This window comes from Oreochromis niloticus, linkage group LG10 (assembly GCF_001858045.2).
Source record: "Oreochromis niloticus isolate F11D_XX linkage group LG10, O_niloticus_UMD_NMBU, whole genome shotgun sequence".
In the NCBI taxonomy this organism is placed as follows: domain Eukaryota; kingdom Metazoa; phylum Chordata; class Actinopteri; order Cichliformes; family Cichlidae; genus Oreochromis; species Oreochromis niloticus.
The window spans coordinates 21,337,101-21,625,458 of NC_031975.2; the positions used below are offsets into that span (position 1 = coordinate 21,337,101).

The 288,358-nt window shown below is 38.5% G+C and overlaps 8 protein-coding genes and 6 long non-coding RNA genes across 20 annotated transcripts; 2 read left to right on the forward strand and 12 right to left on the reverse strand.

Moving 5' to 3' along the window:
- Positions 1 to 3,374: 3,374 nt before the first annotated feature.
- On the reverse strand, positions 3,375 to 36,561 carry dpysl3 (dihydropyrimidinase like 3). 2 transcript variants are annotated; one of them, XM_025910714.1, is made up of 14 exons: positions 36,346 to 36,561; positions 23,515 to 23,603; positions 22,143 to 22,327; positions 20,623 to 20,787; positions 20,409 to 20,470; positions 19,382 to 19,462; positions 17,190 to 17,258; positions 15,969 to 16,089; positions 15,042 to 15,198; positions 14,497 to 14,638; positions 13,506 to 13,676; positions 10,340 to 10,519; positions 8,556 to 8,709; positions 3,375 to 5,172 (listed from the first exon to the last, which is right to left on the reverse strand). In XM_025910714.1, exons 1-14 carry the CDS (start codon positions 36,382 to 36,384, stop codon positions 5,078 to 5,080), a joined length of 1,710 nt encoding a protein of 569 aa, XP_025766499.1. In that variant the 5' UTR covers positions 36,385 to 36,561; the 3' UTR covers positions 3,375 to 5,077. The 2 variants fall into 2 exon arrangements, with proteins under 2 accessions (XP_025766499.1, XP_005452602.1); XM_005452545.4 differs by having other exon boundaries at positions 8,538 to 8,709; positions 36,346 to 36,560.
- Positions 36,562 to 50,129: 13,568 nt separating this feature from the next.
- On the reverse strand, positions 50,130 to 76,247 carry jakmip2 (janus kinase and microtubule interacting protein 2). 2 transcript variants are annotated; one of them, XM_003446929.5, is made up of 24 exons: positions 76,074 to 76,246; positions 64,910 to 65,157; positions 64,458 to 64,712; positions 64,068 to 64,310; positions 62,284 to 62,493; positions 61,779 to 61,877; positions 61,514 to 61,660; positions 61,266 to 61,406; positions 59,626 to 59,682; positions 59,175 to 59,297; positions 58,826 to 58,954; positions 58,134 to 58,217; positions 57,950 to 58,012; positions 57,759 to 57,857; positions 56,625 to 56,726; positions 56,440 to 56,493; positions 56,291 to 56,356; positions 56,134 to 56,202; positions 55,539 to 55,616; positions 55,278 to 55,328; positions 54,710 to 54,862; positions 54,525 to 54,590; positions 54,125 to 54,201; positions 52,427 to 52,562 (listed from the first exon to the last, which is right to left on the reverse strand). In XM_003446929.5, exons 2-23 carry the CDS (start codon positions 65,036 to 65,038, stop codon positions 54,151 to 54,153), a joined length of 2,469 nt encoding a protein of 822 aa, XP_003446977.1. In that variant the 5' UTR covers positions 65,039 to 65,157; positions 76,074 to 76,246; the 3' UTR covers positions 52,427 to 52,562; positions 54,125 to 54,150. The 2 variants fall into 2 exon arrangements, with proteins under 2 accessions (XP_005452597.1, XP_003446977.1); XM_005452540.4 differs by lacking the exon at positions 54,125 to 54,201 and having other exon boundaries at positions 50,130 to 52,562; positions 76,074 to 76,247.
- A 1,940-nt stretch (positions 76,248 to 78,187) lies between these two features.
- On the forward strand, positions 78,188 to 91,230 carry LOC100702900 (sodium- and chloride-dependent GABA transporter 2). Its single transcript, XM_003446985.5, has 14 exons — positions 78,188 to 78,938; positions 79,044 to 79,178; positions 79,741 to 79,881; positions 80,051 to 80,132; positions 80,428 to 80,560; positions 82,978 to 83,112; positions 83,221 to 83,324; positions 83,432 to 83,556; positions 84,389 to 84,501; positions 84,593 to 84,727; positions 87,849 to 87,951; positions 88,126 to 88,226; positions 88,433 to 88,603; positions 90,488 to 91,230. Exons 1-14 carry the CDS (start codon positions 78,737 to 78,739, stop codon positions 90,620 to 90,622), a joined length of 1,815 nt encoding a protein of 604 aa, XP_003447033.2. The 5' UTR covers positions 78,188 to 78,736; the 3' UTR covers positions 90,623 to 91,230.
- A 2,075-nt stretch (positions 91,231 to 93,305) lies between these two features.
- p4ha2 (procollagen-proline, 2-oxoglutarate 4-dioxygenase (proline 4-hydroxylase), alpha polypeptide 2) lies at positions 93,306 to 111,767 on the reverse strand. 4 transcript variants are annotated; one of them, XM_003446928.5, is made up of 15 exons: positions 111,619 to 111,767; positions 105,889 to 105,988; positions 104,033 to 104,129; positions 103,725 to 103,876; positions 102,456 to 102,593; positions 101,747 to 101,986; positions 100,071 to 100,267; positions 99,073 to 99,249; positions 98,622 to 98,692; positions 97,923 to 98,022; positions 96,190 to 96,243; positions 95,553 to 95,618; positions 94,752 to 94,820; positions 94,275 to 94,371; positions 93,306 to 93,833 (listed from the first exon to the last, which is right to left on the reverse strand). In XM_003446928.5, the coding sequence occupies exons 2-15, from the start codon at positions 105,968 to 105,970 to the stop codon at positions 93,763 to 93,765; spliced, it is 1,611 nt and encodes a 536-aa protein (XP_003446976.1). In that variant the 5' UTR covers positions 105,971 to 105,988; positions 111,619 to 111,767; the 3' UTR covers positions 93,306 to 93,762. The 4 variants fall into 4 exon arrangements, 3 of the variants coding, with proteins under 3 accessions (XP_003446976.1, XP_019219645.1, XP_019219644.1); XM_019364100.2 differs by lacking the exons at positions 95,553 to 95,618; positions 111,619 to 111,767 and adding exons at positions 95,680 to 95,739; positions 111,036 to 111,478; XM_019364099.2 differs by lacking the exon at positions 111,619 to 111,767 and adding an exon at positions 111,036 to 111,471.
- A 19,527-nt stretch (positions 111,768 to 131,294) lies between these two features.
- Positions 131,295 to 141,465, reverse strand: LOC112848024 (uncharacterized). Its single transcript, XR_003221895.1, has 3 exons — positions 141,262 to 141,465; positions 140,548 to 141,134; positions 131,295 to 131,691 (listed from the first exon to the last, which is right to left on the reverse strand). It is a non-coding gene; the product is annotated as an uncharacterized LOC112848024 (long non-coding RNA).
- On the forward strand, positions 140,945 to 184,528 carry pdlim4 (PDZ and LIM domain 4). Its single transcript, XM_005452538.4, has 7 exons — positions 140,945 to 141,081; positions 150,500 to 150,651; positions 160,568 to 160,649; positions 171,827 to 172,092; positions 173,985 to 174,142; positions 180,452 to 180,590; positions 182,107 to 184,528. The coding sequence occupies exons 1-7, from the start codon at positions 140,989 to 140,991 to the stop codon at positions 182,309 to 182,311; spliced, it is 1,095 nt and encodes a 364-aa protein (XP_005452595.1). The 5' UTR covers positions 140,945 to 140,988; the 3' UTR covers positions 182,312 to 184,528.
- A 6,107-nt stretch (positions 184,529 to 190,635) lies between these two features.
- Positions 190,636 to 191,989, reverse strand: LOC102075846 (uncharacterized). The gene is made up of 3 exons (XR_266271.4): positions 191,854 to 191,989; positions 191,311 to 191,511; positions 190,636 to 191,043 (listed from the first exon to the last, which is right to left on the reverse strand). It is a non-coding gene; the product is annotated as an uncharacterized LOC102075846 (long non-coding RNA).
- Positions 191,990 to 196,294: 4,305 nt separating this feature from the next.
- Positions 196,295 to 197,185, reverse strand: LOC102075689 (uncharacterized). Its single transcript, XR_001224574.2, has 4 exons — positions 196,928 to 197,185; positions 196,658 to 196,717; positions 196,516 to 196,562; positions 196,295 to 196,410 (listed from the first exon to the last, which is right to left on the reverse strand). It is a non-coding gene; the product is annotated as an uncharacterized LOC102075689 (long non-coding RNA).
- Positions 197,186 to 199,004: 1,819 nt separating this feature from the next.
- LOC102075605 (uncharacterized) lies at positions 199,005 to 202,008 on the reverse strand. Its single transcript, XR_001224569.3, has 5 exons — positions 201,857 to 202,008; positions 200,781 to 201,047; positions 200,182 to 200,448; positions 199,889 to 199,984; positions 199,005 to 199,638 (listed from the first exon to the last, which is right to left on the reverse strand). It is a non-coding gene; the product is annotated as an uncharacterized LOC102075605 (long non-coding RNA).
- Positions 202,009 to 202,028: 20 nt separating this feature from the next.
- On the reverse strand, positions 202,029 to 203,163 carry LOC109203892 (uncharacterized). Its single transcript, XR_002063555.2, has 3 exons — positions 202,731 to 203,163; positions 202,420 to 202,477; positions 202,029 to 202,177 (listed from the first exon to the last, which is right to left on the reverse strand). It is a non-coding gene; the product is annotated as an uncharacterized LOC109203892 (long non-coding RNA).
- Positions 203,164 to 204,822: 1,659 nt separating this feature from the next.
- On the reverse strand, positions 204,823 to 215,861 carry LOC100702361 (uncharacterized). Of its 2 annotated transcripts, XM_005452533.4 has the most exons (10): positions 215,753 to 215,861; positions 214,494 to 214,533; positions 214,053 to 214,113; positions 212,303 to 212,387; positions 212,075 to 212,132; positions 211,435 to 211,755; positions 210,518 to 210,784; positions 209,919 to 210,185; positions 208,354 to 208,482; positions 204,823 to 206,811 (listed from the first exon to the last, which is right to left on the reverse strand). In XM_005452533.4, exons 1-10 carry the CDS (start codon positions 215,786 to 215,788, stop codon positions 206,711 to 206,713), a joined length of 1,365 nt encoding a protein of 454 aa, XP_005452590.1. In that variant the 5' UTR covers positions 215,789 to 215,861; the 3' UTR covers positions 204,823 to 206,710. The 2 variants fall into 2 exon arrangements, with proteins under 2 accessions (XP_005452590.1, XP_019219404.1); XM_019363859.2 differs by lacking the exons at positions 204,823 to 206,811; positions 208,354 to 208,482 and adding an exon at positions 208,570 to 209,628.
- Positions 215,862 to 240,721: 24,860 nt separating this feature from the next.
- LOC106098359 (uncharacterized) lies at positions 240,722 to 248,202 on the reverse strand. The gene is made up of 6 exons (XM_025910782.1): positions 248,178 to 248,202; positions 245,890 to 247,537; positions 243,525 to 243,848; positions 242,607 to 242,888; positions 242,302 to 242,424; positions 240,722 to 242,182 (listed from the first exon to the last, which is right to left on the reverse strand). Exons 2-6 carry the CDS (start codon positions 245,987 to 245,989, stop codon positions 242,124 to 242,126), a joined length of 888 nt encoding a protein of 295 aa, XP_025766567.1. The 5' UTR covers positions 245,990 to 247,537; positions 248,178 to 248,202; the 3' UTR covers positions 240,722 to 242,123.
- A 19,895-nt stretch (positions 248,203 to 268,097) lies between these two features.
- Positions 268,098 to 269,582, reverse strand: LOC112848020 (uncharacterized). Its single transcript, XR_003221892.1, has 3 exons — positions 269,485 to 269,582; positions 268,323 to 268,439; positions 268,098 to 268,220 (listed from the first exon to the last, which is right to left on the reverse strand). It is a non-coding gene; the product is annotated as an uncharacterized LOC112848020 (long non-coding RNA).
- A 12,522-nt stretch (positions 269,583 to 282,104) lies between these two features.
- On the reverse strand, positions 282,105 to 283,823 carry LOC109203891 (uncharacterized). Its single transcript, XM_025910783.1, has 4 exons — positions 283,518 to 283,823; positions 282,597 to 282,878; positions 282,297 to 282,419; positions 282,105 to 282,174 (listed from the first exon to the last, which is right to left on the reverse strand). The coding sequence occupies exons 1-4, from the start codon at positions 283,726 to 283,728 to the stop codon at positions 282,116 to 282,118; spliced, it is 675 nt and encodes a 224-aa protein (XP_025766568.1). The 5' UTR covers positions 283,729 to 283,823; the 3' UTR covers positions 282,105 to 282,115.
- Between the last annotated feature and the right edge of the window lie 4,535 nt (positions 283,824 to 288,358).

The window sequence follows — 288,358 nt, forward strand, 5'->3', positions numbered from 1 at the left end:
ACATAGCTGCATAGACAAGAAACGTAGACGCAGAAACCAGGGAGACTAAGTGCAGGGGGAGATGACATAAGGGAACAAGGCTAAATTGCAATCTAGAAATAAGCAAGGTGAACTAAGCTAAGGCACAAAAGAATATAAAAGATACATAAACCCAAACACTGGGTCGCTCGACCCAGGACCATGACACTCAATGTGGCACGTTTGCCACCTTCAGAAACCAAAAAAACAAAAACAAAACTCAATTACAAATGGTACTTGACCCAGGTAATATAATTTCTCAACAAAACATATGTGTTAGAAGAAAAAGAAGAAGAATTTAGTCTGAGAATACACTTGTTCCACACCTGTGAATCTCACCCCTCTTACGGTTTTGTTGTCCTTCAGTTGTCACTGTGTGTTTATTGTAATTAAATGTGTTGGAGTTGCAAACTGTTAAGGTGTGCCTTAAATAATAACTTTCTTTTTCTGAACCAACCTGACTGTCCTTGTGCTTTATTTCATTAAAAAAAGAAAAGAAGTTTGATTTGGAGATTACTCTGCTCCAGTCTAAAGATAATGCTGCCCCCTAGTGGTAACTGACTACAGGTACAGTGAGTCTTGGATTGGAAACCTATGGTTAACGTGCAAAAAGATATATGAGTTGAAAAGAGAAAGTTGAAAACATTTTTGATATCACATGTGGAGAAATCAAAACCAAGCTAATGCATATTGAAAAACCTACTTCAGTGGCCACTGTTAGTGCGATACTAGGCTAAACTGGCAGTGGATAAGTATCTCAGGGAATTCCTTTATAATGCAGTCAGTATCAAACAAACTCAAAGCATTTCCTGTCCCTCCTCTCACCCACATGCATCTAAAAACTACAGACCTGAGACCAGCCCTTCCCTAGGTCATCTAGAAGGCACAGTCCAATCTCTCCTCCATAGAAACCAGAGCTGAGGCAGCACTTTCCACATAAATGGCTGATCTGAGTTGGTGGGGATGGGACTCTCAGCTGATAAATACTTCCCCAATCTGCTGGGCATCAAACAGATATAATCAGCAAACCTCAGCTTAATGATCTCTCTGCTTATCAAGAAGTGTAAGGGAATCGCTGCCAGTTTGTTAGGGCGTGTGCAAAAATGAGAAAATGTCCACTGTATTTGATAATAAAGGTGATTTATTACTTATAATCTGTAGTTTTCCAAGGCAAATAAAAGTGCATTAACGTTCTCAATTATTAGTATATTGCCAATAACACTTAAAGTACAGGAAATAATAATACTACACAGTCAAACCCCTTATTTTTATTACTACTGCATGAACGGCATCAGCACAATTCTCCAAGTGGGAAAGGAAAGGACTGGATGAGTCCCACAGGCTCATCTGACCACAATCTGAACTCCGTAAGTTAAATGTAAATGTCAAGGGAAGGAGAGATATTCATAACTCGTCCTGTTACAGCGTTGATTGTTTACATCGAGTGTTTTCGCAGTTTTTGTGCATGTCTGAAGATGCTTGACAAATTTCTGGAGAATATTCTGATAATGATGTGAAATCAAACCACAGTGTGCACTTACAGCCACCACGCACACTTCTGTTTAGATTGCGGTTGCAGACTCATTGCGCCGTCTGCTTTTCCCCATCATTACAGTGATGTCATGAGACATTTACTCACTACCTAACAATCAAAGAGGGACCTCGCAGAAGTTTTACTGCTGGACCATAAAACTGAGGGCATGTGTATTCAGCCCCCGCTATGAAAGAACTATGAGAAACTATGGACACTTTGTCCAGCCAAAGTAGTCAGATTTTAGTTGTAAGACATCCTTTTTTCTCTGTGGTGGAAGCACATGTAATTTTATTATGTTATTTTCTTAACCTTTGTTTAAAACAAAATGCCAACATTACCTGGAGTTCTGAGAAATAACTATGATTAAATTTCACTTGAGGTGGACTTGGACATTAACCTCAGCTGTCCTATGCACACTGTCATTGTTACAGTCTCTTCCTCGCTGCAGCGCTGACAGTATGTTTGCTGAAGTTTTACTGCAATGATTATGCTAATTCTATTGTTGACAGTAATAAGATGTATAATGCATAATAAGCTGCTTCACATTTCCAAGGCAGTGGGAAGCCTTTTAGGATTTCAGCATAGCGAAACACTGAAATCCTGCACAAACTGTGCCACAGCTATGTTTCCATACCAGTAGCTGCAGGAGGCGGAGTTTTCCAAAATGAGTTAATAGCATGACACATGCAAGTAGTTAGTTAAGACAAAAGCAGACACGGTTCTGACACTTTGACTGAGAAACCTGCATAACAGGCACCTGGCACTAATAAACTTTCCTCTTAGAATAAATGTTTTAAACCATGAACCTTCCTGGAAGTTCGTCTGTACTATTAGAGTGCGGACCATCATACTGCCACCACCATGTTTCACTATGTTTTTTTTCTCCAGTGGAATGCTGTGTTAGTTTTATGGCAGATGTTACAGGAACAGCCCACAGAATATTTTCCCCAAATTCTTGATTATATGTAAAATTAGTCTTTCTGTGTTCTTTTTGGCTTGTGGTTTTTGCCTTGGACACCATTTTTGCCCAGTCTCTTTCTTCTTGCTAAATCATGAACACTGAGCCTAACAGAGGCCAGTGAGGCTCTTTTTCTCTTAATAAACAAAATCAGACTTTAAAATAGATTTTGTATTTACTCAGGTTATCTTAATCTAGTACTAAAATTGGTTTAATGATCTGAAACATGGAAGTATGACAAAGTGGCAATAGTAAGGAGGCAAATACTTTAGCACAGCACTGTAGATCTTGCACATGTGCATAGATGTCAGAAGTTCTTCAATCATCCCCGGAGATATGCAGGCCAATAAAGCAGAAACTGTGGCCACATAAAGATGTTTATGCAGAGGTATAGTGCTGCAGGGCTCTAATCACTATTTATTGGAAAGTGAGTCATGGCAATTTCTCACACAATACATAGGAATGACCTAACACACAAAGTGCATATACCATGATGGTGCCAGAACATTTGTTCAAACAACGTCCAGAATTAAAAAGTAATTATGGATGCAAAACAGATGTGAAGTGAAAGAAGCAAAGTTAATCAAAGTAGATCATTTTTATAGTGTATCGTACAACTTTCATTTGCTGCTAGTGCATTTGTTGTAATATTTTCAATTATATATCTGCTTCAAACGATTGGGAAATTACTGCATCGTTTTTCTTTTTAATTTACATTTTATGCAAAATGCCAGCTTTTTTGGAAACAGGGTTGTAAAAAACTGTCTTGACGCCTTGCTTTACACACTCAAACTATTCTATTAAATATTCACATACATCTTGATGTTAAATAATGAATATTATAAAATAAAACATGTCAGCCAATAAGTTGCAACTCATGTTTATTCCGGAAACAAATCATACGTCCAAAGCACACTGTATTTTTGACCTGCCATCTCTGGGTTTCGATACAACAGTAAAAAAGAAACAACATAAAAACAGTAACAAAGGTTGTCAAACTAACATAAATACAACAAACCACCTGCCAGATTAAAAAAAAAAACACAATCGTCTTCCCCTCTCCCCCACAATGGGCCAACAACAGAATATAAAGCTTACCTTACTGCACTGCAATCCTCTGCCTTATCAAGAAACAGCAAAGACATGAAAAAAAACCCAAACGCCCCCCAACACAATCACATCCAGAGTATTTAGGTAAACTGAACTGGGCTCAGTTATATTCGGGCTGATGTTAAATGTGCTGCATTAGAGGGCTATGCTGTGATGACAAGGGAATGACGGGGTCCCCCTTGTCCTAGTCTTGAATGAAAAAATAAAGCCAGAGCTAAAGTGTTATCATAAAGCAGGTTTGTTATACTTCATCAATTCATTGCATCAATCTTTTTTGTTGCCCTCAGTTGCAAAGCTCTTCAGTTAAAGTGGTAGTTACAAGGGACAGTTACATTTATTTTTAATTCGTGTGATCATCCTTTCATAATCTTTTTTCCCCTCCCTTTATCCTTTTCGAGATGATTCAGGATTGCAGAAACAGCCAGTAAGTTAGAAGCAAATGCAAAGGACGGTTTTCTCGCAAAGCTCTTTTTTTCTAGTGATGATGGAATGCAGGAAACAAAAACTCATATAAACCTTTTTTGGGATTTAGAAAAAAATCTGAAGAAAAAAATGTTTCTAATAATTCTTCTTTCTATTCTTTTGTTTTCACATAATCTTTCCCAAGCAGATTTGTCCATATTCGTTTTTTTTTTTTTTTTTAAAACATCAATAATCAGTACAGTACATCATGGGGATGGTAGTCACCAAAAAGCAAAGAGGAGGAGTGCAGCAGTATCATGGATCACGTCACCCATATTAATGCGGCCCATGCAGCTCCATGCCCGACAGCACTCCTGCCCTCAGATTCGATAACTACCTTTTACTTGGTCCAGGAAACCCAAACAAGCTGCAACAACATCGTCCACAAAGCTACATCACATCTACCATATGTACAATGCCACCTAGAGCTAACCAAAGATACTGCAAGATAATACATGGCTACTGTGGAATCTAGTGTTATGTTTTGCTGACTATGGAGCAAGCAGGCTACTGAAAAGGGGTGACATTGAAAGCCGAACAGGATGAAAGAACGATAGCGTCATTCTGAGACATGTGGTATCCATTTTCCTTTGCGAGCATGGTTTGTTTTGTTTTTGTGTGATTATACTGAGTTTTGAGTCATTTTTTCACATTGCCAAACTACCAGATAACTATTCCATACAGATGAGTAATGAGACTTAGATCAGTCATGTGAATTTGGTGGAAATTTCACACTTTCAGTAAAAAAAAACCCTCAAAAACCCAACCATCTATATACTTGACGCTGGTTCACATTCCAGAGGAAAAGGGATACTTTTCTCATATGAGCATAGTAGCATTGTGACAGGTAAGGCATGAGGATTCAGTGTTTTGCTTTTTTCTTTTGTTTGTTTTTGTAACTTTGAAATAATCGTGGTCCTCTGCATCTCCTCCCCCCTCCCCTCTTCAATCCTGCACTCTGGCTGTTGTCATTTTCTTTCTGCGTGTCCTGCTGTTTAACTGAGAGATGTGATGTTGGAACGACCACCAGGGGGCACTACGATGCGCCTTCCAGCAGGCCTGATGGGGATGTCATCAGGGGTGGGAGGACCTGCAAAGAGAGAAAGGGACAAGATAAAGAGACCAAAGATATCGGTGGGGGGGGGGGGAGCAGAAAAGCAGAGTCAAAGAGTACAAAAGGAAGACATCTGCAGGGTTTCTCTGAGAAATGAACACATAGATTTCTAATTAAACCCGATCAAATTCCTATAAATTACTTGTGCTTGCATGGAAAACACTGGCAAGCAATTTAGATATGGGAGGAAGATACATTTATAGTTATGCACTGATATTCCCAAGTGCATGGTCATGAAATTAATGTTAAAGTGCGAATTACATATGTCTTTGTGTAGGCTACTGTTTACTTTAAAACCCCAATTTTTCTTAAAGCTGTGAAAATAGGTCATAGGGTAAATATTTATCATACAGTAATGGGTAAAATGTTCTTTTACCCTGTAAGATCTAGAGCATTTGGCCTATCATATGTTTTTTTAATCTCAACATCATAAGCCTATGAAATACTATGCTATTGGTGATGTCTCAGGAATGTATAAAAGTTATATTATTACTGTATTAAAATAAAAAATAAAATATCCCACAACAGGATTAAGATCTCACCAGACCCCTCATTTGAACCCCAAATCAGTTCTCTGCTGTAAAAAAAGTAAGCCCCTAGCATAAAGTGTTACAAAGATATATAATCATCTAATATTTTGCCCCTTCATATCTGATTGGTTAGGCTTTACGGAACTAAATTAATTTCTTGGGGTGACTGGGTTGAATTTAAGCTCTAACAATGTTAAACCATATCAAATGAGTGTAACTCGATCACATATACAAAGAAGTCGGAGCGCCTCTGCCCTTGTGCAAATTAGGTTATGCTGTGTCGTTTTGTTGAGATGAAAGTAACATAACAAAACCACTGAGATAGTCTTATATGTTGGGACTACAGTAATGTGAAAACATGTGACAGATTAAATAAATCAGAGAACTGAAGGACTATTCAGACAAGGATGATGGGATTTACTCCCTTTTGCCCTCCACTGGAAACCAGTAGCAGCATTTGTCAATCCTGTCAGACAGGACAGCTTTCATGTCATCACGGCACACAAATAATTGCCATGATGCATTCACGTTATTACTTTCCCAACACTAGAGGGCTTCTTGAAACACATCATTATCTATGACATATGGTATGTATCACTGAGGTGACAGGGGAATGCAAATGTGAGCAGACCTACTGCTGTACGAGGACTGTGAAACATTAACAAAAGATGCTTAAGTCTGGCATAAAGAATGGTGTTTCCAAATGATAAGTCAGGTTGTCTAGTCTAACAAATGATCAGTGCGTATATAAATGGAAAGTGGAATGATGTCAGACTGTGATACACTGTGTCTAAGCAAACAATCCTTCCCAACTTCTTCCAGACAAGCAAATGCACTCTGCAGGCGGTATCCCAGGAAAACTATAACAGATCAGACTCAGTAAGAGAGCATGCACACGAAGGCACATAGACTTGTACAACAAACTTACTTAAACACGTTAATATTTCAAAGCCTGGGAAAGTAGGAGCAGTCTTACTCCCCTCTTAATTCATGTACTCAAATTTAGAAATTCTTTCCAGTGGAGGTCATTGTCTTTTTTCATCACTGAGTTCAAACACTTGCAAAGACAGGTTGCTTAATACAGTAAATGCCAAACTTCATTATGTACAGTTGTTTATCCAAATGAGTTATCAGCTTTTAAAAATTATCCATATATTTGTAACGACTTCCAAAGGCTACAGTGAACCCAGCTGTGGTCTCTCCAGGTTAACCAGAGTTGCTCTCACTGATGTAATGCTACACATGGACACATTTAGTCAGTCAGGGAGGACAGAATCAGCTACGGTCGCTCTGTTTGATTGTAAAACAGCGGAAACACTGAGTGGCTCGGGATTTTAACACGAGTATGAAGCGTCACTGCTTGGTAGCTTGACAAAATGCATTTCTCACATTTGTTTACTTGATGCTAATCTAGTGCTGCCCTGACACATGGGCACAATCAAACTGTCGCTCAGCAGCCCAGCAAAATTGTCAAATGTGAATGTTATTGTGATCTCTCACATTAGATAGGGTATCTTAACAAACCATGTCCAGATGACTGCAAAGGCTGTACTCTTTTAAGCTCGAAATGTAGGTTCAAATGTGGTGAAAACTTCATTTCCTGCAGCTTTCTAAAAAGCCTTTCAAAGTATTTTCTTTTACGGTACCTTGTTAAATGCAATTGTTGGCTTTTTGCCTTTATTTAATGGACACATTTTAAGAGAGACAGAAAAGAGGATGAGAGAGAGAACGATAGAGAGGAATTACAGGAGGTAAAGGACCCGGGGCAAAACTTTACTAAATTAAGAATATGAAAAACAGACACAAAGCTTAACACATATCCTGGCTTTACAAAGCCTACAACAGTTCATGTTGCTAAAATATTAAGAGGGCTTGAATTCTATTAGAGAGGCTGTATTACTTGTAGTTGATTCTAATGTCAACATGTGTTATCTTTGCCAATATCCATAGATTCGTATAAAGAAATGGGAAACTTATGTGTTTTTGTGACAGGCTGCTAGTAACAAAGTGCTGAAAGATACAATTTAAAAATGTCTGTTTGTTAAGTTGTCTGCTATGTGCAAACACAACACAGGTTCATCCCTTGAGTTAGGTGACTTTTTTTTATGCTTGAATGAGTCATAGGTCAGTGTTAAGTGGTTTAATAAAAACATTCCTCTGAAAATAGTCAGGTACGAGGACTAGACTGGAAATGAGTGAAAACTATGAAAGACCTTTGAAATAAAAATGGCAAAACTGTCTTGCGTCTTGGGAGCAAAATATAAAGTTATATAAAGTGGATCAAGACGTTTGCACATATTTAAAACGCTTTTAACATTAAAGGCGTGTTTAATCCAGGGTCATGTTTACTTTACATCGAACAACACTCAAGTGAAAACTTTTACTGACTGTGTCATAGATTTAATTTAATAGAGTCTTCAATCAGACTCAAAAGAACTCAAGCAACTGCCTTAATGAAATGCACAAACAGACAGCTCTTTTTGGAGCATTATGTACTGCAAGCAAATGCATGCCATACTGTGCAAATTGTAATGCATGAAACGAGATAATAAGAAATTATTGGGTTCCTCTCCAGTCAGCCGAGGACTTTTAATAAATCATTGACAAAACGCAAAGACATGATGAGAATCACATGGCTGTTATCTGACTTCATATAATGAAGTAGTAACTGAGTTAAAATAGAAGAGTATGAGGGTGGTTTATCTGATGACCATGGATGCTCCTCTAATGTTTGTACGTACAGTATGTGGACAGATACGTGGAAGAAATGACAACACAGGGATTGTTGTTCTATTAAGAAAGTGGGCTCACCGCATGGTGCAGGGTTACCTGCTAGACTAAATCCAGACTGGTGCAGGTTTCTGACAGGCTGTTTGGTTGGAGAAGTACGGGCCGAGGCCGAGGGGGTACCGCCACGGGACATGGAGAATTCAGAAACTGGGCCATCGTACATTCCCCTTGGCACTGCCCTCAGAACAGCCAACTACAGGACAAACAGAAAGAGCAGAGATGGTGAAAAGAAACATAAAGCATGGCAGATGTAGAAACAGAACCAACATGCAGGCACTAGGAGAAACATTATGGCATTTTACTGTGCAACAAAAGGTTAAACGCAACTAGCTTCACACATGTTTAGCATTACATGGCTGTCTGTATAACTGTTTGTGTGTCTAAATTATATATGCATCTTTTCCTGCCAAGAGTCAGTTCCAGATTTACAAATCCACACAAACATACACAGAAACACGCAAACTAAAACACGAACACACACAATCAAGACCTTCTCGAGGTTATAGAACAGAGGAGTCACCAAAATACAGTTATGTATTTATAAGCTTTCAAATCAAGTTGAAACTATTAGCTGCCTGTGAAAAGCCATTGTCTGTATGTCTGTCAGTGGCGTGACTCAGTGGAATCTTGGAAGCTCGGTCAAGACTTAAAAAGAGACATCTGTGAATGAAGAAAAGCATAACAGTGACTGCTACCAAGACAAACAGCACACTGTTACTACAGCTCCATTTTTTCATCAGCAGCCAGCTGTGAATTAAGAAACTGTTGGGCTATGAGATTTCTCGGGCCGTAAGAAGATGGCAAGAGAGCAGAAAGCAGGGGCTGCTTTAAGTATAAGCTGCTATAAATCACATGGTTAAATGGGCTCATTTCTCACACTTTGAACAGATGAGTAATACTTTAGGGTGGGTGTCTAATGAAACAGTGCTACTTAACTACAGTAGCTTTCTGGGTTTGGCCCTGACTGCACATTAACATTTAATTTACCTTTAGTTTGGGTTCTCTAAGTTTCTACATGTATATCTTTTTCTATTCGGATACTTTCACAAGTTCTCCTTGATTTCCCACCTATTCAGGAAATAAATAATCAATATGGACAATATGTTTTTCACCTTACTGCCAACTGATACCACTCCCATGTCTGTATGCTGAGTATGAAGCATCAAGCATGTATAGCTTAGCATAAAGACAAACTCCCTATGTATCAAGAAAGCATCAAGCTCTCTCCAACCTCAGCTACTCAGTGGCTCTTGCTGTAATCAAAGCCACCTTCCTAAATATCTTTTAAAATCGAGAGTCTAAAGTTAAAATGGAAGTTTAATAGTATGAGTAATCCTCTTAGCGTGTGCGGTAGGTCTCTCTAAAAAGTGTTATCCAAATCCAAAGTCAATGTATCTTTATTAATCCGAGATGACAAAGCCATGACCACCCTCAGTGTATGGACCTTACAGCGTCTAAGCACAGTTGGTGCCCTGTGGCTGAACCTTGGAGGGTGATGTCAGAGTTATTATATCTCCCCCACGTCCCACTTCATTGCCTCCTCCGTGGCTGCCCTCTTTTCTCCCCGTCATCCTTACTTCCATTTCACCCTAGACTCTCCTTTCCTTTAGGTACATCCTAGAAGGCCTTAAAGTCCTTCACTGAGTTTTTTTTTCAATTTCCTTTGTATTCTATGGTTTTCTAGTTATGTTATTGTTATTCTGGCAATCTAACAGTGCAGTGAGTACTGCGACGCAGTTCATGTTGTTCAGTTCAAGTTTTATACACTAACTATATTACCACATGTAAAATGTAGGCTGTAAAAGAAGAATGACTGCACTTACCTGCTTCCTGGCTTTAATACGCTTATAGGCAAAGTCAGGGAAGGGAGAGCAGGGAATGAAGCGGCCCACTCCGGAGGTGGCGTGAAGGTTTCCATCTTCCAAAACGATCTTACCCTGGCAAATCACCACTAGTGGGGCGCCACGCAGCTCCACGCCCTCAAAGATATTGTATTCAGCAGCCTAAAGCACACATATGATATCATCAAAGATTGTTGCAGCGGCAAAGAAACTAAAGTTTATTAGATAAAGTTTCCTATTAGTTATATGCTGAATGTACTCTTCAATGACTGAGGAGAAGAGGTTAAAAGTTATCTCTCTTTCTCAGATTCTTTATCATTCATCACCTAGTTCTTTACACTTGTCTGTTTGGCATGTACAAACAGCTGCCCTCATCCAGCTGGGCTCAGATGCCTTCGTAGTACTTTGTAGTATCACTGCCCTTCCCTTCTTCTGGCTCTGTATGCTCTTTCACTTTTCTTTCTAATGCTCTTTCCAGTTGTCCACTTCTTAATGTTTTCACTCCCTTGCCTTCTCTTGCTTGATTTCTGTAATCCTTTGCATTTTTTAACCATGTTGTGCTGTTCATCCTCCTCCATTTTTCCTTGTGCCAACTTTCTTTTTTTGTATGTACGTGTAATCTCTGATGGTCCCCTCCCCTCATTCCATTGTTGCTTATTTCCTCTGCACACGGCCCTGTTTTCTACTGCCATCCAAATTCAGGCCAGAACAGGACATAACTAAGACTCGCTGCATGCCAAACATGATGTCATGACTAATCTGAGCGGGCTCTCAGTGTCCAACAGTATTGCTGCCTGTTCTTCTCTATGTATCCAAATACCCTTATGCGCATCTATGTATTTTATGTTGACAATAACAAGCAATCAAAACCAGATGTGGGTTTACTGATAACACACTGAGATATAACACCATTCGGGGAAAGCATTCCCCAACACAGTGTGCTGGTAAGCAGGGCAGCTCCCGTTTGATTTTGCTGCCCATTAAGGCAAGACACTTGAAGACAATAGGATACAATGTAGACTACTTAGCTTACATTTAGACAATTATTTTTGGAAACCAAGTTTTAAACACATCATATAATCTAATGAAATGTGTGCTTATTTATATTAATGTCCAATAGACAAGTTGTCTTTGAATAAGCACTTGAATGTGTGTTTTGGAAGCTTTTTTTCCCCCTGTAGTCTGAAAGAAAGCATGTCGCTGATGAAAAACAGGCCACGCATTTAAAAATTGATCAGGGCACGAAAAAACAATCGTTTTGCTGCAATGGTTCTCCTTAAGAGAGATTTATTTGAAGTGGGAGCTGCTGTGCTCTTGTCATCTGTTTACCTCAGTGATTTTACAGCTGGAAGGGCGACCAGGAGGAAATGAAAGGGGTGACATCATTATGTAAGAACCCATGGATCCTCGGTGGATGTACTCCACATTTAGAGAAGGCATATTATTAGTCCACTTCTCTCTGTTTCACGTCTTGTTCCTCCATCTGGAGACAGCGCCATACTCTCGTCTTCCAACAAAAACAAATGTCATCGAGCCTTTAAGCAAGACAAACTGAAATCTACACGTTTCAATTCATCACTCCTACGATCAATTTAGCAACTACTAGCTTTTCGGCAAATGCATACTCTCCCTGCTCGTGGACAGTGTTTATGCGAAAGCAGGATTTGTCCTAGGCTGCTGAAGCCGTAATTTCCTGTGTGGACACTTCCTCTGCTGCTGAGCGGCCCGAGAGGAATCTTTTAACATCTGCGTAATGGCAGAAACCTCATTACTCATATATACCGTGCGTACTGTACACAGTGTGTATGTGCGGAGGACAATGTGTGTGAGGCCCTTGGCTTAAACTGGAAGACTGTGTACAACAGGATGCAGTTTCACATTTCTAATGTAATTTCACTTTCAGTATTGAACTCTGAACTCATAACTACACACATAGACGCTCAAATTTCGAACGGCCTTAGGTGCAATTTAAAAGGGTTATTCATTTACATTCTGCTGGCCTTTTTACACTCATTTCCACCCGCTCTCTTAGGAAAATGTAACAAAACATTTCTTTAATGTGAAAAAAACCCCAAAGTGCTAACCTATAATATTATACATAACTCAGTGCATTGGAAAGCAGGAGGAAATGGACTGCACTATCACCTCTGGTCCAGGCTGCATATTGCGTGAGATGTTTCCCATGAAATCAAAAATACAATTCAACCAAAGTTGCTTTTTACTTATGAGACGTGTAGCTTGCCAACAAGCAGTGTATACAGATGTCCAAAATCTCCAAGGTTTTATGAAACCATCTGAAATATTAGTGTTTACCGTAACAGGATCTCATACAATGAGAGCCATTCTTTAAACCCACTTTTCCAATCATTCATGTATTTTGGAGGATCTGCGCAACTGAAAGTGATATAGAGGAAGGAAATACCTCTTGATTATACAGCACATAGATTCTCTGTGGATTAACTGCAGTTCTGCTGAACTAGACATTTTGGCAGCATTTGCATCATTGACAGATGTTTGTTTGCTGTTTGTCTGATTTTGTTGAATAAGCAAGGCATAAATCTTTTTTTTTAATAAATAACTACTTCATCATTATTAAGGAGTTTTGAATGTATTGAGTCTCAGCATTGAGACCTGGTCTTGTGGTGAGCCCAGTGTGGAGTGGAATTAGTGAAGATCCACTGAGAATTCATTTCCGTTCCGAGGTACTCAGACCTCTCTGGAAGCTGCTCAAAAATGTGCTTTTTTTCCCCTCCCTAACTTACTCCTAGTCTCCCTTTCTCCCTCTCTCTCTTCCTCAGTCTCTCTTTTTTCTTTGCCTCTTGCACGCAGATGCAGACACTTACCTCCGATCGTATATTCTACTTGTCTGTCCGCCCGCCCAAAAATACATCTCACCCTTTAAAGCACAATTTTTATCTTTTTTTTCTTAATTTAAAAAATGCCAGATGTTTTGAGGTTTTTTTGTAACACAGCTGTTATATTTAACCAACTAAATCAAATAAGGTTTTTGTGAGAACTTGTGAAGCGTTACAGTGCCTATAGTTTTCCAGCATAAATGTAAAACAAGTAGAAAGGGAAGCAAAAAAAGTAAAAAAAGAGCCAGGACCTGGTAATTGAATTTAACTGATACTTTGGTCTGAGTACATACCGAGTTGTGTGTCTTGGCAGTGATGGTGCGAATGGCGTCTGTGTCCCAGATGACCAGATCGGCATCGGAGCCCACAGCAATCCGACCCTTACGAGGGTACAGGTTCAGGATCTTGGCTGCGTTAGTGCTGGTGACGGCCACAAACATGTTCTCATCCATCTTACCTGTAGTCTGAGAGCAAAACAAGCACAACGCACGAGCAAATATTACTGGAAATGTCGAGACTGGATCCATTATCCATATATTAGCATTATGGAGCACACCCTACAGCATGTAGTCCTACTACTGAAGACACATTGTTCAATTGACTGAATGGTGTATTTGTGGTATTAATGTAAATGCATGGAGGACATTTTAAAACTTTAGAATAAACTTTGTTGTGAAAACATCCATAAAAACAGTTTCAGATGATGCATTTTTCTTACATTTAAATCTCTCGACATAACACACTACAAGTAAGTGACGGTTCAATATTTTAGCATTAAAATATGAAGCTGTCATTAATGGGGGATTTCTTAGAAGATGAGTGGAAGCAGGGAAAACAGCTAGCCTTTGTCAACCTTTTAAAAATAGACCTACCGACAGTCGGTCCAAGTTTGGTGTGAGCCAGGATTCTAAGTACTTGTGCTAAGGAAATGTATTGAGTTTTATGTTTAAAAGCCTACCCAAATTTCAGAGCCAGCAATGCACTTTACAGCAAAGCTCAACAAGGCTGCATGTTAATTATACGGACACAGTGATATAGAGAAAAAAATAAGGCTAGAGTGCTGTTTAAAGGGGAAAAACAGAGGTGGACATGTAAAAAGAGACATAGTGGAGCTGCCGAGTGAGGCAGAAGCAAAAGAAACACCACAGGTGACTGCTAAAACAAAGCTAAGGGACATAAAGTTGCTGACGTTCCTCTGGGAAAATGGTAAAAATCAAATGAATCAAGATAAAAATAAAAATCAGACGTCACCATGCGCCTCTATCAGTATGTGATTGTCCTCACCACAGCTTTGTCCCAAATGAGAGCCATCCTCTCCTCCACTCCATTGACACCTTCTGGGATCTGGGTGAAGTCATCCTTGCCAATGGCCTTCTGGGCCACGCTGAAGGTGCAGTGAGCGCTGCCAGTCACGCTCAGGTCTCCACTGGGAGGAGAAGAGGCATATTGAAGGTATTACACCAGGACAGTAAAGTCTGTGTACAGCATTACAGTTCTGTAAACATAAGTAAATATGCTTCTACTTCAGCAGGAGAAGCAAAACAAAACAGAAGAGGGACTGAAAGTAAAGAAGTATGCAGCGTGCCAGAGTTTGTCCTTCCAGTGTAAACCATTACTAATGTTTCCTGTTTCCACATGAAGCAGTAACTCACTTACCAGATGAAGTCCATTTCTTGCACAACAATTGCTGATTTTTCATAAGAAACACAAACTTTAGATGTATCTAAATCTAAAATCTAAACTTTAATAGCTACACAGTGGTGTTCACGGCACTTACAACAAACAACATTTCTGCACAGGCAAAGTAAAGTTTCAAAGGGGATGTGTACCTGGACAGGAGTGTGTTCAGATAGTCTGGAGTGGTAGGATCAGGGCTAAGAGGAGGTGATGTTACAAAAGAAGCTGCTTTGGCCCAATTCTTGCTCCAGTAATGTGTCCCATCAGTGCCCAGACTGGCTGTGATTGGCTCCCCAAACACAACATTTCCTGGGAAAGGAAAATCAGTCAAAACTTTGTTAGAAGTCAAAGTGCCAAGTGTGAGGGTCTCCATTTGCATAATCATCAGTTGCATTAGTGCACCTTTATTTTTATTTTGTCAGCAGTTTAGTCTCGCTAAAAGCTTTGGCAATTCATGTGAAAGTTTCCAGCAGGGGGACCATGCCAGCATTGGCAATGCACAAATTCCACTTGCTCAGTTGCAGCTGAGGTTGTTCTCTTTCATGAACGGTTTGAGTCCTGTCACTAACACATGTGTGCTCTTATGCTTCTTCACAGTCCCTCGCACTAACATACATTTATTATTTCCTGGTTTTCATATAACAGCTCGGGAATGGAGCCAAACAAACGTGTCAAGCTCATAAACGCTCCTAATGGATTCACCTGAGTGCACAGAGAAGGCTATCTGAGGTCAGCAATCTGGTGTGTTAAAACCTCATTTGCCTTTCCACCAAAGACATTCAAACACATATTGTTCTTCTCTGCTTGTTTTCATCACATTCTCAAAAATTGTTAATTTCACAATCCATCTACGCCAGGCAGGCTCTTGGTTCACATCTGTTCTATCCTCTAAGGAAAAGTGTGTGTGACAGCTCAACCACAGAAAAGACCTGAACAACAAAGCTGAATGTTACTCTAAGAGTGGGATATTTTTTTCATTATACCAAACAGAGACAACTCAGCGTATACATTTCTAGTCTTGGAAAACACAGAAAAAGAAAAACAAACATATAAAGGCCAGGACAAATTCTGCTTTTTACCTTTTTTCCGGGCCTGTGAGATGATGTCAGCAGCACTCTTGCTCATGACCCGTGTCACATAGAGCGGACAGTTGGTTTGGCTGGCGATGGTGATGGCACGAAATACCGCCTCTGCCTCCAGCTACAGACGAAAGAGCACAATGCGGTTGACTCGGGAATGTTTTTCCCATTAAGATTTTGTCAAACAAACTTCAAATATCACGACCGCAGCAAATTATACATTTTTGGAGCCGTATCATTTGAATAATTTATTTTGAACCCGGACGACAAGGAGAAGCTTATAATTTTAAAACTGGGCAAGTCAAGGATTGTTTCAGTTATATTGTGTTTGGGTAGTTAAATTTAATGCGATCAGCAAACAAATGCTTAAAAGAAACTTAAGTGAGGTCAGACTAACACCCAGTACTTGCAGATTTTCCAAGCTGGAAAGCTTTAAAAGCAAACATATTGGACACATTTTAGACACATGTCCACAATGAAAAGCACCTGGTGTTTTATTGTGATTATTGCATTTCTGAAATCTTCATCCCCATATTTGTAAATGCTGGCTAACGAGAACTAGAAATGACTTTAAATAAAAAATTCTACAACGGTTTCAAGTAGAAACGTCACTGCCTCCATATGATGCAAACACTGTTTTCTTTGAGTCCAGAGGGTCAGTCTGGCTTCAATGACCACTGAATTAGTACTGAATAAGATGGTGTACACTAATAGAGAAACACTTGTCTGACTTTGCCTGCTTAAGAAAATCATGTTACCAATTTTTTAGATTCTTGAGACTCCACTCAGCTACTTGACATTATGATACTGGTGGGACAGGAACCCTCTGCAGCAGCACAGAATGGAAAATCCCAGACAAGTTGTTGAGCTGAAAGTGTGGCTTTGATTTTTGTTGTTTGCTGAAGAAACATTCACAGCAAAAACTGGATGAAACAAGAGACTTTTTTTTTTCACCCAGAGTCTCAAATGTATCTGAAACCACATGTGTGTAACAGGAACAACGTGTGTGTCTGAGGACCAGTCCAAAAATGTCACTGTGCACAATGTGATTCTTTACATGTACAACCATATTTGTATTGTTTGCACAAAAAAATGATACATTATAACATGGCTAATTTATTTGAATACTTTTATATGACAGTCCATTTCAAAATGCTTGCACATGCAAATGATGCATAGTAGCGAATATTTAATATAGTGTATGGTGTGTGAATGTTAGACCTCTTCTGGCCTGCTCAGCACATGCCCCTCTGGTCCAGTGATACCCATCTGCAGCATCCGGGCCTGCTCCTGTTCAACACACATGCAAAAAGTCAACTGTTAGCTGCCCAGTTTATAGACATAATGTACCGTATGTAGAACTTTCTGGGAGGTCTTCATCAGTCTACAAACTTCAGAATGATAAACCGTTTCTGATTAGTTGTGCTTGTGTTAAGTACACGAACAGCAGTTTTAACATGTGGGTCTGTGCACGGCTCAAAGCAAGGAAAATTTCACTTTCAGAACATCACCTAAAAGCAAAAACTCTGCTTTAAGGCATTAGTTTGCACCTTTCCTTGCATAGTGTCATTTAGAGTGACTGTCTGTGAGGTCAAAATGTATTACAGTGACATGCTTCTGCAAAAAAGGCTTTAAGCGAGCATCTTATACCAGTGGAAAATCAGTAATACTCTGTCTTAGAAGCCTACGACTGGTCAGGCAGCTAAAATTAAAGATGGAGACTATATCAGCCAAAGGCAAGACAACTTGTACTGTAACTGAAGAAACTAGTGGCATTCCTGTGGTCAGTGCTCCCCTCAGCTATCTGAGGAGAAAAACTTTGTTGCAAGGAGCAGGACCTGTTGATGACAGACACGGAAAATCTAGACATGTCTACAAATGAGAGGAATCCCAGCTGTGTTACTACACGAAACAAATTTGTGGCTCTGATCAACATTGCTGCGCTGAGACTGTTCCCCTTCCCCAAACTCACACAGAAGAGGCTGCCTGGATGAAACAGCTCTACATTGGGCAAGCAAAAGCAGTTACAACCTATTGTTAGCAAGTAACAAAGTTTTTCAAGGTGCATTTCTAATACTTATGCTGCCTTCAGGAGATGCCCATGAAGTTGTCACAATAGATGGCCCTATTGCTAAATCTGTTTGGAAAAGTTTAGAAATCTAGCATTGCTGATCTCGCTCCAAGGAAACATAGAGTCAGTCAAAAGTTATAGGATATGGGAATTATGGAAGTTGCAAACCCTTTCAGGGAAAAAGTAACTGAACTTTGCAGTACAAGAGTTTTGAGAGGGGAGTTTATCTCAAACCGGCATTTATTGGCCATTTGAAGACGAGAAGCTGCGCTTTGGCATTCGTTTCTATGCTTTTCCATGGCTATTGTTATAACAGAGCTTCCCAAGCTAGCTGAGAAGTGGGGTCCAGCCAAAAGACCAAAACACTCACCTAATCCACCTTAACAGAGATTTTTTTAATGCAGAGTAAGATGGAAGAAAGACTGAACTCTTCTAAGGATGTGTCCAGACACCCATGTGAGAAAGCTAATTTCTGCCACTTGTAACAGCAATATTATATTAATATTCTTTTGGCCATTGTTCACAACTCATTGCCAAATATGAAGAAGACCCTGCCCCAACCTGGACTAGGGAATCAGGTTGTAAAGCATATCCTCGGGTTCAGAGTTGCTACTTCTCTCCCGGCAGCTTTGCACTTGGCCACAAACATCTCCAGTGTATGCTTAAGGTTGAAGCCAGCAGAACCACATCATCTGCAAAAGCAAAGATGTGACCCACCCCTTGGGTGCATCTAGAACTTTGAGTTATAAAAGCTTGAACATAATCAGGGGCAGCTCTGGCAGCAAGTCTAAACAAGACACCTCTATCTTAGGTGGTCTAAAGTACAGTACATGACATAATCAAGTGTTCAGACATGTTGGTCTTACAGATGGAAATCAGACTTCCAAGTTAAAGTTGCAAACTGGATAGGAGAGCTGGGAATTGCAATGAATCAGATCCAACACGCACCCACATACACACACAGTGACAGAATCCAGGCATGGTCTGGAGCTCTGACTAATACCAGCCCTCTCGATCCATCACCTATTACGGTTGATTCACTTTCATTTGTCCACAAAACGGCATAGCCCTGTATAAACTACACCCACACATTACAGTCCTACAGGAAACACAGTCTCCCTCTCATCAGTGACAGTGTGTTTAGTCTCTAAGTAGTGGAGATGCACTGTGATAAGACTAGAAAAGTGAACTGAAGTGAACTAAACTGAAATAAATCATACTAAACAAAAACATATCACAGAGTTGGACCTGGCACAAAAGTTCAGAAAAAAGAAAAACGAGGCAGTGAGGAAGCAATGGAGAAAAAAAAGGCGTCTGTAAGTGCACTCGTTTCCATTGTTACCTCAGCGATGATCTCGCCATTTTCAGCGTGGACCTGAGCGATGCCTCCCCGCTCTGCCAAGAAGGTAAAGACCTCATAGAGCTGGATGAGAAAGACACAGAAACATTGAAATTACAGTGGCACTTCTTTTATATTTCAAATCCTGCCTCGCTGTTTACTCAAAGAAAGGGCACTCCTTTTTAACTCAGAGGTCACCCATAAGCCACAATTTAAAAGAAGCCCACAATTTACATGATGTCTACTCCGACACGCTGCAATTATTGTGTGTGGTCTCCAGAAATGGTGAGAGTCATGTGGATGAACTGCAGTTGTTGTTATGTTGCTGTGCCGCAGTTCCTTAGTGAGCTGCATGACATCAGTTTTTCAGGCTGGACTATTTCAGTTGAAACATGTGCTCCTTTGACCAACCAAATTAGGTACGGCTGTATGAGAAACAGAGTCCTGCCTCACACCCTCTGGCTTTCCACTGTTTTTTAAGTCTTTATAAAATCACAGTACGCATAAATCAAAGGCTGTGAACAATAATTATGTAGTCCTTTTTTTAGACACTTTGTCACCATTGGAGCCAAGTCACAGCCATTTTTGTGAAGTTACAGGAAGTTGGCAATGACTCATTTTATATTGACTGCAACTGGGAGTTTGTGACACGGTGAAACAATAATAAAGGCCATGAAGTGAGCCCTTTCCTAATGTATGATGAATTGAGGACAAAAGCAACAGGCCTCAACAATTCAGTGCAAAACTAATATTAGGCCTTCGGTAACTTAAAATAGCTTTCAGAGTTAAAAAGTTGCAGCTGTGTCTCTTCAAAGGCACCATCTCCTCGCTGAGCCGAGTTGGAAAGATAGCAACACCAAAGCAAATTTTGCACTGAGCCTGGCATTTTTCAAAACTGTTGATTTTCCTGCCATCTCTGCACATCAAGCATGCGGGGAAAGCAGACTGCTGAGAACACAGAGTTTTAACACAGATATTAAAACAGCAAAACCTGGTCTTTAAAGTGTGTGCTACATTTAAGGTGCTCTACCTCACTGTTGCTCATCTGGTAGTAGTCCTTGTACGCCATGTACACCTGGAATGAGTTCACTCCTGTAAAAACAGTAAGTCGACATGAGAGAAAGATAAAATGTGATAAGTTTTATGTAAAGTTTAATTACTTTAACTACTTTTAAACAAAATCTCCCAAAGCACTCCACCCCCCCTTCCCCATAAAGCCCTTATAGCACGCCATCAAGACCCACCCTTTTCCTTGATGAGATTATCCACCTCCTGCTTTACGCTGTCATTCCAGTGGGTGATGTCCACATGGAGAGAGTAGTCGCAGCAGGCTTTCTCATCAGCCCACTGCCTCCACTGGTCATGGGCCTCTATCAGACTGGCACCAGGCTCTGGCATCACATGGTCCACTGAAGAATAAAGGAAGACAAGTATTATCAGACAGAAAGAAGGGAATGAATGCAAAAAGCGATACGACAGGTGAAGTGGCAAAGAGTTGACACAAGTGGGCATAGTCACACGTAAGGAGACAAAGACAGGGCAGCGTCAGGATCTGTCTGCTGGTGCTTTTACTTTCTCCCTGTATTGTTTATCTTGCATAATCAGCTGTCTGTCTGAATTCCTGCAGTGCTCAGCCAGTGGGAAATAACCTTGTCAGATGTCACATTGCATTTTGTACATCTCTATCTGGGTACAGGTGTCCTTGCACAAAAATTGAGCGACTTTACCTACTTTTATATTTGGCTGTGTAGCCACAATCAGATTTTTTATTAATAAGAATGGTGCACATTTCGATGCAAGTTCTTAAATGCATCATGAATGCTTTGCATGGATGCTGCTTGCATTAGCGCAAGCACATATAATTACATACATAATGTGTATATTTGCATGATTTTCTGTGCAGATTGAAAAGCACACAGCACGAGTTTGTGTCTCTGTTTGTGGACACAACAGGATCACGGTGCACAAAATATCCTGCTACATCTAACTCAGGCCTCCTGCTGCCTTGCCACCTGACTGCCTTCTTTATCTTATTAAAGACAACCCAATCTGCTTATGCTAATAGGATATAGCTGAAAACAGCAGTCGCATACATACACGCAGACACACACACACAAAACAATGGCAAACGCTCAGTGTCAACACTTTTTTTTTGTTCACCATCTCTCAACACAACCTCATTTGCTAGTTAAGACAGACATGTACAATATAAAAAAACAAAAAACACACAAGCAGACAGCAGAGTACACATTTCCACTTTCTAACCCCCCTGGAATATAATCCCTCTATGAATGGAGCTCATGAATAGAGCTTACTACAGTAGTATGCCTGTTAGTGGCTTTGTCTGTTTGAAAACAGGGCCAACAGGCAGCAGAGGAGCAGTCAGCCCAAAAGAAGTTTTAATGAAACTGCAGCATCTACCAACTGTGACAGTGTCTCATCCCTAACCTATATGAAGTTCACAAACACACAAAAGAAAAAGCTGTACTCAAACCAGACATGGGAGAATGACACTGATGCCCTATTTCTTTGGGAGTAGTGTTTCACTCTATAACCCCCACCAGTCATCGCCCTCCACGCTCAGTCTTTTGTATGGTCCTCTTTCGTAGTGGGACCAAAACCTTTTCCCATGCCTCCCTTTCTCTTTTCCTCTGTCTGGCGTTCAGCCATCCCTCCCCTCGCTGCATTTTCTTTTTAGCTTTTTTCTGAAAAGCTTTACTATTATCAGCTTCACTGTGTGGATGACCTTTCCTGCAGCTCTTACCGATCATGGTTGTCCCACCAGCAAGAGCGGCCTTTGATCCCTGGGCAAAGTCATCCACAGTTGTGGTTCCACGATATGGCATCTGGAAGTGGGTGTGGATGTCGATACCACCGGGGATCACCATCTTCCCATTGGCCTCAATGGTTTTCACACCACCAGGCACAATCAGATTGTCACCAATCTGCCTGTCAAGTGAAGATGATGTTATCATAACTATATTAAAACCTGTCCATAAATTTACACAAACAAAATATATGTATTACTTCCCCTTTTTGATTATTTATCAAAGCTGAGATGCCAATTATTCAAATTCAGAGAACCAAATTATTCCAGAAAGGAAGACCACATAGCAAAAGGCAAAAAAATGTTTAATGGGTATGAATCGAAAGCAGAAAAAAAAACTAAGTGAAACAAAGTCAGCCAAGCCTGAAGCGGGACAATGTCACCATCCAACACATTAACATTTCACTTCTGTTAAAAAGTACTTTTATAGAGGACACAAGTTAGACAGGCAGGCAGGCAGAAGCCAGTGTCTCTGTGAGTTTGCCAACAGTCCAATAGTGCCGCCGGCATGTGGGTGTTTATCATGCAACACCAGTCTTTCTGTGGGCTCCTCTCTCTGAGCTGCCTCACTTAGGGGCAACGGGGACAACTGGGAATTCAAGTGGCGACAAAACAACGGGGAAAGCGAGCGAGACAGTTCCACTGTCCTACCCCAGCTCGGTCTGACGGGGTCAAGAACAGCTGTTATCAGTTTAACTGTTACTGCTAAGTTCAGAATGTTAGTTTCATTTCAACGCTACTAGCAGTCTGCATTCATGTCGTAATCCTTAAATTGCTTCGGATTTCCTCATCTGTGTTTTGGACCAAGGGTTTATAAGACTGCTATTCATTATGTAGCTGGTGTTCACTTAGACTGTAATGTTTGCTCTTCACTTAAGCTTTAAAACTACCATTGCAAGTGGAGCAACCAGTTTTCAACCACTACTGCCTTAGGATCAAATAGCATTCAAAAACTAATAATCTAATCATGATTAGACTCATTAACCTTCAAGGCCCAAGGTGCTCCTTTCACATCTTTTTTTAATACTGTTTTACCCTGGTATAGGTAATTATTTCCAAAGAAGCCCTTTTGATTTTGATTTTCTTCAAGAACTTTAAGATTATCTGTGTTTCAGGGTTAAAATATTTGAATTTCTACAGCAGCACTATGCACCTTCAGGGGCGAGAAGCATTTAAATATAAAGGGGACAAGTAAGATACCACATAGCTCAGACAGAAAATAGTTGATGAGGTGAACTATAAGTGGAGGGATGAAACCAAATGGGAAGAGGTGTGAGCAGAGCAGAAAGGAGGACAGTGGAATACTTACTTAATGAGGCCATCCTCCATGTAGATATCGGCATGGAAGGACTGGTCATCATTAACGATCCTTCCGCCTTTGATCAGAAGCCTGTCGCTCTGTAGAGAAAGAGATGGGCAGAGTGGAGAGAAAAGGAGGGAGGGTGGGGTTGGAGGGGATGAAATACGATAACAATTATGATTCTATGCAACGTTGTGTCAAGAAAGCTGGAAACATAGGCAAGTAAATTGCAGTGGAGGATGATTTACTAAGCCACAATATTACTGTACAAGAATTAGAACTGTACTCTGTTTGTCTGTAGTGAGATTATCTCCTTATTTCTTTCCACCCACAGGATATGAACAATGATTCATTCATGGCTGCTAGAGAGGGGTACATGTGGTGGTCGTGTCCCATGCAAACACATCTCACATAGCATAACTATATGGACCACCCAGTAAGTCTGCGTGCCCAGAAAAACAACCAAGATTTGAGAGGAAATGTCTTTATTTATTTGATGAACATCAACTCGTGTCAATTATTGCACAACTCATTACCCACTTTTCAGATGGCAAATGATTACATGACATTCAATATCTGGATCGAATTAAGTCAGATCTGTAACAAAAATACTGGTTGCACTGATACATAAACTGACTATGGACCCATATATATGTGAAGAGCTCTGTGTACAGAGTATTATAACCTCCTGCATCCACACATGGGGACATTATATTCTGGCTTTGTCTGCATCATAGACTTCATTCTACTTGTGTTACGCTGTAAAATAAACTCAATGTCCCCTTGTGAGAACATGCTCACAAGGGGACATGTATGTAACAAAGTATGCAAAAAAATTCACAACAAATAGCTAGAAAAAAGTAAAAATGCTCCCCAAACAACAGCTCTGGTGTCAGCAGGTTAAACAGCATCCTTCAGTCTTTTGCTCAATGAAACCTTTACTTGAAAGGAGGTCCAGTAAATCACCATAATTTTCAGACCTTTCCCTTCTTTTAAAATTAAAATGACTCCAGACATAGGGATGTCATCTGGGAGGCTGATGTTGTTGAAGCTCAAGCTGCTTTTAAGGTCATGGATTAACAACGTAACCACATTTATCCAGATTCTGTTATGCAATAATTTTAACCGTCAATGTTTTTTTCTCAGCGTAATCGTTTTATCCAATAGACCAAATGCAATCACCAATTGATCACTCAGTCATTTCATGAAGCAGACAATTTCTGATCTGTGTTACAAAATAATGTAAATATCATATAATCCCTACAGAGGTAACGAACATGTTCCAAAGTAAAACTAAAAAGCAACACTAAGTCTGAGGAGCCTTGTGCCAACATCTTTTGATGTTTTGTGGCCTGATTTGGGTGTTGTCATGACGCCACACAGTCAGACAAGAACAATTTGCTGCTGCACCATGGGCCGACTCTAGCAGATCACTGCCATGGCAACGGGTTGACTAGAGGGAGAGAAGCAAGAGAGGAAAGCCAGCGTGCGCCTGGTTTTGCTGATATGCTGGCTTTGCTGACTGGTTGAGTGTACAACTGACTGTACAACAGGGTTAAGGGTTTATAGATGTAGACGGAGCAAAACGAGCAAGCTCAAAATATCTTCTTCATACAGGACTTGCTCAATAAAACAAATATGATGCAAGTAATTGAACATATTAATGCCTTAGGAGATTTAGCCTTGGATAACCTTATCACAATGACTTCATGACAAAGCTTTTTTTCCCTTCACTTCATTCCACCACCTCAACCTTCTCCTTATATGTGGAGCTCTCCACTTATGATTTAACAATAGGGTTCAAAGGTATATTTATTTGGGAGAATCCGTTCTCCTGTCCACTTCCTCGTTGCTGCTATAAATGGTCAGTTTCTTAAAGTATGTCTGAGTTAAATTACCCAGTGAATTTCAGGCACAATCAACAAATATTTGCACTTATCTGCTTCACAAATTTAAAAAAAAAACTGCTTTACTTTTAGGACAAAACAAGGCTTCTGCACATGTCATCCTCAGGTGTTGGAGCTTGTGATGGGCGACTTGTGACATTTTTTCGAATAGATAACAAATAAAATAATCAATACTGAAAAATTTGTTGCGACCTGCAGTATTTAACTTCTGTGTAACCTTCATAGATAATTAGTTCTTTTATTTTTTTTATTTTTTAATTTTTTTCTAAAAGGAATTAGTAATCGAATTAGTTCGTTTAAAAAAGCATCGACACTACACTGAAAACCAAACAAATACAGCCTTATTTATATACCCAGTCTCTAAAAAGGCAATTCCTTGGTCTGCTAAGAGGAACACACCATATTTTCCCATCAGCAGATGTGTGCAACAATTTACAGCCGCTGGCCGTGGACCCAGAGTTTCATCATTATAATAAACTGCAGCAATTCCTTTGAACATAACAACAGGAAAAATAAAAGTATTATCGTGTACATAGCTCGAATATCTGCTGAGCTCAAAGACACACACAATGTGGCTATTCATGAGTTGTGTGGTAGTAATTGCACATATTAGGTGGTGGTGGTAGTGATGGACTAGTGCGAACCAGAACCCAGAGTCTTCCCAAGCAACCACACCCTGAAGCAACACATTACAACACACAGTCATCAACTCCTGGAACACCACACTAGCATAGATCATACTGCAAAGCTCATTGCCTTCATTAGCTTAGAGAGAACGCCTTCCAAAGAGTGCTCTGTCATAATAATTTAACATGACAACATTATTGAATGTGAATAGGGAGTGCACACAGATAACTTTCATAGCATTCCAGTAAAGGAAACAGACAATAAATTTGTCATTTAATCAAAAAAGGTACAAAAGATGCCCAATGCTGTAAAACTATTGTAACAAAATCAGTCTTTGCATGTGACTAAATGGTATTTTCCTTATCATTTTTTAACATTCTTTGACAGATCACAACCTAAGATGACCATAACTCAGAAAAGATTTTTCAGTTATTGTTATAATGACAGCTCCTGATGGATTTGATGTTAACCAAGTGATTAATCAATTGTTGCAGCTTTACAGCTTTCAGTTTAAATGGTGGTTAAAAGCAGCTTGTAATGAGTCAAAGGAAAAACGCAATAATTGCATCTGCCCACAAAAAATGAATGCAACCAAATCTGATTCTGCAAAATCTGAAATATGATCTTGTCTCCTAGTCATGACTTATGGTGTTAAATATGAGACATTAGTGTTTGCAAAATGTTGTGATGTATCAATGAAGTTGACCTCTGATTTTTGTAGATTAAAAAATGTATTTTGTGGTCTCAGTAGCTTTGAGGTTTGCCCACTCAGTTCTAATCAGTTCATCCTTGAGTCCCATCCCAGACTCAAAGAAAATCTTTCAAGGATTCAAAAGCTACTGAATTCAGACTACCTCGGATCTCTAAAATTGGAAGTTTTTTTGTTTTTCTTTTTTAATCACTTGGAAACTATGGTTACGAGTCACTGCTGTTTCATTAACATGAATAAGAATCTCTATTATAAATATGATTGAATTAATAGTCAGATAGAGACCTGCTTACATCAGCAGCATCAGACATGAAGAGGTTTTACCTGATTTATAATACTGCAGCGATGGGTGTGCCATCATGCATGGGTGACTTACTGAAGTGCTTACACCCCTTCCCCCCTCCTCTCTCTCTCTGTCTGGCACACACACAAACACACACTCATTTTACCCTTTTCAATTTCTGGCCACAATCACTTAACAATCAATAGCTTTCCATTTCCGTTACAACCCAGTAACTGACCATTGCTGAATTGCTCTGGACTGCATTTCACATTAGACTCTTTTTACACTCAGTGGAAACCAAGATGCTGAAACGCTTCATGCCAGCAGCTCATGTCATCGGTGCAATATCTAACAAGACAGATTTTTTTAAAAAGCAAAAAGCATGCCCAAAAAATTGTTTCAATAATAATACAAACCATAAACTAGGCGCAGAATGCGTGGCCAACCTGTCGAGCCTTTTTAAAGACACATAATAAAAACAACGAGTTTTCCGCTGACATTTCTTCATCACACTTCATTAACAAAACTCAACGTTTACTGTGGCTTTTTCATCAATTCTGTGACAAACAGCCACAAACTGTGACAGTAACCATTTCATCTGACCACAAACAGCAATGTTGCTCATGTTATTAGTACAAATATATGTCATGTGACATCATGGCGGGTGAGATTGTTAAAGAATGCATATGGAATATTTCAAAATGTGTTTTCTACATCACATTCATGATTATCAAAACAACATACAAGAAAAAAATTGTAAGTAGTGAGTGAAGGGAGATAGCTCATCACCTCATTTATGAAATTCTTAGTCCAACTTTTGTCTGTTTGTCTGTCTATACCACAAGACAAATGTGGTTTTGTAATAGTGACACTGGTGGATTCCAACCCTCTGTGCTATCCTGTGGTTACGGGAATAAACCAAAACATTTGTTACATCTTTAACGAGACAGTACTGTCCACATAATGAACTCATGCCACAGCTGTTACTTTTTGCTGCAGCTTCGGCTTCGACAAGAACTATTAAATATCATTCAGTGGCTAATGTGGTATTCACGAGTCCTGAGTCTAAGATTGGACTGCATGACCACAGCGGTCTTAAGATGGTGGATTCAGTGCACGGCTAATAACATGCTTTGACAGTCTTGATGCAAAAAGGAGAGTAAAGACAGCTTAATGAGGTCCTAAGACGAAGAAGACCTCATAATTTTACTTTTTTTCTTTAACTTTGTTGAACAAAGTTAACTGTGCTCACACATAGCTGAAGAAAGATACTGTAGACTAGTCATTGTGGATTTTCTATAATAGCCATTAATTTAAGTTTCGAAAATACAATGTCTGGCTACTGTTTTGAATTAACTTCTCTTATACAGGATCATTCGACTGGCGAGGGACCAGAATTTCCAGATTGACAACATTCTTGACCCGGACCGGTGACTGGTGGGTTAGCCTCCCATGTGTCCAATTATGAGCTGGTCCATTTCATGCATGCGCAACGCACGCACAGGGGTGGAGGCAAACAGTCATCTACACATCATTTACAGCCACATGCTAACGTGGCTATCATTAGGAAGCTATTTGGTACAAGTACATGTTTCTGACAACAAGCATAATAAGACACTTAAAATGCCTTCACTAAACTAGACATGGATATTTTAAAGAAGCTAACAAAGGCAAAATGGCTAACGCTGAAGCTAGCTAAAGCTCAGAGCCAGGTAGAAGCAAACAGCTTCGGAAAGAACCTCAGTATGAGCAGAGAAAGGTTGAGAGCAATTACGAGGAAAACTAAGGTCTGTGTGAAAAAGAGATAAGGGTCCTGTCATCTGCTGAAGTTATAAAGATAATGGAAAATGTAAGTAATTGGTATTTGTTTTGTTGTATAAATCTGTTAAACCTTCTTTTATCTGGTAAGGCAAAATATGTCAGTTATAGAAACTATTTTTAGTTAATTATTATTTTTTTACCTCATTCCTCTTTTGTAAAGTTTCATTGTCATTTCTTTTATTATGAAAATAAAAATGTCATAATAAAAAAATATTTTTTGTTTGCATAAACTCAATTTCTTAATATGTGCCATACTGGAGTTTACAGAAAACTGGGAAACAGAGCATTTTATCCATGTCAGTGCTAAAATAATTTAGTCACTAAGCTGTTTCCTGACAGAGTCAATGGTCATACTGAGACAAAACCACGTCTTCAAGCCACTTAAAGAAGTCCAGATGCTTTTCTTTTCAAGCTCCTTAGACTTCTAAAAATCTAATGACATAAGAAGAAAATGTTCATTTTACCTTAGAAGGGTGATAAATGCTATTCTGTTTTTTTTTTGTTTTTTGTTTTTTTGTGGGATTTGGATCTTCGGGCAGAATATGCACAACAGACATGAACGATGTTGATGTTGATCTTGATTTGCTCTTCCCAGGGTCACTAACTATGTCCTCATTTGTCAATCGCATAACTATTGCAGCACCGACTCTTCGAAATGGAAAAGTCTCCCTGGGTTGGCAGTAAATAGTAGCCACTGTTAGAAATTACACATTTGCAAGGACTACTGCATGCAACCGATTCAGTACTCAAAGTGTACCAGTTGTTTTCCTTCCAGTTTTTTTTTCCAGTTACTATTTATTTATGAAAGTCAGTACACCACTGTGCAGTATAATTATAATATGCAAGTAAAGTACAGTATCGTATTTGGGACTTATTTCTTTTCAATTGCTCAAAAGGGGAAACAACTTTTTAGCTCAGAAATAATGGAAATGTCCAAATCACACATGTTGAAGCTTAAATATTTTCAACACACTGCCACTTCCATCACAGTACTAATGGTGATTTGTGTATAATTGTGCTCAAGTACCTCTCTTTTAGAGTTCTACTGGGTTTTTTGTGTGTTATTTTTTAAGACATATCACTGTTACAGAGGAGCATGCTTGGAGACCAACTGATATTAGTGTATTGCCAATATATATGGCATCAGAATATATAATGTCTGATAAATGACAACCAAAAAAGTAAGAAAAAGACAAGAAAAATACACTTCAATAATATTATGAGTACTGATATTGCATAGCTTGTCTACCAGATAGCAATCAACAGCACAAACAAAACAACCATGTGATCTGAGCAGTTTAAACAAGTAAAGCTCGTCTCCTGGATTTTCAAATCCCGCTATGAGAATTGGTCTTACAAATCCTGTATCGGTTGGGTTCTAAACATACCAAATCATTCATGTATTAGAGTAACTAAGCTTTGCAGGTGCCAAAAAACATACCCTTCACAATTTCAAAGTCAAATATATCATAAAAAAACATTCAGCATCAAATCACCAGAGCTTAAATTACATTTGTCTTAAAAATAATACATCACAAAAGTTTTCAGATGATTCAGTTTATTTCCTGAATGTGGCATTGAAACAGCTTGAAATGAAGAAATAATATTGTATACATATAGTTTTATTGGAAGATTTTCTGGATATGATTAAATTTATAATTAATACACTGTGTTTCCCTGCGGGTGACAATCTAAGCACAATTTTTACCAGAAACTTATGCCCACTCTCTGAAGTGTGCATGACCTATTCTCAAAGCTTTGGCACTGATTAAACTGCTGTGTTAATCACTAATTTAGGACAGCTGGTGGATTAGCTTTAACACAAGCATCATGCAAACATCACAACTATCTTAAGTCGCTCTCACAAGTAGTATTCTCAGCTCAAACAAATGTAGAGGCTGTTAATGCCTTTCTTTAAACTAAGCTGATGAAATTATGCTAGAAATCTGAATTATAAGGAAACGTGTTCCTTCCACCTGCTTTTTTTCTTTTGATACACTTTACAGTCAGTAGTGAGACCTTTTGTCTGCTACAGATACAACTTCTTACAAGTGCTGATCTGTTATATTTCTGGAAGCAAAACACTGTGAAGTTCAGATGGAAAGAAATCCAAACAAACTTGTCATTCAGCTCTTAACAAAGAACAAAGTGCCAAAAATAAAATGCCTATTACTGCACGGGAAGCTGTCATTTTCTGTTACACAAGCCGGCAGTAATCAAAAATAGACGGCAGGATGTTGTTCTTACTACTATGCTGACATCGACACACACGTTTTTTCCACTTTCACCGGACTGGGGGGAGAAGCGCTCATAAAGTGGGATGCAAAGTACTAATATCTCCTTCATGGTGCTTAATGAAAGGGAACGGTCCTGGAAAACTCGAGTGCGACAAAATAGGTCAAAGGGGCTGAGGAGGAGGAGGACATTAGAGGAGACCTCCATTAGCTGTGGCAGAGATCCTCGCGTCTGTAAGGAGGGGGGCATGGGGAGGCAGGCGGGGACCAGTGGAAGAGGGACGTCATCTTGAATCTGCACCAGTGCCTCTGCTGCAGCCCTGTTGCCTAGCAGTCAAAAATATTTACTGTTCAGCAAAAAGTGTGCAGGATTTTTTTTCACATTCTGGAAAAGTGAAAACAATGAGACTTATCCATCTAAATTAATCGCAGGGGCCCCTGCCAGTTAAGGTCTGGAATGTTGATCTTGTGATAGGCTGGAGTAGTGTAACCGTGCAACAATCTGGATCTGATTGGGGCAGACAGGTTGAATTTTTAACTCTCTCAGTCAAGAAGTTTGAGAAATGCCTGTTTGTGCGCATGTGTGTCAAAACACATCCCCGCAATGACAGAAGGGCTGTATTTTCCTGCCATCACAACTGTATGTTTGTTTCCATGGTGAGTTGCGCGGCAATGTCTGGGTGGCCGTGGGGTATTTTGTTTGCTCTCAAGCCCACTTTGCTGCAGTCTGCATGGTGACGGTACAGTCTGGTGTGGCAGGGATCTGATTTGTGGAGCATCGACAGGGGGAACGGGTTTCACTCACAGATGCTCACTCCAGCTGGAGGGGATTACGGATGACATGTAACCGCCTGGAACAACACTGTGGCTGCAGTGAGTGGGTATAAGGAATAAAAGGGACCACACCTAGAAATATGAAAGGGCAGTTCTAAAACCCAAACGAAAGAAAACGCTTTAATAGAACGGACAGGCTTGGAAATCAGGAGTCGGTGTCGGGAAGGAGGCTTAGAAATAGGTAGAGCGTTTAAGGTCCTCCTGTGTAAGAATTAATAGCTGCTTTCACCCATGAACTTCAGACAGTTTCTAGGGAATCAGGTTGAGAGGCAGCACACACTACATCCACTCACCACTAAAGAATGTACCAGACAATACAATATTCACACACCAGCATACTCCAGCATCGACAACATCAAATGCACCTCTGTTGAAGTACAGATGTGAAAACAGCTTACAAACTCAATGATTCCATGGCATCAACAGTCTATGAAGAGTTGTTTGTCCAGTTACAGAGTTAAAAGACAAATGATTCATTTTGCTTACAGCAGGGGTGTCCAACTCCAGGCCTCAAGGACCAGTTTCCTGCAGGTTTTAGATGTGTCCTTGATCCAACACAGCTGATTTAAATGGCTAAATAACCTCCTCAACATGTCTTGAAGTTCTCCAGAGGCCTGGTAATGAACTAATTTGATTCAGGTGTGTTGACCCAGGGTGAGATCTAAAACCTGCAGGACACCGGCCCTCGAGGCTTGGAGTTGGACACTCCTGGCTTACAGTGAAAAAAAAAGGTTATTTAAATGAAACAAATGCCAACCTCTGGGGCAGCAATGGGGCAGAATCACCTTTAAATCTACACATAGTGATATGATATGCACACAAGTGGTTCTCTGGTGTCTGTGTAGCCCCCATTACTAATTAACCAACCAACTAACCAAAACCTAACTATGTCAAGCATAATAAATTGCTATTCATTATATTTCCATTTTTCATTGCTTGTGTATATAGTAGATCTTCCATGTAATTAGCAAAGCCTGTTGTTTCCTATTGTTTAGGGTCACAACTTCATTTCGATCGTACACTCTCTATAAAACGTGGATGTACTCCACGGTCACGTCTCCTTTTGTTGGGGAAGTCCTGCGTTGAAGCTGCAGCCTGAACATTTTGGCTGTGGCCATCTTGTTTTTTTGAAACCAGATGGAAACCGACTGGTCATACAGTAGCAATTTGTCAATTACAAGGTAGCCATGCCTTGATGCATAACCTGCTTTATCATCAAAGAAATTTAGTTTCAGCTGCTCTCTTGCTCACCACGAGTCACAAAGCAGATAGGTCTGCATGGTTGATTTGGTAGAATTTTAAACCAGATGCAACCCCAAAAGGATTTGTGTTCCCTTCTAGAATTGAAGTGGACTCTTTCACTTGTTGGGAAAATATGTAAACCACTACACTACGGAGCCACTTAATGTTTATTAACATGATGCAATTTTAATAAGACTTGAAACTAGTGCTGAAGAACATAAACTCATTAGGAGAGGCCAGTGGCTCATGTGAGCAATGGGATCATTTCCTCATAAACTTCTATACAGTATGACCTCATTTTGTAACCCAAGAGTTCGGCCCTTGTTGGCTATAACAAAGAATCCAAGTTCCTCCGTACTGGCTTTAGTTCTCAGACAAGAAGGTTATGGCCATCTTTTATATACATGTTTATGGTTTAGATACAGAAAAGACAAAGACAACAGTCTGTGCTTGTAACAAGAGGTTCTTGCTTTAGTCTGCTTTTACTGAAACAACGTGACACTTTCAATTCTCCTGGCTTGTCTGCATGTGCATAAACCAATAATGCAAGTATTGTGTGTTTGCATTTCTAAGAAGCTGATCAAATGGTTGGAGGGGAATCACTACTGCCATAAACTCCAAATCAAACAACAACATGTGTTGTTAGTCCATACATTGTTGGACATAAAATACATTTCTCATAAAGTTATTGGAGGTGGGACTCACCAGACCCCCGACGATATGAGATTATCACAATATTTCACTCACGATACAATATTATTGCAATTTTTAACATTTGGTGATAAGCTCAGTATTGCAATAACATCTACTGCAATTTATCACCTTTTTTCAACTGCAAATGATGTCCTCAAAGTAAGAATTTGTCAATATCGGTTTTATCCAATAACATAAAGTTATCGACATCGTTTTTTGGGGAGGGGTTTTTTGCTCCAAAATGAAACTGTCAAGCAACACTGTCACTAAAACCTTCCATAAATGTTGCCATAAGATGGAGTCAGTCTGCCATGAGTCTGCAATTGAATAAGATCAAGTGGAAATTTTATACTCTGTCAAGCTAAGTGTGTCCAATTTATGGTAAGTTTGCTCGACTAACCTTGTCTCAGGATGATGGTGCAGGAGACGAGCCCTCTTGGGGCCCAGGGTCATCGCTTGTTGTTAGACTAATATATTTTCAAGTATTTGTTATTTATTCATTTATTAATATCAATATTATCAATATTTTTTATACAATATCGCCACACAAAATAATCCAATATGCCAAACTGATTTTTTCCCTACACCCTTAGAGGCTATGGTTATAACTTGGATGTAGGAAAGAACGTAGTACACCCTACCTTGTCAACTGGACGCAAACAGATTTGGGAGGAACCCACTCAGTGGTTGACCCAGACATTGTTTCAAATCACTTTTCAAAAGCACTTAAATACTGTTGGAATAGTCACCCATATGTTGAGATCAGACCATAATTAAATTCATAAAACAGTGAAAAGTGTGGCTGCTTACATCATAAATTACTCCCCTTCAACTGAAACAGCATGAAGCAGCTTTAGGACGTCCATGAAAAACTTGTATTGTGGTACTTTCTGTCAGCCTGTGTTAATATGCTGCTTACAACTGGAGCTTTTCTAAATCCACAAAAAAGCAAGCTCAGTAACCAAATATGATATATCTTGAGGCGATGAACCAGTGTAGCTTACTCATGTTACTTTTGCTGTTACTTTATTGCTGCATGTGTGTGTATTTTTGACACAATTAGCATTTCCTCTGCATGTTTAAAACCCTCAAACCTACAAAACATCATTTTCTTTAGACACTATTGCCATTCAAATTACCAGCTCTTCTAAAAATGCCTTCACTATTTTCACGTATTTTCATCTCCTAATTTTACAGTAATAACATTTACAAAAAAAAAAAATCCCTCAGTTTACTCCCATTGTGTACAATCAGCTGAGGAGATAAGAATAAGGCAAAGTCTCCCACATCTGAGCAACACACCCCGAACTGCAGCCTGAGCTTCAACAATGAGAGCTGGAAAACAGGCGTTTCAGATGCTCACACACAGAAAGAAAAAAAGCAGAGGGAGAGGTTCCTCTGCAGTTGTAACACACACCAACACCCAGCTGGCTGGCTGTGTAACACCAGTCTGCCCTGAATTCAACCCCCCACCCCGCTCCACCCTGAATGCTCTGAGCCAACCCTGAATCTTTCTCCTTGTGGTGATGCAGAAACACAAGCGCCCCTTCACAAGGCCAGCTTATCACAGATGGGCGTGTATTTCCCCCACCTCTCTTTTCCTCCTGTCCCTCTCACTCTCTGCTGCTGCACCAGCCTGAAAGACAAACCCTGTCTATGATTTCTGAGGCCCCCCCTATGAAATCACAGAGAGGGCTTTTTTCTGCAATAAAACAATAAAGGGCTTCAAGAGAAACAATGAGTTAATGTATAATAAGTGACCATTATTTTTAGGACCCCCCCCTCCTCCTTTTTTTTCACTAATTTGCAAGCATCCAGGGCATTGTGACCAGAATGTGCCATGATACTTTTATGTATGTCATTAAATCACTGTGCACCAAAATGGCAAGAAGGGTATTCGAAAAATGAGATCAACATTACTGTTCAATATCCTCCCATGAACAAGACCATCTGGGCCTTAAAAAGCCCCACAAGGGTTGGACACGTTCTTCTAATATCTTTACGCTGTAAATCTAGGTGGAGTGTAGGGGAATAAATCTAATTAACTGCATTATTCTAAATATATAAGAATGAGTTACATATTTTAAATCACCATAAAGTCTCCGTTATGCACTGAAGAGCAGAATTCCCTGCATAAACCTTACAGTGATTTTTTTTAATGGGCGAGCCGGTATCCGTTCTGCACAACGGCATGGATCGCTTCAACAAAGAGGATGCAGGACACCTTTAAGAAAACGCCTTATCTCCCTGCCTGACTGTCACTATGGTAGCCAGACATGCCATATCATTGTGCGCATTGTTCCAGCGGCTTCCTGCAGTCGGCTCTGACAATAGAAAGAGCATTTTCATGTTGCTCTGGGCTTGCACCGGTGTATGTGATAAAGATCCATCGCAGCGGCGCAAAAAAACGCTAAAACCTTCTGCAGTGATTTGAAGCAGCAGCCATCAAAGTTCCTGCAGCCAGTGAAGCAGAAATAACTCTTTACTCACTGTGATCTTTGGGATGTTCTTTTTTCCTTGATAAGACATCTTCTGTCCGATTCCACCTTTTCTTTTTTTTAAAAAAATACCGAGCTTTTAAAAGCGATATTCCCCCTTTTATGGATGCTGCAGCGGCCCTCGCCTGGATGGGAGCTTCAAGGAATAGTCGCCCCTCTTGTCTGTGCGATGTGGAGTGGCTCGCAGAGTGCTATGGGAGCGTCTGTGGTCCAGGCACACGGCCCCTCCCTCAGTATGCTCAGTTTGGAAAGCGTGATGTCACAATCTTTCCACCGGAGGGCGCAGTGGAGAAGCTGGTGAACAGCCTCCAGCCGGCATCCTCTTCTTTGCGTTACACTGCTGTCACACGTTGTTTTTTTGTTTTTTTTTTTACATAAAGTGTGCTGCGTATCCAATATCTGTCATCACTGACCTATCCGAGATGCCTCTTGCCTCAGAAATAGCAAAGTCCTTGAAGCAGCTGGTTTTGAGGCGCACTAGTTTGTGGTGTAGTCTGAGCCTGTGTGTTTACGGCTGAAGTCACTAAGGTCTGATTGATTAGGGGAAAATTGGCAGAACTAAGAGGAAACAAAGGAACACGGGATAGAAATCACCATCGTTATTATAAACAATATGTAATGGAAAGATTTACTTATTTTAAACATGTCCACTGGCCTCACTGCCGTGTGTTAATCATACATATTGGATGTTTAAATTTTTGCCAGTCTCCTAAATAGGTTTATTGGCAAGAAAAAAAATATTCCCTTTGAAATTGTAGACCTTATATCAGTCACAACCAGGAGATTGTGTGTTTTGTTTTGGTGGACACAGAAGAGCAAAATGGTGTGGCAGCTGTCACAGAGCTTGCCCGTAACATTGCACACACACACACACACACACACACACTCTCTCTCTCTGCATGTTCCCACCCAGCCATGTGTCTCCATTGTTTGAACCTAAAGTGGGTCCCTCTTCGCTCTGCCACTCCCCTCCTCAGCTCTAATGCAGCCATAATGAGATCCTGAGAGTGACATGGATGTAGGAGCAGGTGTGTGACAAAGGGTGTGCCAATTTGTGTGTCTATATTACACTAGCATTATAATATATATATATATATATATATATATATATATATATATCATACTTTCATTTGCTTCATTTTGTCTTTTTTTTAAAAACATTGCTTTACAGAGTAATGTAGGAAGGCTTTACAGCACAGTTATATCCAATTGTTGTAGAAAACTAAGGGTTTAAATCATTTTTTTTGCTACAAGCAGACACAGGGCCTTCATCCTGGCATGTCCTTTCATGGCAGTGAGGCAGAAAGGCATTACCTCAGCATTTCCAGGACTTGGAGAATGCATCAGCGCTACACACTCAAGTTTGCAGGCTTGCTACCTCTGCAGACCACATTAACCGGCTGACACTGACAGACAGACAGGGTGCAGACAGATCAGGGATGCAGAAAAGTCTCTGTCAGGTCATCAAGCCTGTTGGAGCACATTTCACACCACAGTGAATGGACTGAGAAGCTTCCAGTTCACTACCCAACAATCATATAAAATTATATTATCAGTTTACCCACGAGCACAATCATGCTGACCACCTCAGCCACTATGTGATCTCTTTATATAGACGACATTGGCGAATTGAAGAAGACTAAATCATCTAGAGTTGTTTTGTGGCAGTGGGACAATTCTGAAAATGCAGGGGGAGGATAAAGCAACGAGGTTACGCAGAACATAGAATTAAACCTCCTAAAATTTTGCTTAACTCTAAACATTTAAGGCTCTATCAGGTGCTTAGTCTTGACCGATATGAAGACATATGAAGCAGCATTCTTCTTAGTGTTTATTTTTGGTCCCTTTTATGATTCATTCTCCCAAAACACTGAATATATTTATGGTACAACAGCATCTCTTTGCTGCACCCAATATAATTAGAGTTATTTTTCAGACTTAACCAGAGGGAGGCACAGACATCATCTGTTTCTATCTGCTGATTATAAAGACTAAACTGAATGTTATATGCAACATTAGTAGAGTGCTTATTTCATTTGTTCCTAGAGTATCTCTGTGACAGCTTAAAGAGGCACGCGTGTGCATGTTTTAATTTAGACAAGCCTACATGTCAGTGTATATGTATAGTTTTATGCTTTGTGAATGCATGTGTCAATGTGACTTCCACCCTGCAGGACATCACAAAAAAAAAAAAAAAAGATGGGGTTGGGGGCATTTCCTCTCTCTCTGGACATCTGGTTAGCCAGTCTCCATTATTCACTCCACTGCAGCAGCTCACTGCACTAATTAGCCCACCAGACAGGAGGAAAACCAATAAAATCTATAATTATGATTGTTATTGTTCAGTATTACTACAGCAAACAGGGAACAACACAGGAACACATAGTGAGCAGTTCAGTTCACCATAGCCACAAAACAACGAATGATATTAAGAGTTTGCATGACAGTGCCAATAATATCATGACTTACTGTAGTTCAAATCAAAGTGAACCCGGTGTACTCAGATAGGAAGGAGGGGTAACAACATTTGTCATAAAAATACAAACGGGCAGCTTTTCCACTCGTCATTTGTTTGCCAGACGAGGATGCTGTTAAGTTTTACTGGCACGCTAAATGTACCAGTTAATAACAAAGGGATAAACACATCCTGCCTTCATTGTGTCCTCTAACAATTTCCAAACCAGAGGGGGAAAAAACAAAAAAACAAAAACACAACCTTACTCTCTTGTCTGCTGGTTTCTGCTGAATCATCTGGTCCCCTGAGAGCAGCAATATTGCAGTTCAGTATCAGGCCACATGAGGGAAAAAGGCCACCTGCCACGCTGAAGAAATCTATGTTTATTTTTTACAGTACTTTAGGGCAATTAAAGGCAGGAATGATTCAGAAGGCGGGAATCTAATATATCACAAGGATAATGTGAAGACTTAAATGTAGAGTGCAGCAGCTTAGTCTCAAACTGTCTGAGACTGAATGAATAACAGCACTAGAACCACAGAGGTGTAAACAAAAAAGGAAACACATTTAACTGCAACAGTGGGGGAAAAAAGCATGTAGAATACCTGTTCTCAAAGAGATAGAGCTCTACAGCGTCAGTCAGTTTACTTGCATTACTCACACACAGGTCTGTGAGTCTACTGCTTTGTTGCCGAGCCTCTGTTAAATGAAAGTTGAATAAGAGTGCAGATCCGCCTGTGCAGCAGAAACAACAGCAGGCAGTCATATTTTAATTAGTGACCAATCTGAAGATGAAGAACTTGCATCATCAGGAAAGGCAATCTGTGTCAGATAGTTTTGTGGTTTTAAAGTTTTTAAACTGTAAAGAGACAATCCCATTATTTTCCAATCTTTGTAGGAAATATTAGCAGCCAAAATCAGAAAATCTCTTAAAAACTTCCCCACATTCTCTTAAATGCTGTGTAGCACATAACAGCAAACCTTAAAGCTGAAATTCAGCTCAAGCATACTATGCGGGGATCATTTCAAAATGTTTACCAAGGTCTGCTACTAATTTCATTCTAGAGTTGACATCACCATAATGACTTTTATTAGATTCCATTTGTCTGTAATCTATGACATCTTGCTCTATATTAGCTTATTGTGTAATCTGCTTAACTCTTTCCTGGTCTTTTTTTTTAAAATCTGTTTTCTCCGTCCATGCTTTAGAGAAGTACTCTTGTGTGCCAGTAAATGACCACATTCTGGTGATTAAATGGCAAAATGGTAATCACACCACTTTGTCTAGTCCAGTGATTCTACTGCTCTCAGCCAAAATTGTGTGTGTGTGTGTGTGTGTGTGTGTGTGTGTGTGTGTGTGTGTGTGTGTGTGTGTGTGTTGAACAAGAGCCAGAGAGCGAGACATGAATCATCATCTTTTGGTGCCTAGAGTGTACTGCTCAAAGCCAGTGTCAATTAAGAGTGGATGAAGTGAATTTTTAGCATAGTTGCTAGGTCACACGTACAAATATTATCAGCATGTTCTTGTCCCACACTTATTTTATGGCAAAAAGCAGTACTCATACATTTAGAGTCCTGATGGATTGACTTTATCCAATGTATTTTTTACAAAAAAAAAGTTTCCTTTTCTTTCCTTGAATATAGAATATGGAAACACTTCAGAAACAACTTCTTTTTTTTTTTTTTCTTTCTTTTTTTTTTTTACTGAAATAGCACAGTTAGAGAGTAAGTCTAATTAAATTCCAATTAGGGGTACAAGGAGTTCATGAAGTATGTGAAAAGCTTATCTCAACTAATCTGCCAAAGACAAAATTCAAATTTATTAATTGAGTGCAACCAAAGCAGAAATGTTAAACAAAAAAGGAATAATTACAAATCTTTAAAAAAGCAATAAAATAGCCAGCTTAAATTACAACAGCTGATTTTTTTTTTAATTTAATAGCACAGATAAAGAGTTCAAATAGACAATAAATAGCTTACGTGAAGAAAACTAATAAGTAGGAAGTAATGGCTAAGAGTCAATGGTAAGCTGAAAGTAGTACAGAAATTAGTAAAATAACTTGAATTAATTTGTTAAGAGGTTAAGTAATAAAAAAAATAAACTAATTGCTGAGAAATTAATTTCCACTTTTGGGTAATTAAGTGTTATGTATAAGTATATAAAATGAGTTCAGAAAATTCCATCTGAGAATCCATATGCTGTTGTGTTGTCTGGTCTACTGGGTTGATTCAGATAAATGGGTTGTGAACCACTAATATAAAGTAATTATTACCTTTACTTAGCACTGGATTCTTTCCGTGGTGCTTTTGTTTGTGTCTCTCTCTCCATGGTGCTGAAAGACTTGTGTCATTTTTAATCACACATAACAGACACAAACGTACCTTTTCTCAATATCAAAAATTAAAATGCAAATGTTTAAACAGTAGAGTTTCCCAAATATTTTGTAAGGACTTTAAGCATAATGGAAAAGGTATCAAAGATTTTCAAGTGTAACATAACTATAAGTAGTATAAATATAAGAAGCGTTAAGTATTAAAGGAGTATTTCACCAGACTAAGACACAGTAAACATTATTCATTTAGATATTGGTTCTTTTGTGGCCATCCAATAGAATACGGATGCTTATTACTAGCACATAGGCTACTACCATTACAAAAAAAATAATAATAATTTTGGGGATATAAAGCATATTTAATCTAAACAAGGCTCTTAATTGCTTTCTCTGCAGTTACACTTGTTAGTGAACCATACAGTTGTTCCCAGTAACACTCCTACATTTGGTAAAATATCAATATCATCATCATTATCATCATCATGGTGAGCAGTTCTGTGGGGTTTTTTTTTAAACAGGACTTATGTCTTTAGTGGCACAAGCCTGTAGTGATGATAAAAATTGTAATTTCTCCAGATTTGAGGCTTTCCAGTCATGCTCCTTTTTTTCTCTCTCTCTGTCATCTACTTAATCATACAAACTTAGTTCTGAATATGTTGTGTAAAATGTAAGTAAAAACAGAATGCAATGATCTGCTAATCTCGTAAACTCACAATTTATTCAGAATAGTACACAAAAAACAGATCTTACGGTTACTTTGTAACCTTGGTGAGTGGAGTGAGAGACTATCTCTTCCAGCATGGGGTCCTGGTGACCTCAGGCCTCAGCTGAAGCCTTTCGCAGACATAGCGCACACATGCAGGGGAAACGGGAAGGACGTGGAGCCAAGGCAAGTGGTGCAAGATGCTGATGGTCCCCAAGGTGAGGTAGGCCATCAATGCCAGGGACTGGTTTGCAACCACCGACCTGAAGGACACCTACTTCCAGATTCCTATCTGGCAGAGGCATGGTTGGTTCCTGAAGTTCGGATTCGAGGGCAAGGTGTTCGAATTCCGAATCCTCCCCTTCGGCATCTCTCTTGCATCCCGGACCTTCATGCGGTTCATGGACGCTGTCCTAGCTCCTATTAGGCTCGGGGGCCGCAGGGTCCTGAACTATTTAGACAACTGGCTGGTCTGTGCCACATCAGTAGCATGTAGCATGTTCTGGCTATGGGGTTGTGCCTGAATCTGAAAAGGAGCAGGCGGCAGCCTTTAATAGTCACAACATTTCTGGGCATATCCCTGGACTCCATCAGGGACTCCATGTCCCTCACCGTGGAGCGAGAGCAGGCCTTCAGGGCGTTCCTAAACCAATTCAGGCTACACTCACGGGTTAGCTGGGGGCTGTCTCCACCTGATGGCCCTCATGGCTCCCATGGTGCAGGTGGTTCTGTTAGTGCTCCTAAACATGAGACCTCTCCACCAAGCTCTCTGTTGGTGGAGAGACTTGTCCAACATAGAGTAGGGCCAAGTGGTGGGTCTGGTGACTCACCGCTAGTTAGTCTTCACAGATACCTTGTGCAGTCCACGAGGACTGTGGGGTCAACAGCCACTGGCCTGGCTTTTGGGTGTCCCAGCACATAAATGTACTGGAGCTGCAAGCTGTTGTCCTGGCATTACAGTAGTTTCTGCCTCAACTGGGTATCACGGTATCCTCTGCAGAGTAACCTCTGCAGCTACCAGGCTATAGCAATAGGCTCACCCCACTCGCTGACTCCCTGATCGCTGGCATGGTGGCAGCAATCAGGTCGTTTGCGTTGGACATTCAGCACTTAGCGAGGCCAACTCCTCTTTACTTTCCCGGTTCCTGAGGGGAGCCCAGCGGCTTACAGTTTGCAGGCCTGGGCACCCAGTTCCTTGGCGCCTTTCAGGGTCCTCATTTCGAACCGCCATGTAGGTCTAGAAGGGTCAGTGAGCTCCATGCTCTGTTGGGCCACAGGGATTGCTGTGGGTGGTTGCCGGACTGGAAAGGGGTGGTCCTCTGGCCCATCCCTGCATTTTTGCCAAAGGCACTGACCCAATCCTACCTGTCGCAGTCGGTTGAGCAATTGACGGCTCAGTGCCAGGCTCCCCTTACTTTGTTGGTGTATGCTAGGTGTACCAAGCTGATTAGGAGAACAGACCAACTGTTTGTTAGTTTCCACTAGGTTTCAAAGTAAACATGGGCAGAAGTAAACAGGGGAGGTTCCCAGAGGTTCACAAATCTTCTAAAAAAATTGCCTCTACAAGTTGTGAAATGATTTCAGAATAATGCTCCTCAACACACAAACAGACTTTGATTATCACATCATCTACAATACATAACATCATAAACACAGTAAAAGAATCCAGAGAAATCTCTGTATGCAAGAGACAAGGTAAAAAAAAAAAATGTATTGGATCACTGTGATCTTCGGCCTTGGCAGGTGTGATTCTGACATGGAAATCATTGCATGGGCTAAGGAATATCCCTATCTGTGAAAAAAGTTCACTCTGCCATCCACAAATGCAGGTTAAAGCTCTGTCATGCAAAGAAGAAGCCATACATGAAGATGCTCTAGAAACACCATCATCATCTCTGGGCTGAAGCTCACTTACAATGGGCTGATGCAAAGTGGAAAACTGTTCTGTGGCCAGCCAAATGGAAATTATTTTTGTGAAACATGGATGCTGCATCCTCTGGACTACAGAGGAGGCTTGTTATCAGCACTGAATTAAAAATCCTGCTTTTCTGGTGGTATGATGGATGTATCAGTGTACGTGGAACTGGTAGTTGGTACATCTGAAAAGGCACCATCAGTGCTGAAAGGTATATACAGATGGTTTCTTTTCCAGGCAAGGTCTTGTATATTTTAGCAAAACAATGCTAAACAGCATCCTACAGCTATGGAAATGGCATAACTTTAATACTCGAGGAGTCTAGGTAATGAACTGGCCTGCATGCAGTCCAGACCAATTTAAACATTTGCAGTAAATAAAAGACAGAGATAACCCAAGACTGTTGAGCAGCTAAAATGGGATAACACTCCTCTCATGAAAGTCCAGCAGATGGTCTCCTCAGTACCCACACATTTAGTGGGCTGTTTCCCAGACACAGCTGATTGTTTCTTGGTAAAATCTTACTATTTAAGATTATTATCTTACTATTTATTTCATGATTGTTTTATGTTCTGTGGCTTGTTCTATGCACTTCAACACCAAGGTTATTTCTCCAAACAAAATAGTGTCTTTAATTACATAGTGATGTGGCATAATGACGGATTCAGTCAACAGAATTGTGGATAACTCAGCTTCTTAAGCTGAGTGTAGATTGTTAGGAGTGGACAGTTTTTGGCTTCCTATTTCAGTTTTTACTCTCATGGCATGTCAGCGCCATTGTGATTATTCAGTGGCAAACTTGAAAACTCAACTAAAGGACAGTTCTATAATATGGACTCGTATAATGGAAACAATTTTATCATTTTCATTTAAGCATAATTAAACATTAAAAAAAATCAGGGTAGCTGCAGAGAACTTGTAGGAAAAACAGTGACACACAGTGGAAGCCAGCTCTGTCATTTATGCTGAAACAGTCTGTTGCAAAAAAAAAAAAAAAAAAAAAAGTTAGTCTCTTTACCTTTTCATCTTCCAGGTTCTGCAATATTTCTTTTCCGCCGCTGGTTCCGATCTTCAATTGAGGGGAGCCTTTCCGTTCTTGCTTGTCTGCTGTGGGACTTTCCACAGCAGGGGAGCTCTTACTGTCACTCGCCGGGCTCTTCGCTTCCAGACCGGTTAGCCGTTTGGTGCTCCGCGGGGTGCGGGATCCCCTTTGCCCGACGCTAAGGGCATCAAAGTCTATCGTTTTACTCTCGAACGCGTCCTCGATGCTGCAAAACAAGCCTCCGTGTTTCTGCCTGGGCACCTGGTCGGCCGTGCCGGGCCGGGAGAGATAAACCGGCAGGTCGTCCCCTGATTTCTCCCAGTTTCTCCTGCGCTCTGCCATAGTGGAGCCCTGCACAAGTGGCCGAGAAAGACGGGGAAACTAGTACTGAAGTGCTGTGTATCTCTTTGTGTGTGTGTGTGTGTGTGTGTGTGTGTGTGTGTGTGTGTGTGTGTGTGTGAGTGAGTGTGTTGAGCAGACAGTCAGGCAGGAAGGAGTTGAATTAAAGCCAAAGGTGGTACTGCAGTGGCTCCTGATGCATAGGTAATATATGAGTATTTGATTCATCTTATATTTTACAATGAAATCAAACACACTCATGGTTGTGGCTTAAGACTAATGGGAGGCTTTGTTTCTCTGAGTTTATAGTATAACACTGAAAAGAGAACGAAAGAGATCGGTACACATTTGGTTAAAGAGACCACTCGCTGTATTTATGCACACATACATAATATGTCTGTGAAGGTAAGAATTAGCCTAATAATCAAAATATAATTCCTTCTAGCTGGTGCACTGATACTGAGATTAACTTGAGCGGACACAGGTGTGCGCCTAGCAGGTATTACAGGTGTCCTGAAGGACGTCCACTTTGGCGCTGTCCGTTCAGCACCTGCGCGCTTAAACAACTCCCAGCGAGGTCATGCTGATGTTTCTTCAAGTGCTTGTCTGGCCCCCTCACCGGCGACACCTCAGGGTGCTTAGAATACTTAGGCCAGCACAAACGAGACAAGATCGTGTCAGCAGCGCGGCAGACGCGCAGCTTTCAGGCGGCAGGTCTGCTGAGTCGAGAGGGCGAACGAGGGAAGCAGGAGTCAACGAAGTCAGTAAACAGGAACGCAATTATGTAACGGCCAAATATCTGCATGTTCCACAAATCTGCATGGGGTCAAATTTAGGACACTGGTTCCGTTAGGACATTGTAGTATATTGATAACTGTGCCTCGTGTAAGTCTCATGAACTACATATGCCAGAGTAAAACAGCCTTCTAATAAAAAGTGGACAGAATAATGACAGTTTGGTATTTTATTTTATTTTATTCTGATACAGCATGAGGGTGACTTTGGCTTCACAGAGAGGTGAAAGGACTGGTGAAAACTTTCATCAAGTGGATTAGAAATAACACCCACCTGCCTAACCTGTGTGTGTGTGTGTATGTGTGTGCGCATGTGTGTGTTTGTGTGTGTGTTTGTGTGTGTGTGTGTGTGTGTGTGTGTGTGTGTAGAAAAGAGAGAGGTGAAGAAAAGAGCTCTTAGACTCCACAAATCTGAAAAAGACTTTCAAGGTCAGTCACACTGTGGGCTACAGTGAAGTCCAACAAGCCACGTCCTCAGGTCTCATCTAACAGGTTGTCATCAGTGAATTAAAGCTGTGGCTGTTTTCAGCCAAAGGGCCACTTCACTGGGGCAGCATCTGGTATTTCCAGAAGCTCCTGATAAGGAAACCGACTAAGGGCACGACCGACAAAATCAAACTCAAATGACTCAAGTGACCAAGCCTGAAAAATGAAAATGAGAAAACGTAATTGTGTGTTTATTTGTTTGAGTTGTTACCAAGGCAGCCACTATTTTTGTGTGTGGTTTAAAACCACAGGAGAAGATTTTATCTGTATAAACAGATAATAGACTATAGTCAAAAGGTTTCACATTGGATAATTTACAACGGGGAAAAGTCTGCCCGCAGGGATGTGCAGACGTGACCATCTTTTCCTTTTTTGCATGGAAACATGAAGAAACATAATCCTACAAATACAAAAGCATATCTAACACACTGCATTTTACCATGATCTTAGAATGCACTGGAGAAAGAGAGAAAAATAATGATCAAGCACTATGCTTTTAAAAGATAGCAGAGTGTATATTTTTTTTCCAGTGTACTGAAGCAAAATTAAACACAAGTAGCACTATTCTCTGCTGAGTACCACTGTGGCAGTTTCCGTGGCTCTTCTGGCATCTAATGCAGTAACTTGACAAGGCAGCAGAAATTTCCCCTCACATGAATGTGATTAAAGCGTCAAGGTTTGCAGAGATGCCAAGAGCCTGCTAAAATTCCCTGCCTCTGTAACTCTATGACAGTGTGTCTCGTGTTTCCTCCAGTATCTTACTTGATTTAGACGGTGAATAATGCTGATGGAAGAGAGACAAATGACTAACAGCGTTCCTTAGAGTTTCAACCTTGTAACAAATTTGTGTTTTGGCAGGCCACACATTCATAAGCTGACACTGACCGCTTTGAGAATTAAACATAATGTGAGAGAACAAGGACAGCGCTCTGAGGCCGGCGCAGAGTGTGTTTGTCTTTAAGTGTTCCCTGTGGTGTGGGGCATCAGCAGACTGACTGGGAGGCAACGGAGCCGTCAGCACGCAGTGTCTGGCTTTCAGTGTGTCACTGATGTTGTCATAGCTGCAAACCATAATAACAAAACATTCAGTCGGTTGTTTACTTTACTGTCACTGTCAAAGAAAATTCCCTGTGATCACGATCCCAAGGAAAGACATTGTGTTACTTCCACACATTCTGAATTTCCTGCACAAACCCGTGTTTGGCACTAAGTCAAGAAGTTTACTAAGTAACATCATTCTGAATTATTGTGGCTTTTAAAGTAATGACTGCATCACTGTAGCAGAGCAGGAGACTTACTCAGTCGTGATAGTAAACGTGGATGTAAGGTAAGCCAGCACCATATAACAATGGCCTTTATTCCGCTAGTGGGTTAAGTGCATGCTCATTCGAGCATGATTGAAGCATGGCAGGTAGGACAGAGTTTGGCAAATTCACGCCCAGTGGTCTTCATGGATTTGGCACAAGAGGCCTTACGGCAACTTAGACCTTTGAAGAAGTAGGTAAGTGGGCCACAGTTCCACAGATAAGTCGACAGGGCTCAATTCAAATGGTACACAAAAACACATAAAATCTTACAAGCCCACCACAGGTAGGTTTCCGGTTTGATTCACCAAATGATTTTGATTAAAAAAAGATCAAATATTCACTGTCAAGTTGTCTTGGTTATGTAGCAGCCATGCTTTAATCTAGGTTATGCGTTTAGTACTGAGTCCTGCATGTCTGTTAAATCACAGGATTTTTTTTTCCTGCCACAAAATGTCATTCCTATGGCATGATTAGAACAGCAGCCCACAATCACAAGCAGCAGTAAACAATCAGCATTATACATCAACTTATATAAATGCATATTGGCCTGATGTAGCCAAATAAAAAGGAATGGCAGCCTGAGGTACTGCAGAAGCTCACATCTCGGCTGTTTTTCTTGTTTTCACTTTGCTTGTGAATTTACCAAAAAATTGCTGAATTGTGCAAATCTATATCTATAGTTTCAAAAAATGAAAGCAAAAGCTTGAGGTGGCAATCTCATATAAGTATGAACTATGAAGTCAGGACTGCTAAGCAGCTGGGGACACCAGGCCAGGCAGCTGCATCCGCCTGGGATGGTTTGGCTGCTAACCAGCTGCTGCTGAAATAAGGTTAAAGAGCCTCCGAGGATGGATGTGTCAGACATTTCAATCTTGTATCCCTAACAGTCAGCACAGCTTCTTAGCACATAAACAGCACTGAAGTGTTCGTGCTATCTGTAGTTTGACTTTTAAACAACCCACTCTTCTGAGTTGTGTCAAATGTGCTAAAAAGGTTTGTGCTGGTAAAGCATTTATTGTGCAGAAGAAGCAGTTTTCATTTGCACCCAACAAACATGTCATCAAGGATTACGCTAGAAGGATAATTATCTGTCCGTCCATCCAAACTTCCTCAACACAGTATCTCTTTGATGGCAAAAGTGACATTGTGACAAAACATGCTTTTGGCAATAACTACTAATGGCAATATTTCACTTTTTAAGTTTGGTCACATGAACTGATGCAGTGATGATAGTTTATACTTTGTCACTATTTGACTATGATATCATTTTTTTTTTTAAGTAGCCACAGATTGTGACCATACAACTGGTAGGATTCATAGTTAGTAACACTAACATCTGGGGACACCTATTACAGGTTCATATGATTAACCACATAAATCACATGAACCTGAACAGATACTGATTTCAACTGCAATTTGAGTGATTAGCAGAGGCATACAAGCACAAAGGGGAGTTTCATTTAACTTATTTAGAAGTGTTTTCCCCTCTTTTATTCAGTTATAGGAGACAGTTGTTCAGTCAGATGATACACTAAATATAAAAGTGACCTCTGTGTAAGTGGTGAAAGGAGGACAGATAAAAGTGCTTTCATGACAGATGTACTTTGGCAGAACAAAGCCTGGCTCAACCTCTGTTCTCATCAGGATTGTCAAGAACAGCCATGACTCCAATTTTTAAAAAAAAGGCAGACTCCTAACCCGGACTGAGTCTTCTCTTTGTACCATACAGCTTAGAATAAGCTTAGAGTATGAAAAGCCTACTATTTAGTAAACTAATGAGGAAACTGGAAAGCTGAAGCCTTCAGTGTCATCTTCTTTAAAGTAAGAAAATGACTCAGCAATGCTCAACCAGACTTTTTACCCTTTAATATTAAACAACTTAGAGAAGCTCCACTAAACATGATATTCTGTCAAGGATTTCTGTCCGTTTTTGAGCTGTACGTGCTCGGAGAACAAAGATGTGAGAAAGCCACCCACCAATTACAGCTCAAAGCCTGCGCTCTCTTTTTATGAAGGGGAAGGAAATCTTGTTACAAACAAAACCAGTGTGAGAAAAAGATGTTTGACACGATGATACGGGGAGATATAGAAATTCCTGACTTTGGAAATAGTATGGAAAAAAGAAACAGCTTTTGCTAAACACTTAAAAATATTTGAAATACATAATAAAGCAACAACTAATTGAGCGTGAAAATGGCAGATTACATGTCATTAAAAAAGGAGTGTAAAAAAAGCAACTGTTTTGCATTTTATATTTTTTTTTAACAAATTTAAAGCAGGAATACAGTGCATAAATAAAGAATATTTTAGCAGTCATTCCTCTTGTAATGTACACTTTCAAGACAACATCCCAATCAGTGTTTGTAATTAAGGTGCAGAAAGAAGACAAATTAGTCTTCAAGGTCATAGGCCATATTTTTTTATTAGATTTTTTTTTTTACAGCATTACTTTTTTTTTGTTTATCAAATAATCTAAATGAAATTAGGAGGGATTATATATTCTCCTTGGAAGACAGACAGAAGAAGGAGAAAAGAAAATCTCTGTAAAATAAAAATAAAAATGAATACACATTACATGTAATGTCACGCATTACATTCTCGTAATGTATATTTGTGAGATACATAAATGACCTGGAAAAGAAAAAAATAGATTAAACATGGAAATACGGGCAGAAAAAGGGGGGAAAGTGCATTTAAGGCAACTGCTGTTGAGTTTGCACAATATTTTCAGTCACCCCCCTCGATAAGTTAAAGTGAATGTGCTGGGCTGTAGTTACTGTGTAATGAGATCCAATGAGAAGATACCCTCGGCCTTACAATAGGTGATTCGATGGCAGATACAGTAGCTCGGGTAAAAAGGGGAGCAGGCAGAGTATTAGTAGTAAATATTTTAGGGACTGGGCAGAGTCAGCTTGGCAGGAGAGAAGTGAAGCAGGTGTCGTGTTGCATTCACTTTCTCCTGTTTCCTTTTGGGGGAAGTGGACACCTAAGTGGCCAGCAGAGTTTAGCAAAACAGGGGCATTAGTATCAAAGATGTTTTGGTTAGTAGAAAAAGAGGAGACCTGCAGTTTTCTTGGGATACAGGAAGGACTGATTTATCATTTTTTCCTTTCATCCTTACAAAATTCAGAGTATGGAATGAAATTTTGCCCAAAAAATAGAGACAACATAACTGTTACATGTTGTTTTGTGACCAGAGCTCATCGGAAACCAGTTTGAAATATTTACAAGTTTGGTAAAAGGTCATGTTTCTTTAAAGGGCGAATTGGGAAAGTCGCACAGGTGACAGCAGCACCCCCTGCTGGCCAACCGGAGCAACACAATATAGACAGTAGGACAACAAATCCAATACACGGTATGTGATAAAGGATGGGGGGGAAAGGAAAGGGGTGGCAAATATTTATATTATTCCACATTCATATTAAAATTATTTTTTTCATTTATAATTTTCAAGGAAACAATGTTCATCTTTGCAGCCATCACCACAATAAAACAGAGCAATTTACACCCTTGTCAAGTCATTTCTAAACTGCCAAGTACATCAACTGTTCAAGCTGCATCAGAGAATAAACAAAAGTTTCCACTATTCACAGAAAAAAGGGGAGACTACATGAAATTATTCAGACACATGTACATATTAACAATGTATATATTACAATACAGAATGGGGATGTTTCCTCTTGGGCTGTCAGTGGTAGGAGCTGTAAAAAAAAACCCAGAAAGGAGGAAAAACAGACAACCAGGGGGTAAAGCTTTTACAGTCTGCTGGCTTTTGAGAAAAAATGAAGATGCAGTTTGACAATCCTTATGTTCTCCTGTACAGATCCAGGCTGAGTGGAGCTGGATCCAAGTGTGGCATTTCTCCCAAAATCTATTTTCACCTTCCTTCACTCAAGTCTGTTATGTGTGTCCAGTGAAGACATGTCAACCTGAGTGTCCCGTATCTCCCATTAGTGTCTGTACACACCAGCTTCTGCAGTGTAGCTGTGTCCTTTTGCAGACGTGACCTCTGGAGAGTGCAAGCAGTGTGTAAGCACCATTCTCTGAACAGCAATGTCAGGGCAGTTGGTTGATGAAACCAGGTCCCGAAAGTTCCTTGTTATAATCTGACCTGAGACCAGCACTGTTTAAATGGCCTCTGCGTGCGTAAGGCCCTGAGTTGGCTCGCTTCAGTTCACCGGGTGGTTGCATTCAAGAAGAACTTCTTTTCAGGTTTGAACGCCAAAAAAACAGAGGGGGAAAAAGAAGAGCGGCCTGTGGTCTGGTGGTTTGTTTTCCTCGTTGTTTATGAGCTCTCTGTCTGTTTATATTCCCACTGGGGCTAAATGTTGGTCAGTGATGTATTATTACCCTGCATGGCAGAGAGAACATATCCCAGGCTTTGGTTTTTAAATTGTCAAAGCATGTGTTTGCATCTGCATATATCTGTAAATGCATGTGTGTCTGAAAACTATTTATATGTGTGTGTGTGTGTGTACGTGTCTGAATGCACTATATCTGTTTTCCCAATTGCCTGCCATTCCTTGCAGTCTGTTACAGTATTCTCAGCTGCTTGGAGAGATATTTAATGTCCAACACGGCTCTAAAAATATCATCCTGGGCAGCAGGATGAGAACCAACCTCACCCGGTTAAAAAACAATATTAATAATAATAATAACAATAATAATAATAAATCTGAAGTGTGATCCGACCAGCACACAATACATCCAGCTATACCGACAGCAGTCACTGATGTTATGACACGAGCAGCCACTGCTACACACACCGTTTCACACTTGTCCAGAAAATAAATAACACTGCAGTCACAAACAAGATCCCCAAGCTGACATACCACCTGAGAGAAAGAGAGAGACAGAAGTCATGAAAGATTAGATTAGAACACACAAAACGTGCAGCATGTGGCACATTTTTATCATATTTAGATATCGGTATGCTCAGTCAGTAGCAGTAGAGTAGCCCCTATGTCCTAAAGATTATAATCTCTGTACTCAGCTGTCTCTCATGAGAATATTAGAATTTTACTACTAATTGTTTTTGCTTTACACTCTACGACTAAACTCACTGGCCACTTTATTAGGTATGCGTTTCTAGTGCTGCACTGTGGTCATAAAACGATGGATATGGTAAGCAGCAATATTTAGGGAGACACTTGCGTTGAAGCAATCCTCAGTTCGTACTATAAGGCAGAAAGAGTGTCAAGAAAATATCCCCCACATCATTACACCATCAGCAGCAGCCTGTACTGTTGATATAAGGTAGCATGGTATGGTTTCAAGTTGTTTACACCAAATTTTGACCCGAACCTCCAAATGTTGCAGCAGAAATCGAGTCTCATCAGATCAGGTATTCTTCTACTGTCTAAGTTTGCTGAGAACGTGCAAGATGTAGCCTCAGTTTCCTGTTCTTAGCTGACAATAGTGGCACCTGGTGTGGTCTTCTGCTGCTGTAGTCCATCCGCTTCACGTTTGGCATGTTATACACTCAGTTCAAAGTCATTCGAAGTCACTTAAATCACCTTTTTTCAGCAACCTGATGCTTGATTTGATCGTCAGTGGGTCGTCTTGAACATGTCTACAAACCTAAATGCAATAAGTTACTGCCATGTGATTGGAAGATAAGTCACTTGTGTTAATGAGTGATTGAAGAGGTGTGCCTAATAAAGCGGCCGTTGAGTGTTCTTCCCAGTATTCTTTCCAGTCAAAGTGCTTTTCTTTTCTTTTACACCTCTTGTAAACCAACTGTAAAATTTCTAACCTTCCATGCACAAACAGCTGAGCAGCAGAGAACAAACCAGAGCGAAAAGGTTAGTGAACACTGGACTTGTTATCTTCAGCTAGATGGGAACATGAATTTTTTCTCCATATATTGTTTTTATATCAGCCATAATAAATTAATTTAGTGGTAACTTTAGTTTTAGTCTATAAAAAACATGAATTGCTGGGTGAAAAACAATCATCTAGAACAATTCACAAACCCCAAAGGGTTTCTGCAATGCAGGTATAAACAATGGTTATAACCAAAGAGTTGACAATGAAGAAATATATGATGGATGGAAAGGTGCTCATGGTATCTGCTACCAAGACGGTAAAAATGGAATGTAAACATGGAGCGAAACACAGAAAACATGGAAAAAATATCACAAAACTGTAACAAAACTACATAGGTGGAAAGATGACGAGAGTATAAAGAAAAAGAAATGACAGATGAAGGAACGGTGGGAGAGTGTGCAGACCCGGGTCAAATCTTTTCTTGATTCTGAAAGACACAGAGCCACCCAGTGGTCAATTTGTAAAACTGTTTGAGGTTTATGGCTTTCCTCAGTAAAATTTTTAACCAAGGTCAAAAAGAGGGATGGCAGTGATTTGAATTTTCTACCGAAAGCCCAACAGGACTCACCTCTGCTACAGGACACGCCAAAGACTTCAAGGCCAAAGGATAAAGGCAAGAGAAAAGAACAAGAACAGAAACAGAAACTATAGGAAGGAAGAAAGATGAAGGAGGGACAAAGGAAGAGAAGAAGAGAATTAGAGGAACACTTGAGACATGTTAGTCACAGCAGGGACAGGAACAGAGGTTCACTGTGCAGCGGGCGTGGCTCATTGTGAATTATGAAATCATATTTATGAATATCACATGCTTTCAGATTTGAGGCAGATTCCCTCTTTATCTTTTCTACTAAACTATCAAAATTCAATTAGTGTTCCTTTATGAGTGTATAGCCAAGCTGCTGATCATGAGAAACTAGATCATTTCTGCATCCAATTGTTTTCACATTAGGCCATCAAACACATCCTACCTTTTCCTCCAGGTCTTTAATCTGCCTCCTCTGGATTTCTGTCTTATCTTCAAGGTCACGAATTCTCTGCAATCATTTAGAGAGGGGAAAAAAATAATAACAATACCAGTATAAAGCATGTGACCTACTTCCACACAAAGCTCTACTGTATCATCAAGCAGCCACATTTACAGACAGCAACAGACCTGATGGGCCTGGTGCAGAAGTTCCATCCTCTCCTGGAGGATCTGGCAGTCGTATTCTCGACTCTTCCTCAGCATCTGCCTCCTCAGCTTCTCCACCGCCGTCCGCAGCTCGTCCCTCTGAAGCTCATCCAGAGGCTCGCCGTACTTTATCACCTGGTGAAAAGAAGACAGGTGTGAAGCACAAATACTGGATTGTGATTTGAAAGACTCCTTACACCTCCAATGTTACTGCTCTTTATCAGCTTTAGTGAATCATAAGACTCCTTGAGGGCTTGTAGAAGCCTTTTTTGTTTCTTTATCTCTGTTAATAATCTCACACCAGTCATTTGTTTACCAAGAACTAGCTGTGCCAACAGCTTTGATGATCCAAATTAGTTGGGAGGAATTTGGCATTTCTTATCTTAATTAGATAAACCTCACCCACTGTATCAGATGACTGTGGTGACATTTCAAAAGATGGGTGAGACTCAACAAAGCTACAACTGTTTTTGTTTTCTTTTGCCTTTTTTGGGGGTAAAAATTTATGGCTGTACGGCAATGCATAAATACATGATGGCAAATAAAAGACCTTGTCTTGCTGCAGGGCGTTGTATAAGGTTGCTTCCAACTCCTGGATTTGCTGTGAAGAGAAGCAATGTAGAAAAGTGTTGTTAGTTAAGTTTGTAAGAACTTATTCACTTATCTTCAAACGGCTACACACCTAACAATACTGTCGCGATTCTAATCATAAGAATTATGTGTCACCTTGGGAACTGAAATTTAGACCCCAAATAAAACGAGGCACTGTTTTCTCAGCCCCAGATGTACATGAGACAAAAAACACACCCACCATGTATGCCTGATCCAGGGCCTGTTTTCTGTAGTCCAGCTCCTCTTCCAGATATCCTTTCTGTTTGCAAAACATCTCCTGTACACATGGAGCATATTAGGACCAGTGTTTAGCAGAGAAAGAAGTGATAACATGAATTTAAACCACATCCTAACATGTGGTTTAACTGTTTGAAACTATAGGATATGGATCTGTGAAGAAAACCAAACATCAATGGCATATTTTTTGTTTGTTTGGTTTACTAGTCATAACTTACAGGAAGGATCTGGGTACAATGTGGAATATTCAATAAACCATCGTCATTATTTCTCTTTTTTCCTTTCCTATTTATTCTTTTTTTTTTTTTGAGCCCAATGCCACTAAGTAACATTTAACGCCTCCCTGTTAAAGTGTGGTGCAATGGTGCAAGTCTAGAACTTGATGTGCAGCAGGCACACTGTGCTTCAAATACTGGTTATGGAGCCTCTTCGGGTGTGGTGTGACTTTATCTAAAGAATGTTAATTAAATGGCTTAAAGGCAGAAGGTTAAGGAGAAGAATCAGTCATATCACTAATCATAATCATGAAACAAAGTCTGCCCCTTGTTGTGTCCCACCATCTCTATCTCCAGGTCCATCATCTTCTGGTGCAGTGCTGCCTCTGTCCCTTCAATCTGTTGAATCCACTGGAAAATAACAAGCAACAAAACATGATTTATTAAACCACAGAACAATCTGATGTTAATTTAAACACAATGTAGCTTCCAGCCTTACCTTTTCCGCAAGTGACAAAACAGTGCTAGCCTGAATAATAGCCACTTGCTCCTCGTTCCTTAAGTTCTGCACAAAAAAGACAATCAAACCTTAATAATGTAAATGTTTTAGCGACGGAAAATGAAATGTTAAGTTCTGTATGAATTTACCCCGTTGTCTCCGAGGATATCCAGCAGTTTGATGAGATCTGGTATGCATACATCCTGTGGAAAGAACATAATAAAACTGATTAGGGGGTAAATACATATAATTTCCTTTAATATTTAATCTTTACTGTTTTTAGCTACTTAACAATAAATTATGATAAAGCATCAGAGTCCTTCTCACTGCGCACCTTAACTCCTTCCTTCATACAGTAGATCTGCAGTGCACTGACTCCCTCAGAGAAAGGATGCATCCTCAAATGGTTGAATGGAGGAGACCTCCTCTCACGCTCCTAAAACAGCAAAAAAAACTTTTTTATTATGCAAAAAGTCTTCTGCAAGCCTCCTATGAATTATAACAGCATTATAACATAATATCTATCATAGGAGCCTAAAATTAATATTTAAATCAGGAGAAAAAAAAAACAGGACAAGTGACAGTCTTAAGTTCTAATGATGGATTATATCAGTCCCTATCAGTGATTCTCTTTGCATGCTTGAGGTTTAGTAAGCGGCACTGTCTTTGTTCAACTACAAAGTTTCTAACTTGGTTCACAAGTTCATTGCAAACGCTGTCATCTGACTAATGACATGCCAAACCTGACAGCAGCGCTGGAGGTTTTTAGTTGAAACCGAGGCTGAATCACTTTGATGTTGCCAGAGGTGAAATCAGGTGAATGTGCACAGCACGTCCGAGCAAGAACTTTTCCTCTGTGTTCACTAGGTGGCAGTTAAAGCCTTCGTAAGGTGCTGTCAGTCACTGCACCGAAGCGAAGCCAGAACACAGAAACCGCTGTCAGCTGGTTATCGAGCTTGGAAATCAGAGACTCTTGGAGCCATTCCAAGACATGAGGCATGCACCCTGTTAAACAACGATTCTGCTCTTCTCCACAGTCCTCGAGTTAAAGCAGGGATTAGGTTGTGTTGTTCTTTTAAAACCTCACTGTGTCCAACTCAAAGTTTACCTTGTACTTTTACAAAACTATATAATCCCCAGCCTTCAGAAAAAATTAGATAATTTCAGACAACATTTCTTTTCCCCTGTAAAGTGGCTACAGTCTCTCCTGATTTGCCGTGAAATATTTCACTGTGGTTTAACTCACTTTAATATAATCTATCAAATGTAAAACCAATGTGGCTGCTTTAATCATCAAAGTGTTGTTTGTGTTAATTACACTAAAATCACTTTTTCTCAGCTCTTGGGAAAGCAAAACGTTTCTAACTCAGTAAAAAACACACAAGTTATTTAGGCTCACCTGATTATTAGGCACAAACATTCACAGACAACCCTTATATTACTTGGTAGAAAACTCTTTGTGACGTACCTCTAGCTCCAGTATCCTAAACTCTAACAGTTCATTTTGGTCTTTGGAGTCTTGAAGCTCCTGCTGCAGCCGATTACAGTCTGAGTCCAACTTCTCCACCTGGGCGCCACAAAGTATCAAAATGAATGTGTCTGTTTTTATTTCCACTTTTTTATTGTAAACTGATTATCCCAAAAAAATGTGAGTCCAACCTTTTCTAACAACTCCTGATTCCTTCTTAGGAACAGCTGCTTTTCTTCAACCCATTTGGAGTCCTGATTGGTGGAAAGGTACACATCATTTCATATATTTATTAAACAAATATGGTTATTTTTTTCAATCCCCTCATACACACATGCAAACACCTTCATTCGCACGTGTGTTTATGCATCCTACCTGTCCCTTCAGGGTTAGTTCCTTCTCCAAGTCCTCTATCTTGGCTTTATACCTGAGAACCTCTGCTTGGAGCTGTTCGTGAGCCTGAACCAGGAGCAAAACAGATGTTTTTCAAATCTTGTAAGATTTTAATTTTTGTCTGGCATTCACTCCTGACTGGAGTTAGCCTCTATAATGGGATCTGTTTAAAGCCACACCTAAAATTTCAACCCAACATACAACGTACATAATGTCGCTATATGCAGACATCAAAAGAGAATGACTTAAAGGTCTAAAAGAATGTTTTGTGTCCTGGTCAAGCATGGGACATTACCCAATCAATGACGGCAGCTGAACTAATTAAAAAGTACATCTCACATCCACATGATGTGGCCACGAACAAAATGACTCTTTCACAGCCTCATACAATAGAATAAATGTCAAAAAATGATTTTTTAAATTGTGTGTTTAGATGAATACTTCAGACTAGTGGTAATCAAATTCTCGATAACTGAATTTCTCACTACTAAGGCAGCCAATGGGCAGACGTAACCTTGAATGAACCGTGTTCTCAATTGTTGCATCTCCAACTTAAATAATCCTTGGGGGGACATAAGAATTTTTGGGGCATTGTAACTTTACAGTTTCAGACTAGATCAGAGGTTTCCAGACTAACTGAGCAGTAACTAATTAATTAATCTTTATACATGTACCTTAGCTTCGATTTCAGCATCCAGTAGGCCTCCTTTCTGTTCCTGCAGCAGGGCGTAAGCTCGCTGTAAGGCCTGGTATTCCCTGGTGAGCTGACGGAAACGTAGCTCTGATTCCTCGTTGGCTAGACTCTTGATTGATACACACAGGAAAAAGATCAAAGGTTATGATTCTAAGAGACAGCATCATTATACTGATACATCTGACGAGCTAACATTACCCAGCTGGTATGACTGAACTAATTCGATGTTGATAGCAGAAGTTTAAAAAACACAATTGAAGCCCCTGATGTGAATATAAATAAGATCAATGCTAGACTATCTTTTGGATATGATAAATATAAACTCATACATCATCCAGGTCTTCATCAGGAGTAGCAGGAGTTCTGTCCATTCGAAATGAAGCCACTGAGGATGTCTCTGAGTCCATAGACTCTTCATCATACCCAAAGAAAGTATCAACCACGATATGCCTCTGCAGAAAATAAATACTAAAATATTTCCAGACCCCAAAATCTTTCACGATCAATACAGCAATCAATACACTTTTTTTTTCCTTTTGGTGCTTCACATTTAACAAAAAGCCCCATGTTTTGTGTAAATACTGTCAATTTTTAGTCTTGTTTCCTGCATTATTAACAGGTCCAGTGTTTCCTTCCACTCACTCATTTGTTTAACTACAGTTTACACTCTTATTGAAACAATCTGCTCAAACAGAGCTGACTTCCATACTTTTTTTTTAACACACACTTTCTACACAGGCTTTAATTTAAGCAGCCATTAACAAATTTAATTTATCCTACCTTTATCGGCCTTGAACTTCTTTTATGCCTTTTCTTTCTTAGGAGTTTTTCTCGGTCCTGGAAAATCAGACAGATGAACAACACACTTTAACACTACGACTAAAGACACAGTTACTTTTTTTGATTTTCTTTCTTTCGGCTACATCATCAAATTTATAGAAGCAGCAAAATTACAAGAGCTACCCTATACCAAAAGTGCTATAGGTGTGCAAAAGTCATGAGCCACCCCTCATTTCTTTATATTTGTATCCAAGGAAACAAAAAGTGGTCTTGAGCAACAGTTCTCCAGGCTTTCTGAATATCTGTGAATGTTTCTGAATGTTTACACATTGGTTTTTAACTTATTTTCAGTCCAGTACTAATTATTTTCAGATAAACTTTTCGTTTGTTTGTTTAAACACTTAACACTGACCTAAGAATCATCCAAGCATAGAAAAGGCACCTAACTCAATGGACAAACCAGTGATGCATTTCTTTAGTTGAATATAATAAAAAATGATGACAATAACACAGTTTGATAATATTTTTACACCAACGAGGTGATTCTCAAAGAGCTATGAGCAAAAACCTAACATATCTGGGCATGGTGTACCGACCGTGTATCCTTGAAAGAAATTAGGCAGCTGAACAAGTGAAGGACAAAAGAAGAAGTGGCAGGCCTAAAAAGGTTTCTGCAACAATATGTGAAACAGAAACAGATCCATCAAAGACCTGACACAGGATCTGAGATCCAGCTAGTCCTTCAGTTGATCCATCAAGCCTCATCAGAGACGGTCTCAGTGGAATAGCAGCTGTTTCCTTCTTAAGGAAGGGAAAGAGAAATTCCATCAATTTTGATTATGAATTGATGGAATTATATAACTTGAAAAGTATCATCGATATTTTTATTTACCACGCAATACCACCTGGAAAGGCTCAGACTGGCAAGAGCTTAATTTTATTTTCAGCATGATGATGATCCCAAACACACTACCAGTGCAGTAAAAGCATATTTAGATAGAAATGTTGGCCTCCCCAGAGTCCGGACCTCAACATTACTCCAGCAGTGTGGCATCATCTTGACAGGTAAAGCAACAAAAGGCAGCCAAATCCATAAGAGATTTGGGATGTCCTTCAAAAAGCTTGGAGAACTATTCCTGAAGACAAAATGATGGGTGGCTCAAGACTTTTGCAAAGTAGTGTACTACAGATGTGAACAACAAATATGTGGTTTTAGAATATGTGTGATTAAAACACCATCAAAATCAATGATTGTAGACAAAAAACTCATCTGAAATTCCTGCTATGGGTCATATTTATCAAACCCAAACATATAAACTGGGATAAGCTCTATACTGTGCTTGATTTTCTAGTTTTCTAGTAAGGATATGGTAATACATTTTCACAAGATTAACAAGCATTACACCAATTTTCAGCAAACTATGTCCTGTTTGGAACAGGTCCTTAGTGTGGGTCATCTTGACCATAATGTCGTAATAGTTCATTAACCTCTGAGAATACTTTCTTTTCATATGAATCTATCTGACCTAAGCAGAAAGATTCAGTGTTGTATCAGGCCTGCGTCAAAATGTTAGAGCATCACAGCAAGAAGCCTAACATGGCTTACTTGATAAATTACTGAAACACTATAAGAAACATACTCTTGTCAGTTCATCAATCATGCTTTGCTGCTCCAAGACTTGAAGCTTGAGAAAGGCTATTTCCTGGTCATCATGGGCTTGGTCCAGGTCATTGAGAGACTTTAGCTTCTTCAGTGGAGGATGAGAGTTTATCCTCTCCTTCTGCAGATTCACAAAAAACACAGAGAAATGTCCACTGAGATCACACTATCCAACTGTAAGTCAGCGTGTGTATATACAGAATGAGGCTACTGATACTTTGTACAGACCATCTCAAGGTTTTCTTTCATCAGGCTCTTGAGCTTCTCCTCCAGCTTCTGGATCGTCTGGGTCAAATCGTCATTCCTCTTACTCAGCAGCTTGTTCTTGTCCAGCAGGGGCTTACACTGCTTCTCTGACTCTCGAACACGTTTCAGCTGGTGGGGGAAAAAAAAAATCATAAATTTAATTTAAATGGTTATTAAGGAAGCTGGGAACTTTCAAGGAAAAGCAGAAACATTAAAAATGAATTTAGTTTCCTGAATTTCATCGTACCAGTTCATTCCTCTCATCCCCCAGCAGCGAGTTGCGGTCCTCCAGCTTGCGTATAGTCGAGTTGAGTTCAGCCATACGCCTCTGGTTTCTCCTCATGTCCTGAAACAAACAAAATGCAATCCTTTATCATTTGATCAATCAAGTCACAAGTGTGAGGAATACGTGATGTAATGGACTGCAAAACAGCACAGTCCATCCTGTCTTGTAGTGGTTTTGTTTTGCACTGATTAAAATTAAATTATAACTTGGAGTTGATTCATGTGTGGACCGCCCCTCTCTTATAGTCTTTTATAGTCTGGCACTTACAGAAATGCATAAGTGTGTACATGACATGGTTTCCATTTTGACTACTAGACTTTTAAAACAATCTAAACCAAGTGCACTCAAGTGCTTCAGCAAAAGTAATGAAGTGAATTCAAGAAGTAAGACAGTTTCTTTTAAATTAGCAGTTTAATATTATTTGTTTTAATTCCCTGAGCTGCTTCTCGATGGTTTCTCTACTTACTGGGCTGCCACAGTGCTCTGCACCATCTCCAGCTCTGCCTGGAATTTCTCTTTTCGGGCTTCCCAGGCCACACTCAGCCTCCTTAACAAGGAATAACTGTTCATCCAGGGCATCCTTCTGAAGCTGCAGCTTCTGTAAGTAACCCGATGTCGATTCCAGCTCTTTTTCCAGAGCGAAAATGGTGCGGTCCTTACCTTTGATTTCGTCCACCTGTGGTGTATGAGAAGGAAATGGAAACATCATTAAGTAATGGCTGAAAGGAAGGCGTTTTATTTCCGATGCTATCCTAATTGTTCCCATTACCGTTTATGACATTATGATCAGAATTAGGGTTTTAAATGTTAGAACAGAAAGATTACTATGATTTTTGCTTGTATTTTCTTTTAATGTATTTCTAAAAAACTAACAAACAACTGTAGAGAAACCAGACCCACTTATACAAGTAGAGAGGAACAACAGACCCATAAATGTTTTTATGCTTGTACCGTGAAGTAATTACGAGAAAATTGACATTTTTTGAAAGTGCAGTGTTTATTGAGCCTTCTGATGAAATTTTAAAATTAAATAAATATAATATAAATTTGAATATATGACTTTTAATTTGTATTATTTTTGCTACATTTGGCATTGTCATGCAATCTATCACTAAAAGAATTTATTGCACAAATTATTTTGCAATTATTTTGTTATTTTGTTATTTTCAGGGCTTAATCAGTATTTTTAAAGCTTGTTTTAAAGGTGTGAGAGGATTTTATGCAGATATTTTAATACCATGTTGTTGTTGTTTTTTTATTGGCTAAATAAAAACTAGTTTTAGGCATTTCGACTGACAGATAAATTACAAAGACTGCCTTGATAGCGATTTGGAGGGAAATTTACAGCATTAGATTTGTCCATAACTAAACTCTCTCAGCACCAGGTTTCTACGTTATGCAGGTTACAAATGAAAATGTTTTCCCTGCTGCTCTTTTGTTCTTACATAGGTTGCATTAAACACAAATGTAGCTCATTTAAATAGATAAAAATCTACCCCGCTCTTCTCTATTTCACTCGCACTAAAGTGCAGACTACTGTATACTCTGTTGTAGACACAGACTAGCTGGAAAAACTAGTCAAGTAACGATTCCTGTTAAAATTCTTTGAAGACTTCTCGAAGCCTCCTGAGGGGTTGAATGCATTATAGAGTTGTGTCTACTAAAGCTCAAACAATAAAAGATTTTAAAGAGTATACCAACACTGATTTTTGGTGATTTAAAAATCAGTTTTTTTTCTTTCAAACACCCAAAACATAAATAGATTTCCCTAACATTTTTTATGTGTAGTTATTTATGAGTCCTAAGATAACATGACAATGCAATTTTAAAATCTTCTTGTACAGTAATAACACAATAAGTCATGGGTTACTCGTTTATGGTTTTTATGACTCTGCTCAGATCAGCTGGTTTTGTGTTGCCAACACATTTATTGATTTTACTTTAATTTTCATGTATCGAAGAGTATAAATGCAGATACCAACATAATGGCAAATAGCAAATATCGGCTGATATGTCGTCTGACATATTGGTGAGGCCAATATATCAGCAGGACAAATATATCAGTCAGGACTCTAAGGTCAATGTACATGACTCTGCATAGTGACAAAAAATTAGCAGGCTTTTATTGACACCTGTAAGTCACAGACTCACGGACGCAGAAATTGTGACATGCTCATTATTCATATGTTGAAGATATATCTGAAACCTGTTACTAGTTTTACAGTGGTTATTTGCAGTGACTGTTCATACCAGTCTGCGGATGTCTCTCTCACAGTCCCATTTGATCTTAGAGATCTGCTCCTGGTGCTGCTGGTGCTCCACCCGCAGGTCCCCAGCCTTCATCTTGTCAGCCTGGATCATGTTGCTGAGAGCCTCGTCAGTCTGCTTTTTAGCAGCCTTCAGCTCTCCTATCTCCTGCAGGAGTTTAACTCTCTCCTGGTCAAAGAAACGACGTGCGTCCTCCTTGGCTTCAAGAGTCAGTGCTGTGCGTACCTGAAAAAGTGAAGGCAGAAAGAAAAAGGTTGACTAGGTTGATAAGGGTTTTATTTATTTATTCTTTTTACATTTTTCTGAAACACAAGTAAGTGTAGGGTGGAATGAAAATCTTAAAATCTGTTTAACGGACATCTTTAAACTCACCTTCTCTCCGCTGCCATCACGCATGGCATTCAGTGCTGCTTTCAGCCTCTGGTTTTCCTGCTCTTTGATTTTAGCATGGCGGGCCAGTTCTTGCTCATGCTGCCGTGTCAGGTTTTCCCTGAGAGCCTGGAGCTCCTTTTGCTTTTCCTCATGCCACTTTGCCCGCTGCTCTGTTAGCATGGCAGTATGGCGGTGCTGCTCCTGCTCTCGCACCCGCTTCACCTCTTGCACCTTGTCTCGCTCCAGTTTGCTCACCTTGAGAGGAGCACAAAAGGAAGGGTTTGGTTATTTTTCATAAATGGCTACTATAAAAATTTCTCAAGCTGTCCTTGATGGTTCTGAACATTTTATCATTTAAACTTTAAGGTTTTAAAAATACTGTATTTACACAGAAAGTGGTCCAAGAGATAATAGTCCAGATAAATATACGTATATGAGATGTAGTACAGTACCTTGCATTTTTCTTGGTGCAGCTCTATCTGAATGTCAGTCAACTTGGACCTGAGATCTTCATTAGCTGCCTGTAAGGCAGAAATAAGGGCTTCGGGCTTCTCGCCCTTTGTACGCCCTTTCTTAGCCATTGATTCAAGAACTAGAGAGGCTGTTCTAATGCTTTCATTGAGACTTCATATAAGCTTTCCGAGGTGCTCCCAAGGTTTCCAGTTCCTCCTCTTCCTCATTCTCCTATTAGACACAAGGGCTTGGGGTAGGAGCAGAGACAAAAGAGTGACAGAGTTAGACAAAGCAAGTCCAGATTTACTTTAAACAGAGTATGAATAAGATTCTTGTACTTTGAAATCATAAAATCCTGGAAACATAGCAACAAAACTGATGTTTTGCCCCGTCAGACTTCAGACAAGCAAACCAAAAGGTATGAAATCACTGTGGGAATCACTGATTAGGTGAAATACAGTGCTTTAGCAAGCTTGCTACACTGTATAAGCCCAGATAAAAAACACTGGTCTCACCAGGATTAGGACAACCATGCATTGTTAACACCGCAAGAGCACATGGAGGAGAGAAAGGGAGGTGTTAATGCTAGGCTATAACCTAGCTAAAACCTAGCCCTAACGCTAAGCTCCTCAAACCCATTTCCACCACCAACTTGCTGGCTAACGAAGGCTATTTCATTTTTAGGTAATTATATAAAAATGATGAATGAAGTCTAATCTTATCTAATTTAATCTGAAATATTCAACTGAAAAATACAGTAACAAACTTGGGAACAGTGCATATTTGGGTTAAATCCTAACGCCAGTTAACAGGCTCAAAATGAAAACATGCACCACCTTAGTTTATTATCTTAACAGTGATAAACACTTATTGTTTGGTAGAAAAAACAACAATTATTAAACGTCAGTATAAATGGTAAAAATATAAATACACTACAATTTTGTTGGGCTTTTCAAGTCTGATTGACCACTTGGGACTTTTTACCGTATCTATCTATCTGTATCTATATGTCATCTGTTCAACATGCAGACACCACTGATACAGTTTTAAAACTACCAGCGTAGTAATTAGTGGTCAACCTCTACTTTCTGAGTAACAGTTACCCAAACAGTCATGGACCTACTAAACTCATTAGGACTCCCCTTGGGGAGACCCAGCTTTCTTGCAGTTTGGCCACATGCAGTTGAGAAGTTGTGGAATTAACATGGTAATCCTTCAAAGCCACACTGCTAGCATGGCATAAAAAATGGAGATGAGGCGTTTTTTGAAGAATTTAGTTCTAATTTGTTAATATTCAGATCTGCCAGCAACCCATTTAAGGTTAGGGATTAGGCTAATATTAGCCCCATGTTTATGGAATTTTGCACTTGGCTTACCTAAATGGAAAAGCTCATAATTATGACAATATTAACTTGAACGGCAACATCGGTTACTTTCTGATTTATATGTTTGAAACCTCCTGTGAGCAGTTTCCTCTGCACTTATGCAGATTTATCTCAGGAGCTCCTGCCTTTCTGCCTTCAAAACCATGTGAGAAACCTTGTCCTTTAACTGGGACCTGTGAAAGGAAAGCCAGAGTTGGTCCCTGTTTTTTTTCCTCACTTTGTGGCATAAAGCAGTTTGATGCCACTTCCTAGAAGTGTTTTGCTCTCAGCCTTATTGAATCTGTTATATTCAATATTTTTTTATGCCTGTAAATTCCGCATGTCCATAAAAAGCTACATAAAACCTTTTAGAACTGTAGTTCGTTGTGACTGTTGCTGGGTCAGCTTCTTTCATGTGCATTCGATTTCTTGTTTGACTACAACTGTTACTTACCTAGTTATAGTCACGGAAGAAGTTATACTCACTCATTAACATAACAAAACAGCAGTATACACAATACACACAATAGAAACATCATCATAATTTTTTCCTTTCAGTATGATGACCTACACATGCATTATGTTATGGTAAATCTCTAAGGTCATACAGATCCAGACAAAAAGAAGCCAATAATGACAATTTCTGTGGCAACAGATTTCCATTTGAGAAATTTCACGGTGTAAATAAAACCTGAACAAGCAAGTAGGAAGTGAAATTGTCCTGATCATATTGGCTGATTATCAAACCGAAGTGGTTTTGGAACAGATGGTTGTCTGGATATGCCGAGTCAGTGGTAATCCTTCCTGCCCCACAATCTGACTTTTGTGCTGTTTGTGCACAGCCTGAGCCTATTTTGTGACACTGCTGAAATTTTTAACTATTTAGCTGGATATTTGTTTTATTTTATTAGATATTTTTAATATCTAAAAATACCTTATGAAGAACACAGAAATAGATAGTCCCTTGATGATTTGGATGATGAAGGTTAGCAGTTATTAGGCTCATGTAATGGCTTTGCTGCTGTAATTCTTCTTAAATGGCATATATATATACATATACGTATGACTTCCAACTATTCATGACTTTGCCTGTTCTATGCAGATTCAACGACAGATTTATAGATTAAACTGGTTCTAAACTCTTTGGAAACACTGTTAGAAGGTCACGGTTTTATCACATTTGTAGAGACATGCAGACTGTTTTCCTCTAATACACTACACACAAAATGTTCATATGAAAGTGAAAAAGACTGTGCATCATCACAATGACTCACAAGGAACTGGACTACATCCCTCATAATCTGAAGTGGAATGACATAACATTGCTTAACAGATTTGACGATGCAGATTAGAGATGAAGTAATCGTCACGTTTAGTCCACATGGGCTCCTTATTTTGCAGTTAGTTTACAGTGCGGCTTTTCAGAAGTACTGCTGACGTTATTAAGAATCACTTCAGGAGGCTGTCCAAAGTAACACTAATGAAGTAGCAACAAGTAGCAACTTCAAAAATGATTTGCAATAAGAGTTCAGGACAGTTATGTAATGTACATTAGCATTTTAACACCACTGTCTGTAATCTGTGAATGAATTTGAAAATGTTTGCAGAGGAAACTTTGAGTTTGCATCTGCAGTAGATTTCTAAGTATGATGTGAAAGAGTAACCAGATTTACACCCTTAAACATGAAATATTTCAACAGACATTTTTCCTGCCAATTCAATTGTATATATATATATATATATATATATATATATTTTAATATTTAATTAATTAGATCGACTATTATGAAATAATTAAATATTTGGCCATATTAACAAGTCTCTATAACAATTTTTCCAGAGCCACAAGTGATGTGAAAAACACTTTATGGAGGATTTATGTAGTTTTCATGTTGTTTCGAAGGGAAACCAGGTTGCTTCTTCACCCATTGCGTGTGTTTTTGAACACAGAAAAAGCAAATGTTGACCGGAAAATATACATTTGATATAAATTTAAATTGGTGTATTGTACACAAGTTTTTATAATATGGAAAATACTAAGGCAGTTGAGGTACTCTACATTTACAGAAACACTTCCTGTTTCTTTGATATTCACCATGTTGTTATACAATGTACAACACTCTCCATGGTGGCATGAGTGCAATACCCATATATCAAAACTCTAACAGGCTGTTATCATTTCATCAGAGTCCACAGGTCTTCATCTGACAGGATGTGTATTTAGAGTGGGTTTAACATTTTAACACACAGCACTGAGCGAGCACAATCCTCTTCCATTAAAGGAAGTTTTACCCCAAGCCTGCCCCTTTTGGGGCGATCTGGCAATAACCATTCCCATACTTATTTCTGCTATTTCAAACATTTGTACACCTGGTGCTCATTTAATTTCTAAAAATAAAATTCAAATTTTTTTAAATCTGTAAAACATTAGCCATTCTTTAGACAATTAATATACAAATAAGTTAAAATGTACCACAGGTATGCTGGGGGGGGCAATAATAGTAATGCTGATAATTCATTGATAAGTCATCTCTTGTCATTTTGGTTAAGCTGACTAGACCATCATCACGCAAAGCCAACCGCCTCACCATGACTACTAATACTGTATTAACCTACAAACCATCCACAGAAGCCAGATACTGTTCTGGAGGAGTAGGCTAGATATGTATTTGCGATGAGCCTAACTCAATCTGATTGCAGTCACATTCCCCAGCAGGGAAATGATCTGTTGGCTAGCCAAATGAGCATTATTCACCCACACAGAGGAATTATAGGTCCCACTGCTCAGTGCAACACAAGTACCCACTTTCTAACCTTACAGACTTCTACTTCTAGTTTTCAATATATCACTTTCAGTATCAGGCGTCTTTGGTGACTCTTAACAAGATTTTTAGGGAAGGATTGTGATTCATGTTTCCTTGCTTGTTAACAAATAGCAGAAAAATCCTTCAGAGCTGTCATTTGTGATCTATATTTCCCTCAGGAACACCCAAGTAATATTCTTACTCAGCACTGTCCTCTTTTCCAATAAGAGCCAGTTTAATATTTAAACATGGGGTTTTATAGCGGGAAGCCTTGCATATAAAGTAAGAAATTTTTTTGGAAGCTGCTAAATGGCAGGTAATGGACAATTTAAGCTAGTATGAGCAAGCTTAGAGGCATCTCTAAGACTTATTTTAGTATTATATTATGATCAAATTATAATGCTGTGATTGAGGATCATCATCATAAAAACTGTAGCTCACTAGAACACTAAACTCTAAACCTCTATCTTATATTTGGACAAAGCTGACTGGTTACAAGCCATTTAGCAAATAATTCACGTTTTATTTGCATAAAAAGTTTAAATAGATTCAAATGAGGAAATAAATAAAACAATAAAGGATGCTAAGACAACACAAGACTCTTTTGTAAAGAGACAGATTTCAACCCTAATACTGCAAAAAAATTACAACTTGCTATGATTTTAAAAAGTGCAATGTTTATACTCAACATACTTCACACAACACAATCACTCAAAATCTTTACAACAATATTAGCAATCAACATCACACAAGACTAAGAAACTATATAAAAGAAAATCTTAGAGTATCAGTACCTTATACAAGCTTCCTGGTAGCTGTCAAAACTAACTGTAAGAAACCCGACAGCTACAGCAGCCTCTTGGATAAGAAATGACATAACTGAGTAACACTTTATGGACTCACAGACTAACACAAGTTAATGAAAATGCATCTTTCATGCCAAGAAGGGTTTAGGGAACCAAATCTTTCAAACTCTGTTGACAGTATTCCTCTAAGAACTATTGAACACTCAGCAGATCAAGAAGATCAAGCATCCATCACAGTAGCATCACTTCAATAATACATTTTTAACTATAGAGATTTAACCATTATCTCTAAAATGTATAACTCATGTGAGCAAACCAGGATGCTAATGCTATGAGATCAAATATATGTGGTGAACATACCTCTTTAATCCACAAAGACCACTATTTTATGCATTTGTGACCAATCACGTTCACCTTCAATGCAGTGATGATATTTAAAACATGTTTCTTGGACTGCTGTCTATGTTCCCAGTGTTTGTAACGTATACAAGGATATCTTTATAGGTCAATACTGCATGGTAAGCAATCGACTTGAGTTATGTGGAAATGACAGACATGGAGATGCCTACCAAGTATAAAAAACCCCTTTAAAATACTCAACAGCAATTTCTCCAACAATTAAATGGTCCACAATTCTAATTCAACAATTGTTTAATTGCACTTGAACAAAGATGGACATTTATTTATTTTTGTGTCAGTTGATTATTTGAAGTTTTTAACAGGGTCCTAAATATTGTTGATATAATAAAAAATATATGTTTAATATCGATTAGAAATCAAACTTACCAAAATATTTTGTCTCACAGACAGATAGCAAAAGCAATTATTTTGTGTCACAGTACTACTGTACACCTGACAAGCAGAGGGTAAAGTGAGATTTGGCAGATGTGAAAAGATTGCGTGTAGCAGTGTATGGGGAAAAGAACCACCTAGAAATAAGTCACACTAATTTTCATTGTGAGATTTGTTATGTACAGGCTGTCATCGACTGACCAGTCCTGCTGCTGCTTTCAGATTCTCTGCTCTTTGTGGATTTAGTCAACTGAATTCAACCAAATAAGCAAGGTTACATGAGCTATCGTGGCTGCTTTCCAACACCTAGACAGCATAAAGCTAGTGCAAAAAAAAGGATTTGGCAAGTGAATCTAATCAGTGTCATCACCTTAAATTTAAAGTGATGTCTGCAATCCTAGATGTAACCTAACACTGGACATGAACACCACAGCCACTCTGCATCCAACATATAGTGGTGCATTACTGGAAACTTCACCGCAGTCTTTCAAGCTAGCGACTTCAGCCTGCTCTAAACGACAACCTCTGAAAAACACAAAGTTCTTATACTTCACTTTGTTTGGAATGACTTTCACAATATGAAAAAAAAAAGAAATTTGCAACATTATGTATAGATCCAAACACTACAAAATGAATTAGGACATTACAAGAAGCTTTAAAATTCCAGTTTTTCAAATGTCCTTGCAGTCTCTACCTTTGAAAACAATCTCTCATCTTTCACGCCTTTCCTCACTTTCTTACATCTTTCTCCATCCCTGAAAATGTCACAGATGTTGTAATGTAATAGATTTTTTTTCCACTCCCTGAAAAATAAACCGACTGTACGTCTACCTATAGCAGACACGCTGTGGCAAGCTACATTAAAACATGTTTTTGTGTTTGGTGATATTTGCTTTTTTAAAAGTTCCATATGCATTTACCTCACCTAAGAAAAACTCCTTTTACTGTATTATGCATAAATCCCCCTATCAGGTTTAGTTGCTCTTTAACTGAAGGTGCCAGAATGCCATTAATAACTATTAGCCCAATATCCACTTTCCTTTTTTTGGTATAATTTTCATCAATTCCTGGAAGAGAAAAAATCTACATCTCTAGTGTCTAAATGCTCAACTATGGTTTCAAGCTAGTTGCTATTTTTGTCGGCTATTCGGTCCTAAACAAGTTCCAGGTGAGATTGAAGCTTCACTAAGAAATGCATATAAAACAGAAAAAGTCACAGCTGTACTGAGTGACTGCTACTGCCTTTTGAAGCTGTATGGTAAATGTGACATCTTAAAGACTTCTGGTATTCATTCTGAGGCAAATTTTAGACCACCTAAAAAAAATAATATTGTAACTGTCCAATTTCTAATGCAATACTGAGAAACAATATGGGGATCTAAATGTTCATGCAATTTGTTGCTGAGCAAGCAGAACAACAACCTTATGTGAGCTTTTCAATGATAGTAGGGGTCAGAAGCTTCAAACAGAGTTCATTAGAGTGTCACGACTAAGCCATGCAGTCAATACACTACAAAATACATTAGAATACACAGAGAGCTAAAACGTGAAAAAGCTCTAAGGAACTGCACAGCTGGACAATGACCTGGGAGTTTTAAAGTGTGATGGCAGCATTCAGACTGGTCAAACACACACTAAAAACAAAACCATGTAAGTGGAACACGTTTTGTAGTAATAGTACTGTGATGACTGGGAGATACGATTGGTAAGTCTTAACTAAAACCATCCACGCTCACAGGAACTGATTAGCATGGACAGATTTTTTTAATATGAAAAAAATAACTAAGAGTGAAATAGAACTGATGGCCCATTTCCTCTTTGCACTCTGAATGAGAGTGTATGTGCATGTATCATGGTGTTGGTGTATCAATGTGAGCTTGTGTGCATTAAATACTATAACACGAAGCACACTGGCACCATGACCCACTTTTGACTCCTCAGACATTAAATTTGGTTGTTAGCACTGGATTTTCCAGCAGACTATCAGAGGGAGCATTAGAAATACAAGCCGCAGCTTCAGTGTGACTGAAAATAGAGTTAAAACACAGAAATGATTGATGGTCACAAGGACGCATTTTTGCTTTGTTTGAACAATTGCTAGTGATTTAATGTTAACCTGGACTACATGCTGATTCTGCATATAGCAGTGTGTGTTACAGTTTTGCCAAATTCATTTAAATCAATGGCAGCTAATTCACTGCCATTGATTTTATGTATCATAAAGAGATTACATACATTTTTTTGCTCCAAAACGGGACCCTACTGATTTCTGCAAACATTTATTTATACAGTATGTGGTAAACAGTGCTCAACCTTGAAGATGACTGAAATAATCCCTGTATATGTAAACTTACTCTTGTGGTAAGGGCATGTAAAACACCTTGTCTTTTTCAGAAAACAGGTGTCACCACTACTTGTAGTGCATATCCTCACAGTAGTAAACAAATAAAGGACTATAAGCTTTTTACAGATGCGAGAATTCTGTGGATAACATCCTGAAAAGGTTAATTTTCCCCATATCGTGATTTTCTCAAAGCCTAGCCAAGCATTTTTTCCCTAACCCTGTCCAAACAGTCACATGGTTGGAAGTCTTTTGTTTAATATGTGCCACCACCAAGTCTTCCACCTATTAATGTGTATTTTTACACTGCTTTACTATGAACACTCGTAGTGCAAAGCTGAAAACATACATGCCAGCCACTTTTTAGGTACACATTAGTAGTACCAGATTGGACCACTATTTCATGCAGAAAATATCACATTAGCATCACACCACCACCAGCAACCTGAACTGTTGAGGATGAATGGATCCATGCTTTCATTTTGTTTACATCAAATTCAAACATTCGACAGTTGCAGCAGGAATCGAGACTGATCTGACCAGGCAACGTTATTTCCAATCTTCTATTGTCCAATTTAGATGAGCACATATGGGTTGTAGCCTCAGTTTGCTGTTCTTAGCTGACAGAAGCAGCACCTGGTGTGGTCTTCTGCACCCACAACCCATCTGCTTCAAGGTTCAAGGTATTATATGTTCAGAAATGCTCTTCTGCATACCTTGGCTGCAACAAGTGTTTGTTTGAGGTATTGTTGCCTTCGTTATTAGCTCTGTCTGTCCATTCTCCTCTCTAACTTCTGGTCCAGAGAACTGTGAATCTGATAATTCAACTGTCTTGACCATGTCTACATGCAGGTATGATGATGTGTTTCTCATATACATAATTCTCTGCCAAGTCAAAGCACACAGGAATAAATACTCTACTGCATGTTCAGTCATTCAATATGATTCATTAATGTCACAATCCACCTAACAGTTATCACTTAAGACTCAGATATATGATATGATATATGTAATATGATTTTGTAAATACAGACGGAACACTGTTGGGAGCTCGTGTTCCAGATGTGAAGCAGAAATCCAACCTCCTCCCTAATACCAGACCTAGACACACAGACTGATCTCTTTAGCAATGTTATGTCCACGTGTTTGTGACAGCTCAACCAACTGGCACTTTCAGCTTTATCTTTCTGTCATGTTCATTTTTCATCAAACACAATCTTGCATTTCAGGACTATTTTTGATTTAGTTAATCCCTGTTATGCAACCCTCTCAGTAAAACTTAGCTGGACCAATGCCAGTATTGCCCCAACATCGAGGGGCAAACTAAGTTTAATCAGTCTGGTTTAGAGCTGTGACATAATCTGGTTCAAAGTGCCATCACTTTGGCTAAAGTGAAGAAGAACTGTTCTTCTTGTTATTGGATTACATTTCAGTCCTGACCAAAAGATGCTTTCTAATCCATTTGCCTGAGGTCAAAATACCAACCCTGTGTATAAGCAGAGCTCTGCTAATGCTGGAAATAGTGCAGGAAATGGATCTAAATGACTATGGTGTACATCTGCTCCATGTTTAAAATACTTGGTTTTCTTTCCATTTTTTTATTTAATAATTCATATTTAAACAAATTAAAGTTCGAAAAAGTAAATATAATTCTAAAACAATAGTTGTATTAATAAGAGTGGGAAATAAGGTGTATCTTGCAAGATTAACAAATTGGAAAATACATTTGTTGAAACAGAAAACAGAAATGGTGGTTTGCATCATTGTTATTGCAAATTTTAATTTGTAATATTTCCTGTATGCCTGGCTAAATGTCCACAAACATTATAACATCTACAATACAGCTGTAATATGTAGTGATGGCTTGCAATTATAGTATGGTGTTAGCATTGACTGTTATGTTGAAGCTGCAAGCTTCTGTAGTTGTTCGGGATAATAAATTCCTCTTTATACCCAAAGTAATCCTTGATGATGCATGGATAAGATCTGAAAATAGGATTCTAGACTTAATGATACAGGGATATATATAACTATCTCACCTCTGCTCAGCTGGTTCTGACAACAGCAACATATTTAACAAATTTATAGAGCATTATTATTAGTAATAAGCCCACAGGTCAACCAAAGCAAAAAAAGGTCTCATCTCATTTTTTCCTGTTTTTGTCATCTCCTTTTGCCACATTTTGCTATCAGTGTTTTCTATTGGATGACTCTTGCATTTATAAAGCAATCTATAAACAATTAGCTTGTGGTCAGTCATTAGCCTGCATCTGCCCTGGCCATAAAACAATACTGTGACAAACACCTTCCCAGCTGGGGTGATGTCTGTTAAATCAGGCCAGTGTAACACCCTGAGGCAGTTGTAGGCTACAGACTCTGAGCCTCGATCTGGAGGCCCTGCCAACCCACTGTGGACTAGCATCCTCTTGCAGCATCACTGCAGCATCCTTTCCTTTTACGACACGGCCAGCAACGTGTAACGATCTGTCAAGCAGAAGAAGAAGGATGAAAAAAGGAAACCCACATCCAGAATTACTACACGTGCCTGATAATTATAGAAAAGGATGCTTATCTGGCTTTACCCAAAGGCACAAGCAACACCACCTGGGATCCTCACTGCACAACAATCACGGCTACCAAAAGCTCGAAATATGCTCGATGCAGCGTGAGCATCCGGCTCTGCATGGCGAGGAAAACCCCGAAGCGGACACAGGCTCCATCCCCGTCATCTTTAAAGGGTTTGCTGGTGTAGGCCGAGCTCTGCCACTTCCGACAGGCAGGCTAAATCTCTGCTGCCGGGCTAAATAAGACATGCTTTAGGGGTTTATACCACAGTACGCGATGGTGGCCTCTTCTCGCTCCAGTGTTACATTTATTTTTAAAGCGGAGGTGAGATTAAACAAAAAACAAAAACAGTCTTAACATCTCTCGCTTCGCTTCTGGGATGATCAGTGTGAGTCAAGCCAACAGGCCCGCTAGTCTCAGTAACTCCCAGTTCAGACGGTGATAAACCTCAACTACAGCAGCCACACTGCCGACAGATTTCATCGCCTTACCTCACAACAGATTCCCATCCAATGTGAAGACCTAACGGGTGAGAAACCACATCCATGGCATGCTTCCGTTACTAAATAAGAGAAACACAATCGCCTGCTATGGTCTCTGCATCAGCAGCAGCCCCGTACAATGAAGTGATGGCCGGTGGTGATGATGCTGGGAGCCCCGCCCTCCTGTCAGCGTAGCCAGAATGAGCTCACTGATTTTCAGCCCAGCCGGCTCCAGTAGCGCTGCAGTCCACCAGTGCAACAGCACTGCTGTACAAAACCTGCAGCTTTTCTTTGCCTTTAATTTTTTTTCCCAGTAGTTTGTTTCCCCGTATTTGCCAGATGACATACAATGCTTAGTTAAATTACATGCACGTCTTAAATACACAAATGTCTGGATGACTTCTAATTTTCTGCTTCTAAACTCAGACAAAACTGAGGTTATTGCACTCAGCCCTGAAAATCTTAGAAACACGGTGTCTAACCAGAGTCTAGATGGCATTACCTTGACCTCCAGGAACACTCTAATTAAACTTTGAGCCATTTTTGACCAGGCGATTTTCAATTTGCATATTAAACAAATGTGCAGAACCAAAGTTTAATTTAATATCCTTCTCTTCAGTTACCAGGTCTTGAATAATCACACCCCATTATATTTTAAAAACCTCATAGTACCTTACTGTACTAAGTTCTTTGCTCTCAGACTGCTGACTTACGTGTGGTTCCTATAGTTTCTCAGTGTTGAGTTTGCAGCAGAGCCTTCAGCTTTCAGGCCCATCTTCGGTGAAATCAGCTTGCAGTTTGGATTCAGGACACAGACACCTTTACTTTTATGATAAGGCTTAAAACTTTGCTTTTGGATAAAGCTTATAGTTAGGGCTGGATCCAGTGACACTGAATCGTCCCTAAGTTATGCTGTCGTAGACTGGGGGCTTAGAGTTTCTTCTTTGTTCATCAGTTTTTTACTTAGTGAATAATTTTTAACTCTCTTTTATAGTTTGTCTTTTCTCCAGTCTACCTCTGCTCTGTTCTTTTTCCCCTCATCCCCATTCCAGCGTGGCAGATGGCTACCCCTCCCTGAATCTGCTTCTGCTTCTTGATTTCTTCCTGTTAAAAGGGAGTTTTTCCTTCCCACTGTCACCAAGTGCTTCATCCCTGCTCTAACACACTGGGATCTTTAACCTATAATATAAAAAGGTAACTTTTGAGGTGACAGCTGGTTTTACTTGTCACTATATAAATACAACTGAATTGAATGATGTGGCATTTTGCAAAAGTACACAGTTGGGGTGCTTCAGTGTCATCTTTCTGCCACTGCATCATTTTCAGATCCTTGGTATTGAGTATTAGTGCAGTTTAAGAGTAAGACAACTTATCTGGATCAGAAACTGCCAACACATGATAATTCATGATAAATAACTATAATGCATAACAAATAATTCTGCCCTGCCTTAAATATTGAATTAATTTTAAGGATTCAAAGTTCTGAGGCTTATCGAGTTAGAGTGTTGCCCAAACTTTTTTTCTGAGTTTGCAGGAGTAGTTGCTTATTTTCTCTACAATAAATAAATACATAAATAATGTCAAGATGCCTGTTAAAGTTCCAGGGCATGTCTAAATCTTTACATTACTTTATTTATTAGCCAAACCAATAAAATAATCAGAAAATTAAATGCATATTATTCTCAGTGTAACATTTGGACTTTTTTTGTGTTATAGAGAGCTGTGTGGTACGAAAAATAATGTTATAAATAGTGCCACCTAAAGGTCGATCTAAGAATTGTGCGTAATTGGCAGAAGTTATGCACAATTCTTAGGTCCATTAGGAACCATTGGCTGGACTCCGATTTTCTTATACAGAAAAACAAGACATTTAATGCTAAATCAAATTACTATGATAAATGTTGCTAGAGTCTTCAGATGTCTGCATCTATTTTTGACATTTTTTTTTTGAGTCAAAACAGTTTTAAATGTCTTCTCTGAGTTCGAGATCCAAGTAAAGCGTAAAAACCTGTTGTTTTTTCTGCATTTATTTGTTTACCGTACTATGAGTTAAGATATATGAGGCCATATAAAATAATAATAATAATAATAATAATAAATAAATAAATAACCTCCTGAGAACCAGTCTATTCATTTATATCATCTGGAATGGACATTTGTTTTTTGTCTTTATCTTTCGAGTTATTTGAGCTACCCTATAAGTCCATACATACTAAATAGAGGAAAACCCGGGATTTCCATTGGTATCTGATTTTGTGTGTCTTTTAGCTCCAAAGAGGAAGGAAATAACAAAAGAAAATGTTTGATTGAAAAGATTCTTTTTTCCTTTGTTCTCAGGAGGATGAATAGTGTGTAGAAATGTTCCCCAGGGTTTGTTTTGCTGTCGGTGTCGGATGAATTAAGGCGGAGCAGTAGACCCCATCACCAGCTTCTTTCATCACTCTTTCCCCCCTGCATCCCACAAAACACACATTTCTCTGCAGCTTAAGTAGGCGAGTACCCCTCTCAGCCAACACAAGTCACAGTAACAGGGCCAGCGTATCAGAGCCGCTGCCACATTAGGGCATCTTCAGCTTCATATTCGTGTGACCAACCCCGTGTGAGGTTTAGTCCAGTGCGCGGGGAACTTTACACAGAAACAAAGGAAATCTGGCACCAAGTAAACCATTTAAATGGGGGAACAGATGACCACAAACGGCAAGAATTGCACCTCCACAGCTCGTGTGCCAAACAGTCACCCAGAGAAGGCTGAAGAGGTGGAAGGAAGGGGGCACTGGGGAACCAAAGCCGAGTTTATATTGACTGTGATGGGTGCGATCATTGGACCCGGGAATGTGTGGAGGTTCCCCTACCTGTGCTACAGAAACGGAGGAGGTGAGTGATAGCGTAAAGAAACGCTCTTAGTTGTCAAGCACATTTTGTCCAACGGTATTTTTTTCCTCCTTGTGTAAACAACGAAAAATTCCACCTTTCTTACAGGTGTGTTTTTCATCCCATACATCTTGTTCATATTCACGTGCGGGATCCCCCTCTTTTTCCTTGAGACTGCCTTGGGACAGTACACTAGCCAGGGGGGAATTACTTGCTGGAGAAGGATTTGTCCGCTCTTTCAAGGTAATTAAAATGAACGTCCCCAAACTTTTCTCCGAAATGTCAGTCATAATTTATACATATTCAGTGAGTCCTTATATCTACCAACGGGCTTGTATCCTAGTCTATTTTTTTATGCGTGCTCGATTATTCCCCTAGAAACACCGCTGAGACCGCCTCCGTGTCCAAAAATGGTCTCGGTCCAACTACAAACAGTGTTGAGGCAAGGTGCCAGAGGGGAAGTTGTTTACACCTCCAGTAGGAGAGTAATCACTGCTACTGAAAGATTACTACACGCATGATTGTTAAGTGTATGAACCACATGAATGCATTTCATAAATATGTTGGTTATATTCCAGTTATACTCCTGCTTTATCGCACAACGACCTTATTTATAGACAGTAGACCTCTGCAAAGAGAAAGTGTTTACACAGTGTTTCGACTGACATTACACTTTTATATAGCTTACGTCTGCGGTGTTTCCTTTGCGCACCTTTTAGCTCTCAGACTTTAGGTGCTGTGCAAGAACAGAACTGTTTCAATACTTGGCCCTTACCAATTGTATTTATTTATTCGTTTATTTTAGGCATGGGCTATGCCAGTCACTTAATCATCGCATTCAGTGCAACATCTTATATTATAATCCTGGCATGGGCGTTCTTTTACCTGTTCCAGTCTTTCAGTGGGGATTTACCTTGGGCCACATGTGGACACTACTGGAACACAGGTACTACAGTACTGGTATATTCTAAAAAGCAGTGGCTATTGTATGCCTGGCATGTTGTGTGCTGTAAGAGTTTTGAATATAGAATATATGAACTATAATTTGAAGGCTACACCTTTGACACTGTAAATGGGCATTTTTACCTTGCTGATGTTTTATTTCCCTATACCAGACTCATGCTTGGACTTGAGCCATCTGAATCTGAGTATGACGTCCAGACTGAACACTACTCTTCCTGTTGTGGAGTTCTGGCAGTAAGCATATAGTCAACTCACACAAGTTAAACAGAATGCCTTTTTCCCCTTTTTCACTCCCTTCCCTTACTTGTCTCGTTCCCTCTCTCCTCCTTTCTTTATGATCATTTTCAGATGTTTTCTTTTAACTCTCCACTTCCTCCCACACTTTTTTTTTGTCATCCGTCAGTCATCCAATCTGGCACTCAGTTTTCCTCCCTCCCAATTTCCACATGTCCTTCCCTTTCACCTGCCGTTCATTTGTGGTCTCCTGGTCTCCCTCTCACCCACATCATTGCTCCCTTCATTTGACCAGGCGTCGGGTTTTAAAGGTCTCTGGTGGTATTGAGGAAGTTGGGGGCTTGCGATGGGAACTGGTCCTTTGTCTCATCCTCAGCTGGATTATCTGCTACTTTTGTGTTTGGAAGGGTATCAAGTCGACAGGAAAGGTTAGTAATTTAAAAACTGAACATTTTATTTTGTAAATTTTTTTCCTTTAAAAAAACAAACAAGAAAATTCATAATGTCATATCATAAAATCATCCTAAAAAGATTTTAAAAGTCCTGATAATGTGGCCTTGTGAAAGAATGTACACTAAAAAAATAACAGAGGATTTAATCTAGAGCCTTGTGGAACACCGTGCTTGTGGACAGCAAACAAAAAACGAAAAACAGTGACTCAATACAAAAATCCAAGATGTCTGAATTAGCAATAAAAGAGCCTTTATTAAAAATCAAATCAATTTTTATTAGAGGGTTGCAGAAGGTATGTATTTCCACATAAAATTTGTATAAATCATTGGGTTGTTTTATATTTGAAGGCTAAACCAAGGTTATTAGAGCTAACTAAAACTAAACTAAAAACTAACATGAGGCAGCTTAGTTAACTAAAATAAAAATAAAAACTAGGCTTTTGAAAAAAAAAAGAAAACAAAGTAAAATGTTTTGTGAAATTGGAAATAAAAATAAAATAAAATACTGAGGGACTCACCTTACTTTTAGTATTTGTTTATTTTAAAATTTCAAACTAGCATAATAAGGATTTGATGTGCGTGTTTATTGAGACTTTGGATGTCTAAGACTGACTTTCTGAAATCTTGCTTCGGACCTATGCCTTCTATATAATCTTAAAAAGACTAAAACTAACACTAAAACAAATAAAAATAAACTGAAACAAACAGAACATTTTCAAACAATAAAGACTAAACTGAAATCATCAAACCCATTCTAAAAACCAAATAAAATGCTATAAAAAATAGAAAATGCAAAACTATAATAACTCTGTGCTAAATGTGTATTGTGTTAGCTTGGGTAAAACTCCAACATCAGAACAGCATAGTTTTATTCTCTGTTTTACTCATTCTTTAGCATCTGGTCAAATTACACAGTATCAGCTCTATAATTGGCAATTAGAACCATCCATTCATGTATTTGTGAAGACATTTTCACATAGTTACAAAGCAAATAACTGCACTGTTGCACTGTTAATACACTAACACAGGAGGTACAAGCAACCATTTAAAAAAAAAAAGTATTTTCTTCTGATTGTTGAATCTTGCTGCTGTAGCTTGCATGGTGCACGGGGTGAGTATTGCCCCTTGACACAAACTGACATCTGCAAACTCACATCCTGCAATTCTCTATGCTAATGCATGCATTAGAAACACTAGAATAAAGGCACACAAGCACAGTAGCTACTGGAGGGCACAGCACATTAAGTCAGTGTGTCATTACCCAGTCTTAAATAGCCATGCTTGATCAGGGCTTGTTTTCAAATCTTGATTTACTGCTACCCTTTTATCCACATTTTTTTCAATGTACAGTACAGTTTGATAAAAGTTGCTCAATAGGAGTTGCTCAGAAGAAAAAGCAGACAACATGATACAGCAGGGAAAAGCACTTTGCACATTCATCCAAAATTGAATGTGACGGATGTGACACCTGCAGCTTTTTCCTAACCCACTTATATGTCCAAGCACTGGTCTGTCTCCTGCTCCCAGTTTTCCTGTATACCCGTATTATAAGTGTCATTGCTGCCTGATGTAATTGTCTGTCATAGCTACCCATCTCATGCCATTTATCTTGAATTTTGTTGCTAGCAGTGCTTGTTGTGACACGTGCTGTTGTCCTTTTTATGAAGAAGATGAAGGAACTCCTTTTCTGGCTACATAAATGAATATACACAGCCAGATTGTCTCCAAATAGTCAAATGAAATAGTCTCTTCCTTTAGATTCAAGATGCTCGCATGAAAACCATCTATGAACTCATTTGAATTAATCTGATACTGAAGTGTATGGTTTTCGAACTTGTCATTCAAGTAATTTATGAGTAATGGAGACAAGATTCACTGTTATGTGTGCAGTGTGTGACAGATTTCTTATTGTAAGATCTAAATGGTGCAAAACCGATACAAAGCATAACTTGGCTAGGGTTAGTTGAAGTTTCTTTCAACTTTCCAAAGAACAGTTTTGGTAAAGTATTTAGTAAGCTTTAGACCATATTTTAAAGCACTGATTAGTAATATTTGAGGCTGGCCAGACACTCGTGTTCAGAAGAGCAGCTATAAAGAAAAGCTGTTGGTGTGATCTTTATCCTTTCAAAAGGTAAGTAATATTCACGTTTAAGCCAAACATTACACTGGAAGTTATAGTGATCTGATTAACGTTGTGGGAACTGTTTATTTCAAGAGTAATACACCCAAGATGCTACTAATGTGCCACACCAAAGCTGCATTTAGGAAAGCAAGCATGCGATACAGTAAAACTAAAGGAAGAAATATGAATAAACGACTGAAATGAGAGGTCAAAACAAACTATAACTTTCTTTAAACCTTCTCTTTTCTCTTTTTTATTTTATTTTTTTCAGGCAGCCTACTTTACAGCAACCTTCCCCTACGTCATGTTATTTGTTTTGCTTATACGTGGTGTTACCCTCCCAGGGGCAAAGGATGGGATCATTTATTACCTCTACCCTGACATCTATCGCCTGTTAGATGCCCAGGTAAAGAAAGCACATAGTATTCTGAGACCAGAAAAGCTAGATGTTTTACAGTGACATTCATGCACTGTAGACAGACACACACACAATGATTTTGTTTGACCTTTCCAGGTGTGGATGGATGCTGGCACTCAAGTCTTCTTCTCTTATGCCATAGGCCTTGGTTTCCTCACTTCTCTTGGGAGTTATAACACTTACAACAACAACTGTTATAAGTAAGTCCAGTACTAACTGTCATAAAGATCATTATGATCCTCTTTTAAGTTGAGCATCAGCGTCTACAACACCTGTATTTCTACTTACTGTATTCATTTTATTGCAGGGACTGTTTCTACTTGTGTCTGCTGAACAGTGCCACGAGCATTGTGGCAGGCTTTGCCATTTTCTCTGTGTTGGGTTTCATGACATATGAACAAGGAGTGGATATTTCTGAAGTAGCAGAATCAGGCATGTACTGTTTCACTTCAGTTCAACTATATACTGGACATGAGAGTGGCAGTTTCATACATTTTCTTTGAGGCTTTCTGGTGTTGTAAAAATAATCAGGAAACCTGCATGGCGGCAAACTTTTCACCCTTTGGGAAGATCTTGTGATGCTTCTTTTCTTTCTTTCCATCATAAGAAGCTTTCTGGCAGAGGTCATATTTCTCTTTTGATATTTTGGCTTAAACTTGAATCATCTTAGTTAAGGTGAGTCTGATTAATGCTAACCAGTGGAGAGTAGGAATGCAGAGCTAAATAGGCTAAAAAAAAGAGGCTAAAGTTGGCAACCCTGTATTATTATCAGCAGATAATAATACAGGGTTGCCAACTTTCAGGCTTTTTGGGAAGGTGGCTAATGGTTGAGGCATGTAACTATATTTATTATTGGCAATTAATTGGCATTAATTCATTTTTGGTATATATATATAAAGAAATAATCTGGCTCATCAAACCTTTAAATGTTTCTTTTTGAGGGAGTCAGTAAGACAATAATGCCAAATTTGTTTCCACACCTAGTACACTGGTACGGCTACACCTGTTTACACTCATATGTGTAGACTATGTGCAGGCTTGTGTGGATTGTACTGCAGACCACAAGGCAAACTGCTGTGGCTGACAAAACAACAACAAAAAAGGATGTTTTTGTAAAGAAATTCATGGATCCCTTGGCCTCTCCTTTAGCACCACAATAGAGATAAAAATCAATAAGACAATATACTGTAGTATCCACACATAACGATTCCTTTCTGTGCCCTATAATTTACATCTTCGCTCTATTTACATTATTTGTTTGTAGGTCCAGGGTTGGCATTCATCGTTTACCCACGTGCTGTAGCCATGATGCCAGTGCCCCAAGTGTGGTCGGTGTGTTTCTTCCTCATGATCATTCTGCTTGGGTTGGATAGTCAGGTACTAATCAACCTTAAAGTATGTATGAATGAAGAAATGAAATACTATGTGACTAACGAACAAACCGTATGTTGCAATTGGTTCCTTACAGTTTGTTGGTCTGGAGTGTCTGATGACATCACTGGTTGATCTTTTTCCTTGCCTGCATCAAGGCTATAGACGTGAGCTGCTTCTGCTGGCTGTATGCTGTACCTGCTGTTTGCTGGGACTCTCCTTGGTCACTGAGGTACGTATTCAGTACAGACGGAGCTACACGATAAGAAAACATTAAGGAAGTTTTTGATACTGTTTGACCGATATAGCTCTTAATGTGATTTGTAGTGAGACTGAAAGAACTATATAAGGTATGTAGTCAGCTACTAACTAAACCTTAGTTATTGACACTACATGTTTTAGTGTACAGGTAGAATCAAGGGAAGTGGCCTCTACTGGAGCACATTTAAAACATAGGGATGAAACAGTGGGGTTAAATCCATGTATTCTGGGGGGCTAAGACAGATCTGATGAAAAATAAATGAACAGAATTAACTTATGCTATAAATCTTATATCTAAACATTTAGTTTTACCTAAAAATGAGACCGCTATGGTGTGCTAACTAGAATACAGTTCGTATTTAGGAGTTTTTTCCCCAAGGATCCAATTTCCAAGTATGGAAAAATTCTTTTACATAGCAAGAACACGTATGTGCTCCAGATGTGAGTTTGATCAATTTTGGTTTTGGTGTAACACTATAACCCGCAAGTGAAATCCTTTACTCTTGTCACTGTGCAAAACAAGTATTGCATGTTGCATTCTTGCTCTTTTATCTCCAGGATTACTGCTACAGTGGTGTATACTTCATGAATGACGCCTTTGAGTTGGGGGAGTTGTATCTGGGGATTGCGTGGGTTTCGTTTGGCCACAGTTTCCATGCTAAGCAGACCAGATGCAGCTGTCATGACTGGTGGTTGGGTATCACTTACCTTTGTAACACTGCCTTTTTATACTGGGACCAGCTTGGTATCTTAGCAGGGTTCCCACTGCACTGGAGCCTCTACAGCTCCAGCTGTGACTGACGCTTACTTCTTTTGACGTTCCAGCCCTAGGAAACAGCTGCATTTTAATTATGTATTTGAGTCTTCTGCTCATCTAAGGTTCCTGAATATGTTGCTGTAGCTTCTCAGTACTTGCCCATATGTGTCTTGTTGTAGTGATGCACTTTCACCAGCATGTCCTGCTTGCCTGACATTCAATGCAAAGATTGTGGTTTGACGCTTTAGCAATATTTCTCTTGCTCATGTTTCAGTGTAAGCTTGTGCATTAATCAATGCTTTGTTGTGTTCTTTAAATGAATTAATGGCTTTGCTGTATTATTTAACCTATTTAACACAAGCTAAAGTTACATTTAAGGTGACAGTTAAATATATATGGCTGACATATATATGGTTCTTAATTATTGTTGTTATTATTCTTTAGCTATAATGCACAGAGTCACAGCTGTCAAGCAAGTCATGAAGTTTACATTACTTGCTGGAGGAGGGGTGATGGATCAGACTTGCTATGCAGCTACACACACCTTGCAGTCATTGAGCAGAGCATGCCGTAGTATTTTAGAGTCAATGTGAGACCACCTTGAAACTAAAGCTTGGCTGAAACTGGGCCATGCAACAGGATAATGATTCCAAGCACAACAACAAATCCAAAACAGAATGGCTGACAAAGAAAAAAAAATCAAGACGCTGCAATGGCCCAGACCTCAAACAGACTGAAATGCTACAGCGGAGCGTTAACAGAGCTATGCATAAATAAATGCCTGCAAACCTTAATGAACTAAAGCAATGTTGTAGGGAAGACTGGGCTAAAATTTCTCAGAATCAGAATACTTTATTAGTCATTGAGGAAGACTGGGCTAAAATTCCTCGACAATGACATTAGAGACCAATAAAGAAGTTATTGTTACTAAAGGTGGTTTTATAAGCTGTTAAATCATGGGGGTGCAGGCTTTTGGATTGAGCACTCATAACAAGCCGGATGATCCATTTCTTCTTTAGCCTGGAGCATGTGGTGTCTATGTTTTCCAAAAATTTCAATTCATCTGACCACAGAGCAGTTTTTTACTCCATGTCCATGTTGAATGAGCTCTGGCCCAGAGATAACAGCAGTGTTTCTGGATTGTGTCCACATAAGGCTTTTTCTTTGCCTTCATGTGGGTGACGTGGCAGACAGTGATGTCTGGAAGTGATCTTGAGACTATGCAGTGATTTCCATGACAGAATCATGCCTGTTTTTAATGAAGTGCTGTTTGAGAGCTTAGTGATCTCAGGCATCTAATATTAAGAATCAGCCTTGTCCATATTCAGTCTTGTTGACAGACAACATGTTATGTACACATAGATGATAAGTTGTTTACAGTCTTCACAATTTTACAATTTTCAATTTGAAATTGTGAGATGGAACAGTTGGAAAAGTGATGATGAAATTTTCTTGTTGAATCACTGAATATTGGAGAAGTGAAAATCCGGTCTTTTAGGGCAACTAAACTGGCCAAACGGAGCTCCAACACAAGCGTAATGTAATTAGAGTACCATACCTGGAACGAATGTAGAAAAACATTAAAAGAGATGTCTGTTATCTCAAAAATCTCTTTAAAAAAAGACCACAGGAGAGAAGTTTCTATGATGAAGCACAATGCAGAATCTGGTAGCTAGAAAATGAAAACCACCAGCTTTACTAGATAGCTGTTACAAGTGCTAAATTATAAGAGATGAAAGCTGGAAAATGGCCTAATCTACATGATTTTCCCCTTACCATTTTATTGGTAGGGAAACTAACTTTAATGATGCTCTGATTTCCTAAATTTTAACAGAAAGAAAAAGACACTGATCATCGGAGATTTCATTTGATAAGGTGGATTTCAAGATTCTGGCAAAAGGTCTATAATATTTACCCCTTTCTTGGAAAACACTTTGACACTTGGAAAACGCCATAATTAGGCAACATACACGGGAGCTACAACAACTTATTGTTTTCTGGTGTAATATACAATTTTACAGTATTACCATGGCAACCACAATTAGAATAAACATCAGGATTTTTTATAAGTTTGCATCTAATAGGTATAAAACCATCAAACTGCTTTAGTAAAATTTTAATTACTCTAGTAAAATGTAAATTGTTCCAGTAAACCCTTAAGGGAAAAAAAAATGCATTAGAAAGTCATGCCAAGGGACATGACCAAGCATGCTTGTGTCAACTGTTGTGAGTGAGACGGAGTATGTTTGTGCTTAGCTTTATTTCCTAACTTTCTTTTTATCATTTGATTTGTACGACTGTATATTATTCCTTCTGTCCTTTTTTGTTTTTTTAGGGAGGAATGTATCTGCTCCAGCTGTTAGATCATCATGTCTGTAGTGGCACCACTCTGCTGCTTCTCTCTTTTTGCCAGTCTGTGAGCATTGGCTGGGTATACGGTAAGTCACAGACAAATAGCCAACCAATTACAGACTGTGTTGTGACAGAAAAAAAAAGACACTGCTCAGATTCAGAACAATTTTCATTGAGACACAGACCAGAGTGTGCTTGTTTGGTATAATTTAGTTTGAAATAAATGGCTGGTCTTTCTAATAGCTCTCTTTTACCTAAAGGTGCTGACCGTTTTTATGGTAACATCTCAGACATGATTGGCTATCGTCCACACCCATTCATGAAGTACTGTTGGCGCTACATCACTCCTTTCACCTGTTTTGTAAGTCATGTCAAATAATAATGTATAATTTGTGTTTCCCTTTTTCTTTTACACTGCATTGCAGTATTCGCATGTCACAGTATGTTTGAGTTCAATTCATAGAGAATTTTAGATAATGTTCAATTTCATAGTTTTGTCACTGCAGAGTATTCACACTTTTCAGTTTCACACTGAACAATAATCCACTTTGTCTAATCTCATCACAGGGCACCTTTATCTTCTCCATTGTCAGATATTCCCCGCTGAAGTTCAGTAGCACTTATGTTTATCCGCTCTGGGCCAACATCTTGGGCTGGTTCATTGCCACAGTCTCCCTCTCTCTCATTCCACTGTTTCTACTATATAAAATAATCCAGGGAAAGGGCACTCTTCGACAGGTGAGCCTTTTTTTTTCTCAAAAATGATGAAATCACTGTGAGGTAGCTTATATTTGATGGGGGAAGGGATTGATTTCTTTCTGACAAAAGAAAAACTTTAACTTAAGACAGTGGTTCCCAAAGTGGGGGGTGCGGTATGAATAATAATTTTTTTAAAAAGAATGCTTGGACACTGCTAGCATAATGGACAGGTTTTTTGACGGGGCTCCCACACAAATGCAAAGCAGAGGTTGAAGCATCGCCAAATATGCTTCCAAACCAACTTCCTTCCAAGCCAAAGACTAGAACATATGATGTTGATGAAGCATATCTTGCCTTTGGCTTCACCTGCACAACAGCTGTCATGCCAAGGTAAGTATCCCCGACAGAATTTGTTTCCCCTGCGTCAGGAGCACACGTTGGGCTGTCCAAATCACAGACAAACAGTATCCCAAATTCTTGATTTTTAGTTCACAAACACTTCTTATAACGACTAAGTACTCCAGAAACTTTGGAGGTTTTAGCTCTTTATACAGTAAAGTTACAGGAGGATAAAAAATAATTATCAGGCAATTTATTAATTATCAGTCCTTCGTTTGTTAAAATAATCCTGTCCAATACCACGTAAGAACAATAAATATATAATTTTCTGTTGTAACCCTCAAACTGAATGGTAATGTAACAACACTCATTTTTCACCTTTTCACAACACTAAAACATCACTACTTCCCAGGGGCGTAATTTCCAGGGGGGTTAGGGGGGTTATGACCCCACCAATAATCAGACCCAACCAATATAACCCCCCCAATAAAATTATGAATTATCTTGCATAAATAGGCTGTTGATTTTCTTTACTCATTTCAGGTATTCCCAGCAAAATAGTTGCATGTTTAATCATCTAGGAATTTACCCACAGTTATTTATTTATTTAGACAGAAATCTTGAGCCCCCCAATGTTCAGCACAAAGTTACACTGATGCTACTTCCACGTCTAATTCTCTGTAATGGAGGCAGAGTAAGCAAAAAAATGTTTGGGAACCACTGACTTATGACATACATTGAGCGTTCACTGTTTTTATTGTTTATCTGTGCTTAGTTATTTTGGTGAAGTAATAGCCATAGAGGAGTTTTTTTTTATCAGCTGTTAAATGTATGAAAATGCAGTTAAAAGTCCAAAACCTGTGACCCTGTTCACATTTTCCAAAGCAGTCCAGTCTGAGTTGGAGACTTTGGTTGGCTGATTCTGGCCCCTGGGCCATTTGTCTGAGAAAAGTGTTTGGATTTTCCCACATTATTCAATTCATTGTTTGACTATTTTGAAAGAGTTTTGATGAATGACGTAACTGAATGTATTTGTGCTTTTTTTGTTTAAATCTGGGCAGTTATACAGAAACAGAGGTCTTAAACTGGGTATGTTCAAGAGTTGTTAAGTACAACTTGGACTGTATAAACTGAATCCCTGGCCTTTCACCAGGAGTATCAGCAGGAGATCTCAAATCATCTTCCATAAAAATGGGTTTATAGAAAACACTTGTAGAATTAATGCAGGGAAAACAATGGACTCTTTTTTTATTTCTGTTAAATTAGCGAGCCTTACTCCACCATAATGTGACCGTGGCCTCCGAGTTTCATGTTAAGTCATACTTATCAGCACACTAAATGTATTTTACCTGTTTTGTGTTTTTATTACGTCTTTATGGTATGTCAAATTATAATATCGTAATACTGAATTGTTCTTTTACAGGAAAACTGAATGCAATTCTTTCAATGGTTGTAAAGTTTCAAGATTGCATTTAATTGCGCCTCATATCTTGCAAAAATGTTAATCAAAAATATATTTAAAAATGGCTTTTTTTTAAATACTTAAAACAATTACAATCTACAATTTATCCTTTCTTTCCTCAGCGTTTCTTAGAGCTCTGCCAGCCTGTAGACGAACTGCTGTTTGATCAAAAACTTCTTCCTGCTTTGGGACGAGATGGTACAGCAGACCACACAGAGCTCGCTCCTTTATCATGCAACGGGGAAAACGCTCAATGAACACAATAACATAACGGACACTGTAAATTACTTTGTGCTCTTCTGAGCTTTTATCCATCTAATGAAACTTAAAGAGTGCTTTGAAAAGAACAAGCATGCCCTGAAATTTTTACCTACAGCTTTCACATTTGTACCTTACCTTAGTTTACCTTTATCTAATTATATTTCATCTTTAAGCTTTAATATCTTCAATAGCAATAAACATATACTATCAAAATATATTAGAACAAGCTTATATACTGTTTATATAGTTTGCCTTAAGCGAGCTGAATTTAAACTGCACACACACACACACACACACACACACACACACACACATATAATTTTAAGCTGTGTTACCATTTCATATGAATAAATAAATCCCATCCAGTGATGGGATCAAAATGCTGGCATTCTGATCCATGAGAAGGCAACTCAGTAGTCAGTACTACATTATTCCATGACTAAAGTACTCATGTAGTACCTATCTGCAAACTCAGGCATAGTTTTGAACTCATCTGTTAATTCTTGTAACTGTATCTTGACGGTTGACCAAATCTGCCCAGACAATTGTTACTATTAATTTAATTATTATTTTTTATTATTTTGTATCGGTATTTTGTTTGTTTTGCTTAATAATAATAATAATGGACTGGATTTCATATAGCGCTTTTCAAGGCACCCAAAGCGCTTTACAATGCCACTATTCATTCACTCTCACATTCACACACTGGTGGAGGCAAGCTACTGTTATAGCCACAGGTGCCCTGGGGCAGACTGACAGAGGCGAGGCTGCCATATCGCGCCATCGGCCCCTCTGGCCAACACCAGTAGGCGGTAGGGTGAAGTGTCTTGCCCAAGGACACAACGACCAGGACAGAGAGCCCGGGGATCGAACCGGCGACCTTCCGGTTGCAGATACGCTTCCCAACCCCCTGAGCCACGGTGGCTTAGTCACTTTGTTCATTTCAGTTTAGATTCAATAAGATACGAAAAGTGGAAAAAGCAGCCAAAATCTACAGAAAGGCTGAAGACCACTTAAAAATTCTACAAGAATATTTGGCTCCTTGTAGGGTAGGTAACTGTATTAATCCCACAATGGAAATTGTTGTGTTACCGCAGCAGTATAAAGAATAGGAAGCAAAATATGAAGAAATGAGGAGTGGCTTCCAACGTACTGTAAGTTGTTCTGTTTCGCAATTTCTTGAATAAAAAATTATCCCTATACATTTTTTTGCGCAGTAAAGCAGATTATTAAATTATTTTATTAAAATGTATTTGAAGAGAAAATAAATATTTTCCACTTAGTGAACCAAACTATAACTTTTTTTTCATATATAATTACAAAGTGTGTGTCTGTTGGTAAAATAAGTGTTGGGCGTGTCACCAGTTTTCAAAGTAAATATATTTCTAAAGGTGCTATTGACATGAAATTATCACCAGATGCCAGTAACAACTCATCCAATCTACACATGCAAAGAAATAAAAACATAGATGTCTATAAAGTAATAAAAAAGTACTGAACACACTTCCTGAAATTTATTTACAAAAGCCTTTGTTGGTGATAATGTCTTCAAGATCCTGTATGGAGAAACTTGTCTCATGCATTCCCCCGAATGGATTTTGGTCCATTCTTCCACACAAACCATTTATACTTTTTTCCACTCCTGCACAGTGGGCCTGGACCACCCATAATTTTGTTGCACATATAAAATGACAATGAAGGGCTACTCTATTCTAAATCCTGACTGTTCTGTGGATTCAGGTGACTGGCTGGGCCATTCCACCAGCTTTAATTCCTTCTCTGAAACCAACTGAGAGTTTCCTTGGCTGTGTTTGTATGGTGAACTGGTGTTCTTTTCACTTCCAGGATTATGGCCCCAACAGTGCTCACTGGAACCTTCAGTAGCTGAGAAATTAACCAACAACCAACACCATCAGTATGTTTTGCTACCATAAGGGTGCCAAGGTCTTGAGAGAACTCGCTGGCTTAACCCATCATTAGATGCTTCTTGTGTGTGAAACCTTGGTATTTTTTATAGCCCATCAGTTGGACTGAACCAGCTGATAATGATTTACACTGAGTGGCAGGATTGCTTTCTAATGTGTGGATTAGATGGATTATTACTGACATCTGGTGAGAATCTAGTGAGAATTCCATGTCAAAAGCACCTTTTGAAATATATATTTACTTAGAAAACTGGTGATGTGTTCCCTACTTTATCTATTTCTATATATAAATTCCCCACTCATCCCTGTAGGCAGTCCTTACCCTTTAAGATCAGGTTCTCTACCCGAGGCCTGGGAAATTGAGGGTCCTGCACTGTATCTTTGCTGTTCTTAGGACTGTGCTCTTCTGGACAGAGATCTCGAGTAGTCCAGTTATCCCTGAAACCACTTCTCTGGTGAGCCTGGTGAATGAAAGGAATGGGCTGGGGCTAGAGGTGCCAAATTCCACCATTCCCACCTCCCTCCATTGTGATGACCATTGCAACAGCATTTTGCAGATGTGTTCTCCCCCCTGCTCGGCCATATAAATCTCATAGAGCATCATTTTGAAATGCGCCATGGCCTCCACACGCTGCATATGCTGCCTTCTTGGATGACCTCATCATCCACAGTGACACCTGGGGCGGAGCATGTGCACTGGGTGGCCACGGTCAATACATATGCTGGAAAAAAAAACACAACCCCCCCCATAAAATACAGCTTTGTGTTTTTCAGTGTTTATTTGTTAATTCCATTTCAGGACACAGTTTGCTTCAGTCTTAATTTAAATCGCCCATTTAATGATGTGTGGGTGGCATGACCATGCGCAACAAAGATCTGAGTTATTTTTCAGTTAAAAAAAAAAAACAACAACAACAAAACAAACAAACGAAAAAATCTCAAACCTCCCACTCAGACTTGTAAAAATCATTTTCTGGGACAGGATGATAAACAGAGCAATGGACACACAGTTAGACAGCTGGACTGACCAGCAAGTGAGCGGGTGAGTCAGTTCACAAAATGCAATCCATGTATAGAACAAACAAACAAACAAAGCACAAACAAACAAAACCCAAAGAAAGAAACAAAAAAAGCAACATTTTACAACTTCAACCTAAAGCGCTCTATCTATGCAAGATAGCACGGGGTGCTGTGTAGGAGTAAAGTCAGTTTCAGTCCACTTCTGTCAGGCCACAGGGTCTTCTGAACTCTTGACCTCGCTCATGAATCCACTTATTTGAGACTGACAAAAAGACAAGACAAAAAAAAATTAACCAAGTAAAGCAGCTTTAACATGCTGTCTAATAGCTTTTGACATTTTAAATCATATGAACACTTTTACTTTTTTGTAAATAAGCTTGCACATCTCAAGTACCTAAAGTAAACCACATTTAAGCCTGCTGGATTCTTTTCTTATTTATAATTAATTAAATATTTATACTTGTACAAATGGAAAAGCTAGCAATTATTAGATTTTATTTTTTACAATGTATTAGGGAATTAGTTTTGCTTATTATAGTGCTGTTTTATCATTATTAGTTTCATTTCCTAATTGTGCAGCTGTAATTGTCATTGACCTCCTGTTTTCTGTTTTCTTGTCTTTATGTATAATGAGAACGTGGCCGTTTCCAAACCTATTTGATGAATCACAAATGTGGCTTTATACATCTCAACTACAGCTTACCCCATTTGCTTCCTACTAGGACAGGACAGGCTGCATGTCTGGTCCTATAGTCTCCCTCTCCGCTCCTGAACAAATTATACCAGAACACCGATGTTCCCTGTGGAAAAATAAATAGAAGGCAAATATGATGATAAAGTTGAGTGTCCAGTAAATAAGAGGTTTAAAAGGACTTGGAGTAAAAATGGCTTACTGCTCATGGTATGGTAAAAAGTCAATGGCACCAGAATAATTCTGGACTTGAATTAGCTTTAAAAAAAAATTAAAAATCTTTTTTTTTTTAAATGCCTAGGAAGTGTGTTTGTTCAGCTGTCTTTATTAGATCGTAACTATTTCTGATTTTGTTAAAAAACAGTTTAACTATAAAGTAAACACTAATAGCCCGAGGATAGCAGTAGTATAAAATAAAAAGACGAAGGGAATAATGCAGGTCTTCACACAAGCTCGCTCACAATCAAAGAAACATAAAAATGTCATCACCTTTCTAGGCCAGATTGCTGCTCCAAAGTCAGGGAAGACTGTGGCACCTCCTGCCTCAACATCACTCATCTGAAAAAAGACAAGATAATTTATAATCACTTGTTATCATTGGCTTCTCGTAAGATGCTATTCCATACTACACCATGTCTCAATAAGTTACATAAAAAATAAGAAAGTGTGATTGTTCATGTTGTGAAGTTCTTCCCTCAATGCGGTTAGTTTTCTTTCATCCTTAAACTTGTTTACCAATTGTTACCAGTTTACAGTATAGATAAATATGCACATTGTATGATGTATGAATTTAAACCGTGAACGGGGGTGGGGAGGTGGGGTGCAGCAATCCATACACTACATGCTCTACATCATTCAAAATTAAAATCTTGTCTCATAGGCAGCTCAATGTTAGCAAAGGCAAAAGAAAAAACAAAAAAAACCCCAAGGTTCTTTGTCGGCCTGTTAATGGCGCGCGGACAACAAAACTCTCTACAATATGTACCAGAACTGATTGACAGGTAAACATCATTTTTGCTATGTATTGATATTATTCAGTATTATTGCCAAAGAAATGTTACAACCTTTTGCACTAATTATTGATTGTGAACTTAAAAATTATGACAACACACTGCAGGTCAATTAATGCCACACTATCAGCAGTGTCTATGAAAGTCAATCAATCCAAGTCCAACATTGAGCCAGAGCTTTTGCTTATGCCCATGAAGCCGGAGTGAAACGATGGAGAGTGGATGCCAGGAGACGGCCACCACTGCCTTCAATCAGCAGTGAACAGATACGTGTACTTACGTAGTTTAAAAAAGTCGCCACACGATTTCCAGTGCCTAATCTTTTGAAAGCATCTGGCTCATCTTTCTATAAAGATAAAATTTAAGAGTGAAGATACATAATAACAAACTGCACACACATTACTTACGTAGTTTAGGAAGGTAGCAAGTCTATTTCCATCGACGTGGAGGTTGCTGTCAAAAGGACGCTGCAACAGATGTTTATTTAACCGATCACCAAATAGACTCAAAATTAGAGCCTGCCATTAAGGGCACAAACTACATTCAAATTAAATGTATTATTTATCTGTTATTTGTCAGACGTTTATGTTTTTTGCTTTAATTTGAGTTAAAGACAACTTTTTATATATTTAATAAATTATGTCTTCAAGGGAATAGAAGAGAATCACTCTTATTATTTATCGCATTCTTACCCTCAACTACATAATTGAAAAAAAAAAGGTATATATGTATATGGATATATATACACATATATACACACACACACATGTATTAGTCATTCTGTAACACAAGTAATTCTGTTCATAAGTAAGACATATTTAAGTTAAGTTTCGGAAAGTGGGAAGCATGCCAAGACAAACCACGGAAGTTTTCACATCCACAGTGCACACAAACTTTCACCTAAAAAGTGAACTCACCCTGGAGAAGTCAAAATGTGGCTCATACTGTCCTCCCACGCCATAGTTTGCAACCTGGTCAGCCAATGACAAAAATGACCCTTAGATAGAGGTGATAAATTAACTCTCCTGTCCACTGAGAACTGAATCAGTAACTCATTTTGTTGCTCTGTGTATTATTTAACTTGTGCAAAACAACTAAACTACACTACATAAGACTACAAATCCAGAAGCCACAAATCTCAGTAATGGCAAAAATAATTAATCGATAAAGGGAAATTTTCCCAGCTAATTCTGCATCACTGTTTCTAACGCACTTTTGAAACTTTTTTATTAATTATTTATATCTCATCTTTTAACATTGCAAACTCCTTTACAATACTTTTAGTGAGTAAGAAACTTTGATTCATGCAACCTTGTTAAAGGTTGACTTTATTTTTTTACTTGATTCATTTGTTTGGTTTTATTCACATTATGTGCCAGAGGGTTTTTTTTTATTGTTTGTTTGTATTTAAAGCCATGTAAAGGTTATTATTAATTCATATAGAACATATTTATAACTTGTATAAATATGAATTTTACTTTGAACAGTACATGTCCTGTGTGTGAAGCTGTTGCATGTTTTCAGTATCGGTTTGATGGTTTCATGAGTAAGCTCCGACCACTGTCCTCTAGTGAATTTGGCACTTCAATCACAATTGCTATACCTCGCTTAGAAACTATGAAAACAGAAAATAACCAACTTATGGAACGGTGATGGTTTGGATTCGTCTAAAGACACTCTTAAATAAACCAGATCAAATCAAGTAAAAGTAACAGCATCATTATTTTTTCTTCCATTATTTAAGAGTTAGCATTTAATTTACAAGTTTAAAATAAAGTACAGTAAGCATATGTAAAAGGTATGAGCAACTCAAAAGGAACCCCATAGAGTGAGCCCACAGGCTGCTGTGAGATAAAGCAGATGTACGATGTAAACATGGTCAAAGCTGTAAGTGATTATCTGGGGTTAACGCCTCTATTTGGCAAAGTCACCGGTCTCAGTGGAGCCTTTAGGAGTACAGTTACCTCTGATTTCATATGGGACTGCACATTAACATGAAAAACTATATGATGAGATAAGAACATCTGAACTGGATAGCATTGTTTACCTGTTCCTCTTGAAAGAAAGTGATATTTCATTATAAGACTATTTCATATTATTCATCTGTGATTCATTTTCTGCACATGGGGAAAACTAGTCGCGCCCATCCCCATATTACATGCAGTCACTTTAAGGCTTGCAGAAACTAAATGCTTCTGTGTGTGTAAAATTGGAGTAAAAGACAAAAACTAGCTCTCAAAGAGATAGGTTAGAAATAAAAGACAAGACCAGAAGTCTCCTGTTGGACTATTTGTTTGTAGTTTAGATAATCTCGGTTTCAGCTGGAAAAATGGATCCAAAGAAGTGATGGTGCACAGGCAAATCTGAAGTGAAGACTTAATTATTTAGAGTCTATTCATATATCAATAACTCTACTTTGGGTTACGGAAATCTAATTAAAGAGAAATGCTGTAATAAAAAATAAATAAATAAACAAACGAACAAAAACATATTCTGCCAGGTGAAAGTACCAACTATTTATTTCTATTGAAGTTAAAGAGTAAAAACAGTATTTTTAAGTGTCTGAGTAGGATTTTTGACTTACTGAGTCAACACTCACTAACTACACAGGTTAGGCTAAATATCAAATGTGTGAAATAGACTCGATTACCTGCAATAACTCTGCAGTTTCTACTGTGAGACCGGTGATGGCTTCTATTCTCTGATTGACTCTGTCAATGACGGGGTCCTCCTCTCCTTCTAACCACGCACTGAATAAACAAACATGTATTAAACGTGGCCCACACACACACTTAAAAACAATTGGGAATTTAGAGAAACAAGACTTGATATACAACAAATGAGGGAGATGACAAAGTTTTACTCTGACCTTGTTGTATAAAGTACTCTGAGTACACGAGTAGAGTAGAAAAGCATTATATAAGAACCAGTCCATTTACCAAAGCTATTAAGATTTAGTCCTATTAAAATATGTTTGAACCATCAGCACCATTCACTTGACACATGCAGTATCGCTGGTTCAAGACCAGCAAGAGACCCAAGCCCAGCCTGAGGAGGATACAAGCTAGTGTACTCCTGGAGTCCATCATAAGGTATGCCCCATTTCTAATAAATGACTCATCTTGCACTTGAACTCCCACTGAAGACACAGGTGATGTTAACTGAAGTGTTCACTAACTTGGCTGCCAAGAGATTTTTTTTCTCAACTTCCCTGCTCATTACAAGATACTGCAATTAAACAAAAGTTGTGTATTGTGAATTAATTTATGTACTTAAACTATGTAGTGATTACGAGAAACTAAAAACAACCAAACCAAACCAAAGGATCCTTTTTTCCTGGATGCGTTACCTTTTCGAGACTCTGTAGTTGGCTGTGGTCAGGACACCTGTTTTGGGATCACGGACAGTGGCTCGTGCAAGCTTGAAAAAAATAAATAAAATACAAGAACAGAAAGAAATAAAACATTAAACATAAGAGTTGATCCAATCATTCCAGTTTTACATTCCACTCTTCTCATCCACTCTTAACTGTTAATCCTACATACTTTACAACTATTTCTTATTTATATGCCAACCAATAATTTTCTTTTAATTTAGTCCATGTTTTGCTCTGTACAGCTTAGCCTGAATGAGTTTTTAACACAAAGAACGTGCACTCTATCAGCATCTGTAAGAAGGTAATGTTCAAAAGCTTTCCTCCTGTGCATTAGTCTCATTAACCTTTAAAATAATTAAATATTTTAATGGTGGTCAGCAAGAAAATATTCCGTTTCCATTTCATTAAATGCTTCTTGTCTTACCCTGGGTTTTGCCAGCTCTTTGATCTTCTCAATCTCCTCATCTGACAACAAATCCAGGTAGCGCACAATGTGGGGGCTGTCCCACTCGTCCTCTTCTTTAACAGGCTTCAGCAGAAGATGAGGGTTTCTTTTACCGTCATGGTAGCGACAGAACAAACGGCTCCTCCTCGCTTCAGTCTAGTAAAAATAACAAAGACAATTTTTAATGTTGTCATTCTTTTCAATTTATAACTAACTTTAATGAATACAATGTGTAGTGCCATGCATTTATAATGCAGCCTCATAGTAGCACAGGTATCTGAGCTTGGTAGCAGGGTTGACCGACCTCGTCATCATTTTAAGCGTCTAAACTTTAATAGACTACAGAATTATCTCTGTTGTAAATGACTCTGTACTCCGTGCGTGTGGTTTTCCCTGTGTTCCTGTTTGTTTATACAGAGAGCAGCCTAATTTTGTTGTTTAAAGCAAGAGTTGTAGCTTAGGTTCCAAAAGGGTTACTAAATCCCCATACACTAGTAAAAACACTAATGGAATCCAGTTTCTTTTGATTCAGCCTGCTGACAATAAACACATCTAATTATGCAATAGGTTTCCAGTTGTTGTCTATAAAAGTTTCTGTGCTCTTATTGTGCACAAATAATCACCATGTTTAGACAATTATACTTTAATCCCCCTTTATAGTTTGGTTATAGTTTGCACATAGAAAAATCTGCAACAAAGTCATGGTAAAACTAGTTTCTTATGTACTGCTTTTCAGGATTAAATACATCTTAATTCAGGGCTGACGTTTTTGGCTTGGCTAGTGCTGATTTTACATCAGAAAACAGCCTAACAAGTACGTGTTGTTTACAATTAGCTTTTGACTTGCTTTGCCATACTCCATTTGAGATTACATGCATGAATGTCCATAAAAATCAATGAAAACACATAAATACTCAATTTAGGATTTGGTTTCACAAAATAGCAACTCAAGATAGAAAGTCTGCAGGATGGCTCACCATTTGGATCCCCTCTCCTCTGCACAGAGCCTCGTAGGACTCTCTCTCTGGGAGATGGTCTTTGGGTCTACTGTAGGTTCCCAGCTGAATGGGCTCCTCAGATGGAGGCTGGTAGTCTTGGTTCATCTCACGGAGCTGCTTCATCAGTAGCTGCTCAAAATAACGGAGGTTTCCTCCTGCCCTCTGGTGGCTGGGATCTGTCAATACAACAAAAGTGATTAACAGAGGTAGAAGAACGTGATGATATGAAACACTTTGGAGCCGTGTCCCTGTTGTGTGCTAACAACACATTTCAAACAGTAGTCATAGTAGGTAGACACTGAAAACAAACAAACAAACTAATAAATAACCCTGCAAATCTGCCTGTTTTCTACTTTATTTTGTTAAGACTTTGTGATATAGCTGCATTTACTCATTTGCCAGCAACAGAACAATTCTGAAGTTTTTTACTTCAAATTCATCAGCTATAATGTATCCAATGGTTATTATTCAGATAAAGACAAAACATTTTTTTTTAATCTTGAAGGTTTTCTTAGTGAATACAACACTAAGAAAACCTACTATTATCAAAAACTTTCCCTTTGTGTCTTCCTCTTGTTATTTGTTGTTCAGTTACTAAAGTAACTGAGTTAAATAATGGAAAAAGTGCACCCTCTTGTGGAATTTACAGGTAGTGCCTCTTCATTGAAGCCTAATTAATTTAGTAGCAACGTCAGCTCATTTACAGAAACAAAGAAACTTTAAGTGTATTTTCGTTATTGTGTATCTTACCTGTTGATTCAGTCGTGGTTCTTCTAGGGGGTTAATGTGTTTGCAGTTTGCTGGGTGTAGTTTTACACAGGACTGTAAGCATGTGCGCTTACAGCAATACACATTTACTTAGGAAATTTCCTTAGTGACTACAACCTCAGGATCTCCTGATGGAATTAATATTACTGCGGGTTATGAGACAGTGAGAACATCATGTTTCTCTCCTCCATTTCAGATGTGCTCTGTCTTGTATATATATAGCCAGGTATGTGCTGGAAAATGTCCCAGAAATGTGTTTTCATGCTGTACATTTGTGTCCCACTTTTACGGGCGAGTCACATACTGGAGTATTTCTGTATGAGGTGTGTTATTTGCAGGATATTTTTGCAGCACTTGATGGCATACCGTTTCACCTCTACAACAGCTCAATTCATTTCACTTGACAAGTAAACAAGTATACCACAACTTGAAAATGTAGCTGTAGCCTGTGACCTATAGCTGTCAGAGCCTGTGATACAGAGGCTAAAATAACAGTTTAAACCCACAGGCCGCTTTTTTCTCTCGAATGGACAACACCCAGCTACTGTGGTGAGCACAGAGCACCACAACAGTCAGAGAGGAGAATGAACAGTGGTAACTAGTGAAACCAGAAGAAAGCAAACTATTAATTACAGCACAGTAGAGAAATTGAGTTGTAGAAGAAGGTGTAATTAGAAACAAATGAAAAAGACTCAGCTTAAATCTTTAAACATATTTACATCAAACATTTGATATAAAATATGTGTCCCATGAACCCCATTCATCCAGTTTGTATATTTGCAAGGAAGACTACATCTGTGTCCGACTCAGGCTGCAAATAGAGTGTGTGTGTGTAATGAGCGTTGGTGTGCAGGCAGAATGCTTCATTTGCCTATGTTGTATCTTACCAATAGCTACAAGCCGTCGCGTCAGTTCAATGGCTCGAGGGAGGTCACCCATTTGGTAAACAGAATAGCTGAGGTAGTCCAAAATGTCTGCCTTGGAAACCACAGCTTCCTCGCCATCGTCCAGCTGTTTCAGGGCCTGCTGCAGCCACAGCACGGCATGATAATAGTCTGCATCGTTGTAAGCCGTCTTTCCCATGTCGAAGCAGTCATCCACAGTCAGCACAGCATTGGAGTGCACACCTGATGGGAACCACTCAGTAAGACTAAATGACTGAACAAAATGTACTTAACACATACCATTTTTTTAAATGTGCACCATTTATTAAGTTATTAACTAAGTGATAGCATTGATGTGTACCAGGTAGACAACATTTTACTTAAGAAACTGAGACCTGAAATATCTGGTAACTTAACAGCTAAGAGATACTGGCTTGGTTTACTTTTCAGGAAATGCACCTATTTTTATGAGAAATTAATATGAACTAAACTTCTTTTAACCTGCTATAAAGTAGTAATAAACAGTGTGGTGAAGCTGTGGTTCAGGAGGTAGGACAGGTCATTTGAGCCGTTTCTATCAGCACTGATGTGCATGATAGGTCAAAACACTTAAGTGTGAACCAAAAAGTAACAGACATGACACGCTTAAGTTACTCTTCCCTTTGTGATATTTTAATGCTTTTTTTATATTCAACGCACACTTCTTGCTTACCTGGCAGCTTTCCTTTGGAGAAGGCTTCAGAATCCAGTTGGTACGTGTCCTGCAGGCGCATCAACGCCTTGGCTGCACCCGTCTCATCTTCCTCGTCTGGGAAATATTGTCTGTGTACGGACATGTTGGAGACGAACCCTGGACAGAAATTAAGAATGTCTTTCTGTACATCTCATTTGCATGTATCACATGAAACACCGGCATATAATTCAAATTTGGGTCACTGTAAACTTGTTGGTACTTAATTGTTTACTTACACATGCAGAACAGCAACATTATATTGCTCTAGATGTACCAGCTCTAAAGGTGTAGCTGGAATGTGTTTTCGCCTTTTTAGTCAGTCTCTGTGTGCGTGTCTTCACAGACTGTACTACGCAATAGCATCACAACTGTGCAATACAGTTACTGAATTCTGTACACTTATGCTAGGTTTATCTGCCTTACACAGATATGGTCCTGTGTCTAAACACGTAGACACTTTCAGCTCCAAGTGCACAGAGACAAAGACACACACACACACACACACACTCTTCATTGCCAAAATATGCAGATATGAGGAACAGCTGCAGCTAAAACATGACAAGCTCTGTTCTTGATCACAGCATGTGGACTAAGCAGCACAGCAAACATTTCCACTCCCCAGCAAAAGCTGCATTCATTCTCCTCACATCCATTCTGGAGCTTATATTTGCTCTGTGCTGCTTGCCTTTTGGTTATGCTGAGAGAGATATATTACTGTATATATTGTGTCATGGTGAAAATACATAGAATAGGTGAATACAGGTTGCCAGGTACAGTGGTTTGATCAGTCAGTAAAATTACAAAAAACTTTTCTAAAAGTTTTTCCCGTTGGGTTTTGCTTTAAAAGCCAATAAAAAGAACGCTATTGATTTGGGATTAATAAAGGGTAACATACAGATTTGGCTAAGAAAACATATACTGAAGTATTTTTCCTATATTTTGCAATATGCAATAAGTAAAGTGGCAAATGAATTGCTCTAGACGCAGAGGTAGGCACTGTTTAAACACAGAGAGTATGCAAATATCTGTATATCTGTATCTGCATGGACACAAAAACTCTAGAATTCACATTTAATCTACAAAAACATAAAAAAACAAAAAACATTTCCCCTTTGTCTGATTCTAGCATGCACGTGATGATCTGCAAGATCTCACAGAAAACATCCCAATTTTTCCAAGCAGAGTTAAAATCATGGCACTTCATGAGTGCTCCTTTAGGAAAATACTGTTTTGGAGATATATCCTTACCATCAGCGGGATTCTGAAGCACCAGGCTCTCCAGTTCAGACCACTCAGTGTTGAGTCTCTTCATCAGTTTATAGGCATTCACTGGGTGAGCCAGGTAGCCTTCTGGGTCAGCGGTGGACACTCTGGTCAGGGCATCAAGTTTATTGGCCCAGCTAAGAAATGGATACAGGGTGATTCTACTAGACATTTTATATAGAGACAACACACTTCATATCAACTTACCCTATAAATGTGAGAAAGGATTAAAGGCAAAGTAACACACAGTCGACAGACTAATAGGGGGTGATGTCTGAGAGTTCAGAGTGTACCTTTTTACAGTGGCCAGCTTGGACTCCTCTGCTTTGATGTACTCCCTCAGAGACTGAACCAGCTCCTTTTCTGTGTAGATCAGGTCTGTCATTTGGCCTGTAGGCACACACACAGATATGAAGATAAATTAGAGGTTTCACGGAGGACAAAGTCAACATCAGCTTGTTCATTACTACAATTTCAGGCAATTTGCAGGTTTAGTGTTTCTGAGGCAAAATGACTCATTTCACATTAAAACTCCATCAAGCGATACTTGATGACATGTTGGTGCAGCGCTTAGCCTGCTGATCAGACGGTCGAGAGACCTTTCTGTTTGTTCAGCATGTTCTCCATGTGGGATTTTCCTCTGGGCACTCTTGTTTCCTCCCACAATGATCACAGGCCTATTAGGTTAATGGGTAAATAAATATTAGCTGTAAGACAGGCACATTGGTTAGACTGTATTATAAAGAGCTGTATTAGTGTGTGTGGGAATATGTGAATACGTGTTGTCAGGTACTTTGGTTTGAGGAGTCAGTAAAAAAAAGAAAAAGCTATAGAAATGTTTTTCTCTTGTATTTTGCTTTAAAAGCCAATGAAAAAAAAAATGAATCTATTTCTGGTAACACTTTCTCCCCACCACTCCCCTCAGACTTAGGCTGAAAATAACTCTTGGGCCAAAAACTGCGGGGCTTTAATAGTATAGAATTACTCAGCAAAATTACAGTTAAGCACCCACCCATGAGCCTTGGAAGAGATAGATGGGGTGTAGTGTGCTTAGTAAACATCCTCATGGGATTGCTCAGCTTAACACAAGTTTTAAGAGACAGAGGATGACAAGCCTGCATTGTTTTTGCATGCAAACAGCATATCTGACCATCTAAGTGCATTAAATCATCAGAACAGCATATCAGTACACCTTTCCAAGCAATAAGAACTAACCTGTTGAGCGATGTGACACATATTGTATACAAAAAGCATTCTCTGTTTGCCAGTAATGTCTCTGTGATTGCACAAAGCAAGGACATTGTGTAAGAAAAGCTTTTTTTCCCTTTTAAAATGGTTCAAGAGAATTTCTACGGAAATCATGTTGAATATCTGAGCACTGATTTGACAGAAAGAAAGAAAAAGGAATCAATGTACCACAACTATTTCTCCATATAGTTATTATTAGTCCTCTTCTGGCCACATCCTCCATTTAATACAAAATGCAAAGCACAGATGTGCATTCTTGAGCAATTCAGCATCCTATTATTGTGGTCAAACGAGGCCGATCTGATTAAAAATAACACACAGTTAATTGGTAAGGCATCAATCAAGATTGTTTTTTCTTAATCCAGAGTAGCACTGAGCTCTTGACCCGTGGGCTTGGTTTGATTAATCAATTGAATGAATGAATGACTATTCATGCAAGTCTTGTAAATGAGTCCCAAGTAATTCCAAACACTTGATGACAGATTAAAGGCTCACTCACTAATGCTTTCTAGTTTCTGAGGTTCTAACACTAAATGTTTAAAGAACTGACAAAGTTTCTTTAAATTATCTTGAGGATAATTGTTGGAACAGATACTAATGTTTTATTTTCTATTTGTTCTCTTGACCTTTTAAAGAAAATATTTATTTTATTTTGACGCCTTCCAAAAGATGGGATTTTTTCCCCACAATTTTATTACCCATTGACTTATAATACAACAAAAAGGAGGCAATACAGGTAAGCAGCAATATCTTTCACATTCTACCAGTCTCTCTCTCACACACAGGACACCGATCGGCCTGACTCATTTTTAAGAGTCAGGCCCAAGGACACTTCAGTATGTGAAGGAGGCAGCGACACTGTGATAAGTGGACTAGCTGCCCTGCGAACCAGTAAACCTACCAATGGATGTAAAGATCTCTGCCCGTGTGGTCCGGCAGCAACACAGCAGGACCGAGGAGACAAAAAGCAGGAGTTTGCTCATTCTGCCTTGTTCAGTAACCTGCAATTACATAAAAAACATAATCACATCATGTCACAGTGGCACGCAAAATAAACTAGTTATGCCGAACATTATAAAGCATCTAAAGAGATTTTTTATCCACTGCTCTCTATAAAACTCTATGAATAAAGTGTCTTTTTTGAAGTATTCCTCCTTAAAGCCGTTTAACACAATTTGTAAGCGTATCATATATAAATAGTTTCAAATTTTCAGTTTGTGTTACACCAAGTCTGTAGTTTATTCAGTGACTCTGTGTTTCCAGACTAAATTTGCAGATTGCCAAACAATTCTCAAAGTTTCCAGCACGTTTCCTACAAATGAGTCATGGTCTATTGTTCCCAGTTCTCACTGAGAAGGGAAAAATAGGGGACACAGCCGTAATTGAACAGTATATTTTTAATATGTTTATGTGTGTAATTTTCTCATTTCTCTTTCCATCAGGGTCGCGCCAGGTCGGCATAAGTTCATTTTCAGTCTCCTGCTCTACAATTTAACATGACAACCAGAAAATTTATTTTGGAAACGAGCTCGTGCACTGAAGATAATCTTATGTACCTATTTACTTACTTACGTGCCTTGCTGTTAAAAATATAACCTAAATTTTCATACAATTAGATGCATTTGACACACTAAATAAAACACAATAAGGCACAAAACCTCAGTGTTTATTCATGGCAGACTTTGCCACAATGCATTAGTTGTGTTATGAGGATTAAGTATCGGAGCCAGCTACAGGGCTGAAGCAGAAAAAGTAGAAGAAAAGTAACATCAGTCCAAGACTGTAAAAAGCAACTGCGTGCTACTTTCTCCTTTCCTTCTGTTTTTAAAACACCACTTCTCACTGATGACTGTTTACTACACTATGTTTAAAACATACACATCTATAATTCTAACTGCAAGCACAGACACATTGATGTTTGAATAAATTTGAGTAAAGAAATAGCTTAATAACCTCCTGGAAAGAAAAGAACTATTTGACTGACATCTTCTGGGCAAATACAGTGATTTTCTACAGTGACAATAAGAAAGCAACATGGTGTCCAAAAGGAACAAGCATAACAAATTTACAGGAAATAAATGTCAGTGTGTAAGCACCACATCTGTCTGCCAGTGATGGTGTGAGGCCTTTGTGAAAATAGACACAAACACAGGTGGTATGTGGCTCATATGTGACATCCTGACTCTTCTGATGGGGTAAACATCTGACACAGACATGCCGATGCTAATCCACAGAAGAAAGGCTGAAATCTGAAATCTCCTTCACGTGTATAGGAAAGAACTATTTTTCCTCATCGTCTCTTTTAACATTTACAATTACAGCTATTACACTGGAATGTACCACAGAGGGTGTAACTTTGTAGCCGTATGATCAAAAAAATGATATGACTGGACCAAGATTCAGAAGAGATGAAGCAGCACACATTTAGCCACACTGTTCATTTTGGGATTGAAAGAAAAAGTTACACATTTTCAAAACACAGAAAAAAAACCTCCCACTGTCTCTTCCTGAATGTATGAGAGCTGTAAATCAGTTCACAAAGAATATGATTAAATTTGCATTGTACGCAGAATAATTACATTTGCATTTGAGTGACATGACTGACAAAAAGCACAACCCTTATGCTGAGATGACAGATGTATATTGGCTGAAAACCTTTATGCTGATCTCAGAAAGAAGGCTAAGACATTCTTTAATGCAACTTTGTGTGCATTACTAAGATAATATATTACTAAATATACCTCTCAGTATAAATTCAGCTTCTTGTGTGTTACCTTTAAGCATTTGGAGTTGGCTTAAACACTGGCTAGATAATCATCACCAAAGTCTCAAACTAAAAAGTAAACGATTGCTTCTCTCGCCTTGTAATTTACAGCCAGTATCATTGCTCAGCTCAAACAGAGTCTGGCCTGTTTCTGCAGGCGGCAACATTCCTGAAAAAGAGGTCTGTTACACTTACTACCCGAGTGGTGTCGGGTTTTTCTAGAAAGTAAAATGAGGCTAGGATGTCCAGAGAGGTCCTGAGAGGGCAGGTATGCACAGCTGCACTTTGTACACAGGCCAAAGTTGTGTGCATGCATCTCAGACCTGGGTAGGTAGGAAAGCAGGCAGATCTTCAACATTTTGCCATTCCATTAAGGAGCATCAGTTTTAATGTTGAGCATTTGCAAAACTGTCCTGAACTCAATGATAATAGCCTAAAAGTATATCCGCCAGCTCATACTGGGGTTGAGTTTGTTCAGACTTTCCTGCTTTACATGGAGGAGTGGCTCTGTAAGTGAGATAAGGAACCAAAGCAACACAGTCTCTGGCAAAGACATCAGGATGCAAGGTCTGCAGTGGGGCAGGGGTTCCTATTAGGAGCAAATGTTTGCACTGAGAGTAAAACGTTCAACTTCTGTGGTCCTCTTGTTCTACTCTTCTATGGAACTTCACGTACTTGACAAAAACTAAACACATAAAAGCTTGGCTGGTCTGTGCAACATCTGTCCGACTGGTGAAAACACTAAAATAAATGTGAGTTTTAAGAGGAAGAAGATTAAACATATCATTGTGCAAAGATAAAATGTCTGTCATTTAATACATGTTTATATAAATATTTCATTTCTAAGAAATGCAAACAAGGGAAAAAATGAAAGCATGTATGACCTCGGGCTTGTGGAAAGAGGATGGAGCTGTCTGAATGATGTAATATTTCAACACTGCTGCAAAATACTTCTACCAAATTCTGAACAACTTTAGTTTTTTTCCCTGAAGCTTAACCTTGAATCTGAATGGCTCATGTTTGCAGGACATATGGTCCATGACAGCACGGGTGGACATTCTAGCCAAAAGACCATATGTTTGAGTCACTTTAAAGGCAAAAAGTGCCACTTATTAATCTCTGCACCCTGTTTTTCCACTCTGACTGTTGTGTGAATGTTGTGAATGTTTGTCCACTCACAGCTACTTCAAGTCTGGTACACTAAATCCGTTACAACTCCAAGATGGAAAGTGTGTCCAATGAGCACCCCAACAATTTTGTAATCAGTCACACATTTAATTGGGTCACGCATGGTAGATCACGTGTTGTTTTTTATTTAATGATGACATCTGTACAATTCCTCTGGAAAATTGATTATATTCCACAATGTTAAAAACAGTGACATCACCCACCCATACATAACAGAATAGTTTAAATAGAATTTTGGATGAGGAGGAAAGAAGTCGAAGAGCCGAAAAGAAATTCATTTCTGAGTAGATTTTTGGCCCCAAACACCAAATTCCAGTGTTTTGATAAACCTAGATGGGAGTAAATGCAGCTATCTTTGCATGTAAGCAAAAAAATGGAAGTTGCATGCCAGAAAACTAAAATCTGGAAAGAGAGAAGAAGAAAAAAAAATGCCTGGTACTTGCCAATTTTTTCCACTCTGGTGCACTAAGAAGAAAAGCAAGCAGTTGATGCTTAACAGATATTTTAACGACTGATGGTAATCAGTAAACAGGACTCAAACTCAACGCCCACACGCAGACATAGACACATAACCACACCACATGCATGTCACACGGTGCGCCGCATACAGCATCTGCCTGTACCATACCCAGAACAGGTGAACATGCCCAGGCAATCAATGGCCATCAGTCTAAGACACAGAACTATCCTCCAGCAATGAAAAAAATTCCAGAGTCAACCTGGTGATCGTTGCTACTCTGTGCAGTTCAAATTACACTGTGGGCAGGAAAAAAAGAGATTTCCCTCTTTAACACCCAGCATAGGTTGGTTACGGTTTGTGCTTTTTAAGATCCTTACTGACAAAGTACTAACAATTTGCTCAATTCTTCAGGGCTTTTAGTATAAGCGGGCAACCCCTTCATTCAGTTTCATCTAAAGCCACTTGCACTTTGACTTTCACTTCCACTAAACGTCACAGGATGAGGTCAGCAAAGTGGAGCAATTTTGTGGTTTTATGTGGTCAGCAAATCAATGGAAATACTACTTATGACACATCCCCTACTTTGATATGGAAAGAGAGCATTCCTCATCCAAGATCCCAATCATGTTCTGCTGACCATGGAAACAGATTATCCAGAGGAAAAGCATGGAAAACTACTGACTTCTACTGTGGTTTATATTAAGGCAAAGTTGCTGGAGATCAATAATAACCCAAATCACCCTAATTTAATAAGTTATTAAATAAAACAAAAGATATTTTATCTTTGCATTTATTTGGGGATTTTACCTACTTGACAGCGAGACAGTTGTAGCATTCAGTTTAGTTGAAAACAGTTGGATCAGGACAGTGGCCACAGCTTATTTAGTCAAAGAGTCACCTGTCTTCTGGGTTTATGCAGCTGGCAGATGTACGAAAGCCTTTTATTTGTTACCTTCCATTTATACACACTCCCATAACAGCCAGAGACAATTATTTGCATTCTACCATGGATAAATCACTGCAGGGCATCACTTAGCTACCAGGCCAGTGTATTTAGTGACGCTGTGCCATTTGTTAAGGGAGAACAAAGCCCTTCTTTTGGAGCTATGCAAGACCTAATCTTTTGAACCCAGTGAACAGAAGGCAGCCACAGCGAATTCACTCCCTTTAAAGGGAGTTAATTTATATTGCAAATACATATAACAGCCCTATATGACCTATTTCTACGACTCTAATGTGAGTATAATAAGCATTCAGATGTTTTACATGGTTAATTCGGTAGTTTGATAACTAACAATTTTTCGGTCATTTTCAAAGACATATACATATCTGATAGCTGCAAAATTGATCTTTTTTATTACTCTAACATTAGATGAAACTAATATTTTTGAATTTTGTATAAGTACATGTAACTGCCACTGCTATCCGTTTCGTTTTACATGGTTATTTGGCATAATAACAGCCAATAGCGATCAAAATACTCGTTAGTTGCAGAGCTAGAGGTGTTTTGTTTGAGATACATGAAATAGAAACAATGTCACCGCAAGGCTGGAATATGTGTCGATATAACTACTAACATCAGACCAATCTTACTCTGCGTGAGAGCAGAAATTGGGTAAAGATGAGCAAAACTCACTCTTCCTCCGCGACCGAGTGTGCAGACCATCTCCAGAGGCAGAGGAGCCGTTCCAGTGACGTCAGCCCGGGACGGCTATTTCTAGAAATTCCCAACACTTCCCTTTTTTTTGGTCCCGTAAATGTCCTGTAGTCCGTGCTGTGTAGAGATTTTAATTCACTGTACCGAAAAAAGCTACACTTTCCGCTTTAAAGTATGTGTGTGTGTGTAAAACACAGAATGTTATCCAGGATGCTCGGTCACAAAGTTTCGCGCAAACTTTCAAAACTTTCTCCCTGTCCGCTGTGGAACATTTGCTACTCAGCTGTGTCTCGCATTATAATGTAACCTGCAGAAACAGCACGGGAATTAACACAAACCTCGCTGAATAACATGTTTTGTTTTGTTTCCTTTAACCTTGGGAACCTGATAGTCTGTACAGTCTGGTGCACTAAAAAAAACCAAAACAACAGAAGCCTGTTGGACCCACGATTGACAACCATCCCAGCATGTTCGGGAGGCATGCAAAGACTCAGCCGTGATGTAATCCTACACAGCATTTAGTGCGATAGCTAATCCGAGACAGCATGTAATGTCAGCTTACCTTGATTCTCGTGGCTTTCAAACAGGATAGTCACGTTTGAGAATGTGGACGCAAATCCACTTGGCACCTAGGGGTTATGAAAAGTACGGAGAGGGGAGGAAAGCGCTGCCACGTACAGAACCTCCCGAAGGGCTCACCTTAATGCTTCGAATAGATGCGCAGAGACATTCCTGCGGCTTCTAAGCTGCAGGGTGGAGAATCAGCTCTTCTTATTTAGAAAGAAAGACTACATTCCTTTTTTTTAAAAAAATAAAAAAATAGTGTGCGTGTAGATACATATATGCACATTTTTAACTTTACATGAATACGATTTTTTTTTTTTTTTTTTTTTTAATGTCAGATTATATACCACCCCGTTTCATTTTACATTTTGCACTGGCAACTGTATTTATGTAGCCCATTTCATTACATGCAAACTCAGTGTGCTCAATACAGAAGAACATAAAAACCTGTGTAGGTTTAGAATAAAGGCTAAAGGCAACAAAAATAACTATATATATGTATATATATATATATATATATATATATATATATATATATATATATGTATATGTGTGTGTGTGTGTGTGTGTATATGAAAAGCAAAACAAAATCGATAAAACCAGAACCAAAAAATACTTATTGAGCCTGTGTAAGTAAAAAGGTTTTTAGTTTGTTTTTAAATGCACAGATGCAATTGTTCTCAGGTCAGCAGGCAGCTTGATCCAAAGACGAGGACCCCAGTAAGTGAAAGCACCCTCAGTACACTTAGATCTAATTCTAGGAACAGCTAAAGGATCTGCACCTGGTGACCTTAGAGGGCTGACTGGACTGTAAACAGTGAGCAAGTCAGAGATTCCCTGGGGGGGCTTATTAACTACTAAACGGATTTTAAAGGTTCTGTATTGCACTGGGAGCCAATGAAGTACCTTCAATACTTGGTTTGTGCTCAAATTTCCACATATCTGTAATGAGTTTGGCTGCTGCATTTTGAATGAGCTAAAGTCATCCTGTTAATGGTTTGGATAATTTTGCCTTAAAATAATCTAACCTTCTTGATGTGAATGCATGGACCAGTTTCTCAGAGTCAGTTTGAGATAGAAATGTTCTAACCTTGGATATGTCTTTTTAAGTGAGTGAAAGCAATTCTCGTAATTCTTGTATTGATGTAATTATCAAAAATGATCAAAACTGTGATGACTGTGCAGAATGATACCGAGTAATATGGCGTCCAGTAGTTAATGTCATCAGTGCAAATCATTAGTTTGTGAGCAGAGGATAGATCATCAGAGGAAAATAATAAATACAACTGTGTGTCATCTGCATAAGATTGGTAGGATATATTGTTATTCTTTATGACAGTACTAAATAGGAGCATGTAAAGGTTAAACAGCAATGGAATAAGGACAGACCCTTGAGGAGCCCCTAATTAAATTTTGAGTTGTTCAAGTTGTAAATTGCTAGTTGAAACATAAAATTTTTCACCCTTTAGATAAAATGAGAACCAATCAAGAACCTGTTCTATTAAACCAACTGTGTCATGCAGCCTTTGAATTAAAATGTCAGGATCAACAGTGTTGAAAGCAGCAGTGAGATCGAGAAAAACTAAAATTCTTTGTGAGTCCCTACTGATCTTTAGGTTATTGATGACATTGATGAGAAATTCAGAGAGTATGGTTTTGGAGGGGTTAAGTAGTTTGTTAGTGGATGAAAATACAAAAGCAAAATTAGACTGGTTATTGTTAATGAACTGGAAGATGTAAGATTGTCTTGTTAATTTTATTTTACTGCAGTAAAGTGCATTTTTATGGCTAGATTATCCAGGTCATTTGTCACAATAATTCAGGGTTAAAAATATACATACAGGCTCAGATATATACAGACACCCCCACTAATATTTGGTAAAATGACCTTTTGTAAATTACACCTCAGTGCTTTTAGTAGCCATCAACAAGCTTCTGACATAATTCCAGCTGGATATTTGACTGCTTTCCTTAGCAGAATTGCTAGAGTTCATCTGAATTTGCACTGATCCAGTATGGTCCATATGTTTTCAATAGGGTTGACATCAAGACATTGGGAAGGCTATTCTGGAAGCTTAATGTTTGCCTGCTCTATCCATTCAAAAACTACCTTTGATGTGTGTTTTGGATCATTATCTTGTTGGAGCATCCAACTGTGCTAAATCTTTATCTCATCTTATAATAAAACTTTATTTGGCTTGTCCACGTGGGTAGATGCAAATGTCAGTCGAGCTTGGAGCAGGAGTTTCTTTCTTGGTTGATGTAAAGGTTCCTTCACTGGTGTTCCAGCAACAGAACTGAGAAATCATTAAAAGCCCCAAATTGCCATGACATTCATATCCATGTTAAGTGTACAGTATGTAAACTTTTGACTAGCTGTAAATACAAAGGTCACCTCATCAAAAGTAACAGGGTAATGTTACACTAAAGAACTAAACACACATACTGAACATACTAAATAGTTGTGTTATACAACTGTCTTAAAATAAGAGCACCGAGATACGTCATCGACAACTGTACTTCACTTGAAAGGAGAGCAACAGTAACACCTGCATTCACAATTCACTGGAAGCTCCCCATGAAGGAAACTTTTTTCAATGCTATATATATATATATATATATATATATATATGTATGAAGGAAAAGGAAATGAAGACCATTTTTTCCAAGGAATCCAATTACAATAAAGTCTTTTAGAATATTTACGGTAATGTGATCCCTGCAATTCGGCACGTTTACAGTTGGGTCTGGGTTTCCACAGCTTGTTCGCTGGGTGGACTAAAAACCATCTGGAGTATTTTAGCACATTGCTTTTCAATTACCTGCTATTCTTGTAGTCTTTGCCTGTATTTTTCATTTTTCCTCGCCCATTATGTTTGTGTATTATGTGCACTTTCTCTTCCAATGGAAGAGAAATTCTCCTCAATAACATTTAATAAGCCTACCTTGTAATAAAAACTTGTATAATTACAAGGCTAGAAATGGGATTGCAGAGGAATATACTGTAACACATGGAAGGCGTATGTGATGAAAGACTTGCTGAAATTGCAGCAGGCACTAGTATTGTTTCTGCAGTGAATAAGATGCTTTAATGTGCTTTGGCTGCTTGTATGAGAAAAATATAGCTTAGCTCAACTGTATCAGTGTAGTGTTTTGTATACAATATACTACACTACAATGTGTAGATAGAAAGCAAACCTACCTCTTTCTGCTATGTGACCTATTTTCTCCAGGGCTTCAATAAATCTTGTTCCTCCAAATCATGACTCATCATTACTCATACGAAGAGGGGGTTTTTTAACCGAAGGAGGACAAAACCAACTGTTCCACATCCATCTCTTTGTACTTTATGTAAAAAAACTAACAAACATTAAAAAGATTATTTTTAATTTCTACACAATTTCCTCGGTAAAAACTACAAAGAACTGAAAAAACAAATCCAAACTGTTAACAGTGTTTTTTAACATTTAAATGTGAAGAAAGAATTACAGAGATGTGGTCTGAAATTAATGATTGTACAGCTTACATGTTTAATGAATTTAAGAAGCAAGAATTGAATACATATGTTTGAACTCACCAAAATCTTTTAATAAATGATGCTGAAGACTCTATGACGTCTTTTAACTTCACAAGGCCAAAGCCTATTAATTACTCATTAGCTGATTAGTTGATCATGATTGCATACATCTGGTTATTTTTCTTTGGCAGCATAAAAAGGACTTGTTTGACAGCATTCATTGGATTGACCAATACTCAGAACAATGGGAAAGTCCAGTGGATTGGGATTGAAGACTGACGATCTAAGAAGGAGAATTATAGCTTTACACAAGTTGGAAAGCCTTCTTGGAAGTATTTTAAACAACTGCAAATACCAAGATCATCAGTTCAATCAGTTGTATGGAAGTACAAATTATTGTGTCAACATTTTGCCAAGATCTGGAAGGAGACCCAAACTGCCACTCTCATATGAGAGGAAATTGGTTAAGATGTTCAGGAACAACTACCAAGTCTCAAGCCTAGTATGAAGTGGAAACTGCTCAAACATCAGTGTAACTGTTCACAGCGAGGTGAGTTTTACATCACCAAAGTCAAAGTCAGCTTTATTGTCAAAGACTATATGTACAGTCGTACACAGGAATTTGAAATTGCAATGCTCCCATGGCCCTCAGTGTACACTAAAACAATATAAAGATTAAACAAAGTAAAATAAATAAGTAATACAAAATAAAAGTCTTATGTACAGCACAATACAATACTATAAAATGATTTAAACAGCAGTGCCCAACACAATCATAATGAGTGTGGGCAAGTTTGTGTGCAAGTGGGAGTGGGCAGTCAGTGAAAGGGCAATGGTGGTGGGTCAGAATTTGTATGTTTGGGGGAGCTGGGGGTTCAGAGGGAAGAGGTAAACGCAGGTCTGGAGTTCGTGTGTGTGAGAGCATGGAGTGAAATCAGCATCCTGACAGCCTGATGGACGAAGCTGTCTCTCAGTCTGCTGGTTCTAGCCTGGAGGCTCTTCAGTCTCCTTCCTGATGGCAGCAAACTGAAGAAGCTGTTGGATGGATGAGTGGAGTCACCTGTAATGCAGAGGCAGGTGCAGTAGATGTCCTGGAGGGAGGGAAGAGAAGTACCCACGATCCTCTCCGCTGCTCTCACTACTCATTGTAACTTCTTTAGTTTTAGAGTCAGATGAGACAAAGATTAAACTATTGGGCCACAGTGACAAGAGTTTGAAGGTGTAAAGGTGAGACTTTTAAATCTAAGAACACTGTAGCAGCTTTTAAGCATGGTGATAGTAGCTTCATGATCTTAGGCTGCCAGTGGTCCTGGTATATTACAAAGTGAGAAGAAGTAGAACTACATCCAAATTGAAGAGCTAGATGGTTGAAACTTGGACACAGTTCAAACAGGACAATGATCCCCAGCACCAGCCTCAACCCAGTTCTGTACTAGGAAACCAACTCATTTAAAGAACTTTGCCAATTCTGCCAAAAAAGTTAGTCAAATACCCAATTATGGCAGAAGCTTCTTAATAGCTACCAAAAGCATCTGGGTGAGGTACCACTTGCTTGACAAGTTGGATTTTTTTAAGTCATTAAAGGTGTATGCTGCAAATCACTCCCTGGGAAGGAAAAATGAGTGTATGTAAACTTTCAACTTCAGCTTTTTAACAACATTGATGCACTGTTCACTAAGGTCCACTTGGTGACAGCAGTGTTCAATGGATGGAAAAACAAACCTGCTTTCACAGCCTCAGGTCCCTTCACCAAGTTATTTTCTGCATTCATAGCAGGAATTAGTGCACACTCACTCTGTCTCCCAGAAACCCCTTATGCAACATTCAAGAGTCAAAACTTTAATTGTTATTTTATTGTTTTCTTGTGCAAGCATAATAATATTACAGTCATGCCAGCCTCACATGCTGTGCTAACAATGAAAAACAAACAGTGGCACATTTTGAAAAAAAAAGAAGTATTAAATAAGAAATATAAACTATATTAGACTATCATTGTTATGAAATGACACATGAGTTTGACTGTTTATGTTGTCATGCTAATATACAGCCTTACCGGTTGCAACATATTTTGAATTCTTTGAGAAGGAGTAATGGTTCATTAGTTGAGCCAGTCATACTTAGTAGAAATATCTAACCTGTGCCCAGGACTGACATGCTTTGTTTTAGAAACTAACAAGATTTGTGCCACCTATAAAACTGTTTTCTTGTTTTTTGGTCAACAGGTGTTGGTCTTCACCTGCTTCACAATGTGCTGGATTTAGCACACAGAAGATGCTCTCGATTACATTTCCAATTAAAACACACATGAAACAGCTTATCTGACTGTTTACAGGATAACAATACAGATTGAAACTTGCCGATGACATAACAGGACTCTTTTATTGCTAGGAAATAATGACAGCAATTTCCCCATGCTGTCATGCTTCAGCAATGAAAAACAAACCATAATTTTCATACCTCAACATACAGTTTGTTCCTTAAAAAAACAGACTGTAAAACTGATTCAGCAATTACATGAGAGGAAGTGAATGCTTGGCATGTCATACTGTCCAACAGAAATCCATCTGAGAGTATGAAGATTATGTCATTCCTTTTTGATTTACGTTCTTGAAGACACTGTGCGGAAACATTTCCTCAAAATATGTTTTCTGGTTCCGTGTGGAATCGATGCCAATATATCACATGATGACAAAATGACCACAACAAGCCACTCATCTACTCTGATCTATTCATTTATTTGAGATCAAGCTTTTCCACATGTTTCTTAACATCAAAGTTCATCCTCTACTAGGCTCAAGCCTGTAAGTTGTGCATCAGAAAGGCCATAAGGTGACAGAAGCTTTCTTATTGTGTATGGATGCTTTTAGAGAGAAAGCATAGCACTTGAGTGTGTGGGCTCTTTTTGTGTGCTGTATGCCTTATCTCTGGTACGTACGTGTGTGGCAGAGTGATTGAAAGTGAACACACACAGAGCAAGTTTTGGGTTTCAGCAGCTGTAATCACTCGTCATCAGCCGAGCTCAAGAGCTCGACAGTGAATCGAGGCTTTGTGCCAGTGATTTCACCCTGGTGGGAGATTAAACAATCCTGTAAGAAACAGAGAAAACAAATGTGTCTGTGAGTTTTTTTAGTTTTTTCTACAACGTATGATGTCCGGCAAATCACTACAAATTTACATTAAAAAGCAGCATTGTGTGTACTTCAGCGCAAAGTAATGACTCTGGACAGGCTGCAGTACCTGAGGATTGGATTACACAAGCTGTCTATCAACACAAACCAAATGAGCCCCCTCAGGACAGGAGGGGTAATGCGTAGATGTCAAATAGTATTTGGAAGTAATCCCTAACATTTGTTTTTAGGAGCTAGGATTCCCAAATGGATGGCGTTTGACACCAGATACCCTTAAAAAAAATTCACAGGAATGCGTTGCAAAGTTAGCTTGACTGCTGTGTTATTGACAGCTTTGCTGACACAATGTGGACCTTTTTATCTTTGATACCCACTTATCTTGTCCAGGTCAGCAAAAGTCCCATGAGAGTTACACCCTGGACAGGTCTGGCTATCTGGTAGACAAACACCATTTTTATAACTACGGGTCATTTAAGGTCAACAACAAGTCCAACCCATTAAGGCTGGGTGTCTTTCAACTGTGCAGACCATTCTGTCCAAGTCTGCGAATGATACCAATGAAAACAAAAAGTGGCCTCAAGGTGTTTTACTGAAAAGAACAGCAATAAATCAATAAAGGTTAAAGGAAGTGCCAGACTAAATACTGTTCAGCATGAGAATCAGTGATTAGTCAATAAAGTACATCAGAAGAAGCAGTTAGAAGAACTCATATTAATTTAGACAACCCAAAATTAACCAATACACTTGAGGATAACAGGAAAAACTGGAAATAACCCTAGAAATTTGGGAATGGGCAGTATTAAAGCTGCAAATAAATGAATAACTCTGGTAAATCATATAAATAAAAAGAAATAAAGGAACACTTTTTATTCAGTGAATAGCATGAAATCAGTTAAACTTCTGGGATTTTTATAAGGTCAGTTAAGTAGCAGAGGAGGTTTTTAATCAGTTGTTAATTAGCTGCTGTTGTGTTAATGAAATCAACCCTAGAAAGTTTGCTGTGTCTCCCAGCACAGTCTCAAGAGTGTGGAGGAGATTACAGGAGACAGGCAGTTACTCCAGGAGAGCTGGACGGGGCTGTAGAAGGTCCTTAACACATCAGCAGGACGGATATCTGCTCCTTTGTGCAAGGAGGAACAGGATGAACACTGTCAAAGCACAACAAAATGATATCCTGCAGGGCACTGGTGTAAACCTCTCTATCAAATAATCAGAAACAGATGGACCTCTACAGGCTAGGCAGCAGCACCCTGACTGTCATTAAGTATCGGGATGACATCCTTGAACCTACTGTCTGACCTTATGCTGGTGCAGTGGGTCCTGGTTTCCTCCTAGTGCATGTCCTCATGGACTAGAATATGCAGGCAGTGAAGTGATACCATTTACTGGCCCCAATATCCAATAGAATAAACAAATCCAATAGAACACCTCTGGGACATCATGTTTCGGTCAGTTTGATGCTGCACTCATTGCCCAGTCAACATCAATATAAATAACCAGTGTTTTTTTTTCTTCTTCCATTGAGATCTGATGTGTTTTCAAAGAGTTTCTTTAACTTTTTTGAGTAATTGATATTGTCGTATGCACTATTCTTTTGAACAATTTCGCTCTTGTTTTTATTTTCTTTAACTTATTTTTTTTTTTTTTACACTAACTCTTATTAAAAAGTCTCCACTACAAACCTGTGGTACTTTTACTTTTAACAATGATGTTTTAATTTCTGATTATTCTATCTATCTTTCAACAATACAAATTTAGGAATAATCCCGAGAAACCACAGAGGTCACACGTTAAATACACACAGTGTTTCGTTGCTATATAACTTTCTGTACATTTCTGTCTTTCTCTGTCCTTCCCCCTCCTTTATTGTGGGTACTGTACAAGCATGTAAGTGCGTTTGCAAGTGAATGCACTGAAGCATATGCGTTAGCACACACCTCATTTGACTCCTCAAATCCTCCTGTCATGGAAGCATTATCTAACCATTCAACATATCAGTGAATTACAACTTCACTAATATTGACACAGCTCTTTCCAATGAAAGAACAGGCAGCTTAGGCAGATGCACCAACAGGTCGTAACCTATTATGGTTGTGAAATACAAGAGGAAGGGCACGTGGGTGAGGCCTTCCTTGACCTACCAGGCTCTAGTGGATAATATTTTAAAGAGACTCCCTTCAAGATGCATGTTATATGACTCAATATATATTGCACTGACATTAATGGGAAATTTGACTCAAACTTGTATTTTGTTGGGAAAAATAAAAAGAGATCTTTTTTAATAGCATGGATGTGCAATAAAACACATTAGCTCTTATTTTAATTTATCTTTTTATGACTTTAGAAACCACAGAGAAAATATGGTTATACTTTTAATATTAAAAAAAATTAAACAATTTCAAATTTTAGCAGTTGGCCAAATGAAGAGCAAACTTTTCCAAAGGCCAGAGGATATTTGCAGAGCAAGGCAGCTACTTTTTAGAAGTATTTTAGGCTATTTAGCTAATCATTTATACTCAAAAGTAAGAAGAATAATCAACATTAAAATTATTTTTAAAAGTATTTAACGCTCTGCTGCATCTATTTTTAGTATAAATCTTTCATGTAAACTGTATTTTTGTGTGCCTAGGATCATGATCTGGGCCCACACTGTGAAGAAAACATGACAAAAAGAAATAAACAAGAAAAAAGCCCAACAAAACCGATCATGTTTCTGCCAGTAAATAATCTGCTTCCTTTTTTCATTAAAATAAAGTTTCTGTTAATGAAAAAAACAATGATAAAAGTGAATTTGTGGTCAAAAAGCTTATGCAAAAATATCCACAAAAAAGTAAGTTAGTTTATTACATGAACAAAGCAGTCATCGTCTGGGGGAAGACCAAGTAAACCTTTACAAACATGACCCAAGAGGTTGTTTCTCTAGAGAGAACAACTCTTAGTCCACAGACGGCCGTTGGTTGCACACTTAATACCGCACAAGGACTGGAAACCTCCCTTCTGTCTGCTGTTTCATAAGTTCCCACAGCAATAAAAGACACAAATGAGAAAGGCAGATTAACAGACGCTGGCTGGCTCTTCTTGTACTGTTCCATGACCCAGTTGGCTGTGTTGCCTCTCCTGTGTTTGAGTATTTGTTTCATTCGTTATTAACATGATTATTGTCTTCATCTCATTTTTTAAGTTCCATTAACTTAAAAAATGGATACATTACACTCAGAACGTGAGTAATACACAGTCTTACGAGATCGTCTTTGTGGCTCAGGACTACACAATTAAACTTGACTCACAGCTTGGCATTCAAAATGTTCCGAGTGAGCAAGGTGGTCAGATCATCTCCAATGTGTAAATTATGAGTCCATTAAATCCACAAAAGCATAGTTTTGAATGACCCTGGATTTGTAGCACTGCTGCTGGCTGTCAGGTTATACTGACATCCAGAGCACTTTGTTCTCATTTAGAAGGGTGCTTGACTGGTAACAGCACAGAGAATCATAGAAAAACATGCTCCCTCAAAAATGTGCTCAAGCAATCAAGGAGCAGAGGGAGGATGGCAAACTTTCAAAGAGTAGCTTGTGCAGAGAGTAAGACAGCAGGCCCCTATAGGTGTTCTTCGGATTTCATGCAAAACCAAACTGCTCACTTGAGTCCAAAAAACTGCGTGTGCCTTAAAACTATAGCCAGTTGAAGAAAGTACGGCAGATTTCTGGGAGAATGACAGCAATAGAGTCAGGCAGAAGTGAAAGAGAAAGAAAAATGTTTGAATTGTCCCAATCAGATATCTCATTCAGCCAGTTATATTTAGGTACTTTCTAGTGTTTCTCTATGAATAAACGCTTAGAAGCAGAACTGAAATTATTGTGTCTGTCTGCAGTCTCAGAGTTTTAAACCGGAGCAGACATGATGTCACCAAAATCAGCAGAACCATCTGAAAGAGCTAACCAAAACAACCCAGAGGGCAAACATTAGCACACCTGTAAATGAGTTAGCTTTTCAATGTAGAGAGAGTGGAGATTCAGTTATATCATTACATCTCACTAGAAGCCTGCAATGGACCTAAAGTGGCCTGAGTGTTGGGGTCTAGCTACTGAGTGGTTTCCAAAAATTTCCAGTGAGTGTGAGCATTTTCCATTTTTGCATATACGTATGAAGCACATTTTTGGGGGGGAAAAATCGTTTGGGAAATATATTTGACTTTACTGGAACTTACTTAAATTTGAAAAGTTTCATCCCTCCTGGGGAATGGTGCAATAAGAATGGGTTGTTACTCTTGGCAGGGGCTGATCCGCCACAATACCCAAAACTCAGCTGGCCCTTTTTACTCTAAGTGCTGACTTTGACTGACAAAATGCTGACTTACTCATCGGAAAGGAAGCAGGTTCTGTACACTCTGCATGTAAGCCGGAGAAACATCATTATAATCAGATTATAGGAAAAAAAAAAGAATATGTATTTGGAAAATGTGAGCACTGGAGAGTGTTTTTCTCTACACAATAAGTTTTTTGAACTATGGGAGGGAGATGGGGTAAGGTTCACAAAATAACAATTTTTGTAATTGCACAACCTCATCTTATCTCATCTATCGATCCATTTTCTTGAGGTTTTATCTGATTCAGCGTTGCAGGCTGGCTGGAGCCTATCCCAGCTGCCATAGGGCAAAAAGCGGGATTTGTTCCCATCTCCTGGAAAAATAAAGTTATGATCTTCAAGCATGTAGTAGAAATTAGATTGAATATATATATATATATATATATATATATACACACACACATTCCGTTTCTCTGTTTTCTTGATCCACCATGAAAAACTTTAACAATAAAATTTTCTGAATGTATCTGATGTATCTGTACGGTCTTGCTCTTTATTTTCTAGTAAGCCAAGCAGTTTTGTCTGAGACATAAATCAGTCAAACCCCAAATCTGTGCCATAAAACGTTTGTCTCGCAGAGGGATAAACTCAATGATGGACCCTGACAGGGGTATGCAGCATAAAAGAGAAGCAACACGCGATAGTCTGGAAGTCATTATGCAAAGGAGTTTAACTCTCCCTCTTTTAGTCTTCCTAAAGCCACCGAAGTCCCTGAAGCCCCCAGAAGGCTATATACAGGTTCTGAGAGCATTCTTCAGGGATGTCTCAGAAATGTTCAGCTCCCCCCTCATCTAAACAATTCACACATCCCACAAACATGTACGGAAGCTTTTAAACATACACTTTTACCTGCATAGTGAATGAAACGTTTGCTATGGTACCTTGTAAATATATTGGAAGAGCTCCCTTTCCATTATATAGCCTGGTTCAGCACAGGTAATGGACTAAGTGCAAAGAGATGAATGCAGATAAACAAGCTTTTAGGACATAAACTGAAACAAAAGCAAGACTGGGTAATTTCCTGAGAGTTTGTGGGTATATGTCTTTAGATGTCTGTGCACTGTTTGGTCATCTCTTTCATGTTTCTTTCTCACTACTGCTATTTGGCATTCCTGCAAAGAGTTAGGCTAAAGTAGTCAAAAAACACATATAGTAGGAAGGCTAGGAGGTAGATTGTTTATGCAGTCACATTTATATAAACAATTTTAGTTTCCAGGTTTTTTATCATAGACCACACAAATCCTTTCTTTTTGTTTTAGCATGTTTTGGCCTGGATGTTTTTGGGAAGCCAGGCGGCTCATCTAAACAAGAACTCCCTCAGTGTACCACTATGGTCTGCTTGTTAGTGGGTCTTGTTATTGTGTGTTTGTGTGTAGTGTGTGGGTGATGAAGGTGGGTTTTAAAAAGCAGCTGCTGACCAGTAGCTGTAATTCATCCCACAGACAAGCATTCCTCAGAAACTGCAGCACTGACTGGGCTATTCCCCTCACTTACATGTTGAATGTATACATTTGTTAAAATATGAGTCATTAAGCGGTCTTTTGGGGCATGCTCATTTTCCACAACATGACCAGAAAAGGTTTATCTAGAGTTCAGTCACAAAAGTGGAAAAAAGGAATACTTTTATTCTGCACAAGAAATTAAATACATTATATTATGTATGTTTTATTCAAATATGTATGTATGCCCAGTTGTTTAAATCAAAACACATTTTTTCTCTTTTTTTGCCTTTGTAACAATTTAATTTTTACTCATCATACACTTTCTGTAGATTGTTAAGAGTCTGTAGAGGATTCCATTTGAATTTAGACTACTGTGGAAAAGCGTTGAGTCACTTCCACTTCTTTATATTTTTCTAGGAAACTGGGAAATAGGTACAAACATTAACAAACAGTAAATAAGGCAAAAACAGAGCATGGCCACCTTTATTCTTTAACACTGTCTGAACTCTCTTAAGCACATTTTCTTGTAATTTCTTTGAATAGTCTTTGGGAATACTTCTCCGGGCTCCCTGACGGACTTTCAAAGCTCTTCTTTGGATATTGCCTACCTTTTGTTTTGCTTTCTGTCAAGATGATCCCACACTGCTTTAATAATACTGACTGGGGAGACCAGTCCATGACTGATGGTGTTCCTATGTGTGCTTTTCTTTCCAGGTATGCTTTTACTGTACTGGCATGTGTTTGGAATCACTTTCATTGTTAATCAGATGCTTTCAAGAAGAAAAATTTAACGGTACTTTTCTGCATTTACAGTTCTATCTACTCTGACAACAGATGATAAGATGTTTGGCTGAAAGGCAAACTCAAGCCACGTCCGAGCCTCCATAGTGTTTTGCTCAATCTTGACCCTCTCTCCTGACATCCAAAATCATCACCGCATAAGACCCGTTGCTACTGAATTCTAGTCCAATTTCTGTGAATTTGGCAGACCTCAATGTTTTTTCCACATTTCCCTTTACAGCCTCTTGACAGCCACCCTTCCACTGACCCCATTTATGATAATGTTTCAGCGAAAAGTAGATGGATCACCTGAAGACCGACTAGGTCCAGCATCTTTCATGTTTTTGTGTCACATCTCTGGTGGATTTTTGCCACTTATTTCTTGTGGACATGACTTTTAGATGATGTTGATCTGCTGCAGTTTTCTTTTTAGGTCTGTCATATCTTCTGCTATCCTCCATTTGCCCAGTTTCCTCAAAGTTTTTAAGGACACACTGCACACTATCCTTAAATATAATAGCTAATAGCTCTTACAGAATCACCTTTCTGGTGCAAAATATATATATAGTTTTATCCCTGGCAGGACCAAATCATCATAACACAGTCTTGAAAGAGGTAGAACAGGAACTGCTATAAATAACTGACTGTTGGTGTCAGTGCCTCGTGGGAAAGACAAATTGTGTGTGTGTGTGTGTGTGTGTGTGTGTGTGTGTGTGTGTGTGTGTGTGTGTGTGTGTGTGTGTGTGTGTGTGTGTGTGCAGATCTATCCATGCGAAAGTTGCTCCGGCATCCAGGTCTTGTTGTAAAGTCTACCATATAATTGCTTATCTGATATTCATGACCATACTTGCAGAGAAAAGTGGAGGCGTGTGTGTGTGTGCAGATTTGTTTGTGTGGGTGGTCACGCACTGTTGAGTTGCACTAGTGTTGTGATGAAATCAGACTCTTGTGTTTAGAAGCGCTCTGCTTCTAAACACAAGAGGAGCAGAGCGGGCTGCTAGATCATTAACATCAAAAATATCAACTCCTACATAAAACTCATCAAATGAGAATTACAGAGGACGTTTGGTTTAACCTTTAAAAGAAGCATGAACGTTTTAGGTGTTGCGGTTCCAGACTCATATTACAGTGCTGATCATTCATATACCACATTTCCAAGACAATTAACTGTCTAAATGGAACTATAGCAGCCCTCGTGAGAAATCTTTGACAAGTGACTTCATAAAACTAAGCTGTATTTAGCTGCAAAACAGGTGACACAGACTAAGCTCTCTCTCTCTGTAGGAGTGTCTTCAGAGAGCTTATCTTTGGTTTACGTTTTTCCTTTTCGTCCTACTTTATAATGCTTACTCACTCAAATGTGCAATCCTATTTATCCCTATTATATATTCTGTATTTATCTATGTGTATACGAGTATATATGGTATCTTTATGCTTATATCCTTACTCTCATTCCCCTTATTGTATCTGTAACATGCAACTTCTGTCGGTGCTGTGCTACTGGAAACTGAATTTCCCGGAGCAACCCACCTGAGGGATTGATAAAGTTTCATCTAATCTAAAGAACATTTTCAGAATTTTTACAAAACACTGTCTTAGGAATACAAGCAGCCAAACCAATATCTCTTGTGCACAGTTAAAGAGTGAGTTTGGTATCATTCCCACCCCCCACCCCCACACCAGAATTTCCAATTCACTTCCACAGCTAGCCAAGTGATTAAAGAGTGATTGGAGCTTTGAGGTTGTAAAATCTTTGTTTGTAAAATCTTTGGTTGTAAAATTTATTACCAGGGAACAAACAGCTGTAGAATGAAGCATATTTAAGATGAATCAGTAACTTTCTGTATTATTTAATCTTTACTATCGCACTGTTTAATGCTTAATAATACAGGTAATAATAAGGTGTATCTTTATTTTGAAATATAAAGTTATCATAAAGTAATTAAAAAAAGATCCACAGATGTACACACACTTTGCATCAGACAACTGTATCATTATTTGATTGCACTCATTTACGTTGATTATTTAATGAGTCAAAATGTTGTATGTAGTGTTATGTTATGTGTTATATGCGTGTCATATATTCATCTTAGTATACAGTTTGTATACATGCTCATATACAACATTAGAAGTCACGCTAAATATGCACATAAACAGACTGACAGTCAAAGAGGCAGGTTTGCCAGCTGGGATCAATAGCTCACTCTGCAGTATTGTCCTACTGGAAGTACAAACAAAGCCGTGAATGTGCTGAACTCAGCTGTCAACAGCTGGCACGTGCACACATGGAAAACATGTGTTTGTCTTTCCCAGATCAGAAACGTCCAGCACAGGACAAAGAATGCATTGTTAGTGTGTTGATCGGGTCTAATATCTGCATGTGGGGCATTTGCTAATGATTCATTTAGAGCGGAACCAGGATCAGATGATTTAAAAGGCTAACTAGAGGCCTGGAGCAGAGTTTCCCTTCATTTAATTTATCTTTATCTCAACCAGCAGGGGTCCAGTTCCTGGTTTTAAGTGAATTTTACTTTGTTCCGGAGTCGGGCATCTTCCACATGGAACCACAACTGCATTCAATTATTTGTGTAGTAGATAAAATCTGACACTGAGATGCAAACTGTTTATCTCTGTAGGTAGTTTGTTTTCCTCAATGTCTTTTCAAGACTACTCGGATAAACTTTACTCATAAACTGGGGCTGGTTGTATAAACAGAACTCTGGTTTAAGTCTAATAAACAGCCAAACTACACACAAATATATGTAGATTGACATTTACAGACAGCATGCATACTCCTGAAAATTTAAGTAGTGCTAGCTGAAATGTAAAAAAAAATTTCCAAGTGCTTTTTTAACAACACAAGGGAGAAACTGGCTTTTTTTTTTAATTGAGCCAGAGCACAAACCACTTCTATGCAATGATGTGATGTAACATTATGATGGCCCAATCTTTTAAAATCAAGTCAAAATGGAGGGTTATCTTCCAATTTACACAAAATATAAAAACTTTAGCAAGGGTTCGAGATGTCACTTGAGAAAACATCATGCCAAAAACAAAAGAAATCCATTTAGACTTGAAAAAAGAAATGCTGATGCTCACAAAGCAGAAGATGGATATACATAGTTATTATTGTTTCCAAGTGTCAAGAACTTGAATGAGAAGTATCATCAAGAAATTCAGAGACAGCCACATATTACAGGACAAGCTTGTCAGAGGTAGGAAGAGCAAGATTTCAAAGATGCTGATAGAAAACTGGTGAGAAATGTGCAGATGTAAAGGCCCAAGAACAAGTGGCAAGAAACCAGTAAATGACTTAGTCAAGTCATGAACTACCTGACAAATAATCCTAAACCTGCACAGGAATGTGACGTTGCAGATGAAGAAGAACTCCACCAATGAAGATACACGTATAAGCCAGGCTGAAGTTTGCAAAGGACACTTGGAGAAAAAATGCATACTGAAAAAAGCAGTGCTTTTTGGCCACAGAGACACTATTTATGTTTTGAAAAAGAAGGGAGAGGCATACAACCCAAAGCGCAATGTCCCCACTGTGAAACGCGGAGGAAGGAATATTATGCTGTGAGGATTCTTTTTAGTGCATCTGGATTCAGGAATCTTCTCAAGGTGGAAGGAACCTTGAAGGATATGTGAAGATTTTGAAAGAAAACCTCAAGAACCTTCTCTTGACATGACAGAACACGCTTACTTCACTTCTGGTGAAAACCTACCTCCAGAAGACTTAAATGACCATTACTGAATGGCCTGCACAAAGCCCTGACTCGAATCCCACTGAAAATGTGTGGGGTGAATTTAAGACCAAGGCCCAGCCTGGAAGACCAATACAGCTGGAGGAGCTCAAAAGATCTGCCAAAGAAGAATGGGCTGGGATTATTCAGAGGAGACACTTGTTGAAAACTACAAAAACCAACAGCTAAAAGGATACGAAATTGACTATTAGCATCAGGAGCGCTAATAATTTTGACTAATTTTGATTTCTGTGAAATAATTTGCTGTAGGGCTCAACTATACCTGCTGTGCTAACTGTACACAGGAAATTATAGCACTGTCTGATGAGTGGTTTAGATTGGCTCATTTAGGTACAAAAAGTGTCATCTTGGTGTCAATTTGTAGTTTTTTCTTTGTGACTTTGTAATAATAATAATAATAATAATAATACATTTTATTTGAAAGCGCCTTTCAAAACACTCAAGGTCACTGTACACAGCAGAGTAAAAATCAACATAAAAGCAAGGAGTTTACACAATCATAAAAGCATAAGACATAAACAAATTTAAAATAGTCGAATGGAGAGGTTATGTGGGATAAGCTATTTTGAACAAGTGGGTTTTGAGTTGGGACTTAAAGAGAGAGAAGGTAGAGATATTTCTTAAGTCAGGAGGTAGGGAATTCCAGAGTCGTGGAGCAGAGCAGCTGAAAGCCCTGCTCCCCATGGTGACAAGACGGGGGGAGGGGACGGAGAGTGAAAGGGAAGAAGAAGATCTGAGACAACGAGATGGGGCGGTGATGTTAACCAGATCAGAGAGATGTGGAGGAGAGAGATGATGAATAGCTTTAAATGTGTACAAGAGTATTTTGAAATTGATACGATATTTGACCGGGAGCCAATGAAGCTGCTGCAGGACAGGAGTGATGTGGTGGACAGAAGGGGTCCTGGTGATGATACGGGCAGCAGAATTCTGGACGCGTTGAAGCTTGTGGATGGATTTTTGAGTAAGACCAAAAAGAAGTGAATTACAATAATCAATCCGGGAAGTAACAAGGCTATGGACAAGAATGGCAGTGGCATGTGGGGTGAGAAAAGGACGGAGACGATTAATGTTGCGCAATTGAAAATATGCAGACCGAGTGACATTATTAATGTGTGAATTGAAAGATAGAGTACTGTCGAGGATGACACCCAAACTTTTCACAGAGGAAGAAACGAAGACCGGCAAGTTATTAATAGTAATAGAGAAACTGTTGGTTTTGGATAATGTTGATTTAGTGCCTACCAAGAGGAGCTCGGATTTATTATTATTGAGCTTGAGAAAATTAGAAGAGAACCATGAATTTAGTTCAGCTAAGCAGAGGGTGAGGGAGGATGGGGGAAGAGCAGAATCAGATTTAGTGGACAGATAAAGCTGGGTGTCATCGGCATAACAGTGAAAATGGATATTGTATTTACGAAGAATGTGTCCAAGCAGTAGAAGGTAGATAATGAAAAGAAGGGGCCCCAGGACAGATCCCTGGGGCACACCAGTGGTCAAAGGAAAGGGCTGAGAAGTAAAGAATTTGAGTTGAATGAACTGAGTGCGATCAGACAGGTATGATTTAAACCAGGCTAATGGAGTATGGGAGAGACCGATGGAGGCTAGCCTACTGAGAAGAATGGAGTGAGAAATAGTGTCGAAGGCAGCGCTCAGATCGAGGAGGATAAGAATGGAAAGTAAACCGGAGTCAGCTGCCATAAGAAGATCACTGGTTATTTTTATAAGTGCTATTTCAGTGCTACGGGAGGGGCGAAAACCAGACTGGAAATGTTCATACAGATTATTATTAGTTAAATGTGAGTGGAGTTGTGTGGCAACTATTTTCTCAAGAATTTTAGAAAGGAATGGTAGATTGGAAATAGGCCGAAAATTCTCAAAATTATTGGGATCTAGACCAGTTTTTTTTAATATTGGGGTGATGGCGGCAATTTTGAGGGAAGCAGGAACAGTTCCAGTGGTAAGTGAAGAGCAGATGATAGCAGATATGAGGGGAAGCAGAGAAGGTAGGCATGCCTTAACCAAAACTGTAGGAATGGGGTCTAGCTGACAAGTAGAAGGTTTTGACTTACAGATGAAATCTGAAATATCAGTAACTGAGGGGAGCTGGAAAGCAGAAAAACAGTGTGATGGAAGAGGAATTACACAGGAAGAGCTAAATGGAACATCGGAAACCAGGTCTTGGTGTATTTTGTGAATTTTCTCAATGAAAAATAACATTAAAGAATCACAGAAGGAAGACGAGTAAAGGTGAGCAGGTAAAAAATCTGGTGACCTGAAAGAAGAGTTGAACAGTGAAAACAGTATCTTGGTTGAGTCATCTTTTGAACAGATAATGGTGGAGTAGTAAGCAGATTTTGTTTGATTAATACACTCCTTACAATACATAATATGATTATTAAACATTTCCTTGTGGATATTCAGACCAGTTTTCTTATAAAGGCGCTTGTAGGTAAGTTATCTGAAACTCATTTCAGTGGATAGTTGACTGTAAGCATATACATGTGTATATTCATCAGATACTCCGTATGTGAGAAAAAGGAAGTCTGTGCCATCCACATTTGCAAATCATCACTGAAAAAACAAAACAGTTCAATGAGTTGCCATATGATTCATGGACAGCTCCAACACAAATCAAACAATGATTTGGATTAAAGTTATTTATTTACTGTCGAGCTAAGTAATAACAATATGATTAAAGAAGGGGAACAAAACTGTATAGAAAAATGCAAAATGGTCTGGTGTTTGCAGTTGAAATGCTTAAAGAAAGGTAACAATTTTTCCTCCTGTCTAGATAAGGTAAACGTCCCAACCACCCCGTCTCATCAAACTTTTCTAATAGCCAGCTTTATTATCATCTAAAATCATGGTTAATGTATTTCATCCAACTAAAACTAAATAATAACATAAACTAATCTACATGTGAACACCCCATTAACACACTGCCGTACTGTTAATATTTATGCTTGCTTTTGTAATAAGCTTGAAGTATCTGACTACCCACAATTAGTGGCTCAGGTCCTGATCTTCCATATTCCTTTGATTGCTTTACACCCAGCTGTTGAGCCCCGCCTGTAAAGGACAAAACATGGAATCAGTTATCAAGAACTTTTCATTTGATTGTCAAATGCTGAGCAAGACAAATAAATGCTACAGGATTAGATATAAAGGAATCAAACTATTATACCGCAATACAAATATCATAATACATGTTACAATAAACTATTACAGAATTATAATTTATTGTTTAACTGAAAGGTCGTTTGTCAAACTTTGCCTCTCTTGCTTTCGTGCCAGCACATTGGCGGATGTACGATCCTTGTTCACTTGTAACTCATAATTTTGGACAATCCTTTCAAAGATCCATTCGCATCTGTTTGTTATTTCCAACAACAGCAATGCACCAGATCAATTATTCATTGCCAGCATCTGGTCAGTGTGCATGTGTGTGTCCAGTAAATGTAGCCAGTTTGATGATGAATTACTTTGTAACATATCCTTTAACAACTTTCTCACGAGCTTGGCAAATTAAAACCTCAATACTGAAATGCTTTTCCAAAGTGAAGTTGCATGAATTTGAGCTCAATCTGATGTCCATCATATCACATTTTAGCAGCATTTTATATAAACGCAAACACCTGCTCACAATTAGCCTCTCAATCAGAGGGTTTAAAATTTTGATGTAAGAGTACACGTGGAATAGGCATGTACATCTTCAGATATAGGTAAAAATACATGCATTTTCTGTGTGTTCATATCAACTTGCTAATGTTACGTGTATAGGTCTGCAGCATTCTTTTGAGGCAGCCATGGGGCCGCGGTGGTCTTTTGTTATAGCGTCATCTGTTTTTCATTTCTGACTCAGCAATATTGTTACCACATGAATTAAGCTTCATGATTTCCTTGCAGCTTTTTGCTTTCCCATGAGGCGCTCCAGCACTGTACGTGTCACCATTGTTTCTAGCATTTGCCATTACAAAGCTCTAACCATTTTCAATGCAGGGACATACAGCTACCAAATGTGGTGTGATCTGAAAAGCAGGGTCAAACTTTTTCCCGTGAATGCGGTAAATCTGTTACCAATCAGGAGCTACATCTGCTGCAAGATTTGCTTGCAGGAATTTTTAAAATTGTGGTTTTTCTTTTAAAGCTTGCCTCATGAGATTCTGGTATTAAAATAATACATGCAGGTTTTTTTTAATGAGTGCTAAGTAACTCCTAAAAAAATAGAGAACGAATAAAAGTAATGAATGCTGAAGAATATGGGGTGAAAGTAGAGGGCAGATAGTTAAGGGTTCCAATGCAAAGACAAAGACAAGAAAAACCACCAAAAGAAAGAAAGAATACACCTCTTCCTGTAGAAAGGAAAGGATAATATGGGTAACACGAACCGTCGTTCACTGACAGTGATTGCTTCTATTTTTCTAGCTCTCATTCACCTCCTCCATGGTGGGAAGGGCTGGGTGTAGGTGACGGTTTCTGGCAATCTTGGGGAAAAAAAGAACCCTCCAGCCTTTCAGTGTATGTAATTCAAGTGGTCTAACAGGAAACTGGACTCCTGCACCTCCTCCCCTAGGCACTTTATTCAGGGTATAGAAAATCGAGGCCATGACGTAAGATTTTGGCCACTCATAGAGCATAAGATTTTGTGGCACAATGGTTTAAACCAAGGAGTTTCCCCTCGGGAGAGCTGAGCTTGAACTCAAAGTCAGCCTCGACTTATTAGGATGTGCCCTTGCTCATCTGGGGGGGAAGGGCCTGTTATTAGCTTTGATTTTCACTTTGATCCACGTCTCGAACAAAATCTAACATTTGTTTTCATGTTAGCCCTGTTTGTTGTCCATCAGCTCCTGGGGAAAACATCTGGCTGTTTAGCCGCTAATTGCTCCACTATGTCCACCAGCTACATATTAACTGTCTTTTTACTGTGTGGTGTTGGGCAGGTTATGTTCTTTTGGTTTCTCAAGCTTTTCATTGCCAAAATCAGCTGTGCTGTGGATGCTGCATTTAGGAAAATGGTGAGATTGAGCCAAAGAGGAATAAAATAGTCCCTAGACTTAAAGAAAACAACTAATTTGGTTGATGATTTGTCTTATGCATGACTTGTCTCACATTACGAGTTATTATAATAGCTACTAGTTGAGGACATAATATCAGATATCATTAATCCAACCTCTGGTTTTGTTGTGTTTTAAAGTTTAAATGCAATTCACAGAGTTATTTTCTTTGGACATTCAAACCAGTGAAAGATGTGTTCTGTTAAAAAAACAACAATAAGAATAACAACACAAAGGGCAAAAAAACTCCTCTTTTACTAGATGTATTTATCACTTCAGAGGAACATATTTACTGGACATCTGTAGATATTTTCTGATAATAATCCTAATTATTATGCTCTAACTATTAATAATGAAGGAGCTGTGTGATTGTGTAATAGCACAGATGACAAACCTCTCCCAGACTGCAGAGAAAAAACCAGGTGGAGGAAAACAGCTCATGATTGCATCACTGCTCGTCTTACCTGCTTCCCCTCAGGTACTTCTTAGCTTTGTAAAAGAAAATAAGAGAGTAAATAGATTTGCAGTGATTTTAAAGGGCTTCTTTGACTCTGCAGTGGATATGTCAAAACGATGACCATCCAGGGAGCAAAGAACAGAGAGATGGAAGCTCTTTGTAGTTTGACTCAGATTTACTGCAGACAGGCTTTGAAGAAGATGTCAGCCTGCTGATTTGCTCAATAAATCTACAGTCGTCTCGGCCTTTCTTGGTTTTTGGTTAGTCATCCTTTGATGTGCCCTGGATAGCAAGTAAAGAGCAGTCCATGAATGCTGTTTGGTGAAACATTTCAGAACATCAGTACTTTGTTTACAAATGTATGGACATGTATTGGTGATAACCATGAATGGCTATCACCAATACATGGTTTGATTTTTTTTTGTGAACCCAATGAGTACAATATCTTAGGAATACCTTGATTCAGATTTGCCACAAATGATGGATGAATTGATTCAAACTTAGTGGTTTAAGGGTCGAAATTCAAGGTTGTTATCACTTCACAAAACACACTGTGGCCTTAACTCAAAAATTCATGTGCTAGTATGACAAAATTCTCTCCGATCATTATAATAAAGAAGCAGAAGGTTATTATGATCTCATATCTGCTCTTGTCTTTTGAATCTGTCATATAAGGTGAACCTACAGGAAATACTGTCTGGCTCTAATATCCACCTGGATTCAGGAATGAACTGGTCAGAATTTTGTTAAAAGCAGAAGTATTTTGTAATTAGGTTTTGTTTTGACTCATTCTGACTGTTTGTTTCTACTTTTACTTTTTACTTTTGGTTTCCTTTTTAATTTGTTTCAATCTGAGTTTAAGACTTTTTAAGTTTTAATGTATGTGGTGCATATGCCAGATGCAAGATTTGGAAAAATCAGCATAAATACTCCATTAAAAACACAGAAGTTCTTGAGGGCAGCTGACTCGCAGACTTGTAGACACCCAAACTCTCAGTAAACATGTGAACAAAGCCTCATCAGGCAATTTAAGATGATACATTTTTACCAAATTACCAAATACTAAAACTATTTCCTGTATTTAAATTTTTTTTTTTTAAAGTTTTTTCCACGTTGACAAAATCCAGACAGTTTTCACATGTTTAAATTATTTATTTATTTATTAGTTAACTGTAACTAAAAGTAAAGGTTCACAAAACGTGTTTATAGCTTTAACTCAAAAATCCATATGTTACACAGTTATTAAGTCACTGTGACCTTAGATCTTTGCCTCTCCTGAGAATGTCAGACATTATTGTAGGAAATTGTGTGTGGGACAAATGTCTGACGGGACTGAGTAATGAAGTAATTATTTTGAATTTTGACTAAGATGTTTGGCCTTAAATAATTTGCATGTTAGTTATGCTCAAAAGTTTGTTAAATAAATCTTTAGATCTCAACAGAATAATATATTCAAATGTTCTGTGAAACATAATAGCAATCAATCATAGATGCCTTCTTTTTTCTCAAGGAAGTCCAATGAATGCAAGTTTCTTTAACGTTCCTGCGGGAAGTCCCCTGGCTCTCACGCTTTCTCCTTTTCTCTCTCTTGTTAAAACAATCACACACCTTGCTTCATTACGATCTGCATACATTCTGCTTTTCACGACTCTGTTACATCACAGCAGCTCATTGTGCAAAGTTTACACAGGCTTTCAGAAACAGTCACAAAATACCTGATGCTGAGCTGCAGTTGTGCTGACATCAGTGCCACTTTGTTACACAGTAACCAGGATAGCCTGGTGTCTGATTCAAGGTGACTCAGATTTTCAGACAGAGCTCCACATGTCTACAGTTGTCTAAAACACACATTCCCAGGAATGTCTATGAGATCATCCCCTCTGCAGCAGAAAAATCATAGTCTAGCTCAGTGACTCACTTTGTAATTGGCTGGGGACATGAACGAATCAGAAAGTGGGGCAGAGAAGATACTAGTATATCCATTGACAGATGGGAGAGATCTTTTCCGCTAGTGAGGCATTCAAGTTACAGCACAACATCTCTATTGCTACTCTATGACGCATCAGGCTATACAGAATTTTTTGGAGGACCCAGATAAGCAAATTATTGGCTGGCCTTAGTTTTAGGTGCACACACAGATTATCCTTCAATGACCTAAAGGCAAGGATATTTTGTAAATGGACTGATTCTTATATAGCGCTTTTCTACTCTCCCGGAGTACTCAAAGCGCTCTATACAACATGCCTCATTCACCCAATCACACCCACTCATACAAGCACTTCTAAACTCAAGTGCAACTAATAAGCATTCACACACATTCACATGAACGCATCGGAAGGCAATTTGGGGTTAGTATCTTGCCCAAGGATATTTGGCATGCAGACTGGAGGAGCCAGGAATCGAACCACCAACCTTCCAATCAGTAGCTGATCTGTTCTACCACCTGAGCCACAGCCACCCCTGTAAACTTCCCCAAAAGCTATGTTTTGTTTTGCAAGCAAATATCAACAGATGCCTACCTCAACCATATCAAATCAAACAGCTCTTGGATGGATTATCTTAAAAATCTTTTCCTTGGGATCAGATCCAAACATCAGTCTATCCAATATTTTGGTTAACATGTTACCTGGTAAAAATTAGGTTTTTAATAACTGTGAAAATTATAGTAACACTCTGATATGTTAAGCTCAAGTGTATCCTAATAGATAGTTTCTCACAGGTTTAGACATATTAGACAGAGCTTCTAAACTGACTTGGTTATTGTGTGTTTTTAAGCACCTTTTTATGCATGAAAAAGCAGATCATTTACAGTAGCAATTACTTATAGAGCAACGCTAACGTTAAAGCTTGGTACAGTTATAACTATAATTTGTTGGACAAAGATACATTTTTTGTTTGTTTGTGTCTCTGTGAACCAACACAGACGATTTTAAATCGAAGATGTCTATATGTGATCAAAGAGTAGACTTTCAGCTTGAATTCGCGGGGTTTTATTTAAAAAAAAAAATCCTTTAATTGTTAAGGAATTACAATTTTTTTTTTTTTTTTTTTTTTTTTTTTTACAAACACAATGACCTTTTCAGGGGTTCAACATGAATTGGACAATTGACTGACTGCATGACAGCATGGCCAGGTGAGGCTCAATCCCTTGTTATTTCAATGGCAAATGAAGAAGACATGATATCTGAAGTTTATTCAAACTGCTGAATTTGTATTTTATAGCTTTTAATTTCAAGTGATGTCAATGCAAATTAGGGAGGCCATTAAAATATTACAAAGTAAACCTATCAGAGAAACAGCAAAATAATTAGGAGTGGTCAAATGAAATATGGTATATTCGTAAAAAGAATGATTGCAGTGACCAGCTCAGTAACACCAAAAGCCCTGAAAGGCCACAGAAGACAACCAAAGTGCATAATCCCATTTAAGTGGTTAAGTAAAACAACCGCATAACATCTAACCAAGTCAAGTCGAGGAGGTAGGCAAATTGTGGTCAAGGTGAACAATCAGAGACGCCTTCGTGAATGTAAATACAGAGAGTTTACAACGAGGTAGAAACCACTGTTTACACTCAAGAATAACAACGCCAGATTAGACCAAGCCAGAAAACATCTGAAAGAGTCTGCACAGTCTCTTTGTGTAAATGAAGCCCAGACCTTGTACCAGAGTGATATAAAAGTTTGGAGGAGAGAAACAGTCTGCCAAACATGGTGTAGACAATGTTACGGGCATGTGCATGTAAGGCTGCCAGTGGAACAGGGCCACTAGTGTTTACTTATGATTCCACTATTGATAGCAGTGAAATTAGTAGTGTAACACGTAACAAACGCAGACATTAAAGCAGTCGTGCCAGAATGTCGTGCTAAAAAGAAAGATTCTTTAAAATACAAGGGGGAGCAGGCGAGTCAGATACCACGGGCACAGAGATGAAGCAGGTCTGATCAGAAACAGTTTATTACTAGGCCAGGGATTACTAAAAACACCCTTAAAAAACATACACGGGAAAAATGTTATTGACAGCTAAAACTAGTAAAAATACAATTTTCTACATTTTACTAAAATTCCCTGATGTCATGTCCCACAACCATGGATGCATTATGGGTCCACCAGTGGGCCAGAAGTTCCTTTGCATGAGTTGGGTCCATGCCAGCCCTGTCTTAGGCCGACGGGAGGAGCTTCCCATTCCCCCTTTTTTTTTTTTTTTTCCTCTTTTTTTAACCTGTCCCGTTTGGTTCTTTTGCCATCAGAATTATTGTCTAAAGGCGAAGAAAGATGCCCAACGGATTTACTTTACCAAATTGACCATCCCAGCCTTGCAGTAATGGTCCATTTGATTCACCTTTTATTGTTTATTTTATTTTCACTTGCTGAATACGGGACAGACTTAACTGGGGGAAAGAAAGGGAAGAAAGAAAGAGGGAAAGAAACACAGCGGGGAAGAGGGACGGGGAAAAAGGGCAAAAAACCAAAAACCAACAGAATAAGCAGACCAAAAAAAATACATATATCGATCATCTGGATCACCTGTTGAGAAAGAAAGAGAAAGCAAGCAGAAGAAAACGAGAGTAATAAACAACATCACAATGATCTATGGGAATATGACAGTAAATACTAAATGTTAGACATTATTGTGCAGCACGTAAGATCGACAGCGCACAGTGTGCTTTGAGGTAAGAGCCAAAAAGGGTGTAGTTTGTGTGTGATCACCTGTGTGTACACCTGTGAGCATGGACGCGCTTGTTTGTTTGTTTGTTTGTTTGTTTGTTTGTTTGTTTGTTTGTTTGTTTGTTTGTTTGTTTGTTTGTTTTTTTAAAGGTTCCTTCATCTAATGATCTGCTAGAGGGTGTGGGGGGCCACTGCCCCGTCCTCCAGGGCATGACGCAGGTATGGAGGAGATCAAAACTCTAGACATCCAGAGGCCCCCAGAACACAAGAGACCAAGGAAGACCAACAGAGGGGCAGCTGCGTCACTATCCCAGAAAGAGCTGAGGAGCGTCCCAGATGAGGGGTCACTCAGCAGCCGCGGAGCAGAAGCCAGGGGGGGTTGCAGTGACGTGCCCGTGAGCTCCGCTGGCAGCCAGCCTTCCCATTCCCCCCCTTGTCCTCTCACTGGGCCGCCCACATCCCAGCCCGGCTTCCACTTCACACCGGAATCCTCCCTGCAATGCCACCATGGATCCCCTCGTGTCAGCATCCTGCAAATACACAAATAGGGGCCAGAAAACGCGTCCCGGAAGAGACCCTGGCTCATAGCCATGGCAACCCTTTCCCAGCTCAGCTGCACCCAGCATACGACAGTGGGAAAAGCGTTACTCACATATGCCGGCAGAGGTACACCTCTGCCCGGCGGTCGATAACAGGCAGCGTCTCCCACTGTCGCCCTTCACACTGTCCAACTGGGCCGCCGTGTCACGCTGGCCATCTAGCATTCCTCTTCCACTCTGGGCCTTCCTCCTTCAGTGCTCAGCTAGCCCTGCTTTTAAAAGGTCTTTACACAGCTGATAGGCCACCTCTGGACACACCCATGCCTCAGCAGGTGGTACCTATCAGCTAATTTGTCCCAGGTGTAGCCAGTCCACAGTGGATAAAAACCATGTCACATAAAACACTAAAAACCATGCAATAGAAACAGAATAAAACCATGCAAATAAGATGACACTCATAAATAAACACTAAAAATCAGAATAAAACAATATACAAAATAAATAGAAATTTCCACTGTGTGACAGTAGGATGAACTCTGAAGTGCACATGGCTTTCCTCTCCACTCAGATTCAGCCACATGCTGCACGACTGATCAAACGATGCTTCACGGTGTTAAAGGATAATGACGGAAAGTGTAAACGCAACCCAAAAGTTTCTCAAGGCAAAGAAATGGGATATTCTTCAATGGTCAAGTCAGTCACCTGATCTCAACTCAGCAGAGCATGCTTTTAGTTATTAAATCCAAAACTGAATGCTGAGAGACCCACAAACAAGTAAAAGAAACAGTAAAGCCTTGGTAGGTTGTAGGATTCAGGTAGTCACAACGCAAAGACTGCAAATGAAGAAACTGCAACTAAGAATGAAAAACAATCCTCAAATAGTTAAAAATGATATTAGTTTGTTCAGTTAATCTGACAATTGGAGCCTGTGTATAAAAATGGGTGTAATTCCTAAACAGTTACTGGAAAATGTTTGTTAAACCCCCTAAATTGAAGCTGAAAGTCTGCACACATATCGACTGATTTAAAATCCTCTGTGGTGGGTTACAGAGGCAAATCAAAAAATAAAAAATCTGTCTTTGTCCAACAAATTATGCCTTAAACTAGTGTACTAAGAATGGCATGTATAACTGTAACTCATACAAATGGAAAAGAGTCCCTACTAAAGAAGCAGTTGAGAACAGAAAGTGGCAGATGAATAAAGACTTACCTTTTGTTATTTTCATTGAGGTAGAGGGAGCAGAAGTGAATGAATGACAAGTCAAACACATTTAGCTGATAATGGCATGCACACTATATTCACTCCGTTTGCACAAACACTGCCTCTTATGTGACATATCACCACTGGAAGTCTCCACACGCAGCAGCCACGACACCCAGCATCGTCCCCTCCCACTCTCTGCTATGGACCGGGCGAAGGCGGGCACGGCAGCCCATCGTCCTACGTCAGAAGCGGCTTTGTTATTTAAACCTGAATCAAGCGAGGAGGAAAGTTTTCAGAGCCGGGGCAGCGTTGCCTAGCAGCTAGGCATAGGACTGTGGCTAGTTCACGTTCCCTGTTTTCATCCGTATATCGAGGAACCACGGACACTTCCCCTTCTCAGCCTGCCTGTCATTTATCTGATATTCTCTCACATTCTTTTTGGCAATCATGACCCAGACCGTGACACTCAAGGGACCCTCACCGTGGGGTTTTCGGCTGGTTGGAGGACGGGATTTCAGCACCCCGTTAACTGTCTCCAGGGTAGGTAATAACTTTGTCGTCTCTTGCGTCTGCGTGTTTATCCATTCATTGAGCTGTGGGAACAGACAGGGGATATTTGGCTGCTTTAAGTGAAGTAGGAATAAATAAATAAATAAATGAATAAATATAAACTGAGTCAGGTTGGAAGTTGCTCAATGAATTAATCTTAACAGGTCTCACAGGTCTGCTATCCCTAACGCCAGTGTATAAACGGGAGCTTTACTCTCAAAGCAGACAGATGGGGGCGTCTAATTTCTGGCAGCTGAAATTGCCAGTACGGTTTAGTGAGTCATTGCAGTTGGCCGAACAACACTTATCGACGTTCAAAATCATCAGTCTCAACATAAACAGAACGACACAACACAGGGATATATTTATATAGTTTAGAAAAAGTATTTTATAATTTGAATGAAACTAAGGATAACTAATGCTAGTGAATCTATCCTTCATAGTAATATAAACTCAGTGACTTAAATACTTAATACTTATAAATACTTATAAACTATTCTACATTTGAATAACCTGGCAACAACTCAACTCAACTGGTTTTAGTTTTTTTTTCTTTTATTAACCTATTTTTTTTTTAAGAAATACCATTTGTATTAGTTTTAAAATATATATTATTACACTATATTAAAAAATTTTAATTAATCACTATTAATATTATTTATGGTAGTACCAGAACCAGTAGATGTATTGTTGATAGTAATCACAAAACCTCCTGAACTTTCCTGACCCTCACAATATGGGTCAGGAGTCAGTGTGCTGGCAGTGGATCTGGCAGTAGCCAAAGGTTCATCCCGGCCAGGATAAACACAGCCCGGTCCTGCTGCAGGCCTTACAGAAGGGACGGAGGGGAGGCGCTGACATTTGTTTTTCATCAGAGCTCATTGGTGCTGCTGAGGGATTCCAGGTGTTGTGCTCAGCTGTACCACCAGGCCTAAAACGACCCTTTAACTACAGACCTGCAGCACCTCAGACAAGAGGTTCAGCTTTTAGATTTATGACGGCTGATAAACAACTTTGAGAGAAGAAGATGAACTCCAGAAGGTGACCCAAAGCACCCTTTTTAAACCTAATAAAATATTCTTTTTTTAAAAAAAGTTGTAATACAATGATGTGGCATGCTTTGACTCAGAGGGTGTCATAAAACCTCGAGAGATTTACTTGCTAACTTGACACTTTCGACTCTGCAAACAACCTTAAAAGGTAGTTGAACTCTGCAGCTTTAAAAAAATAGACATCAATCATGATATCAGCATATATATCAAATATATAATATCTTCAGGAATCATCAAGTTTACTGTAGACAGAGCACTATGTTGATCTTTATGTTTCCATTTGTCTCTTTTCAAACTAGTGTAGTGGCCAAGGCAATAATTCATTTGGGAAGGATGAGAGTTAACAAACCTGTTGCAACCTCCTTGAGTTGTTTAGAATATTTCAATGGCATCTCAGGCTTTCCGATGCATGCCTAACTTCTTAAATAATTTGTTCAGCAAGCAAGTTGTGGTTTCAGGGTAATTAATCACACAATTTCTCACCAGATTAATCTGTGCGTGTATATGTGGGTGCCAGTGTAAAAAGCATGGCATGCATTGTGAAAGAGTTTCATAACTCTGTGGTGATGACATCAGTAAAATTAATTGCAGGTTATATTTTACAGACAGAGATGGCCATAAAAAACTGTGCTCACATGGCAGAGCTGCAGCAACAGCAATAGGGGATTTTTGAATAACTCCAAAAACTTGGCTTGATATTTAGACAAGGAAGCAGCTGCTGAGATGTAAGCATATTTAGCCAAATATGTAATATCAGAGGCCTAAATACAAAGTGATTTGGCTGAAAGTCTCATCATTACACTGCCACTTAAAGACCTTTATTTGTTTCTTGCCGCTCATTACAAACCCCTTCAACGTCCAATTGACACTGGCTTTAAACATAAGCAAAAAAATATGTTTTAATAACAGAACTTGATCCTTCAAATTCAGAGTGATGTAAAAACCAGAAAATATGTGACACTGATTCTCTGGTGCGGAAGTGTGTGAAGTGATTCATTGTTGCTGAAGTGCAGGAGTATCTCGTAAACCTGCAGTTCGTCACATACTTGTTGCATTCTTGCTGGACGGTGCATGCCCAAGACAGCAGTTTGAATGCACTGAATGGTGACACAGAAAGAGTTATAGAGGAAGAGCATGTTTGTGTGTGTCAGAGAAAGATACTTCATGTAGTACAGTAACTAGAATGCCTCCTTAGAGGGTATTTAAGCACCATGTAAGCATTACACAGGCTGGACTATTCAGATAGTTCTTAGTATGTCGGCTTTCCAAGAAAAAAAGAGAAGGCCGAAGATGAGAACTAAATATTAGCAGTTTTTGAGTGTTAGATTATTTTACACAGCCCTCCCCTCATCTGATGTCTTTCAGCAAGTATAAAAGTGAATGTCATGCAACACCTGCACACTGAAAGTTGTAAATACCAGAAAGCAAGTTATGATGGCAGCAGCTGGGTCTTTGCGTAAGGTGATAATCTTCCTGGATAAGCTGATTAGTCCCCTGCCAGCCCTTTAGGACTTCAGCTTGTTAATGGGATATGTTTATTTGACTCTAGAAACATTTGCCCAGATGGCATGTGTAGGCATGGTGGATCTGGTTGTCAAATGGCTTGGTGTGGATGAGAGACATTAAATAGCTGAAAAAACATTCCTTGATATCTCTGTAGAAGCATTTAATGACAACATGTTGAATGTGAAAGCTGTGGTATTAGCCCTTTTGTTAAAGTTACTTCCAGACAGAAGGTGACGCAGGACACTTGTCAGATTTGCCAGCTGGAAAACAGTCACCTTCCTGGACAGGAATTCACAACCGAGCGTTGGGTGAATAATGATCCAAGCAGTGCACAGTGTCCCTGCGTTCCTTCTTTTTGCTCAACCTGCTGCATATCCTCTGCAAGATGAAGTTTTCAGACAAGTCATAGTAGGGATTTAGTTTTTGTTTATGAATGTAAAGGCCAGTTATTCACACATCAAATTCTTCTTTTAGTTGTCACAAAAATACAGATCTCCAAGTTAAGACTCTTTAATCTTCTAATGTCTAAGGCTTTATAATTTAAAGTTAGGCAACCATAACCCTAATCCAGCCTTGAACTCTTTTTTTAGACAAAAGCAAAGTTTGTGATCCTTATTTCATTTGTTCCTGACTGGGATAAGATTATAATACCAATAAAAATGACATATTCTGACTGTCAAAGATGGGTTAGAGTTGGTGTTAAATCATAGTTCACTCGCAGGAAAACTAATATGAACTGCAGCTAGTCACTTTCTGTATTTGTGGCTGGTGTCTGAAGGACTTTACAAGATAAGGGGCACAAAGAGAAAATCAATCATACCATGCGTCATTGCTCACATTCTGCAACACTATCACAATCCTTTAATCAGCTGTTTTTTCTGGAATATGATTGAGTACATATTTACTCTCAGTGGACTAAATGACTCAACCAAGTCATGTCATCCCACAATTGTTATTCTGCTTGTATTAGGACACTGGAATTACTGAAAATGAATTAAGAGTGAATGCAATTTCGGTGCATTGCAGGTATATATCACAGAACCTCAACACCATTTGCACCCTCTGAACTTTCACTGTACATCTGTCACATAGCAGAGGCAGGACATGCGACCTACAGCCACATGGGCTATTTCTCAGACACTGCTGTGTATAATAATCAGCTTCAAGCTGCTGTCTGGGAGCCTTTTTTTTTCTCTCTAGGCTAGAATTACAGATGCTGCATTTCCACAACAAACTGAGCGAAATATAACAGATGGGTACCCTTGAAGAACTTCCTGTTGTCAGTGAAGCTGCTGAGCTCTTAAAACAGTATAGGGCAGAGGGAACAATGAAAGTCCTTGGGTGGTTTCTAAGTTTTTCCTGTTCATCTGGTTATCTGATGTATGAAAGTGGCTTTCAGTGATTGTTGGTATTATGATATCCATGCTGCAGTTAGACTTCAAGTGTTCTCTAGGGGGAAAGAACTGGGCGACTGCTCATATACTCAGAAAACATGTTTGTTTCAGTGTATTTGCTGCGAAAATTGCAAAAGAATCTTCTGGTGGTCTCATGATCTTGTACAACATGTTCAAGCATCACATGATGAAAGGAAATTTCAGGGAAAGCACAGCACATGTGCAAAAAAACAGAAGACAAAACAGTCAGTTATTCTGCTAATCTGATTACAAATCAGATTGACTGGAACATCTCTGCCATTCTAGATGCACTTGAAAGCATTATAAAGTGTAATTACTTTAACAGGGCTCTCCCATTTACTTGGCTTCTCATTTAAGTCTGACCCTGCATCTTTAATCATCAACTTCAGTGTTGCTTATTGGTCTTGGCAGATTGAGCCTCTTTGTTTGAGTGTGAATAACACAAACCAGTTGGAGCCTCACACTCCAGGCGATGTATTGGCTTTTCAAGGTCATAACCATGGTTCTTATCTCAGGTCCAACAAGAAAACAAAGGCCTGAGACATTGCCAGAAAATTATTCTCTCTGTTGCTAAGATGTGCAACTCGGCAGTCCCACCCAGCTCAAAGTCTCTCTGTGGAGTTTATACACGAGTACAACATTTGAAAATGACAGGCTCTTCTCATTTAAGTGTCGATCTGGTGATTTGCAGGTGAGGAGACATTTAGATAGAAAGCTCTGGTTGAAACTTCCCAGAATAAACAACTGTTGCTTTAGCAGTATTGAAATAGCTGTAATTCATCGTGAGTCACATCTTAATTACACAGCTTTTTAAAAGTTGGTGGAACAATACAACAGTCTTATGTAAACTATTGTCTGTGCACTAGCTCTCTGATCAGTAATCCTGTAGGTTCCTGTAGGCCACCACACCTTATCATCTGTGAATCTTTATTCTACTTCTTTATTCTACTACCTGGTCTGAAAAGACTTGTGATTGGCCCAAGTAAGTTTTCCAAAGACTGAACTTGAATGAGAATATGATAAAAGGGTATTATTTGTGACACCCACTCACTCCAAACAGTTTTGCGTACTGCAGCTTTAAGTATCACTACAGAGCAAATAGGAACTTTTCAGGAACTAAGACAAACACCAAAGGACATTTTAAAGTCCCTGTGTTACCTTGAGAAAACAAAATACAAAAATAACGTCATAACCTGTCAGATTACTTCATCATGAAGATGATGTCACACTTGAATGAGTTTTGATGCAGCACATGCAGCGCGTAATGTGCAAACACACATAATCAAACATTTACACATTTACTCTTTTCTTTCCTGTGTTCTCAGCCTCATTGCTTCTCTCGAGTACACGTCCACAGCGAAACCACACTCCAGCATACTCACCAAACCTCAGCGTGCCACATGATGACTCTGTGTGACATGAGGCTGTCATTTGCTAACCGCTGTATCTGTTAGCATTTAACTGTGTCACTGTTTGTGGAGTAGCTTCTTACGGGAATGGGGATGAATGTTTAGATTGCCTAATAACCAGTTGCTAAAGTTTCTTTATGCACTGTTGATGCTTCCCTTCCATCATGACTGCCTGTCTTATGCTTGAACACCTTAAGTGACCTTGCCGCAATAACAAGTGCCAAGTTTCTCTCTACTCGACATATATCGTACCACTTTTTTAGTTTAAATCTAAGTTGTTCTTTACAGATGATAAAGAAACATACTGAGGAAAAAATACGATGACTTGATTGTGATTCAATCAAATAGCAATTTGATGTATTTCCAGTTCACTCACTACCTGGGTAGTGGGTAACCATGCATCATTAACAGCCCCACGCAAGTATGACTGTGCAGGAAGAGTTGTGTTAAGATAATGCAAATTTTTGTAGACTTGGTTTCAGCACTAGCCTCATTGCAACAACATATGTCAAAGTAATCCATTGAGGTCATAACAGTTTTTTCTCAGCTCAGCTTTCCCCTTTAAGGATGATAGCATTGTAAATAAGTCATGTGACTGTGACATTATTCTCTACCAGAAAGGTTCTAACAGTTGGTTAGTCTTATGGTTTCTTTCTAAATGTAACCAAGTGGTTTTGTTGCCTGTAAGTTACAAACCTGTGAAAGAAAAGGAAAAATTATAATAAAGAAAAAGTCCTGATCATGTTAAGTCAACACTGATTTTTGGTCTCACTTGCAATATAAACCTGTCTCCTGGGTGAAAGTCCTGCATTTGATCCATATGTCAAACACTCCACTTTCTAATGGCTTCACCCAACTTTCTAAAGCCTGTGTAATAGTTAATTGACGCATTTAGCATAATCTACGGAAACTAAACTCTAGCAGCTAAGAATACAGCACTATTGCTGTTGTTTTTAATGAAATCCTTAGATATCTGTGGGACAGGAAAGTAGGTTTACTGGGTGAAAATTAGATTTGAATTCACACCAAATGATAACCTCTAAGTCAGGTCATTTTGTTTAAGTGATGTCTTTTCTTCCCCTCCAGATTGTACAAGAAACCCCGTTTCATTGTTCACAACAAATTTGGTCACATCATTTTTGAGGAGATTGATGCTTTTCATCCTTGAGTTACATTTTTTATTGTTATTTCTGCCAACATATGGAGCAATAGGAAATGGATCACTTAACTTGTGGTATGCTGTTGTGAGTAAGAAGACCACAATGATATGACATAGATAAACAAAATATCCATTTGTTTTTTAAAAGCTGTTTCCCAATCGTGTAAACTTTAACGCTCTGTAGATCTAAGTAATTACATCACACACAGAGTTAATATAGCACATTATGCATATGTGTGAACTGTATAGCTCTACATCATCCTAACATTTCCTTGCAGATGGGAATCTTTTTCTGTTAGTCACTCCATAGTCATGCTGTTGTGGTGCTTGGCATACTACTATATGTATTTGTTTGTAGGTGTACTAGTAAATGTATCTGAGTAATTCATTCGCTATGCTGCATGGCCTGACGCTGAGGTGACGTTACTCTGTTGTTATTGCATGTCCTTCATTCCACTTAGACACAATCCAGACATAAAGCAAAGACACACACAAACATCTGACATGCATTCTCACAGGGGAGGTTGTGCTAAATGACAGGGGCAAACTATAACCTCCAGTTAGTGTCTGTGAAAACAGGCACTGACAAACAAGAATCCATTATGTTTCCAACTCCAAGAAAAGCTTTGTTTGTGCCTCTGCTCCTTTGAAAGGATCTATCTTGAATTTACAGAACTTAGATTACACTTGCTCAGTTGTTTATGCCAGGCTTCTACAAGAAGCAGCTTATAAACAATGGAAGCTTAGGTGGGTTTGCATTTCCCAGGGACTCACCGAAACACACAAACCTACTCATACTCCCCACAGTTTACCGGAACTGAGTCGGGGACATTGGGCGGTCAGAGGCTGTAAATTAGGAATTCCACATTTGAACCACACGACTCAGCTATTAGTGCTTCGTGGAGCGTGAACTTGTATGCCTTTGCTCTTGAAATGCTCCTCCCAGTTAGTGAGTCTGCTTCTCTTTTACATGCAGCTCTCTTTGGATTCTGTTTATTTTTCCAGACTTTCAACCAATCATATCTTTATTTAGCTTTAATTACATTACTGAAAAGTGCTTGTGAAAATGTGTTAGATCATGGTTTTTCAGCCTCCAGAGACAGTATATCTTAAGGTTTAACTGTCATTGCAGTAGACATTATAAGAGGGTGTGGAGTTAGGTAGAGAGTGGTGTGGTATGAAGATGAATGAGCTCAAAGAGTGATGCACTTACCAGCTCGCATGATGAAACAAAGATTAGTCACAGACCCTTGATGTACAGGAGTAATAACAGGATGCTCTCCAAAACCATCAGTTTCCTTATCTTCTTATCCTGATAAATGAAAAGCAGGTTTCTGCTTTTTAGGTTGCCTCATAATTTCTTTAGGATAATAGGGCTAGCAGGCTAGTGTGCAGTCATGCACTGTAGCTTTTTTCTTTTAGTTAATTTAGAGGAAACAGACCATTTCTCCACCCCCTCCAGGGACCAATCTTTTGGTTTAAGAGAAATAAGAATTTCAGTCAACCAAGATTTTGCTTGGTTGAGTACAGCCCTTGTGATCAACTGGAAAAAGCAAGTCCAGATGATATAAAAATGTAACATATTATTGCTTAATATTCCCCCCAAAATGGTGCAGCTACACAAATCATCATCATCATCCAGCTGCAGGAATCTCACATTTAATGGCTGGGAAAATACAGACAAACTAATAGCCATGCAGGTCACTGTTCACAGCACATTACACATGCAAAAAAGACTAGAGACATGATGACAACTGTTCACTTTGCATCATGATTTTTGTTTCACTGCTATAAAAGACTTTTTTTGCTCTGCAGCCTGCCAGATGACAGCGACTTGTTTTACTGCGGAGGAAATAAGCTGCAGTTTCTTCTTATTAATGTCAGACAAAACCATATGATCAGTCAGAGGCACATGTTTGTGTATGTGTAATAACTGAAAATTGATATCACATGTGACTGCCCTCCCCCTTACTCTCCGTTGGGGCTCAAATATCCACTGACCAGGAGAGTTTTTAGGAATGAGAGATCACAGAGAAGAACCTGCTCTCTAACCCTTGAAAGAAAATCTACATTAAAGAGGTGGGGACATGCTGTGAAGAAATAAAAAGACAAAAGGAAATGCATGAATTATATAAAGAACTTATTGCACAGATGCCTGGAAATGAGTCTAACATTACACAGATACATTGTTGTTCAAGGTTCATGTGCAAGCCTGGTTCAAAAGTAACATACTCCCCAGACTTGAAACTGTTCACTGTTTCAACTTGAGCTGATTATAAAATTACACATGCATAGCCTCAGTGAGGTATTGGAAATTTCTTTTTTTTTCTTTTTGGCAAAAGCTACAACCATTAGGTTAGTTAATGTAGCATATACCAAATTATCTGCTTATTGGCCTGCTGTTTAACCATTCTACACATATGAAAAAGAAAAAAAAGGGGGAATAAAGAACCAAATCAAATACTCTTAGCCATTTGTTTCATCTTGTGCACATAGATGGGGTTATATTGCATGGATGGTGCTACATAACTGGAGTTCATTAAATTCCCCCAACCCACACACACGGCTTAGCAACTTTTCTGATGAAAACCCCTGATATGGATTTACTGTATTTCAAAAGGCTGGGTAGATAAAGTGTTACCCTTCCTTCCAGGTATTTCACCACCTTTAAAAGTGAGAAGAACATTCACTTGTGTCATTGTTGAAGGCTTTGTTGACACTCCCAGGAATTCTCTTTTTCATTTTTCTTTTTCTCACCAACAATTTGAAACCACTTATAATGGCTCTTTATTTTCTCTTTTCTTTTCTTGGGTGTGTTTGGATTGTTGTGTGTGTCTGTGCATATCCGGTATGTGTGAATGTTGTTAGGTGACACCTGGCAGCAAGGCGGCCCAAGGTGACCTGTGTCCAGGCGACACCATTCTGGCTATCAACGGTGACGCGACAGAACACATGACTCACATGGAGGCTCAAAACAAGATCAAAACCTGCACTCAGCAGCTTACACTCAGCATCAGCAGGTATGGAAACATGAGACTACCTTCACCGGAAAACTGGTGTGTTTAAACCATAAATTGACCTGTAATCACACTCTTTCAGTTGGGGGAGTGGTTATATTTAGGGCCGCAAAACATTGCAGAAAAGAAAAGAAAGCGAATCTTTGAAGAAACACTATGTTGTACCAGCTGAATAGTAGCTTACTATTAGCCAGCTAACTGTGTGGCATCTGTGAGTTGTGTTCATGTGACACACTGTACATTAAGCGTATTTTCCATGAAGGGTGACCTCACTGGAATTTTAAGGTTCAGAATAATTGGATATCAGGAAATGCTGAGCTTTCTAATCAGTCGTCACTGCTTTGAACCTTATAAGAGGCAGCTTATGAGTTTTGCTCTGAGGCTCATTAAGAAAATTGAGTTGAAAACCTTGACAGATTTTTTTTTTTGTATGACTCAGGTCATTTATTGCCTCTCATCCAGAAAAACATGTTGGTGATTGGTCTGTTCTGCCTGGCGCCGTCGAGTTACAGTGACACTTCACCTAGAAAGCGCTGTCAAAATCAATGAGGCTTGTACATACAGTGAGTCAAACTGTGACCTTTTCAAATGGTATTCTCAGGTCAATATTGTGCATTGGTGCGCTTCATGAGTTGGAAAATGATCATCGTTTTCGACCTGGTATGTGAGGATGTATGAACTGACCTCAAGTGAAGGTCAGGAACAACAAGTTTCTGTCAACATAGCAGAAAAAAGATCATCCATCTAAACATTTAATGAAGGAGTGGGGTGGGAGACGGGTAGGTCAGGGGTGGTTGGAGGTTAAAACCAAGGAAAATCTGAAATGTCAGTCGCTTCCCACATTTCTGTTAGATGGTTGCTTTGGGTTGCCAGAGTACTGGAAAGTGCAGAGCGAATCTGGCAACCTCTAAATCCCATCCCCTCAGATGGAGAACACTGTGTGGTTTCAGCCTCAGTTACAAGTGACAACTGCCAACTGGTGCTTCAGCTCTCTCCTTTTAGGGCAGAAGACAACGCAGTCTCTCTCCCTCTCTTTCCCTTTGTCTGGTTAGAAACATGATGGTTATTCGCAGATGGGAGTGTGAACAAGAATTATTTCTGAAGTAGTAAGACCCATCAGATCAGAAAAGACTCTAAATTCAGATTTTTTTTCTGTTTCTGTACTGTATTTGTGTTTTACAGTATCCACTCTAGCATAACAACTCCTCCTCCACCCCCACAGCCTGTAGTAGGAACCATCTACCCATATATCAAGCTGAGCAACTGAGCGTTAAGTGGTTTGTCCACAAAGGGATTGTAAATTTATTTGAGGATACATGAAATAACATACTGCACAAAGACTAACAGAGATCATCTGTAGGTGTGGGAGCAAAAACAGGCCACTCTCACTGTTTTACTGGCACCCTAATGTTCCTAAATTCAGCTTAAACTTGCCCTAAAGTAACCAAACGTGATTAACGCATTAAGAAAGTAAGAAGTAATTTAGTCATTTAGCTTGATAAACAGCAGGAGCATTTGAGAGTGATGGGTGAGACCCAGCATACAGTAAAATAGATTCCATTAGTTGAATCTTTGCCTCATGCTCCTTCTTTTTTCTGTTTGTTTTACCACATTGGCCTAGCTACAGGATGTTTACAATGGCTATCAAATTTTAGGTGTCATTTTTTTGTGGCCGTACAAAAGTGGAAAATGTGTTTTTTGTACACATTCCCAATGTTTTGTAGAATGCATTTAGCCATTATTTAAATAGATGTAGTGCTTAAACATTGTAATGGGTTGGATTGAGGTTAAAATGATTTGAAATGAATGTGTCACAGTGTCTTTTTAAGAGTATCAGAATCAATTTAATTTAAATTGAGTTTAGTTTTGTAGATCTATTCTAAAAGCAAAAAGTTTGAGCTACAAGATTTTTATTGTTTGTTGACTGTTTTTAACTAACTTACTTTTAAATTAAACCCACAAGTGAACCACAAGATACAGCCATGTTTGCTCATCATTCCGCCTTAATACCCCTTTGAACTGATAAGATAGCATTTGGACACAGAGCAATATAATAAGAGGCTGGACGAGACTAGCTGCTGGAATGTGACCTTTGTGCTGTTATTGGTTAAATAATTACAATGTAAGCTGCACTTCTGGTGAACAGGAGGAGGGCAAAGCAAGTATGAGAGATAGGCATGCACCCTTGGCTGCGGTGCACAGAAATGAGCTGCTGGTGAAGTGGAGGCAATAGGGGTTACAGCAGAAGAAAACAAACACTGTAAAAAAATCATGTGAAAGTTTAGGATTGTGAGATAGAGACTTGATAAGAGACGAGAAGCGGTGTTAAAAGTTAAGATGGCTGGGAAAGATAGTGTGAATTTGAGAAACAGCAATAAGCTTGGAGGTTAAAGCCAAAAAGAAGAGCAGTGAATCAGTGAGAACAAGAGAGAACTGCCTCTACGCTTCCAAGGATGCTGTTTGACAACCAGTACTTTTTGCTTTATGTATTTCTGGTAAACACAGTTTAGCTCAGAGACCCTAAAACCAGAATTATTCTTCCTTTTTTTTCTTTTGTTCTTTTCATCTGAGAGAATGAGACTGCAATCAGTTATTTAGTTGGCAATTCTTTTTTTCTTTTTCTTTATCTTTATCTTAATCTGAAAGCTGTCATTTCCCACCATGCATTTCTCTACTGGTAGGTTAAAAAGGTGGCTCTCGTGGTGGTCCACAATATCATTCAACTGCTTCATGAAACTGCAGTTTCATTACAAGATGAGGGGCTCATTGGAGAGGTAGCTGATCATTACGTTATTCATTTCCCTCAAAGTAGACCTATAATTGCATGAATTATTCATGTGTGCTGAGCTTGTGCATCATCACTGTTTCCCAGGAAAAATATTGTAAAAGGCGTCATGTTAATAAGCAGCATCTGTCACTATGACAACAAACAAAATAGAGCTGTCTTTGAAAAATAAACCAAAAAAAATAAAAAAATAAAAAAATTCATCAACAGGAAAAAATGAGAGATTTTGCCAAAACTACTAAGAAACCAATCAAAGTAAACAATACAGAACAAATCACAAATATTGGACTGAAAAAATTCCCAGATTTAGTGAGCTATAAAAATCAGCCACATGGTAGCCTGTTCTCTGGCTGGTGAAAAAGGTTAAAGTGGTTAGTCAAAATGTATCCTTCAGTGGGGTGTAATGTTCATATGTGAAAGATGTCTGTCATTTATTGCAAGAGATTTGAAATATGGACCTTTTCTGTTTATTGGAAACACTCCTCAGTTGTGGGCTACAGAAATAACTGAGGATTATTTAATTGTAACCATTCATTTTGGAGTCAATAGCTGCAAATGGGAGTGACTCGAAGAACCCATGCTGACTCACTAGAAAATAATATTTTAGAGGACAGCAATTCTTAGACCTCATTAAAAGACTTCTCCATAAAATACTCCAAACAGTCACGAGAAACAGGAGACCTGTAATTTTGTGCTGCTGCCGATGGACAAATATATGAGTCTACACGTCTGCTGTGAACCAAAATTACAGTACACTGCGCACATCTGAGCTTGAGGTCTCGTGTAACACAAGAACGTTTCTTTCTAATGTGTTCACGTTTATAACTTTCTTAACCCCCATTTATCACAATTTCTATTATGGAGCCTTTTTAAAAGCACTCAGCTTCAGGGAGTTTCTTGGTAGGTGCCTCTGGGGACTCAGAAAAGCTGAATAGGATGTAAAGGGTGATTATAGAAAAGAGATTAGAAGCTCTGGTTGTGCAGAATTCCTTTACAGTTTGTGGTACATTAAATGTTTGAATTTGTGCTTTTATCTTGATTAATATCTACTTTTATTGCAGATAGTAATTTGTTATATATATATTTTTTAATATTACTAAACTTATTTTCCCTTAAGTATAACTAAATGTGGTACAGGTAACCTTGGACATCTCCTGATTTCATTTAGTGTCATTATCATGTAATTCTTAATGTCAACACCTTATTTGTCCTAACGCAGACAAAACTAATGCTTTTGCATTTACCTCGGAAGTCAAATGAGTTGGGAGTGGTGTTACTGGAGTAATAAAACTCAGAAAAGCAGAAAAAAACAGGATGGGTTTTCCTTCTTGGCAAGGTAGAACCATTCATATATCACTAGCAGTACAGCACCATGGGTTTTTTGCACACAGATGTAGCATGTTCATGGCTAGAACCTGGTCAGTGCATTGCATATAGCTTGTTTAGCGATTTACAAATATGCAATACTGATGAAAAGTTTGACAATTTTGTGATGATTTACGTTCACAGCTGCCACTTTCGATTGTTAAGACGGGATTGCTGAGGTTACTCCGACTTTCCAAGTTGGAAATCCAACTTGAAGGGGGGTTTCAGTTGAAAATCTTGACAAGTAAAAGCAAGCCATGCAAATTTTATAGCTTAGTTGTGTTTTAGCCTTTCAGCACTGATATATTTATCAGTTACTTTGGGCTAAATCATCAACTCTTGCATGTTAACAGGTTTAACCGTGCTTCACTGTGGTTTTACTGGCATAGTCTACATTATTTTCTCTTCATACAGCAAGTGGATGCTGCAGCTCTGTTCTCTTAGAAAGGATGTGTTTTTAAAAAACAACATTTTATGTAGATTTTAACATATGCGTAAAAATTAATTTCAAAAGAGTTTCACTTATGGCTGCTTGTCTGTATATTCCAAGAATGTCAAGTACTACAGTTTGGTCAAACCTGCTCATGTCATAAATATGCACTGGGTTCATGGGACTAGTTACTTAGTTTCTCATTCTTAAAGAATTCTTGTAAGAGACTCCTTAAAATGGCTACTTGTTAAGTGTAACTTTTGAGCATGCAAGATTAATGTTTTAAAGTGGCAGATTTAAAACTAGACCTTACTTCGCCTGGATGGTGGTGGAAAGCACTGGCTCAGACAAATCTCTCACTGTTGTCCAGCTGCATCAAGATGATTACCATGAAGGCTGTAGCAAGTGAATGTTTTACATCATTTTCATACTTATCAAACCTTTCGTTCAGCCCCCGTATTCTGGATGTGTCCACATTTATTACATCACTTTTACATCACTTTTTTACTGAGATGTTTTGAGCCATCTACCCACTGAAGAAAAGAATTACACTGCAATGGAATCTAGCCTAAAATTAATGTGTGCTCTTGTGTGTATTTCTGGCATCATACTGGCAGAACTATCAGTTTAGCAGGAGGAAAGATTATTGAGATTGAATGAAGTGGACAAAGTGGTGAGAAGAAAAAAGAACAGAGGGAAAATTAGGAATAAAAAAAAAAAGGTAACACGTGGACAAGGAAGCAAGGAAGGTACTTCGAGGTCAACACTTACACACAGCTTTCCATTTTCCAGCAGGCCTGTCAACACTCTGCTGTGAGGCAAAACACCCTTGCAAGTTTTTCTCAGTTCCTTGTGTTCATATGGAGTCGTGTCATCTCAGGGTAGAGGAAAAATGGCTTATATCGCCTCCACAGACACGCAGTGTCCAAGTTCATGTAACGTCAGAGGACCTGGCTGACTCATGAGGCCCATTTTGGAGTTTGTCATGTCTGCTTTGACCAGACATAAATAGAATCTGCGAATACATGAACCAGCTGTGGAAGAAAGCTTCTCCTTGCTTCTCCTTTTTCTCATGCTCATTCTTCTTTTAACCTCTCCACGTCTTACCATCCTTGTCCATGACCTCTTGTTACCATGCTGTTATCTCCCTCTCAAAACCTAAATCCCACTCAACTAATCCACTTTTCTTTTTATTTCTTCACTTTGTTTTTTCCTTCTCTGTCGCTTCCATGGAGCCTTCTCCTCCCTGCAGTTTCCCTCTTTTTGCCAGAGCTTATTGGAGAGAACACTTTGGCTTCAGATGCCTGGGAGACAGATGATGGTGGTTGGGATTTGTGTTTTCCACTATTGGTCAGGCTATTCGGAAAGAGTCGTGCTGGGATGGCAAGTTAAATGTGCTGAAAAATGAGTCATGATTCCTGGGCTGCATGTGTAATTCTGACTGTGTCTTGTTTTGCTATTGTAAAACATCTTCTGAAATATATATGCCCTGTTGCACTTATTTTGAACTGTCAGTGTTAGAAATAGGTCCAGGTGCGAAGAAAAGTTGCACCACTGATGGTTTAGACCTTTAAAAGTCAGTTCTTCCAAATAACATAAAAGCAGCATTTCCAAATGTGTATATAGTTTCAGCTCCTTCATCTCTGGGGTTTGGCTTCCACTTCCAACAATTGTGGTCAATTCAGTTTCACTTGTGACAGAAAAGTTGCGGCAGCAGCTGAAAGAAAAATATCCTGGTTACTGAGAAAATACTTTATACAGAGAATCATAAATACGTTCTGTTGATCTTCTTTTTATTGACATAGCTGCAGAAAATTCCAGGGCCAAGTTACAAAGGTTTTTTTAATCTTGTGTTTCAATACTTAGGTTTGCATACACTTGTCAGAAAAAGAGTTGTAGCGAGTGATGGTTGATTAAATAGGTCCAGGATTCACTTACTGGGTTGTTAAAAGCTCACAGGCATACTAGACATGCACCATCAATGACTTCCACTCATGCTTTGATGCTTTTGGGTGTGGTTAAACATGCAATGGTGTCGTATAAGGCTATGATTAGGAGAATAAGATGGGTAACACATGTAGTATGAGTGCATATCTCAGCCCTACAGATGCAATTAGATGTGTGTGTGTATATATATATATATATATATATATATATATATATATATATATATATATATATATATATATATATATATATATATATATATATATATATATATATATATATATATATATATATAATTCTGATCATGATCCGAAGAGTAAAACCAAAACAAGAAAGAGGATGTGAATTCAAACAGAGAAATCAGACAGAGAAAAGACAGAGTGAGGTCGCTTTGGTGTAGAATTTGCCTCTTCCTTCTCACTTTGACTTAATGACCCGTGATTCACAGATGAAGAATTATGCACAAGGCTGCATGGGACCAAAGGAGCACAGGACTCCAGCAGGGACAAAAACAAAAAGAAACCTCCAAAGGAACCAACTTGTCTACACCCCTCCACTACCAGGGTTGTTTTCTCCTGTTTCTTCATCTCATCATTCCTCTCACACTCTCCAAAGGTCTCCTTTTTTGTGGTTACAACTGTAACATCAGCGGAGTTCGGGAGGCTGTGTTGCACAAGAGGTCGAAGGGACGATTGTTCCTCCCTTTCCTTCTCTTCCATTGATCTTGTCGGCGCACAGATGGAGATTTTTTTTGAAGTGTCCCTTTGAGATCTGCCAATGAGACCTCTAAAGCTGCACTTTAGAGAGTTATTGCCTCGTCTTAGATTCTACAGAAACAACCCCCACTTAAGTCCTTGCACAGAAAAAGGACATACGGCCAGGTCCAGTGATGACCAAAACAACTTAAAATTGTCCTTTTTCAGATGGCTTTGATAATGGAGTAAGACTCTAAGTGAACCCTGAAATGATCAGTTGTCAGCCCTGTCTTAATTTGAGGGTTTTCAGCCGTCTGCCCCATGCTCCTTTTTGAACATTGTGGTCATGTGCAGCCAAAGTAAACTCATCTGCTGTTCCAAGATCCAGATCTCTCCAATCAGGAAATTAAACCTGGCAGGGGGAGGTCAGGCAAGGGAAAATATGATCATAGGAAAGAATAGGAAAATCATTGTGATGACTTTTTTTTCTTTTGATGTTCTGCTTTCTGTGTGTTTCCATTTCCGCTTTTCTTTCATTTTTTTCTCTTTCACTTTTATCTCTTTTTATCATGAATTTTTATCTAACATCTAACTCTTCATTTTTAGGGGGATTTTGTGTTTCATACTTTCTTTTTTAATTTTAATCCGATGAAAATAAATCCATGGGATCTAAAAATTCTTTGCCTTTGTATTGAAGTTGATATATTAGAGGTAAGAATATTCACCCGTATCCTTTGACATCATGGTGCTTTTGTGACGATGAGTTTATTTCAAAGAATATTTCCAGACAGATTTTACTATCCAGGCCTGGATCAGACAAACGCATGCGCACAATCAGGTGGAAAGTTAGAGAGACAATCGACTAATTAATGAATGTTTAGCAGAAGTGTTTTGGATGTAGGATCCTCATGGCCCTGGGTAATCTGGGTGTCCTCATCACATCACACTTGTTTGCAACAGATTGTTTGTGTGGCTATTTTTTTCTATTACATAACATACATTATGTTACATTTGACATTGCCAAAATAGTTTCCAGAAGACAAAACGACAGCTGTGGCACAGTTTTGTTTCAAGTGCAGTGCATATTTTTTAACTAGATGGTTACATGATTTTGACATCCCTCTTCAGAGTGACCTCTAGTATAATGACCACTGTCTGCCTCTCATACTTTCCACTTACGCCTCTGCATTCAAAACTCTGTTAAGATGGATGTACGGTAAATTCCTTGTCTTTGGTTTTCACCAAATACCAATTCAGATAGGCCACTTCAGACTGAACTCCTTTCAATAGGGTGTTTGTATGGTAGCTATCGCAACCAAACATTCTGGATACATGAAGGCTTTCAATTTCTGAAACGTGGAGGAATTGGTGGAGGAGGGGGGGTGCAGGGCTCATCCTACGCAGTAGCGCTTGTCCATCTGCAGACACTTGGCGCCTCATAAGAGCGTCCTTGATAGCAACACCTCCATGGTTCATATCTGAAGCATTGGCTCAGCTCATGCAATGATGTGCCAGCTGCCAGCCCAATGACCTCACCTCTTTAGACGTCAACCCTCCCCCCTGTGGGGGTCAACAATGCATTCATGCACTCGCACTACTTCTGTTAATGGTTTTTATGTCTTTGTAGATGAATAGGAAAGTGAAGAAAAGCGCACATACACACAGACACACACACACTGCTGTCCTTCAGCGTCATGTCCGGGTGTTACTGCTTTGGAGGTGGGATGTTTTCCCACTTGACGGCCAACACTATAGCAACAAAAGCCAGATGAACTAAAGAATTCCCCTTGATTCTTTTATGTGACCGGAAAACTTCCACTAGTTGAATGTGAAACTTGAAAGTTAAATAGCATTGCAAGTGAACCATTAGTAATGCCGTTGGAAATGAATAGCACCAGTTTATCAGCTGGAAAATAAGTTGCACGCCCTTATTTTCACCAGAGTATTTTATTTTGGGTCTTTCAAAAGAAGAAAAATTGCTGTGTGCCCCTGCTTACCATGTGCTTTCATAGAGGCTCATTCAGCAGTGCTATAAGTAATGTGTTTTATCATTGCTGTCAGACAGTAAGTCCTTTTACTTTTATGTAAGAATATGCAACTGGAGTCAATTACTGATAATCTAAACAGGAGAGGGGTAAGCCTCAGATTCCAGTAATTCAGCTATCGCTACTTATGACAAATCCACGGCCCAACATACAATGTGCTCTTCCAGTGATAGTTCAAACAGTGGATTTATGATATAATGATGATGACATTATCTTGGTATCAGTGGGAGGAAAGTAGCTTTATCCCATTAAAAATGTGAAACCTGCCAACTATACATAGAAATCCACATATACATGCATGTTCATGCTCAGACTTTACCTTGAGTACTGTGAGTGTTTTGGCACAGAGGCATCCTGCACTGCTAACATTCAGTAACAGTTATGGGATTTTGTGTGATCCTAAAGCTGTCATCTTTCCCATCTCCCTTCAATTCTAAAACGATTAGAGCATACAGACTACTTTTATTTTTCTGGGTTCATTTTCAGACATTCACAAATGCTCTTTAGGTTCCTTGGGAAAAAAAATAAAAAGATGTCAGCAAAGAAAAATCCATACTCTCAGCAGAAATCATTGCTTCAGCTTGGGTGTCAGATGGCATTGGATTTATCTGACACTCTCTTTTTTCTCTCTCTCATGGGTATTGTCTTTCAGATCAGGATCGGGAGACAGAGTGTGGTCACCAACAGTTAGTGAAGATGGCAAGACAAGCCCTTACATGGAGCCCGACTCACAGGTAACCACTGTTTACAGTGGATTTCCCCAAGCACAAGTCACATGCATTTCTTAAGATTTGAATTCACATGAGGTGGGATGCGGTCAGAATTCTCGTTGAATTTCTCATGCTGCCAACCAGAGCGATGGCTGTAACTGCATCATGACTTTGAAGTACAGTTTCCTGGGTGTGAGACCCAATTCTCCTCAGTGACAGAATCCATGGAAACAGGCACAACACTCAATCTTGAAATTGCATGTGCGCTATCATTCACATGATTATAAATGAGATAATGCATCCCACTGTTCACTGGAATAGTTTTGAAATAGTATCTTGATTGTTCTCCAAATGTATGAGCTGCCAAAAGGACATTCAAGGCATGATGAACTCTAGCAGATGATCTTTTCCAAGTTTTCCATTGCTGGCAGGCTAGCAGGTTTCTGAGCATGGAGGAAACAGGAGGTGTGTGAGTGTGTGCACACATAAGCTGTGAGTATGGATATTGTGTGACTGAGGCAGACAGACAATGGGAATATTGTGCTTCGGATATGTGAGAGATGTCCATTCGTCAAGTATTGTGTTGTTGTAGTTGTGGAGTTGCGATTGATCTGTCTCAGCCCTCGTTGTGGCAGCATATCCGTGCTTAAAAGGGTGGGACAGGCATACAAAGAGCCGAAGTGAAATCTATCTGCCCCCTCATGACGGAGTGTCTCGTATATTACAAAAAAGTATTGTTTTCAGGGTAAGAGCCAGTAGTTACGGATGTAATTTATCAGCTTGGTTTTTGGTTCTGTTCTAATTTCTTTATCTAGGATTTTGATAGTTTATTGGAAATAGACTTTCCAAAAGGTTGGGTTGCTTGGTAAATCTAATTAAATAATTTCTCGGTTAAAGTAAATGTCATTGTATATCAAAGGTTAATTTACATTTCCTAATGCGTTAAATGTTTTCAGTGAGTGACAGGTCTGGACTGCAGGCAGGTCAATGAAACGCCTGACTGTTTTACTAATGAGCCACATTGTTGAAATACACCCAGAATGTGGTTTGGCATTCTCTTGCTCAAATAAGCATACTTTCCTTACAGACATTGCCTGAATGGCAGCATATGTTGCCCTATGCCATATGTGCTTTCACAAATGTGCAAATTGCCTCATTTCATGTGTGAGCATGCACCTCCATACGAACTCTGCACTGATACGCTGATTTTTTTAACAATTTTAATTGTTGATTTTAATTTGTCACCAAAAAACAATTTTCCACTTTAATTCCGTCCATCTTGAAAGATCTGAGATAAAGCAACTGAGAAGGTTTTATATGTATGGTGTTAGTCAGAACCTCCCTGACATCACGTCGGAGCGCACCCTCATACTCAAAGTGTCGTAGCTTTTAATCCAAACCATTATATTCAACTCAAGCAAGTAGTTTAATGCCTTAATCTAACCAAATAAAAACTCAATACTGAATCAAAGCTCTCCCATGCAGGATACAAAAGTTCAAAAAGAAAACTCCCACATGGAAAAATGATGCCGCAATGCTCGATATTGCAAAGCAAAGAAGTCATCCAGCTGAATCAGAGCAAGTCATACTGGCTTCAGAAAAAGTTGGCTGATGTTTGAAAGTACAGCCTAATATGGTGTCTTTGGTTAGTGACCATAGAAGTGTGATGATAGCATTAGGTCCATAACATTCTGTTATTTTGTGTATCCAAATAACTAACCAGAGATTGCTGCTTGTGTACATTTAAATTCATAGACAGATCAAATTTCATGTTTTCAGCACTACAGGTTATAAGGCAGAACTCTGTGGTAACCATTTAACAGTGGGGCTTCCAGCTCAGGTCTTGCTTTGACTAAAACAAGAAAATACAAAGTTGGAGTGAGAGGAACCAACAGCTACAGGAATTTCTACAAACACAGACATGCATGACAGGAGGGCTTTGCGTGAGGGTAATATGAGAGCGGCAAATCTGTCTTCCTCATGCTTTCTTCTCTCTGTTTATCTCTTCTCTCCATCTCTCTTTACATCTTTTCCAGTCCTTCTTTTCTTCCTTACTGAAGTCTAAAAATGTTCTCTGGCATCTCATTTTATGAAGTAAACGCGGACAGCTGGAAACCTCCAAGTCAGGGCCGCGTTATTGTCACGCTCAGGTGGAACCTTCTGTGCTTTACAAGAGGAAACATCCACTCCCTAGAGTCACATAAAGAACTCACTCTTTCTTTGTTTCCTTCTTTCTGTATTCTGATTCAGTTTGACCACGTGACAATACTGATTGTTCATGAGATACTTTAGAAACAGTGTATATACCATGAGTTCTGTCCTGACAGAACCAGTTTGTGTAACGTGATGCTTGAGCTAGTGTGGACAGCAAAGCAGAAAGTCACTGTTTCAGATTGTGTTGGTAAAGACTCGAAGCAGTAAATCCATCATTCAAAACCTACCTTACAGCATGACACTTAACTTGCAGCATATTTTATGCTGAAGCATGTTTGTTTTTGGGTGAGAATAAAACCAAAGAGGAACACTTAAACTTACATATTGTAATAAAAAAAAGAAAGATCACCACATACTTCAGTTAACTAAGAATGTTTCAAAAGAAGGACTATAAATTTAACCCAGTCAAGTTCACCAAATCCAGTGATGGCATCCTTCAGGCCTTTTGAAATTGAACATTTTCCTTTTTATTCATGAACTCCTTGACCAACTGGCTTTGCTGGAAAGTCCAGTCTCACTGGTGGGAATTTTCTACTGAGCAGGAAGTGACACATGGAAGGAATGAAGTGTTTCCTTTCACCTTGGGAACACGGGAGATTGTCATAAAAGTCAGTGTGCAAATGATGTATTTTCGGATATGCGCTAAGCAAGCATATGACTTAATACTGTTGTATGATGGGGCTGTTTTGGGAATTTTGGAGGGTTTCTTTTACTAGTTTCAATGGGACAAGGGAGTGTTTCCAGGGAGTGCTCATGTCTTGGCAAGAGTCTCTACAAACTACCGGATACCATACACAACTTCCTGAAATAGAAATGATTGTGATAAAGTGTGGAGAGAGAGATAAAGCAGTGATGAGGTAACTGTCATAACAGAAGAAATAACATGAGTAACTATGACAACCAGTTTTTACCTAAGCTTTTACTGTACAGCTCTGGGAAGGTTGGTGAACTATAATCAGATACTTGGCACAACTTCCAAATTTCATGCAAAATGAAAGGATTAATATAATAATCTGGCTACAAATCAAGCTCCATACTTGGAAAAAATAATAAAAAATACCTTTTTAATTCATCTTCAAGGTGCCAAAAGAATCTCAGTCTCAGTTTTACAGTGTTTCACTTCTCATCCAAGAGGCTTCTTCAATTCTAAAACCAAACTCAGTGCCAGATATTTTATACCCTATACCCTCACTATGAAAAGCCTAAAAGCACTTTAGCCAAGATGTCTTATGGCATCTTTTTTTCTTGTCAGAAACCCATAAATCTCTAATTAATAGCCTAGAACCACTTTGATTATTTCGTCTTCATGTACAATATTGACTCAGTGCTAAATAAACTATATGGACAGAAGTACTCAGATACAGGGCACCAATTTAGCTCACTGTTTGAGCAGGCACCCATATGCCCTGTGGCTAAAACGGAGCACTTAGGTTTGAGTCCAGCCTCCTGTCTAGTCTTCACTGCTGAACTATTAAATAAAGACAAAAAATCCCCCACTATAAATCTAAAATAAATACTGCGACACATTGCACGCACAGGAGGTGCTCTGCCATGGAAACCCGTACCATGAAGCTCCTGGAGCATGGTGTTGGTGCTGATGTTAATGCCAGAGGAGATTTTGAGCTCTGCAGTTATTGAGTCAGCGGAGAGTTGGCGAGTTTTATGTCTCAGCACTTGGCGACCACGCTCTGTAACTTTATGTGGTCTGCCATTTCGTGGCTGAGTTGCTGTGGTTGCGAAATGCTTCCACTTTGCAATGGTACCATTTACAGCTGATCGTGAAATATCTAGGAAAGAAGAAATTTCACAAACTGGTTGCAATGATGGCATCTGCTTAAAATCAGCGACCTCTTAAGAACGACCCATATTTCACATGTTTTTGTAAAGGCAGACTGCCTAGCTGGAGACTATATTTCATCCACCTGTAGCAATAGGACTGAAAACACCTGAATTCAAAGATTAAGAGTGGCGCAGATGATGTAGCTTCATCAACCCCCCCCCCAGAGTAAACAGTCCATCCAATATCCAATGTATCTTCAGTAGTGCAGGTATTTATTATCCGGCTCAAACTGTAAGCCCAGCCTTACTTTTAATCCAGCTGAACTGAAGACAATTTGATTTGATGGCCCAAGTAAGATAATTAATGAAAAATAATTAATTAAAAATATATATATATAATTAATGAAGCCAAATTTGATGTAAAAGTAATATAATAGCAGATTTGCATACAAAAATTCAATCACCTTTTCCAAAAGAAAAAATGCCTCTTTTAAATGGTTATCTAACCTTACGTCTGAATTGTAGCACTTGATTGTCAGTTTTACTGTTGGAACAGTTTAGTGGAGGAGTAATGCAATACCATGGGTTACTGACATTTTGGGTTTTCAAAATTCCATCCCTTAAATCACACAGTGGCAGCTTCAAGTAGGTGGGAATGGCTCGCACTCAATGTTCGTCTAACAGTATTATTTGCCAAGGCAGTATGTAAATGCCATTCATGGCAACTGGCCTATTATTATAGTGATAGCTATTGTGGCTGAGTGCTGTGGCCCTGTGGAAAGAATGAGGCTCCACAATGCGGAAGCTGAGAGGTCTGGATCACACGTCGCTCGAGCTTCTCAGCCCAGGAGCTGGCAGCTGAAACTGAAGTCTCCAAGTTAACATTAACAGTGGCTGACAGATAGAGACCTTGCATGACTTATAGACCATAATTCCTTCTTGGTTTGGAACTGATTTTACTCTTTATATGAATATTTTTTTTCTAATGAATGGAACAAGGCTACTGTTTTCCAATTAAGAACCATTAAGAACAATTTGCTTTTTAAAAACCCAAATATAATTTAAATGTTAAACTCTTCACATTTATACTCAGGTAAAATAAATTGTACTAGATATATTTTGTGAACACAAAATAGATTTACTGCATAAACATTCTGAATGTGTTTTAACAATATGGAGTTATTACTTGATTTCAGCTATTCTCATGAGTTACCAAAACATGTTGAATGGGTCAGGTTTTACTTGATCCCCTGTCGGGAAAACTCAGATCAGCAGACCAGTAAAGCATTAAGAGAAAGTCATTTTAGCAGCTCCACAGGCATTATAGATGTCAGGCCTGTGACCCCACCTATTTGGTTGTTTGTGTTCACTAATCAACCAGTGATCCCCAGAAATGTCAAATCAGTCTCCAGGTTTTCTTAATGGAGCCTTTCCTGCCCCGCTTGGCTGCCGGCATATTGAGGGAATGAAGTCGTTAAGCCTTCTTTGCTTATGGTCCAGAGAGACTGCAGGAGTCTTTGGCTCATTCATATTTAGAAAATTGAAACTGTATCAATTTTGTCAGGGAATAGAGCAACATACCTCTGTGTGTTTATTTCTTTTTAATTTTCTGCTGATTTTTCAAGGCCTCATACTGATATCAAGATAAGTATGGAGCTTTCATATTGAGATCATTTTGATGAACTTTGATGTGTAAATGGTTAGCTATGAAAAGTACTGAACTCAAAATGGCAACCGAAATGAACAAAACAATCAACAGTGATAAACCTGTCGGGCTTTTTTTTTTTAAAATTAATTTGATCATATGATCATATGAAGTCCAAAAATAACATCTTCTAAAAAAAACAAACTTGTTTAATGATTAAAAAAGAAAAAAGAAAAACAAGTATTTCGTCTGCAAAGCATTTTGTTGTATGGAAAAAAGTCTCTTACAGCTGCCTGCCTTCACAGCTGCCTGTGCTTTACACAACAAAGTTAGTTTCCTTACTCAAATCATTTGACTTTCTCTACGAGATAAACTTATTCCAAACCAAATAGTTGTGTTCCCTTAATTGCTCACATTTGAAATAAGCTGCATTCACCTGATATTTCTGTCATGCATTACAATGCTAAAGTTAGCTACTTCATAACAAATCTAATTTCAACCCAGTGTGCACTGCACAGAAGGTAACGTGGACATGACATTATCTCAATAGTTTAATTTAATAGCACAAAATTGGTAAAAATATATCACATTTTTGTGATTAGAGCCTTACATTCCACCATTTTAAAAAAATCTTTCTCCAAGCTCTCCCACTCACCTCCTGCTCCCTGATACCTCCTCTCGGGCTTGCCTTCCTCCCCTCCCAGTGAGGCACCCACGACCAGGACAAGGGAGCCATTAAAGGGCTGGTTTGTGTCTGACTAGTGGTGCAGAGCGCCATGTGAAAAGCTTAATTTTGAATGTCCAGGGGGATTAAACCCTGCAGGAGGGAAGCAGTACGCCTGTGTGTGTGTATTATCAGGAATTTGAGCATGTGTGACTGGCCTCGGCCCTCAGTTAAAGACATATGATTTCAATTAAGGCCCACAACCTTTTTCCCCTCCTCAACCCATCCCCCTCTCGTGTGTCTACCACTTTCTAGCTAATATATAGTTGGGACAGGAGGTAAAACCTCTATCATCTCCCATTCAGTCTCTTATTAATCACAGTAACTTTTAATAACAGTAACAAATAGCAGAACCCAGCAGTGTTCTTCAGTGTTCTCTTTTCTGCCTATCTTTATGCTTTCTTTACTTTTTTGGCACATATCCTCTTACATGGCCAGCCGTCCTGAAGCATTAGCCATGCTTGGTTACCACTAAAAAACAGGTCAGTAAAATCAGATGGCAGCCTGAATTTATGAGCATGCAGCGATAGATGATATTGGTTCTTACAAATAGTTACTGTATTGGTTCCTTATCAGCATTCTGTGTTTCTGTGATTTCTCTTCCTCTTAGCCAAGAGGAATGTAGTCAAGCCTTAGGAGAAAGTGTGGCTACTCTCAAGAGAGAAAAATTTCATTCAGTAAATGTATTTTGTTGAGGTCTAAAGATAGAAGAAAGTTGCTCATATTAATTTTAAACTGTTATGACTAGATTTGAAAAGCAAGAATAGAGAATTCGCAGAACTGGGGTGATTAGGCATTCAAAAGATTAATGCAGCTATCACTTTAAGGCAAAATCTCCATTAAACCTCTAATACACCTTTGAAATAGATGAATAAATCGCAGTAATGGGGAAGTTGGCTTAAATCTGATATTTGTAATAAAAAGAAAATCAAGGCACTATACAGAGGAACATGAAAGCACTAAAAGGTTCTGAATGTTACCAAACTGGCATTTTTATAAGGCAAGCCCCAGATGTGCAGCCTTATAAATCTACCATCCATCCAAAGGAAATATCTGTGGAACAGACGTGCACAACCAGAGAGGAAAGAGTGTTATGAGGAGAATGAAAAAAGACAAAAGGAATGGCTTGGAGTGTGTGGTTCAGTTCCCTTTGAAACAAAAGGAAGCAGACCATATCAGACAGGGTGTTAGGGTGAAAATGGGTAAATCTGTACTTGCTTCTGACAAGAGAGAAATCTAACTAAACAAGACTTTTTAAGAACTTTGGCATTGGTTTTACTCATTTCTTTTCACCGCGGAAATGTTATGACCCATGTGGGACTGGTTTTAAGTTTCTGATCCCCCTTTTCACTGAGATAGTATTCTCTTGGAAATTATACATCTTAGCTTGATACCTAGCTGGACAAAACCAGCTCATTTTACATCCACACATTTGCATGATGTGAGGAGTTTCAGGCATCTGTTAAGATGTCTCCTGGGCACCTCCCTTTGGAGTTTTTCTGGGCACACCCAACTGGGAGGAGACCCCAGGGTAGAGTCACAACCTGCTAGAGAGATTATATATCTCATCTGTCCTATTTGTTAATGTTTGGAATGGATTATACACACCTTCTGGCCTGTTACTAGGTGTGCTGTGCTTAATTTGAAGATAATTATACGGTTGGCGATGGGCTGATACCATTTGAAGAAGGTGATTCTTTTAATCTCCAGTATTGTTATTTTGTGTCAAAATGCAGTGCACGAAGCATGCACCATGCACCATGCAGACATTTGCTAACTCCATATTCACATTTTTTCGGGACATTAGATCTGCCGACTTTGACTCAGTTGGCTTTGTCAGAATTTGCAGTCGTACTTCCCAAAACCTGTTACGTTCTCAGATGTGAAAAATCAGTTGAGTATTTCTTGTCTTTAGGCCAGAGGGTGTTTTGTGCTGCACAGATTACTTATCTGTGACAAGATTGATATTTGAAGTCAGTTCAAAAAAAAGAAAAAAAAGAATTGTTATCATTCTGATAGAAAAGATAACGTTATACATTAACATGTGGTTACCTATCCCTCGCATCTCACTTGTACACATAGCGTCATAACTGTAATGCCTTTACTGTCATTCTGCTGCAGGGGCATGTAACGTAATACACTCTCAGGGATTTTCCTTTACGTGTTTTTTTTTTTTTTAATTTCCTGAATCACCTACATGAATGAGCTTGCTTGTTGAAAGTTATTGTTCTGATTTTTATCTACAGATTTAGCCCCTGAATAAATATGAGAAATGAATAATGAGTGCTAAAAAAGACATGTAGCAACAGTGATTTCTGAAGAACTTCACCCTCATAGCGCTTGGTATGTTCTTAAGAAACAATAAGTTCTCAAAGGGTTGAAATAAAAAAAGAAAGGCGGCAGTAAATCATCGTATTCGAAATTAAAAAGAAAACCTGTCAAAGTGGAAGGAGGGAAGGGATTCGAGCACCCGTGTGATACTGTAAACCATTAAACAATAATTGCAGTCATCGAAACCAGTGTTATGACTATATTTGTAGCTGACCTCTTGCCATACTTTAAATAGAACTAAGAACTGAGTGTAAGTACTGCAAATAATACAGTTTCTTTCCAAGGGAGTCTTCGTTTTTGTCAGAAATACAGAATCTTTGGAGAAAGTGTGTTACTGTACCCCCCCCATTCCTTTTGGATGACGATGGGGCATGCAGCACTGCACATTTCTGATTGGTTGAGTGTCAACAAGGCTGGTCATTCCTCAGATGAGCTTGTGAAATTGGTTTGCTCACCATAAGCCTTTTGTGTGTTTTGAAATTACTTTGCTTTCAGTTGACTGTTTACCAGTAACCACATTATTTAAGTAATAAAGTATGGTAAAGAGCACAAGTGTAGGACTCTTCTCCATGCTTACTTGCACTGTCGCCTGTCCGTTGACAGTCATCTCTACCTACTGGATTGGACTGGTCTACGGTTAGGGTTAGGGTTTGAGCACTTCAAAAATGATGTGGAGTTTGCCTCCTCTTCGCAGTTCTTTAGACCACTGTGGATAGACAGACAACCAACGATCTTAAGGAACCTTTTAGTTTGAGCTAAGACGAATGAGGGTAACTTTGATTAAATTCCCATGAAGTCCCCCATCTGTACAAACAGGGCTAAAGATAACGACTGGAATCTGGTTTGGCTATTCCACTCAGTGGTAAGAATCAGGCTTCAGCTTGTCTCGTTTGCTTGGAGAGAGAGCCGCAGAGAACTGGGTGTTTCTGACATCCTGACCAAAGAGGGTTTGGCTCTTGGTTTCTAAGAGTGCTGAATCTCCTGTCTGCTTGTCTCAACTTTACCATGAATGGCTATCTGCTAGCACTTTGCCCAGAGAGTTACTGTGAGAGTTATATTTGTCTTTATTGTTCATGGTTGTTGGGAGAGTCAGATGAGATGTTTTAAATTTCTTGAAAGTCATCGGTCTTGACTGCAGGAGTCAATGACGAAGTGTTTTCACAAGACCAGGATGTGGGGTTGTTGGTGTCGAAGAGGCGCTGTGAAGTAGTAATTAAAAACTCTGTGTGTGTGTGTGTGTGTGTGTGTGTGTGGTCCAGGCGAGGGCAGAGAACAGGATGACATCTAGCAGAACCCATCTGTTGAAATGACAGGTGTCCTGTTTGCAGAGGCGGTGAACCTCCACCACCTGTGGCTAAGGCCCTTTAAACTAGCCCAGACATAGGCACACATACACTTGCACACATGCATGCACTCAAACTCAATTCTAGTGTCTCACAGTCAACAACAGTCTGACTGTCTCCCTTACTGGTGCATTGCTTAACTTGTAAACAAGTCATTTTATTCTTAGCTGAATTATGTACAGTCTAAATTCATGCATATGCGTGGGCCTCGTCTTTAGTAATTCAAGCTTGCTATTTAGCTCTCATATTCAAAGCACTAAAACACCATAAGAAGTGGTGACATCATTGCAAATGTTGAAATAAAACCTTATCTGTAAAGTTCACTGTCTGATACGGACGAGCCAAGCTGGCAGTGGGTGTTATCACTGAAGCGTGCTGATAAACACCGAGTGTCTCACTGTTGTCAGTGTTGTGTTGGTGCAAATTCATGAAAAGGGCGTTGACCCAGCCATAAACACACTTACACCATACAGTGGTGTAATTGTAGATTGTAATTGTCTCTGCATCTGCCCTGCATTAGTCCGGCACATTCTTCCAAACACGTTGAACACAGAAATTATATGGCAAGAGTCTAGAAAGTCTGCTGCAGCATGTCAGAAAGATAATAATATAATCTTCTGCAGTATCTCAGCTCTGTCATCAACCATGAAGGCTTTAGCTCACAGAAGTAGCCAAAAAGCAGTACTTAAAATACACAAGTTAATCTGTTTTGACAGAAACATCTGCAGGAAATCTAATGCGAGCTCCTTCTTAATAAGCCTTGGAATTAAACAGGGAACAACACAAATGAAGTGGAAAAAGTTTTTCATTTAAACCTCACTGCTGCAAAGCCTCATTCGCAAACAACTGTTCATTTTCTCTCTGACGACTTGTGGTTTTCTAGTCAGGACACCACCGGGTTTGTTTTCTCTTTCATGTTCTCTTTTTATTCTCATTTCCTGAACCAGAACATAATGTTGTATGAGCTATAATAGGTCATTATCCTTTTTTCCCTTCCTTATTACATTAGCAGTTCTCCCTTAATGTAGGAAACTTACCAAAGAATCAAAGTTTCTCTGTAACTGCATATATTTTCAACCATAAGATTGTGATGCTTTCCTGTGATGCTGGCATCTGCTCTTCCTGTTTGGTAAACGTGTCTCCTCTTTTCTTTCCTTGGTTTTAGAACTTTCGTCCGATCACTAGCGGATATGCCAGTTACACCCGTAAACCTTCATATACCGCTGAACCCCAGTCACCTCAGGTTCCTCAGCCCGCTAACCTGAATAACGGACACTCCAGACCCAACAACGGACACAGCTATGGGTATGGCAATGGAACCGGGCACTCTCAGTACAACAACCCTGCAGGACTATATGCTCACAATGGAAGCAATGGGGACAGATCACTGCCGAGCAAGATGGGAGGTCTCAGCATCAGTGCCACACACAGGTGAGACAGCAAAACCGTGTGCTTTCCAGGACTGTAAATCATAAGCATCCAGCCACACCTTACTTGCACTTTTGACAGGATAATCTACAGTTACTGTAGCGCTTGTTATTTTCAGATATTTCCCCTCCTCTTTAAAAAAAATGCAGAAGCAACACCAGTTTAATTCTGAATGTTCTAAAATCCAATAAGTATAAGTAAATAAGTATAAAAAATCTTCAAATATAGTTTAAAGTCTATTATTATAATGCAACAACATTTTCTTTTACTTATCTTGTGCACTTATCCCAAGTTTCTGGTTACTTTGCTAGCTAGAAATCCAATTTGTTGTTGTGTTTACCTTAACAATAAAAAGAAATCAATGAACCACGTGTATATAATAGCTGTTTATATCAGATTTCAAAATATCCCCCTCATGAGTTTTCATGGACCTTTTTACACACATTATATCTGTGGGAAAATCACACAAGGAAATGGCTTTACCTTTCCCTCCACTGCTTCTAAAAACAATCATCCTATCTATTATTAAAGCCTCACCAGTTTCCTTGCAGACACTTAACACAGAGACACAGAAACAAACACATTCTGGATGTCTTTTGATACAACTGCACAGATAGCCTTGTGGACTGTAAAAGGCATTTGCTGTCTTGTATCCCCTCAAGCGGGCAATAAATGTGCATGTTCAGTCTCCCGGTGAAGATGCTTTGGAGCACTCCCAGACACAGTCCCCACATACGCACACAAAGATGCACTCAAACGTTTTAACACTCTCTGTTGCCTGCTGTCAGTCAGTTTCTCTTACACACTTATTACACAATTCTGTCTGCTCTCGCTTTCTCTCAATCACTCTCACTTTCGTGACAGCTCAGGCTTTTTCTCTCAGACACACAGTCAGACTCCTGAAAGGGCATCTGGAGACAGACTTGTATTTAAGTGTGTCTGGACTTGCACACATCTGTCAGCAGTCCTAGTCATCTTCCAGAAGTTAGAATGTTTAAACTTTTCCAAATGAAGGGAAGCACTGGGAATAATTTGATTATGACATAAGGAACAGAAGCCTAATACAAAGCTGTTTTGATTAACACTTCATGCCTTGAGACAGAAATGCAAAAAAATGATGCACCGATGCGCTCTATATATGCAGTTTTAATTAGAAAAGAAAAATACTGTAGTTCTTCCATACTCTTTCTCCTTACCTCATATGGCTACAGCCATCTGATACTTTTATTCCTCCCTTGGTCCCAAAACACATTTTGACATCACAAAAATATGAAGTGGCTATATTTGACATCTGCTTAAAAACAAAAATAGATTTTCCCAGGATTCACAACTTTATCCTTTAGGGAATACTTATTGTTTTGTTTTTGTTTTTATCCTAGTATTTAGAAGATGGAATCTCCATATCTGTAAAGTTAAGCCAAAGCAGTAGTGGCTTGGGGAAAATCAAGAAAAATTAAATGCTAAAAGTATGCTACTTCTCACTTCATTTGTCACCTCAATAAATAGCAATCAGTTATTTCAGCTCGTTTTTTTTATCATATTGTACATTCTCTTCTGATGTTGCATTCTGAAAAAAATAGATTATTAGGGTATAATTTCATTATTGGATAACTTATAAATAAATTATAAGTGTGTAGTATCCTTGTTTTTTTTCATCTGAATCCTTACCTCACTCATTATGTTTGGTTTTAAAGACAAATCATGCTAATACGCCAAGCAGAAGGCTTCAAAACAAAAGCCAACAAAACAGTAGGTGACGTCATGGTGGCGGTGTCCTACTTTTATGTATAGTCTACAGTCTTGATTGATCACTAAAATAAATTTATGTTTCATGTCTTGTCACGGTTGAATTGAAAATGGGTTATACTGAATATTGGTTTCATTGAATCTTTCAGCCCAGAGCCTCCCATACAGTCTCCTGTGAGCCGTAACGGATTTGACACGCAGTCAGACGTCTACAAGATGCTGCAGGACTACGAGGAACCTGTCTCAGAACCCAAACAGTCCGGCTCCTTCAAATACCTCCAGGGAATCCTGGAGGCTGAGGATGGAGGTATGGATTCATGTGTTTGCATATTTGTGTGTCTGCTTATCATATGTGCAAAAATGAGGCAGAAAAAAGCATGTGAGTGTTCACTCACTGAACCTTTTAAACCTTGTTTGGAGAGATCACCCATTGCTGCTAAAGATTCTTGTTGACATTATTGCACCAATTAACTTTATTGGGAAAGTAAAGTCATTTTATCTTGCTGATTAACCATTTTGCCCACTAAGTTTCCAAAAATAGCCCGAGCAATTCAGTTAGACTTGTTCAACACTTCAAAGCGAAAAAATATACATATATATTGCATGAAAATGAGTAGAAAAAATTCCATCCAATATTTGCATCAAAAAAGACTTGTGTATATTTTCTCTATTTATGACAAGCTGTTATGCAAGAAACCAAACAAACAACATTAGATTTATACTTTACAGCAATGATAATATCAGCTGTCATAATACTTGTCTGTGCCACATACCAAACAGGTAAAATGCACAAAGTATCTGCACATGCCCATCTGCATTGGTGCATGACTGTTATGTAATATAAAATAAGTATAAATGTAAATGGTGGAAATTTCTGAGTAACTATTTCCTCTAATGCAGATGAGTCTTGTGGTTCCAGTTAAAGGGACTTGCACAGGCAGTTGTTCGCTGACTGTTATGAACTCATCTGTCTAAGTAGCATAGTTTTCCTTTTATAGAAATACACAGACAGCAAGGTTAGGGGACAGATAGGAAGACATAGGGAGGAAAACAAGATAGAAAGTAAAAAAACCAAAACAATCCAAAGACAAAGGAAGCAGGAGAAAGATGAAGTGCTTTAAATAGCTTGCATGCAGATTGACAGGGGGAGTTTTGGTAGGGCAATTTACTGCAAAAACAACTTTACAAAGGACAATAAAGTGAGAAATATGGTTTTCCTGTCTGCCTTCTGACCGCCTGGAATTCCAGCATTTGAGAAGGGAGTCATATGATGCTGACAGCAGCAGGGAAAAGCTAATCCCTGGAACTAAAACCTTCTCTTCACGTTCCATGTTTACTGTTAACGCAGCGCAAGCCTGTTGGTATGTTCAAACACTAATAGCATGGGCCTCAGAGAACAAGATTTGTCACCAGTGACTAAGGATTTTCTAAACCTCAGATACTAACATTGAGACATTTTTTTTTTTAAAGTCCTTTAACCCTAGTTACATGTAAAAAACACTATATAAACTTCTCCACTGCTATAAAAAGGCTGTAATGTGTAAATATGTCATCTTTATAATGCTAATTCTTACCCAAATATCCATCCAAAGAGGGTATACAAACTGACTATACATACATATACTACATACTGACTATACCTACTATTACATCAGCTTTTGATATACGCCAGTTATCCAAGATTTGGGAAATTTATTTGTTATCACAGTTAATAACAATAACAATAATAATAATAATGATAATACTATATTATCATTATCATTGTTGTTGTTGTTGTTGTTATAGTAAATATATACATACATAAATAAATAATTGTATTTTGTCAGGCTCTACAAATCAAAACAATTTAAAATGGCAATAAAATGTTAAAATAAAAGAACAAACAATTCTCTGCTATCAGATGTGCTGGGTTGTAGAGAGTTACTGCTTGAGGTAAGTATAGAGTATTATTTAATTGTAATTTTAATATTTTTATTCAACAAATTAAAAAGAAAATCCAGTATAGATTTAGATTTCAATTCATTTGTACCATGAAAACGTCTTCTGTTTGTTTTTTTGTTTTGTATTTTTCATCAAATGCAAGTCCATGTTTACTAGATAAGATTATATAACTCACAACTGCTGCCTTTAATGTGCAGGGTAAATGATGTTGAGGGCTGTGTTCTAACCAAAACAGGATCATTTCCACCTAAGTAGTTTTTGGTGCCTGAATTTATACAGGAAGTGTAATCAAATAAGAATGAAAAAGTAAACTAATCAGCAAAACACAAAACTCCTAAATGAGACACAAACCTCTTTTAGCTGGGGGGCAAACTCGTGACTTATTCTTTTGCAACTCCTCCAACCTCCAAATGTGGACGTTTTTAATCTTTAAAAGAAGATTATCTCACCTTAATGCCAGGGCTAGCGCAAAAGGGATCAAATCAAATCTGAAGGAAGACTAATCAGGACAGCAGTATGCACTGGATATTTACTACAAATAAAACACAAAATAGTTTTTTAAAAAATCAACTTGTCTCTGAACTGGCTTTATATAATGATTAAGAGTTTTAGATAATTTAGAGTAGCATGATTTAAAGGTTTTCTTTCCCTGTAGAATACTCCGTTGTCTGGTTATTACATCTCTGGATCAGCCTTTGATGTGAGAGCTGACAGGATAATTAACAGCACAGGGAACAATGTAAACTTCTTCTGTGGGGAGACCTGGATCAGAGCCAAACCAGACTGTTTTCATAATTTGTCACTTCTTATAGCAATCAAAGCAATAAGATGCTAACGACAGATGAAAGAGGTTGGATGAAAATGCAGATTTTAGGACTGGTGGATTAAAGAGATTAAAGGGACCTCTTTTGTCTGCTGTCATCTGCCTTTCAGCTTGAGTGACTGACAGGTTGACCGACTAAACCCTCGATGAAACAGAGACTCTAAGTTTCATCAAGCTATCTGTGCCTTTGTTGATTCAAAAGCTACCCGTGTCTTTGTTTTTATTCTGTGTTAGAGTATTAAATCCTTCTCCAGATGCTGCTTGTTTCCTTTTTTTTTTTTTTAAATGAAACAAGTAAAAAAAAAATACTGCATTTGAATGAATGTCTTAAATTGCTGGAGTTGGTTCCTTTTTGGAGGATAAAGCCAGTGTAAAGGCCGTGTTGACTTTTAAGGGCTTTTAAAGTTAAAGCAAACAAAAGTGTCAGTTTACCCAGAATTCCACAGAGTCTTCCATGGTTTGGTTGCAATGGGGATGGAGCAGTGGTGTGACTGTTAAATAGGAAAGTTGGGGTGTTTTAGGAAATACTGCAACAACATTACACTTGAGTACATATCCTGTTTTCCACAAGAGGACATTGTTTTAGCAGCAAGGACACATACAAGCACAAAGATGTGAAATGTGGAAAGATAAAAGCAAGGAAAACAACAACATGAAGAATTAAAGATAAGAACACTCAAATGCTAAACTGTGCCACAAACCAAAATTCAATCTGCATTGTTGCAGATTGAATTTTATAATTTTCACGTTCAATGCTGATCATTTGAGGCAAATTTTGAAGGAACACAGACCGGGGAGTGTTTTGTTTCTTTAACAGTTGGAAAAAGAAATAAACACAGTGCCAGTGACCCCTGAAAAATACTCCAGACTCAAATGTTGTTTGTTTAAAGAAATTTCCAAGACGGGTTCAGGCTGTGTCCTTTCTCAGAAAAGACCTCTCAAGAGCACATCAATCAGCAGGACTGTTTTACTTTCAAAGTATAACATTCATCACATTTCTGATTGCCTCTTGGGTTACACCACTAATACTTTTACTTAACATGTGGGATATTTAAAGGATCTCTCCAAAATGACCACAACTGAAAAGGGTAAAATGATGAAAATGAACATAACACCATTTGGGGTCCCAATTAACCAGGGAATGTCAAAAAAGGGGGGGTGGGGGGTGGAAGAGAAGCAAAATGCATCTAAAAAAGAGGGTTTCTAGTCCTCTGTGGCTAAACATGTGATTCTAGCAGTGTGAAGCGGTGATGTGACGTGAAAAAAGACGGAATTGATATTTGGTGTTAACAGCCCATTGTAATTTATTACTCTTCTGTCAGTTGACTTACATTTAAATATACTTTTTTTTTTCATCTACATGTGTGGCCCCATCTAAAAACAGCAAATCTTTCTAAAACATTTCATCTGATCTTTCTCATCATATTTTTCTTGGCATTATTTTTGACAGATTATTTTTGACAGAATCTTTCCTTTTAAACATCTTGGATGAATTCAAACCTACACAACATATGTTTCAGGAACAAATCAAGATGTCCTTTAAGAGTTGTAGAAACAGTGCCTCTCAGTAGCCGTCTAAAACGACACTGATTCCCACTGCCTTAAATTCTGTGAAGCTTCGCACTCTGCGTTTGACATGGATGGTGGGCACAAGTGTGCCTGTCTGTTTTACAGTGTGTCTGCTTGACATTAGTCACAGATTATAGGACACACACTGCAGTGTGAATGTTACATGGGGTGAGATATGTGCTGCAAATGGCCAACTTGTCACTGTCGATCAAATGATACATTAGTGTGTTTGGCAGCGAAATATAGCAGGCCTGTGTGGAATGGCTTTTTTTTAGGTAAAGCAGGAGCTGAAAACCCTTTTTGCACTTATTTTTGACTGTGGTACAAAAAATGTATTAGCCTTCCCGTTTGTTAGAAAGTCATGGTTCCTTTAGAGTGCCTTAATGGGCAATTGAGGCATTCATCCCAGAAATAACATGCTCTGATAATATCATCTCTTAAACACACTATGGAGCAGTCAGAGGCTAACTGACACTGAGGGACAGAAATCACTTTGAGGAAGGTGCCAGATGTTCGGTAATTATACTGTGGTTAGTGGTAGTCATAGGTGGCCTGTTGGCTTGAACGGCCTCTGCTGGCACATCATCAGCGAAGGGAAGTCATGTAGTGGCTGTGCTCCACTGATTTACTCTGCTGCACTTGGAAGCATTGTACTGGCTCCAGATACCCACTATAAAATATCCCCTTTCATGCGTTCCAGTCACATAACTAAATACCTGATTGTCTTAGAATTCACTTCTAATAAGAAATGACAACCATGGGAAGGTAGTAACACACATCTACCACAGTACCACCATTTAACCAACCTAAAATCTTTTTAAAAGAATCATAACATAAATTAGTATTAAGCTTTATCTTGAAAGAAGACAATTCAAAGTATGCATCTCAGTCTCAGTATTTTTTTAATATCAATACCAGTTATGCCAGAGCTGCCATAAATGACTGTATTGTTAATTAACAATTTTTTTTTATGTTTCTTTACTTATCCACAAGTGTGCAAATGCTCTCTGATCAAAATCATATTTTTTTAATGCTAAAATATAATTATTGTGATTGTCCGTGATTCTTAAAATTCACTGTTCTACAGTATTTACTTGCACTCCTGAACAGGAAAAGTAGTTTTAGTAGTTAAAAAAGTGGTTCTTGAATAACTTCTTCTTCAGTCTATTTTATGTATAAAAACGTGAATTCAGTTTGTTACTTGACTAATAAATAACAATAAGTTTTAAACACGTTTTTCACAGTTTTTTTTCTATAACAGATGGTAAATTTGTTAAGCCGTTTGTAAGCGGTATGATGAATCTCTTCACAAACCACTTTGCGTCTTTCACATGCGTCGTGTGATTGTAGCATATCGATGTGATGTGATGAGGTTCCATGAGGTACTTTCCTTGCTTGGTGTCGAGCCAGGCTGACTGATGAATTCCTCCCAGGAAAGGCACTACAGAATGTGACACTTGAATGGGGCTCACGGGAAGGTGCCAGAGACACAGAAGAGGCACACAAAATGGAAAGAAAAGAAGGAATTCTGTGAATGTGGTGTAAGGAGAACAGACAAGCAGAGCCCATATTAGGAAAAAAAACAGAAAAAACTGGCAAATGTTTATATCAGTATGTCTTGTAGGATTACTGTGTACTACAGTTTTTGCAGTTTCAATAGAACGAGGCTGAAGAAGAGCAAGAATGTTTTTTGTTTTCTTATTAAAGCTTTACCATGAATTGTCCCCTGGTTCCTGCAACCATGAAGCAGGGGTTCAGGGCAGTTGCTAGGTCTTTGCTGTGTGGTTAATGCAGTGAATGCTGTTCATTTCAGTGTTTCAGTTACACTTCTTCCAAGTATATCTCACAAGGGCACTTGAGAGTCACACAAAGTGAAAAATGGTTGAGTGGTGAACAGAAACTACAGACAACTCATGTAGCATTCCCTTTCAGGAACTTATGTGACTTTTCACCTTAATTTAACAGAGTAGCGCTAACGTAACTTTAACTGAAAGAAAGCCAGAGAAATATGGAGACATACAGTCTGAAGAGATAAAAAAGATGGCGACTGGACTTTCTTAAACTTTAACTTAAAGAAGTTCAATCACTTTCTTTTTCAAGCTCCCAAAACAACCATGACCTGAATGAGTGAGAACCTACAAACACATGGAGACATATATAAAATATGCTTACCAGAGGGATACAGAGGAAGCGTTGTGATATCTCAGTGTCTAGAATCCCTGGAGCATGATGTACTTGCTGATTTTTCAAGTATGTCTCTTAACGACATATCGTTTTTCACAGGTGTGTCACCAACAGAGAGAATGAGAAACTTAAAGTCTCCAGTCAGATCTCCAATCCCCAAGTTGGGAAGCCCCATCCCCAGCCCTATGTCTGGTCTTCAGAAACTACCCCAGTGCACACGGTGCTGTAACGGTATTGTGTAAGTATTGTGCAAAATCTGACTTGTATATCCTAAGATGACAATAATATGTAAATAATGGGGTCATATTGGCGAGGGACTCTTTGGACTGTGTGTAACATAAAAACATGTGCATAAAATATAAAAAAATGTACTTTTATATTTCAAGAAGCCATAAAAGTGATTAACTTGAAAATTTGCTGCGGTACAGTACAGACAAAATAAACATGACATTGGAGATATAATCGATTTTCTGTTGAAATGCTTCTGAGGTTCAGCAGGAAGTTATGCATCTCCCACTTCTTTTATCAATCTGTCTGCTGCCATAAAGTTTAAGAGTATGCGAGGTGAGTCAAGGTTCTTCCCCGATTTTGAAAACAAAGAAGTGATCTTTCACTGGTCGACATGCACCGACAGGCCTTTCAATAAGTCCTCAGAAAGCTCTGTTCCCATTTATCATTTTAATGATTAAACCAAGCCATCCTCCACACCCTTTCCCATGCACACATTCTTCGTACACATATTGTGAATTGAACACACCTTTTAACAAACTAACCACATACACCGGTAATCCCCTCTCTAAAAAAGCAGCTGAGGTTAAAAAAATGTTAAAAAATGATGTCATAAGCTCATTTTCAGTGTTAACAAGAGAACATTGTGGAAGCTTGTGCAGTATAATACGACTGCTGTGACCTAAGCGCTTTTTACAGTCTTTAAAGATGTATTGAACACTGTGTCAGGAGTTAATCCTGCGAGTCATGCGGCCACTTTGGAAAAGCAAAGCACCAAGTTTATGATTTAATGGTCGTTGGCCCAAATCTCAAGGCCAGACAGGAAAATCTAATTGGAAACTATGAATGAACAACGTCCCTAACACTCCTGTCACCGTGCAGCTGACCAAAGTTCTAAATTCACTGGTGCCAATAAGTAGCCATGCAGCGGAATAAATGTGTACTGTTTAACAGCGTGTAACCTTTCTGCCACCTGAAGCTGACACACGGCATGTGATGAGCTGTATTCAAATGCTTGCATAGGTACAGTGGCTATAAAGTATAATTCCTGATTTGCATAGATAATGCAACATTTGATGAACAACTGTGAGTCATTCATTTCTGCTTAACCTCTTCTGTGATGAGGACATTTTTTTTTTTTTTTTTTAAACTGGCCTTCAAAAAGTCAGCCAGCCTTTAAAGGAAAACTGCATTGTGCAATTTGCTTATCTGTCCAGTTTCCGATCATGCATTTATGCATTCATATCTTCCTCAATAGCTAAAAAGGTGAGATATAAGCCTTGAACACAGTTTGCACTCTTATTTAGGACATTAATAAAGGTTAAAGGGCACGACTGAATAACAGGCTTAACCAAACTATGTAATCAGTGTTTATCATGATCCAATAGAAACTACAAACATATTGCATGCGACATTACTCGACTTCAGAAACTACATTTTGCAGTAATCCACTTCTGCATATCCAGGATTTTATAACTTGTCACATTTATTTACTCTTTTTGTTCTTCTTTTGTCTCTACATGTAGTGGCACCATCGTCAAGGCCCGGGACAAGCTCTACCATCCTGACTGCTTCATTTGCGACGACTGCGGCATCAACCTAAAGCAGAGAGGCTACTTCTTTATCGAAGACAATCTGTACTGCGAGACCCACGCAAAGGCCCGCGTCCAACCACCCGAGGGCTACGATGTTGTTGCTGTGTACCCCAACTCCAAGGTGGAGCTGGTCTGAGATAAAAGAGGGGGGGCTATACTGTAATACAACTGGTAAACCAAAATATTGTAGAATGCGGCTACTGAGTTTACTCACCTACACTAATCAGGGTCTGTCAAGCAGGAATGCTTATCTTGGGTCAGTTCTGACTTTAGGAGAGTGAAATTTGCAATTGAGTGATCCCAGATCAGTGCTTCCACACTGACAGACTTGATGAATGCTTTTTATATTGAGCATATCGAAATCTGTTGACAGAATACAGCTTTGGTAAGATAAGCATCGCAAATCTCCAGACTGTTAAAAGGTTAACGTTGTATGTTAAAGTATTTAATAAACTGGCAGCCTTTATCTCGAAACCAGTGTTTTACAGGAAAAATGCATATGCACATTCACATTGGACACATAGTAGCAGAATATTCAGTGCAATGCTGTAGGCAATAAGTACACATAGCAAAACTCATAAGAAAACAGATATGACTACTCTTGCTTTTTTACCGATCAGGTTTTTACAAACATAATGTCCCACTTAAGCCTTACACTAACTTTAAGACACCATGTGCATTATCACAAAATATTTTTGAGCTGATTTGCTGGGATGTGATGTGATGAGCTGTGCAGAGGATGTGGTTATTAGCTTTTAGGACTAATTTTCACAGTTCTCTTCTCACCACATAATATTCCAAGTCATGTAAGGTATTCCGATATATCGTTCAAGTCCTGGTTATGGGTTAAAAGGCTTTTTTTTTCCTTCGCTATAATTCAATAATATACTTATTTTTGGATGGATTTTAGCATTTCTAACTCACATTTATGCAATTTAACGTTTCTGTTGCAAAACCGGGGAACATTTCTGTTTAGTTTCCACTTTTTTCTTCTGCTCACTTGTCAGTTATGCAAACAAAATAAGCAATAGTTCACTCGAAGCATATCTCTAACAATGTCTGGAATGTGTCAGTATGTTTTGGTGACTGGGTTTCCTGAACCTCTGCTTGTAATAAATGCCTCCGTTTGCAGCTATGCAAGCACCACCTTCTGAAAGGTAAACAAATCCCTGCTGGAAACATCCTGAAAACTCTGAGAGAAACTCTAGAACTTGCTGGGATTCAACTTCAAAAAATGATTCCCCCCCAGATGTGAAGAAATGCGACTTAAATGCTAAAGTAAATTAGTTGAATGCAGTGCATGCATTTTGACATTTTAAGCGGGTGTGATGCACATCTGCGAATACAGTGTAGGTAGGTGGTGCTTCTGGCTTATGCACCTGACTGCGAGAGGAATTTCACTTCTCACACTGAAGAATTCCTGTTCACAAGAGCACAGAGTTCACTGGGCGCTGAGCCTTCAGGTTGACATCAGTACTCTCTCCACCTCTCATGACAGCTTTTAAAAACGACTGTGTGCATTTGAGACTGGAGATATAGCCACAGAAATCTGTTAGGACCGTGTAAACTGGGACTTCACAACCTACAACATGTGGGAGCAATACTCACTTTGTTTCTTTCTTCGTTTTTTTGTGACCCCACTACATACTGTAAATTCTTACAGTTACTTTTTGGAAGCGAGCAAAAGACAGAAGTTCCCGCAGTGGATTCAGATTTCTACAGCCAAGCCCTTAAGGCTAATGAAATATATTTCTACATTTCCTCAGAGAGAAGGGGGGAAATAAATTTAGGGACTGAGGTAGGGTGAGAAAGAGAAATGAGGGGATGACATGTATTTTGTTTTCTTGACAGAAAAACTTTCTGTAAGAAACGTGTAGCAATCAGTCTTAGCTTATTGTGAAATAATGTAATGTGTAGTAGAGTCAACGTTGTGCAGAGGAGCGATGATGTCCTTAATTTTAGAAATATTGCTAACAAAAATACTTCTGTAATTTGAAATGGGAATAAATTTTTGCATCGCTGATTTCCATTCTGTTTTCCAGATAGTAGCAGTGATGTTTAGCTGCTGGTATCTATCCAAGCTAGTTACGTGTAAATTATGTGAAAAATATATTGCTACCACATTGTTTCTTTGGTATTGTACATATTTGTTTCATTGTGATTGCTTTAACATACAGTATAGATCATGTCACTTGCGTGCCTTCGCAAACCCTGTGTCTACTCTTTAAATAATTTCTGAGACACGAATCCTCTCCTTGTATTTAACTTATTGTTCTACCAACACATGTTTTTGTTCTGGATCTTCTTATTTGCTCTTTTTTTCTAGGTTCTAAATAAAATGAAAAGTGCTTTATGATGGCATGATCTTTCACATTCTTTCCTGAGCTTAACTGCTGGATTTTACCACAAAAATGTACCAAAACACAAGAGACTCAATTTGTCTTAATTTTACACCCTAGCTCTGGCATGGTCCTTTCTTCATATTGCATGTTAGACCACAGGGCTGCAATATGTATGCTTTCTAACCAAGACCACATTACAAAACCCTTAAATGGAATATAAAAAAGAAGAAAGTCTTGATTTAGAAAGGCACTTTTACTTTTGTGTGACTTTGAGAAATTTGGGTAAGAGAAGCAGCTTCTTAATTATCGAGTTTAGTTTTAATATAATTTCAAATGGATATTTTATCACATCAATAATGCAAGGATGAACTACACTCGCTGACTGGATACACCTAAAAGGATATTTCCTGTGGTTATATGCCTAGTTCGTTACTTTAGTAAGCCTCCATCATTGACACCTAATGTGAATAGCATTGGTCATTTCATTACAGTGCTGATACTGCAGAGAAACTTTGGCTGCTAGCATTCATGTGGAAAATACTTTCTCAAAACCCTCCTAAATCCCCAACCAGTGCCTTCTATGTAACAATGTACTTGTTTAGAGAAAACACATCAAACAAAGTGACTCATCCTCTAAATGTCTGAAATCGCAATCCGATCCAACATCCAGTGAGATGTACACAGATGCTACACACAAAAATATACCCAGAGGAGGTTGTTCGATGTTCATAGACAGAAGACCACTTCCCCCGTGTCACGTGACTGTGTCCTGTGTCCATACCTCAATGGTCTATTTTGGTGTCATAAGGGAGACCTACAGAATGTCAGGCAGGTGGTTCTAATGTTGTGGCTGATCAGTGTACTTAAAGCATAAGCATGTAGCTAAACAGATTTAATGAAGCCCCTTTATACATAATGGCTCCCAGAGTGCCTCAAACAGCTGAAGACAGACAGTGATGAGGAACAGGAAGCAGAACTATCGTGGAAGACCAAGCCCTCATGGGGTATACCATAAACAAATAGGGGGAGTGACTGACATCAAGCGATCCTTTCACAGGCTAGAAAAAGGACAGTAGAGCAGATCTGATCATGTCACAAAAACAGACCTTAACCAGCAGATCCATACAGGCAGAGATCTACCACAGCCAGCAGGACCTCAGTTGCAGACCGTGCAAAGGTGCCCAGAGACTGTCAACACATAGCAGGATGTAGGATGAAAGTTGGGACAGCGTACACTTTACGGCACAACCAAGTGGGACAGGAACATTTGTGCCACATATGGACTAAAAGTCCCCAAGTCCCAATCGGAGACATTAGCAAAGGTCAGTGGGAACAACACAGTTCTAAACAGACAAGCTGATGCTGGCCAACCAACCAGACACTGGTGGTTGACAAAGAGCAAAAGATCACAGTTGTGATAGCTGTGGCAATACCATTAGACAGCAATATGAGAAAATAGTCACAGGGCTGAAGGAACAGCTGGAGCAGATGTGGAAGCCCAAAGTGGTCTCTATCCAGTAGAATGCAGTCATAAGAACAGCTAAAACCTAATACACGTGTGCAATATATGTATCTATGTTGTGTGTGTGTGTGTATATATATACATATATATATATATATATATATGATAGAAGGTGAAACAAATGTATTTGTGCCACTGCAAGGGTTCAGACACAGAGAAATTTATGAAATAAAAATTAAAATGACCTCAATTTTGGTGCAGACTCCCTTCACACTAAAAAACTTCCCAGACCCACACAGTGAGGTGTAATGAAAACAGGCAGTGAGATATACAGCTGTTGCGTGCTAAGAGTTCTGCTTCAGCAATAAACATTCTTAAAGATAAACATTTCAAGTTGCTCAGAAACACAGCTTGCTTTGCTCTGCAGGCTGCAGCATCGCAAACTAAGCAACTAAAAGTGTGAAAGCTGACTAAGCAGTTTTATTACTTACCAGATCAGCAATCTAGCCAGTGTCGGCCAAGTTTATTGTGTTGAACTTCATGGAAAACGCTTCCACATACAGTATAGACATCTCACAATAAGTTTGTGGATAAATCAGAATAGACTCGGTATACTTTTTTATGGTGGAACAATAAATCAGAGTTTCATGACACGCCCAATGCAATATATTTAATCCTTGGCTGCAATAGTTAGGGGCTATGTCATTCTGGAGCCCTCTGGTAGAAGTACTGGCTTGACAGCTCTTTCTGTACATATACAGAAGCTAATCATCATGCGGGATCTACCTCATACATCAAGTTGCCATTTTTCATTCTCTACACGTTCTCATATAGATCCATTCTACCCTGTTGTTTTCTGTACTTTGCTGTTGGAGATATCAATGAATTTCCATCATACACTTACCTACAGACGATTCTTCTTATAATTTACATTAGGTTTCAGAAAGTTAATAATACAGTGCATCCTTTGTGTTTACAGACAACATCTGTTTGCCTTATCTTCTCTTTTATAATCTGTGCACTTCATTCCTTCTTTATTGAGCGTAGTGTTCATTCCAAGTTTGCACTCCACAAATATCACTCTGTTGCTTGTGCCAGCCATGATTTGCAGAGTCTCTCTGGACGAGTACCCGAGCTGCATTTGGCTTTCAGAGACTGCGCATGCAGCAGAACAACATTCTAGCCATTCCCTTTCCACAGATAAACTGAAGATGTTCCATAATTCAAAAACTCATATAAAGAGCACACAATAACTTAATTTATTAAAGTAAAGTTTGGCTTTGGTGGAAGACTAGAGTGTGATGAAAGAGTCGGTAGCTTTATGAAAACACATGCACTTTGGTGTCTAATAAAGCACTCAAAGCTTTGTTACTGAAGCTGATATTAAGACACATGACTGTTTCCGCACTGCAACAGAAAGGTTCACTGTTGACCCCTTTAAAACATGAGAAGAACTTTACAGTCAGAGCTGGGACATTGCAGCATTTCTCTTATTTTGATGTCCGACCACTTGCTGGCCACATTGCACACATTGCATTGCTGTCTGTATAGCGCGCACGATTCTTTTAGAAGAAAATCTGCTGCTCTGTGAAAAAGCAGTTTTTACACCAGTTTCTAGACTTTTATGTTTGTTTGCACAAAGTAATTACAAGTAACTTGCAAACATCTTTGAATGTAGTTGTTTTCATTCAGACTTGGAGAAAACCGTGTGCCTCAGTACAGATAGACTTCAGGACCATTTTTGTTACTCATGAAAACATATGAGTTTTTTAAATAGGGTATAAAAAGAATAAAGGATATAGGGATAAAAATCTACACAAAAGCATGAAAAAGCCACACAGTTTGTGCACACCCATGGTTTGTTTTGCAGAGATTCTTGTGCATGGAAGCCTCTCAATCCTCTTAATGTTTAAGTTGGCCCTGAAAAGATATTGAAGCTTGGATTACGCTTTGCTTTGATTCTCATTAAAAGGGGATTTAGAAAGAGACAGTCGCTGATCTTGAGACAGCAACACCATGACCTCACTGTCACTTAGCTACTAGATGAGAAATAAGTCTGGACTTCACACTCAAGTGAGACTGAAAAGATCCTCCTGAACCAAACCTCGGAGGATCTTTTCAGTCATACAGCTTAGCGAAATAATGTAAACTGTTTTGATAGATCTTAGTAAAACGTGGTAGAAAGTAACCAAGTAACACATGCTTCACTTTTGAACACTTGTTTTTTTCTCATGAACTCACTCAAATAAAAAAGTTTGGCATGTGTTTCATGGATGTTTCTGATTTTAAATAGATTAAATGTATCAAGTTTGGTCATTTGTGTAGCCTTTGTCAGACATACCTTATGTGCTCTCTGACTTATAGCTACTTAAGCTAAGTTGCCTAATCATATGTCACCCCGCCCTGAACTAAACTGCTTATACTGAACTGAGCTAACACTTCACATTTAAACAAAACAAGACTGACAAATTAATTTTGCAGTAAAGAAACATAAGGTACTTGGAAATCGTGTCAACAGCACGTCATTTGTGTTTAAAGATTTGGACCTACTTGACTGGACGGTAACAGAATCTGCAGTGTGCCGCAAACAGATGACATAAGATGGCATTCGAAGACAGATCGGGAATTAGCCAATATTTGTTCATAGTGTTAAAGATATGTAGGCCATATGCTACATGTAACGAATACCCTGCGAGGTTTTTTGTTTATTCTGAAGAATATAAATGGTCAGAGGAGCTGCCACGCAGTTGCCAAGAGGGCTTTACTAGAAGATCTTTTGTTTTTCAGAAAAGTGCAAAAATATCTGCCCTCTTGAGTCTGTTTAAATAAAAGTGAACATAAAAAGCAAACAGATGACTCTATGTTTTGGATACTCTCACCAAAACTTGACTGTGGATGAGGTGTTTTTACGACAGATGGAGGCAGTGGATCGGTTTCCACATCAAGAGTCCTTCTTCATTAAAAGAGAGTCGTTTTATATCAGATATCAGGATTGCCTAAATTTGTATTTTGTCTTCTGACTTTTGTTTATGGATGAAACTAAGCTGAAACCATCTCTTGCAATCCAAAAATGTCATATTAATGTGTGTTAAAATGAGCTGTATGTAATTTAACAATAACTGTCTGTGTTAGTCCTGTGATAGACTGGTATACAATGATATTCATCAGATTCTACTTAATGTCAGACTGGTTCAAGGTGCATACAGCCTCTCACTTTGTTTAATCTTTTGATCACTTGCCATACTTGCAGTGAGATTGCATCTTTTTTTCCTTATCCCTCTGAGTTAAACAGACAAAGTTGCCTTCAGGTTACAGACTGGTCCATCCCATCAATGTATCAGGGATTTCATATTTCCAACCAAATGTGAGAATATTAATTTCAAAAATCAAGAAAAAAGAAAAAATTATAAACAAAAACTATGAACAAAAGACTGCACAAACGGGTGACTGGCAATGATATGGGTGGAAAAGGCAAGTCTGAGCAAAGATGGAAGAGAGACATAAAGTAGATACACAAGTTCAGCAACTCAAAAGAATACATCACGTACCTGAAAAGGTAGACCAGAAAGAAAATGGAAAATCTAATGAATGGATCAAGGTGAATGTGATAAAATGAGGTCATCCAGCTTCGCAAGAATCGTTATGTATTTAAAAAGAAATAATCTTATAATAGTTTACTGTGTGCCACATTCACACACACCCCCAAATTGGCTTAATTTCCCAAAAGGCAATTTTAGAGATATGGCTCATAAAAACAAGAACTTTTAGTAAAACATAAGTTTTAACTATAGGAGTCAATCAAACAATGATATTCATCAGATTCTACTCAATTTCAATTTTTTTTCTTTAACCAGAAACAGGAGCCTTTGGGCAATATTTCTATAAAGACTGACAAAAAAATGTTTTTTCAAAGTTAAAGGCCACACTGTGAACAGCTTATCGAAGAATTACACTGAGAAACTCCAGAACCACCCGCTCTCACACACTGAGTTTACTCCATTCCAATGCAAATGACAGGGATTGTGTAATTATAGTTGTGTTAATATGACATAATGTTTGATAGATCCACAGATGTGCAGAGGTTTCCTGCAGACTGCCTTGATGAAACCAATGAGTTAGACCATGTCGCTAACAAACATGAGCTCATCTCCACATTCAGACTTATGACTCAAACTTACCACAAAGTTTGATTCATGTGCATTCAAGAGTGAATATTTCATGCTGGACTTCCAATTCACTTCAGCACATTAAATAAAGATTTGCAGTGGGAAACTCTATTAACCTACTGGGAATAATGTGTATGAGACTCACAAAAAGATACGGGCAGAAATTGAACTTATTAACTTAATGAGCTTTCTCATTTGCAATATGATAAAAACAAATATAAAGACATGTTTTAACCTTGTTACCTGAAGTCAGTAAGGAATCTTTTGGTGAAACAATAAGGATCACCAGGTTTTCCAGCTATTATTGCATTGCCATTGTGGGCCCTGCCCTGAGGAGCTGGCAGCCACCCAGGCAAAAGAATTTCATTAATATTGATTAGTTTCAGGACAAAGGTTAATGTTACCTCATCTAAATGTTATTTGGAGGTCATCCTACATAGACAAGAAAAATATCTTGAAGGAAGCACAGCCCTCAAAACTGCATTTTAATGTTCTCTGGTGAAAGGTTACAATGGACACACAATGGATGCAATGTAACTGAAGTGAAAGAGGGTTCATGTGGAACTCTTCTCTAAAGTAGGATAGTTGTGATACTAGATGAGAAGAGTACTAAAAGATAGGCATTGTCCAGTGCACGGGTAGAGAAGCTCACAGGAAAGATACATTAAAAGACATTTGCTGCAAAGAAAGATATAAAGATTTTATATGAACAATCCTGCAAAAAATACACAGGTGTAATAAATTGTACAGTTCCCACTTTAAAGCCTTCCATGAAAGTGGCACAAAGTTTTACTGCCAGCCGACCAGTTTCATCCTTGGTTATAAATGTACTGAGTATGAATGGGAAAAGGATCTGTTGCCCAGATGCATTGAATCGCTCTGCTGACTGATTGATGCCCTAAAGAAGAAGAACAGAAACACTCAGCATATTGCTGCCTTTTCTTTTCAAGTCATATTCACTTCAAATGTGATTTATACATAAAGCACAACATTACGTTACCAGAGGGAAGATTTATGCGCAGAATTTTTTGAACTAACTCGAGTTATTGAATAAAGTGGTATCCATTAAAGTAGGCAGAGGAGCAGCACACAGAATATAGTGTAGCGCTGTAGAAGCCTTTCCAAATACACCCACATTGCTTTAAGATTGGTATTCACTGTTCACCTGCTGATTCAGCTCTCCCCAGTTGGGCTATCAATATCTGAGGTTTCTGTCATCAGGGTCTTTGGGCACACATGGGCGAGGTGTGGTTTGCAGCTCCGCAACAGGGAAGAGATGGTGTGTTGGGGTTGGGGGCACTGCCAAGGAGGCTGGCAGGACACCTGGGATCAATCGACTAATCGTGCTTTCACTGTTTTTACTGGCCTGCTGGGACCAGAGGAGAGGGGAGAACTGAGCTAGAGGCAATATGGCTGAAAAGCTGCAAAGCACAAGTATGCTGTCCTCGCCCTGAGTTTCCTAGTTTTCATCAACTAGACAGCGAGATAACGATGCTCCAATAACCAGACTTATTTTTCTTTTTTGTGCTGATTTTTTGAAGAATGGCCTCTGACCTTCTATTTGACGATCATTTAACTGAAAACATAAAATATTGTAATAGCTAACTAACATTGTAACCTAGCTTGTTACACGCTTACAGCAAGCTTACAATGTACAAATTATCATACCATTTTTAAACAAAAATATTTTATCATCACTCATGCTTACGGACAAATCTCGTCCAAAGCAAGAACATTTTGAGGTCCATATCCGCTTAGAACAGTAATACTTCGTCATTACGTTCAGCCATGTTGGGATTTTCGCTCTCTTCATTTTTCTTTTTACAAAGTAATCAAAACAAGATTACAAAGCAGCCACTAGAGGGAGCTCTCGGGCAGTTTACAAAACTGTAACTTCTAAAACTTCTAAAAGGCAGAACAACAAGCGTGAATTATTGCTGAAAAAAACAACAACAAAAAAACAAACCCTACCCTGCAGCATTGTATGTGTGTGTTGAACTGGGGTCCAGGACACAGGTGTGTCACAGTATTAAAATTAATTCACATATAGAGCTGTACAAACAAATGAATCAATCAATCCATCAATTTTTTAGCTGCTCAACCAATTCAGGTTTTTAGGGCCCAGAGTCCAACATTTTTCCAATCATTCTTCATATGCGGTACAGTTAACCTGGCTGTTCAGATGTGATCATCTGCAAACAAAAAAACAAAACCACCAACAAAAAAAGATGTGACCATCTGCAGCAAAGAGAAAAAACAAGAGAGAGAGAAAATAAGCAGTAATTTCAAGACCATGCTCTTTCCTAAAAGCCAACATTAGTCCTATTACCAAGAATTATACCATAATTGTTATACCGCCACATTTCTCATCCACAATCATCATGTCAAGCTTTGCCTCAAGTCATCTTATATAACCAAAAACAATCAACAACTGACAACAATAATAGGAATTAAAATGCTTCAAATAGCCTCCCCCCAAAAATGATGTTGTAATTTTGCAGCAGACACTAAGAAATTTGGTTTGTGATGTTATATAATAAGAGAGCATGCTAAAATTAGACAACAAAGTATGAAAATAGCCCAATTAAACCCTGTGACCCTTAAACACAACATAACAGTGCATGGATGTGAGCGATCAGCTCAACCCAGCTCAGAAATGTAGTTAATTGTAAGCACATGCATTCCTCGTCAACAGACCCAACAAACTTGCATCAAGGACAATGTTAGATACCCAAAACACTTAAGTTTAATAGTTTGCCTTGACAAAAATACAGATCACCCGATCTCAATTTTTCATTTAATAAAGTACCTCTAAGGTAAGTGGATCAATTTAAGTTACCTTAGGGCCCATGAATGAAGTAATGAATTTTAATGGTTGAATTGGGCTTGTATGGTGTCCCATCACACATCTGAAACAGTGGTTTGGTGCAGACACAGGCCAACAAGCTGCCTGCCAGCAGCTGGCCAGCCAAATGAGAGCGCTTGTTTGCTTGGCATCTCCATGGTTTCCATGGTCAGAAAGGAGGTCTTTGTGTGTATTTGTGTGTGTGTGAGAGAGTGAGTGAGTGAGTGAGTGAGATTGATAGTGTACAAAATGACTGAAACTGGATTCGGGGCCTATACTCATATCACGCATGTATATAAGCATGTACATGTGTTTTGTTTCTCCTGTGTGTATTTATGAGTTTGTGCATGCACTGTGCTTGTGTGGCCTTATCCAACTGACTATTTCATCTGGCCTACTGAGCCAACGATTTGGAACATGGGTTCAAGCACTGGTTCATTACTGTGAAATTCCAGATGACACTTTCTGGAAGGGTCTGCTTGTGCACTAAAACAGGGTTCCATTTTTGGACAGAGATTACACTGGATGTATTGTGTTCCACGCTGGCATGAATGCTTACTTGACCAGTTAATTAATTTGCTATTCAGGATGGATAGTGACCACGAAAAGTTATCAAAGCTGCAAAGCTGTGCAGTGTTTCTGACAAACTTAAAATAACCTCATTTCAGTGAGCATTTCTCTAAGGCTATTTTTTTTTTATCATTCATTTAATTCAATTATATTTTAGATTTGAATCTTGAAGTAGCTTTAGCTGGGTGTGTCACTGTGTTTACTTACTTCATTAACTAAGGAGGCTTTGTTTGAAGATAAGAGCCTTCATTGTGTGACTGACCCTGAGAATTTGACTGAGACTAAGCAGGCCCAGCTGCTGCTTATTCCAAAAATGAATGGGTTCACATTAATTACAGTGCTCAGAGACCTTGACCTTCCTTTATCCTATTCCCAGCTGAAAAGAAACCAACAGCTACTGGGTTCTAAATGGGAAATGGGAGGAGGGCTGGAAAAGGTTTGGTCTGTTTTGATTGGTGGAAAAGTTTTGGATAAGGAAGACAGATGGCATAAGGAAACCTATTGCCACAGTTCATAAGGTTCAACTTGTGGTAACAGACACGCAGAAAGAATCTGATAATATCTGCTGACCGGTTTCTGCACCTTGGCCTCTGATGGTCCTTATATGGAATGGTCCAATCAGCAGACAAAGTTTGTTGCCAGGTGACCATGAAAACAAAATAATGTATTTCCTTTTTAATGCCCTGGAGGGAAGGTTTACTAATGCATTAGCTATTGTTTAAACAGCAGACAGAACATGTTATTAATGAATGTTTTCTCCCTGTCATAAACACACATTCAAGTCCAGTTCTTTCATCATGGCAGTCCTGGGCATATTCATGAATCATGAAGGTTTAAATGAGACTCATGTCCAATCTAATTCATCATATTTTAGTCTAAATGTAGTGTGATTTAGTGTTTAGTGAGTCACATTTTTAAAAATTGAAAACTTCATCACTGGTGACCATCAGAACACTGTTCTTTTGTTTTGTTATAGAGTAGAAAGAAGTCACTTTGCAAGACCTTCTTGGACTTCAGGGGCACTAAAATCACCACAAGTGTGAAAAGATGATGTTTGAACTTTAAAAATGGAATTGAGACAAAGCGATGCTTAAATAAATAAATACATGTAAAATATTTAGAAATAGGTTAGTCCTGTATACTAATGCTCAGTCTGTGTTCCACTCTCACATCTGGCTGCCTGCCAGGCATATACAGTAAAATCTTGATCCTGAATAGAGGATAAAAGGTGCAGCTGTGGGAGCAGCAGGCAGTCAGACAAAAGTAGATGGAGTCATTCTCCAAATCAAGGCCAGCTCATTGGACTGCTTGAGTTGTAACCCAATTATTCCCAGGCCACATGTTTTCAAAGAAGGGGTGTAAGGCAGAGGGGAAAGCCCTCCTTCTTTCTCCTGCAGTCACCCCATAAAACACAGAGAGAAGCAAGGAGAGAAAGTTTGGACATCTTAAACATTATTCTGCATGACATAAGGAAAAAGTCAGTATCAGATATTGGCTGTGGGTAAATGCTGGCATGTAGCCATTTTTTCCTATCGGTGCACGCCACTAATGCCTGTTTTATTTAAGTGGTTTATGTTGAGGTAACTTGTTAATGAGTATCTGGTAGAAATTAATTTATTCCTTGTTCAGATGTGGCTATATACTCTACTGAGAATAAGCATATTTAATAATAATGTGAGTGGATCTTCAAAATAGACATCAAAATAGCTCATGGAGAAAATGAGTAGAAAAAGTTAAGAGTTTATCAGCAATAATGCTGTTTGAATAATTATAACCATCATAAGTAACCAAGTCATCTCAACATGTATTTGCTCAAAAATTATTTTATTACAACAAACACATCTTTAATCATCAAGACAAGGAAAAGCAACAGTAGATAAATTGAGGTATCTCTTCTCTGGAAGGTGTGGAAATTCATAAGGTGGACGTGGTGAAACCTCATGAGTGGTTACACTAGGAGGCTTTTCTGTGGGAGACATGAAAAAGGCCACTTCATCGTCCAGGGAAGAACAATCATATTTTAGATCTGGATGCAGGACCTTATGAGTGTCCTTTGACTGAGGCCGGGCATCAGCTGGTGGGGCACTTGGAGGCAGTGGAACCTCATGAGGCAGTGGACTGACACACTTTGGATCAGTGTATTCAGCACACACAGGGGATGGTGGAGGAGTTGGAGGCAGTGGAACCTCATGTGGCAGTGGGCTGATACACTTTGGATCCGTGTATTCAGCACACACAGGGGACGGTGGAGGACTTGGAGGCAGTGGAATATTAGCCAGGAGGCTGAGAGGCAACAAATCAGACCTCTTGTGTCTTAGAGAATGAAGGGAAGCATACTTCTTTTCAGAAGGTGGACGACTTGGAGGCACTGGAACATCATGAAGCGTCAGCCTAATGAGCTTAAGCATTAAATCTTCCTCTTCATCACCTACAGACCACACTGTTGAACTTGGATTCTTTCCACATCGATCAAAAGCTTCAACAGGTGGAGGACTTGGAGGCAGCGGAACCTCATGAGGCAGAGGGCTTACACACTTTGGATCCGTGTATTCAGCACACACAGGGGATGGTGGAGGACTTGGAGGCAGCAGAATATTAGCCAGGACACTGAGAGGCATCAAATAAGACCTCTTGTGTTCAAGGGAACAAAGGCAAGCATACTCCTGTTCAGAAGGTGGAAGACTTGGAGGCAATGGAACATCATAAGGCAGTGCGCTGATACAATTTGGATTAGTGTTTTCATCATTCACAGGGGATGATAGAGGACTTGGAGGCAGGGGAAGATCACACGTCATCAGCCTAAAACATTTAGGAGGCGGTAAGATCCCCACATCCTGGAAGCAGTACTTGCTGCACACATAACAAGACAAATCAGCAGCTGATTATTTTTGCAACATATGATGGAAACAGATGTTTAATGTCCTTATTTTTTTTTAAATTGAATAGCAAACATACCTGTCACTGCTGACATGTGAGTTGAACCTCTTAAGATTTGGTTTTCCCTAAAAAAGTTACATATTATTATTGTTGTTGTATTTGTCATTAAGAATTCACATTATTTAATGTTTAGAAACAGACACAGTGAAGGGTAACTTACCACAGCTTGAGCCATTTTAGGCGTCTGTCAGGACAAAGATCCACGCAGGATTTGGTTTCTCTGTGTAACATTACAGGACAGTTGTCATACATTTTCAAGTCAATTTCAACAATGCATATCCAATCAAACTGTATCATTACAGCATTGTTTAGGTGGATAAATACGAAAGAAATGAAGATAAAAACAGGAACAGCTGGCAATCAAGGTAAAACAACCTTATGAGAAAGGTCTTAATCATTATTGTTTAAAAGTAAATCTTTCAATCCTTACTTCAGTGACTTGTTTTAAGTTTCTGTGCTTGCTGTCGCAGTTTTGTGTCAAATAGTTGTAGTTTTTGAACAAAGTTTGCAAAGACTCCAATGTTGTGTCTGTTCAGTACCAGTGTAATGAGGAGACTGAGTGCAGGTTTGGAATTGTCAGTGACAGAAGAATGCAGCAATGTTTGAATTTGAATTTGTTATTCTTATTGTTTTAATAACAATAACTACCAGGATCATGCCATAGCAACACAGTGATGCCCAATCAAATGTCAGATACAAGAGATCTGACATTACACATCCAACAGGACAGTAAAGCAATGGGCATCAATGCCACAAGTCAGGCCTTAAAAAATACCTGAGTTATATAACAGCACACTGACAGTGTCTCATAAACATGATATTCATTTCAATTTAATTTTAATTAGATAGATAGATCTGTCCAGAGCAATGTCCCAGCAGTTTAACATATACTCTGATCAGGAAATTATTTTTTTTTCCTTTTTTAAATTAAATAATTTTTCATTCTAAAACACAATAATTTTTGAGCATTGTATTTAAATTGATAATATACATGTAATTAAAAAATATTACATTATTATTTAATTTTTGCATTTTTGATTATTTTTTCTACTTCAGTAGTGTTTTCATATTTCACTATGCTCTCACTCATGCTTGGTTATATTAATGTGCATGTCATCTGTATATGGTAAAGTGCTTTGTTACGTCCTACAGGAGCTCGTCTGGGGGCCTGTCTTCCCCTGTTTTTTTTTTGCTTATTTGTTTGTTTGTTTGTTTTGTTTTTTCCTATAAGCTACAGTCCAATTAGCTGTCCGTCTTGAATCAGTGGAAGCTTGAGAAGTGACAAAAAGCCCATCCTTCACCTCTGTCTCAGCCAGTGGAAGCTGGTAGAAATCATGCTGGATGTTAGAGAGAATGAGAAACCCCCAATGCATTGAAATGTTTTGCTTATCCTCATAAAATGTGTTTGGAAAAATTAAATAAAAATCTTCTAATTCTATCTTCCAATCCTTTTCCATGGCAGATATGTTGAATTATCAATCAACAGGTACAAATAATTTTAATGGAAATGCTGATTTTTTTTGCAGACTAGGTCACTTCATGGAATGTACAGATGAGTGTGAATGAAATATAATAGTTTTGTGAATTGTATTTTACATTTAAACACATGAAAATACAGAAAAGCACTGAGGGATACTCTGATATACATGAGAAGTGAGAAAATGCACATATAATGAAGAAAATGAAAAACTGTATTTAGAAAACCTGGACAAAACAAAGAAATTAGCAACTAAAAAAGAGTGCAGGCTCAATATAGACAAGATGACTTAACTTCTGGGGAATAAAAGGATGTGGTTTCAACTACAGTGTTCTGTGGTGTAAATAATGATGTGAGAGTGAGTTTGAAGAAATTATGCACAAGTTAAATTTTCACCCATTAAACACCGCCGTCCTATCCATTTTCTTTCTCAATTACTTCCTTCAACCCAACAAGTGACAGATGACAGTTTTCCTTCATGAAGCTTGAAAGAAAAAAATATGTGGTAAATTTTTTATTCCACTGATTAAAAAAAACCTGACATGAAGAGCTGTCACTGATGGTTGATGCCATTTAAGTCTTTAAAAAAATTAGTTATCAACTGGAATATCTATGTTTGTACAGGAAAAGCACACTTTACCCAAAAGTATTTAAGGCCATGTTGCACTAAAGATGGAAAAAACAGGCAAATGTAAATCATACTGTCAGTTGATCATTACTGTTTGTATCTAATATGAAAAGTTCACACTGTTAGTTATTTAGAAATGCCTTTGGCCCCATCATGTGGTCAGTGCTGATCACTGCATTAAATGCAAATCAAGCTTCGTCTTGTCTCACACTGTTCTTTCCCTGTACTAGCCAACATTACAGATTGTCACAGAGCAATCGATAATAATAAAGTAATTACAAATAAAGAAAATGTAAAAAAGAAAGAAAAAAAATCAACTTGCGTATTAAGTAAAATGCAGCATTATTCCTTTTATTCCTTTATTATTTTGTAATTTTTATAGTAAAACACACAAACACAGCATGAGGGGAACAGAATCTTTATTATACTTCAAAAGTGACACATGATGACAAATATTACTGAAAAATCTAAATGTTGGCCAACAATCTTCTTCCTTCATAAGAATGAGTGAGCATTTATTATTATGGATCATTTACTATGATTTGTAATAATGAACAAACGAGCCATTGTTATGCATGATACCGATTCTGTAGTTGCACACTGACCTCTGTGCAGCTACAGCAGTGGTGGTTTAGCAGCTCAGTGAAAACAGGATATAGTTTGTGGTTTCTAAGGTCACACAGTGAAGAGTAGCTATGATGCTTGAGGCACAGCTCACATTTTCTAAACAAAACACAATGTAAGCAAAGCACCAACACTACTGACCAGAGCTTTGTTTTAATCTCCAAGGGTTAAGCAAAAATGTAAAACATGAGCTTATTAACAAGAATAAAAATTATAAATGTGCACATTAACTACTTGTAAATAAGTAATAATGTATGAGTAGAGGCAGCATGGTCGTGTGGTGGTTCGCACTGTTTCCTCAAAACAAGAAAGCCCTGAGACTGACTCCCTCATCTGGCTGTGGCCTTTGTGTGTTGATTGATGTTTTCTTCGTATGCAAGTTTGGAGTAAAAAATGTTATCTTCAGCAACACCTGAAAGAAATAACACCACAAATGTAAATGTGGTGTAGTCACATTGTGTTAATAATGCATTAAAAGCTTGTAAAATCAGTCCAGATATTAAAGTATCAATCTAACAACCATAATTTTCATGCTTTACCATTTTACTTTCTGTAATGTTTAATATACTGCACATATGCATACATACTGATTTGTCAAAATTTTGGTTAATTAGGTGCAGAATTCAGAGAGACAAAGAAAGACATGAGATAACATCTCTTACCTTTATTAACAGTCAAAAGTAAAGTGAGAATTGAGAGACTGAGAAGTAGAGGTGCAACACTTGTTAGTACAACCATAGTCACCACAGAAGTTGTACCTAGAAAAACCAAATATGTATGCTTTAAGAGCTGCGATCACGTAAATATGCTGGATGTCACATAAAGGTCTACAACAACTCACTGTACTAGATTTGTACTTGCTTTTAATACAGCAGATGGTAACATTTCTGAAACCCAACCTATCCATACAGGTGGAAGAAATAATAGAAATTTTATATTCCCATGAAATACAAACCTGTGCAGCTTATAAGGTGGATGATGGTTTGTTCTCTGCTGATGTTGTTTTGGACGATACACATTAGCTTTCCCATCAGCTGACCATGTAAACTGATGGTAACATTTGAAATGTTGTGGTTTTCTGCAGTGCTGGGTTGGGTTTTTATCAACAAGTTATCATCCAAAAACAAGGTGAACTCTACTTCATCTCCTTCAGAGGAGCAACTGACTGTCCTTTGTTCTGGTGACAAACACATCTGCAAAACAACTGGTTTTGACACAGGAGCTGAAAGACAAACATACAGTCACATATGGATGTAATACAAACTGCAATTTAACATCCACTGTCAGCTCTGCAGTGGTCAATATCTACAGACACTCAGTTTCTCTTTGTACCTGCTAAATTATTATTGTTGAAAAAAACTGCATCTTGCAATTTTTGTGATCTTTGGGAGAGTTTGTCAACATAGATATTTTTTAAAACAAAATCTTAAAACAGGTCTATGCTGCTTTAAAAAAAATCTTACAAGTTAGTAATGTTTTTGATTGTCCAAAGATATATTTTAGCTTTACAATACATTTAACATGTTCATTTCTGTTACATATATTTCACACTACCTGTACAGCTTGTAAGGTGGGTGATAGTTTGTTTTCTGCTGACATCGTTTTGAGCAACACATGTCAGGTTTCCCATCAGCTGACCAGCTAAGTTGATGGTAACATTTGAAATGTTGTTGTTTTCTATACCGTCAGCTGTAGACTGTATCAACAACTTATCATCCAAAGACAAAATGAATTCTACTTCGTCTCCTTCAGAGGAGCAGCTGACTGTCATCTGGTTTGGTGACAAACACATCTGCGTAACAGCTGGTTCTGACACAGGAGCTGAAAGACAAACATATAGTCACACATGGAAGTATGTACGCATGTGTTTGAAATGTGTGCACAAAAATAAATATTGATTTGACAACTCTCATATAATGTACAGCCACCAGCAATAATAATGATCAACACAATCTGTAAACTCTGTTCATATAGGTATCTGCAAAAACCGACTAATAAAGTGCAGGTTGTGAATTTTGGACCTGACACACACTGCTTAACAACTTCATCCTTTGAAGATGAAGAAATTTCTTTTCCTTTTTTTATTTCTGGTTTTAGATCTGTAACACATTTTGTTTTTTTATGTTACTGCACATATATTTGAAGAGAATATGTTTTTAGTCTTACCCGGTATGTGCAAATGGATGTTAACTGTGTGCAATAACACACCGTCACTAGAACTGTGTGTTTCCATCCTATACTCTCCAGAGTCATTTATTCTTGCTTTGTTGAGCCTTAATGTTTCATTTGGGAAAAATATAGAACGATTCTTGTGTCTTTCATTGAGACTAACTAATTTAGTATTTATTAACATTAACACTGCAACTCTAAGAAGTGTAAATACATATCAATACAGGCTTTATGTAAGTGCTTACTTATAGCTTACTTATATGAAATGTGTGCACAGAATGAATGATAATTTGATAACTCTCTTATAATATATAACCAGCAATAAGAACAATGACAAATACAATCTGTAACCTGTTCATATAACTACCTACTTTTTTAAATTCCTGGTTTTAGCTCTAAACCACATTTTGACATGTACATTGTTATTACACAGATGTTATTCAATAAGTTGTTGGTCCTACCTAGTATATGTAGATGGATGTTAACTCTGTACAATAACGCACCGTCAGTAGAATTGTGTGTTTCCATCTTGTACTCTCCAGAGTCATTTTTTGTTACTTTTTTGAGCTTCAATGTTCCATTTGGGAAAAATGTAGTACGATTCTTGTATTTTTCATTGAGACTAATTAATGTATCATTTTTTAAGGTTAAAATGTTATCTGGACTCTTTTTCAAGCTTGTCTTTATATGTGGCTTGTTAGGTATGTAAAAAACAAGTGGTTCTCCTAAAACTCCAAAACACGTCTGGGGTCCAGGTTCAGTTAGATTGCATTCTGAAGACCCTGAAAAGAAAATGAATATATAAAGACATGCAAAAATAGAAATTAATGTCACTTTTTAATAAATAGAAATTACTTTGTATATATAACATTTCTGTTTATAGTAACTGACAAAACGCATGTCCCTAAAAAGACCAGACCACGTAAGTTAAAATGACAAAAATTCCATTGTTTCATTGTTTACTAAAATAGTTTTATGAATGACTTCAAATATATACATATTTTATTAAATAGTTGATGTGTACCTTGTCCCACAACAGTCACTGCCAAAGCTACGATGATCACATAGATCAAAATCATTTTCTGTTGAGACAGAATCAGAATATCAGAAACAACAAAGACATTTATTATTTCGTGTTGTGCATGTGTAGTGTACAGCCAAATTCAGTTTTATCTAGAAATAGACACTTTAATAAACACTTCACTTGGATAATATAAATTATATGAGTATGGATTATCTACATAGTGGATCAATAGGAGTTTATACATGCATATATTTATATGTGCCAACTGTTTACATGCCACGACAACAGTCAAACCTGAAGAAGTCACTCACCACATTTAAAATATGTCTCCTTTGCAGTTTGTTGCCTGTGAATTCCTCGCTGACACCTGGGTGATATGCTCTTGTGTTTTTCCTTTGTGCGGAGATAATCATGGAAGAAGTTATTTGCATTGAGTACTAATGAAGCGTATGCGTAAGTTCAATAAGGAAGATCTGTAACTATACATCTGTTTACTACCTTGGTGTTCACTGGCTAGTATTTGCTTTTCATCACTTCCACTTTGTCATACCATCAACCTCATTGCTGACATCACTGGTCTGTACCAATCATCTCTCTGCCCTCCATCTTTAAGCCAATCAGCCTCACTGCTTATTTGTCATTCTCCCTTCCAGACTCCTTTACTCAAAACACTTCCTTCCAATCTTCGCCTCTTTCACATTATTCAGAGCTCCACCCAAGCTCAGAGGAGTCGTGCGTAATTCCTATGACCACTGGGAATTCATTCATAATGGGCAATCAGAGTTAAAGTGCCAGTTGACTAAACTATATTGATCAATAAATCATGTTGAATTCATTGTTAGAATCTCTCCTTATTTAACAAAAGTGCTATAAGTACTAGACTTCGTGAATGCAGTTACTGAGTTTCACATTGGTTTCAATTGATATTTATGTTGATTTACCAATATCCTTTGGTATACCCTTTCTCTCATATTATTAAACAATGTTGATTCTTATTTTTTGCCTACTTTTCATTTGCATGTACCAGGACAAGGGGCCACAAGAACCTGAGCTATAGATGAGAACTGGATGTAAAAAAATGCAGAAGGCCACTTAATTCTTAATATCCAATTAGCTTGTAGTGCTAGCTATGAACAGTTGGTGGTACATCTGGTACATTCCAACATTTATATACATATATATATATATATATATTGTGTGTGTGTGTGTGTGTCGTGCGGCTGGACCAGACAAATTGACACTGAGAGTCCTGAAAGCTTCCAGTTGGCAGAGTTTTTCAACTCTTCCCTTAAACAAGAAACAACAAGTACAGCTAAATCATCCATTATTATATCAGCTCCTCAAAAAAGAAACACAATCACAACAAATTACTTCAGGATTGCAGCGTTTACATCAGTTGCAATGAAGTGCCTGGAAATGGTGATACTCAGGTCCATAAAGGCTGCTCTGATCTTATACAGTTTGCCCCAAACACCCAAACAGATCAGTGGATGAAGCAGTGGCCCTGGCGCTTAACTCTCCGTTAGAGGACTTTGACACTATGAGTATGCTTTGTGCACTTTCTGATTTACCATGTAACTGTGTAACTATCTATCACTAAAGCTCCCTGTTATATACTGAACCGTCCAGATACTCCTGTTCCAGTTGTGTTAAGAATATTATTTTGGGGATTTTTTATTTGTTTATTTGTTTTTTTAAAACAAAGATATAGCACTAGATACTTGTGAACACCCCTAAAATTGAATATCATATCAATTTATCCCATGTAGTATGTCTGCCTGTGCCTGCCTTACTGATGTGCCTGTGAGTAGCTGATGTCTTAAAATAGGCTTAAGTCACTGTTACTGCCAGGACCTGGTGATATATACTGAAGAACAGCGTGGCAGACAGCCTGAACCTGTGCTCTTCATCACAGGATTAATGTCAACTGTTTATTTTATGTTTTGGGGTTTTTTTATGTCCTGCAATGTACATTTATCACTATAGTCTGCATCACAAAAGTTTGTGAAAAGAAGCAAAAGGAAGTATCAGTTAACAGCCTGGTGTGAAAACCACATAGGTTAAAGCCACAACTCTTTCCTTTTTTAGTCTCTCTGCTACAGACACACAAACATGTATGTTCTGAAGTACTGCATGGCACACAGCACGAACCTGTGATCTTCATCTCAGGATTTATGTCAAGAGATAAAGAAACGTCTGTTCACACACATTTCTGTGTAAACATTTGAGTGAAGCAAAACTCATATGTAAAACTGAGAGCCAGTCGAACAAATGGCCAAGTTGCAACTGATGGCTTGTCTTTATTCTCAGCAGCTTCAGAAAAACATTTATCGTCTTATAAATCACCCATTTCTGTGCACACAGTTACAGATTTGTCTCCATGTTTACACTTTTAAATCTGAGTGAATTTCACAAGATCTTGCAGATCACATGCTCTGCATTTTATTGCTTTTAGTTAACTGTAAAAACTTTGGCTCCACCATGTGATGAGTGCTGATACTATGCATTTTTACATTTACTATTAAAGGCTACAGCTTTTACTAGATCATCACAGAATTATCACTAATCACCAACTAATACCTGTAAAGGAAAACACCAATTCTTGTTTAATGCGAGGTTATTACAGCGTTGTTCCTTTCTACATTATGCTTGACTTAAACATAATGGTTTGTATGATTGAAATACATACAGAGAATAAATGTAACACTTTGAGACAGATTTATGTAAAACATGAGGAGAGCACAGACTTTTTTATACTTCAAAAATGCCATAGGATCACAAAACTGGACAAATATTACTGAAAATCTAAATGTTGGTCAACAAGATTCAAAGCCTTTATTTTCATTTGAAAACACAATGAAATTTTAATTGCATCACCAGGCTGCCGACCAAACACACACAGTTATACGTGTCTCACAAACTCCATGTACTGACTTTTTCATACATATAACAAGCATATAAGATAAATTATTGATGGATTTATGTCACCTTACACAAGATAATGAAACTATATTAAAATACTACTTAGAAGAATTGCCTGCAGGGGAGTTTGTGCCCTTCATGTTTTTGTATTGCTGCTTGATGTCTCTGTTGGTTCTCAGTCATCCAAAACACAAGCCAAACAACAAAGCATATGCTGTGCAGTGCAGTGAGCTCTACACTGCACAGAAACAGCATAGCCACTCAACAAATACATGACAAAACATAGAAGAGCCACCTCGACAGGACAAGACTCAGCTGTACATCTGCACCTAAAGGACAAAGTCACTCTTTCAGGGATGCCAATGTTCACATTTTGGACTGAAAAGACAGATGGTTGGTTTGAAAGAGGAGCAAAAGAGACCATCTATCTCCATTGTCAACGACCACCTTTGAACAGAGTGAGCAGCTTACGACACCAACTGTCAGCTACCCACAACGCAGTCCTGAGATCCCTCAATAGGTCACATGATAGGGTAAAGGTCTTACAGTGGTTTCATCCAAAACCTTTGGTGGTAATGGCCCATGCCTTTTTACACACCATGGCGAATGTCATGTCGCAGATGATTAATAGTGGGCCAATGATCACCTCCTAAGGGACAGCCCCTACTAGGGGTTAGATAACAGGGACTTTCCACCTGATGAGAGGTAAAACATCTTCAAAAAAATTAAAACCTTGTTTTCAAGATCTTAGAGCTCTTAAATCTCTACTATGATCAATAATCGTCAACAAACAAGCCAGTGTTATGCATTATACAGGTTTTTTCTTTCTCGATGACGTCTCTGCAGCTTAGGTAATGTCACATGGTTTAGAGGTTTAGCAGCTCAGTGAAAACAGGATACAGTTTGTGGTTTTAATGTCATGACAACACAGAAAAAAGTAGCCCTGATGTTTTTATCTCAAACATGAGGCACAGCCCACGTCTGCTTAACACAACACAAGGAAAGCACCATCACTGACCAAAGCCTTTTATTCAATCTCCAAGGTTAAATGTAAAATGTTGGTTAGAACTTTTACAAGGCTGATGTAGTTTATTTAAATTATGTCAAATAAAATGTAGTTCAAATATAAAGCATTTATAAATAAGTATAAATAAGTATTTCATGTATATTAAATGCCTTCGAAATAACCTTTTCCCCTTTATGTTTTCTTCAAAATTAAAGTAATCCAGTGAGTACTTGTTAAATATGTTTACCTTCACATTCACTGCAAAGATGGAACTGCTAAAGTGGCATAGTTTTATTAGCCAGTTGACCGAAAGTCAACATGTTAGGTTTTAGGTTTCAGAATGTCAGACTGTTTAGGAGAACGTTAACTTTCATCTTGATTTGAAATAGGTGGTGTTTCTCTTGTTTCTCTTGCACGCTGCTTCAGTCTAATATCTGAGTAGACAACGTCCTCTTCAGCTTCATCTGAAAAAAGTAGAAACAGAAAACTGTGTCTTGTGTAATCAAAAGATGCTGATATTGTACATTGAAAACTTGTAACAAGAAAGTTTTCACAAGATTCACAATGACACAATATTTGTGCTTTTTGCTCTGTACATCACTACAGTGGATTTCAAATCAAACAAAAACATGTGATTGAAGGACAGACTTCAGTTTTAATTAGCTTTAATTCAAGGCTTAAAAAATAGACCCTCATTCTCAGAGGCTCAAAACTGGATATTTAGACAATTGATTAACAAGCTGCATTAAGGCCAGGTTCTGTTTCCTTTTTATTTCCTGAAAAATGAAGCAGACATCATATCTAAAATCATACAAAAGCTCTACATTTGTAATTGAAGCTTTTTGCTGTACATCTTAAATGTGAGTATAAGGAAGGGAGGCCAAAAAGTAAAGTACCTTCCTGAGTGGAAATGCACAACATAACAAGTTCATTACAAGCTGCAAACCAATAGTTACACTCCAGCAGAGTAAGGTGAGGCTTGATCTAAAAAGAGCCTGCACATTTCTGAAAGAAATTTTCTGGACAGATGAAACCAATATTAACTTGTAACAGGAGGGAGGAGGAAAGTAAGGAAAAGGAGTGAAATTGCTCATGAGCCCAAGGATACCACACTGTATGACTAGGTGAAAGTAATGTTACAGGCAAATGGGTCAGTCATGCTTGCTGATGATGTGACTGCTGATAGAAGTAGAATGATCATGAAGCAACCCCACCACTGCCGGGATTCAACTATTAAATACATAATTGAATTGATAAGCTGCAAACTAGCAACACATGGCTTGTGGCAACACAAGGAAAGAAAAAGTAGCATTGTAAGGTCTATGGGTTGTAGGCAGTCATACTGCAAGACTGAATTAAATCATGTTAGTTTGTCCAGTAAAATTTTATTCCTTTGAAAACTGGAGACTCAAATAAAAAAAATTACTGGTGGTGGCCAGTGTTACCCTCAGTGTCCACGTAGAAAAAAACCTATCATATCACTTTCAAAATCCCACGTCGCTTTGTTCTCACGAGCACATTCACAAGATTTTCAGAAAACTTGACCTCTGATTTTGAGGTCTATTTCACTGAGATTCGAACTCACCCAAGATTTTTTGTAGATACGCCTTTGATTAAATTTTTGATACATTTGCTACGTTTCTTTATTCTCAAATTATCACATTCACAAACTTGGGTGTCCCGCCTGCCCATCTGCTTAACAGGGTGAAGACAGTAACCCATCAGCCTTTTACAAATGAGGGGTAAATATGACTAAATATTTAATGAAAAACTTTTGTAAAATTCTGTGAATTAAAGCTGAAAGTCAGCATTTCAATCACATATTTACTGTTTGAGTTGAAATCAATTGTGGTCCTGTACAGAAGTTGCTACAATGCTACAAAAATAACCTTTTGTCCAACAAATTATGCCACTAACTGTTTTTATAACAATTTAGCATATACTTCTGTGTGGTGATCATTGAGACAAAATTGATAAAGACAACACATTTAATATAAAAATCTTACCTTCATTAACAGTCATAATGCCAGTTGTGTTTTTGAATTTTCGGATACCAAGAAACACAGCCAGAATGAGTAGAATGGCAATGCTTACTACCATAGCCATGGTCACAATGCAGTGGTCAGAAATATTACCTAGAAATTAAAACCATTAAGAAGAAAGTACTGAAATAATGTAAATATAGTTTACTGGGCTACAATGTTCAATTCAATTCAATTCAATTCAATTCAATAAAACTTTATTGATCCCGAAGATTGACCCCGAAGGAAATTGGGTTAAGGCTGCCGACCTTTTGCCAGGGCCATCTTACCCTTACGACCATACATTCATTACACAGGATCACATGGGGAAGACAGGTCAGAGAGGTATAACAATGGAAAATGCACAACATGAGGAAAGACGAGGAGAAAAAAGAACTCCCCCCAGACTGAGCTCCAACAGGGAGATCAGTCTGAGAACAGAAAAAAACACCTCAGCACATAGCACATGAATCATCACATCTCACAACATAGAAGACATAAGCTTCGAAGGCGTTTGGAGGGGGTGGAGGGGTGAGTGTAGGTATGTGTCAGTGTACATGCGTATGTGAAAGTGTCCCTTCACTCAGTTAGGCAAAAGTCAACAATCTTCGGTGGACACGTGTGGCCTTGAATGAGGGGGAAGAAAGTCACAACACAGTTTTGTTATCTAAGGGAGAATTTGTTATTCCTGTCAGCTTTTGCCTTGAGCATCCAGCTGGCGCCAGGGGGGCCGCATGAGATGAAGATGGTAGTTGTTTTGGTTAGTGCGAACAAACTGCATCCAGTTTTACAGAAGGTCTAATGTCCGTCACTGGTCACCAGGTCTCTCAATTCCAGTTGTTCTTCTTCAAGATGTTATCCATATAGCAGAGTCATGAGCTTCTCCAAGATCTTATCCATATTGCGTTCAAAAAAACAGTCTGAGTACTCACAGCCCTGCCCATCGTCTATCATATCGGCCAGCCTTATGGGATTTTGGACAGCTGTAGCCGCTTCTTGTTCTTCGATAAGCCAGGTCAGAGCCAGCTCAATCAGCCAGAACTCTGTTATCGTGGTTCCGAATTGGTACATGTCGTTCAATGTCCTCCATCGAGAGTATCGCCAGACACACAAAGCAACCGACAATCGAGTATCCGGCAGCAAACATCTCCGCATGACAATCGTGCTTTCCCCAGCCCAGGAGCTGTCAGTTTCTTTAAGGGACCAGATCAAATCCACAATTCTTCTTTAGGTTTTTAGAGAACAAGTCTGGGAGACTCTCTTAGGGTTAGAGAATAAGCGAGACTAAACAAAACACATGAGAAGCAAAGCAGGAAAGATAAGGGAGAGGGTGAAGGAGAAGGTGCAACTGCCTCCGTCAAGAGTCTTCAAGTCATACGTACTTCCAATTTATGTTTCAGCATTTAAAATGCAAAACTGAATGATTTTTTTTTTAAAGAAAAATAAATCATTTAAAATTAGAAAAAAATCCTATAAATACCTATACTAAATAAAAATAATAAAATAAATGACTATTTAAGTATAACAGAATGTAATATTTTTTATATTACCTGTGCAGCTTATAAGGTGGATGATGGTTTGTCCTCTGCTGATGTTGTTTTGGACGATACACATAAAATTTCCCATCAGCTGACCATGTAAACTGATGGTAACATTTGAAATGTTGTGGTTTTCTGCAATGCTGGGTTGGGTTTTTATCAACAAGTTATCATCCAAAAACAAGGTGAACTCTACTTCATCTCCTTCAGAGGAGCAGCCGACTGTCATCTGTTTTGGTGACAAACACATCTGCAAAACAGCTGGTTCTGACACAGGAGCTGAAAGACAAACATACAGTCACATATGGATGCAATACAAACTGCAATTTAACATGCACTGTCAGCTCTGCAGTGGTCAATATCTACAGACACTCTGTTTCTCTTTGTACCTGCTAAATTATTATTGTTAAAAAAAACTGCATCTTGCAATTTTTGTGATCTTTGGGAGAGTTTGTCAACATAGATATTTTTTAAAACAAAATCTTAAAACAGATCTATGCTGCTTTAAAAAAAATCTTACAAGTTAGTAATGTTTTTGATTGTCCAAAGATATATTTTAGCTTTACAATAGATTTAACATGCTCATTTCTGTTACATATATTTCACACTACCTGTACAGCTTGTAAGGTGGGTGATAGTTTGTTTTCTGCTGGCATTGTTTTGAGCAACACATGTCAGGTTTCCCATCAGCTGACCAGGTAAGTTGATGGTAACATTTGAAATGTTGTTTTTTTCTATACCGTTGGCTGTAGACTGTATCAACAACTTATCATCCAAAGACAAAATGAACTCTACTTCATCTCCTTCAGAGAAACAGCTGACTGTCATCTGGTTTGGTGACAAACACATCTGCGTAACAGCTGGTTCTGACACAGGAGCTGAAAGACAAACAGTCACATATAGACGCAGTATCAACTGTAATATGACATTCACTGCTACGCTAAGAAGTGTAAATACATATCAATACAGGCTTTATGTAAGTAAATGGTAAATGGCCTGCATTTGTATACCGCTTTACTCAGTCCCTAAGGGCCCCAAAGCGCTTTACACTACATTCAGTCATTCACACACACATTCACACACTGGCAATGCCAAGCTACACTGTAGCCACAGCTGCCCTGGGGCGCACTGACAGAGGCGAGGCTGCCGGACACTGGCGCCTCTGACCACCACCAGTAGGCAAACATGGGGTTAGTATCTTGCCCAAGGATATTTGGCATGCAGCCAGGAGGGAGCCTGGGATCGAACCACCGACCTTCTGATTAGTGGCTGACCTGCTCTGCCACCTGAGCTACAGCCAGTAAGTGCTTACTTATATGAAATGTGTGCACAAAATGAATGATAATTTGATAACTCTCTCATAATATATAACCAGCAATGAAAGAACAATGACAAATACAATCTATAAACTGTTCATATAACTACCTGCTTTTTTTAAATTTCCAGTTTTACCGCTAAACCACATTTTCGCATGTGCATTGTTATTGCACAGGTGTTATTCAATAGGTCAATAAGTTGTTGGGCTTACCTAGTATATGTAGATGGATGTTAACTGTGTGCAATAACACACCTTCAGTAGAATTGTATGTTTCCATCCTGTACTCTCCAGAGTCATTTTTTGTTGCTTTGTTGAGCTTCAATGTTCCATTTGTGGAGAATATAGTACGATTCTTGTATTTTTCATTGAGACTAACTAATTTATCATTTATTAACATTAAAATCTTATCTGTACTCTTTTTCAAGCTTGTCTTTACATGTGGTTTAGTAGGTATGTAAAAAACGAGCGGTTCTCCTAAAACTCCAAAACACGTCTGGGGCCCAGGTTCAGTTAGATTGCATTCTGAAGACCCTGTTAAGAAAATGAATAAACAAATGTATACAAAGAGGGAAATTAATAACTATCATTTATGTGCACTAAATAGAAAACCATAAACTTTGTATTTATGTAACTAATTAATTGTTACTGACAAAATTCATGTCTATGAAACTTGAGTAATACTATTAAGGCACCGTTATCTGATGTACAACACTATATCAAACAGAAATGTTCTGTCACCAGACTAAACAATAATAACAAATAATAAGATAAAACATTAAAATGTTTAATGTGGATTAACAATATGGATTTATTTTGTTCTTCTAGGTACTGTTTAATAGTTGAAGTGTACCTTGTGCCACAGCGGTCATTGCTGGAGCTGCGATGATCATGTAGATCAAAATCATCTTCTGTTTGGACAGAATCAGATTATTTTGCATGATAATCCAGCAAATGTGTGGATTATCTACATAATAAATCAATAGAAACGATTCTTACTTTGGAAAATGATGCAACAACTATTGACATACTAGACATTTTTTCCTTTTTAATTAATGTCGCCATGACAATAGTCACTCACCATATTTAAAATAAGATGTCTTCTTACTCTCTGGCATGTGAATTCACCACTGGCACCTGGATGGTATATTTCTGGTCTTTTTTCCCTTTCATGAAGAAAATCGAGGAAGACATTATTTGCATTCAGCACAACCAGAGCACTAGACTCACTGTAAATATTAAATAATTTGGTACACTATATCACTCTGGATGTGTCAGGGGACCCGATCCTTGGGATGGCACATTTTTTGTGTGTGGGGTTTAAAAGCCACCAAGGCACGCTGTTTCGAAAAAATGCGTCTCAGCTGTTCCGATACTCCCGATACTCCACTCTGGGTTTTCGCTTAGGCAGCAGTTGTCCTTCTCTCCTTGATCAGCTGGAGCTTTCTTTAGGTGCCTTACCAGCTTTGACAAAAGTCCAGCTGGGATAACCACATTTACTCAGGGCCTTCTTGATGTGATGTTCTTCTGCCTCCCTGGCCGCTGTGTCGGTGGGAATGGTATTGGCTCTATGTTGTAGCGTCCTGATGACACTGACTTTATGCTCCAGTGGATGATGAGAGTCAAACCTTAAATACTGATCCGTATGCATAGGTTTTCGGTACACATCAGCTTTTAGATGTCCCCCATTACTGATGGAAATCTCACAGTCTAAGAAAGCTAACCTGCCACTTTTCATATCCTCCCTGGTGAATTTGATGTGTTGGTCCACCGAGTTAATGTGATCCGTGAATTGCGGTATGTCCTGGGACGTTCCAGGGTAGGATACCAAAGCCCTCTTTTCCACTTCTTCCATGTACAAATTGGCCACGATGGGTGAAACTGGGGAGCCCATGGCCCACCCATGTTTCTGCCTGTAGTACTGACCCTTGTATGTGAAATAGGTGGACTTAAGACACAGTTTCAAAAGCAAACACACTTGGTCGAAGCTGAGAGTGGTCCTGTTGCTGAGGTGGGGGTCATCATGGTCATGAGAATTTCCATATTAATGATCAAGGAACTGACCTCCCAGCCCCTTTGTTCCTACAGTGGTGCTGGTTTCAGTCATTATGCTAATGTACTGTTTATGACTGGGGCAACCTGTAGTCAGCTGAGACTAAAGAAGTCACTTGGATGAGTGACAAACGTTTCTCCCACTGAAAACGCTACGTCCAGATGAACAGAATCAACTTTTGGGGATTTACTCACCTGGATGATTGAGCATGCATCAAGGTGAAGCACAACGTTTAGTTAAAGTTCTGTGTGCATATGTGTGGGTTACACCTGTATGTCAAATATTTTCTGAAAATCACATTTTTTTTGTTGGAAGCACTCACACTATAAGACTTTCCATTGTTTTAATAAGTCTAGTAACTCTCATTTTAATTGTTATATTAATTGTTATATGGCTGATAATTACAAATTTTTCTGTGCTCGCTGGTAGAGGCCACATTTCTTTTCTGAATGCCATATTAGAACTATCCTATCAAACAAATTATAACTGCTAATGAATATTTAGCAGGAATAATTATATGTGAAAACTTAGCCTGTTTTCAAATTGCTACTTTAAGCTTAAATTTTGTTGTTGTCGTCAACACATCAGCAGTATTTATGACATATTTGTCTGAACTGTGGACACCAAAGCTATGGTGACCAATCAAAAGGGTTTCATAACATTTTTTTGTATTATCTAGTATTTTTTACAATCATAATCAATCAATCTTTACATTTTTTTAGATTGTTTTTATACTACAGTAATTTCACCAATGAGAATTAAGTTTAGCGTTACTTACCAGCACCTGGAGTTCTTCTCTGTGGCGGCAGGCATGACGGGCTTTGGGCTGCTGTGTTTGTCTTGTGGTTTGGACAGAAATGAGTAAGCATGTATTTAAAGTCACGTTAGTCTTACTCAAGCATTTAGTGTCTCATCATACTTGTCTTTACTTATACAAACATGTATTCTACTGTATATAGTATTTTATTTTATTCTTTACAGTTGTGTACAGTATTCTTATTTCTATTCTATTCTTATTGTATTCTAATTTTGCTATATAACTTTTGCACTGTCCACTTCCTGCTGTGACAAAACAAATTTCCCACGTGTGGGACTAATAAAGGTTATCTTATCTTATCTTATACAAACATGTAAATATAGTAATTAGACAAATTAGAGTATTACTAGTCATTTTTGAGCTTCTATGTGGATGGAACGTAAAAAGAGTATCTTTACTTACAGTTACTAAGTGTAGCCCAGAAAATCATCTCGGAGCTAAACTGTTGATAATAGAAGAGAATCTTTTAAGGTGTGTTTTGCAATATATGCAAAAAGACAGCATCGAGAGTTCCTTTAAATTACTGAAAATGTCCCATTATATTACTATATCATCACAAAAGATTAGATAAGTTAATTCATCAAGACACCCAACACAGATAATCCCAAGTTCTATTCTCACTAGACTGACTGTGATACCGCATGCCTCTCTGAATCTCTGTAAACAGCACTATATGCCTTTAAAAGGATTTTATTCTCACATCCTGCAATGTGAACTCATCAACATGGTCTACAGCAAGTATCGGTTGACACCTTAATGTGGGATGCTAAAACTATGTTAGGTAAAAACCACAGCTCTTTCCATTTTAAATTTGTCACAGATGCACTGGCTGATTGAAGTTTATATTTAAAGATACAAAGAAAGTGAACGAGCACACCCACACAGAGTGAGAGAGAGAGGTACAATATCATATAAACTGCAAGGAGAGCAATGTGATTATAATATATTAAGGTTAGTTAGATGATCTGGTATAAAAGTAATAGAATAATGTTAGTGTAGTTAGAGTTGTTTATACTTTTGGGACATTATTTCACAAAGATACAGTGAAGCTCCTTCTGATCATCTCTATACTTGTCTATCAACACCCTGAAAACAAACACTGTATCTGTAGCACTCTTTCTTCGCATTACGCTATACTGCTGCTCACTCGTCATTTTCTCTCTTATTAACCTAGCTGCAAAACCTTCCTTTATCTTCATGGTATGGGTCATCCGCTTCATCCCTCTGTACATCACTCATGTTCTTAAAAACCAGTACCAGTGCAATTCTCCATTCCTCAGCCATCCTCTCACTCTCCAAGACTGAGTTAAAAACAATCGAGTTAAAAAGCCAACTCTATTTTTTATCTATCTTAGACAGACAGATATATATACAGAATTGCTTTTAATTCATTTCTTGGTGATGTAGTTTTATGATAAGCCAAAGCCAGCTTGGCTCAAAACTAACTCAAACTATCTCCAACACACTGCTGTAAGGTTATACTATCAGTTTCAGGTGCATCACTCTGGCTGCCACATAGGTGCTGAACCCACCAGTGGTATATGGGTTTGATAGCTGAAGCATAAACTGAGCTAGCACAGTTGTTGTATTAAGAATTACAGTTCAGTTGTTACAAAGCTACACTATACTTAGACTAAAAAATAACATAAACATGTACTTACAGCATACATGTCATTCAGTCTGTGTAGTCTCTCCATGTAAGTCTGCTTTGTATGTATGCAACTAGCACTTGCAGCATACTAGGCAGCTGGTGGCTAAACCCACTGGTACTGGCGCCACCTGGTGGTGAGCCTGTAATGCTTCATCCCAGGGTTAATATTAACAGACAGTCTGTTGAAAGAAGCTGTAACTGAGGAGTTTTCGGTCTTTTCAGTGCTTTGAGAGGAACACATGTCAGCTTGTAAATCATTCACTTCTATGCAGGCATCAGAGTTGTCGACACATTTACGTTTATATTTAAGAATATTTTACACATTTACAAAACTTTCACAAATCTCTGTTCAAATTTCGATATTTGTTTACACGTTTACAAAACTGATCTCTCACATCTGGTTGTGAATAGGAAAACATGGATTGAGGTACAAATACACAAATATCCACTCAAATTTACAAAAAAGTTACTGCAGTAATAGCCTATACAATCACAATTTCACAAGATCTTGCAGATCACGTGTTCTGCATTTTATTGCTTCTGGATATTTGTAAATAACACAGGACTCATGTGGTGAGTGCTGATTCATGCATTAATTGCAACTCAAAACTTGTTTCTCACCATAAGTATTTTTATTTTTACTACTAAAGTTTACAGATTTTACCGGAATATGCCAGAACAACCACTAATCACACACTAGTATATTCTACTGCTGTGACACTGAGAGCATCCTCACTGGATCCATCACAACCTGGTATGGCAACAGCACCACCTACAACCGCAAAGCTCTCCAGAGAGTGGTGTGGTGTTCTGAAAAGATAATCGGAGGTGAGCTTCCCTCCCTCCAGCACATCTACAAGAAGCAGTGCCTGAGGAAAGTGGGGAGGATCATCAAAGACTCCAGTCACCCCAGTCACACACTGTTCAAACTACTTCAGTCTGGCAGGAGGTCGGCAGTATCCGGTCCCAAACAAGCAGACTGAGGGACAGCTTTCTCCATCAGGCTACTGACTACTAACACTTCATAGACATTTCATTCTTACTTACAGAGACTTCGACACTTATGCACTCCATATTGTACATACATGCCATTTCTTTTGCACAACATTCATACTGCTGGCTTTTCTATATGTTATATATATGTATATACACGCACACACACACACACACACACACACACACACACACACACACACACACACATATATTTGGTATACATATTTATTAATGTTCATACATTTGTATATTTGTACATATATTTATTCTTAGAATTCTAATATTCCTATTCTTATACTTTGCTTTGTTTCTTGTTTCTTGTTTTTTGCACACCACTGTTGTTTGTGAAGCCTGCACACAAGAATTTCTCTCACATGTGCTGTACCAGTGTACCAGTAATGTGATGTGAAAAGTAATTTGATTTTAAAAGAAAACAACAATTCTTGTTCACAAGTTACAGGGTGAGTTTATTACACTCTTGTCTCTTTCCACTTTATGCCTGGCTTTGGTTTATAGTTTGTACTGCAAAACACAGAAAGTAAATGCAACATTTTGAGAATGTTGGGATTAATACTGGGATTAATAAAGTATGCTGACTGAGAAGGAATTGTGTGGAACACAAAGAAAATACAAGTTTTATTATACTTTCAAAACGCCACATGATCACAAAACATGACATATAATACTGAGACTCTAAGCTGCAGGCAAAAAGCTGTATGCACTGAGAATACATGACTAAAATAAACTATAACAGCAGAAGTATTTCTAGAGTGAGCCTTTCATGTTTTTTGTATTGTTACATAGAATAAGTGGGCATTTTGATATCTGCTATGATTCCTAATAGTAAAATCAGGCCAGTGTTATGCAAGATACATGTATAGTATGCACTTTCTCACCGTGTGTTGTGTGCAACTAAGTTAGTATCACATGTTCCATGGTTTTACGGTCATGACAGACACAGTGAATATTAGATAAAATGTTCAAGCTATGAGATGATGGTTGATGCTTGACTCTGCTGTTGTCTCAGAGAGGCACAGCTCCCCTTTGCTGTTATCTGCTATATATACAAAGCACAGCACAAGAAAAGCACAAACACTAATGACCACAGCTTTTTTAATCTCCAGTGTTATATGTAAGATGTTGGTGAGAGCTTCTAACTGAAACTGCTAACTTGGCATGAACAGGTTTAAGACTGGTGCTAGGTCAGAATGTATTAGGGGAAAGCTAACTTGCATCTTGATTTGAACGTGGTGTTGCTTTTCTTGTACGCTGTTTCACTTTAACATCTGAGTAGATAATATCATCTTCAGCATCATCTGAAAGACAGAAACAGAAATTGATTTTTTTAGGTAGTCAAAAGATTTTACAATTATATATGAAAGACTTGTAACAATAATGTTAGGATACTGTCAGATTCAAAATATTTTGGACAAACAGGCAATTAATTCAGTTTGTGCTATGTGCACCACCGCAATGGATTCTGAAAGAAACAATCAAAATATGACTGAAGTCTAGATTTAAACTCAAGGCATTTAACAAAAGCGTTGCATCAACTTTTTTATGAGTTGGATCTATTTAACCCTGATGTTAGATTACATCCCAAAGACCCTAATGACAGTATAAGTGATGCATACCTCCACCTCAGAGAGATCCCTCATGTAATCCCACCCCCACCTTGACCTCCTTCCTCACACTACACTACTGTCTCACTGTCTTCATACATGTCCTGCACCACCCTCATATAGTTCTTGGACACTCTTTTTCCTCATATAGTGCCCTGTTTTCTCTTCTCCACCCAGGCACAGTGCAACTCCTTCTGGCCTTCTCCATACTTCTCTATCAAAACTGTCTCATTAACATATGACTCCCTCATTCCTCCTTAACCTAATGTAAAAAAAACCTCCCCAGAGCTTCCGGGAATGGTTCAGTCTGTTTTGCAAGTATGTTCCCTGTATCTTGTATCATATCTTCACAGGTATGTAATCTGGATCAACCGCAGTTCAACGCTTCCTTACAGATCCTTTGCACTTCCTTCTTCACTATCTTCACTCCATTTGAGGCCTTCCTCTCTGAAGGTGGTCCTTAAAATACTCAACCTAACTTACTGCACATTCTTTCCAGCTCATTTTTTTTAAATAACAAATCAATACAAGGCATTTCCTCCTTCTTCAGTATCCAGCCTCACATACATGTCAGTTTAAGCCCTTTTCCTTTGTCACCTCTCTCTTCGCTGTACACTAGATGCCAAGTGCTCCTGACCTTTTTTCCCAGCCTTGTCTTGAAAATATTTTCTGGTGCTTACTCATTCCAACACCAAATCTCCTTGTCTTCTTCCCTCTGTTCATTAATTAAACCAAATACCATCTTGACAGTCTTCCTCACCACCACAGACTGTATTTCAATCACTTACTTTATTTAAAATACATTGTTGTGGTATACAGAGACAAAATAACAAAAACTGTGTCTCTGTGCAACAAGCCATGGCTCTAACTGTAAGGTGAATAACTTACTTAACTAGATGAATTTCATGTTTTCCAAAATTATTTTCAGGAATGTCGAGACACCTGCATTGTTTTATATTAATTTAGGAAATCTTTGCGTAATTTTAGTGTGGTACTCAATGAGACTGAACTGACAAAGGCAGTAGAGTTAATTTAACATGCACAGCAAATCTTACCTTCATTAACAGTCATGATACCAGTAGTCTTTTTGAAATGCCGAGTACCAAAGAACATAGCCAAAATAAGCAGAATGGCAACACCTCCTACCACAGCCACAGTCACAATGCAGAGGGGAGACTTAGTACCTAGAAAATAAAATCATTAAGAAGAATATATTGAGATAATACATTCTTGTAGATGCAGATATAGTTTAAAGTGCTACAATTACCTCAAGTCACACGTACAGTTAGGTCCATGTATATTTGGACATTGACACAAGTTTTGTTTTTTTACCTGTTTACTGAAACATATTCCAATTAGAGTTATATAATGGACATAGACAGAATTTGTAGACTCTCAGCTTGTATTTGAGGTTATCCACATACAAATTGGATGGAGGGTTTAAGAGTTTCAGCTCCTTAACATGTGCCGCCTTTTTTTTAAAGGGACCAAAAGTAATTGGACAACTGACTCAAAGGCTATTTCTTGGGCAAGTGTGGGCAGTTCCTTCGTTATGTCATTATCAATTAAGAAGATAAAAGGACTGAAGTTGATCTGAGGTGTGGTGCTTGCACTTGGAAGATTTCGCTGTAAACAGACAACAAAAGAAGTTCTCCATGCAGCTCAAAAGCTGCCAGTTGAGAAAACAGAAAAAAAACCATCCAAGAAACCACTACAGTATTAGAAGTGGCAAATCTAGGGTTTGGCAGATTTGTTCAACCCATTGAATTAAAGCTGAAAGTCTGCACTTTAACTGCATCAGAGCTGTTTCATTTAAAATTTATTGTGGGGTTAGGGTTTACTTCTATTTATGCTTCAAACTCTAAAACCTCTTTAGCAATGAGATTTATTATTAGTAGTGGTAGTTGTAGTAGTAAACACTAAACAAAAGAACTAAAAAAAACCCAACTGTAATACCTGAACAGCCTGTAAGATGAATGACGGTTTGTTCTCTGCTAAAATTGCTTTGGACAATCATACACATCAGCTTTCCCATCAGTTGCCCATGTAAGCTCATGGTAGCATTTGAAACGCTCTGTTTTTCTGGAGTCTTTGCTCGCGTCTGTATCAGCATGTTAGCGTCCAAAGAGAAAATGAACTCCAGGTCATATTGTTCAGAGGAGCAGCTGACTGTCAGGTGGTCTGGTGACAACACAAACACACAGTCACATATAGATGCAACAACAATTACAACATGACATTAACAGCTCTACAACCTGTTATCTGTTTCTATAGCCTTTATTTAAGTACTTATTTTTGAAATGTGTATGAATATGAACACTAATTTGATTTGATAGTAATTTTAACTCTTTTATAATATATAACTGGCAATTGTAATAAAATAGAAAAATATGTATTAAATACTATGAATATAATCCTGAAACTCTGATCCTGGGTACCTGCAAAACCGACTAACAAAACCTGCAGGTTTTGAATTTTGTGACCTTTCAGACATACAGTGCTCAGACTGAAAAGTTCTTTTTCCCTCTGTTTTTAGCTTCATACCACATTCTGACATTTACTTTGCTATTGCACATATGTTATTTGAAGACAGTAATTGATTGGTTTTACCTAGTATATCCAGATAGATGTTAACTGTGTGCAATAACACACCGTCAGTAGAATTGTATTGTTCCATCGTGTACTCTCCAGAGTCGTTTTTTGTTGCTTTTGTTAGATTGAATATTCCATTTCCAAGGAATGTACGATTCTTGAAGTTTTCATTCATATTAATTAATGAATTATTTTTTAATCTTAAAATGACATCTTTATTCTTTGTCAAACTTGTCCTTGTATGCGGAATAGTAGGTAAGTAAAAAATGAGTGGTTCTCCTAAAAATCCAAAACACATCTGGGCTCCAGGTTCAGTTAGATTGCATATCAAAGACCCTAATGAGAAAATTAAGAAAAGGAGAAATTAACCATTGTCATTCATTTTCACTCCAAATAAAACCATATACTTTGTATATTATCCATTTCAAATGGTTTATTTTTACAGCTACTAACACATCTCATGTCCTTGAAATTACTTTGTCAATACAACTACTAATGACACCATTATCTAATGTAGTCTTACACAGCATTTCATATATATATAGTTATGTATGCTTTTATGACATCAGACCACACAATAAACAATACAATCAAATATTTAAATGGTTTTGTGACTTAATTGAAAAGCTGTATTAATTTTTTTCATCTACACACTGACATAATTGAAGCGTACCTTGTGCCACAGCAATGATTGCCGGAGGTGTGATGATCATGTAGATCAAAATCATTTTCTGTTGAAATAGAATTAGAATATTGTTTCTGCTGAACATCGGACATAACACAACTAATATGTGGTTACAAAATAGAAGGCAAGAACATGAACCATGAAACATGGATGACATAGGAAGTGGTACAAAGAGTTCTTGCATTATCAAGTCATTTTCACAATAGATCAATCATGTGTGGTATATCTAACTTTTTCAGGGTTTTTATTTAGAATTCTTTGTTGTTTTTTCGAAGTACAGCTGTTTCACTACATTTTTGAGACATAAGTTTAGCACTACTGACCTGCAGCAGAAGTCCTTCTCTGTGGCAGCAGGGTGGGACAAGCTATGGTCTTTTGGTTTGGACAGAAATGAGTAAGCATCTATTTAAAGTCACTGATGTCATATTAAGGCACTTAGTGCTGTATCATATTTTTTTCTGTACTTGTACAAATATGTACATATACTGTAGTAGCTGGCTAATTTAGAGCTATACATTTTATAAATATGCATTTACAAGCTGCTGTATTGAGTACAAGTTGAGCTGAGTACAAGAGAGGCACAGAAATCATCTCAGGATTAAACTGTTAATAATAATTCATAGGAAAGATTGTTCAAAGGTATGTTTTACAGTATGTACAAAGCAAGATCTGATATCCCTGTGTTAGTATTGTTCCTACGTCTTCATAATAAGATTGGTCCAAGCTCAGCATTGCAACTGGCCAGTGCTGTCAGTGTTGTCTGAGCATTTATTTAGCATTATATAATGCTGCTCCTCCACATCGAAAGGAGCCAGTTGAGGTGGTCCGGGCATGTCCCACCAGGAGCAGGCCCCGGGGCAGACCCAGGGCATACTGGAGAGATTATATCTCTCGGCTGGCCTGGGAACGCCTTGGTGTTCCCCCGGGTAAGCTGGAGGAAATGGTTGGGGAGAGGGAGGTCTGGGCTTCTCTGCTTGGGCTGCTGCCCCCGCGACCCAGCCCCGGATAAGCGGAAGAAAATGGATGGATTGATGGATGGATAATAAATTATTAAAAACATCACTAGAAAATCAACATGAAAACGTAACTTGATAACATACTTATTATATTGCATAAATTATTAAATAAACCAAAACAATTGAAATGCTTACTATTTGTTTCAGGCGAGAGTTTTAAATAAACAAGAGTATTTATTTTCTTTTTCCCCACATTGCAAAGCTATGACATCACAACATCATGATTTGTCAGTTGCAAAGTTGATCCCAGACCAATGTTATAATGGTGATACAGGAACAAGCATCCCATTACATCACTCTAAGATATCACTATAAGACACTCTCAGTAAAAACAATATAAATCTCACTGTCTGACATTGCAGGCTAAAAAGTCAGAATGGTCCACAAAGTCTGGATCTTTGTAGACATACCATTAAATTACTTATTCTTTTTTCTTTTTCATTTACGCCCTGCGATCTAGATGATGTCAACATACTCCGCATTATGAGAGTTTGTGAAAAGAAGCTAAGAGAAAGTATCAGTTAACTCCTTAATGTGGGAAGTTAAAACCAGATTATGCTAAAACCACAGCGTTTTCTATTTTAAGTGTCTCTGCCGAAGATGCACTAACTGACTGATGTGTATATTTTAAGACATAAACAAAGAACAAAAAAATTAAAGTAAAAATAAAAGAAGTAAAACTGGAGAGAAAAAGCTTTGGTAGTCTTATAAATTTGCATACCATGTCAGTAGAGTGGGGCTGGAGTCTTTACGGTCTGATTTTGGCCCCAGGCCCAAGTTCCAGTTTGGGACTTTGGCCCCATCATGTGGCTAGTTTGGATCATTACATTATTTGGAATTCAACTCTTGTGTTTCACATCAAGGGTTTTTACAATCAGGCAGTCCTGCCTGTGCCCCTGAACAATAACATTTAACTACACATGGTTAAGTTGTCTTGTGGCAACTGAAGAATTAAAACAAAACAAATGCTGTGTGTGTAACAGCGCAACAAAAAGTTACCTGTCCTTTTACTAACTGCTTAAGTAGTGATGGTTATTAGCCGCTAGCTAACTGGGTGAGGGTGTCATGAGTCTGTAGCTCTGCCCACCATTTTGGGGAAGATATTTTGTTTTGAAGTAAGTTACAGGGCTTTTCCCTGCCTTTCTGGAGGGCTTGTATTTCACTTAACTATCTAATATGCATATCCACATAATTATTATGGATTGTTATAATTACGATGTTAAAAAAAAACCCCACAAACTGTATTTTAAAGGAAAATAGCTTACAAAACAGATTATATTTGATTTATCTTTCAAATATGACAAAAATGCTGATTTTACAGTGGCGAAATTATTGTATCGCTAGAGTTTAAACATTTAATAAGCTTTCTGCCTTGCTCTGTATCTCACTGTACAACTGTATAGTGACAATAAAGGCATTCTATTCTATCCTATGATGCAAACCTTTCTCCATAGTATATACAGTATTTTGGAGAATGTATAAAATGTCACTGTGTGTGTGTGTGCGTGCGCATGTTTTATGTGTACAGATTCTTTTGTTACATTCCTACCCTACCATGACAACCCCTTTCTTTTGCCTTCCTAATATTCCGGTTTCAGTTTAGTTCCCACAGTTTTTTTCATCTACCATCTCTCCTATGGACTTTTTAAATGTCTACAGTCAACACAGCCCTGTCCTCCAGCACTATCAGAGGCAGGAGCAGCAGCAACCCCTCAACAGCAACATTGTACCCCATCAGGTGCATTGCACTGTCCCCACCTGATGACAGTGATATGATAAGATCCGATTCCATATTAGATTCTTGATGAATGTGGGTTGTTGTTATTCAGCCCGATTCTATGTGGCCCTTTTTTTTTACTTCAAAAATCTCTTACAATTACTGCTAAAGGTTACAGATGTTTTAGGCAGGTGCCTAGTTTAGTTTAAATAACTAAACTAGGCACCTGCACCCTTGTCATTTTATTGACAAGGGTGCACCCTTTGTTGTGAAGGAAGGAAGGCTCAGGGTTTAACTAATCAGCATCATGGGCTCATCCGATCAGAATGAGAATAAGCAGTCATCTAATCATTCACAGGGTTCTCCTTTTATTCTCAACTCAATAAAGCAAAGAAGGAAAGACACACATGGACTGCCAATGCTGAAAGAAAACAGATTTAAGTTACTCATTACCTTAAACAACACATAAAATAAAAACCCAAACAGAACCTCACCTCTGCTGCCGCCCCGTGTGGGAGTGAAGAAAGAGTGAGCCAAAAGTGAATGCAGTCCTTATATACTGTGTGACAGGTGAGTGCAATTAAGGACAAGCACCACACCCAATTAAAGGTGAGAGAACTAAACAAGGTGCACCTGGTGAAGTGAGTGGGTGTGCTGGGATATGCTAAAAGGTGAGTCTTTTCAACAGCCGCCCCCATATTTCTAGTGAGAAATATGTTATGATCAGAATCAGTCTTCGTCAGGAAGCAGGGGCAGGGGAATCAGACCGGAGACAGGGCGGATATAGGTTCTATCCTGTGCTAAGACTTCCACGGTTCTGATGCGGTCATCTGGACTTTTCAGGAGGCGTGTCACTCTTCCTACAGGCCAGAGGGCACGTGGAAGGCGTGAATCCATGATCATTACGACAGAGTTCAGTGTGAGATCTGGGTTCTCCTTCTGCCATTTGTGTCTTCTTTGGAGGGATGGTAGATAGTCTTTTATGAAGTGCCGCCAGAAGTGATCTGCCAATATTTGTGCATGTCGCCATCGTCGTCGACCTAGGAGGTCAGAATCAGAATAGGATACCAATGGAAGTGATGAATCATGTCGGCCCATAATGAGAAGGTTTGGGGTTATGGGATCGATATCCGCAATGTCTGAGGATACATAGCCTAGGGGTTTTGAGTTAAGAATGCCTTCAATCTCAATTAGGACTGTTCTTAAGACCTCTTCAGTGACCATTTGTGCACCAATGGTTCTCTTCAGAGCATTCTTCACAGAACGTATCTCCCTCTCCCAGGCTCCACCGAAATGGGGTGCATGCGGGGGATTGAATTTGAAATGGATTCTTTTAGTCATCGGCTGTAGAGTCGGGGCAAGGTTGTCAAAGGCAGCCCGTAGTTCCTTATCTCCTCCTTTAAAGTTAGTTCCTTGATCACATATAATTTCCAGGGGTGTTCCTCGTCGAGAAATGAATCGTTGGAGGGCCATGAGGAAGGAGTCTGTATCCATGCTGTTTAGGAGGTCAAGATGTATACACCGAGTCGTGAGACATTTGAATATTATTCCCCACCTTTTCTCCGATCTGCGACCGGTCTTGACCACGTATGGTCCAAAGCAGTCTATTCCTGTGGAGTAGAAAGGTGGTTTGAATAACCTAAGACGAGCAGCAGGCAAGTCTGACATTTTGGGAATGATGGGCTGTGCTCTCCATTTCTGACATGCAGCACAGCTATACTGATGCCTGCGTACTGCTTCCCTTCCTCTAAGAATCCAAAATTTCCGGCGTAGTTCAGCAAAAAGTCTTTCTGAACCAGCATGATGTAGTTTGTCATCATAATCTTGTATGATCAGTTTGGTCACTGGATGAGCAGGATCAAGTACTATTGGGTGAATGACATTCAATTCCAAGTCCGGGCTTTGCCGTAGTCGGCCTCCTACATGGATAAGTCCAGAATTCCTGCACAACACTGGGGACAAACACAATAGACGGCTGTCGGATGAGAGGGGTTTGTCTGACTGTAAACGGGCTAAATCTTCACCAAAACTGTCCAGTTGTGCCCGACAAAGGATTTCTTGTTCTGCTGTTAGATAATCAGCTGCAGAAGGAATGTTACCCTTTTGGTTAGGGAGTGAACGAGCCGTGAAATCCAATAGCTCTTGATAGGTTCTGAAGCAGGGTGTGTATGTATGGGAGGGGGTAGTGACAATACCACAAAAGTAGGATTTCTTTAACTCAGTCTGATCATCATCGGGAGGGAGATCTGTAACTGTGGGCCAGTTATTTGGAGGTTCATGCAGAAACAAGGGACCCTTGGTCCACCTGTTTGGGCTAAGGAACTCTTTCAGGGATTTACCTCTCGTAACATCATCAGCAGGATTTGTGGCTGAATTGATGTATCTCCAGTCTTGACTGTTTGTGAGGTTTTGAATTTCTGAGACTCTGGCTCCTACGAATACCTTGAAACGGCAGGAATCTGACTGAAGCCAGTGAAGTACAGTTGTCGAGTCAGTCCAAAGGGTGGTGGTCCTGACTGGTAAGGTGAGTTCTGTTTGTATAAGCTCACAGAGGCGTGCACCTATGAGGGCTGCACATAGCTCCAGTCTGGGTATTGTTAGATTCCGTTTAGGAGCAACACGTGAGCGAGCTAACAAGAAACTTAGTTCCACGTGACCTTCAAGATCATCTGATCTCAAATATGCGACAGCACCATATGCTCGCTCCGAAGCGTCACAGAAAATATGAATGTCTCTAACTGTGGTAGAAACATCCATTTCCTTAGAAGTATAGCAACGTGGGATGGCAATTTGAGGAAGATAACAAAGTTCTTCTTCCCAGGACTTCCATGTCTCTAAGAGGTTGTGTGGAAGGGAAGGGTCGTCCCAATCTCTCTCTTTTCTCCATAGCTCTTGCACCAAGGTTTTGGCACGTGTTGTGAATGGAAGTAAGTAGCCTAATGGGTCATACAGACGAGCAAGTACTGCATAGATACGACGCATTGTGGTGGGGTGTGAGGCTAGAGTTTTGTATTTATAGGCAAACAAGTCAGTCTCACAATTCCACAATAATCCTAATGTGCGTTCATGTGGGCCAGATGGCTTGTCTTCAGTCAGGCAAAGTTCATTGCTTGCCGTTCTTACTTCAGATGGTAGATGGCTAATCACAACAGGGTTATTGCTGGCCCACTGGCGAAGGTCGAAGCCTCCATCTGATAGATGGTTTCTTAATTTGTCTAGGAGTGTTCGAGCTGACTCTGCTGATGGAAAACTCTGCAAGCAGTTATCAACATAGAAACACTGCATTACTGAAGACTGCACATCTTTGTCAGATTGATATTCCTTCACATGTTTCTGCAGTGCATAGATTGCACAACAAGGGCTGCAGGTCGTACCGAAGGGAGTACCTGCCACTCATACACTGAAGGGGGAGCTGCTTTGTTCATGTCACGCCACAGGAATCGGAGGAGTGGTTTATCAGGAGGCAGAAGACGGACTTGGTGAAACATGCCTTTGATGTCGCCACTTATTGCCACTGAATGTTGCCTAAAACGCAACAAAACACCGAGAAGTGTTGGCCCAAGGATTGGTCCTGGCAACAGGTACTTATGAGACACTGACCTTGAAATGTGAAAGAGCAGTCAAAGACTATGCGATCTTTATTGTTGTGACTTGTCATATGATGAGGAAGATACCAGGCTTCTTTGCTATTGTGCATCTCCTCTGGGCTAAGTTTGACTACATAGCCTGCTTGCTCCAATTTCAAAATCTGATCCTTGTAAGACATGGCTTTGTCAGGATCTCTAGCTAACCGAGCCTCAGTGTTGCGGAGTCTAGACATGACTACAGTTGGAGGGACATTCAAAGGAGGAAAGTTTGCCATCCGAAGAAGAGGAGTGGCGTAGCGATTAACACCATTGATCTCAACCCTTTTTGTGGCCTGTTCAAGGAGTTCCAGTGCCAGTTGATCTTGCTTTGATCGGATCACAGATTGCTCACTGTATTCAGGTAAAGTGTCTAGTTGCCATAGCTTCTCAACATGATAACGCAGTACATCTGCAGATGAACTGAGAGATGTGAACAAACACTGCACATGCTCTGTACTGCTCTGGGGCTGAAAATCTGTGATCGGCCCTTGAAGTGTCCATCCTAGTTGGGTTTTAACTGCTGCAGGAGACCCATATGGTCCCTGTCTTAATGGAGCTGTAGGCGTGATGAGGTGAGTATGATCTGAGCCTATGAGCAGGAGTGGCGCTGCTTTATTAATAATGGGTAATGGGATACCTTGAAGATGCTTGTATCTCCGTTGGAGAGATGATACAGGGTAGGTGTGGTCTGAAAGTGCTAGGTGACTTGCAGTGAAGGCATTATTAATTGTGTAGGTTTTCTCTGGGTGTGCAATGGGTGAGATTTTGAAACTTACGGAAGAACCTTGAATAGTTTCAACTTCTTGACGGACAGTTCTAAGTGATAATCTCTCTGCTTCCCCAGTTAGGTTGAGATGCTGCGCAGCTGATGTTAGAAGAATGGTACGCTGGGAGCCATCGTCAAGTACTGCATATGTTTCAAGAGTTCTTTTGCCATTTCGCAGGAGCACTTTCACAACCTTTAATAGTACACTAGGACAGTCACTAGGTCTATCAAAATACAGTGTCCTCACTACAGGATTGGTTTCAGTTTTAGATCTCTTATTTACATCACACAGGATCTGTAGATGTCGTCCCATGCAGGTGGCACATGCTTTCCTCAGGTCACACTTTGCAGCCTGATGAGTCCTAGCACAACGCCAACACCGTTTGTTTGCTTTTATCCAGTTTATTTTCTCATCCTTTGTCTTCTGAATGAACTCAGGACACTTACTAATGTGGTGTTCAGGTGAGCAGCAGCATGCACATGTTGCCTTAGTTGTTATGATCGGTTGTGCTGCTTGTACAGGATCATCAGATGTATTTGCCCCATGTAATATTGTTGTTGTAAGTGGAGAGGTGTACTTACGGGCAGGTCGTGGCTGGTTGAAGGATGAAACAGCACTGTCCTTTCTTGGTTGACACTTGCACTCCATTTGCAACCAGGATGAGAACAAAGGCAAGGTATACGTCATTTCTCCCTGTTCCCTGTAAACGTGACGTTTGAAGCGACTGAAATGCTCTGCAGGCAACTTCGCTAACAAGCGATCAACATGGGAGCCACAATCTAGTTCTGCACGTCCTTGATCTCCCATAGTGCTAAGCAAACCAACTAAGGCCTGTACACGAAGAGCAAAGTTATCAAGACTCTGACCATCACCTGCTCTGATAGGAGGCAGTTCCAGTATATTCTTTAGCTCTTTCAACGCCAGCTGTCTTGGTTGCCCATAACGCTCATCAAGGGCTTTGATGGCTTGAGTGTATGGGTCAGGAGCATAGGAAAAGGCAAGAGCTAATCGTTTGGCTTGGTCTACTTTGAGGTGATCAAGAAGGACATGGTATTTGAAGTGCTCTGTCTCATGAGGATCAAGAAGGTTTGTAAGGGCCATCCGTAGCATCCTGTATTGCATTTCGTCTTCTCTACTAAGGTCTGGAAACGAAGGACCTTCAAGTTTATATACATGTGTTCTCGTGCTGGAGGAGTGACCCGAGCTAGCAGTAACAGGTACCAAAGGTTTCTGTTCATGTAAGGCATTGGATGTAGCTGGTTGCTGCTTTAGAGAAGGGTGATGATTGTGGTCAGATATGCAAATGAGAGGTTGAACAGGGTCTTCAGCTAAAGAAACAGCAGGCTGAACACATGAGATCTGGTGGGGATCCTGCCGTGATAAGGCCAGGAAATCAAAGGGAGTTTCATCTTGTGTAGCAAGGACTGGTCTAGGCAAACCACTTGAAGGGACTGCAGCATCTAATATTGTTGAATTAGGTAAAGGAGGGCTGGCAGCCGGAACTAAACCAGACTGACAGCTAATCTGTGGGGGCTGAAAGGGTGATTGACAGGTTGCTGTATCAATCACTGGGAACTGCTCATGTTGTTGATGTGTTTGAGGACTGGCTCGTAAACTGCATACAGAAGATTTGAGTCCATCAGATGAGACAGTGCGAATTGAAGATCTGGAGCTACGAGAATGGGAAGGAGATGATTGACACATAAATTGCCTAATCTCCCTCATCGTCGTCAGGAGTTCCCTCATAACCTCATCTTGGTTGGTAGGTAAAGGGGCAGGACGTTTCTCTGGTTGACTTTCTGATTCTCCGACAGGATTCTGCAGCCCATGTGTGTCTTTGTCACTGTGTTGGCATTCGGTTTGACTCTCTGTCTCACATGTAGCTCTTCTACTCCCAGGATACTGAACGTCATACTGCTGCAGGTGGGCAGGAGGTCGACTATCACGACTGGAACGTCTCAAACCTTCAGTCAATGGCTGCTGTGAATCCATGACGCTAACACTGCTCCGGCTCGGAGGACCATGTTGTGAAGGAAGGAAGGCTCAGGGTTTAACTAATCAGCATCATGGGCTCATCCGATCAGAATGAGAATAAGCAGTCATCTAATCATTCACAGGGTTCTCCTTTTATTCTCAACTCAATAAAGCAAAGAAGGAAAGACACACATGGACTGCCAATGCTGAAAGAAAACAGATTTAAGTTACTCATTACCTTAAACAACACATAAAATAAAAACCCAAACAGAACCTCACCTCTGCTGCCGCCCCGTGTGGGAGTGAAGAAAGAGTGAGCCAAAAGTGAATGCAGTCCTTATATACTGTGTGACAGGTGAGTGCAATTAAGGACAAGCACCACACCCAATTAAAGGTGAGAGAACTAAACAAGGTGCACCTGGTGAAGTGAGTGGGTGTGCTGGGATATGCTAAAAGGTGAGTCTTTTCAACACCCTTGTCATTTTATTGATTTGAATACTTTTAGCACTAATCATTGGAGCACAAAATTTGTTTGGTAAGCTCATTGACCCTTGACCTACATACACAGGTGAATCCAAACATGAGAAAGGGTATTTAAGGTGGCCAATTGCAAGTTTTTCTCCTCTTTGTATCTTTTCTGAAGAGTGGCAACATGGGAGCCTCAAAAAAAACTCAAATGACCTGAAAACAACGTTTTTTCAAGATCACGGTTTAGGGGAATGATACAAAAAGCCATCTCTGAGATTTTAGCTGTCAGTTTCCACTGTGAGGAACATAGTGAGGAAATGGAAGACGACAGGCACAGTTCTAGTTAAGGCCCAAAGTGGCAGGTCAAGAAAAATCTTAGATAAGCAGAGGCAAAGGATGGTAAGAACAGTCATACTCAACCCACAGACCAGCAACAGACCTACAACATAATCTTACTGCAGATGGTGTCACTGTGCATCGTTCAACTATTCAAGCGCACTTTACAGAAGGAGATGCTGTATGGGAGAGTAATGCAGAAGAAGCCTTTTCTGTGCACATGCCACAACCAGAGTCGCTTGAGGTATGCTAAAGCACATTTGGACAAGCCAGCTTCATTTTGAAATAAGGTGCTGTGGTCTGATGAAACTAAAATTGAGTAGATGGTATGCATTCTAAGACAAACACTTGCTACCCACAGTAAAATGTGGCGGCGGTTCCATCATGCTGTGGGGCTGTGTTGCCAGTGCAGGTAAAGGGAATCTTGTTAAAGTTGAAGGTTGCATGGATTCCAGACAATATCAGGAGATTCTTGAGAACACCTGAATCACATGATTAGTTCATTACCAGGTGTCAGTGGTAAGACATTATAAAACACATTGAAGGAATACAAAACAGTCAGAGTTTTGTTCAGAGAACTACGTGCGCACGGGTGAGTAATCGGGTGATACTCACCCCGAGGCTTTGCAGTCAGCTTTATTTATACTCAAGCATGTTTTCGTCACAGACACATGTAGGAAGAGATAACATACCACTCCTTACAAAGCATAAAACATATACGTTCAACTGTCAGTAAGGAACTGGTCAAGCCTATCTTAAAGGAGACAGAAGCCAGTTGGTTCCTGTTCCCAACGGCAGACTCAGCTAACTCAGCAAAGGTGAGGTTTCCTGTGGCAACCTCCTTATGCCAGTCATTTTCTTAGAAGTCAGCAAGGCTCACGTGCATGTGTAGTGACAAGATACATGTAGTATAAAATATATGAACATCATTGTACATTCGCAAACCTATTTAGGGAAAGCATGTTATTTAATAAAACATTAAACAAAATCTCTTAACATTCCTTGCTGTTGTTCAAATATTTTTGACATACTTCAACTTCTAGTCACTTGTGTATACATTTTCAACCAGAGTATCATTTAGTAAAATTGATATGATCAACATTTAGGTTTGTTTTCACTTCGTTGACAATAATTAAAAACTGTCTTCTTCTTCAAAGTCTGTGTTTCGGTCCTGATGTGTAAGCAACATCATCGTCTCTTGGTGAAACGTAACATGTGGTGTGATGGCAGTTGCTATGAGTCTGTTGATTAATGCTCTAATGCAGGGAATACAACAACATCCACATAGAGTGAGTATTGCTGCAAACACAGCCATGGACACTAGAATTGATGACACCAGAGTACGGTACTTCCCGAACATATCCATCCAGCTGTCCCACATCGAAGTGTCGACTCCCGAATGTTCTTTCATTTTTTCATTTAGGGTCTTTAAACCCTCCAGGGCTCTGGTGAGGCTTCCATCCGCCGCTGTATTGTTGGGTATGAATGTGCAGCATTGTTCTCCAAACATTGAACATACCCCATTCTTTTCACTCAGGAGCATGTCCAGTGCGACCCTATTCTGGAACGACATTAGGGATGCGGCTCTCAGTTGCTCAGCTACTGCGTGGAGTCCGGACATGGTCAGATTGCCTAATCGCTGCACGTTATAGTGAACATAGTTTATTCTGTCCACGTTTTTGTTGATAGTGCACCACCAGCATACTGATGACTCGAAACCAGCAGCCACCTGGTCCACTAGTTTGTATTCATCCGGTACTCCTCTGGGGACTCCTATGGCGTCTATGTACGTTGGATCGGGCTCAGGTTGCGCTGGGGCTGGAGCCGATCTTTTCTTCCGGCTTGCAAACCATTGTCGTTCAGCATTCATGGTGATGTCAATCACTGAAAGCTTTATAACCTGAACTGGTAGTAGGAGAGATATCAGGCCACACATTCCGGTCTTATTCCTGGGCAGTCGATCGTAGATTTGTGGATCTCCACACCACCACCAGATGTCAGCTCTGCTCACTGGGTTGAATAGGGGGTCCACGTCTGTGAGAGTCAGGCAGCTTGAGTCGTTCAGCGTGCCTATGCGCTCACCTGGTCCGGTCATGTTGATACAGGTGTGATTGGTCGCTGTAACGTCTCGTGCAAATATAGGTTTTCTCTTCTCTGGTCCTGTTAAAGGAAAGATCTTATCCCACTTCGTGCAGTTGATGTCTTCTATGTTAGTGGAGTTCATGACCTCTACCAGGCATTGTTCTTCAATCGGCGCAGGTACTACTCTTAGTGTTGGTCGTGGCCCTAGGCAGACCATACAGTCATCGTTGGCATCTCGAGCTGCCTGTTCTGCCAGCAATAGCCAGTTATTGGAATGTCCTGAAATGCCTGTGGTAATTCTAAACCAGTCGTCGGCTTCCAGTTCTGGTCCGGCTATGACTACTGTGGTCATAGATGTTGAGAGTGGCCCTTTGGTCAAGGCGGGGCCGCTGCTTGTGACGGTGGTCGTATTGGCGTTGCTTTCTTCATTCCTGGTGAGGTTGTTACATATAGATAAGAAATGGTGGGGGTCTTTTCCACTCTTATATATGAACAAGGTTAGGTGGTAGCAGCTAGAGCTGCCCGCCAATGTTCCAGTGTGTGATGATGACGTCTGTGGAACCACATAGGTCCTCTTCTGTGATTTAGGTGGGTTTTCCAGTAGTGGGTGGCTTGTTGTGTGGAAGTTGACCACCAGATGTGTGTTTGTCTTAGTCAGATTCAGCTGTTTAGACAAATTTCCAGCAGATCCTTGTGTTGGCGTTGGTGTCCAGTCGTTTCCAGTATAGGTGAAGACTGTGTCCCAGCCTGGGTTGGTGGCATCTGAGCTTGACAGGTACCAGTCATATCCAGGCCACTGGCTCCCTAAGTATCCTCCGATATGGAATGAGTTCAGGGGAATCCATACTGTTGACGAGAAGCTAGTTTGGTTGTAACACAGGTACAGGTCTGCTGTGGTTTTGACCTGTGTTGCGGCCGTTTCGTTACAGGGGTTGAATCCATTCACCTGGCTCTTGATGGCCACCAACCACAAGAGTGTACATAGTACTGTGATGACAAGTGTCATTGCAGCACTTTTGGTGTCTTTAGATCTTCTTTGTTTTGTGAGTGAGTTTCTTCTCGACCCCTTGTCACTCCCAGGGCCCCTGGTGAGTAGACCTCAGCCAGAGGAGTGGGATCCCAAGTGTTGCCACTGATCACCCTACTCCCCACCGAGCGAACACCGGAGGTCAGGGAGGACTGGAATCTAGGCTGTTGCTCACTTTAGGCTGACGTCGATGAATCCTGGAGTAGTTCGACCTTCTTCGTGTGGCTTTGGTGGATCCAGGAGGGGCGTTCAGCAATTTTGCAGGCTGTTGGTGTGGCCAGGAGGACTTGGTAGGGTCCTTCCCACAGTTTTTCCTCTGGAGCACTTTTATCAGGATCCAATCCCCTGGCTTCAACCTGGAAGAGACTGAAAAAGAATCACTCGGCAGTTGATTGTTCAAAACTATTTCCTTGTTTTCCAACAGTTTTGTCATCCATTCTGCCAGCGTTGTTTCTCTGTGGGTGGTATAAGCAGTGATGTTTTATGCTGAACCCTAGCGCTTCGGAGACTTTTGATATTACTTCATTTACAAAGTGTGTGCCATTGTCAGATCTTATTAGATTTGGTATTCCATATGTTGGGATAAAATGATTACACAAACATTTTGCCACCGAGATTGCATCATTTTTCTTCACTGGGTAGATTTCTGGCCACTTTGAGAATACGTCTATGATTACTAGTGCATATTCTACTTGTTGGTGTTTATGTAATTGGATAAAATCCATGTGTATCGTATGAAAAGGATGTGGCGGTGTTGGGAAATGGCCTCTCTTTGGCCTTAAATTTCCCTGTGCATTATGTTTTTGGCATATCATGCATGTTCTTATATATGCTTTAGCTGAGTTTCCAAAAATTAAAAATTTTTTGAGTAGAATTGTTTAGAAAGAATATCTACCATCCCTGCTGTTGACAAATGGCAACGCCCATGTGTCACTAATGCTGCTGTTTTATGTAGGGATTTAGGTAGAATAGGTTTCCCATTACACGTCATAATATCATCTTTCAGAATTGCGCCATCTTTTAACCACGAGGATTTTTCATTTTGTGGTGCCGCCTTTTGTTCGTTTTTAAGGATTTCTATTGGTATCAGGGAGCACGAGGTTAATGTAAGAACATTTGTTTTTTGCTGTGCAGCTTCTTTTGCTGCTTTATCTGCAAAGTTATTTCCTTTAGTGATGTAAGAGTCATCTTTTTGATGTGCAGCACATTTGCACAGTGCTAATTTTCTGGGTAATGTGATTACTTCTAGTAATTTTTTCAGATGACTGCCATGTTGTACTGGTGCCCTGTGGAGGTGATCATACCCCTATTTTGCCATATTTTTGCGAAATGGTGTACTGCTGAAAAAACATACTAACTGTCCGTGTGTCTCTCTGTCTGTCTGCGTCCTTGACACAGTCAGCTCCTTTCATGGGCATGTAGTTCCTGTTTCTCCAGGCTAACCAAACTCTTTGTTGAACTTTCCATATAGCGACAATAAGTGTCCAACATTTGAGAGTTGTCTCACATGTGTCAGGTAAGACAAATTGGCTTAGATTTAAAATTGAAGTCACTGCATGGGGGCACTTTGATGATTAAAGTGTGTCCTAAAACAATGTCAGCTGACCTTTTACTGCCTCTGCTGCAGCTACACCGGCCTGCACACAACAGAGTCTAATTTGCAGAAGTAAAATGCAAGCAGACGTTGTTTTTCTCCAGATGCCTGTGTTAAAGGCTATTTCCAAGTTACTGAATGCTTCTTCTTCCTTTTTTCTCTGTAGATACAGCACTACATATTTTCTTAAGGCATTTTGGACAATTTCTATTTCGTTTTAAAATGATTCATATATCTCATACATGTTACATATGTCAAACTTCTAAGTTGGGAAAAACTTTGCATTGCTTACAGCTTGTAGCTCACAGCTCTAAAACTAGGCATCAGTAAATCATGTGCCTAATCATTTCGTGTCACTGTGATCCTCAAGTATGATCACAGATTTGTTTTTCAAACCAACAAAACAAACAAACAAAAACAAGTTGCTGATGGCATGAAGGCCTTACACACGAGGTGGGACACAAAAAGAAAAAGAACTGCTGTCAGAAACGGAGCAGAAGTGTGAGAGAAAAACTGAGATCACAGACTGCTGCATGTGTGAGCTTTTAATATCATACAGCTTCTGCTCTGAAAAACAAAAAAATTAATACAAAAATAAAAAGTGTGTATCTTGCTCATTAGCTTGGTAGTATAGGTTTGCTCTTCATCTTAACAAAATCTCATCTAGGATGACAGGTTTACAAGCGGGTCAAGTGTCTCTATGCACTTAATTAGTTTACATATTTCCTTTATTTTCTTCATCTCATATGTCATTATACTGAATTTGAGCAAACCTTAAGCTTGATACAGATTACTTTTAACAATTATCCACCTCACATCACAACTGACTGAGGTGCCTCTTCATATTTAATATTATTTCATTATTAATGTTATTATCTTCTTATATAACAGCAGTAGTATATTACAATATTTTATTTGTGTCCACCAAGGGCTGAGGGTGAGCTGCAGTCTCACCCTTTCCCAAGCTGGAGACATTTTCCTTTTCACACATTTTCTTTGGCTGAACAATGACACAACCTTAATATACCTTATGCATCTCTCTATTTCATTTAATATGTGTTTGTGTGAATTATCTGGTTTCATGCATTCTATCCATTCTAGGCACGGTCGTCCTGCCAACTATATTTCATTATTAATACCAGTTTACCGGTTGTTATCCTTCTATTATCAATTTGAATACATTAAATAAGCTCTAATTTAACCTTTTGTTTATTCCATTTCATTCCTTTTTCCTGTGGATTTTTCCCCGCATAAGTGACGATGCCTCCCTCTGTTGTTACTACAAAAACTCCGGTTTGTGCTGCTTTGTTTTTCTGCACTTTTACTGCGTGCTCTGCATGCTGTAGGGCATCAGCTAAGCTTCCAGTATTTTGAGTGACCCAGTGTTTATCTACGTGGGCGCGGACTTTTGGGAGGAGGCCTTTTAGAAACGCGTTTTTTAACTGTTGTTCGAAAGGGGTGTTCACGCCCTCATCATATTCTACACCTGAGTTTTGTCTGAAAACTGGCCGTAGTCTATCCAGGAAGTCAGAGGCAGACTCGTTTTCATTTTGCTTTGTTTCTCCTATTTTTCCATAATCTGGCCTAGGTGCCAGAATGGTTCTTATCCTCTCATAAACTGGGTTTAATGCCTGAATTAAATTATCGCCTCTTAAAGCCTCCCCGTCCGCCCCGTTACCCGTGTACTCTCCTCGGACCCGGGCCAGCTTCAGGCCCAATAAGTCCTGGAGCACCTGTAGCATTTCTCTGCCGTTTAACAGCCAATTGGAGCGTATTATGTCTACTGCGTCCCTCCACTGTTGGTGTCCCTCGTTTAAAGGGGGAACATCCTTTAACACATTTTTCCGATCCTCAGCTGTCCACGGTTGATATGTGTATGTGAACGCGTTCGGATCCCTGGGGATCACACCGTCGACCGCAGGACCAGTTACTCGGCCAAAATTGGGATTTGGTACCTGGATTAACGGAAATTGACCCAGTGTGGGTGGGAACAGCGGTGGTGGACACCCTAGAGTGGATGGGTTTTTATGTGCGGTTGAATTAAGCTGTTGCCTAGCTGCAGCATAGGGGTCTTGGGGTTTCACAAAGGGATTCTTTGAGACTGGGGGATAAGGTTTTGGTGGTTGCTCACTATCTGGGGGGGCCAAGGCAGGGGAGGTGGCTGATAAGGAGGGGGGTTTACTATCTCAGTAGTTAGTTTTTCGCTCTGTTTGTTTTGCTTCTCTTTTCTCTTATCCTCACGCCTTTTACTTTCCTCCTGCCATGGTACAAAAAAGCTCACATATTCAAACGTTCGCAAATCCTTTTTCTTTCCGCTAGTTTTTTCTATTTCTTGCTGCAAGCACTTGTGCAGCCGTTGTATTGGGGCGGGGTTGGCATTCCCGTCCCAGGCACTGCAATTAGTTTTGTTTTTGGGGTTTCTCCATCTATCTGCACTTATTTGACCTGCACCTGGGTGTTTTTTCTCCATCCACTGTTCGTCGGGTGTTAATTCGGGTTTTGTGGATTTGTTGCCCATTTCTAATTTTATTTAGTCGATGCAATATTTATATTTGTTTTTTTTATTTTTTCCTTAATACTATTTTATTGATTTATTAATACTATTTTTATTTATTTATTAATACTGCCAACACACACACTGTGAGACATTCTGGCACTAGAGTCAGAGGAGGTTTATTAAGTCAGCCTTCTACCCTGAACTAAATTCAGGGCGGACTTAATTTTTATGCGTTGATGCGCAACCTTTCTCTTCCTCACCATTCAGTACTCACAGGAAAACACTAGGAGTAGTGCAGGAGCCTAGAGTTCCTATTCAATGAAGCACTTACTCCTCAACAAACATTCAGCGCGCTTTAAAAAAACAAAAATCCTATTTTTATTTGACACTCTCATTACCTTTCACTCCCGGAGTGAAATGAAACCACGAGCTACCAACCTCTCTTTTTGTTGCGGACTGGGCCCACACCGGGCGACTTAGTCCGTCTTACACAGGCGAGCGTTTACGTGCGGGTCCACACAGGACCCGGTCCACACAGGACGTTTTACAATAGGACACGTCTGTCCTTTTGGTCCACACAGGACCCTTCTACTTTGAGCAGTGTCAGCCTAAAAATCGATTATTCAACGCAAAGTGTTTCTGGCTGCTTTATATTCACCTTCAATGTTGCGCTGTGTTCTTTTTCCGGCGTCACCGAGTCCTGTCGTCGTGGACCTGTATAAGACACTGGCCAATAGGCGAATTTACGACTCTGGGCTTTTCCTCGCTTCGCTGGAAGCGGTGGTTTACAGTGCAGGTAGTCACGACGTCAGGATCCGGCGGCTCCGTCTGTGAATAGTTAGATGATATAAAATATCAATCAACAATCCGGCTCGAAGGACCAATTAAATGTCAGTGGTAAGACATTATAAAACACATTGAAGGAATACAAAACAGTCAGAGTTTTGTTCAGAGAACTACGTGCGCACGGGTGAGTAATCGGGTGATACTCACCCCGAGGCTTTGCAGTCAGCTTTATTTATACTCAAGCATGTTTTCGTCACAGACACATGTAGGAAGAGATAACATACCACTCCTTACAAAGCATAAAACATATACGTTCAACTGTCAGTAAGGAACTGGTCAAGCCTATCTTAAAGGAGACAGAAGCCAGTTGGTTCCTGTTCCCAACGGCAGACTCAGCTAACTCAGCAAAGGTGAGGTTTCCTGTGGCAACCTCCTTATGCCAGTCATTTTCTTAGAAGTCAGCAAGGCTCACGTGCATGTGTAGTGACAAGATACATGTAGTATAAAATATATGAACATCATTGTACATTCGCAAACCTATTTAGGGAAAGCATGTTATTTAATAAAACATTAAACAAAATCTCTTAACACCAGGCCTCTGGAGAACTGCAAGACATGTTGAGAAGATAATTTATCCATTTAAATCAGCTGTGATGGATCAAGGACACATCTAAAACCTGCAGGGACACCGGCCCTCGTGGACTGGGATTGGGGACCCCTGCCATTCGGGTTCGGATCAGGTGGTCCTAATCATGCCTCTCCAGGTCTCACTGTCGTTGTCCACGTGAGCATTGAAGTCCCCCAGTAGGAGTCTCCAGGTGCAGCACCCTTGAGCACCCCTCCCAAGAACTCCACGAAGGCTGAGTATTCTGAACTGCTAACTGCCATAGGTCTAGGCTGCTGGGGGATTCTCATGATGTGCTGAATGTTTCTTCTTCAGTCACCTTTTTAACTCACATTTTCACCCCAAACGCTCACAGCATTGTATGTGATAGTGGATGATTTTTTTTTTTCTCAAAAAACTCATATTTTAAAACCTTACAAATGCACTCTTCTTGCTCTCGAAAAAAAAATTAATGCATAACCATTGATTTGTTAATGTCAGAAAGGTTATTTGAACTTTCTAAACAGATCTGTGATTTAAACTTTGGTATAGACATTTATTATTAAGCCAGTGTTGAACCGTGTAAAAATGACTTGGCCCATACTGTGACAGCATAGAATATGAACAATATATAAGAGTCAGAATGTACAGAATCAAACCCCCAAAAATTATATCTTTGTCCAACAAACAATATATTATACATAACGGTACGACTGCAGTACATTTTCCAGTTTCTTAAACTACATCTGCATTTGGGGATTACTAATTAAAATGAGAACATAAACTTATTGTATCTTTTAACTTGTTGCTTTGCAGACTTTTACACTGAGAGTAACATCATGAAGTGTAAATTGTGTTTTAAAAACATCATATAAAAATGTTATATATTTATTATTCTACTAATACTGATAACAAAATCCTGAAAATATAACAACAAAGCATCAGCTGTCTGCCATGCAGTAAGAAGTCTTTCCTGTAATGTGCTTCTCAGAAATGCGGTGGACATAACATCTTAGATCTGTTTTTTTTCTTTGATGCACTCCGTGGTACACTCGGCAACATAGTCAGTATTACCAAAGTTTTTCTTTTAAAGAAAGAACAGGAAATTTCACATAAGACATGAAAACCAAGCGTGCCAGAGTGTGTTCAAACCACAACCTGTTCCATTCTAACTTAGCCAAACAAACTGGGATGTTTATTTTCATTGACAAAGATGGAATACAGCAAAGAGATACATTGACAGAATTAAAGAGAATGAGATGTGGCCACATATACAGAGTATTTAGCATTTAAGTTCCTTAAGTGGCGGGAAGTAGCATTCAGAAGTATTGCTGTCACTGAGGAGTTTAGTAATTTGCACTGACTTTTAGGTTGAAAACAGTGCAATGTACAAGTCTGGTGACTACAGTAAAGAAAAAGAAAAGAACTACAGGAAAATGCAGTAAAATAACAAAATTGGAGACTCCTCAAGAATCATTACATATAGTAGCACTTCATACTTCATTTTTAATGGCAATTGAATTAGAAACCAGGATCTAGTGTAAAGAAAATTATTTTCTCCCTTTTCCAAGTACAAATTTCTAAAATACTTTCAAAGATTCAAATGCAGGTTTAGTAAAAAATGTGATATAGCTGCACAATTCAACATTAATCTCAAAAACTCTCAAGTGCTATAATCTTCACCCTAATATCAATTATATTGTGATTTAAAAAGTGATCTTCTGTGTGTGTGTGTGTGTGTGTGTGTGTGGTTGCTAAAGTTTGAACTTTTCTTTAATCAACTACAAAGCAAAATTCAACATTAAAGCAAAAAAAAAAACAAGAAAAAAAAACAACCCAGGTTAGAACAGTCATATAACATTATTTAGTATGTATTTATTGATCCATCCATCTGTCTTAATAGCTGCTTGTCCACCTAAGGATCAAGTTCAGTGCTGGAACTTTTACGATGTTGATTTTTCTGCACTGAGTTTCAATACAGAAAAAGCAGTTTCAATTGGCCTTTCTTATCACTCTAACATCTGTGTAGATAATTTCAGTATCCAAATTACCTGTGGGAGAAAAGCAAACAAAAGGAGTGTATTTTATTTTGAAGGAAACTGTTCTTTAAATAATCCTTTTTCCTGACTATATTTCCTATTTTATCTTTTCTTTATTTTACTTTACTTACCCTCATTGGCCTTTGCGGGTCTTCTTTTTTTGCAAAACTTTTTTATAATCATACTCAAAATCACAATGACAAAGAGCATGATGACATTTGCGATCACAGCCACTGTCAAAGTTGTAACAGAACCTAGAACGCAAAAGCAAATGTCAAATATAATAATATTGAATATCATGATTTATTGGTTTAAAGCTAAACTGTTTAATTTAATTCGCTTTAATACTTTAATTTAACCTGTTTAAATTCCTTGAAAAGAAAGTGTGTAGTGATATGTCAGAATTATTTATTAATCTGTTAACCAAATATACTACCTTTGCAGGCTACCAGGTGAATAGTTGTTTCATCTCTGCTGACATTGTTCCAAACTCGACACATAAGGTTTCCTGTCAGCTTCCCATGCAAGCTGATGGTAACCTTTGAAACAATGGATTTCTCAGCTGTCCAGTTGCTCAGGGATTGGTCTTTGCTTTGTATCAGAACGCGATCGTCCAGAGTCAAAATTAATTGTATTTCATCTCCCTCAGAGAAGCAGCTGACATTCATCTGTTCTGGTGCCCAGCATGTTTGAGACAGTGCTGGCTTTGACACTGGAGCTGAAAGATTCATATAAAAGATGCCAAATAAATAAATAAATAAAACAAGTTCCAGAGGAGCTATTCTTTTTTTTTTTTTAATCAGAAAAACAATGAGAATTATTTAATAATTTAAGTTGTCTCATAGCTAACTACATTGTTATTAAATCCTGTTAAAATTTAAAAGTATTAATTTGTTTTGTCATACTAGTTGAAAATCTAAGATGAAAATTATAATGTAATCATGAATCCTGTTTTGTCAGTGTATCTTTTTCTTGAATTTTTATTCAACTTTCCACTTTTCTGTTTAAATATTAATTCACAGTACATTGTTAATGGATGTTTTCAGTATCTTCTAAAACAACAAAATAAATATTTTTAACCTAATAATTAGTTATTTTTAAAATTATTCTTCAGTAGTAACTGCAAGTACGCAGCTGTAGTTGTTGATAAAAAATTGAAGCTTAGACATCATTAAGTTTCATTTCTGACATTTATTTATCTTAAGTCATTCACCATCATACTTTTTGACCTTTTTTACAATTTGTGCATTCAGTGTTTTGTTAATAGCATAACCTAAAAAAAAAGCCTGAGATTGAACAAAATCTTGATTTAAAAAAATAAACAAGCAAATAAATAAATAAATAATAAACTTACCGTGTACTTTTAAATACACTTTCACATTTTTCAGCAATCTTCCATAAGGATCGAATTCCTCCAACACGTAATATCCTGAGTGTTTCTTCATAGCTTTACCTAACTTAAGTGTTCCGTTGTTTATGCTTTGTGACTGATCTGCAAGTTCCTCATTTAATTTTATTTTCCCCTGATGAGTTGTGGTTAAAATCCTGTGTTTGTCGTCCTTCATGATTAAAAGTGAAGAGTTAGCTTTGAATGGCAGATGAAAAATTAGCAGCTGTCCTGCAGCTCCGAAATAATGACGGTTTCCAGGAGATTCTGAAAAATGGCATACAATTGAATCTAAAAGCAACAAAAAAGAAACACATTTTTAAAACATTTACACCGACTGGAAAACATTATTTATTATATTAATGTACTGTCCATCCCATCCATTTTCTTTGGCTTGTATAATTCAGGGTAGCGGGGGGGGACAGGAGCCTATCTCAAGTGCCACGGGGTGAGATACATCCATCATTCATTTTTTAGATATATATATATATAAAAAAAACCCAAATCCATTTAAATTTAAGATTAAAGTTTCTCCAAGATGATTTCTATCTTTACTGTAATTTATATTTTTAAAAGTTGATTTTTTAAATTTTATTTTTATTAATGCGAATGATTGCCTTCTGCCTCACTCTCATTCAGTGTGTCTTTATTGAAACCCAGGTAAAATATCTTACTTTACAGTGAATACCTTTTGCCAAAGCCGTTGTTGCCAGAACTGCAATACTCATGTAGAAGGAAATCATTGTTTCTATAACACAGCAGTAAAAATTTGATTATAATAACATATCACTTTTAATGCTAGAAGAAAATGTATAATTAGGTTAAAAGGTTCTGTTTAGCCAATTTTACTCAAGTAATTGTGAGGCTAGGTTAAAAAGTGAATTTCGTAAAAAAATAATAATAACACAATAGTAGTAATAATAATAATAATCATAATAATAATAATCATAATACATTAAAAATGATGTGGGCAATCAAAGTGAAATAGCATATATGAATCATTGATCCGCAATGCCAAATTAATTATCACATAGATTCAAATTTCAAGCTGTCACTCACCACATTTAAAAGTCGGTCATGTATTGTTTGCTGCTGTGTAAGACTCAGTGACTGATTTTTCACTGGCACGGTTGGTTTTATGGTCTTCCTTGCTGTTTGCCTTCTCTTATGATAAGAGCGGAAGCAGTTATATTCAAACCCAGTTTACTAAGAACTCTATTCTTACTAAGAGCTCTGTTCTTCTACTTTACGTTCTGTAAACTGTTTTGGTTAGTTCATCTTACATCTGGCATTATTTATAATTTAATTGTTAGCAATAAGATCTGAGAAGAATTACACTTACTTTACATCTTACTTTTTTTCTGTTTAAATGAGGCAAATTTTGTGTGTACTGCACCTTAACTAAAGAGAGAAAAACTGAAAATGACACACATTTGAATTTTACATTCACAAATTTGTGCAAAATAAACAACTACATGGAGCAGCTTTATTTTACAATCATGGTTTTACGTTTCTCCTTAAAATATAGTTATTTACAGGTCAATAGATCAAAATATGGATAATTACAGATACAAGCCAAAACTCAAAATTAAACAAAGACAGAAATAATAAGAATTAAATTCTTTAATATCTTGATTGATCACTTGTTGAAATATACAACACATTTGCTGAAAAAGATGTTTTTCTGGCTAGGGGCATATTTATCTAAACACCCTATATACCTTTATATACCTTTCAGCACTGATGGTGAATTTCATTAATTTTTACAAATTTACTAAATTCTTAATATAAACAAATTTTAAATATGTATTTGAAGACTCATACACATGAGAACATTGAGCATTGTTCAGAGTGTGACAAATCTAATTACTTCCAAATGGACTGAGTTACGCATATACAGCTTTTCACATATAATTGCAGATAGTGCAATTGTGCATACATTTATTGCCCATAATATCATACAGAACATATGGTCTGTATTTTATTGTTTCTAGTTACTTGTGAAAAGCATTGGCCCCATCATGTGGCAAGTGCTGATCACTGCATTACTTAGTGACTCAATCTTTTCTCATACCAGCATTTTAAACAATGAAACAACTTCTAATACAAACAAATGCATGGAATGATAACACTAATTCTAGTTCACACGTTTGATGTAAAGGTGAACAGAGTTTTTAATGGTATTATAAAACAGATAGTAAATGGAACACTGTGAGAAGGATTTGTTTGTTGAAAATCAAAGTGTCAAAAAAAATCTATGTACTGAATTTTTCATCCATGTCAAGAATATAACAGGAATTATTATTCATCCCTGTCCTTACAGTATCCCTACCTGGCAGCTCCATATTCAAAGTCCGTTGTCCAGTGTATCCAGCATCCCTCATCCAAAGCATCTCAAACTTACACCTTTTATATGTTCTAATCTTGTTCATCCTGTTCACTCCCCATGAAAATTCTTTAGCTTTGCTACCATTAGCTCAGTCGCCTGTCTTTTTGTCAGTGCCACCAATGAACTATCTCACTACCAACTTGTACTTTTAACCTGACACAAATCATGCTTGACACTCGTCTCCACCCACTCCAGCCTGCCTGCAGTCACTTCGCCACTCATGTACTGTCCAGTGCTTTGGTTGACTCCATGTATTTAAACTCATCGACCCTCATGCACCTGAACATCAAAGTCCACATAGACCCCTGCCTAATCTGTTCATCATTACTGCAAACAAAAATGAGGTCAGAGATATAATCCCACCCCCACATTAAACTCATTTGTCACTCCTACTGCACACGTTATCACTGTTTTGCTGTTCTCTTACATCTCCTGCACCACCCTCACATACTTCTGACTTCCTCATCCAGTACCACAGTTCCTCTCTTGGCACTCTGCCATAAGACAGAAAGGAAAAACACACACACACACACACACACACACACACACACACACACACATGAAGAAAGCTCTGAAAATATGTGAAACTAGGGAGAAACAAAATGTCATTCCTTAAGTAGCAGGTTTGACAGAGAAAACTTTCTCCAAGCATGACATCCCAGTGCACTTCAGACCCAGACACACCATGAGACAAAGAGTGGTCCATCCCAAGGATCAAACTCCCAAACAATAGTGTACCGCAACATAGTGTACTACTGTGCAGTGGAGAAATCAAAACAGCCACATAAACGTATGGCACAACACAGAAGAGCCACCAGCAAGACAAGACTCAGCTCTGCATCTGCACCTAAACTATAATACTCCCTCTTTCAAGGATGCAATGTTCGGATTTTGGACCAAGAAGACAGATGGTTTAAAAGAGGAGCAATATCTACTATAAAAATGACCTCTCTGTCATTTTCATGAAATTCCACATCTGCTCATCTTGAGCTGAAAGGCATTTCATCTTCATTCTGCAAACTTTTGGATCCATTCCTACATCACCTCTACATGATTTAGAGATTGCACTTAAAGGTCTCTGACTCTACTTAAAAAGAAAAAGGGGGAAATAAGACACACATACATATAACCACTAACTATTTTAAATTCTCACTGACATGTCGAAAAAGACATCAGAGTCCATTCTAAAGAAAAGTATAGGTATGGCTGTGTGTCCCTCTCAGGTTAACTAGACAAGTAAGGTAAGCGATGGGAGCCAACAAAGGGCGGGCAGACAGGTGAGTGTGAAAGTGCTCTGAGGAAGCCGACTGAGTTAAGGGCATTGTTGTAGAAAATGGCTTATACTGTCAGGATACACACTGGAGGCACAGAGATGTAATGTTAGCCCACTGAATGAGTAGCATGAAAAGGCAAAAGCAAACTGGCCTGTTAACCATACTGAGCAAGATGATAATCTGGCGAGGTCTGGATGGCAGTGCTGGTCCTTTTGCACAACAGTTGATGAGACTGATGACTTACAGGTGGTTCGACGAGAAGGAGGAAGAGGCTCCAGCTCCACCTCAGAGAGAATCACAGCTGTGGCTTCCAAACACTTCAAGAGAACAAAACATTACAGGTCAAAGGCCAAAAAATATCTTTTTCTGTAAATTAAAAATGATTCCTAAATCAAATACAGTTCAATGCAAATGACAGAAAGCTGTCAGCTGTCATTTAAACCATTGTTTCAAATGACTCTAAAAATATGTAACACGAATAACTCACCATAATGAACCTCTGTGCTCCTTTGTTGTTATTTTCGGACAAATTATATTCCCATTTCCCATGTATTTTACTTATATTTCTGCTTCTAAATTTCCCTTACTTACCATCCAACTACAGCACCATAAAAAGTCACATTTATAATAGGGCAGTGGACAGTAAAGCAGTAAACACAGTAACAACTATATTTTAACTTTATTGACAACTAACATTATTCTGGTAAATAAAGTCATATCTGCGCACCAACTATGGGGTAAAATCTATGTTACTTTTTTTATTACTCTATGACAGCACTCTTGTTGAGGGTGACGCATTTTTATGATTTGAATTGCTGTGTAGCAACCTAGTATTTACAAAGAAAAGAAAATAGATGTGATGACAAAGACATTCACTTAGTGGGGTTGGGTTAGGTTAATTGGAAACAGTAAATTGCCCATAGGTGTAAATGTGGGAGTAAATGTGAGTGCTCTCACCCTAAGACAGCTGGGCTCCAGCCTACACTGTAAAATATAACTTGTTGTTTCAACTTAAAAATATGAGGTAAAGGGCTGCCTTAAAATTTTAAGTTAAGTCAAGAAATAGAGTTTGTTCTTATAACACAACCAATTGTTATCTTAATGAAAAATCACATGTTGTCTAAACTTTCATCTTAGTTTAGTTGACTGAGATTTGTTAGTCAGTTCAACTCCTTTAATTGTCATCTTTACTTGGGAAAACCCTTTCAGCTAAATTAAAATAATCTATTGTTTAAACTCTTGTCCTAGTTCAGTTGACTTGGGTTTTTTAGTTAATTCAAATACTTTAGTAGTTCTTTTAACTTAGGAATCTATTTTAGCTTAACTAACATAATCTGTTAGCTAAGTTGATTTAAGTTTATTAATTAACTGAGCTCCTTAAGGTAGCTGAGTGAACTTGTAAATCAGTTTCATTTTAATTATCAGAGTTGATTGACTGGATGTAAAGAAAAATGTGTATTAAACATCTTAAGTTTTGTTTTGTTTTTTAGCTTTCTAACATCCATTTCAGCAAAACTACCTGTTAGGTTTATCTTAGATCTCAGGTTTAAATATCTACATTCCTTTAAATTTTCTGTTGTTTACAGAAAAAAAATAAAACCCACAGATTCCATTAAAGTCTATCTGATCATTTCATACAGAAAGTTTGTTTTAAGAACATGACAAGACAATTACTCATGAGCACCCAACATTCACCATTTATTGTGCCATCTTAGTCATCTGAGAAACAGAAAAATCAGTGGCGTAGCTCATCAGGCTCACAATCCATCAAAACTCAAAGGCTGCTCCCTGTGAAACAATAAATTTGAACTTGGTCTTGAGCCCAGTTTGGGTGAAGATTAAATTCTGACCAATACTCTCGGAGCAGTAGTGATTCTTGTGAAGTAACAACATAAAGTCTGCATTAATGTAATGTATCAACGGGACACTTGCTATTTTAGAAAAGTTATTCTTTACATTTACAAAATTTTTAAACTTCATTGTGCTCAGTCACACCTGTTAGCATAAAACTTGAAATATTAAAATAGTACAAAACCTTTGATAAGTGACAGTAAAGATCAGTTTATAACAAGTAAGACATCAAACTCTTGTATTTGTCTTCGTTTACAATTGCAACAAATTCCACAGAACCAATATCTCTGAAAATGAGTGCATGCTTCTGAAACATTTGATAATATGGATATTTCAGATACATCAGTTTGAGTCTGCTCAATTGCAAAACAAAGGAAAAACTACTGACTTGCATGAGATAAGCATCTGCAAAGTCCACCATTATATTGTTGTTCACATAAGTTTCTTAAACCATGAACAAATGAGTAATTGTCTAATCTGGAATGTAAAGTGTAGTCATTTAGTGACATACAAAAGTGAGAATGAGAACTTGCAAGAATAAAAAAACAAACAGTAAAATAAAAACTGTCCTTAACACTAAGGAACATACAAATACAGTTCTGCATGGCTTTCTGCAAGAGTCTGTTTCTTAGACCATGCACTAGTGATATGCACTGCCTTCCACCAATGTTCATTAGGATGTTCTGAATGACTTCAAAGATGTCCTTAAGTTCCTTTGGATAGTCTATGTTGAGGGCAAAAAGAAGGCCCATCAGCATGGAAATGGCACTTGAGACATTCCTCAGATTAGACAGGATTACTGCCGCCTCAAGGACAACCAACACATCAATGATGTCTTCTTCTTTCACCATCGCAATGCCAACTTTCATCCTCTTAGAAAACGTGTCTTCAATACCTGTCGGCTATAAAAGGGTTCAAAGACAAAAAAAAAAAAAAAAATTACACAATTACAATTACACAATATCCCTTGTGCTTAAGAATTCATGTCTTTCCAAAGAAGAGCCATACTGATGCTTTGGATGATGGTGATTGGCTTTGGGTAACACTTATTAGTTGTTAAAGTTTTTTCAGAATGAGATATGCACCCCCATGTTACAAATCCATTTCTTGCTTTAAACAAAGACCATGTTCATAAATAACTGAGCATGTCTTCAATTGCAGAATTCAAACAAAATTTTCAATTTAAATGGTAAATGGCCTGTATTTGTATAGCGCTTTACTAGTCCCCTAAGGACTCCAAAGTGCTTTACACATTCAGTCATTCACACACATGGGTGGATGACTGAATCGCGACTCAAGAGTTGACAGTTCGTCTTATAATTGGAAGGTTGCCGGTTCGAGCCCCGGCTCCGACAGTTTCAGTCGTTGTGTCCTTGGGCAAGACACTTCACCTGTTGCCTACTGGTGGTGGTCAGAGGGCCCGGTGGTGCCAGTGTCCGGCAGCCTCGCCTCTGTCAGTGCGCCCCAGGGCGGCTGTGGCTACAATGTAGCTTGCCATCACCAGTGTGTGAATTTAAATCTACGTATGCTAAATATTGGCTGTGCTCTAAACCAAATCTGGCTGAGAATACATGAAATGTGCAAACTGCAGCTACACTACAGGATCAGATTGTGGCTCCATAGACAATGCTTCTTTAATCAGTTTATTGATTAAAGTTTATTTTTCCCCCTATATTAACAGCATGAAAAAAGAGCATATAGACATGGCTGAACAGGTTGCATAATTGGCACTGAATATCAACATCCACCTTTACCCAGCTGCCCAATGACTCTCGGCCAGTAACCTTTAATTGCTTACCCAGTCTACACAGTCTCTTTTCCAGGGTCCAGGACATTTCACCAAAGTATTGCCCCCCACAGCTGTAGCAGCCACTTCAGGCCCTTAAATATCCTAATATCTCTGCCATTACAATATACAATGTGAGAAATCAAACGTAAAGCTGAAGTGAACAGTACAGGAGCGAAATGTCAAAGACCCTGGTGAAGACATGAATAAACACAAGACACTAATAATATCAATGCTAGCTTGCCAGTTAGTTTCTCTGAAACCCAGACCAACTCCAGTGTCAAAGATCTTGTAATAATACATTTGGTGAGGAAAAAGTACACATGTTATCATGTGGCATCTGTTGTTTCATAGATGCCACATGTTTCATTTAAAATCCACTGTGGTGCTGTCATTATTAAATTTACTAAAAGAAACAATGCTAACCTTCACAGTCTTGAAAGTGTGTGAGGGATCTTCCTTTAGAAAATGAGGTCCTCTGTCCTCTTCCTTTGTGTAGGGCTCTGGTCAAAGAAGTCAAAAACAAAACCAAAACACTTTTTAAACAGTGTTTATGAAGCATGTAGACAGCTCCAAATTCACAGCTTTTTGATGCATAATTCCATCAATATATGATTATCATTGGAGATTTTGAATCAGGCTTATCAGGACATTCAAGTAGAATATGATATCCAACCTACCACCAATATACACAGATTCTGTAAAAGTTACCACACTAAATGTCCAGTTGTGAAATATGATGACAGACTTTACTTATCAGCTTTCTTTCAATGAGTTCATCAGTTGAACTGGATAACCTAAAACTTAAACAAAGGATTAGATTTCGCAGTTGAACACTTACATCATCTCCGAAGCATCTTATGAGCCTAGTTAGCCTTTCTATGCGGCTCTTGATTTTGTAAAGCTCCACGAACCTCTCCATAATGGTCAAGCACAGCAAAAAGGAACCCTTTCAGGTCAACAGATGTAAGACGGGCAAATTCTGCTTCAACCTGAGCAATAGAAGAAGAGGGGTGGAGAGTACAGGCAGAATAAAAAAAAAGATTCTTTGAGACCCAAATTTAAGCAAACAGTCATCTGAGGCCCATTAGAGAAAACACAAACACACAAAAGCAAACAAACAAAAAGATGCACTTTACCTGCCGTTCAGCAAACAAGGAAGTTCAGAGAACAATAAGCTCTGTCTTGAAATCTTTTAAAGTAGAATGATTGTGAAAATGACTTATGTGATGTAAAACTTTAGTAAACGTGCGATTAAAAGAACACTGAGTAAAAGGACAAGTAACAATTTCCTTATTCCTCAGATGTTTACCTTGATGAGCAATACTGTTTTAGTCCAACTGCCTCATTAAAGTTACACAACAGGCTTTTTACATTAAAGCCAGCAAGTCCATTACATACTCCCTTTTTAGATCTGAAATACTGTGCACATTCTGTGTATATGTAGTGGACAGCAATTTACCCAAAAGAGCGCAAAGTTTGCAAGTCCACCTCATTTAAATGACAAAGTCAGATGTGATCATCTAGACCTGTGAAAATAAATTAATGACAAACCTGCAGTTATGGATGTTATTACAACCACAAGAACCTAAACAGTCTGCTCCATTGCTTTTGTTAATGAATCATTTGTTGGTAACACATCTGAATATTTAGTTTATGCCACCTGCATGTGATCATCAATAGTGCCATATTACTTCTTAAGAAGTACCCTGACACTACAATCTTTATATCATTTGTTCTACAGAGCTATTAAATTACAATATAATCTGAGGTGTTTCCAGTATGACAAAATGCACAAATTGTAACTTACCATTTGACTCCACTGACAAAAATAAATCCCCAGCATCAAGTTTGGCTTCACAGACCTAAAATAAGTAAAATAAAAATATATGTTATATTGTTTTCGCCATTTATTCATGTTTGCTAATTTTCTGACATATAAACAATATTAGTTTTGTTACAATACAGAGAATGCAGTTTAATTAAAAGGTAAATTATGCAAAAAAAAAAAAACTTCTGCAGTATACCATGCCAAAAATCAGTGTCTCTGATGCCAATTATTTTATCACTACAGCTCTTTTAGTATGGAAACTCACACAATCTAGTCATACTGATCACAAGAGTTCAAAAATAAGTCAAAATAGTGAGCTGTTGTTAAGCATAAAGCATTTCAGGGTAACAAATAACTGCACAATAGAATTAAAGCAAAAACTAAACACACTGGAGGACTATCTGATAAAAACTAATATAATGCTGGTTTGTAGACCATATTTTGTCTCAGTCCTCAGTGCACTCTTGCAGCTTAGCATGCAGCAGTTAATAACAACTTAAGTGATTACATAGGGGTAAACAGATGACAACAAGCATCGGAGTCCTGCCAAAAAGTTCTTTTTGAACCCAGCCAGTTATTGGAAATATTGCCAAAATGAACTTCCACCAAAATACAACAGCCTGTGAACTTGAAAGAAATTTACAAGTACAGAGACAATATGAAATAAGCTTTATTAATTAGCTGAGTTAGCTTGCTAATATCGCAACAGTGGTTGAGTGCACAACCTTAAAGCTAGCGGCACAATACTTGTGATTTGGTCAGTGCCACATTAAACCCATAAAAAAGGCCATATGTCAGTTTATTAGGTCAAGTTTGGTCATGACACACAAGCTGGACCTTGTCGGCTAAAGTTACATTAGCTAAAGCAAACATTTCGGTAAAAGAGAAAAACACACATCATGCCATAGATTCAAAACATGTTCCAACTTTTGTAGCTCTCTTTCCTTATAGTTATAACCAATGTTACTCACCTTGAAAGCATATTCCAAAGAAGACGATTAGAAAACGTCCAAGTAAAGTGAGCATGTCGTTAACCGCCAATTCCCCATGATGCACCTCGGTAGCAGTCACGTGAGGCAGTTTTGAATCCTGCTGTGCTCAACTTACCCACATTGTCAAGTTCACATAAGTTGCTGATTTAGCTGGACATGAGTTTTCAAGTTAGCTTTTTTTGGTGTAATTGGGACGTTTTTAACTTGTAATTCTATGTTATAACAACAACTTCAGTCATCTATCGTCAAACTGATATAGAATAATATGTTGAAATAACAAACAGCTAGAATTACATTTTACAGTGTATCATCACACCCTTCATGTGCTGATCACTGTATTACTTGTATTACTAGTATTTTTACAGTTGCCTCTACGGGTTACATAAAGGTTAGATTATTCCAGAACAATCACTCATCACAAAACAATAGATGTAATGGAAAGCAAAGATTTTTGCATGGTACAGAAATTAGATAATTTCAATGGCCAAGTCAGTATCTAAGTATAGATTTTAATCTTCCAAACTGATTAAAAAACCTGCAGTTTACACATTTTGATAAAATGTTATTTTTATTCATTTTTAATCATTATATGTGGATTACTAGGTAGGTAAAAAGTAAGTGGTTCCCCAAATACTCTAAAACACTTCTGGGAAAAATATATTAGTCACTGGGGTCATAAGCACTTTCTTTTTTTAACCTCTCTAAAACATTTTTTAGAACATTATATGGCTTTACAATGACACAATGATGATGATAATACTGTACTCGACTAACATCTTAACAATGCTGACATCAGCATAAAACATCAACATTTGAATATAGCCCCTGCCTGTTGTGGGAAGTTCTCTTGTAACTATTGGTTTGGCTTATTGGTTAAAGGTTTTCATTACAAAGCTTCAGGACAATGTACTTATCATTTCTGCCGCTCTGCCCTCCCTCATGGACATTTTAATTCCTGCAAGATATAAGGAAAAGGTCAGACTTCACCTTCAGATTCCATCAGCATCGCTGGTGACCAGAGATGGGCAGTAACGCGTTACTTGTAACGCGTTACTGTAATCTGATTACTTTATTTCAAGTAACGAGTAATGTAAGGGATTACTATTGCAAAAACGGTAATTAGATTACCGTTACTTTCACGTAGGAACGCTGCGTTACTGCGTTACTAAAACCGTGATTTTTTGCGAGAATGTCTCATGACAGTGACGTAAGTGTGTGCAACATTCGTGGCAACAGCTGTGTGCAGATCATAATATATGGAGTGCGGGACAGAGTGTAGCATGCAGCGTTTAAAGCGTGGAAGTACTGACCTTATTTTGAGTTTGATTCCATAAAAAGTGACAAAAACATTAGTGTCCGTTGTGCGTGGGAAGAAAACTTCTTTTTACAGCAAAAAACCCCCTAAACTTCCAAGCAAGCACCGAGTGTACTATGACGTAATGTGAAATTCACTGAGAAACTCGCGGATTCTTCCACTGACCGCTGTGGCACACCTGCACCAGGGTAAACCTCCGCCTACCCCAGTCCTGCTTTACAGGTGAAAATAGAGCAACAGGACCGCTAGTCTTTGATTTTATTTATTTTCTGCTGTGTTTTACTTGCATCTATTTGAAAGAGTGAGTGTAAACACGAAAAAATATTTTATTTTATGTGCTGGAATGTGCAGAAAATAGGTTTAAATGTTAAACAAATTTCTTCCAGTCAGAGAATGTTGCATATAATTAAGTTTTTGCTTGATGCATAAAGTTAAAAGATTTAAAGTTTAAAGTTTTAAAAAGAGACGTTTCCATTTGATTACATTTTGTATGATGGATTATGCAGAAAAAGTAGAATTGGGCTGAAAGATCTATCGCTTTATCACCTATTCAGGTTGTAAATCGTGTTTTTAAAAAGTAACTAAGTAACTAAGTAATTAATTACTTTTGAAAATAAGTAGGCTAATCAGTAAAGTAACGGGATTACTTTTGGGGGGAAGTAATCAGTAATTAGTAACTGATTACTTTTTTCAAGTAACTTGACCAACACTGCTGGTGACCACTTCCACCTTTCACCTTCCCTCTTCATCTTCCTTGGGGGAAGAACAACATCTAGGCTCAGTCCAACAGACTGCTGAACAGCTTTATCCACCAGGCTGTCAGGGGACTGAACTCTGTTGGCACTTTTAGTCATACCTGTTGCTGTTGGTCATTTGCACTAATGTTCTTGTACATGTCACTTTTATTTTATTCATATCTTGTACTACTGCTACTACTGTACATAGGTTTTATTTTTATACATCACCTAGAGTATTTTGATTCTCCTGTATGTCCTGTAAATGTAGAAAATTGACAATAAAAAAATCATTGAATCTTTATTACTCCTAAAAGTAACATAAACAAGTACTTACAGCATGTATATCATACACTCTTGCTTGCATTGTATCTGGAGAGCCACCATCTCAAATCAAGCCTAAAGTTGTATGGATACTACCATGACACCTGGTGGTATATCTTGAGGTACAGCATAGCAGACACAAGCCTATGTCAGGATTAAGGATAATCTAGACTAATAGAAAACACTTTAGTTTTGCACTGTTGCTTTTGGTTACTTGTAAAGAAGTTTTGCCCCATCATGTGGCAAGTACTGATCACTGCATTACTTGCAACTCAAATAGTCTCTCATACCAATTGTTTTTAGTTTCTAAATGTTACCAGATATTCAAGATTATCACAGAACAATGAGTAATCACAAGCTAATGCATATAAAGGAAAACACTTATTTTCATTTACAAGTTTTATGGTAAGATTAGTCCAGATTTAGCACTTTCTACATTGTGACTATCTTTGTTCTTTGTTTGAAAGGTTTGTACAGCCAAACAGTTATTACTATATACAAGACAGTGGGAAAGATATGTGTCAAAGATTAGAACAGACTTTTTTATTATGTTTCCAAAATACCACATGATCACAAAACTTGACAAATGATTACTGAGCTATATATATGTCATGATTTTAACAACATTTTAAAGTATAGTATACCACTTTCTTACTAACCTCTTTGTCACTTTGGCAGTATCACATGGTTTAGCAAGTCACTGAAAGCGGGGTAGAGTTTGTGGTTTATTTATTTATTTATTTATTTATTTATTTAGGGCAGTGCATGCTAATGAACATAAATGTAAAAACAAATTACATGAATGTAAACATGCCAGATTATAGCCAAAGGCTAATTTCCATCTGTTGTCCTTAAACATAAAAAAATAGACATAATAATTCATAAAAATTCATCATTCATTCATAATAAAAACTCCATCACCAAACTTACACATACACACCATTCTGTTCCCAAATAAAACATTAAAACTATACAACTCATACATGATCACACACTTGATTTGTCCATAACCAGTTTTTAAGCTTTGCCTTAAACAAATTGAAAGTCGAGCATTCTCTAATGGGTTGAGGAAGACTGTTCCACAGATGGCCACCCTTGACAGAGAGGACATTCTGCCCAAATGCTGTCCGTCTGTGAGGTATAAACAAGTCTCCTCGGGTTGTAGCTCGAGTGGTCCTGTCTGAGCTTTCTTTATGCCTAATGAACTGCTTTAGTGGTGGTGGAGCAAGGGAGTGTAAGACTTTATATATTAAACGGACTCTTTTAAGTTTCATTAAGTTATTGAAGTTCAGTAATTTATGTTTTTTTAACACATGACAGTGGTGGTGGGAAGTTGGTTTTTTGTCAAGTATTTTTAAACTTCTTTTATAAATGTTTTCAATAGTTTTAAGTGTTGTTGGACAAGCAAGTGACCAGGACGTCAAACAATAGTCCATATGAGAGATGATCATTGAGTAAAAATACGTTTTTGCAACTTTCATATTTAAATTATTACGTATATGGTTAAAATTTCGATTATTAAATTTAAGTACCTGGGACACTTTATTTATGTGACTCTTGAAGGATAATGTTGGGTCTAGAATGACCCCAAGATATTTAAATTCTGGTGCTAGATCAAGCTCTACTCCATCCAGGAATATGTTTGACTGCTTCAAGTTTAAGGGGCGTTTGGAAAAATACATACAGACAGTTTTTGAGGTGTTCAACATTAGGCATGAGTCCTCCAGCCAGCTATTCATTAATGCTAAAGCAGCTGTAAGATCTTTTGCCACCTGCTGGACACTGTTTGCTTGCGTATATATATAACTGCATCATCCGCATACATTTGAGCAAATATATTTGGACAGACTTCAGGTAAGTTATTGATAAAAAGAGAGAACAATAAGGGCCCAAGAACAGATCCTTGAGGAACCCCTGTATCACAGTCTAAATATGGAGATTTAACCCCATCCAACACCACACACTGTTTCCTGTGTGAGAGATATGAGGCAAACCACTGAAGAGCCTGACTGGAGATATTAAACTGAGTCAATCTGGACAACAATATCTGATGGTTTACAGAGTCGAAAGCCTTCTTCAGATCTAAAAATACAGCTCCAACATAGGGACTCTTGTCCAGCAAGCTCTTCAAGTTCTCCACTAGCATACACAGGGCAGTATCTGTGGAGTGATGTGCCCGAAACCCAAACTGCAATGGATATAATGAGGGTTGGGTGTTTTCTAGGTGAGCAGTGAGGAGTTTAACCATCCACTTCTCAGCTATTTTAGATACGACCGGGAGTATGCTTATGGGGCGATAATTAGACATGTCAGTCTTCACACCTGCTTTGAAAATTGGTGTAACTGCAGCAACTTTCCAATCTGTTGGAACAATGGAGTGTTCGAAAGACATATTCAAAACATGAGTGGTTGGACGTACAAGCAAATCCATATGTTCTTTTAGGAAATTTGTGTTAATACCATATACATCAAGTGCTTTTGATTGTTTTAAACCTGTAATTAGTTTAGCAACTTCAGTGTCTGAAATATGAGTGATGGTGAACAAATTTTGACCAACATCATTCACATTATCAGAGCATATGACTGAGTCAAAGCGCTGACTGATCTCCTTAACAGATGAAATAAAGAAAGTGTTTAAGTTACTGGCAATAGATAGAGGCTCTCTAACAATAGAGTTATTTACATAAAGTTCAATTGTATTTTTACTTTTGTTTGAATGACGGCCAAGTAATTTATTTAAGTGTTGCCAGATAATTTTACCATTACCTTTGGCTCTTTCAATTATATTTATAAAAAAAATTTGCTTTGGCCTGTCTCAAACTTCTTGTTACTTTGTTCCGCATTGAAGTAAATCTCTGTCTATCCAGAGTTAGACCTGTTTTCAGGAACTGTTTTAGTAATTGATCTCTTGTTTTCATTAAATTCTTGCACTCTTTGTTTAACCAGGGCAAATTAGATGTTGTCTTTATTTTTTGTCGACCTCTAATGGAGTATGTTGATATGACATCCTTGACAATGTCAGTGAAGTGACTACTGCAGAATTGTGGATCATCACTACACAATAAAGGCTCCCAGTTAACTGATGCTAATGCTTCTGCTACATTTTGTCGCTGACTTCTTGGTATAAATTCATAAAAAGATCTCCTATTAGATGAACTTTGAAAGTGATTCTTAACCCGTGATTTTATAAGTTTTCTAGAAAATAATATAAAATTGTGGTCTGAAATACCAGAGATAAAATTATAAGATTTAATAATTCGCTCGGGCTTATTACTGAAAACCAGATCTATTTTAGTTTTAGAGTGTCTCGTTATTCTTGTGGGTTGTTCAATGAGTTGAGTAAAGTTTAAAGTCTCCATTATGTCCTTGAGTGTTTTTCTGTCCTTTTCACAGTCCCAGTTGACATTAAAATCTCCCATTACAATTATTTCATTAGACTTATTATTTATAGTATGATATTTAAGTAATATCTGTAGTTGTTCATAAAAAATATTCTTTGCGGAAGGAGGGCGATATAAACAGATCAACGTAAATGACATTTCTGGGGAAAGAGTGATTTTAACAGAAATATGTTCTATTTCGATATCTCTTGGTGAACTAAGTAAAGAGCAATCCAGGTGTTTTTTTACATACACAAGTATTCCTGCTCCTCTTGTTCCAATTCTATCCCTTCTGAATACTGTGTACTCTGGAAAGACAACCGCAGACTCAGGAGAAGAACTTCTGAGCCAAGATTCAGAGATACCCAAAATAGATATATTGGAATTGCTTAGAATATGTTCCAGTTGCTCATGCTTTGGTAACATACTGCGAATGTTAATGTGTCCACATAGAAGCCCCTTTGGTTTATTTTTAGTGTCCCAGATTACTTTAGCCTGATTAAATGTCTTGCAGATCTTTGTTCCTCTGTAACTTTTAATAGCAGGATTTCTTGTCCTTTTGTTGACAATGCTATGAGCATTTAATGATGAGAAACCCTTTACCAGAGACTGTAGTTTGGGTACAGCAGGTGGGGGCCCAGGCAGCCGAGATGGGGGCCCAGGCAGCCGCGTTGGGGCCAAGGCACTTGAGGTGGAGACCCAGGCAGCCGAGGTGGAGGTCCGAGCAGCCGAGGTGGAAGCCCAGGCAGCCGAGGTGGAGACCCAGGCAGCCGAGTTGGAGACCCAGGCAGCCGAGGTGGAAGCCCAGCTAGCTGAGATGTAGGCCCAGGCAGCTGAGGTGGAGGTCTGAGCAGCTGAGGTGGAGGTCTGAGCAGCTGAGGTGTAGGCCCAGGCAGCTGAGGTGGAGGTCTGAGCAGCTGAGGTGAAGGCCCAGGCAGCTGAGGTGGAGGCCCACGAAGCTGAGGTGGAGGCCCACGAAGTTGAGGTGGAGGCCCAGGCAACCACAGTGGAAACCCAGGCAGCTGAAATGGAAGCCCAGGCAGCTGAGGCAGAAACCCAGGCAACTGAGGCGGAGGCCCGAGCAGCTGAGGTGGAAGCCCAGCTAGCTGAGATGTAGGCCCAGGCAGCTTAGGTGGAGGCCCAGGCAGCAGAGGTGGAGGCCCAGGCAGCAGAGGTGGAGGTCTGAGCAGCTGAGGTGTAGGCCCAGGCAGCTGAGGTGTAGGCCCAGGAAGCTGAGGTGGAGGCCCAGGCAACCACAGTGGAAACCCAGGCAGCTGAAATGGAGGCCCAGGCAGCTGAAATGGAGGCCCAGGCAGCTGAGGCAGAAACCCAGGCAACTGAGGAGGAGGCCCAAGCAGCTGAGGTGGTAACCCAAACAGCAGAAGTGGAGGCCCGGACAACAGGGGGGTAAACACTATTAGCTGCAGGTGTAGCCTTACTAACTGGGACGGTGGTTGGAGCACAGTTAGTTGAGGTGGAAAGCAATGCAGAGATAGCTGTGCCCATAGGCTAACTAGGCTAATTAGTTGTAGCCAGTCCAAATCACTGATGTTTGAATTAGGTCCAGGATTTAGTTCTATATCACCAGCCAAAAGTAGCATCAGAACAAGTTTCAGAATCTCCAGCGACAGTTGTGGTATATTTGATTGTTCGTGTTTACCTGGGGGTGGTCTAGCATGACCAAAATCCAAGAATCTTGTGAACAAAAGATGTTGACTCCATTTGGCTGGGAAAGTGGTATAATTATCCAGCTTTCTTGGACATGTCGAACTCCACAGAAGATAAAAATGTATAAAAACAAAAAGACAAGTTGATGTCAAGATCCAGGGGGTTTTAGATGGTTTTTTAGGTGGGTTTTTTTGGCAAAAGCACAGGACCTGTCAAGCTGTGTGTCTGCACCCTAGCAGCCATCTTGATTCCAAGCTGTCTTCTTAAAGTTGTGACAATCCACACAGTGAATATTACTGACCTAAAACAAGAACCACAGCTCACATCTGCTGTGAGCACCCATATCCCAAATCACAAGCAAATCAGCAATTTGAGCCCATGTGTGGAAGTATTACTGACCAGTAAACTTTATTGAGTTTCCAAGATTAGACAGGTTTAGATTTCGGTTAAAATTTTAACAGAATTAAAGTTTATGATTCGGGTCAGTAGGTTTAAAGAAATGGGACAAAGATTATCACTGAAAACAAAGCAGAATAAAGGCAGTCTTACATTTAAAAAGAGAGCATAATGCTGAGGCAAGGTCAGAAAGAGTATTTGATGAAAAAATTCATTTGCATGTTAATCGGATGGTGTTTTTCTTGCGTGCTGTTTCACTCTAACATCTGAGTAGATGATATTGTCTTCACTATGATCTGAAAAATGTAAAAACAGAAAAGAGATGATGAAATAAGGCAAATATTCCCACTGCACATATTTATGATTCGTAAAATTATTTTTAGGATTATCAAGTAAACTTGGTAGGTCTGCAGTCGCACTGTGAACAAAAGCAAGACAAACAGAGTTTCAATCGGTTTTTACTTGCAAGGGAAGCCTGATCAGGATCTTGGAGCTGCAAGCTCCCCATCTGATCCCAGCCAACTTCAAACTCCAGCCTTCCCTCACAGCCTTTTATTCAGTGAAAACACAAACACCTCATTGTAAAACCCATATGGTGTGTCATAAAAGCTAAGGCACTGTGTGTGTGTGTTATCAAATAAGGAAACTAAAATCTTACATGCAATGTGCCTGCAGTTTAAGACAAGGTTTACAATTTTAAGCAGAACAATGACAACTTTAAACAAAATTACTCCAACAAAACTGTGTATCCGTGTATCCTTTACCTTTATTGACAGTCATGGGGTCAGTTTTCTTATTGAAATGCTTTACACCAAGAAAAACAGCCAAAACAAGAAGTAGAGTGCCAATGCTTGCTACCACAGCCACAGTCACAACAGTACCTAGAAAATATATAAATCATCACTGAGCAACTCAAATATTGTATGTTATTTAAGGGTTACATGACCTGAAGTCACAGGCTTTAGATATGTATTTAATATTGACGCATCAGACTGTATATTTTATTTATATTGTATATAAAAAAAATGTCAGTAAAGGGAATGAAAAAGTACTCATACACAAGATAGATGTGACATAATTACAATAATCAAAGAAATAGAATTTTAAAAATAGTGATATAAAATAGAATTAAATAATTTAATGTAATTACCCGTGGAGCTTGTAACGTGGATGATCTTTTGGCCACTGCTGACATTGTTTTGAACAATACATGCCAGTTTTCCCGTCAGTTGACCATGTAAGGTGACGGTAACCTTTGAAATACTGTGTTTTTCTGTACTCTTAGTTGTGGTCTGTAACAGTAGGTTATCGTCCAAATACAACATAAACTCTACTTCATCTCCCTCAGAAGAGCAGCTGATTATCTTCTGTTCTGGTGACAAAAACAACTGAGATGTAGCTGGCTCTAACACAGGAGCTGAAAGACATAGATATATTTGCAAATATAGTCATGTATGTAGATGCAGTGCTATTTGGAATTTTAAAAAATCCAGTGCCAGTCCTGCAAACTATCATCATTATGCTTGTGTAAGTTTTTTTTTTTTTATGTTTGAAAGTGAAAATGGGAGTATGCAACTAAAAACACAACATTTTATAAATAATTCAATTTAAGTTATTTATTTTTAAGGTAAACTTTATAATACAACCTACGACTAAGGTGTAACTACCCTGTGATTACTTGTAATTTCAGGTAACAAGTCAGGTAAAATTAAAAGACTTGATTTATCTTTACACCACATTTCTAAGGTGTACAATGCTGTTAAATGTTATTTGAAAAAATTACTTTTTCAATCCTACCTTGTATATCCAGATAGATGTTTTTGGTGTGCAATAATGAACCATTAGTAGAGCTGTGTATTTCCACCATATACTCTCCAGAGTCATTTTTTGTTGACTTGTTGATCTTAAATGTCCCATTTTTGAAGACTGTAATATGATTCTTGTATTTTTCATTTATTACATGTAATGAATAATTTGACAATGTTAAAATGTTACTTGCATTCTTTTTCAAACTTGTCTTTGTGTGTGTGTTAGTAGGTAGGTAAAAAATGAGCGGTTCGTCAAGTACCCTAAAACACTTTTGTGGTCCAGGTTGAGTTAAATTGCATTCCAAAGCTCCTAAAGGGGAAAAAAAAGTTGTTGTTTTTTAAAAAAAGAAAGTAAAAAACTTACATGTGATGTACCCTCATGAATACAGTAACTAATTAAGAATTCTAGAAAATAGTTGCTTCAAAACCCTGTCTCTCTGTGTCTAAGACAATTTACACCATATTATATAATGCAACACTGTAGTAAAGTTAATAAATAGTATTGCAAAATACTTGTTGTGAATGACTTTCAATCTTAATATCAACATTATAAACGTAGCAATTTTGTTCACCTCTATTCAGCAATTGCTAAAATGTACCTTGTGCCAAAGCAGTCCATGCCAGAGCTGTGACGATCATGTAGACCAAAATCATTTTCTGTTGTGATAGAATTAAAGTATTACCAACTGTTAACAGTGGACATAAATGGCCTCTTCTATTCCTCTTATAACCCAACTGTCTTCTCAGTCAAAACACTGGCATCTTCGAAAGAGGGAACTTTATGTTTTGGTGCAGATGTACAGCTCAGTATTGTCTTTGTATTGTCCTTGCGAAGTAAACAACAAAATTCAGTTTTATTTAAAAATGAAGAAAAAAAACATTTTCATAAATGCTACACTCAGCTAATATAGATATATGACAATTATCTATATAATTAGAAGACAGTTTTAGAGATACAAATACACAAATTTAAAAAGGTTATACTTTTCAAAATTGTAAAAAAAAAATTGTAAAAGTCACTCACCACATTTACAATACAGGCTCTTCTTTTGCTGTTTATCGATTGGCTTGTTTCTGGTCTTTCTGTCTTGTGCAGAGAGAATTGAGGAGGCAGTTACACTAGTACTGTAGTCATTATCGGGTCAAATACTATCAGGTCAAAATGCTACCATGAGTACCTTTGGCAAATGTTTTGTAGGGCATTTATTAAAAGCACAGCTTTTTCCTTTTTTTGTATTCTTTTTCATCAAACCGAGAAGAAGAGCTAAAATATTCTAAGCTACAGGCAGATTAGAATTAGAAGCTGGAAAACACAAATAGCCAAACACTAAGATATGGGTGATATGTGCCCCTTGTACATGGTTGTATTCTACTGGGCATTCAACATAAAATGTTTGCAGAGTGGCCGATACTAAATGACGCACATAGCCATAAATAGCAAGTTTTCACTTTAGATTAAAAAGCTAATTTAGTAAACCTGTGCTGTCTTTTGCGTTATTTCTTGTTATCTCTTCTGTTTTGGAACATTTTAAAATGAAAAGTATAGTAGCTTTTATGCATTTTTTAAAATCATAAGCGTAGCATTACTCACATGCACCTTCCTCTTAGTGGCAGCAGGATAGTATGGGCAATCTAATTTGTCTTGTGGTTTTCTTACAATGTAGGAAGTATGTAGAATCACTGAACTACTAAAGTATTTTATATGTCCTCGTTTTAACAACAATACTAGTTGCCAACTAATTATGTCATATATTAGTTGGATAAAGACTGCTGGTGTAAGATAGAATAATTTTTTCAAACTGTATAGATGTTTGGGTTTAAAGTTCTAAGTATAAATATTTGAGCTGGAATTGCACTAACAACTTAAATTATAACAAAGAAAATGATCTGAGATGATTACACCAAAGTGGAAAAGACTTTTTCTGTCTGGGAACCCATTCTCTTGAATAATTTCCCTGAGAAGATCAGATTGGTGAGCTTGGATTTATCCTTTCAATCACTCTTAAAGGCATGTGTGTGTATAAGAAGGCTTTTTCTTTGTCTCCATTATAGTTATTTGTCTTTCAAAAGTGTTTCGTCACCTTCTCCTATAGCTAACGTTGTTTCAATATAATATGAAAATATGAAAGACTATTAACATTAAACCATTAATCCTTTATTTATGGAAAGTGTCCCAGGCGATCACTGTGTGAATGTGGAGAAGAGGAAGAGAGGACCCAAATGCATGACCTGCAGACTGGTGAAGGATGTGGACAGCGTTTATTAGGAAGGCAGGGTGACCAGAACATAACAGATAGACTGATGCTGACTGAAACACTAAATGGCCGGCTAACTGAACTGAAAAACACAAACGCAGATTAGGCGATGACAAGACAAGGAACTGAGGGAAACTGAGGGCTTAAATACAATGGATAACAATGATGATTAAACACAGGTAAGAACACAGCTGAACTGGATCTAACTAAAAATACACAGGAAATAGAACGGAACATAAGGCACGGAGACAGATGACAAACACAATAAAACTGGAAACATGAACATGTGGAACATAAACAGAGAACATGAACAAACTGAAAACATTGGGTCAGCAACCCACGAGCCCTGACACCCAGTGCTGGATAATTCAGCTCTCTATAGTGAGACAGTACCTGACACAGCAAGCAAGGGTTAAGATCACCAGTGGTGTACAGAGGTCATATAAAAATTCTGTCTTTTTCTAACATATAGAACCTGTAGTATGCACATGGTGAGGGACTATAAACATAAACTTATAGTGCCATTTAAATTTTTATTTTACAGGCTTTTAAAATAACAGTAATTCAGACAATATTCTTATTTCTACAGTGTCAAACTGGACAGGCAAAAAAAAAGAAAAATAATAAATAAATACATTTACTATAAATTAAGAAAAAAGCTTGAAAAGACTTTCATTAATTAAAGGCAATCCGTTCAACAGTAATGTCATCAAGTGTGGATTGAATTTTTAAAACCTACACTAACGGTCAATCATATATTTACTATTAAGACCATAGTAGCAGTATAAATAATAGAATCTCAAAATATTACAAAAAGCATCTGCTATCTGGCATGCAGTCAGACCTCTTTTCATGGTATTGATTTTTTTTTTTCATGCCCCACAAAGGGACACTCAGCAACATAATGTGAATTATCAAAGCTTGTTAAAAGAAGCGAACAGGAAGTTCCCTCTTTCGAAGATGGTCACATTGTGACTGAGAAGACAGTTGGTTTGAATGGGGAGTGAAAGGGGCCATATATGTCCACTGTTAACACTTATGACACCAACTGTCAGCCACCTACAATGCAGTACTCACTCACATCTTGTGTTAGGTGACCTCAATAGATAAGATCATAAGGTGAGACAGTGGGTATGTTTTAACCATCTCAGGATGGTTAAAACATACCCCCTTAGATGAGCCTAGAACAGGCATTTTGCAATAATCTCGAGATTTCAGACCTACCATTTATCAGCTCAAACATCAAACAACATGAATGCTTTAAAAGCATAAACATCAGCTCTTCTCTGACAGCATGGTGGGAGTTTTCATTAATCCCATGCAAACGTACACCTATCTGGAATAACCCTGACATATTACAAAACAATAATATGATTAATTTTCCAGATTGGAGTTCAGGACAGTCAGGTGGTATTAATGGTGGTATTAAAATACATTCTCCAATGTCACGGTCCATGGTCGGTGACCCAGTGTTTTCATTTTTGTATCATTATCATTGAGTTTTGAGTTCATCATGGGTTATGTCTACTTGTGTTTTGGTTTCTGATTTGTATTTCTGGCACTCTAGTTACTCTTTTGCTCTCTGAATTCTAGTTCTTAGGTTTTTTCCTGTGCCTTGGTGTTTAGCATGGGTTTAGCACAGTCTTCATGTCTTTTGTCTTGTTCCCCCAGTCAGTTGCTTCTCATGTCATTCCTGCCCCTGTGGCCGTGTTCTACTATGAGTTTTGTGAACATTTTGAGTTTTGAGAACAAGAGCTCATTTCCTGTTATTGAACTGTGCTTCTCAGAATTGTGGTGGACATATGCTTAAAGCACTTTTTCCATGTCTTGTATGGTATACCAAACTCTGTTAAGACACTAACAGGAAGTTTCAAATAAGACATAAGAACCAAACATGCGCTAGTGTGTTTAGACCACAACTTTTTCCATTCTAACAGTCTCTGCTTCAGACAAGTAACGACTATGTTTATTTTTATCTACAAAGATACAATAAAACAGAGAGACACACTAATATAATGAAAGAGAAAGAGATGTGGCTACAGTACATGAAGTTAGACTAATTTAAAACATATGTAGAGTTTACCTTTGAACATTACTTCCTTATGTGATGGACAGAAGCATTTTTTGAATGTAGTCATTATATATATTATATATATATATATAGCTGTAAATAAATGTGTGTGTTGTCAATGTGTATGACGAAATACACAGACTTGCCATTTTCCTAAAAGGAGCTACCTTAAACACAGAACATACTGTATCGTGCAGTGTGGTTACCTTTGTCTCCATCTTGTGTTTAAAAATGATCAGGGCCTTTCAGTTTGTCCTCTTCTAACATGTTCCTCACAGCAATAACAAAATTGTTTTTTGGTTATCGTTCATGTTAGTCCTTTTGATTGCTGAATCTTTGAGTAATTAGGATAACTCCATAATGAAAAAAATAATAACTAATAACAAATAATAATAACAAATAATCAATAACAAAAAAAATGTACACAAGCAAAAGAATTCATCCATTAATCTTCTTCATGGCTGATCCACTTCAGAGTCAACGTCAGTGCTGGAACTGATCCCAGCTGATTCTCCTGAGTTGATTTTGTTTAATGTGTTAGGACTTATCACTCTAACATCTGTGTAGATAATGTCACTGTCAACATCATCTACGGGGGGAAGATAAACAAAAAAGTGTATTGTATTTTGAAGGAAGCTATATTGTTTTTAAAAGTCTTTTTTCCCAAGCAATGGTTATGTATTTCACTTACCCTCATCAACAGTTGTTGGTCTTGTTTTTTTACAAAACTGTTTTACAGCCAAACTCAAAGCCACAAGGATAAAGAGCGTGATGAGAGTTGCTATCACTGTCAAGGTTGTAACAGAATCTGAAATTCAAAAGCAAATGTTAGACAATATTGAATATCTTGACAAAATGAAAGATACCAAAATGCTTCTCAGATATTTTTATATATTTTGTTCCATAGTTCCATCCACCTGATGTTGAACATACAGTAAGATCAGGGCATGTATAATAACTTGTACCCACAAGAATTCATAAGTGACATCCAATACTGCAATTTGAAGACACTGAGGCTGAAATGTAAGCTGTTTTTGTCATAACCGTCTGCATGGCAGGCAGAGGTTGGGACGCCAATTGCAGGAATCAAATACTTAAGGATGAACTAAAGGGGGCAGCTTTTTTGCTGTAACAGCAAAAACTCAGGAACGCTAAATACAAGAAAACGAAACCGAAACAGGAAACTAAGAACTTGGAACTGGGAGCTAAGAGTAACCAGGAATAACAAAGTACCTCAGGGAAACACACAGCAACTAGGACGATGCAACAATGAGCAGAGGAAGACAGTGGGCCTAAATACACACCGGATCACGAAGGGATGGGAAACACTAGGGAACACAGCTGGAACTAATACAGAAAAGCGAGACTGAAAAGGAAAACTGAATGCGATTCACGCAGGAACAGAGACTGCCAGAATGCAACAGGAAGCACACACTGAGACGTACACTGAATAAATATCAGGAACAGAATGACCGAGGGACACGACTGGGAAACAGATGAATAAACATGGAGACAGAACTATACATGATAGAAAACAAAGGAGATACAAAGGCAAGACCAAGCAACTGGGCGTGAAAGGGAACTTACTAAAAGAACAAGTGACTAAGAACCAGAAATTATAGTGATTAAATGAGGAAATTAAACAATAACAGAAAAAGACTAAGAAACAATTACTACCATCATAAGAACACAAAGCCAAAAAGTCCAAAAACATAAACGCTGGGTCACAGACCCAGCACCATGACAATTTTATCACATATATACTCAAATTCCTTTAAAGTAAAATATGCAATGATATACTATATCAGATAATATTATTGAACTGTTAAACAATAGATTTTTAAATACTCTACCTTTGCAGGCTGCCAGGTGAATAACTGTTTCATTTCTGCTAATATTATTCCAAACTTGGCAACTAAGGTTTCCATTCAGCTTCCCATGTAAGTCGACAGTAAGATATGAAAACTGGGATGTCCCGATGTTTAGAGATTGGTTGTGATCGTTGCTTTGTGTAAGTATCTGACCATCCAAAGTCAAAATGAATTGTACTCCATCTACTTCAGAGAAGCAGCTGATCTTCATCTGTTCCGATGAGAAGCATTTCTGAGACAGGCCTGGCTTTGACACTGGAGCTAGAAGAGACAACGAAAAGGACAAAGAAAAAAGAAAAGAAATAGATGTAACAAATTTCAGGGTAATCATTTGTTTTTGTATGTTTATGTAATTTATACCTGTTTGACAGCTATATACTATTAAATCCCATCAGATAGTAAATATTACTGTATTTGGTCCTATTCACCCTCAGGGTTCGGCATGGGAAGTTGAGAGACAATATCCTCCATTATTTGAGATGTAAAATATTTAATTTGTCCCATATTTGGGATTTTTTTGTTGCATCAGGCAAAGTAAAAATAATAATTGTAATAATAGATGAATAGGTTTGAAATTTTGAATTTCCAATCAGTGCCATAAGGCGTTAAAATATTGTACTTGCAGAAAAGCATTAAACAGATTATACCTCAAGATATTCTTGTTTGCCAAGTCATAAAATAAATTAAACTGTTGGGGTTTTTTTTTCAACTGTGTATTTTTAGTATATATTTGTGACCTGAACATCTTCACTAATATTAAAAGGGTAAGTTCATCGAATTTGTCGACAGTAATGAAACAACACATTTTGCTAGCTTGACTTCATCACAAAAAAAAAAAAATTTTCTTGACTGAGAGCAAATGCATACCAGTAGAGTTTATGCATTTGCATGTTTTGCTGATCAGGACTTCAATTAATTCAATTACAGTTCTTGTCAATTAAATTGTTGAAAGCAAAAGGAAAATCCAAAGATGAACCTGCAGTGTTTGCATTTTGTTTTTTCCCATATTCAGTGCAACTGACAATTCTCAAACTTCAATTCAGTTTTCAGCTTTTCCCTTAAATATGTGTTTAACTGTACACTGTATATGTGCATAATTTTAAAATCTGCAAGCAAACATACTAAAAGTATACTTGCATTTGCAGATTTAAAGGTTAAAAATTAAAATTAATTATTAGCCCATCAAGCCTAACACCCAATGAGCTTATGGCATGGCAGTTGACCATCATCATTCTACAATATTGGTGAGAATTGAATCAAACTTGCACATACTGATTACCTAATCTGCCTTTTAGTGAAATTTGCACAAAACAAAACAAAAAAAATTAAATTTAAATTTACTAGGTTTTCAATGTGTGCATTTATGAATCTTTTAATAAAACATAACAGTTTGTTTATCTTAACATAAACATAATTTTGAGTTTAAAACAAAACAAAAAAAACAACTTACCTTGTATTTTTAGATATACATTCACTTTTTTCAGTAACATTCCACCATTATCATGTTCTTCCAACTGATAATGTCCAGAATGTTTCTTCGTGGCTTCACCTACTTTGAGTATTACAGTGTCTATGCTGTCTGACTGATTTACATATTCTTTATCTAATGTAACTTTCCCTTGATTGCTTATTTTCAAAATCCTGTGTTTGTCATCCTTCGTGATTACAATCGAAGTACCACGTTTATATGACAGATGAAAAATTAGCGGCTGTCCTGTAGCTCCAAAACAAGTTCCAGAAGATTCAGAAAAAATGCATTCACCTGAGCCTAAAAGAAAAAAACAAAAGAACATATTATGTAAAATACAGATTGAAATGAAACCAAATATATAAATAAAATAAAACTGACAAATTACATATTTAAATTTTAGGCTAATCCAGTATAATTACTACCTGCACTGTAAGTACTATAAGTAATCCTCAAATATAAATCTTTAACTATAATAAATATTTTTTTTAATTATAGGTCATTCAATCAATATTTTTATATTGAAAGCTGAGTACAACATACTATTAAACTGAGTACCTTTTGCCAGGGCTGTTGTTGCCAGAACTGCAATGCTAATGTAGATGATAATCATTGTTTCTGTAACACAGACGTCAACATTTTGAAACATGTCACACTATATTTAAAGTTATGCTCGCCCTAGTTTATTCAAACATTTACAAGGTTACATACAAAGTTGTTTCTGTATAAATCAAAAAAAGGTTAAATAATATCTAAAGAATACTGTACATGTGTGATTATTAATACTTTTGTGAAATAAAACTTTAAAGACTCTATCTTGTTTTAATCAGTATCAACCTGCATAAATTCAAATTAAAAGCTTTCACTCACCATTTAAGGAGGGCATGTGTTCTATGTGGTAGTGTGAGACTGCACTGCTAATTTTTAATAGACTGAAGGTTGGCTTATGGTCATCCTCTCTGCTGCTAAAGAAAGCAGCTATTTCACCCACAGCTGTACAAATTGATGTAGCTAGCAAGCAAGCAATTTATTTATATAGCACTTTCAGACAACTCCCAGCTGAAAACAAAGTGTTATACACTTGACATGAGAAAAAAAAAACAATACATTAAATTAAATTTAAAAAATAAACTCTAATAATTGAAATTAAATTAAAACAATAAAATCAGTGCATTACATTAAATTAAAAAAGTAATATCAGGGTCAAACTGTGTCATAAGTCAAGGAATAAAAATGCGTTTTATGAGTTCCATGCAGAGGCCTTTTGAACCAGCTGCAGACAAGACAGAAGACACTGACTAACTCCAAAATACAGTGCATTACAGTAATCCAAACGAGATGGAATAAAAGTATGGATTACGCTTTCAAAACGTGGCCTGGATAAAATAGGTCTTACCTTTGCAAAGCGTCTTAAATGATAAAAACTGGACTTGACAGTAGCCCTAATTTGAGTGTCTAATTTAAAAACACTGTTCATCTTAAAACCCAATGATCAGCTGTGAATTGTTAGAAACCACATAATTTTCCATTTGTAAAATTAATTTACAAAAATTGACAATCCCGATTATGTAATGTATACTTTATTGATCCCCATGGGGAAATTACTCTCTCTGAATTTAACAAAGTCACTCAGTGAAGCAGTGGGCAGCCACAAATCAGGCGCCCGGGGAGCAGTGTGTAGGGACGGTATCTTGCTCAGGGGTACCTCAGGGTAGCTGTTCAGTGGATTTGATCCGATCATGTGGCAACCATGCTACCTACTGCGCTATCCCTCAAAGAAGCACGATGGCCGTGTGGTAAGCACTGTTGTCGCACAGCAAGAAGGTCCTGCGTTCAATTCCACCACCAGGCCGGGGTCTTTCTGTGTGGAGTTTGCATGTTCTCCCCATCTTTGCATGGGTTCCCTCCGGGTACTCCGACTTCCTCACACCGCCCAAAGACATGCAGTTTGTGGGGTTGGGTTAATTGATTAGTCTAAATTGCCCACAGGTGTGAATGTGGGAGTGAATGTGAGCACGAATGGTTGTCTGTCTCTGTGTGTTAGCCCTGTGACAGACTGGTGACCTGTCCACGGTGTACCCCGCCTCTCGCCCTATGACAGCTGGGATAGGCTCCAGCGGCCCCTGCGACCCTGAAAAGGATAAGCGAATGGATGGATGGATGGATGGATGGAATTAACAATCATTTTCCTTTTTTCATATTTGCACAGTGTATTCAGAAACTGATGCATTTTAAGGGGATATTTAAAGGGACATTGTTAGGGTGTATGTTTTCTTCTACTTAAGGTTTGGTATTTGTATATGATAACCATGTTATTCTTGGTGAATAGCTTGGCTCTTGATGCCATTGTTCTGACCTTTATTTTATTAAAACTCCCCTTGGAATTCCTAATGGTTGATAAAAATTGTGGCTTGTAGGCATGACATTTTTCACCTTCTACTATAAAGGGGCAGTAGGAATGTTTGGGGCATGCCAGAAAAAAACCATTACTCATACAGTTGCTTGCCTTTCTTAGAGACAACTAATATAATAACAAATTAAGCCAAGAGTGAGACTGACAGTTACAAACCACAGTTTCTTTCTTTTTCTGTCACTGTCTCATCTGCAGCATTAATGTGAAACTAACAGGCCCATAAGAAACTTGTCTAACCTCTGACTTAATATCAGTTAGACAGAACTTTGAAGACTTTAACCAAGTACTTTACATTTGATCTCACAACAAAGCAGATTGGTGGAAACTTGTATTATTGAGATTAATTTGGTCATTAAATAAAACAACAACAACAACAACTGCTACACACATTAGGTGAACCAACATGACTCTTTGGATATACTTGCACTGTAGCACCGTGTTATAAAATCAGAGGACAGATTTTTTGCATTTCTTTACAGGTTTTCTAGAGGTCCTTGGAGAACTGTCCAAATTCATGGTTGTTTGGTTAACTGCAGATTCTAAATTGGGGCAAGGTCTGTGTATGTCTCTGTCTATCTGTTACTCTGTTGTGATGGATATTCTTCATACCTCACTCTACACAATATACAGTAGGTTTTACTTTAGCTTATTTACATAAAAGCTAGAAAGAAGCCAGCACGTTATTTATTAGCTATTCTCATTTACTTTGCAAGCACACCAGGTGCCTTAAATTCAAGGTTGGTCTCCAAGCAGCTTAGTGAATATAGGTCCAAACAATGTTGTTGGCTCTAAGTTTGAGAATTAAGAGTTTAAAAAATATAACAAAATATGGAATACCCTTTGTCATAAAATGGAAAATTAAAAAATGCAAATTTAAAGCCTATCATATTTAATTGGAAATGCAACAAAGACAATATACCAAATGTTTGACTCAATCCCTGCATCCTTCAGTTAGCATGTTGGGGTATCTTTGAGCAAATACTGATCCCCAAGTTACAGATGATACCGTGCATCCATTGGGTTACATTGGATTATGTGTGTGTGTGTGTGTGTGTGTGTGTGTGTGTGTGTGTGTGTGTGTGTGTGAGAGAGAGAGAGAGAGAGAGAGAGAGAGTTGTGTTTGGGTGGATGAGACTTGGAATTGAAAGTTGTTTGGCTGTCCACTGACATGTTGCTTATTATTTTGTTTGTATTGTTTGCCTCATTACATTCTAAGTCAAAAGATTCAAAATTGCTCAGTCCTCTTTGTTTTGTACAGCTTCATCAATCTCTGGGTTTTTGTTTTTCTGTAATTCTTTCCAATGATGACTATCATTACTTTTTAAAAAGCAGCCTTGAAGCAAAAGTAAGGACAGAAAAAAATGTTCACATAAATATTGAAGGATTGGCTGCAACTGAAAGTAATATAGTTGAGATGATAGTAAGATGATAGTAGTTGCAGATATATTTGTGTTCCCTTGCCTGCACCACAAAGTCATTCTGGTGATGAGGTCATCCAGTCATGTTTGTTAGTCTAAGTGGCAAACTGTCAGGTCTGCATACCTGAAATTTTTAAATGTTGCAATGAATATAATCATAATGACTGGTACCCAATCCCTGTAATCACCTTCCAGTAAGCAATAGAGAGAGCAAACATGAGAGAATGCAGTAGCAGAAAGCAGAAGAGGAGGTACAAGACAGCAAACCAGTGGTACCTGAATAGGTGCGCGTTATTTGTTTTTTCAGTTTTTTTTTGTTTTTGTTTTTATAGTGACCGGTATGGGATACTCAAGCAGGATACCAATGAGGTTTAAGAAAAACAAATATATGTGTAACAAAAAAAGAGACCACTGAAAGAATGTGGACAAGGAGACCAATTAGAGGAAAAGTAGCAAACAACTAAAATCTGTGCAACTGAAACAACATAGGGTATTTTTTCAGGAAAATGTGACACCAGTAGTTTTCTTTCAGACATTTCCTAACATGACCTCACTGAGGGTTTAGACTTAATTCTTTCCATTTTTTCAAATGTGAGGATCAGACAATTAATTTTAACTTTCAGAATTTGCTTCAGGAGTAGTACACTGTGCTGCTCTTAAAAAGATACTTTCTCAGAAGAACTGACATAAATCATTCAGTGTTTAACTGGCAATGCTCAGCTATTGATGCTCAAGGGATTCAAACTAGGAAAATACTGTATGTCAGTTGCTGGATGGAAAATAATAAGCCAAAACACACAAAAAAGAAGATCAATGGCTCATACACATTTTTTAGAACCACTTCTCTTAATCAAACCATCAATGGCAGATCTTTTGTAGTAAACAATAGACTGGTAAAACTGAAGCCTCTCAAGTGTATTGACTGAAACACAAAAAAAAAGTGATGAGAGAGGGAAAAAATGTAAAGGTAGCTTAATGTTATAGAAACAGGCCTGCAAATAATAATAAGCAGATCACAGGTGAACAGTTGAGAGCTGTTAGTTTTACAGAATATATGAGAAGCTAGTTTTCAAATGAGTGAACTATAATTAAAGACGGTTGAAGCTTCAACTGTCTGTATGTTGAAAAATAGTAACACGACCGCATTTTCTTGTTAGTAACGGTAACGGCGTTGTAACGATATAGTAATTAGTAATTAGTTAGATTACTCGTTACTGAAAAAAGTAACAACAATAGTAATGCCGTTACTTGTAACGCTGTTATTCCCATCACTGGTTATGTATGCTTTTGTGACATCAGACCCAACAATAAATAATACAATCAAATTTTAAATGGTTTGGTGAATTAATTGAAAAGCTACATCAATTTTTTTTCATCTACACACTTTGAAATAACTGAAGCGTACCTTGTGCCACAGCAATGATTACTGTGATGATCATGTCATCGAGAGTTTTAAATAAACAAGAGTATTTATTTTCTTTTTCCCCACATTGCAAAGCTATGACATCACAACATCATGATTTGTCAGTTGCAAAGTTGATCCCAGACCAATGTTATAATGGTGATACAGGAACAAACATCCCATTACATCAATCTAAGATATCACTATAAGACACTCTCAGTAAAAACAATATAAATCTCACTGTCTGACATTGCAGGCTAAAAAGTCAGAATGGTCCACAAAGTCTGGATCTTTGTAGACATACCATTAAATTACTTATTCTTTTTTCTTTTTCATTTACGCCCAACATACTCCGCATTATGAGAGTTTGTGAAACGAAGCTAAGAGAAAGTATCAGTTAACTCCTTAATGTGAGATGTTAAAACCAGATTATGCTAAAACCACACCACTAAGTGTCTCTGTCGAAGATACACTAACTGACTGATGTGTATATTTTAAGACACAAAGAAAGAATAAAAAAGAAAAGTAAAAGAAGTAAAACTGGAGAGACAAAGCTCTGGTAGTTCTTTTTTTTTTTTTTTTTTTTGTCTGTCCCATTTGGTTCTTAAGCCGTCAGAATTGTTGTCTGAAGACCAACAAGGATACCAAATGGATTTATTTTGCCAAATGGATCATCATGGCATTGCCGTATTGGTCCATTTGATCAAACTTTGTTGTTATTATTTATTTTATTTTCAGTTGTTACAGATGGGACAGACATGACTGGGGGATAGGAAAGGGAGAAAGAAAGAGAGGAAGGAAAAGAAAAACAGAAGGGAAAAGGGACAGTGAGAAAGGGCACTTACAAAGACAAAGAGAAAGAAGAAAAAAAAAAAAAAAAATCTCCTGGATCACCTGTTGAGAGAAAAAGAAGAGAAGACAAGCAAAAAAAACCAAACAAAAACAAAGCAACATACTAAACACAACACCATCACGTTAATCTAGCTGAGTGTGAACAGCAGTAAATACTAAATATTGAAAGTTGTTGTGCAGCACGCAGGACAGACAGCGCACAATGTGCTTTGAAGTAGCAGCTAAGAAAGGTGTAGTTTATGTCTACGAACAGTGAACACCCGTGTGCACACCTGTGTGGATCAACGCGCTTGTATACAAAAGGTTTTCCCATGTAACGGTCTGCTAGAGGGTGTGGAGGCCCATAGCCCCGTCCCCCAGGGCATGAAGCAGGCATGGAGGAGATCCAGGCTCCAGACATCCAGAGGCCCCAGAGTGCGAGAGCCCAAGGAGTACCACCGGAGGGGCATCCGTGCCACCTTCCTGGGAAGGGCTGAGGAGATCCCCAGACGAGGGGGTCACCCAGTAGCCACGGAGCAGAAGCCAGAGGGGGCTGCACCGGCGTGCCCGCCGGCTCTGCCGGCAGCCAGCTGTGCCAGAGTGAACCGAGTTGCAGGCCCCGAGGCCGGAGGCCCGAGGGCCCCCTTTGCCCCAGAAGAGGCCTGACCAAGCGACAGGCATCGGGCCCCGCCAAGTAGCCACCGGGAGTGAGCCGGTGCATACCTGAGCGCCCAGCCCCGGACACCAAGAACCACCAATGCACCAACCCCTGAGGGCATCAGTTACCAGCAGGGAGTGTGGTGAGGGGAGATAGGCCTCCACACTTGGAGGGCCTGGGAGTACACAGGGAGGTGGAGTCTAAGACTCGACCTGACATATAGACACAGACAAACAGGCACACACAGACATAAACATGCTTTCCCACCCTCATGCACACATATACAAACACTCAGCACTCACCCAACGTAGGGACAGACATACATAGACATGTACACACACTCATACTCCCCAAACATACTCTATGCCCTGGGTCCAGGTACCCTCGCCCCCAGAGGGGGAAGCGGCACCCAGACCCAAGAGATGTGACCCTTTCCCCCGGGGTGGAGGCAAGCAGACCGCCCCAGGCTCCGCAGCAGCAGGGAGGCCAATCGGGCAGCCAACACCTCCTCCCAGCCCCCCGCCCCGATGGCTAGTAGAGAACGGGGGTGTGTGAAGACCCCATACCTCCCTCCTCCCGCTCATGTGTAGTGTTGCTGCGTGTTGTTCTAAAGTGCATTTAAAACAAGGGAGGGCATGGTGCTGCTGCCAGAGAGCAGCAGGTGTTAGCACGGCCCCTCCCGAGAACCCTCAATGTCTACATGGATTTAAAATTGAGAGGTGGGCACCAGCGCCAGAGGTAGGGTTGAATACACAGACCGTCCTCTGGACGCCGTTAACGTGATCACCCTCAAGGCCCGATATATATATATATGTGTGTGTGTGTGTTATGAGAGTGTGAATAATGTGGATGTCTAAGTTGTGAAATAAAATTGAGGCACAGGTGGCCAGAAGGGGACAGAGGGGGGGGGGGGATGCCTCCCCTGCACCCTGGTGACACACCCGCACCCCAAGGCCCTACCTGTGTGGGTGGGTGTGGTGGAGCGGGAAGAGGGAGGCAGCCGGGGATGGGGAGGAAAAGAAGGGAGGGGCAAGATGCCCCTCCTTAGGGCCAGCTCCCCGGCTGACCCCAGTAGGCACCCAGTTCAGGGAGTTCTTATAAATTTGCATACCATGTCAGTAGAGTGGGACTGGAGTCTTTACTGTCTGATTTTGGCCCCAGGCCCAAGTTCCAGTTTGGGACTTTGGCCCCATCATGTGGCTAGTTTGGATCATTACATTATTTGCAAACTTTTGTGTTTCACATCAAGGGTTTTTACAAACAGGCAGTGCTGCCTGTGCCCCTGAACAATAACATTTAACTACACATGGTCAAGTTGTCTTGTGGCAACTGAAGAATTAAAACAAAATAAATGCTGTGTGTGTAACAGTGCAACAAAAAGTTACCTGTCCTTTTACTAACTGCTTAAGTAGTGATGGTTATTAGCCGCTAGCTAACTGGGTGAGGGTGTCATGAGTCTGTAGCTCTGCCCACCATTTTGGGGAACATATTGTGTTTTAAAGTAAGTTACAGGGCTTTTCCCTGCCTTTCTGGAGGGCTTGTATTTCACTTAACCCTCTGGGGACGACGGACGCGCCGGCGCGTCAAAATCACATAACCAATTTAAGACGACACAGCTACAACATGCAGTGACTCAGAGTCCCCATTTCAAATTGGGTTGAAAGTGCGGACTTCAAACAATATACCAGTTTTTAAATTGTGTCAGTAGGCCACATAAAACCTAGTAACTATAAACTATCTAACATGCATAGGGATGGGTATTGATAAGATTTTAACGATTCCGATTCCATTTTCGATTCTGTTTAACGATTCGATTCTTTATCGATTCTCTTATCGATTCTTGTTTTTAAAAAGGAGAACACTAAGGTCGATTAGCTTAGAACTGTTTCATATCTTCTCTTTCAACAAGATAGAAATTTAGGAGTAACATGGCCTTACAAACCCAACAGTGAGATCTTAAGAGATCCACAGCCTACAGCTCTTCAATGGGGTGTCACAGGGTCCCCGGGGAAAATTGTAAACGTAAAATAATAAAATAAATATTCTTCTGTAGCAATAACAAAGTATAACATAAATTATTCTGTAGCAATTACACAAGAATATCCAGTAATGTCCCTGCCTACAATTAAACACATTCACTTACCATCTGCTGTGGCAAATGGCTGCAAGGTTTTGACCACAAACTAGTCACTGCTCGGTGACATTCGGGCCTGAAAAGAGACGCTACCGGTAGACTGCAGTGACAACTGCCAGCGAGCGCCAGCCAGACTCTGTCTGTCTGTCTCATCATGGTCACCTAAATGCACAATGGCAGGTTTTGTAATAAAGCAGATCGCGCTAACATAATATGCACTGTTAGTTGATTATTTACCTGCCGCATTAACGGGAGATGACGTGCAAACGTTACCGCTGCTGCTGCTGGGTTGAGATTCACGAGTCCGGAGCGGAATTAAAGACATTCATTTAAGTTCTTCCTGCTCTCAAAAAAAATATTAATGCATAAAACCATTCATTTGCTAATTTCAGAAAGGTTATTTGAGAGGCGACCGTGGCTCACGGGGTTGGGAAGCGCACCTGTAACCGGAAGGTCGCCAGTTGGATCTTTCTGTCCTGGTCGTTGTGTCCTTGGGCAAGACACTTTACCCTACCGCCTACTGGTGTTGCAGCCTCGCTTTTGTCAGTCTGCCCCAGGGCAGCTGTGGCTACAACCGTAGCTTGCCTCCACCAGTGTATGAATGTGAGCGTGAATGAATAATAGCATTGTAAAGCGCTTTGGGTGCCTTGAAAAGCGCTATATAAATCCAATCCATTATTATTATTATTATTATCATTGTTATCTCTAAAGAGATCTGTGATTTAAACTTTTGTATAGACATTTATTATTAAGCCAGTTCTGAACAGTGTAAAAATGAGTTGGCCCATACTGTGGACAGCATAGAATATGAACAATATATAAGAGTCAGAATCCATTGGGATGGTGCACACATTTAAAACTACAAAAATTATATCTTTGTCCAACAGAAAATATGTTATACCTCACAGTACGACTGCACTACATTTTCCAGTTTCATAAACTACTCCTGCATTTGGGGATTACTGTATGAAATGAGAACATAAACTTATTGTACCTTTTCACTTGTTGCTTTGCAGACTTTTACACTGAGAGTAACATCATGAAGTGTAAATTGTGTTTTAAAAACATCATATAAAAATATTATATATTTATTATTCTACTAATACTGATAACAAAATCCTAAAAATATAACAACAAAGCATCAGCTGTCTGCCATGCAGTAAGAGGTCTTTTCTGTAATGTGCTTCTCAGAAATGCAGTGAACGTACCATTATGGATCTTTTTTTTTCTTCCATCCACTCGGTACACTCATCAACATAGTCAGTATTACCAAAGTTTTTTTTTTTTTAAAGAAACAAACAGGAAGTTTCACATAAGACATGAAAACCAAGCGTGCCAGAGTGTGTTCAAACCACAACTTGTTCCATTCTCTGCTTAAGCCATAATAACAACCTAGGGTGTTTATTTTCATCTACAAAGATGGAATACAGCGAAGAGATACATTGACAGAATCAAAGAGAATGAGATGTGGCCACATATACAGAGTATTTAGCATTTAAGTTCCTTAAGTGTTGGGAAGTAGCATTTTCACATTCATAAATATTGCTGTCACTGGGGAGTTCAGTCATTTGCACAGGAGACACTGACTTATAGGTTGAAAACAGTGCAATATACAAGTCTGGTGTCTACAGTAAAGAAAAAGAAAAAAAACTACAGGAAAATGCAGTAAAATCACAAAATTGGAGACTCATGGAGAATCATTACATATAGTAGCATCTAGGAAATAGACCAACAATCAACATCTTTCATACTTCATTTTTAAAGGCCATTGAATTAGAAACTTAATATAGAAAATTATTTTCTCCCTTTTCCAAGTACAAATTTCTAAAATACTTTCAAACATTCAAATACAAGTTTCGTAAAAAAAAAAAAAAAGTCTTATAGCTGCACAATTCAACACAAATCGCAAAACCTTTCAAGTGCTATAATCTTCACCCTAATATCAGTTATATTGTGATTTAAAAAGTGATCTTCTGTGTGTGTGTGTGTGTGTGTGTGTGTGTGTGTGTGTGTGTTTGTGTGGTTGCTAAAGTTTGAACTTTTTTTAATCAACTACAAAGAGAAGAAATTCAACATTAAAGAAAGAAAAAAGAATAAAAATAAAAAACCCCGGTTTAGAACAGTCATATATAAGATATTTTCCTGGAGTTTGATGCTGGTTTTAGTATGTATTTATTGATCCATCCATCTGTCTTAATAGCTGCTTGTCCGCCTAAGGATCAAGTTCAGGGCTGGAACTTTTACGATGTTGATTTTTCTGCGTTGAGTTTCAATATAGAAAGTGCAGTTTCAATCAGCCTTTCTTATCACTCTAACATCTGTGTAGATAATTTCATCATCCAAATTACCTGTAGGAGAAAAGCAAAAACAAAAAGAGTGTTTTTTGTTTTGAAGGAAACTATGTTCTTTAAATAATCCATTTCCTGACTATATTTCCTATTTTATTGTTTCTTTATTTTACTTTACTTACCCTCATTAGCCTTTGCGGGTCTTCTTCTTTTGCAAAACTTTTTTATAATCATACTCAAAATCACAATGACAAAGAGCATGATGACATTTGCGATCACAGCCACGGTCAAAGTTGTAACAGAACCTAGAATTAAAAAGCAAATGTCAAACAATATTGAATATCATGATTTGTTGGTTTAAAGCTAAACTGTTTAATTTAATTTGCTTTAATACTTTAATTTAACCTGTTTAAATTCCTTGAAAAGAAAGTGTGCAGTGATATGTCAGAATTATTTATTAATCTGTTAACCAAATATACTACCTTTGCAGGCTACCAGGTGAATAGTTGTTTCATCTCTGCTGACATTGTTCCAAACTCGACACATAAGGTTTCCTGTCAGCTTCCCATGCAAGCTGATGGTAACCTTTGAAACAATGGACTTCTCAGCTGTCCAGTTGCTCAGGGATTGGTCTTTGCTTTGTGTCAGAACGCGATCGTCCAGAGTCAAAATTAATTGTACTTCATCTCCCTCAGAGAAGCAGCTGACATTCATCTGTTCTGGTGCCCAGCATGTTTGAGACAGTGCTGGCTTTGACACTGGAGCTGAAAGATTCATATAAAAGTTGCCAAATAAATAAATAAATAAAATAAGTTCTAGACCAGAGGAGCTATTCTTTTTTTTTTTAAATCAGAAAAACAATGAGAATTATTTAATAATTTAAGTTGTCTCTTAGCTATTTACATTGTTATTAAATCCTGTTAAAATGTAAAACTATTATTTTGTTTTGTCATACTAGTTGAAAATCTAAGATGAAAATTATAATGTAATCATGAATCCTGTTTTGTCAGTGTATCTTTTTCTTGAATTTTTATTCAACTTTCCACTTTTCTGTTTAAATATTAATTCACAGTACATTGTACATGGATGTTTCAATATCTTCTAAAACAACAAAATAAATATTTTTAACCTAAAAATTAGTTATTTTTCAAATTATTCTTCATTAGTAACCACAAGTACACTGCTGTAGTTGTTGATATAAATTGAAGCTTAGACATCATTAAGTTTCGTTTCTGACATTTATTTATCTTAAGTCATTCACCACCATACTTTTTGACCTTTTTTACAATTTGTGCATTTATTGTTTTGTTAATAGCATAACCTAAAAAAACCTGAGACTGAACAAAATCTTGATAAAAAAAAATAAACAAACAAATAAATAATAATAATGATAATAAACTTACCGTGTACTTTTAAATACACTTTCACTTTTTTCAGCAATCTTCCATGATGATCGAATTCCTCCAACACGTAATATCCTGAGTGTTTCTTCATAGCTTTACCCAATTTAAGCATTCCGTTGTTTATGCTTTGTGACTGATCCGCATATTCCTCATTTAATTTTATTTTCCCCTGATATTTTTTTGTTAATATCCTGTGTTTGTCATCCTTCATGATTAAAAGTGAAGAGTTAGCTTTAAATGGCAGATGAAAAATTAGCAGCTGTGCTGCAGCTCCGAAACAATGACGGTTTCCAGGAGATTCTGAAAAATGGCATACAATTGAATCTAAAAGCAACAAAAAAGAAACACATTTTTAAAACATTTACACCAACTGGAAAACATTATTTATTATATTAATGTATTGTCCATCCCATCCATTTTCTTTGGCTTGTATAATTCAGGGTAGCGGGGGGGACAGGAGCCTATCTCATCGGCCATGGGGTGAGATACATCCATCATTAATTTTTTAGATATATATATATATATTTTAAAAAAAAATCCATTTAAATTTAAGATTAAAGTTTCTCCAAGATGATTTCTATCTTTACTGTAATTTATATTTTTAAAAGTCGATTTTTTTTAATTTATTTTTTTATTAATGCGAATGATTGCCTTCTGCCTCACTCTCATTCAGTGTGTCTTTATTGAAACCCAGGTAAAATATCTTACTTTACAGTGAATACCTTTTGCCAAAGCCGTTGTTGCCAGAACTGCAATACTCATGTAGAAGGAAATCATTGTTTCTATAACACAGCAGTAAAGGTTTGATTATAATAACATATCACTTTTAATGCTAGAGGAAAATGTATAATTAGGTTAAAAGGTTCTGTTTAGCCAATTTTACTCAAGTTAAAAAGTGCATTTCATAAAAAATAGCACAATAGTAATAATAATAATTATAATAAATTAAAAATGATATGGGCAATCAAAGTGAAATATCATATATGGATTATTGATCCAAAATGCTACATTAATTATCAGCCTACATAGATTCAAATTTCAAGCTGTCACTCACCACATTTAAAAGTCGGTCATGTATTGTTCGCTGCTGTGTAAGACTCAGTGACTGATTTTTCACTGGCAGGGTTGGTTTTATGGTCTTCCTTGCCGTTTGCCTTCTCTTATGATAAGAGCGGAAGCAGTTATATTCAAACCCAGTTTACTAAAAACTATTCTTACTAAGAGCTCTGTTCTTCTACTTTACATAACTATTTTGGTTAGTTCATCTTACATCTGGCATTATTTATAATTTAATTGTTAACAAAAAGATTTGAGAAGAATTACACTTACTTTACATCTTACTTTTTTCTCTTTAAACAAGGCAACTTTTGCGTGTAGTGTACTGAACCTTAACTAAAGAGAGAAAATAAAAAACTGAAAATGACACACATTTGAAATTTACATTCACAAATTTGTGCAAAAAGTAATTGAGATACAGCTATATGTGGCAACTTTATTTTACAATCATGGTTTTACATTTCTCCTTAAAATATAGTTATTTACAGGTCAATACATCAAAATATGGATAATTACAGATACAAACTAAAAACCAGCTAAAAGTAAAAATTAAACAAAGACAGAAATAATAAGAATTAAATTCTGTAATATCTTGATTGATCACTTGTTGAAATATACAACACATTTGCTGAAAAAGATGTTTTTCTGGCCAGGGGCATATTTATCTAAACACCCTATATACCTTTATATACCTTTCAGCACTGATGGTAAAATTTCATTAATTTTTACAAATTTACTAAATTCTTTATATAAACAGATTTTAAATATGTATTTGAAGACTCATACACATGAGAACATTGAGCATTGTTCAGAGTGTAACAAATCTAATTACTTACAAATGGACTGAGTTACGCATATACAACTTTTCACGTATAATTGCAGATATTGCAATTGTGCATACATTTATTGCCCATAATATCGTACAGAACATATGGTCTGTATTTTATTGTTTCTAGTTACTTGTGAAAAGCATTGGCCCCATCATGTGGCAAGTGCTGATCATTGCATTATTTTGTCACTGAAACTTTTCTCATACAAGTGTTTTAAACAGCTTCTAATAACAAATGCATGGAATGATAACACTAATTCTAGTTCACAAGTTTGATGTAAAGGTGAACAGAGTTTTTAATGGTATTATAAAACAGATAGTAAATGGAACACTGTGAGAAGGATTTGTTTGTTGAAAATCAAAGTGTCAAAAAAATCTATGTACTGAATTTTTCATCCATGTCAAGAATATAACAGGAATTATTATTCATCCCTGTCCTTACAGTATCCCTACCTGGCAGCTCCATATTCAAAATCCGTTGTCCAGTGTATCCAGCATCCCTCATCCATAGCATCTCAAACTCACACCTTGCCTAATTAGTTTTTTATGTTCTAATCTTGTTCATCCTGTTCACTCCCCATGAAAATTCTTTAGCTTTGCTACAATTAGCTCAGTCGCCTGACTTTTTATCAGTGCCACCAATGAACTATCTCACTACCAACTTGTATTTTTACCCTGACACAAATCATGCTTGACACTCGTCTCCACCCACTCCAGCCTGCCTGCAGTCACTTCACCACTCGTGTACTGTCCAGTGCTTTGGTTGAATCCATGTATTTAAACTCTTCGACCCTCATGCACCTGAACACCAAAGTCCACATAGACCTTGGACTCATCTGTCACTCCTACTGCACACCTTATCACTGGGTTGCTGTTCTCTTACATCTCCTGCACCACCCTCACATACTTCTGACTTCCTCATCCAGTACCACAGTTCCTCTCTTGACACTCTGCCATTAGGCAAAAAGGAAAAAAAAAAAACACACACACACGTGAAGAAAGCTCTCAAAATATGTGAAAATCCCAGTGGGGTCTTCATCAAATCAGTGAAACTGTACAGGAAAGAAGGTCAGACATCAACTATGGAAGAAATAAAAAGTAAAAAATGGACCAACAGTGTCATTTCTTATGTAGCATGTTTGTCAGAGAAACATTCTCCAATATAAATATGTATAAAAGCACTTTGAGTGGTCAGTGTTAGAGCAGAAAATGACAATATACTGTAAGAACCAGATCATTTACCATACCAGATGATCACAGGCCTGTGACTCCTCTCCAATGTGATAAACTGCAAGAAAAAATGTGCACTCTTCAGATGTTAGAGCTCCCTCCTACATGGTTCTGAATATACAGACATTGACTGAAGCACAAGTATACAGCTCTGCACTCATTGTTTAAACAAGAATGCTACAATAACAGCCTGTACATATATTTTTACAATATCTTGTAGATTAAGTAGTCAGCATTGTATTGCTTCTTGTCACACCCTCTATGTAAGGATCACTGTATTACTTGCAAGTCAAATGTATCTCTCATACCTAGTATTTTTACAGTTGCTTCTACAGGTTACATAGAGGTTAAATTATTCCAGAACAATCACTCATCACAAAACAGTAGATGTAATGAAAAACAAATTTTCTAGTAGTAGAAGCAGAAGTGTCAGGTTTTGTGTGGAGGCGAGGAAGAAGGAACCCAAACGCAGGACTCGCAGGTAGGTGAAGACTGGTGAAGGTTTATTATAAGGAATGGATGAACAGATGGTGAACTGACACTGACTGGCTGGATAACTGAATGGCTGACTGAACTGAGGGAACACACGGAAAGGACAACATCACACGAACATCAATGACACGACAAAGAACTGGTGAAACCGAGGAGCTTAAATACACAGGTTGAATGATGACAATGATTGGAAACGGGTGAGTACAGGGCTGAATATAATCTGACTAATGACACAAGCTGACATGGGAAAAACAGGAAGTGAGAACATTGATGTGGCAACATAATGTAAACATAACCTAAATGTGACAAAACTGAAAACACTGGGTCACCGACCCAGGAACCCTGACACAGAAGGATGTAAACTGAAGTCTACAGGGCAAAGATTTTTGCGTGGTACAGAGATGAGATAATTTCAATGGCCAAGTCAGCATCTAAGTATAAAATTTAATCTTCAAAAGTGATTAAAGCAGCACTCTCCAAAAGTTGATTCTGTTCATCTGGACGTAGCGTTTTGTGGGAGAAACGTTTTGTCACTCATCTGAGTGACTTCGTCAGTCTCAGCTGACTGCAGGTTTCCTCAATCTTATAAACAGTACATTTGCATAATTTGCATAATGACTGAAACCAGCCCACTGAAGGAACAATGGGCTGGGAGGTCAGTTCCTTAATCTTAATTAATTAATCTCAGCCCATTGTTCCTTCAGTGGGCTGGGCCACTCCCACCTTTTCACCCTCCCTCCCATATGCACCATGGTCATACCTGTTGCTTTTGGTCATTTGCACTAATGTTCTTGTACATGTCACTTGTATTTTATTCATATCTTGTACTACTGCTACTACTGTACATAGGTTTGATTTTTATACATCACCTACTCACCTAGAGTATTTGATTCTCCTGTATGTCCTGTACATTTAGAAAATTGACAATAAAAAAATCATTGAATCTTTATTACTCCTAAAAGTAACATAAACAAGTACTTACAGCATGTATATCATAGACTCTTGCTTGCATTGTATCTGGACAGCCACCATCTTAAATCAGGCTTAATGTAGTATGGATACTACCATGACACCTGGTGGTATATCTTGAGGTACAGCATAGCAGACACAAGACTATGTCAGGATTAAGGATAATCTAGACCAGGGGTGTCTAACTCCAGGCCTCAAGGGCCGGTGTCCTGCAGGTTTTAGATGTGTCCTTGATCCAACACAGCTGATTTAAATGGCTAAATGA

What these genes read in the sequence shown, in the direction of transcription:
- dpysl3 (XM_005452545.4), bottom strand. Translation starts at nt 36,384, where the DNA reads ATGTCTTATCAAGGAAAAAAGAACATCCCAAAGATCACA. An exon ending in ACCAGATGAGCAACAGTGAG is followed by an intron (nt 19,463 to 20,408) that starts GTAGAGCACCTT and finishes TTTCTCATCCAG; the next exon opens with CTCTATGAGGTCTTTACCTT. An exon ending in CTCACAGGCCCGGAAAAAAG is followed by an intron (nt 15,199 to 15,968) that starts GTAAAAAGCAGA and finishes TTCCTTTCCCAG; the next exon opens with GAAATGTTGTGTTTGGGGAG.
- jakmip2 (XM_005452540.4), bottom strand. Translation starts at nt 65,038, where the DNA reads ATGGCTAAGAAAGGGCGTACAAAGGGCGAGAAGCCCGAAGCCCTTATT. An exon ending in TGCACCAAGAAAAATGCAAG is followed by an intron (nt 64,713 to 64,909) that starts GTACTGTACTAC and finishes GCTCCTCTCAAG; the next exon opens with GTGAGCAAACTGGAGCGAGA. An exon ending in CAGAGCACTGTGGCAGCCCA is followed by an intron (nt 61,878 to 62,283) that starts GTAAGTAGAGAA and finishes TGTTTGTTTCAG; the next exon opens with GACATGAGGAGAAACCAGAG.
- LOC100702900 (XM_003446985.5), top strand. Translation starts at nt 78,737, where the DNA reads ATGGGGGAACAGATGACCACAAACGGCAAGAATTGCACCTCCACAGCT. An exon ending in GTGCTACAGAAACGGAGGAG is followed by an intron (nt 78,939 to 79,043) that starts GTGAGTGATAGC and finishes CCTTTCTTACAG; the next exon opens with GTGTGTTTTTCATCCCATAC. An exon ending in CCTGTTGTGGAGTTCTGGCA is followed by an intron (nt 80,133 to 80,427) that starts GTAAGCATATAG and finishes TCATTTGACCAG; the next exon opens with GCGTCGGGTTTTAAAGGTCT.
- p4ha2 (XM_019364099.2), bottom strand. Translation starts at nt 111,065, where the DNA reads ATGGTCTGCACACTCGGTCGCGGAGGAAGA. An exon ending in AGAGATCTTTACATCCATTG is followed by an intron (nt 104,130 to 105,888) that starts GTAGGTTTACTG and finishes GTGTGCCTACAG; the next exon opens with GCCAAATGACAGACCTGATC. An exon ending in CTCCAAAGGAAAGCTGCCAG is followed by an intron (nt 101,987 to 102,455) that starts GTAAGCAAGAAG and finishes GGTTCCCATCAG; the next exon opens with GTGTGCACTCCAATGCTGTG.
- pdlim4 (XM_005452538.4), top strand. Translation starts at nt 140,989, where the DNA reads ATGACCCAGACCGTGACACTCAAGGGACCCTCACCGTGGGGTTTTCGG. An exon ending in ACATGGAGCCCGACTCACAG is followed by an intron (nt 160,650 to 171,826) that starts GTAACCACTGTT and finishes CCTTGGTTTTAG; the next exon opens with AACTTTCGTCCGATCACTAG. An exon ending in CCTGGAGGCTGAGGATGGAG is followed by an intron (nt 174,143 to 180,451) that starts GTATGGATTCAT and finishes CGTTTTTCACAG; the next exon opens with GTGTGTCACCAACAGAGAGA.
- LOC100702361 (XM_005452533.4), bottom strand. Translation starts at nt 215,788, where the DNA reads ATGGAGAGACTACACAGACTGAATGACATGTATGCT. An exon ending in GACTGAATGACATGTATGCT is followed by an intron (nt 214,534 to 215,752) that starts GTAAGTACATGT and finishes TATTATCAACAG; the next exon opens with TTTAGCTCCGAGATGATTTT. An exon ending in AATGACCGCTGTGGCACAAG is followed by an intron (nt 211,756 to 212,074) that starts GTACACTTCAAC and finishes TTTTCTTAACAG; the next exon opens with GGTCTTCAGAATGCAATCTA.
- LOC106098359 (XM_025910782.1), bottom strand. Translation starts at nt 245,989, where the DNA reads ATGAACAAGATTAGAACATATAAAAGGTGTAAGTTTGAGATGCTTTGG. An exon ending in AGTGTATTTAAAAGTACACG is followed by an intron (nt 242,889 to 243,524) that starts GTAAGTTTATTA and finishes TGAATCTTTCAG; the next exon opens with CTCCAGTGTCAAAGCCAGCA. An exon ending in TCACCTGGTAGCCTGCAAAG is followed by an intron (nt 242,425 to 242,606) that starts GTAGTATATTTG and finishes TTTGCGTTCTAG; the next exon opens with GTTCTGTTACAACTTTGACA.
- LOC109203891 (XM_025910783.1), bottom strand. Translation starts at nt 283,728, where the DNA reads ATGAAGGATGACAAACACAGGATATTAACAAAAAAATATCAGGGGAAA. An exon ending in TCACCTGGTAGCCTGCAAAG is followed by an intron (nt 282,420 to 282,596) that starts GTAGTATATTTG and finishes TTTTAATTCTAG; the next exon opens with GTTCTGTTACAACTTTGACC. An exon ending in ACCCGCAAAGGCTAATGAGG is followed by an intron (nt 282,175 to 282,296) that starts GTAAGTAAAGTA and finishes TTTCTCCTACAG; the next exon opens with GTAATTTGGATGATGAAATT.